At 52.9% G+C, this 247,588-nt stretch overlaps 13 protein-coding genes, 6 long non-coding RNA genes and 1 pseudogene across 43 annotated transcripts; 13 read left to right on the top strand and 7 right to left on the bottom strand.

The window, feature by feature from the left end:
* The first annotated feature begins 8,809 nt into the window (after nt 1-8,809).
* On the top strand, nt 8,810-13,438 carry Pou5f1 (POU class 5 homeobox 1). The gene is given in 6 exon segments (XM_005087617.4): nt 8,810-9,022; nt 9,024-9,245; nt 11,631-11,751; nt 12,024-12,154; nt 12,599-12,757; nt 12,982-13,438. Coding segments are annotated over 6 exon segments (1,077 nt in total). The 5' UTR covers nt 8,810-8,845; the 3' UTR covers nt 13,249-13,438.
* Nucleotides 13,439-15,030: 1,592 nt separating this feature from the next.
* Nucleotides 15,031-19,126, bottom strand: Tcf19 (transcription factor 19). 4 transcript variants are annotated; one of them, XM_013126347.3, is made up of 4 exons: nt 18,975-19,126; nt 18,124-18,699; nt 16,715-17,261; nt 15,031-15,320 (listed from the first exon to the last, which is right to left on the bottom strand). In XM_013126347.3, exons 2-4 carry the CDS (start codon nt 18,359-18,361, stop codon nt 15,311-15,313), a joined length of 795 nt encoding a protein of 264 aa, XP_012981801.1. In that variant the 5' UTR covers nt 18,362-18,699; nt 18,975-19,126; the 3' UTR covers nt 15,031-15,310. The 4 variants fall into 4 exon arrangements, with proteins under 4 accessions (XP_012981801.1, XP_040588156.1, XP_040588155.1 ...); XM_040732222.1 differs by having other exon boundaries at nt 18,124-18,570; nt 18,975-19,111; XM_040732221.1 differs by having other exon boundaries at nt 18,926-19,107.
* A 285-nt stretch (nt 19,127-19,411) lies between these two features.
* On the top strand, nt 19,412-34,423 carry Cchcr1 (coiled-coil alpha-helical rod protein 1). Of its 9 annotated transcripts, none has more exons than XM_013126342.3 (18): nt 19,412-19,552; nt 20,557-20,689; nt 20,782-20,998; nt 24,490-24,793; nt 28,079-28,242; nt 28,353-28,488; nt 28,628-28,738; nt 28,927-29,076; nt 30,266-30,376; nt 30,505-30,611; nt 31,460-31,572; nt 31,679-31,724; nt 31,883-32,037; nt 32,185-32,373; nt 32,453-32,554; nt 33,520-33,671; nt 33,783-33,948; nt 34,122-34,423. In XM_013126342.3, exons 2-18 carry the CDS (start codon nt 20,674-20,676, stop codon nt 34,238-34,240), a joined length of 2,358 nt encoding a protein of 785 aa, XP_012981796.1. In that variant the 5' UTR covers nt 19,412-19,552; nt 20,557-20,673; the 3' UTR covers nt 34,241-34,423. The 9 variants fall into 9 exon arrangements, with proteins under 9 accessions (XP_012981796.1, XP_012981798.1, XP_005087687.2 ...); XM_013126344.3 differs by having other exon boundaries at nt 19,438-19,552; nt 20,623-20,689; XM_005087630.4 differs by lacking the exon at nt 19,412-19,552 and adding an exon at nt 19,761-20,318 and having other exon boundaries at nt 20,623-20,689.
* A 1,892-nt stretch (nt 34,424-36,315) lies between these two features.
* Psors1c2 (psoriasis susceptibility 1 candidate 2) lies at nt 36,316-37,775 on the top strand. The gene is made up of 2 exons (XM_021223836.2): nt 36,316-36,506; nt 37,033-37,775. The coding sequence occupies exons 1-2, from the start codon at nt 36,317-36,319 to the stop codon at nt 37,383-37,385; spliced, it is 543 nt and encodes a 180-aa protein (XP_021079495.2). The 5' UTR covers nt 36,316; the 3' UTR covers nt 37,386-37,775.
* Nucleotides 37,776-38,086: 311 nt separating this feature from the next.
* On the bottom strand, nt 38,087-39,362 carry LOC121134336. The gene is made up of 2 exons (XR_005871421.1): nt 39,033-39,362; nt 38,087-38,813 (listed from the first exon to the last, which is right to left on the bottom strand). It is a non-coding gene; the product is annotated as an uncharacterized LOC121134336 (long non-coding RNA).
* Nucleotides 39,363-53,347: 13,985 nt separating this feature from the next.
* Nucleotides 53,348-57,832, top strand: Cdsn (corneodesmosin). 2 transcript variants are annotated; one of them, XM_040732385.1, is made up of 3 exons: nt 53,348-53,495; nt 55,858-56,085; nt 56,128-57,832. In XM_040732385.1, the coding sequence occupies exons 1-3, from the start codon at nt 53,411-53,413 to the stop codon at nt 57,360-57,362; spliced, it is 1,548 nt and encodes a 515-aa protein (XP_040588319.1). In that variant the 5' UTR covers nt 53,348-53,410; the 3' UTR covers nt 57,363-57,832. The 2 variants fall into 2 exon arrangements, with proteins under 2 accessions (XP_040588319.1, XP_021079496.1); XM_021223837.2 differs by having other exon boundaries at nt 55,858-57,832.
* Nucleotides 57,833-64,028: 6,196 nt separating this feature from the next.
* CUNH6orf15 (chromosome unknown C6orf15 homolog) lies at nt 64,029-65,466 on the top strand. The gene is made up of 2 exons (XM_040732409.1): nt 64,029-64,186; nt 64,368-65,466. Exons 1-2 carry the CDS (start codon nt 64,120-64,122, stop codon nt 65,348-65,350), a joined length of 1,050 nt encoding a protein of 349 aa, XP_040588343.1. The 5' UTR covers nt 64,029-64,119; the 3' UTR covers nt 65,351-65,466.
* Nucleotides 65,467-67,525: 2,059 nt separating this feature from the next.
* Nucleotides 67,526-76,793, top strand: LOC110339608. Of its 3 annotated transcripts, none has more exons than XR_005871424.1 (3): nt 67,526-67,564; nt 72,537-72,612; nt 74,428-75,670. It is a non-coding gene; the product is annotated as an uncharacterized LOC110339608 (long non-coding RNA). The 3 variants fall into 3 exon arrangements; XR_005871425.1 differs by lacking the exons at nt 67,526-67,564; nt 74,428-75,670 and adding exons at nt 68,260-68,843; nt 76,414-76,793; XR_005871426.1 differs by lacking the exon at nt 67,526-67,564 and adding an exon at nt 68,260-68,843.
* Nucleotides 76,794-76,964: 171 nt separating this feature from the next.
* On the bottom strand, nt 76,965-80,274 carry LOC101834523 (protein B-Myc-like). The gene is given in 5 exon segments (XM_013126351.3): nt 76,965-77,179; nt 77,182-77,572; nt 78,302-78,377; nt 79,736-79,891; nt 80,243-80,274. Coding segments are annotated over 5 exon segments (870 nt in total).
* An 11,103-nt stretch (nt 80,275-91,377) lies between these two features.
* LOC121134300 lies at nt 91,378-98,169 on the top strand. The gene is made up of 3 exons (XR_005871371.1): nt 91,378-91,817; nt 95,319-95,437; nt 96,775-98,169. It is a non-coding gene; the product is annotated as an uncharacterized LOC121134300 (long non-coding RNA).
* A 7,351-nt stretch (nt 98,170-105,520) lies between these two features.
* On the top strand, nt 105,521-111,199 carry LOC110339603. 3 transcript variants are annotated; one of them, XR_002381654.2, is made up of 7 exons: nt 105,521-105,969; nt 106,076-106,210; nt 106,543-106,613; nt 108,377-108,493; nt 109,624-109,684; nt 110,768-110,986; nt 111,074-111,199. It is a non-coding gene; the product is annotated as an uncharacterized LOC110339603 (long non-coding RNA). The 3 variants fall into 3 exon arrangements; XR_005871369.1 differs by having other exon boundaries at nt 105,521-106,210; XR_005871370.1 differs by lacking the exons at nt 108,377-108,493; nt 109,624-109,684 and having other exon boundaries at nt 105,521-106,210.
* Nucleotides 111,200-111,543: 344 nt separating this feature from the next.
* Nucleotides 111,544-117,570, bottom strand: Mucl3 (mucin like 3). Its single transcript, XM_021223835.2, has 3 exons — nt 117,321-117,570; nt 112,321-113,816; nt 111,544-111,894 (listed from the first exon to the last, which is right to left on the bottom strand). Exons 1-3 carry the CDS (start codon nt 117,568-117,570, stop codon nt 111,748-111,750), a joined length of 1,893 nt encoding a protein of 630 aa, XP_021079494.1. The 3' UTR covers nt 111,544-111,747.
* On the top strand, nt 113,761-120,467 carry LOC121134304. The gene is made up of 5 exons (XR_005871377.1): nt 113,761-115,660; nt 115,949-116,115; nt 116,717-116,833; nt 117,177-119,197; nt 119,904-120,467. It is a non-coding gene; the product is annotated as an uncharacterized LOC121134304 (long non-coding RNA).
* Nucleotides 120,468-121,356: 889 nt separating this feature from the next.
* Sfta2 (surfactant associated 2) lies at nt 121,357-122,138 on the top strand. The gene is made up of 3 exons (XM_005087624.4): nt 121,357-121,539; nt 121,704-121,792; nt 121,930-122,138. Exons 1-3 carry the CDS (start codon nt 121,473-121,475, stop codon nt 122,014-122,016), a joined length of 243 nt encoding a protein of 80 aa, XP_005087681.1. The 5' UTR covers nt 121,357-121,472; the 3' UTR covers nt 122,017-122,138.
* A 5,552-nt stretch (nt 122,139-127,690) lies between these two features.
* Nucleotides 127,691-133,315, top strand: LOC106022688 (40S ribosomal protein S2-like; the record flags this gene model as incomplete). The annotated part of the gene is made up of 2 exons (XM_040732086.1): nt 127,691-131,254; nt 132,034-133,315. A coding segment is annotated over one exon (732 nt), but the record flags the coding sequence as incomplete, so codon positions are not given.
* Vars2 (valyl-tRNA synthetase 2, mitochondrial) lies at nt 128,613-139,082 on the bottom strand. Its single transcript, XM_005087622.4, has 29 exons — nt 138,583-139,082; nt 138,376-138,457; nt 138,180-138,280; nt 137,675-137,796; nt 137,515-137,581; nt 137,306-137,403; nt 136,233-136,314; nt 135,970-136,089; nt 135,516-135,627; nt 134,924-135,012; nt 134,418-134,508; nt 134,141-134,268; nt 133,943-134,046; nt 133,610-133,691; nt 132,992-133,068; nt 132,838-132,913; nt 132,637-132,742; nt 132,430-132,500; nt 132,217-132,342; nt 132,028-132,132; nt 131,871-131,939; nt 131,704-131,782; nt 131,486-131,613; nt 131,252-131,404; nt 130,418-130,624; nt 129,452-129,563; nt 129,175-129,353; nt 128,945-129,067; nt 128,613-128,870 (listed from the first exon to the last, which is right to left on the bottom strand). The coding sequence occupies exons 1-29, from the start codon at nt 138,781-138,783 to the stop codon at nt 128,730-128,732; spliced, it is 3,231 nt and encodes a 1,076-aa protein (XP_005087679.1). The 5' UTR covers nt 138,784-139,082; the 3' UTR covers nt 128,613-128,729.
* Nucleotides 139,083-139,196: 114 nt separating this feature from the next.
* On the bottom strand, nt 139,197-145,040 carry Gtf2h4 (general transcription factor IIH subunit 4). Its single transcript, XM_005087614.3, has 14 exons — nt 144,866-145,040; nt 143,770-143,912; nt 143,385-143,489; nt 142,522-142,653; nt 142,239-142,335; nt 142,062-142,150; nt 141,775-141,886; nt 141,556-141,624; nt 141,239-141,322; nt 140,905-141,037; nt 140,593-140,723; nt 140,356-140,403; nt 140,147-140,225; nt 139,197-139,488 (listed from the first exon to the last, which is right to left on the bottom strand). The coding sequence occupies exons 2-14, from the start codon at nt 143,907-143,909 to the stop codon at nt 139,316-139,318; spliced, it is 1,392 nt and encodes a 463-aa protein (XP_005087671.1). The 5' UTR covers nt 143,910-143,912; nt 144,866-145,040; the 3' UTR covers nt 139,197-139,315.
* Nucleotides 145,041-148,092: 3,052 nt separating this feature from the next.
* LOC121134232 lies at nt 148,093-149,893 on the top strand. Its single transcript, XR_005871278.1, has 2 exons — nt 148,093-148,366; nt 149,652-149,893. It is a non-coding gene; the product is annotated as an uncharacterized LOC121134232 (long non-coding RNA).
* Ddr1 (discoidin domain receptor tyrosine kinase 1) lies at nt 149,822-173,270 on the bottom strand. 9 transcript variants are annotated; one of them, XM_013126364.3, is made up of 20 exons: nt 169,953-170,098; nt 167,520-167,677; nt 166,898-167,059; nt 162,812-162,941; nt 162,615-162,717; nt 161,921-162,149; nt 160,055-160,202; nt 159,738-159,837; nt 158,495-158,681; nt 158,132-158,378; nt 157,444-157,527; nt 157,202-157,353; nt 156,051-156,216; nt 154,341-154,451; nt 153,151-153,395; nt 152,824-152,951; nt 152,106-152,324; nt 151,470-151,704; nt 150,916-151,065; nt 149,822-150,777 (listed from the first exon to the last, which is right to left on the bottom strand). In XM_013126364.3, exons 4-20 carry the CDS (start codon nt 162,897-162,899, stop codon nt 150,637-150,639), a joined length of 2,733 nt encoding a protein of 910 aa, XP_012981818.1. In that variant the 5' UTR covers nt 162,900-162,941; nt 166,898-167,059; nt 167,520-167,677; nt 169,953-170,098; the 3' UTR covers nt 149,822-150,636. The 9 variants fall into 9 exon arrangements, with proteins under 9 accessions (XP_012981818.1, XP_012981819.1, XP_021079489.1 ...); XM_013126365.3 differs by having other exon boundaries at nt 166,928-167,059; XM_021223830.2 differs by lacking the exon at nt 166,898-167,059.
* Nucleotides 173,271-198,783: 25,513 nt separating this feature from the next.
* On the top strand, nt 198,784-199,510 carry LOC101829052 (annotated as a pseudogene).
* The last annotated feature ends 48,078 nt before the right edge of the window (nt 199,511-247,588 follow it).

Here is a 247,588-nt window from a genome sequence, read left to right as displayed (position 1 = left end):
TAAGCAAAGCTTATTTCCAGCATATATCACGTTGTTTCCAATTAGCAGATAACTCCGGGCCTACTAGGTTGTCTGCCCGCCGCCGAGCCCCCCCCCCCCCCCCGTACACTCACAATTTACTTCACTTTGGTTTGGGAGACAAATCTTACTATGTAGACCAGCTTGGCCTTAAGGTGAGATCCTGCTTCAGTCTACCCTTTACTGGGATGACGACCATGTGCCACCACACCTGACTTATATTTGGCATATATATAATATATATTTTGTTTGTTTGTTTGTTTGTTTTTTTGGGACAGGGTTTCTCTGTATTGGTTTGGAGGCTGTCTTGGAACTCTGCACGGTAGACCATGCTGGTCTCAAACTCACAGAGATCTGCCTGCCTCTGCCTCCCTAGTGCTGGGATAAAATGCATGCACCACCAGCCCAGCTTGGTTTGGTTTTTCAAGACAGGGTTTCTCTGTGGAGCTTTGGAGCTTTGGAGGCTGTCCTGGCACTTGCTCTGTAGACCAGGCTGGCCTCAAACTCATATAGATTCTCCCTGCCTCTGCCTTCCAAGTGTTGGGATTAAAGGCGTGCACCACCACCGCCCAACAATGATTTTTGATTATTATTGTTATTTTACATGTATTTATTTTATGTGATATGTATGAGTGCTTTGCTTGCATGTATGAATAAATATTTAAAAAGAAGAAGAAGAAGAGGAAGAGGAAGAAGAACTCAGGAAATCAGAGCGAGTCTGGGCATGAGAGCACACGGCTTACATCTCGGCTGGCAGAGGCAGGAAGATCTCTCTCAGAGGTAGAGTTTTAGACCAGCCTGGTCTATATAGAAAGTGAGAGCCTGTTGGGGGTTGGGGGTAGCAATCAGAGAGTGTAAGAAGGTCTCTAGAAAAGCTTTGCTTCATCTTCCCTTGGGGATAGGGGCTATTATATCCCTCTCCTGGACGAGGAAAGCAAGGGGGTGGCTTGAAGGAAGGAGGTTCTGCTGTGGGGCAGGAGGGAGCCACTGGCTGTAGGGGACACAGGCTGGAGTACAGTGTGGTCCCTTGTCTGGGCACGCGTGTGACAGAGAGGCTGTCTCTGGGAGAATGAGCATGGAGAAGGGAATTCCAGGTATTTGGGGGGAGTCTGAAGGACTCTGGCCTGGCTTTTTTTTGTAACACACCCTCCAGACCAGGGTGGTCTGCAAGCCACCAGAAAAGCCAAGCTCCGGGGTAAACCATCCTGTAAATTATAACAGCCCGACACCCTTCTCAGCACCACAGGGTCTTTTGAATCAGAAACAAGCAGAGCTACAGAGAAAGGAAGGACAGGAGGAGATGCTATTGTGACCCTGGAGTGGAAAATCCTCTCTAGAAACCCTGGGAGCTGGGTCCCTAGGGCCTCACCCCACAGACCATGTGACAGGTGGGACCAGAGAAAGGGAAGGTGGAGATGCTGAAGGCCCTTGGGGAGGGCCGAGAGAGCAGGGCCCTAGGTCAGCCACAGGACCTCCCTTTCAGCCTCCGGGCGTGGTGGGTAGGGACTCTCATTGTCAAGCCTGACAACCAGGAGTTCAATTTCCCAGTGCCCACTTGGTGGGAGCAGACAGTGCACGGCCTAAAGTTGCCCTCCTCTGGTTTACACACGCCACAAAAGCTTAATGTTAAAAAATATCTTATTAATTTATTTTAGCTTTTCAAGACAGAGTTTCTCTTTGTAGCCCTGGGAACTTCCTCTGTAAACCAGGCTGGCCTTGAACTCAGAGATCTGCCTGCCTCTGCGGTGTGTGCCACCACACCTAACTGTGATAAAAGTTTTACAGCTTTCTGTTTCCTCCTTGGCCTCGGTTGTAATCACCTCTCTAGCCAGTATAAGTCCAGGAGCTCTAGTTGGTCACAGGCTGTAGCTCATGGGTGTACCCTCTCCTAAAGCCTGAAGCTGACTGACTCTCTGAGTCCATCAGTCTGTCTGTCCATCAACCAACTGACTCTGCTTCACTCTGGATCTTCCAAAGATTCCCCGTATGTCAAGAATCTCAAAACTTGGGTTGGGCATGGCACACACCTTTAATCCAGGAGGTGGAGGCCAACCTGGTGTACAAAGTGAGTTCTAGGCCAGCCTGGAGCACACAGTGAAACCCATTTGGGGAGGAGTGGGAGAGGGAGGGGGAGAGGGACTCCCCAAGCTGTGTATAGTATCTGTAATGTCTATTCCTCACATGCACAGGGTAGGGGCTGGGGGGCTGTCTGTGTGGGGGTAGGGGTGGAGATGGGCTGATCCCTGGCATGTCAGTCAAGGTAAAAGGGCAGGAACAGTTGTTCTATTCGCAGCATTAGATTTGAGTACTACCGGCCGGGCGTTGGTGGCGCATGCCTTTAATCTCAGCACTTGGGAGGCAGAGACAGGCGGATCACTGTGAGTTCGAGACCAGCCTGGTCTACCAAGTGAGTTCCAGGACAGGCTCCAAAACAATACAGAGAAACCCTGTCTCAAAAAACCAAAAAAAAAAAAAAAAAAGAAAAAGAAAAAGAAAAAGAATTGAGTACTACCCAAGGGGTCATTTGTATCCGGACATGGCCTCTGAGCCTTCCCCCCTCCTCCCCATTTCCCCTCTCTGTTCTTTGACATGGAGTTTCACCATGTAGCTCAGGCTCAGGTAAATCTTTGGTTTCCCAGGAAGGCTGCCTGGGGGTGGAAGTGTTTTCACCCCTCCAGGCCCCCCTCCCATCTCTCCAACGCCAAATTTCACTGGAGGAGAACTCCCCTCCAAATATGGAGCGAGGAGTGTTAAAATGGACGGATGTTCCACCCAAGCCCCCATCTCTCTATGAACCCTGCCCACCAAATGATGACCCGTCCCTCAGAGATGCTCAAGACCACCCCCACAGGGTATTTAAACTGCCCCCCCCAGAGAACAGATTCCCTTTCCGGTCTCCTCTCTGAGAGTGTTGTGTCCATTACATGTAGACTTTTCCTAATTTGGTTTGATTTGGTCTGATTTTGGATTGCTGCATTGGTGGAAAGGCTTATCGGGGTGTAGGAACTTTTCACCGAGGACATGACGACGTGTGGGGATGGGCTAGCAGTTTTATTTCCAAGTTGGAAGAAAATGGTGAGTTAGGCCAGATATTGTAGTGAACACACACACACACACACACACACCACACACACACACACACACACACAGACGCTCACACACAGAGACACTCACGCACACTTGTAATCCCAGCACTGATGTTGCCAGCAAGAAGGTAGATATTCATAGTTAGTATAACAAAAAATGTATTTTATTATGCTGAGGGCCATCACACAAGGTTCACATTCGACGTTGTTGTCAACTGCAGGCCTAAGCCTCTCTGTCCCAAGGCTGCTCACCTGTGCAACGTATCTTGGCTGAAGGTCAGCTCCAGTCTCCAACCAGTGTCTCTGATTTCCAGGGTCAGGATCCTGGGGGAGACTCCCCAGCCGCAGAGCAGATGGATGGAGCTGGTTGTCTTGAGTGAGGATGTCACTGGGCTCCGGTTATCAGGTGCAGCCTTGGTTTAGTGCGTACCTTTTTCCTTTTCCTTTTTTTTTTTAACTATGGTCACTAGAACTGGGAAGGCAGGAGGATCAGGAATTCAGGGTCCTTCTTGGCTACAAAGAGTTCAGGGGCAGCCTCTACTGCCTGTAACCCTGTTTCAGAACAAGGAAAGGAAATCTAGAATTATTACAAGTAGATTTACCCTTCTCTTCCTCCCTCCCTCCCTTTTTTCTTTTCTTTTTTGTAGTTCTGCTAGGAAATGAACTCAGGAACTTGGGCACATTCATTCCCAAGTGTTCTTCCTGCTGCTGACCTACACATTTACCTTCTAGATCCTTTCATTCTTATTGCATTGTGTGTATGTATGCGAATGTGTTTGTGTGTGTGTATGCATGCATGTATGTATGTGTGTGTATGTATGTATGTATGTGTATGTGGTTTTGTGTGTGTGTGTGTGCGTACCCATGTGACATAGCATGCCTCTGGAGGTCAGAGGACAGCAGGCTTCTACCTTATGCTCCTGGGATCCAATCGAGGTTGTTAGGCTCAGAGAATACCGTTGCTCACCAAGCCGTCTCTATGATCTGCTTCAGCCTCCCCGAGGTCCTTTTGATTAGGCACAGAGAACCAAGGCAAGGAATCCAAGCCAGTGTGGACAACGCTGCCTTCTGCCTGCTTCCCACTTCCTGCTCTCACCTGCCAACCGGGTCAGAACGTCTGGATTTGGGAAGAGAAGTTGCTGGTCCTGCGGGTCGGTTGGAGGGGGGTGGCTGCTGGTCAGCAGGGGAAGCCCTGTAACATGATCAAGAGAAACTATTTTCTGGCCAGGCCAGGCCTGAGCCTAGTCTCCACAGCTCCTCATTTCTCCTCTCCTTTTGTTTCACAGAGAGACAGAACCTAGAAGCTAAAATAAGTGGTTCCCCAGCTCTAGTCTAGTTATCCTTCATATGAGTCCATTCCACTGATTTTCCAATCACAGGGCACCTTAAACCCTTGAGGACTGAAGAGCTGGCTGGGACGGCAGGAGAGCTTCCCCATGAAAGCCTTTGTTTATTTTGTTTTAGACAAGGTCTCCTGTGGTGACTCAAGCTGGCCTGGAGACTCTGGTTAAGGTTGGCCTTACCCTCTCAAAAAAAAAAAAAAAAATCAGACCAGGAGGTGATGGTGCACACCAGCCTTCATTCCCGGCAATAAGGAAACAGAGGCAGACAAATCTCTGTGGGTTCAAGGCCAGCCTGGTCTACAGAACTAGTTCCAGTACAGCCAGGACTACAGAGAATCACTGTCTATGGAAAAAAAATATCATGTGTATGTGTGTGTGCAGGTGTGGATGTGTGCACATGACTGTGTGTATGTGTGTGTCCAGGTGTGGCTGTGAGCACATGACTGTGTATATGTGTGTGTCCACATGTGGATGTGCATGTTCATGTGTGGATGTGTGCACATGACTGTGCATGTGTGTGTCCACGTGTGGATGTGTGCCCATAACTGTGCATATGTGTATATCCATGTGTGGATGTGAGCACATGACTGTGTGGATGTGTGTGTCCACGTGTGGATGTGTGTGTGTGTCCACGTGTGGATGTGTGCCCATAACTGTGTATATGTGTATATCCATGTGTGGATGTGTGCACATGACTGTGTGGATGTGTGTGTCCACGTGTGGATGTGCGTGTTCATGTGTGGATGTGTGCATATGTGTGTGTCCACGTGTGGATGTGTGTGTCCACGTGTGCATGTGGACCTATGATTGCAGATGCTCATGGAGGTGAGAGACTTGGATCCCCTAGAGCTGGAACGATACGTTATAAACCCCCAGTGTGGGTGCTGGGAACAGAATTCAAAAGGGTCTCAGGAAGAGCAGTATATACTCTTAAATGCTGAACTTTATCCAGCCCCAGGCTTGGGACTTTTGGTCTTCTTGCCTCTGATTCCCAAGGGCTGGGATTAAAGGTGTGGATCATAACTGGCTTCCCATTATACCTCCTTGCTATGTTGGTGAGCTGCTCCTGGATGCGAAAGTGTGGGCCTCTCTCTGGACAGGTCTTGACTTGATCCTAAAATATGGAATACATGGAGAGTTAATAAATTTGGCTCAGATTTGAGAGATTTTAAGATATTATGGTGGTGTAGATATATATATATATGTGTGTATATATATATATATATTTTTTTTTTTTTTGGTTTTTCGAGACAGGGTTTCTCTGTATTGTTTTGGAGGCTGTCCTGGAACTCGCTCTGTAGACCAGGCTGGCCTCGAACTCACAGAGATCCACCTGCCTCTGCCTCCCGAGTGCTGGCATTAAAGGCGTGCGCCACCAACGCCCTGCGGTGGTGTAGATATTATGATGATTCTCCAAGACCGGGGAGGCAAGAACCCAGGTCCGATCAGTCTTCTGAACTCCAGGGACAACGGGCTGCCAGCTCAGGACCGGGCCAGGGAGAGCCTCAGCTTCAGGCCAGTTCTGAGAAGACTTACTGGGTCTTCAGACAAACTTAACTTGCTGTTGAGGTCTGCATTAGACTCCAGGAATGCCTAGGACCAACCTGGCTCAGATAGCCCGCCAGTCACTAAGCAGCCAAGCACTCAGAATGTCCCTCTTGTCCTGGCCAGTGAGTGGGTCCCCACCTAGAGCAAACCACACATTAGAATCCACGAAACAAGTATGGTGTCCAGTCCAGATGGGCCGCTGGGAAAACAGGGTAGCAGGGGAAGTCCTTACTGAGCCAGTTGGGGAGAGAGCTCTGGACGCCTCAGAGGCTAGCGGGCGGAGGGGCTGGGTGTGGGGGAGTCTAGCCTGCTCCTGTGCCCCTCCCCCCTGGGAGCCTGTGTCTTCAGGGCAGACGGCAGGTAAATGCATGACAAAGATGTGTGATGGCTCTGTCCTGGGGGCAGAGAAGATGGGTGGGGAGGGGCATCACTCGTCCTACCCTGCCTTCATCTGCCTCTGGGGGTGCAGTTCAAGGCCGCCTTGTGAACACAGCACCAGCCTTACTGTCTGTAGATCTCCAAACTAACCTGTGGAAAGAGCACTGCAATTAATGCTTAAGAACGAGGTCGGAGGATGAGCTAGAAATCGAAGAAAGGACAGGATGCAGACCCAGGAGGAGGGCCAGAGAGACGGCCCCCAGGTGAAGGCCACCACCAAACTCGCCTATCTAGACTGACTGAGGTGGAAGAGGGGAACACACACACACACACACACACACACACACACACACACACACACACACACACACACACAAAATGATGTTTTTTTTTTTTTCGAGACAGGGTTTCTCTGTATTTTTTGGAACCTGTCCTGGAACTCGCAGAGACCCGCCTGCCTCTGTCTCCCAAGTGCTGCGATTAAAGGCGTGCACCGCCACCAACGCCCAGCCTAGAATGTAATTTTTAGAAGCCTCTTAGTGAACTGGGTGAGGTCATTGTTCATGCTGTAATTTCAATTTATCCCAGCTCTAGAGAGGCTGGGGCAGCCTAGAGTATAGAGCAGTGTTCCATCTCCAAACAAAATAGATAGATGATAGATAGATAATAGATAGATAGATAGATAGATAGATAGGTAGATAGGTAGATAGATAGATAGATAACGGAGACTGTGGACTACGGTGGGGAGACTCCTTAAGGAACACTCAGGCCCGCAAAGGCAGCTAGAGCCTCCGACCCTAGCCAACCGCCTCAGGCGGGGATCAACCTGGAGGTCAGGGCCCAGGCTCTGGTCTGTCTGTCTACACTGTGGGGTGCTTTGGCCGGGAGCCTTTTGGGGGCTGTGTGATCCACCCCAGGCCCTTCATTTAGGGCAAGGTGTCAGGGCAGACAGAAAAACATCCCTTGCAGACAGGCACTCCGAAGGGCTATTCTCTTGCAAAGGTAACTAAGCACCAGGCCAGCAAGGGGATCCTGGAGGATCCTCAGACCAGGCCCAGAAAATCCCTCTCGGAAAGCTAAAGGTAGGCTTCCTGCACCCCTCCTCCTAATCCCATCCCTCCGCATCTGTCCCACAGCCGAGACCCCGAAACAAAGGTATCCCTCTGCCTGGGAGACTGGGGAGCTGGGGGAGGGGAGGCTGAGCACCAGAGTCCCCCAGAGGAAGGGAAGTTGGGCACCGAGCTGAGCTCAGAGGCTCAGTCTTTGAGGGATAGGAGAGAACTCTGAAGAGCTCTGAGGGGAACCTTGTGTGAGGGAACTGGGGCTGGGGGGGGTTGGGGAGCAGGAAGTTGTCCCCAGGGGAGCCATCCAGGCCCATTCAAGGGTTGAGCACTTGTTTAGGGTTAGAGCTGCCCCCTCTGGGGACAAGGATTGTCCAGCCAAGGCCATTGTCCTGACCCTCCCCCCCCAGTCCCTCCCAGGCTTCTTTGAACCAGAAGTTGGGTTTTTTTTTTTTCTCCCCTCTGCACACCTACCTCCCTTTGGGTTTCTCCACCCAGGAACTAGGCTGGAGGCCTGGGATGGGGAGGTGGGGGAGGGAGGGCTGAGCCTCTTGAGGTAGGAGATGCCTAGGCCTTGACTGAGAGGGGACTGTGGGCCTGAGTCTTACCACGGGTGTGTGGTGTGTGTGCGTATATAGAGTCCCGGATTGGCTTGTCATTTGCCTCTAGACAATTTGGGTTGGAGAATGTACGCTGAGAACTCAGAGTTAGCCCCAGTAGCCCTCTGGAGATGTATGGGGTTGGGGCTGGGGGTCCCGTAGTGAGAAGCCTCTAAAGTCTGGAGGACCGGGCATGGAGTGTCAGCCTCCCCCGTCCTGCCTCCAGAAGATGGGGTGGACGACAGTATCCAGAGCCTAGAATTCTAGATGGGTGGGTGAGCGGCTGGCAGCGCACCCGTGCAAGCGAAAGACCCGAGGGGGGTGACCCCCAGAAAGGCTTGGGGGCGTGACGTTCAATAAACGTGAGTGTGTGCTGCAGCGAGAGGCCGAGAAGGGGACAGTACCCAGAGGCTTCGTGGTGCGATGGGGGAGCCAAGCACTTGGTCCCTGAGGAATGTGGGGGTGTGGAAGGGACCCTGGTCCGCTCTGAGGTGTCGCGGGGCGTGGGGGGGTGGGCAAGGTAGGTGTGAGTAGACCTGGAGAGCTGAAAATGAAGGCCCCCCTGGGGTCCGGCCCCAAAGGTTGCTCCCTCTGCCGGTCCCCAGCCTTCCGCTCCCAGACACAGGCAAACATCTTTCGCCTCAGTTTCTCCCACCCCCATTGCCTGCTCCTCCACCCATCCAGGGGGCGGGGCCAGAGGTCAAGGCTAGAGGGTGGGATTGGGGAGGGAGGGAGGGAGAGAGGCCTAAACAGTCCCTAGGTGAGCCCTCCTTTGGTCAGGCCCCCGGGCTTGGGGTGCCCGCCTTCCCCCCATGGCTGGACACCTGGCTTCAGACTTCGCCTTCTCACCCCCACCCGGTGGGGGTGATGGGTCAGGAGGGCTGGAGCCGGGCTGGGTGGACCCTCGGACCTGGCTAAGCTTCCAAGGGCCACCAGGTGGGCCTGGGATCGGGCCAGGGGTTGGACCAGGCTCAGAAGTGCTGGGGATTCCCCCCCTGTCCCCCACCGTACGAGTTCTGCGGAGGGATGGCATACTGCGGACCTCAGGTTGGACTGGGTCTAGTGCCGCCAGTTGGCCTGGAGACTTCGCAGCCTGAGGGCCAGGCAGGGGCAGGAGTGGAGAGCAACTCGGAGGGGTCCTCCCCTGGGCCCTGCAATGCCAGGCCCAGTGTCCCCGTGAAGCTGGAGAAGGTGGAACCGAGTCCCGAGGAGGTAAGTGAGACCTGGGACCGTGGAGAGGACTTGGCTGCTCTGGCAGAGGCAGCGGCGAAGGGGCTTGGGAGTCTGCCGCAAGGCCTTTTTTTTTTAAAGCAAAGAAGGGTTTTGTCTTGGCTGCCTGTTCCGGAGAAACAGGGCAGGGTTTGAACTCGAAGACAGGGTTGCAGGTTGCAGGAATCGGGAACTGGCCTGGGTTGTTAAGCCTGGCCCTTGTCATGTCGGTTGGTAGCTTCTGGACCTGACTGCGCACAGCAGTGTAGGCGGGAGTCAGCTGCTCCTCGCACCGCACTTAGCCCTTCCGGGCATTTGGATCCCTGTCAGACCCCGGCGGGACCTTGGCTTTAGGGTTAAGCATGGCTGGAGGGTGAAAGCGCTGCCCACCCTGGAGCTATTGTTAACTCCGAAGCTTGGGTGTGACTACTGATAGGAGCTCTGGACACCGCAGGGTTGGGTTCACCTCCAGTCAAGTTTAAGGTCTGTCCGTCCCCCGCCTTGTGCCCCGGACCCAGGCCCGAGTCACCCTCTTGCACGAAGCGTAGAGAGCTGGATGGAGCGCGGATCTGATCCATCCCGCCCTGACTTCCTTACGTTGTAAACAAGAAACCCACACACTCGCTCTGGTAGGAGAGGTTATCTCCAGGCGATTTCTAGACCATTCTGTAAAGTGCACAGGCTTTGCTGATCGGCTGATAGCTTCCAGCCAGCCCTGGAAGGAGCTGCCACAGAGGCCCAGCAGTGGGAAGCAAGTGTAACCAATTAACCATCGAGGAGAGGAGGCGTGAGCGGACGCAGATGCCAGCCAGTCGTCCCTTAGTGATTAGTGAGTTGGGAGTCCCCTCCCCAAGTGCCTTGTTTGTATATTACCTCACATCTTTTTAGCTATCTGTAGTCCCCCTAGGAAGGCATTAGTAGTTTATCTCATGTCTTAAGGGCCTTAGTGAAGCAAGTAAATTGGATTTAGAAAAGCTGAGAGGCACTTGGTCTTTTGAGGAGCAGCTGGAGTTGGAATCAGTCCGTTTGAAGCTGATAAAAATCTTTTCCCACTGAAACACCTTCCGGAAGGATTTGGAACTGCACCGGGGAGTTCCTCCATGGCTGCTGCTGCTGTGCCCTGGGTTGGCCAGCCTTACCTGGAGCGTCTAACATAGATGACTCCCGGTTAGTTTGGCTCTGCCAAACTGCTCCTGCCCCTCTCCTACCCTCAAGGCTCACTTGCCCCACCAAACGACTGCCTCCCTTTCCATCTCCTGTTAGAGATAGCCTGGAATGGCTCCCGCCATATTGGTTCCGTTCAGTCACAGGCTACTCCTTAGCACACTCGTCCATTCAGCCTTCTCCGCCTGGTCCCAGCCACCACTGTCTGCCGTAGCCTTACTTATTTATTTTGGTTTTGGTTTTGTTTTCCGAGTCAGGGTTTCTCTGTGTAGCTCTGGCTGACCTGTAACTCCCTCTGTAGACCAGGCTGGCCTGGAACTCACAGAGATCCGCCTGCCTCTGCCTCTCAAGTTCTAGGATCTGAGGCTTGCGCCACCACCTCCAGGCAAACCAAACATTTCTTGTGTGTGCATGGTTGCCACTCTGCACCTGTGGGCATCATCAAACTCGGGTTTGTCTGGCTGGCGCCATATCCATACACTTTGGGGTGTGAGTGAGTCCGGTTTTGTCTGGTAACGCCTCACTCAGCCTCCGAGGCTCATTTGACTCATCGTCGACCTCCCTCCTAATCCAAGCTGTCAACCTGCACAGCCCGCTATCCTGCCATCTTGGCTTTCTCCTCACACCCTGGAATGTCAGCTCATGCTCTCTGCAGTGTGTGGGTTTCTAAAGGAGCTGAACAGAGTGGGGATCCTGTTATCCCCAGGGCTTGAGACACCCAGGCAGTGCACAAGTCCCTGTTTCAATGTCTCCACTTAACGCTGTGTCATAGTTTAGGAACTTCAAATCGAGCTGGGGAAGGGCATGGGGTTTAGAATCTAATGGACTGGTGATCTTTTTCTCTAGTCTCCTGTTTTGAGCAATCCCCTTGAGTGCTGGGATTGCATGCTTGCTCTACAGCCCCTGGCTATTTCTGTGGTCTTAAAACTCAACTGAAAATTAGGATAATAACATTTTTGCCAATGGGGCTGTTTTGGATAATTTGTTAGCAGATGGGAATTTGCCTGGGATACTGGACAAGTGTTGTAAATGCATGGAACTCTGGGTCGCGTATGTGGCCAGTTGCTGGGGAAAGGGTGGTCCCTTTCACCTAGGGACAGAGAGTGGATGGCATTTATATAAGCAGACCATTTTTGGTGCACAGCCTGGGATTCCGAGTCCCAGTGGTGGAGACTGACAGCTGACTTGGTATGACTCTGACTCTAGTCCTGTCTCTCACTGCAGTCCCAGGACGTGAAAGCCTTGCAGAAGGAACTAGAACAGTTTGCCAAGCTTCTGAAGCAGAAGAGGATCACCTTGGGGTACACCCAGGCCGACGTGGGGCTCACCCTGGGCGTTCTCTTCGGTGGGTTTCCCCATAGTATGTTTGACCCCATACAGCTGTCACCGTTCTCTGTAGGTGCCAGTGGCGGGCGTTTTCGGGGTTACCTCTCCCTCACACGTGTAGAGGGGGAGGGCTAGACACTTGTTCTGCCTCCGGGAAGAGGTGGGAGCATTGGTGGGGGCGTGACTTCTTGGGGTCCTGATGCTGCCTGACTTTCCCGTTGATCTGGGAGGCAGGGGGGTTGTCTTGGAGTACTGATGCTGCCTAACTTTCCCGTGGATCCTTTTCCCCAGGAAAGGTGTTCAGCCAGACCACCATCTGCCGCTTCGAGGCCCTGCAGCTCAGCTTCAAGAACATGTGCAAGCTGCGCCCCCTGCTGGAGAAGTGGGTGGAGGAAGCAGACAACAATGAGAACCTTCAGGAGGTGAGGGACGCTGGGATGTGGGGCCGAGCTAGCATGCAGTGCCTTCCCGGCACAATCCCGCCTGCCGCTTCCAGTCCTCCCTTCAGTCTCCCTCTCCCACCAGAGGCAGCAATCCCGTGTCTTCTTGTTGCTTTCTTTTACCCCTTCAAGCGCCGCGGAGGATTGGAACCCAAAGCTTTTCATTTTAACATTTGCTAATCAGGCTCTCTCTTCCTGGGTCACTCTCATCCCAGGCTAGCAGGCCAAGCCTGATGGAACTTGGTGTCCGTGGTCCCTCCCCCTCCTCTTCCAGAATCCTTCCATTATAGTAGAGCCCTGGCTGGGGGAAGGGGAGCACGTCTAGTCAACAACGTTCACTCCCTTAGCAGTTTGCTCCCAAGTCACACCTCAGCGTGGGGCTGTGTTGCCCCTGCCAAATCCTCAACTTGCCGTCCCCCTCCCCAGATATGCAAAGCCGAGACCCTGGTGCAGGCTCGAAAGAGAAAACGGACGAGCATTGAGAACCGTGTGAGGGGAAACCTGGAGAACATGTTTTTGCAGTGCCCAAAGCCCAGTCTGCAACAGATCAGCGCCATTGCCGATCAGCTTGGGCTGGAGAAGGATGTGAGTACCCAGGCGCAGCCCCGTGGTACCCAGATCCTGGCCGATGGTGCCCAGATCCTGGCCGGTGGTGTCCAGCCCCAGCCCCGTGGTGCCCAGATCCTGGCCGGTGGTGTCCAGCCCCAGCCCCAGCCCCGTGGTGCCCAGATCCTGGCCTGTGGTACCTTCTCCCCTACCTCTGACTCCTGCATCCCTGGGCTAATGTCAGTCTATGCCATCCATCCTAGGTGGTCCGAGTGTGGTTCTGTAACCGGCGCCAGAAGGGCAAACGTTCAAGCACCGACTATACTCAACGAGAAGAATATGAGGCTGCCGGGTCTCCTTTCCCAGGGGCGCCCGTCTCCTTCCCTCTGCCCCCAGGGCCCCATTTTGGTGCCCCCAGCTACGGGAGCCCCCACTTCACCACATTCTACTCACCAGTCCCTTATCCTGAGGGTGAGGCTTTAACCTCGGTTCCCATCACCGCTCTGGGCTCTCCCATGCATTCAAGCTGAGGGGCCAGCCCTGCCTGGGGGATGAGGTGAGCTGAGGTAAGGGAAGAGGCAGAGAACTTGGAGCCACCCCAGCGTTGGGGTTAAGTTCCTTTACTACTGAGGAGGGATCGGAAGCACAGAGTAGGGTGGGGGAGATCCGTCATCCTTTTGTTTTTAAATAATAAAGCCCGGGGCACATTAGATCACTAAACCGTGTCTAACATTAGTTACTAGCCAGCCAGGGATAGAGAGACCCTGTAATAGGTCCTCAAACAGAGGTGCCATTCGAACTGCTGGAGGTTACAAAATGCCAAAGGGAGATTTGGGTTGGGATTCAACCTATACAGGTAGACATTACACTATTTTTTTTTTTTCAAGATAGGGTTTCTCTGTATTGTTTTGGAGGCTGTCCTGGAACTCGCTCTGTGGACCAGGCTGGCCTCGAACTCACAGAGATCCTCCTGCCTCTGCCTCCCGAGTGCTGGGACTAAAGGCGGCGTGTACCATCAACACCTGGCAGAAACAAGTCTTTAAAAATTTTTTTTTCTTCAAGACAGGGTTTCTCTGTGTGGCCCTGGCTTTTTAATTAAGTAATTTATTATGTATCCCTGCAGGCCAGAAGAGGGCACCAGACCTCATTACAGGTGGTTGTGAGCCACCTTGTGGTTGCTGGGAATTGAACTCAGGACCTCTGGAAAAAGAGCAGCCGGTACTCTTAACCACTGAGCCATCTCTCCAGCCCCAATTTGTTATTTTTTTAAAATTCCATTTTTTTTCTTTTTGGTTTTTCGAGACAGGGTTTCTCTGTGGCTTTGGAGGCTGTCCTGAAACTCACTCTGTAGGCCAGGCTGGCCTCGAACTCAGAGATCCACCTGCCTCTGCCTCCCGAGTGCTGGGATTAAAGGCGTGCACCACCAACTCCCGGCTTCCAAATTATTTTTTTGGTCTGCACGTATGTAGGTATGTATGTATGTGTGTGTGTGTGTGTGTGTATGTGCACCGTGTGTAAAGTGACAGAAGAGGGTATTGAATCCCCTGGAACTGGTTAAGTTGTGAACAGTCTGTGGATTCTGGGAACCAGACCTGGTTCCTCTTACAGGAGCAACTGTTGCTCTTTCCCCGTAGACAAGGTTTCTCTTGTGTAGCCGGGCTATCCTGGAACTAACTCTGTAAGTAGACCAGGGTGGCCTCCTTTACAGTGTTGGGATTAAAGGCTATCCAACGCTCTCTTAACTGCTAACTGCTGAGCCATTTCTCCCACCTAAAAAACCGAGTCTTCAAGCTTTATTTTTGCTGCATGTCAACCCCACCAGAACTCTACCCTTGGAAGACAGGACCTTCTGTAGACCAAGGTGGCTGGTAACGCGCAGCAGTAAGATTTATTTATTATGTATGCAGTGTTCTGCTTGTATACGTGCACACCAGTAAGAGGGCACATTCGTGTCCCTGCGGCCAGAAGAGGGCACCAGATCTCATTACAGACGGTTGAGAACCACTGTGGGGTTGCTGGGAATTGAACTCAGGACCACTGGAAGAGCAGCCAGTGCTCTTAACCTCTGAGCCATCGCTCCAGGCCCTCGCTCACCACACTGTGTGCATGTGAATACTTGAGTGAGTGCCGCAATATGAGGACAACTTGTGAACATTCTCTCCTTCCACAATGTGGGCGGTCGGGCTTGGCAGCAAGGGCCACGTGGTCCCCACAGGTGCTTCTGCTGCGGGGAATTCCATCTGCAGGCCACACCAAGTCTGGGCGGCCCGTCGTTTGGAAAGCGGGCTTAGACTCAAGAATGCCACCCCGTGTGGATGAAGCAGTTTATTTTATTTGTTACAAAGGCAAGGCTGTGAAAAGCCACTCAGAGAGACTCCTCAGAGACTCGGGAGGTGGCGGCGGCGGCGCTAGCCGTGGCATAAGGAAGTCCGGGGTGGTTTCTGCGATGGTTGCTCTAGCTGCAGGTACTCAGGTGTCCATGGGAACAAGGCTGGATTCCTTGTCACTGGGCATTCCAGCTCACTGGTTACTTGAAGGCAGGAAACCATCTTTTTTCTGTCGCCTCAGCCTTGTCAGCCTGTAGCAATGTGGTTATTCCCTCCTTTGGAGAGAGGAGGCATTTCTTAAGATCCATTCTTTTTTTTTTTTTGGTTTTTCGAGACAGGGTTTCTCTGTGGCTTTGGAGGCTGTCCTGGAACTTGCTTGGTAGTCCAGACTGGTCTCGAACTCACAGAGATCCACCTGCCTCTGCTTCCCGAGTGCTGGGATTAAAGGCGTACACCACCAACGCCCAGCCGATCCATTCTTTTCTTTAAAAAAAAAAAAAAGTGGCTGGGCGTTGGTGGCACACGCCTTTAATCCCAGCACTTGGGAGGCAGAGGCAGGCGGATCTCTGTGAGTTAAGAGGCCAGGCTGGTCTACAAAGTGAGTTCCAGGACAGCCTCCAAAGCCACAGAGAAACCCTGTCTCGAAACCCCCCCCCCCAAAAAAAGTGTTTGCTTGTACGTATATGTATATGTGTGCCTGGTGGCCACGGGCCAGGAGAGGTTGCTGGATCCCACGGGACTAGAGTGAGCTGAGCGTAAGCTGTCTGCAGAAGCCACAAGAGCTCTTGATCACTGAGCCAATCACTCCAGCCCTTAAGTTCCACACACTGTGTCCATGAACTGGGGAAACCCTATCTGTGCCCTCTGGCCTGGGAAGCCCAAGGTCTGGATACCAACGTGGCATCCTGGGTGGCCTGGATGGTAGTCCAATGCAGGTCACGTGGTACCAGACACCGTCACAGGCAAACCCAGGCTACTACTGTCTTCTTGTAGTGGGTAGCGGCAGGGGGCTTCCCACTCATCTACAGTGGGGGTCCTGGGAATGTTCCTGAGCAACTTGGAAGTCTAGACCTTGCCTCTGGGTAACTAGCCTACTTACTCTAGTATTGGTCTCATACTTGGCAATCCTGTCTTCTGCCTCAACTATCAAGTGCTGGGGAATTAGCAGTGTTTCATGTGCATTGGCTGGGACTCCAACTCTGGGCAAGTCCAGTGCAGGCTAGGTGATGCTGTCCCAGTGAGACACTCCTGTGCCGCCGCCTACCCCAGATTGTGGGTTTATATATATTTCATTTTCATGTGTATGAGTAGTTTGTTAGCATATATGTGCTTGGTACCCACAAAGGTCAGAAGAGGACACTGGATCCTCTAGAACTGTAGTGGGTTCTGGGAACTGAACCCAGGCCCTCTGGAAGTGCAGCCAGTGTTCTTAACTGCTGAGCCATCTCTAGCCTAGTATTTTGGGTTTTTTTTTTTTTTTTTTTTGGTCAAGTTCTAACCATTACTCCCCCAAGCTCACACAACTAGCTCATGAGTTTAATGGGTGAAAGCCAACCCAGAGTTCATCTGTCCCTCTCACCCCTGCCTTGAAGACGGCAGTCTGGGGCTGTAAAAAAGGAGTCTAGGGTGTACGGTGCTGACAGAGGTGAACACTGAGGACTCGGCTTACCCACTGGACACCAGAGCAGCCTTCTCCACACGGAGCTTCTTCCTGGGCTCCATGAGGGCTGACAGAGGGCTCAGGGAAGCCTCGCTCTCATCATCCAGCTCTGCCAACACTCTGTGAGCTGATTTCCTCCGGTTCCTTGTGGGTGGGGTAGGCGAGGCTCCCACTTCTGGCTGGATGGGAACAGCCAGGCTCTGCGGTCTGCCGCCGCCCCGGGAGAAGGTGAGGGGCTGAGGCTGCAGCTTGCTGAGGCTGCCGATGGAGTTGAGGATCAGCGTGGCCTTGGGAGCGGAGGACAGGGTGCTGAGTGGCCGCTGGGGTGCCCCCTGGGGGGGCACCATCGGCTGGAAGCCAGTCCCAGCTCCTCCCCTGGACCGAGGGACAGTGATTGCTGCAAAGTCCTGAGGTTTGACCCGGACTTGCTGGAACATGAAGTAGAATTCCGAGGAGCTGGTTCCTGCTTGCCCTTCGGGGCCAAAGGTCAGAAGGTCACCATCACTCAACTCCAGCCTGTGACCCCTTGGGAGTCGGACATTGTTGACCAAAGTCCCTGTTGGTGGTGAGACAAGACAAATGACAATAGGAACATGTCTGGTGAGAGGTTCCATGACCTGGCCACTTGGTTTTCATGGGAACACAGTGGGGTTGACCAAAATCCTGTGCCGCCACCGCCACGCGGCTCAGGCTCCTGCTTGAGCAGATCTACCACTCAATGGCTCCGTTCCTTCATCTTTTTTTCCCTTTTGGGACAAAGTCCCAGTCTGTCACCTAGATTGGCCCAGAACTCAGGATGATCCTTCTGCCTCAGCCTCTTAAGTGCTGAGCTCTTAGGGTACACACACACACACACACACACACACACACACCACCAAGCTTCCCTCCTGCTGTCATTCTCTTTAACTGTTAGCGGTATATCAGCTCCATCCACGGGTAACGCTACTACATATAGGACCTGTCCTGCAACAGTGCACGCAATTGCTGTTGGCTGTTAGAGACTGATGCCGAAATACATCAGGTTAGGCTTCTCCAAAGCCTGTGTCTGAGCTAGATGGAACTGGAGATGCTGTGGAAGCCAGGCTTTTTGAGGCTGCCTTGCCCCGGGATGGAATGCCTAGGTCACTAGAACACCGCCTTAACGGGAACAGGGTGGTTCACAACCCTGGACACTGGGTCAAGTCTGAGCATAGTGCTAGAATGTCCCACTGTGGCACCCCACCGGTGACACCCCAGCGCCTCCCTGTGTGAGCTAAAGCAGCCGGGCAGGTTAGTCCTGCACAGCTCTGATGGGTCCACAAGGCGGATCCTGCTTGTCTGCTCTCCCGGGGATTGACAGGGACTCGGCAGGTAGGGGGGGATGGTCCCAGAGGCTCCCCTACTCCTGGCAACATGGGGCTGCCCGCTCGCCCGCTTACCTTGGCTGCTGTGGTCCTCCAGGCTGACCCTCCAGGCGTCCCCTTGGAGCTCGGCATGCAGCAAAGCGTGGACCCCAGAGATGAGGCCCGGCTCCTGCTGGGGCCGCAGGGCCACATCACACAGGTCGGCCCTGCAGCCCAACCGATAGGTGCAGCCCGATCTGGACGGGGGGTGGAAGGTGTAGAGATCACCGCCCCTGCCGCCCCCTATGCGCAGCAGCTGGAAGCAGGGAAGCATGGGGGGCGCCCCCTCTGCACCGCTTCTCAGCAGCTCATCACCTCGCCTACTCCCGGGCCACGCACCGTGGGCTTCGGCTCAGGTCTGCCTGACGTCAGCAGCCGCGCTGTGGGTAATGCCAACTCGAGAAACTCGGAATTTTCAAGAGCGCCAGAGGAGGCCTGGGACACGCATGCAACCGCGGTAGGCTAGCGGCTGTCAAGATCAGACTTTAAAAAAAAAAAAAAAAAGCAATTCCAGGGAAGTCCTGATGCGATGCAAGGCCAGGAAGACGTCCTGCGGGACCTCAGTGGAGCCGGATCCTCAGGCCGCAGAACATCCGGGGAGGCTGTAACAATCTGTTCAAGGCAAAGCTACTTTAGGCGGCAGCCGGGGACACGCCGGCTGGGCGAGGAGGTCCTGCTATACCGACGCGCGCGCCACACGAACGTGTCCCCCTCAAGTGTAACCAGGAGCCGGGGACGGAGGGGGGGTGGGAAGCCCTACTTAGAGGTCAAACTTCCCAATCCAGGAGGAGCACCCCTTCTGTCCTCCCCCGAGGGAAGGGGATCCGCTGTCACCCACCAAGGGGGGCGCAGACAGGTTCCTAACTCTGCAGCAAAGTGGAGCTCACCCTTTCCTCTCGCGCTTGCGGGGTGCCCCGAGGAACGGACTCCACACCCTGCTCCCCTCGCTCCCACTGCGGTTTGACAGCCAGGAAGCCGCCCTCCGGAGGGCGCGGCTCGGGCGAGCGAGCGGGCGGGCGGGCGGTGCGCGCGCGCGCGCCGCGCAGACTCCTCCTTCGGAATTCCCGGGTCCAGCTTCGCGCCTGCGAGCCCGCGCCCCTCCCCAGGCTGGCTCTGATTGGCCACCCGACTCGTCCTCCTCCGTTCTACTGGACGGTGCGCGGGGAGGGCCCGCCCTCCGCCGTTTCTGATTGGCCTAGGCGTTTTCCCGGGTTCCCGGGGGGTGGGGAGGGGCCGCCAGGGCGCGCCGAAGGCCTGGAGGCGTCCGTGTTCCTGCGTGCGCCGTTCATCCTTCCTTCCTCCTTCCGGCCGGCCGGACGGGGGTGTGGGGGTGTGGGGGGGAGCGATGGGGCTTCTGAGCGGCCCGCCAACCCACCCGCCGCGCGCATGCGTGCTCACGGCGTGAACGCCTAAGCCGGGGAGCTAGGAGCTAAGGGGCGTGGCGAGAGGGCGGACCTCGCGCCGGGTAAGGGGCGTTCGGACAGAGTCGGTTGGGGGCGGAAAAGGGTCTGAGATGGGGTGCTAGGGTGGGTGGAGGGGGTGCACAGGGGAGGAGAGGCGCGCAGGAGCCCGGTAGAGGAACACATGAGGGGGTCGGGGCAGCCTTACAGCTCAGGGTCCTAGGGGGTTGGGGTTGGGGTGGGGATGAGCCAGGGGGTGTGTGCGGGGGAGGAGAGGGGAGGCCGGCGGACGGGGAGCGACCAGGATCGTAATGTCAAGAAAAATGCAGACTAGGACTAGGAAGAGAAGAGGGTAGGAGTAGGAGTCTCGTTGAGTGGGGAAACAACAACAACAAAAAAAACCAAAACCCCAAAACATTTGAGTTCGGACGGGAGTTGGACAAAGAAGATGCTGCAGGACTCCGAGCAGAGAAGGGCTTCGGGGATGGAAGCAGAGGGCATGGGGAGAAACTGAGTCCCGCTGCAGGGAGACTCAGAGGCGATAGCAGGAAGCTGGCTACCTGGCAACGGGCTCCAGGCTGCTTGCAACACTCCTCCCCCGGGAATCCTAGGGAAGCCGCTTAACCACACATGTGGCCCCCTTCTTCTGGGGCCAGGCCTTGGGCTAACGCGTTGATAGGAAATGACCCAGAAATCATGGCTCGGTGGTGCCTGGATGGCCTTCCCTCCGTCCCTACGGCACCATGGCGAGAACCGTGGAGACGGGGCTCCCTACGGTCCCGCTCACCGCCATCCCTGAGCTGCAGGGACCGTAGACACTTAAGGAGGAAGGTAAAGGCACCGCCCACCATCCTGTAAGTAGAAGCAATCTCCAAGAGCATCCCCCCTGGCCCCCATCTGGGTACATTTACCCCGCGGTTGTTGCCTGGTTCTTGGTCACGAGCCTGTGGTCAGGACAAGCAAGTGGTTTGGTTATTATCGTCTGCCTTGTTAGGGAAGAAAGGGGGAGAGGAGCTCAGAGCCAGGTGGACCTGTCAGTAACTGAAGGATTGTGACTTTGTCATTGTAGGACTTTCTCCTTTGGAAGGTGGCCTGGAAACTGAACTGGAGTGCCCTTGTTTCTCCTATTGTCCAGGGGAAAGTAAGAGCTTGGGGACAAGATCTAGAGGCTTCAGAGAGCAGGGCAATGTTGCCACCTTCAGGTCAGTGAGGCCATTAAGGAGGCTGGGGGATCCCCCTCCCTCCCTCCCCGCTCCCTCCTGAGTCTTTACTCTTGTTGACCCCCCCCCCTCAGGTTTTGCGGGACTCATTCCTCCCTCCCACTTCCAAGCTCGGCCCCATCCAACTCTGCCGAGAAAGGCCCCCACCTGGGCTTCAGACATCCCCCTGGCTCAATCCAGCCCAGGCCAAGATGTCCTACAGAGGCAGCCACTGGACTCTCAGAGGCCTACAGCGACCACGTGGGAACAGGACGTTTGTGGAGATGGGCAGAGGCCAGGGCGGAGAGACAGGTAGGGAATCACCTGTCAATCACCTTTTTCTTTATGTACACATTCCTTTATTTCAGCCCTAAGTTCCGTAACTTGTGTGGTTTTCTGTAGGCCGTGGCTGGTACCTACACTGCATATACCGTTATGCACTGGGGAAAACAGAGAGAGAGAGAGAGAGAGAGAGAGAGAGAGAGAGAGAGCGCTCTGGACTTAAATTCCCAACGAACAAGTGTTGCTAGAGTTTTTCTTTCCCTACAGGTCCCACTGCCACTTCAGCCCCAAATAAACACATGGACACTATTAAAAAAACTATTGGCCGATGGCTAGGGCTTCTTACTGGCTAGCTCTCTCTTCCTTTATTTCTCTTTGGGGAGGATTGAGACAGGGTTTCTCTGTAGCTTTGGAGGCTGTCCTGGAACTCGCTCTTGTAGACCAGGCTGGCCTCAAACTCACAGAGATCCCCCCTGCCTCTGCCTCCCGAGTGCTGGGATTAAAGGCGTGCGCCACCACCTCCCAGTTTATTAACCTACTTTTTTTTTTCTTTTTTAAAGACTTATTTATTTCGTATACAGTGTTCTGTCTGCATGTATGTCCACAGGCCAGAAGAGGGCGCCAGATCTCACTACAGATGGTTGTGAGCCACCATGTGGTTGCTGGGAGTTGAACTCAGGTCCTCTGGAAGAGGGGCCAGTGCTCTTAACCTCTGAGCCAGCCCTCCAGCCCCTATTAACCCGTTTCTATAAGTCTATGTATTTCCACGTGGTCTTAGCTTACCAGAGAATGCCCAGACCTGTTACTCCTTTGGTGGCTGCGTGGCGGCACCTCTCTGCCTCCCCCAGCATCCTCCTGGTCTCCTGGCCCCGCCTATCTTCCTGCCTCTGCTTGCCAAACAGTGTTTTATTCATCAACCAATAAGAGAAACATATATACAAAAGGACTTCCTCCATCATCTCCTCTTTTCTGTCTAAATAAAAAGAAGGGTTTTAACTTTAAGATAGTAAAATTACATATCACAAAAACAGTTTTTCAAGTAAGAGCTATAGTTAGCAATAAACAAGGAGTGGCCTGGCATTGGTGCCACCCAGCACTCGGGAGGCAGAGGCAGGCGAATCTCTGTGAGTTTGAGACAGCCTGGTCTACAGAGCAAGTTCCAGGACAGCCTCCAAAACAATGCAGAGAAACCCTGTCTCGAAAAACCAAAATAAAATAAACAAGGAGTGTAGATGTCTAAGGGAGGGGATGGATGGACCTGTCTCTTAGACATGCTGGTTCTTAGTGGAGTGGTTAAAAGGGCCTTTCCCGGCATACACCGCTGGAGCTGGCTGTGCCCGCCACGTGTGGGTCAAGATGTTATTTTTGAGCCGGGCATGACCCAAGCCATGGAATGTGGGTGCTGGGAGCTGAACTGGGCTCCTCTGCAGGAGCAGCAAGCACTGTCGACCACTGAGCCACGTCTCCAGCCCCCGTGAATACGTCTGTGCGTGAGAGCGAGGGTTCTTTGTTCCATCGTTTCGTGTGTGTCTTTGCCCCCGGTACGCCGGGAGTGTCGTTTTGCCACTCGTCAAGGAAGAACGCATGATGAAGAAGGGGGACTTTAGGAGGCAGACCGTAGGGAACTATGACAAGTCATTTCACTAGCCTCCGGTCACACGAGATCCTGTGATTCTCGGGTGGCTACCTACCTCAGGAGCCTCCACACAAACGAGTTATAAGTATGCATGACACTGAGCCATAGGTGGATGGATGGAGCGCCCTCAGGCTCCCGGGACAACAGTGTGTCGAACACTCACCAGGAGCCTGCACCCGGAGAGTGGGGTGTAGAGGTGCATCCCTAGAAACCAGTTTACACCGGGGAGAGTATTTATTTTTTATTTTTGGGGGGTTTTTCGAGGCAGGGTTTCTCTGTATTGTTTTGGAGGCTGTCCTGGAACTCGCTCTGTAGACCAGGCTGTCTCGAACTCACAGAGATTCGCCTGCCTCTGCCTCCCGAGTGCTGGGATTAAAAGTGCGCACCACCACCGACACCCAGCTGTTGTTTATTTATTTTTTATTTTTTTGGCTGGGGAGAGTCTTGAAGAAGACAAGTGTGGGTGCGCTAATGTAGTGCAGGGTTAGGGGAGGCCACCTCTGACACCTGAGAGGTCAGGAAGGGACGCTGAAGAGACCGGCAGAAAAACTGAGTGGCTTTGTTTTATTTATTTATTTATTTAATCTACTTTTTTTAAAAAAAACGATTTATCGTGTATACAGTGTTCTGCCTGCATGTGTGCATACACACCAGAAGAGGGCGCCAGATCGCATTACAGATGGCTGTGAGCCACCACGTAGGTGCTGGGAATTGAACCCAGGTCCTCTGGAAGAGCAGCCAGTGCTCTTAACCTCTGAGCCCATCTCTCCAGCCCCATACTTTTTAAAAAAAAATAATTTACAATCATTTTTTTTTTGGTTTTTCGAGACAGGGTTTCTCTGTGGCTTTGGAGGCTGTCCTGGAACTTGCTTGGTAGTCTAGGCTGGTCTCGAACTCACAGAGATCCGCCTGCCTCTGCCTCCCGAGTTCTGGGATTAAAGGTGCGCGCCACCAACGCCCGGCTAATTTACAATCATTTTACATATCAATCCCCACCCCTTTCCCTCTCCCTCCCGTCCTTCCATACGCCCTACCCACACCCCCTACCACCAAACCCTTCACTCCCCAAGCATGGTGAGGCCTTTCATGAGGGGGGGGTCAGCAAAGTTAATTATTTATTTGTATTTTACGTACAATGGTGCTTTTGCCACATGCATGCCTAGGTGAGGGTGTCAGGTCCCCTGGCACTGGAGTCACAGGTGTGAGCTGGAATTGAACCCTGGTCCTCTGTAAACAGAGCATCCAGTGCTCTTAACCACTGAGGCATCTCTCCAGCCCTGTGACTTTAAGTTTTGTTACGTTTGCGTGTGTATTTTGTGTGTGCGTGCTTGTGTGTGTGTGTGTGTGTGTGTGTGTGTGTGTGTGTGTGTGCGCATACCCATGCATGCCATGTTGCACTAGTGGAGCAGGGAAGGCAGCAGGATCCCAAGTTCCGGGCCAGCCTCTGCTATGTACTATGTTCAAGGTCAGCCTTGGTGACACGGGGACCCGGTCTCAAATGAAAACAACAAAGAAGTCTGTAGTTAACACTTGGTACCCGAAGCTCGGTCCCCGCCCCTTCACCATCCTAAACTGGGAATCCAGACACTTTCTTCTGACCCTTGCACTGGGAATGTGTGCTCCCCCGATGTGCACGTTTGATGTTTAATCCATCTGCTTATGAATGGATCTCTGGAGGGATGGCGTTCCTCACTGGGTCTCACAAGCCCTTAGGTCCCCTGAGCCCAGAAAGCGGTCCTCACACTTAGTAGGAACTTGATAGGTGATGGTGTGAATGTGGAGATCCCCCTGCCTCCCCACATAAAGTCCAGGGTTACTATCTGCTGTCTCCCCGCTCCCAGCTGTACCGGGGACACGCCTCACCTGTGCCCACCTGTCTTTGAAGGTCTCTGGAGCTGGGGGTCTCCAATGCCCTGAGCCAGCAGGCCGAGCTGATCTCCCGGCAGCTCCAAGAGTTGCGACGGCTGGAGGAGGAGGTCCGGACGCTCCGGGAGACCTCCCTGCAGCAGAAGATGAGGTTGGAGGCTCAGGCCATGGAGCTGGACGCTCTTGCCGCGGCAGAGAAGGCTGGCCAAGCTGAGGCTGAGGGCCTGCGTGCCGCCTTGGCCGGAGCCGAGATGGTCCGGAAGAATCTGGAGGAGGGGAACCAGAGGGAGCTGCAGGAGATTCAGAGTCTGCACCAAGAGCAGGTGAACATGGGGGTGAGCGGGTTTCGGGGTGTACCTTCCAGCAAATTGCAGGGAGCCTCGGAGCAGCAGAGCCCTGGGATCTTGGAGGGAGAGCTTGGGTGTTTTGGTCTTCCTCGGGCTGCGCCTGTTTCTTGGGCGCCGTGTGAGTTTGCGCCATCTGAAACTCTCTGGGTGTAGTATTCTCCCTTTTCTTTGCCAAGTGCTCTTCCGGGAATATGGCGGAGGGAGGGAGGGAGTTGGGAAGGGGGGTCTGGGCCCTGGGGAAGACTGGGAAGGGTAGAATGTCCAGTTCGGATGCCCTGAGCAATCTTCTCCTTGCCTTGCTTGAGGAAGGAGCTGGCTGGGGATCGATTGAGTGACCAAGTTTGCCTGAGTCTCTTCTCATGGACTCACAGCCCAGTGTTGGACACACTCAACGTGGCTATAGCCAGCTGCAGCTGGGAAAGTGCCGGAAGGGCGCAGGAGCAGTACTGTGGTCTGGGGACAGGGAGGGCCACCCCACTCCATGGAGAGCTCAGGAAGGGAGACTGTAAAGATGAGTCTCTTGTTTGTAATATCAGCTTGCTGCTCTGTGAGTCACCATCAGGAAGGTTCTCTGAATTTCTCGCTTCACTAAGCAAACGCCCTGCTTTGATATTTGATAAGCTGTGTAATTAATTGGTACCGTGTTCAGAAGTCAACTCTACAGTCCTTGTGAGTGAAATGAGCTGCTGATGGGTCAACAGATGACAAATAACCAGTGAAAGGGTTTTTGTTTTTCCTTTTGGTTTTTTGAGACAGGGTTTCTCTGTGGCTTTGGAGGCTGTCCTGGAACTCGCTCTGTAGACCAGGCTGGCCTCAAACTCACAGAGATCCGCCTGCGTCTGCCTCCAGTGCTGGGATTAAAGGCGTGCACCACCACCGCCAGGCCAGTGAAAGGTTTTAAGGAACTGGGAACGGTAGAGTAGCTCAGTAGTCAAGTGCTTGCCTGGTATGCGCAAGGTTCAGCCCCGGTGTCACTGGAGAAGAAGGTTTTGTTGTTGCTGTTGCTGTTGAGTCACTGTGTAGCTCTGGCTGGCCTGGAACTCACAGGCCCTCTCGATTTTGCCTCCCAAGTGCTAGGATTAAAGGTGCACACCACCACGCCGGGCCCCGGGGCAAAAAGCAGGGAAGTAACACAGATTCGTGTTTTATGTCTAAAAAGACTCTGTGCTTCATTTCACATGCTTGTAGAGACGGGGCCGGCAGCAGCGCAGACACCCTTCCCACTGGCTCCACATCCTGGGGCTGCTCTGATGCCCCTGGCACTGCCTGGGGTCTACGGTGAAGGCCCTCCCTCCCTCCCTACAGGGTCCTCATGAGGTCAGCCCAGCTGAAGCAGGGTCAGCTGGGGCCGCCAGTGCTCAGAAAGCTGCAGGCAGGGAGGGGATGAGAGGCCTTCCTGAGGGAGGGTCAGCACCTGCACAAGGGGAGCAGGGAGAGCCTCAGGATGCGGCATGGTCAGGCAGCAGGAGGCTTGGTGGCTATGGCAAGTCTGTTTTGTGGGGGCTGGGGGATGTTAAGGCAGGGTCTTGATTGTAGCCCTGGCCGGGATTTGAACTTGAGGCACTACTCCTGACCCAGCTTCTCTCTCTCTCTTTTTTTTTTTTTTTTTGGTTTTTACGAGACAGGGTTTGTCTGTATTGTTTTGGAGGCTGTCGGTCCAGCCTGGCCTCGAACTCACATAGATCCGCCTGCCTCTGCCTCCCGAGTGCTGGGATTAAAGGTGTGCGCCACCACCGCCCGGCGACCCAGCTTCTCAAGAACTGGGATGTCTTAGGGTTTCTTTTCTTATTTTCCTTTATGTAGACAGTGCTCTGCATGTGTGCCTGCAGGCCAGAAGGGGGCACCAGATCCCATCACAGATGGCTGTAAGCTGTCACGTGGATGCTGGGAATTGAACCCAGAACCTCTGGAAGAGCAGTCAGCAGTCAGTGCCCTTAACCTCTGAGCCATCTCTCCAGCCCTGTCCTAGGGTTTCTATTGCTGTCCTGAAGCACCATGACAAAAAGCAACCTGGGAAGGAGAGGGTTTGTCTGGCTAGCATGCCCCTGGTCACAGTCCACCGAGGGAACCCAGAGGCAGGAACGGGAGCAGAGGCCAAGGAGGAGCACTGCCTACTGACTTTGCTCCTGAGGCCTGGTCAGCCTGCTTTCTTATGTAACTCAGGATCGCCTACCTAGCAGTGTGTGGCCTGGGCCCTCACACATCAATCGTTAATAAGAAAATGTCCCATAGGCTTGCCTGCAGGACAGTCCGATGGATGCATTTTCCCAGTTGGAGTTCCGCTCCCCCAAAAAACTCCAGCTTGACAGCCTGGCAGGGGTGGTGCACACTTTTAATCCCAGCACTCGGAAGGCAGACGGAGCTCTGTGAGTTCGAGTGAGTTTGAGGCCCACCTGGTCTACAGAGAGAGTTCCAGGACAGCCAGGACTGTTAGACAGAGAAACCCTGTCTTGAAAACAAAACAAAACAAAAAACCTTTACCATGTCAAGTTGACCAAAAACTAACCAGCACACGGATTATAGGCATTTGGCATCACCATGCTTAGCACCACTGAAGGGTGTGTGTACTTTTGGGTGTCGGTGTATGTGGGTGAAGGTGTGAGTGTGCATAGCACATGTGTGGAGGTCAGAGGGCAACCTCAGGCGTGGGTCCTCTCTTCCCCTTTTGTCTGAGACAGGGTTTTTGTTTTGTTTTTTTTTTTGACTGGTCAGACTAACCCCGGGGGGCTTCAGGGGGCTGTCCATGTCTCCTCCCACCTCATAGAGCTGGGGTGACGACAGGCGTGCCATCCCAGCTCAGGTCCTCAACCGACAGAGCCCTCTCCCCAGCCCATAAGCACTCGGGCACTCAGCGGCGTGGTCTGTCAGCAGTGGGCACAGAGAGGCAGGAACTGGGGATTGTTTGAAACTAACCGGGAACCAGATGCAGAGAATTCTCCCTTTGCTTAAAGCAGGGTGATCTGCTGGGGGCTCTCGGGCTGGGGTGAGCTGCCCGCCTTAAAGGTTTATTTTTGCTTAGTGTGTTGAGTTGGTGAGTGTGCACCACACGTGTGTTTATGGTGTGTGTTGTGTTGGTGAGTGTGTACCGTGTGTGTGTGCATGCGCCTGTGCACACGCATGCATGTGAGCGCCCTGCAAACCGCCTGCCGTGGGTGCTGAGAACTGAACTCCAGTCCTGGAAGAGCAGGCCGCACTCCTGCCTGCCGAGCCCCTCTGCAGGGCCTCCGGCCGGCCCTCCCTGAATGTGCTCTTTCTCCCCAGCTGTCCTCCCTGACCCAGGCTCACCAGAAGGCTCTCGCCAGTCTGACCAGCAAGGCCGAGGGCTTGGAGAAGTCCCTGAACAGCCTGGAAGTGAAACGGGCAGGGGAAACCAAACAGCTGTCCTTGGCCCAGAAGGAGGCGGAGCTGCTTCGGGGTCAACTGAGGTCAGCGGGCAGGGCAGGGATGGCAGGGAGGGAGGGGCCGGGGCAGGTGATGTGGTGGGGGCGTCTGGGCCGATCCACTGAGGACTGTCCCGGTTCTGCCTCCACCCTAGCAAGACTCAAGAAGAGCTGGAAGCTCAGGTGACCTTGGTGGACAGTCTGAGGAAGTATGTGGGGGAGCAGGTCCCTCCCGAGGTTCACAGGCAGGCATGGGAGCCAGAACGGAAGGAGCTTCTAGACACCGTGCAGGTGGGGATCAGGGATGGCCAGGGAGGAGAACTCACAGCTCCCAGGAAGGGAGGCCATGCGGGGCTTAAGACTGCCCGCCACTGCGCCTGGGTGTAGCCAGGAGACCCTGACTGACCCTGCTCCGTGCTCTTCCTCCCAGTGCTTGACGCAGGAGCGGGCTGACCTTCAGGCCACCGTGGAGTTGCTGCAGGTTCGGGTACAGAGCCTCACGCACATGCTCGCCCTGCAGGAAGAGGAGCTGACCAGGAAGGTAGGACCCTCCATCATCCGCCAGCCCCTGGCCTGCTCTCTCGGGAATGTGGGGGGGGCCGGGGGCCAGTAAGTAGTTGGTGTGCTGCCCAGACCTGCTATGACCCCTGCCCTCCAAAACGTCACTCCAGCTGCCGCAGCAGGACCAGAACAACAGAGGTTCCCCCTTCCTGCCCCCTCCACATGCAGATCCAGCCTTCAGATGTCCTGGAGTCCGAGTACCCTAAGAGGTGCCGATCGCTGCTGTGCCGCTGGCGGGAGAAGGTGTTTGTCCTCATGGTGCAGCTCAAGGCCCAGGACCTGGAGCACAGGGACTCCATGAAGGGGCTGAGGGACCAGGTCAGGGGCTCCGCTTCACACCGTTCTGCACTCAGTGTCCCGCACAAGTGACGGCGGCTGTTACTCTCTGGGCAGTCGCCGTGTGCCGGGCATGGGGTCTCATGGAGCTTCAGTTGTGGAGGAGGGTGGTGACGTTACCAGTGGGTATTGTCAAACGAGACTGAAGTGGTAGGTAGGATGATGGCCCGGGATGGCCTCTGAGGAGGCGACAGCGTCCGCCAGGGCATGGCGTGGTCAAGGGTCAGGATGGTTTCTGGAAGTGTGGCCCACGGGCCACGTGTGGGAAAGAAGAGCTGGGCCTTTTACAGGCTCCAGGGGCTCCCCCACCCCCAGACTGCGCTGTGCCCTGGGCCGTGGTTTTTATTGGTTTGTTTTTTTCTGAGACAGGGTTTCCCTGTATGTCCCTGGCTGTCCTGGAACTCCGCTCTGTAGACCAGGCTGGCTTTAAATGCAGAGATCCCGGGCTGGAGAGATGGCTCGGTGGTTAAGAGCACTCACTGGCTGCTCTTCCAGAGGACCCAGGTTCAATTCCCAGCACCAGCTCCAGTTCCAGGCAACCCGACACCTTCACACAGACACACATGCAGGCAAAATGCCAATGCAAGTAATAAAGTAAGACTTTAAAAAAGAGAGAGAGAAGAAAAGAACTCAGAGATCCACCTGCTTCTGCCTACCAAGTGCTGGGAATAAAGGCAGGTGTCTGCCACCATGGCCTGGCTCCTTTTATTTATTTGTTTGTTTTTAGCATTTGTTTATCTAGCTGGGCATAGTGGCACACACCTTTAATCCCAGCATTTAGGGAAGGAGAGGCAGATCTCTGAGTTCGAGGCCAGCCTGGTCTACATAGTGAGTTCCAGGACAGCCAGAGCTACATAGTTAAGACCCTGTCTGGTGGGGAGGGGGAGATGATTTTTGTGTGTGTAGGAATGTTTTGACTGTGTATGTGTACGTACTGTGTGCCCATGGAAGTCAGAATGTGTTGGCCGCCCTGGAACTGGAGTTACAGTTATGAGGGTTAAAAGGAATTGAACCCAGGTCCTCTGCAAGAACAACCAGTGTCTCCCCCCACCCCCACACACACACTTCAGAGATTCCTGCCGGTCTCCTTGATTCTCCTTCACCCCGGCAGCAGCCCCCCCTCCCGGCTTTGGCTCTAGACTTTCCTGCCCAGCTCCCTCCGCTTCTCCAGGTAGCAGAGCTCCAGGAACAAGTGATGGCCCAGAGCCAGGAGCATGCCATCTTGCAGCGAGCCCTACAAGACAAAGCTGCAGAGCTGGAGGTGGAGCGGTTGAGCACCAAGGTGTGAGCCGCCCGGCATACCCGAGGGTGGGTGAAGGAGACCCTGGCCGCCGCGGCGGGGGGGTCTGTGGGCCAGACCCCAGGGAGGAGGCTTAAGAAAAACACGCTCTCAAAACAGCATCCTCCCAGACCCTGCAGGTGGAGCTGAATCGGGCTCGGGAGGCCAGGCGGCGGCAGGAGCAGCGGGCAGCCTCTGCTGAGGAGCACCTGAAGTCTCTGGTTGGAGCAATGAACAGGTTATCTTCCTCGGGGCGGGACGGGGCGGGGCGGTGCTGCTTCCCTTAGAGCCTCAGGTGGGAGGGAGGTTGCTGTCCATCTGGCCACGATCCGGCCCCCAGCTGTGAACTTAACCCTGGCAGTTAGTCTGGAGCTGGGGATCCTGCAGTTCAGTCCACCGTAGCCTTTGAAGCTGAGTAGTGCAGCTCACTGATGGGGACCTGGAGGATCTAAACCTCCCCCTCCCCCTTCCTCCTTCCTTCCTGTGCACTTATGTTTAGTTGGAAAAGCATCTAAATTGTACGGCCAGGCTGGCCTATAGCTCAGTGGAGCACTTGGCCTGGCATTCAGGAATCCCTGGTTTCCATCCCTAGCACTGAGGAGAGAGAGAGAAAAAAAAAAAGATGAAACCTTAAAACCAACACAGAATCAGACTAGCTTCAAAGAGTCACTGCCCCTGATTCAAAGCATTGTGTGCGCCTCCTGCCTCCAAGACCAGGCTGGCACGCCACCACCTGTCTTCGTCAGCTGGGTGTGTTTATCTGACAGGCACTAAAGCTTAAGCATTTAAGTTTTTTAAGATCTGCTAAGGAGCTTAATTGACCTGCTGCAAGATCTGCCAAGATCTTGTCCCTCCTGGTGGCTTCTGTTCTGCCCTTTTCTTGTTGCTTACAGCCCACCTCCCCACTCGTGTAACAGCACAGGACAGATGTGTCCCGTGCACACGCCCTGCAGGTCCTCTGGGACAGGTGTGCCCCGTGCACACGCCCTGCAGGTCCTCCGGGACAGGTGTGCCCCGTGCACACTCCCTGCAGGTCCTTCAGAGACGAGGGGAGGGTGGAGGGTGAGTGACCTGTGCCTTTTCCAGCACTCAGGAGAACTTCCACAGCACCATGACCAGGGTGAACCAGGCTGTAGCCCGGATTCCCAGCCTTAGCAGCCGACTCAGCTATGCTGTCCGCAAGGTCCATACCATTAAGGGTGCGTACAGCAGCTGTCCCCACTGGCCCGGCCCCTTCCTCTTAGCCCTGTCCTCCTGTCCTGTCCGTGTATACCCATCTTCCTGGCCTTGGCCTTTCCTCCTCAGGTTTGATGGCTCGAAAACTGTCCCTTGCTCAGCTGCGCCTGGAAAGGTGAAGCTCAGGCACACAGAGGTGGAGGGTGTGTGGAGGCTGAGGGCCGTCTGGTATTGGTGGCCAGGACCCAGCGAGGACCAAGGAGGGACGGAGGCACCGCTCAAGTGGCTGCTGAGTGAATTTCCTCTGACTCCTTTATCTCATCTCTGTGCCAGCTGCCCCCCGCCCCCTCCCCCACCCGCACGCCCACCGGATGCAGACCTGAGCCTTGAGTTGGAGCAGCTACGGGAAGAACGGAACCGCTTGGATGCTGAGCTGCAGCTGAGCGCCCACCTCATCCAGCAGGAGGTGGGCCGGGCACGGGAGCAAGGTAGGCCTGCCTGGGTGGGTGGGTGAGTGGATGGGTGGGTGGATGCGTGGGTGGGTGCATGGGTGGGTGCATGGGCTGGAGTAGATGGGTTCTGAGGCTCAGGTGCCAGGACAGAGACCGTGTGTGACCACAGAAACTTCCTTCCAGGGGAGGCAGAGCGCCGGCAGCTGAACGAGGTGGCCCAGCAGCTGGAGCAGGAGCTGCAGCGCGCCCAGGAGTCCCTGGCCAGCGTGGGGCAGCAGCTGGAGGCGGCCCGCCAAGGGCAGCAGGAGAGCACAGAGGAAGCTGCCAACCTCCGGCAGGAGCTGACACAGCAGCAGGAGATCTACGGGCAAGGTACAGGAGCGTGAGCAGGGCGGGGCCAGCCTGCAGCACGGGCAGCCGGCCCTGATGCCGCCTTGTACCCTCGCCGCAGCTCTGCAAGAGAAGGTGGCGGAGGTGGAAACTCGGCTGCGGGAACAGCTCTCAGACACAAAGAGGAGGCTGAACGAGGCTCGGAGGGAGCAGGCCAAGGCTGGTGAGAGATGCTGGGGAGGACTTGGCCCTTCCAGGAAGAAGCTGCTGCAGGGACACAGGGCTGTCAATCCCACCCCCACCCCACCCCGGGCGCGTGCCTGCAGTGAAGAAAAGGAGGGGTGACCTGAATGATGAATTCTGACTTAGCGAACACACTGCACCTAATACCAGATCAAGAAACAGCACATGACCTCTCTGGCTCCTGGGCCTGTGTCACTACCCCTCAGCGGGTCACCAGAAACTTAGCGCTTACATGAATGAGGGAGAGTCGGTGCAATCCACATGCCTCTCTCTCTCCTATGCACCCGTGGTTGCCCATGTAGACGTTTGAGTCGTGTGAGTTGCAGGCATGCTGGTTCAGCTGCACCCCCGCAGACACACCCCAGTGTCATAAGACCCATGAGCCTGGGAGCTGGAGCGATGGCTCAGAGGTTAAGAGCACTGGCTACTTACTCTCCCAGAGGTCCCGAGTTCAGTTCCCAGCAACCATATGATGGCTCACAACCGTCTATGGTGAGATCTAGTGCCTTCTTCTGGCCTGCAGGGATACATGCAGACAGGACACTGTATGCCTGGCAAATGAATCTTTAAAAAAGAAAAAAGATCCATGAGCCCTAGGCATGCATGGTGGCACTTGCCCACCCTCCCGCACTTGGGCGTAAGAGGCAGAATAGTTTTAAGGCCAGCCTGGGCGGGCTACACAGTGAGGCCTGGCTCAAAACAAGAGCACCAATCACATGAGGACCGGTGAGCTACGGGAGCTCTGACTCCAGCCCCTCCGCGCTACGGGAGCTCTGACTCCAGCCCCTCCGCGTCCGCGTCTTGCCTGAGGAGCTGGTATCAGAGACAGAGCCCAGGATCCCCTGGCCATCTGCCCGCTCGCGGTGTGGAAGAGACCCTGAGAGCCAGAGCTGAGAACTCGGCCTCACCTTTGGGCTCTGGGCTGACCCACTCCCATCTCCTTAGTGGCTTCCTTGCGCCAGATCCAGCACAAAGCCACTCGGGAAAAGGAGCGGAACCAGGAGCTCCGCCGCCTTCAGGATGAAGCCCGGAAGGAGGAGGGGCAGCGGCTGGCCCGGCGAGTGCAGGAGCTGGAGAGGGACAAAAACCTCATGCTGGTACGGGACGGCAGCGGGAAGGAAGCGAGGTCATGGTAGCTGGTGGGGGGGGGGGCGGCTTGCGTGGCCCGGTGCGGTGTGGTGCGGCGCGGCTGACCCTCTCCTTCCCAGGCCACCTTGAAGCAGGAGGGTCTCCTCTCCCGTTACAAGCAGCAGCGACTGTTGGCCGTGCTTCCCCTGGGAACGGATAAGAAATCCATGGGGCGCAGCCCCCCGCCCGTAGAGTGCCCCAAACACGAGTCTCCGGCAGCTGCACCCTCCCGGGAACCTATGAAAGGTAGACTTTCACCCACACGCCCCTGCCCAGCCCCAAAGGCCCCCGGCCTCTCATCCACACACCACCACCTCCCCACAGCGTGCCCAGGAACCTCCCTCAGGCCCTCCCAGCCTGGGCAGCCCTGTGCCCTGGGCAGCCTGCTCTTCCTCACCCCGCAATGCCTTCTGTGTCAGGGTCCCTGACTGCCCTCTTCGAAAACCTGCAAGGCCTGAGCGAAGCCATTTCCAGAGAGGAGGCTATCTGTCCAGAAGATAACCAGAAAACTCAGTGCCCTCCCTCAGACCGCTGCTGAGCCGGAGCTGCCAGGATCGACCCTGAAGCCAGCCTGCCAGCCTGGAGCCGGATCCCCCAGGAGGGTTGGGTTTGGGACGATGTGGGGCAGGGACCAGCCCAGCCTGTTCCCCGGCAAGCCTTGGGGCGCCAGCTCCTTCCACCAAGCTGCATTCCGCAATAAATAAAGATGGCTATAGTGGAACTGTGCTTGGGGTGTCTGGTTCTCCCCCGAAGCCAGCTCCTGAGGCTGTGGGGCGGGAGAGAAGCCAGTCCCCCCACCCTTCCCCTGAGCAGACCCCCTTCCTAACTGCTCCGGAAGTGTTTGAGAAGCTCCTAGGTTTGGTTTTTTGGTTTTTGGTTTTTGGTTTTTTTTTTTTTTTTTTTTTTGGTTGATCTCCCACATGGCGCTGGAGCTCACTGTGTATGTAGACCAGGCTGGCCTTGAACTCATAAGAGATCTTATTTGCCTCTGCCTCTCAAGTTTTCTTTGTTTACTTTTTCAAGACAGGGTCTCTGTGTAGCCCTGGCTGTCCTGAAACTTGCTGTATAGACCAGGCTGGCCTGGAACTCACAGGATTCACCTGCCTCTGTCTCCCGAGTACTGGCGTGTGTTACGGCCACCTGGACCAAGTTTTCTTTACCTCCGCTCTTTATTTTAGAATTGTTTTCTTTGGGTGATGACGAATGCCCAGTGCGTTGGTGGCATGGGGGGGCGGGGCGGTTGTCATTCAGGGTAGAGGATGCTCGCAGAGTTGGGTTTTACCCCAAAGCTGCTCCAAATTGTGTTCTAAAGGGATTTGGGGTGGGTTGGAGAGATGGCTCCCAGTTTAAGAACACTGACTTCGCTGGGCGTTGGTGGCACACGCCTTCAGCCCCCAGCACTCGGGAGGCAGAGGCAGGCGGATCTCTTGAGTTTAAGGCCAGCCTGGTCTACAGAGCGAGTTCCAGGACAACTAGAGCTACACAGATAATGTCTTGTCTCCAAACGCTCCCCCCTCCAAAAAAAAAAAAACCACTGGCTGCTCTTCCAGAGAACTTGGGTTCAATTCTCAGCACCCATTTGGAGGGTCACAACTGTAACTCCAGTTTTCAGGGAACCAACCCAACACCCATGGCAAAACATGAATGCACATGAAATAAAAATAATTTTTAGAACATTCCGCACATTCATATTTTTAAAAAAATCTTTGGGTGTGAGTAGGGAGGAAGAGAAACCGGGTTAGAATCTTGGGAGCCTGAATGAAATGATCCGGGGTCAAGATGGGGCCCGGTGAGTGCTCTGGGAGCAGGGCTTCCAAGGGAAGGGGCAGTAACCAAGCTGGACAGGTGGGGGAAAGTTGTTCTTCAGGGTTCTCTGTGGCTTTGGAGGCTGTCCTGGAACTAGCTCTTGTAGACCAGGCTGGTCTCGAACTCACAGAAAATCTCTCCCGTCTGCTGGGACTAAAGGCGTGAGCCACCACTGCGCGGCTGAGTGGAGTTGTTCTTAAGGAATCTCTCATGGCAGGCGTGGGGGGAACGCGCAGGGGCCCTGGTTCTGAGGAAGGAAGAAACCAGATTACTTGGTGGGTGGGTGGGGGTGCGTCTTCCCGAACCTTTAGGGTTGACGCAACCCTCTCTGCATGGGGTCAGGAACCAGGATATCCTGGCTTCTAGTCACCCAGGTGGCTCCGTGGAATTCCTTAGATGTCACCGCCTGGGAGGTCCCGGTGTAGCTGAAGAGACACGCCAGAGAGCAGCCTGCCTGGTCCAGAGGGAAGTGAGGGAGGGGGGCTCCAAGGCTAGGAGGCCAGTCTAGGGGGTGCTAGCTGACCCAGGCGTCCTGGCTACGCCTGTAATTAGCAAGCTTCCCCACGCAGGGTTTGCCCGCGTTTTGTGGCATCCAGTAACTATCAGGGATGAAAGGTGGCCTTCCCTGTGATTATGGAGATGAGAGGTGGGTGCCTGCCGAGGGTGGATGGAGGAGGTGGGAAAACAAGGGTGGGACCTCCTGGGGTCTGGGTCACTGATAGAGGGGGGAGACCTGGCTGATGACCTGAGCTGGGGGACTGAAGAGCTGCTCCGGGCTTTGTAAACGGGTCTGACCAGTTGGGCTCCGATGGGGAATCCTCGTCACGGGGCTGGCCCCTCCCCACAGGCTGGCCACCTCCTCTACCTCCTCCACTATAAAGCCTGTCGGGTTCTCAAGCACCTAGACTCAGAGCACCCCACCTCGGGGGCCGGTAGGACAGCCAAAATGCTCAGCTGGAAACTGCTGGGGCTCCTGGTCCTTTGCCTGTGTGCCGGAGGTTAGTCGGAAGAGGCCGGGAGCACAGCTGGGGTGATGGAGAGTCAAATGGCTCGCCCTCAGGGGAGGCGTAAATGAAATGCCAAGGGGAAGGGATTCTGGGCGGGTCATTAGCGGGGATGCTCCGGGAAGGCCAGCAGGGGCAGCTTGGTCCTGAATACGTTGCTAGGTCCGGTGCAGCGATGCGATGGGAGTTTGGGCATGTGGAGGGAGTCCCTGGAACCGGGGACGGGGGGGTCTGTGTTGAGGACTGGCTGGCTATATATAACAGAGATGGGGCTTTGGGTGCAGACCAGCCTGGGGGCAGTTCCGGTGGGGTCTCCCAACCCAGGCTGGACAGAGCCTTCTGGAGGCTCGATCATGTGGGCGGTCCCGACTAGCTCAGGAAATGTTTGGGGAGCTCTTGGGGGAGGCCCGTCCCGGGGCCAGCTCCGGCTGTGCTGGTCTAAGGGAGGTTTAGCCTTTGGGTCGGAGGCCGGGTGAGGAGTGGTCCGTGACTACATCGCTTTTCCTTCCCTCCTCTACAGGCATCTCAGGCAGTGGGGACCCCTCTCCCAGACCCACAGAAGCCCAAGAAGAAGAGGACTCCCCAGCCTCGCCTCTGGGCCCCCCAATCCCTGGTGACCCGTGGCCGGGGGTACCTCCTCTCTTTGATGAACCTCTGCCTCCAAGCCCTAACCGTCCCTGGAGAGACCTGCCTAATGCTGGGGTCTGGCCCCCAGAGCCCCCTAGCACGGATCCCCCTCACCCTCCTCTGCCGGATGACCCCTGGCCAGCAGGAACCCAGCCCCCAGAAAACCCCTGGCCACCTGCCCCTGAAACGGACCACGGATCCCAAGAGGAGCCTGACCTTGACCCACCCCAGGAAGAGTACAGATAGGGAGGGGCCCCAGGGAATTTGAGCTTCCTCGGTGCACACCCTCTTTCCTCTGCTGCCCCCCTAAAAATCTCAATTTTCCCATCTTTCGCAGCTCCCTTCCTAAGTCTCTGCTTGGATTGTGTTCAGGTGCACCTGTGTTCTGCATCCGCCCCCCTTCACCTCGATGTCCCTGTTCAGCCCCTCTGCCTTTCTTGGGCAAAATAACATAAAGCACACTCGTAACTCACCCAACCTATTCCCGCTTCCTCTACCCAGGGTGTCCAGACCTGGACCTCCAGGGAGGGCCTGAGCACTGTGCCCCCTACCGCCTCCTGGTGGCCTTAGCTGAAATGACAGTTGACCAGGATGGGGCTTCCAATGGGATAATAAAAGCCAGGTGTTTTTCCTGTACTTCTGAGTCTAGGTTGCTGCTGCCCCCGCGGAGACAGGGTTTCTCTGTGTAGCCCTGGCTGTCCTGGAACTCACTTCCTAGACCAGGCTGGCTTAGAACTCACCGAAGATCCACCTGCGTGTGCCACCACCGCCTGGTTTTAAGATGCAATTTCAATGAAAGTTTTGTTTTCAGTGTCTAGTCAGTACTTTTAGCTTTAATATTTGTTTTATGATGGTTGTAATACGAACACAGTGCTGAATAACTATTTTAATACCCACCAGCCGTTTGAACTGACCGGTGATGCACATCAGTAAGCTTGGCACCTGGGAAGGGAAGTTTCAAGTTTATCCTCAACAGTACAACAAGTTAGATGCCATCTGGGGTACATGGAAACACTGGCTCAAACAAAAGGGGGGCAGGGAGTGGCTCCATTGGTAGAAGGCTTACCCAGAGTGTGGGAGGCCCTGGGTCCTGTCCACAGCCACATACAAAGTTTGAGGGCAGTCTGAGATCCGGGAGCGCCTCAGAGACACACAGTAACAGGAAAACGCAAGAAAGAGATTCCATGAGAATAGGTTGGTGCGCGGCTAATCATCATCACCATCGGGTTTTCTCCGGCAGCCGACGGGAGCAGACGCAGAGACCCACAGCTAACCAAACTGAGGAACTCACCCAGTCCCTTCCCTTGGAGCTCGGGGAGCCCTGTGGAAGATGGGGAGGAAGCGTCGTGGGAGCCAGAGGGGTTGACGGGCACGGGCACTAAGGAAACAATGGCCCACGTCATCAGCAGGGCCCCCCGGGGGCTCACAGAGACCGAAGCAGCAACCACAGAGCCGCCAGCGTGGGTCTGAGCTAGGTCCTCTGCATCTATGTGAAGGTTGCTCGCTTGGAGTCCTGGCGGTGGGAGTGGGCGGGAGTGTCTCTTTCGCCGGCTCGTGGGACCTTTTCCTCCTACTGGGTCGCCTCATACAGCCTTGACACGGGGGTTTGTGCCCAGCCTTGTTGTATCTTGCTATGCCCTGGCCGGTTGACATCCCTGGGAGGCCTGCTCTTCTCTGAGGGCAAGCAGAGGAGGATGGATGTGGGGGGAGAGGGGAAGTGTGTGTGAGCCGATTGGGAGGGGTGGAGGGAGAGGGGAAACTGCAGATGGGGCGCATTGTGTGGGAGAATTAGGAGAAAAAAGAAATAACGATGAGAAACGTCTCACTAGGGTAAAATTCCAGGGGACGGAGAAAAAGGAAAGCTAAAGAAAAAGGAAAGAGGTGATTTCGTACCGGCTAAGAGACTTGCACACAGGGCTGGAAGGATGGCTCAGCGTTTATGAGCACTGGCTGCTCTAGCAGAAGATTAGTGTTCCTTCCCGGCACCTACGCTGCGTGACTACAGCTGTCCGTAGATTCAGATTACCTGATGCCCTCTTCTGTTCTCCATGGGCACTGAGGGCAAACGGTACACATACATGCATGCAGGCAAAACACTCATACATACAAAAAAAACAACTTAAAAGGTTTGCAGACAGAAATGAAAGTCTCAGGGTTTATATCTTCTATCTTTAAAAGGTTTATGTGACTTTTGTTTCGTCTCTATTACGTACCCTTAGCTGTCCTGGAACTCGCTCTGTAGACCAGGCTGGCCTCGAACTCACAGAGATCCGCCTGCCTCTGCCTCCCGAGTGCTGGGTTTAAAGAAGACATGTGCTGCCATGCCCGCCCGCCCTCCCCGCCCCCTTTTTAGGTCTAGTCTCGCTATGTGGCCCAGTCTAGCCTCCAGTTGCAGGTCTGCCTGTGTGCTGGGTTTTTTTTTTTGTTTTTTTTTTGTTTGTTTGTTTTTCGAGACAGGGTTTCTCTGTGGCTTTGGAGGCTGTCCTGGAACTCGCTTTGTAGACCAGGATGGCCTCCAACTCACAGAGATCCGCCTGCCTCTGCCTCCCGAGTGCTGGGATTAAGGGCGTGCGCCACCAACGCCCGGCGTGCTGGGTATTTTTTACTTCAACTTGATATACGTGTCTGAAAGGAGGGGAACTTCATCTGAGAAAGTGGTCTAGCTGTAAGGCGTTTCCTTAACTAGTGATTGACAGGGGAGGTCCTAGCCTGTTGTGAGTGATGCCACCCCCGGGCTGCTGGTCCTGGGTTTCATAAGAACGCAGGCACAGCGAGCCAGTAAGCAGCTCCCTCCGTGGCCTCTGCCTCAGCTCCCGCCTCCAGGTTCCTGCTCTGTGTGAGTTCCTGTCCCGACTCCTTCAATGATGGACCAATAAGGATCAAATAAACCCTTTCCTCCCCAGCCTGCTTGTGTTCAAGGAGTTTCATCTCAGCAATAGAAACCCTAGCTGGGACAGCCTGCTTCAGCCTCCTGAGTGTTGGCATTAAGGGAGCATTTGAGTTCAAAGGGCAAAGGGCAGGTCGGTAGATCCCTGCCATCTGGTGTCAGCCCAGTGAGTGGCTGACCAGACTTGGGGTTGAAGAGAACCTAAAGGAAGTTGAAGCTCGTGGCATGAAAATCCTTAATTTTTACACCTCTAAGCAGAGTGTAATGACTCACATCTGTAATCCCAACACTAGGGAGACCGGGGCAGGAGGATGAAGAGCCAGGTTCAAGACCATCCGAGGCTACATGAGACCGTGCCTCAAAAAAAAAATTACTCTTAGCCGGGCATTGGTGGCGCACATCTTTAATCCCGGCACTCGGGAGGCAGAGGCAGGCGGATCTCTGTGAGTTCGAGACCAGCCTGGTCTACAGAGTGAGTTCCAGGACAGCCTCCAAAGCAATACAGAGAAACCCTGTCTTGAAAAACCAAAAGAAAAAAAAATTACTCTTATTACCCATAGGGTTTCAGTTAGGTCTTTTGTTTGTTTGTTTTCGTCAACTCGAAATAAACTAGAGTCCCCTGGAAAGAGGAAAACTCTACTGATAAAAGGCCTCCATCAGATTAGCCTGTACGCCAGTCTGAGAGACATTTTCTTGATTAATGATTGATGTGGGAGGGCTGGGCCCACTGTGGGCTTTGCCTCCCTGGGCAGGTGGTTCTGGGTTGTGTAATAAAGCAGGCTGAGCCAGGCAGTGGTGGCACTGGAGGCAGAGGCAGGTGGATCTCTGAGTTCGAGGCCAGCCTGGTCTGCAGAGTTCCAGGGACGGACAGAGAAAGAAACCCTGTCTCAAAAACAAAAACAAGCAAACAAAAAATCAAAACAAAAACGTGTCTTGAAAAACAAAACAAAACAAAAAAAGGATTAAAAACCTGATTCCACCAGCAGGAACATGGAGCCAGGAGAGAGAGGAATTGTATTTCTTACATGTAAGTGCCAAAGCCACGTCCTGGCAGGAACACCAACACCTGGTGAGTTCAGGGGGGTCACAGTGAGGCAGGTTGGAATAGTCACAGCAGGAAGCCATGACAGACCCTGGAGCAAGTGTGGCAGGAGTAGGAGCATCCCCAAAGTTCAAGCCAGAGCCTCAGGCATGCGCAGTGCAGGCAATGTGCCCTCACCTCGCAGAGTTGCTGTCCTGGTGGAGCCCAGGGGACACCATCCTGGGTGAGAGAGGAGGGTAGGGCCTGGGAGAGGACAGTGAATCCTGAGGTCACACAGGGGACAGTTACTGAAGTCTGGTTGTTGCTGGGGATGCTATGCTAACAACTCTAGTTTTGAAATCTACTCTACACCCATTTGGGAGCGCCTGGTGTACAGCCCAGTCCCTGGGCTGTCCTGCACCCTTATGCATGCTTTTAAAACAGATTTGTTTATTTTTTATGTGTGTGTATGAATGTGTGGATATTTTGTTTGCATGCATGCATGGGTATCCTGGACATTCCTGGTAACCTGGGGGAGATGGGGAGGCATAAGATTCCTGGAACTGAAGTTACAGAGGATTGTGAGCCAACATATATAGGTGCTAGGAATCGAACCCAGGTCCTCTGGAAGAGCAGCCGGTGCTCTTAACTGCTGAGCCATCTCTCCAGCCCCATAATTCATATCTTACCAATAGCTGAATCCACCAACAAATGGCAAGAGAGTGGATTGAAATGGTAGCTGGGAAATCTTTGTAACCTGACTGACAGATACTGTTGGGTGGGCTGAGGATGTTAGGGAAGGTCTTGGTGTCAGGCTCAAGGTCTCTGCTCTCCTCTCCCCTCCCCTTCCCTCTCCCTTCTCCTCTCCTCACTCCTCCCCTCCCCTCTTCCCTGTCTGTCTCCTCTCCTCTCTCCTCCCTTCCCTTCTCCCCTCCTCTCCCCTCTCTTCTGTTTATTCTTTTTTTTTTTTTTTTTTTTGGCTTTTCGAGACAGGGTTTCTCTGTGACCTTGGAGCCTATCCTGGAACCTGCTCTTGTAGACCAGGCTGGTCTTGAACTCACAGAGATCCGCCTGCCTCTGCTTCCTGAGTGCTGGGATTAAAGGCGTGCGCCACCACTGCCGGGCTATTCATTCTTTTTTAATTCTTTCTTTTCTTTTTTTTTTCTGGAGACAAGTTCTTTCTACATAGTCCTGGCTGTCCTCTAACTGCTATGTAGACCATGCTGGCCTCGAACTCACAGAGATCCACCTGTCTCCCCAGGGCTGGGACTAAAGGCGTGTGTCTGTCAGTATGTCCTGCCTTTTCCTCCTGCTTGAATTTCTGAATCTCTTTCTTCCATCTCCTGAGCGCTAGGGTTACAGGTGGTCACCCCATGCCCAGTTATATCCAGGGATCTATCCAGGGCTTTGTGTATGTCAGGCCATCAGATCTACCGTCTGAGTTACACCCTGCAGGTCCTGGTGTGGCCCAGCTCAGGACCGAAGGCTCTCGGGATCCACATTGACTCTGTTGTGCTGGTTTCTGTGTCTTCCTACTAAACCTGGGTCCTAAACCGGGCGGTGGCAACGCACACGCTTTTAATCCCAGCACTCGGGAGGCAGGGGCGGGCGGATCTCTGTGAGTCCCAGGCCAGCCTGGTCTACCGAGCGAGTTCCAGGACAGCCAGGGGCTGCACAGAGAGAAACCCTTGTCTGAAAGACCAAAAAGAAAGACGCCGGCAAGCAGAAAGAATGGGTCCCTGAAGCAGAGGCTGGGGCTTGCTGGCTTCATATCTTCTTCCTGCCCCACCACACTTAGCCAAGGGTTGTTCAACAAAGCGAGTTCTTAGCCCCGGTTTCGAAGGCTTAGGACACTGTGCTGAGGCCGGGTGTGGGCGGTGCGTGCCTGCAGTTCTAGCCGCCTGGGAGCCTGAGGAAGCAGGACGGAGGGTTTGAGACCAGCTTGGGCACTGTACTGAGAAAAAGGAAGGCAGGAAGGAAGAGAGAAAGGAAGGGAGGGAGGGGGGGGAGGGAGGGATTGGGGGGAGAGAGGGGGGAGACACAAGACACTGAGCAATGAGAGGTACCTCACCTGCCTGGCCCCAGCTCATGCTCCTCCGGATGCCGCAGGGGAACCTGTGGGAAGACTGGATGAGGTAACCGGGGGTTTCAGTGCCTATTAATAGGCTGTGTTTGCGCTGACACGAGGCATGCTCTACTAGCGGGGAGGAGACTGAGTGGGGATTGGGTGGTTAGGAGTCCATTGTGCGGGTCCCTGTCACTTCCTCTCTGCGAGCCTTGTCTCACCAGAGCGTGCCTGGCAGTGGGCATGGGCACCCTCGTGTGTCAACAGGGAGTCACGGAATTAAATGACGAAACAGAACGGCAGTTTTGCATAACAATATCGAGGTGGCCGCCACAGTCAATAAAATTGCTTGGCCAGGAAAGAGCTGGGGTTGTTTCGTGGGACGATATCTAATAATAGAAGCTGAGCATAGAAGCTGAGCACCTGAGGGAGTGGGGAGGTACAGACTCCAGGCGGGAGAGCGGGAGAGCATCCTCCCTTGGGAGATCTCGGGCAGGGATCCTCTGACCACTCATTCCTGTTTCCACACACACGTTCAGCATTTACTGAGCTTTTGTCATGTGGGGTGCGGGTGCAGTGACAGACCCAGGAAGTCCTCCCTGCCCTCAGGGGGCTCCATGTGCCAGGGAAAAAATAAACACGTCAATCATAGTGGCGATATTCCAGTTAAGTCAGAGGGGAGCCCCAAGCGTCTGCCAACGCTATCCTCAAATTCTCCTGACTTTGCAGACTTGCTTTGCCGTGAGCTCAGCCTCTCTTACTGATATTGCTTTGTGTCTATTTTTTTCCTTTTCTCTTCTCAGTCCCGGGGCTGGTTCTCAGGACCTCGTACATGACACACTAGCTGAATGTCCCACCCTTGAGCTACACCTTAAGTCTCACCCATCGTGACACTCATGATATTTACCATTTGAGACCGGCTCTCATTTGGCCTCCGGCTGTCTCTGAATTCTCCATGTAGCTAAGATGTCTTCAAAAGCCTGATCCTCCTGCCTCCACCTCCTGAGTGCTGGGGGTCACAGCCGCGTGCGTGCGTGCGTGCGTGCGTGCGTGTGTGTGTGTGTGTGTGTGTGTGTGTGTGTGTGTACTACCATCCCTGGTACTAGGCACTGAACCCAGAGCTTCCTGTGTGCTAGGCGGGGTGAGCCCTCTGCCTGCTGAGACACACCCCTATCTGCGACTTCCTCCTGTCTGCAACTGTTGTTGTTAAGGGAAGGCTCTGCTCCGTTTGCTCAGGGTGGTCTCAGAACCCCAGGACCAAAGGAAGTTGAGGTGCATGCTTTTAGTCCTAACACTCGGGAAGCAGAGGCAGGCGGACGGACCTCTGTGGGTTCGAGGCCAGCCTGGTCTACAGAGTGAGTTCCGGGACAGCCAGGGCTACACAGAGAAGCCCCGTCTCGAAACTCCGGCTTTGTTCAGCCCCTGAGTAACTGGGTCTAGAGACTGCAAGCGTACACCACAGCACCCAACTATTTATTATAGACAGGACTTCACCGTGTTTTCAGACATGGTCTCACACGGCCCAGGTTGGACTTGAAGCTGCTATATGATGACCTTGAACTTATGATCTTCGTGACTCCTCCTTGTAAGGACTCAGGCATTACGCTGGCCTGCCCCTGTCACCTGGCAGAATGCACTCAGGCAGTTCTCTGGTCAGCCCAGGGTTCCATGATTGCATAGTCTGCACGCAGGTGCAAAGGACCCCTTTAAAAGAAAGACCCCCAACCACTTATGCTCTCTTTCCCTCTCTTTTCCCGCTGTTCCCCTGCGGCAGACTTTCCCTGCCTCCCTCCTCTCTTCTGTCCTCTCTGTCTCTGTCTCTTTACCTCTTTTCTATTTCCTTCCCCCTTCCCTCCCTTTCTAATAAAACTTCTCACTTAAGCTCTGTTTCGCTGGCGTGTTTGTCCCCTGCCTCGGTCACCCTAGCCTGCCATGGAATCCTCCGAGGCCCCCACGCAAAGGTCCCCCACGAGCTTTATCCTAACGCCCTTACAAGTGCTGGGATTGCAGGTCTGCACCACCCAGACAGGCATCTCTGCAAACTCATTTCTCCTACGTGAGTGTTCCTCCATCCGCCACCAGAGGGCAGGCTAGAGTCTCTCAGCCGGTGTTTTCCTAAGGAGCTCTCTTTTGTTCAGGACTATGTCAGCACAGGGTTAGGGTCCTGGTGACTTCGGGCAGCTGAAGAAACTGGAGACTTCAGGAAAGGCCTTTTATTTCCCCTTCCATTTGTGTGTGTGTGTGTGTGTGTGTGTGTGTGTGTGTGTGTGTGTGTGTGTGTGTCTGCATCTCCGTGTGTGTTTCTGTGTGTGTGTACATGTGTGTGTATTTCTGTGTGTGTATGTGTGCGTGTGCGTGTGTGTGTGTGTGTGTGTGTGTACCTGCACATGACTTTGATGCTGGAAATCATTTTCCACCTTGTTCAGTGAGGCAGGGTCTCCCAGTCACACTCAGAGCTCACCAATATGGCTGGTCTGTGTGTGTGTGTGTGTGTGTGTGTGTGTGTGTGTGTGTACCTGCACATGACTTTGATGCTGGAAATCATTTTCCACCTTGTTCAGTGAGGCAGGGTCTCCCAGTCACACTCAGAGCTCACCAATATGGCTGGTCTGTGTGTGTGTGTGTGTGTGTGTGTGTGTGTGTGTGTGTGTGTCTGTGTGTACATGTGTGACTGGTCTTGCTAGCCCTCTTGATCTGGGGATCTCCAGTCTCCACCTTCTGAGTCTGGAATTCTAGGAGAGGCACCGCACCCGTACAACAGGATCTGAGTTCAAGTCCTTATGCCTGGGCAGTGAGTGATCTAACCACTGAGCCGTCTTCCCAGGCTCCATTCTTTTCTCCCTCACCCATTATTTCATTTCCTTCAGAACCCAACTCTAGAGCTGGTGACAGTTGTTAGGGGGCTTGAGAGTGGCCTTGTCCTCCTAGTGGGGGCACGTGGTTGCTAACCAAATGCATACAGGTGTCTGTAATACTGTGTAATAAGACGGCGTGTGCACACACACAGATATCAGTGAGACAGTCCTCTCTCTCTCTCTTTCTCTCTCTCTCTTTCTCTCTCTCACACATACACACAGATATCAGAGCTGGGGATGTGGTGGCGGTGGCTAGGACATACTTTCAAAATTACTTATTCTGTGTGCCCCGGAACCCGCAGGTGTGGAGGTCAGAAGGCAAGTTTCAGGAGATGGTTCTCTCCTTTCGCCTGGTTGAGGCACGGTCTCTCTGGTCTCTACCTCAGCAGCTTACTCTCTAGCCAACAAGCTTCTGGGTGCATCTCCATCTCTACCTCCCTGTAGGAGTGCTGGGGTTGAATTCTGGGTTGAGACGTCTTCCAAGCCTTGACGTGTTTTTCAGTAGAAAAGTCGTGGGATGCCCTTCCTGAGGAGACGGCAGGTGACAAAAGCAGGTTGGACTCAGGAGGGAGGCAGGCATCGTGGGAGCACCCTGGAGAAGCAGAGGACAGAGCACAGGGTGACGTCCCAGCCGGGAGTGGGTATCGTGCTGATGCTCTGGACTTAGGCTTGTGACTCCAGAGGGAAATTCTCCCTCTGGCTGAGCCACTGAGAACCTGGAGACCCGACAGTGAGGATGTTTGGATCCTGGTGTCCCAGGACTGGCTTTGTTCCCTGGGGTGGGGGTGGGGGTGGTTGTGCAGCCCTGAGGGTGGTCCCTCCAGCAACAGTCTTTCCCCCATTACGGTTCCGCTCACCCGGTGTGCTAGCCGACTCCCCCCCCGGGGAGAGCACCCCAGCAGAGCCGGGAGGAGACAGGGATTCCACACCTGGGCTAGAAGTCTCTCTCCACACCAGTTCTTCCAGCCTCCCTGGAGGCTGTGAAACCGCGTGCAGACTGTATATGACCGTCTCTCTCTGTGTCTGTCCTGGCTGGGGAGGGAATTGGATCCCCAATTCCGGGTACCAAGCACCAATGGGCACAACGGAAAGAATGACTGTTTAATAGGCATGCTAATTGCCAGGCAGTGAGCACAGGGCTCCCTGGCACTTGTTCTACAAAGCAGACAAGACAAAAACATTTTGTTATCCCGAGAGCTAATCACACCCTCTTTTCAAGAGGAGTGGTGGCTAAATTAGATGGCACTTAAACAGGGCCATGTATTGAGCTCAGGGAATGTGACTGTCCTTCCGGTGACTCTGTGCTGCTTTTCGGGGGAGAGGGGTGCCAGGGGACAATGGTCCCGGTGCAGGTCACCTGGTGTGTGTGGGATCCCCACTCACCAATTCTTTCTCCTTAGGGGTTCAAACTTGAAGATGCGCCTGGCTCTGACCCAGTCCTCACCGGGCTCCCTGAGTCCCCTGGAGGGGTCGGTGGGCAGCTAAGCAGGGAAGGATAGGCACGGGCAGCGTGAGAAATGGGGGCTGGGCTCACAGGACAGTCTTGGAGGGGACGGACGGACGGTAGGAGCTGAGGAGCAGAAGTGGGGTAGATTTGACAACAGCTCACTGCACAGAACCTCCTGAGAGAGGGGCACAGGATAGACCTCCTGAGGGAGGAGCACAGGATAGACCTCCTGAGGGAGGAGCACAGGATAGACCTCCTGAGGAAGGAGCATAGGATAGACCTCCTGAGGAAGGAGCATAGGATAGACCCTCTCAGAGTGTGACTCCCAGCCAGGGACAACATGTTACACAGGCTGGAGCCCCTGGGGATTACTACAGTGGACACTGCCCTACCCCAGCCCAGCGTCTGACTATTGCATGGCCCAGGGGAAAGCCTGTACTTCCTCATCGCAGCCATGGGAGCATTGCTGTGTTAGCAGGGGTGGGGGGTTGGGGGTGGAGGGTGGGGGAGTCCAGCCAGTCTGGCCAATTAGTGAGCTCCAGGCGACTGAGAGACCTTGACTCAAAAAAATTTTTAAAGGTGATGAAGACACTCAGTGTAGACATCTGGCTTCTATGTGCACATGTATGAACACACCCACATGAACATGTATATAACACATGTGTGCACTCACACACCATACATGCACACACCACACATACATCACACCACACACACCACATACATACATACACCACATACATACACACACACACCACATACATATACACACACCACACACACACACCACACACACCACATACATACACACACACACCACACATACATCACACCACACACCACACATACATCACACCACACACCACACACATACATCACACACCACACACACATACATCACACTACACACACATACATCACACTATACACACCATACACACCACACACAAACACACACACACACCACATACATACACACACACCACACATACATCACACACACACCACACACACACACACCATATCACCATGTGCCTCCCAAGGCTGTGTGCTGGGAACTCAGGGACACGCGTGTGTCATGCACTGTCACCGAGTCAGAGGTCCAAGGGGAACCTTCCCTGTTAGGAAGCCTAGACAACACGTTGCAGGGTTGGTCTGTGCGCGGACAGAAAGAAGAAGGCTGGCTGTAGGCCACGGGGCAGAAACTGCGCGTGCTGGCAGAGGGGTGGGGGGGAGGACTGAGAAGAGATGAAGACCCTAGGAGTCATTTTCCTGTCGCGGTGGGGGAGGGGGAGGGGCTAGCCTGGTAGGAACTCTACATGCAGACAAATCCTGTCCCCTTTGTGCTCTTGGCCGTGAGAGCCACCGGGTAAAGACTGGTGACTCAGGGCCAGCCATCCACACTACAGGAAAAACAGCTCGGAGGACATGCCCAGTGGGAGTGGGCCAGGAGTGTCTGTCACCTTCTACTCTCGGGAGAGGAAGGTATGTGACTAGAGATGAATCCGCCTGGGCCGATGGGCGATGGAGAAAGAGTGGGCAGAGGAGGGCCGGCTCTGACAGGAACTCGGGAGAGAAGGGAGGAGCCCGTGGGCAGCCTCGGATGAGCCGTACACGGATGAGCCCCTCGGTCTCCCCTCTTTGTCCGTTTCCTTCTCCCCAGGGTAAACCCCACGCTCACTAAGACCCCCTCTGTGGGATTCTTACTCTAGGATTTCTGCCATTCGGCCCCGGGCTGGCGGCGGACGGCCAGTGAAGGGGCTACCTCACCTCAGCCTCCTCTTTGGCCACATCTCCCTGCGGCCAGGGCTGCTGGGCGTTGGTGGTGCACTCGGGAGGCAGAGGCAGGCGGATCTCTGTGAGTTCGAGGCCAGCCTGGTCTACAATAGCGAGTTCCAGGACAGACTCCAAAGCTACAGAGAAACCCTGCCTTGAAAAACCAAAAAAAAAAAAAAAAAAAAAAAAGAAAAGAAAAGAAAAGAAAAAAAGAGTTAAGAAGAATTCTCCCACTCTTCTTGTTTGCTGTTTTTCCACGCAGGGTTTGTCTGCGTAGCCTCGGCTGTCCTGGAACTCCCGCTGTGGACCAGGCTGGCCTCGAAGTTCTCCCGTTCTTGTGACGACCTGGACTTCCTGCCTGTCAAATGCCCATGCTTTGAACTTGGGTTTCCTTTGGGGGAGGGGTTGCTCCCTCTCACCCACAGTTCTGGCCCTGCCGGTGTATCACACTGGGCACCCACTCTCTGACGTAGAGCCCGGCTCTCCCACGGCCGCAGAGAGCAGCCTCCCCAGGTCACCTGGGCTATGGGGTCATCCGCCAACGCCCCTCGTCTCCACTCCTGAGCTGGTAGGTTGAAAGGTTAACGGTGACCCTGAGAGACGTGGCTCAGTGTAGCAGCCCCTGTGTGTCCGCAGGGGGTACAATCCAAGAGCCTAATGATGCCTGAGGTAGTACCAGATCCTCTCTGAGCTGTAGCGCATCCTGCATCCACAGACTGTGATGTTTAACTCGTGAGCTAGACGCAGTAAGAGATGAACAGTAAAGCAGGACAGTCGTAACGATATATAACACATCCAAAGTTACATACAAGTAACTGGAGCTTCCATGTGGGTGCTGGGAATCTAACCCCGGGGTCCTCTGGAAGAGCAGCCAGTGCTCTTAACCGCTGGGCCATCTCGCCGGGGCCCCTCCCTTGCATTAATCTTCAGGTCGTGGAGGGAAAGTAGGTTACGGGGAACAGGCAGTGTTTCCATGAGAACGGATGGATTGGAGCCCCTAGGTCCCAGATGTGGGCAGGGCAGCGGGGGAAGGGGAGAGGGTGGACGGAGAAGACAGGAGGAGAGAGGCCAGGTGAGGAACGTGACCGTGTGGGTGGCTGGAAGCTGGCAGGAGGCCCAGAGAGACTGTGTGCCTCCTCCGGCCTGGCCGTCTTGGCCAAGGTCTGACAGCAGCAGGGAGGAATGTGGAGAAGAAACAGGACGGACAGAGGATGCCTACCCGGGTTCTCCGGGGAAGTGATACTGGAAAGAGTTCTGTTTTTCTCCCCACCCATCTGGGGATGCCCACACATCAGACAGACCACAAAGGCTCCTTTCCCTTGTCCCTGCTACTCTTAGGCCCTGTCTCAGCCCCACTCCTAGCTGGGGCCTGAGAGTCTAGGGAGGGGCTGGGAAGACACCACAGGTTCCACTATTCTGTCCTCGGCATGAGGACTTGGGGGTGAATGTTTGGCTGGCCTTTCCAAAGAGAATTCGTAGGTGAGAGCGACTGGGAACCCAGGCCACTGAGCCACCTTCCGGGGACCACACCCTGGTCCCATTTAATTTACAAACCTTTGACCTTTACAAATTGACCTTTACAAACCTTTTTTTAAAAAAGATTTTATTTATTTATTATGAATACAACATCCTGCCTCTATGTATGTCTGCGCACCAGGAGAGGGCACCAGATCTCATTACGGATGGTTGTGAGCCACCATGTGGTTGCTGGGAATTGAACTCAGGACCTCTCAAAGAGCAGTCAGTGCTCTTAACCTTTGAGCCATCTCTCCAGCCCCCCTTTACAAACCTTTGAAAGCAGGCAATACTTAAAACTATCCCGGGGGGCTGGAGAGATGTCTCAGCAGTCAAGAGCACTCACTGCTCTTCTAGAGGACCTGGGTTTGAGTCCCGGCACCTGCCACAGAGGCCAACAACCCATCTGTAGCTCCAGTTCTAGGGGGATCAGATTGCTCTCTTCTGGCCTCTTCGGGAACTGCACGCATGGTAAGTTGCACTTACACACACATGTAGGCCAAACACACATACATGTAAAATTAAAACAAGAAAACAGTACAGAAGTAGGCTGGAGAGACGGCTCAGCATTTGAGAGCGCTGGCTGCTCTTCTAGAGGTCCTGAGTTCAGTTCCCAGCACCACACGGTGGCTCCCAACCATCTACAGTGGGATCTGATGTCCTCTTCGGGCATAATGTCATACATACAGGTAGAGCACTCATATACATCAAATAAATATTTTTTAAAAAAAGTACAGAAACAGCCGGGCGTTGGTGGTGCACGCCTTTAGTCCCAGCACTGGGGAGGCAGAGGCAGGAGGATCTCTGTGAGTTCGAGGCCAGCCTGGTCTACAGAACAAGTTCCAGGACAGCCTCCAAAACAATACAGAGAAACCCTGTCTTGAAAAAAACAAAAACAAACAAACAAAAAAGTACAGAAACAGTCCCAGTAGAAAGAGAAGTAACTTGGTGCCACATCACGGTTGACCAACAGCCCAACGTGTACAAGACCCAGCACACCCGTCTCCCACTTTAGAGGGTAAAGAGAGAAACGGAAGTTTAGAGAGGGTTGGTAAATTGGTCAAAGCCCCAGGATTAGGCAGGACTTAAAGCCCTGGCATCTCAGTTCCAAAGCCACGGTTGCTTGGCTGTCCCGGCCTCAAGGCTCATCTCAGGGCTTGCGCTCCGGTCACTGCTGTCCGCAGGGCTCCCTGGACCTTCTCTCTTCCCAGCTCCTCTGGGCACCAGCAGGAAGTGAAGGACTAGATGGTGGCCGGCCGCAGCAGCACATGGTTGCTGAGACTTAATTAAAACTTAGATAAAACAAACGAAACCCAAAAAAACAAAACCTCAGTGGGTTATGCCAGTGCTGTTTTGAGCGTTTGTAGCCTGGGGCAGAGCCGGGAGTCTCAGAGCTGGCACGGGCAGCATTCACTATCACAAGGGCCAGAACTCAGGGCAGGGGCAGGGAGAAAGAAGGGACCAACCCCAGGGCTCCAGGGACAGAGATGCCCTTGTGAAGAAGTTTGGGTGAGGGGAGGAGGAGGGACGGAGTGAGGACAAGCTCACTTAGCCCTTCCTCCTGATACTGATACTCCCACAACACCAGTGAGCAACTGGCTGGGGCGGAGCCCCGGGCTGTAGCAGGAGGCGGGAGCTTAGTGCAGGAGAAACCACCTCCCTCTTGGCGGGTCCCAGGTTCTGACCCTCCTTCCTGCAGGGTACCCAGGAGCTGGCTGGCCCTCCTAATCCTACTCAGGACAAACCTCGGATGCATTTCTGTTTGTCCATCCAGGCCAAGGGGCAGGCTAATGGGCCGCCTGGCCACCACCTTCCCAATTAGCCTCGTTGACCTCTTGCTCATCCTCCCGAGTCTGGGTCACTACCGTGGGACAGGGACTGTGAGTGGCCCGCCCATGAGTCACTGAGGCCCAGCTATGACAGGGGTCCCAACCCAGGCCTCTCCCTCGCCCAAGCTCTGGTAACCACTGTCCCACCCAACCCCCACCCCCACCGCCCACCGTCCCAAAAGGACCCCCAGGTTTTCAGTACGTGGATGTCGTCTCTGAGAAGGGAAAAGGGCTTGCTGGCCGATGGGCAGGCAGGCTGGCGCTCCGGCAGTGGCTCGAAGGGTGAGCCGAATGGGGGCAGATCTCCAGATCTGAAGCGGGGGGGGGGGGACGGGGATGGGGACGGGGGATGGGGGGACACGGGACTGGGTGATGGGATCCCAAGGGAAAACAAGCAGGTAGGCCTACAGTGTGAGCCCCAGAAGAGCTGCCCTGCATCGGGGAGGGCGAGCGGGGGATGAGCAGGAGCAGGGTGCTTCTTGGGGTCAGGGAGGGAAAGCTAAAGATACCCGCTCTCCTCCCCGTGGAGGGACGCTGGGAGGATGGGACTTGGGCAGACAGGGAGGGAAGAGCAGGGTGGCTGGGTCCCTGGGTACCTGGTTCTAGTTAGGCAACGAGGAGCTAGGGAAGGCCAGCCAGGGTAGGGGCTAGTGCCCGGCGGCCTCAGGTCCCCTGCAGCCACCACCGTTTGCTGAGTAGGACACATGTGACACCCGATTGCTTCAGTCTCTCCTGCCACGCCAATTTCCCTCAGGCAGCCCCACTCTCCACCCCTCCTCCTCCCCACAGTGACTCCTGCCCAGGGAATGTCCAGCCCTGGCATAAAGGTCCCGGTGTCCATGGGCTTCTGTCAGTCAGGAGGCTGCACCGTGCACAATGATCTCCTCTCGGGCACCCGAGATGGGGCGTGTGGGAGGGCACGGGCTGATGGCGTTGCTGATGGCCAGTCTCATTCTTCCAGGTAGGAGTCTGGGGCCTTGGGAGAGGGACCGTGTGGGACACAAGGCCCCAGGTTGGAGAGGCTGGGGGCATCCAGAGCCTGCAGCACAGGGTCCAGGAGAGGGGCACAGGTTGGGCCCCGGAATCTGACCTTTCTGTCTGGGACTGCTTCCCATCCTTGGCACTGCACAGCAAATTCCTCTTGCTTTGCTCTGCGGTGGGTGGCTGAGCAGGCAGGTGCTCTGCCTCCGAGCCATCCCCTAAGTCCTGTGTAAATGTTCTGAGCTTGTTAGAAGTGGTGTTAATATCATCTAGTCCCAGTCTCTGTATCAAATTAAATAACGCACGTGGCGACACAGCCCCTCTAGAAGACACAATCTGGCTATTTTACAGAAATAACAATCGCTACCATTTTCAGAGCCACGTTTTACAATCATTGCCGATGCATTAATTAACTTGCGTTTATTTATTTATTTTTACTGAGGCGCTTGGAGCTAAGCCCCAGGCCTCATGCATGTTCGCTTGCTAAGTGATCTACTGCATCCTTGGCACTCTTGAGTTTTTTGTTTTGTTTTGTTTTTGTTTTGATAAGGTCTTGCTTTGTAGCACAGCCTAGCCTCAAACTGAAGTCTCCTGACAGCTAGGATGGCAGGTGTGTGTGTGCGCGTGTGTGTGCGCGAGCGCGTGCGTGCAATTACAGGCATGCACCACTTAGAGCCTTGTTAAATGCAAGACTGCAGCTAGCACTTTAAATACGTTAGCGTTTCGATAACTATGTATGCTAGATTTGCTAGCCCCACTCTGCTCCTTGGGGCCCGGTCCAGGAGGCCTGAGCAGACCGGAAACTGGCTTCAGATGGCAGTTAGAAGAAGCAGGACGTCCAGGATTCCGAGCCCAGACTGGGCAGCTGGTGTCCTGTGTGGAGGGGTGAAGGGACGGTGGCAGGGAGGGTTTGTTGTGGGATGCACCAGGGCTTTTCTTTTTGAGATGAAGTTGGGGACGCTGGGGCAGGTGATTCCGACTGGCCGCGCGCCCCCCCCACCCCGCTCCAGCATTGACCGTAACCTGCACTGTCTAGCTCGCTGTTTTTGGACACACGGCCCACAGAGATGCTATTATATGGCCTTCCTGGTGGCTCCGTGGGCGCGGCCCACTTTGCCTCTCTGATTACGTAAACCAGAGAAGGCTGGCCGCTTGCTGATGCGCGGCTCCGGAGGAGCTGGGCTGAGCAGAAGACGCTGAGGCGAGAGGGCTGTGTGGACCGACTGAGGCGAGGGGACACGGGGTTAGGAGCCGAGGGTCCCTCGGTGGAGGAGAGCGGTGGGATCAGGACTGAAGACGGTACACGCGGTTGGAGGCGGATGTGGGGCAGACCGGGGTCAGCAGGTGCATGTAAAGGCTGGGTGGGGAGTTTGATAATGGCCGTGGGGAGGAGGGTTTCATGCCTTGTCCCTGGGCTGGGACAGCAGCCGCAGGGGTGGTTCAGGGTGCGGTGCCCTGTCACACTGGTACCGGCAGGTTCTGAAGCAACAGGTGAGTGCCCCCACGTCCTGGCCCCCACCCAGGGTGGCCGGCATGGCCAGAGCTGGGACAGGAAACGGGGACTCTTCTAATCCACCCTTGCCCAGTCCGGGCTCCTCACTAGGGAGCTGGCGATGGAGTATGGGCGATGGAGTGCGCTCCTCTTCTGTAAGCCGGCTCCGATGCACTAGCTTTCCCTTTTCGTATGTTTCCCTCCTGTCTCAGCCACCCTCCCCCCCTCCCCCCAACCCCGTTTTGATGGGGGTGGGGTCAAATCTATGTCCTTGTGCGTACTAAGCCAACATTCTGCCAGTCCCCGCTTTGCCTTTTTTTTTTTTTTTTTTTTTTTTTCGAGACAGGGTTTCTCTGTATTGTTTTGGAGGCTGTCCTGGAACTCACTCTGTAGACCAGGCTGGCCTCGAACTCACAGAGATCTGCCTGCCTCTGCCTCCCGAGTGCTGGGATTAAAGGCGTGCGCCGCCAGCGCCCGGTCCCACTTTGCCTTTTATGTTTGGTTCTGTGGTCTGCTGACCCTAACCCCAGAGTTTCTGCCTCCTCACCCCCTCATGCTTCTGACCTAATCGTTCTGACCCCGCTATCTGAAGGGTACTCCTTCAATGCCTACCCCTTCAGAGTTTTAGCATCCGTTTCTCTTGAAGACGTTTGACCTCCTCACCGCTAGAACAAGGAAACCGCCCCGATTTCTTCGCAGACAGCAACAGCCGGTTCTTCCTTTCCCTGCCTCTGGTCTACCTGGTTTCCTCTTTGGAGACACGGGGAAGATGGCCGGGAGGGGATTTAATGGGGTGGCGGAGCGAGCCCCTGTTCCAATCTAGTCCTTACAGACCACTGCTCTTTCTCAGGAATCTTGGCTAAGAGCATCGGGACCCTCTCGGACCCCTGTAAGGACCCCACCAGGATCACCTCCCCCAGTGACCCTTGTCTCATTGGAAAGACCGGCTCCAGCAGCATCAGCGGCCATGGTGGATCCAGCAGCTCCCAGGGAGGATCTTCAAAATCTCTGATATTTAAACCAGGAACAGGGTCTTCCCAGATATCCTATTCCTCTGGGTCTGGCTCCTTCCAGTCAGGAAGCAGCGGCTCTCAGTCGGGAGGCAGCGGATATCAGTCAGGAAGCAGCGGCTCTCAGTCGGGAGGCAGCGGATATCAGTCAGGAAGCAGCGGCTCTCAGTCGGGAAGCAGCAGCTCCAGATGGGTAAGCAGCAGCTCTCAGTCAGGAAGCAGCAGATATCAGTCGGGAAGCAGCAGCTCTCAGTCTGGAAGCTCGGGAAGCAGCCGGGAGGGACCAGGAAATGGCTCTGCCCTGCCAACCGATGACAACTCTTCCCGCCAGACATCAGGCACCTTCCAGTCAGGAGGCTCTTACTCTTCCCACAGCTCTGTGGTGTCCAGCAGCGTCTCCAACCACCCTCCCTGTAGCTCCAACGTGCCCGACTCTCCCTGCAGTGGGGGTCCCGTCATCACACACTCGGGGCCCTACATCTCTAACTCCCACACCGTATCGGGTGGGCAGAGGCCTGTAGTGGTGGTGGTGGAGCAACATGGCTCCGGTGGCCCTGGAGGGTTTCAAGGCATGCCCTGTAGCAACGGCGGCCCCTCGGGCAAGGTCTGTCCTCCCATCACCTCTGTCCAGAAACCCTACGGTGGGTACGAGGTGGTGGGTGGCTCTGCGGACAGTTACCTAGCCCCAGGAATGACCTACAGTGGGGGCAAAATCTACCCCGTGGGCTACTTCACCAAGGACAACCCTGTCAGGGGCTCCCCAGGGGCACCCTCCTTTGCAGCTGGGCCCCCAGTCTCTGAGGGCAAGTACTTCTCCAGCAATCCCATCATCCCCAGCTACAGCTCTTCCAGTTCCAAAGCCTACCCATCCTCTGGCAACGTGTTCCAGCCCGTGGGTAATGGCGGGGTCCAGCCCTGTGGCAGCGGCTCTAAGGGGCCTTGCTCTGGTTCGAGAATTCAGATCACTTCCAGCAGTACTTCCTTCCAGCCCTGCGGCGGGGCTAACCAGGGGCCCTGCTCGCCTCCTGGCCCCGGCTCCGTCTCCATCGGTGGAGGAAGCTCCTCCCTCTCCACTGGCAAAATTGTCCTCCAGCCCTGCGGCAGCAAGTCTGTCTCTTCCGGCTACCCCTGCCTTTCTCCTTCCTCCTCCACAATGAATGGAGGTCTGAACGGCTCTCCGCAGCGTGTCCCTACCGTGATCGCCAAGCCCTGCGGCCTCAACAGCCCTGGGAGGATGCCCTGCCGTTCCATCCGGCACATTCTGGCTCGAGTGAAGCCTCTGGGCCCCCAGTTAGCAGATCCTCAAGTCTTTCTGCCGCAGGGACAGCCGCTTGACAAGCCTTAAGTCACCCACGCCGACTGGAAGACATTCAGGGGTTTCCTGCCCTCCTCCCGGGAGGCTGTTGTCACTTTTGCTCTGCGTCTGCAATGGTGGACTTTTCTCCGGGTGCTTCCGTCCCGTTCCGCTGTGGTTACCCTCTCTGCGTGATCAACCGTCTTAAAACTCACTTATTCGGGCTCTTGATGCCCGGACGTGTCCACCGAGCCTCTGCGCATCTGCCAAATAAGGCGGAATCTGGTCCACCCCCGCGCAATTCTCACCGACCTCTCTACCACCCATCACGACTAACCCAGCCCACCAGACCCATTTCCAACACACCGGGGCCACCCCTGCTGTCCATCTCAGCCCCTGTACGGTCACCACAGGTGTCTCCCTGCGCGTGTGGACCCCAGGGCATCGGTAGAGCCTGGCACAGACTCCTGGCTCTCTGGGGATCCTGGACAGGGCTCAATAAACTTGGTGAACTTTGTGCAGACTTTTTGCATTCTTGGAGTCCTAAATCTCCTCCTTAAATACCTGGGTAGTACACCTCCTATGCCTCTAGAGGGCCCACGCCCCCCATTTCTATTCCTAATTTGGCTTAGTGTTTTGTGTCCTACACCTCCTCCCACGGAGAAGGAAAACAATAAACATTGATTGAACTGTCGGTGCAGTTGCCCGGTGTCAAGGGAGTCTTCCTCTCCACGTCTCACTTCTCAGCCCCAAGAAATCTGTTCCCACTCACACCGGAGGTCCCCCACCCCCACCTCCCTCCCTCCCATCCAAAAAGCCCTCACTATCTTCTTCTCCTCCCCCCCCCCCAGGCTTCTCCATTAGTGTGCCTCACTTCTAAACCCCGTCCTCTGTGGGAGTCCCTAAAGTCGATCTTGAGTTTCTGGGACGCTGGACCAGCCCAGGCAGATTCCTGGAGACTGAGCAGGAGTGCGGGTGTTTCTGGGAGCCGAGGGCGGGGAGAGTAAGACAACATGCCAGCGTGATGCAGGGCACCAAGCCTGGTGACTCACTGGCCTACTTAACACGGTTCTGTGACGGACAGAGCCAACAGTGTCCTCTCTGCCTCTTCACCCCCGAGTCTGCTCTGGTGAGAGAGCTGTGGCAGACGCTAGCCCAGGGAGGACAGATGGGTGTGGGTGTGTCCCTCATTCCATGCACAAGGCTCTCCAAGCTTTTGAGAGGGAACCTACTGCTGCCCTAATCTCGGACCCACTCCCCTCCTTTTAGGAAGGAGAGAGCAGGGTGCTGAGTCCACAGAGGCTGAACTTCAAGTGCAGAACCACCGGGTTCCCAATGAACCAACAACAGACGCCCCGGGGAGGAGCTAAGCCAGCCTTTCGGGGTCCTCCAGGACAAAGCAGGCTCCCAGGCAGTCCTGTTTCTGTCATTGCAGAGGAGTCATCATTGGTCCAGGGGCTGGAGAGATGGTTCAGTGGTTAAGGGCACTGACTCCTCTTCCAGAGGATCAAGGTTCAAATCCTAGTACCTGCATGGCATCTAACAACTGTGTGTAACTCCAAGATTAGACACTCTCACACAGACTCACCTGCAGGCAAAACACCAATGCACATAAAATAAAAGTGAAACAAACAAAAAAAACTGAACTTAAAAAAAATAAGTCATTGGTCTAGACAGTGGCAGGGATTAATCACAGACCTCAGAGGCGCCAAGGATGAACCACAGGAGAAACTGACATTTAAAGGGGACTCCTTGCCGGGCGTTGGTGGTGCACACATGCCTTTACTTTAGTCCTAGCACTTAGGAGGCAGAGGCAGGCAGATCTCTGTGAGTTCAGATCTCTGAGAGTTCGAGGCCAACCTGGTCTACAGAGCAAGTGCCAAGATAGGCTCCAAAGCACTATTGTCTCGAAAAAACATTAAATAAATAAAAAATAAAGGGCACTCCTCTAGTCTCTGGTGTGAACCATGTTAAAAATTTGGACAAAACAGACACTTGGAGGCAGAGGCAGGTGCATTTTTCTGAGTTCAAGGCCAGTTAGAGCTACAAAGTGAGGTTCTGTCTCGAAACAACAAAACAAAGAAACAAAAAACCCCACAAAGCAAAGTTAGTGTATGTATGTCACCCCAGAACAGGGCACCAAACTCTTAAGGTCCCCCTAGTGGCCAGGTCAGGAGAGAGCTTGTTTCTCTCCAAGGCTGGTGTGGTGGGCAGGGGTGGGGCTAGAGAGAGCAGACAAAGTGTCTCCTCAGGCAGTGGGGACACAGGGGCACCTGCCTGACAGCTTTCTAGAGCAAGCCCAGAGAACAAACAACGCTAACGGCCAGCAAGATGGCTCAGTGGGAAAATGTGCTTGCCCTGCAAGGCTGCTAGCCTGAATCTGACGTCCAGAACGTACGTAAAAATAAGAAGAGAAGCAACTCCACCAACTCCACGTGCGTACCGTGACACACGCAACCCACATATACATCATACATGTACATAATAAAGGTTTTAAAAATTAAAAAGGCAACTAAATGATTTTTATCAACTGTGTTAATTTTATCAACTAACTGTGCCTGGTGGCATAGGCCTGTAATCCCAGCTATTCGGAAACCTGAAGCAGGAAAACGACAAGTTTGAGGCCAGCTTGGTATACAGAGTGAGCTCAAGGCTTAGTCAGAATTTATCTCACAAAGTGGAAAGGGGAGTGGGGTGTAGCTTTGCCGGGCAATTGTGAGGACTTGGGTTCAATTTCTACTAGTATTTCAAAAACAATAAAACCCTTTTTATTATAAAAGTTCCTAACATATGTATATATTATTTTTATTTTTGAGACAAGATTTGATGTAGCTCAGCCTGTCCTCGAACCCGCTATGAAATCAAGTGCCCTGGCTAGTTTCATGTCAATTTGACACAAGTTAGAGGCATCAGAGAAGAGGGAGCCTTAACTGAGAAAATGCATCCATAGATCAGGTCGGATGCAGGCCTCTAAGGCATTTTCTTAATTGATGGTCGATAGAGGAGGGCCCAGGTCATCGTGGGTAGTTCCATCCCTGAGCTGGTGTCCTGGGTTCTGTAAGAAAGCAGGCTGAGCAAGGCATGGGGAGCAAGCCAGTAAGCAGCTCCCCTCATGGCCTCTGCATCAGCTCCTGACTCAGGTTCCTGTCCTGTGTGTGTTCCTGTCCTGACTTCCTCAGGTAATGAACAGTGCTTTGGAAGTGTGTGAGCCAAATAAACCCTGTCTCCCCCAAATTAACCCTGTCTCCCCCAAGTTAACCCTGTCTCCCCCAAGTTAACCCTGTCTCTCCCAAGTTAACCCTGTCTCCCCCAAGTTAACCCTGTCTCTCCCAAGTTAACCCTGTCTCTCCCAAGTTAACCCTGTCTCCCCCAAATTAGCCCTGTCTCCCCCAAGTTTCTTTGGTCACAGTGTTTCATCACAGCAGTAGAAACCAAGGATGGCCTTGAACTCCTAATCTGCTGCCTCTACCTCCTGTGTTGAGAGTACAGGTAGAGTTTTATGCGGAGTGGGAATGGGATTCAGGGCACCTGGCATGGCAACCAGGCACTCTGGCAATGGAGCCCCACCCCCAGCCCCCACCCCCAGCCCCTCAAATATATTTAGTTCACTTTCTGTTGCTATAATAAAGCACCTGAGACCTGTAAATGGGTAACAACAGAGGTCAGTTTAGCCCATAGGTCTCTGTTTCTTTTCTATGTCTTCTTTTTTTAGCTCAGTTTTCAAAGTTCGAGGGCATGACTTCGGCACTGAAGTCTGTTCTGAGCATCATGGAGCGACTGAATGAGAGGAAATGTCACATGGCAGGGTAGGAAGCCAGAGGGGGCTTGGACTTACTGTCGGATTATCATCATCATCATCGTCATCGTCATCGTTGTCATCATAATTTTATGGGTCTTTAAAAAGATTTTATCTATTGTGTACAACGTTCTGCCTGCATGTATGCCTGCAGGTCAGAAGAGGGCGCCAGATCTCATGACAGATGGTTGTGAGCCACCGTGTGGTTGCCAGGAATTGAACTCAGGACCTCTGGAAGAGCAGCCAGTGCTCTTAACCACTGAGCTATCTCTCCAGCCCCTCATTTTATAGTTTTGTTTCGGTTTTTTGTTTGTTTGTTTCTTTTCTTTTTTTCAGACAGTGTCTCTATGTAGCCCTGGCTATCCTGAAACTTACTGTATAGACCAGGCTGACCTCAAACTCACAGAGATTCACCTGCCTCTGCCTGGGGGTGGGGTGCTGGGATCAAAGGTGTGAGCTATCGTGCCTGGCTGCTTTTAATTTTTTTGCAGTGCTGGGGACTGAATTCTTGCATTCCAGGTAAGTGTTCTACTGCTGAGCTATTTAAAAAAATGAAAACACAAACCCCAACACCTCCCCCTAAAAAAACTTTAAAAAATACTTCTTTGTGGGTGCTTGGATACACCACTGACAATGAGTGTTTCTTATATTCCCCCTCCCCTTTTCCTAGATTTATAATGTGTGTGTATGAGTGGTTTTCCTCTATGCATTTATATGCACCATGTGCATGCCTGATGACCATAGACACCACAAGAGGGCATCAGACCTCATGGAACTGGAGTTAAGGGAGGTTGTTAACTGACACAGGCCTGATGGGAACCAAACCCTGGTCGTCTGCAAAAGCAACAATTACCCATAATGGCTGAGCCATCTTCCCAGTGCAGTTTCTTTTCTTTTCCCTTCCTTCCTTCCTTTCTTTTTTTAAAAAACTTTGTAGACTTTATTTTGTAGTGTTTTGTCTGCATATACGCCTGCAGGCCAGAAGAGGGCACCAGATCTCATTGCAGAGGTTTGTGAGCCACCATGTGGTTGCTGGGAATTGAGCACAGGTCCCCTGGAAGAGCAGCCGGTGCTCTTAACCTCTGAGCCATCTCTCCAGCCCCCCAGGCCCATTTCTTGTAGTCTTTGGATACGTCTGGCCACCTGCACTAGGCAGAATGGTGCCTCCACCCCAACGCCACCAAAGGTGTCACCTTCCTAATCCTTGGAATTTATATATATGTTAGGTTACTCGGCAAAGGGAAACAGGGCTCCTGATGCAGTTCAGGTTATTAGTCATCTGACCCTACCATAAAGGGATTATCCAGGATTATCCGGGTGGGTCCCATGTAAACACAGTGTTTAAAAATGTGGGCTTGGGAGGCAGAGGAGGAAGCCAGATGGTGCAGTGTGGGAAGAGGCTTGAAAGGTGGGGGAAGACAGCCGAAAGACCAGAAACACAGGTGGCCCTGGAAACTAGGGAAAGCCAGAAGTGGAGTGAGTGTCTCTAGAGAGACTAACAGGAGTCAGTCCCTCAGGTCCCTTGATTTTAACTCAGAAAGACCCGGTTTGGAATTTTGTTCTAAAAAAATGACAGCAGGGCTGGAGAGATGGGCTCAATGGTTAAGAGCACTGGCTGCTCTTGAGAGGACCGAGGTTCAGTTCCCAGCACTGATGTCAGGATCCTCACTACTGCCTGTAATTCCAGCTCTAGGAGTCTGCCACCCTCTTCTGGCCTCTCTGGGCATTACACTCACATGCACAGCTCCACACACAGGCTCGCGCGCACGCGCACACACATACACATACATAATTAAGAATAAAATATGGAGCTGGGTGGTGGTGGTCCACGCCTTTAATCCCAGCACTCAGGAGGCAGAGGCAGGGGACAGCCTGGTCTACAGAGCGAGTTCCAGAACAGCCAGGGCTACATGGAGAAAAACCTGTCTCAGGAAAAAAAAAAAAGACAAAAAACAAACAAACAAAACCAAAAGGAATAAAATAAGGGCTAGAGAGAATGAGCTGCTCTTCCAGAGGATCTAGAGGTCAACTCTCAGCACCCACATGATGGTTCACTAATGTCTGTAACTTCAGTCCCAGGGGGTCAGAAGCCCCCTTCTGACCTTGGAAGATACCAGGCACGCACACAAATGCATGCAGGAAGAACACTCAGACATGCGCAATAAATGCAACCAAAAGACAGTTTTAAAATCTTTTACAAGCTTGATTACAGGGGAAGCTTTGACAGCACAGCACTTGGGAGCCCAGCGGCAGGAGGACTAAAGTTTGAGTTCAGTCTCATAGTAAGACTCTGTCCAACTACGTCCACCCCAACCCCACTCCACAAAGAAATCAGACAAAGTAGGAAACCAACAAGCAAATGAAACAAAACGAGACGAAATGAAAACAAACGTACAATATAATATAACGTGTGTTGGGGATCGTTAGCTTGTAGGCTTTGTTACAGGGGCAGTGGAGAATTAATCTATCGAGTTATAAGGCTGGGGGGGCGGAAAATCCCGTTTCTTCAGACTAAGGGCTTCACTAGCAGCAGCACCTCAGATGGGGGAGCTTTTTGTCCCCCCACCCCAGGACACGCAGTTCGTCAGCATCCAGGAGGGGAAGATGTGCCCCCACGAGCAAGGGATGCTGGAGTGAATGATCTAGATTCCCAAAGGGGTCAGACCACGGAGTGTTGCTGATGTTGAGCGATGGCGAAGGCACCGGCATCCTAAGGCTTGGTGCAGAGACAAGCCAGGGCAGGGCTGCAACTAGGGGTGACCTGTGGACCAGAGCGCCTGGGTGAGGAAGGGGCAGGGAGGACAAGGAAGGGAGCCAGGTGAGGGAACACCCAGTTCCTCTGGGACATTCAAGTGACACCTGTTGCCACAGACCGAATCAAGAACGAGGGTGGAATGGGCAGATCTATTGTCTCTACAACCACTGGCCCAGCCTGTTTCTGCTGTCCCCCACCCCACCGACGGGATAAAGCCTGCTGTCTTGGAGCCCAGGGAGACGCTGGAGCTGAGCACGATGCAGGGCCTCGCGTGTGGGAGCCGGGCTCCCCTGGGCCTGCTCCTGGTCTGTCTGTCTCTGCCAGGTATGGAGGGCCCTGGGGTCCTTGGGAACCGGGATTACGGTTGCACTTGAGTCCCCAGGGAAGTGAGAAGCCGCAGTACAGAAAGGGGTTTTCAGGGAAGCGGGGCCAGGGAGTCAAAGGAGTAGCTGGTACCAAATCTGTCTCACGGATTCTTTATCTTCTTTTTTTCCCCCCCAATCAGGCCTCTTTGCACGGAGCATTGGGGCACCAGAAGAGAAAATCTCCCCACATGCGGGAAAACCTTCCTTCACCAGCCTCTTCAAGCTTGGGACGGCTGGCTTGGGACAGCCTCAGACCAAACCAGACCCAGCGACTAATGAACTACCAAGGGTTCTTCCAAGGCTCCCCGAATCCCCACCAGATGGCGCTCTACCTGAGGAGGGCTCAGAGGAGCCCAGCCAGCCTTTCTTCTGGGAGGGGTCCCCCCCCATGGAGTCCTGGTTCTACGAGGACCCTCAGCCAGGGATGGAGGCCGCTGCCAACGACCGCTCGGAGCAAGGACTTCCAGAAGCCCTGCCATACCTTTCCAGGGACAGTCCCGGACCTGTGGCTTTCTCTGCATCCGAGGCTTCCGGCCCCGAGGACTCAGAGCCTGATTCCAGCGCACTGAGAACGGAGGCAGAAGAAGCCTTTGCCCAGCACCCATTCTGGTTTCTCATCCGCAGATTGCTGCCTGGTTTTCCCTGGGGGATCCTAAGTCCCAATGTGCCTTGGGGAGGGGCGGGAACTGCGTGGGGAAGACGGCCCATGCCATACCCTTCTGGAATATGGGGTAGCAATAGTCAGCTACCAGGTACCAGCTTGGTGGGCAACAGTCGGTACCCTCTGGGGAGCTGGGGGGGCTATGGTCCATATCCTGCAGGAAGCTGGGGGGGTATTGGTTGGAATCCTGCAGGAAGCTGGGGGGGCAATGGTCCATATCCTGCAGGAAGCTGGGGAGGTAATAGTTGGAATCGGCTTCTTCCAGGAGTCCGACCCCCTCGTCCCAATCGCCTTCCCCCAGGAGTCCGACTCCCTCGTCCTAATCGCCTTCCCCCAGGAGTCCGACCCCCTCGTCCCAATCGCCTTCCCCCAGGAGTCCGACCCCCTCGTCCCAATCGCCTTCCCCCAGGAGTCCGACCTCCTGGTTCTTCTGGGAACATCCCAAACCTCAGTTTCCCGTGAGCTCAGCCGAAGCTCCGTCATGTTGGGTCACATGGTTTCCCTTTCTCGCCCCATTTTTTTTAATGCTTCCTCTGTTGACCTAAGCTGGTCGCCAATAAACACAAGCAGTTCTTGAATTTGATGTCTCTCTGTCTTTGTTTCTGGGAGTAATGCCGTGTGCCTGGGTCACCCTCATTCTCTAGCCATTCCTATCTCTCTAGGGTCCCCTGCAGAGCCCATCTTGTTGTCCCCATCTTTGGTGGAGAGAGATCAAATCCCAGGTATTTGAGGATGGGCCCCAGCTCGATGCTTTCACCCCCGTCCAGGGAGAGTTGGTTCCAGAATGGTCCTGGGAGGAGTTGAGAGTTCAGCTGTGACAGGGTGGGAGGCAGGAGGTCCTCCAAGTTGGCACCAGACCAGGAGGGACAAAAAAACAAAACAAACAAAAAACCTTTCACAGAACACAGGGCCAGGGAAGGTCAGACGGCCTACGCTCCTTATCTTTTATCCCCAGACGGTCTTGGAAGCGGAGGGGATGTTGATCTCCCTGACATGCATCACTTAGCCCTTTGTGCGCGGAGAGACACAGACTTTGAATGCTGAACAAACAGCAGTCCCGGATAAAGGGAGAGAGAAAAGAGAAAGCCGGGCCTCCGAGCCAGCAACCCCTGTTGCTTTGTTCCCGCGGGCTCACACGGCCCCTTCCTCTGGTTGAGCTGTTGTCTCTCCCTCCACCCTTTGGTTTTCCCAGGAGCTCAGCATCCGGTCCAGCAGGGCAGTGAAGGGGGTGGATCTCACCAGGGCGAAGACACAAGTCAGTGGGGACACACGGGACAGCGTTTCCTCCACTGTGAGGTTTACCCTCTGTGGTCCAGGTGTGCGGACCCTCGATACAGGCTGGCACCTCCCCAGATCCAGGAGGCTGGGCAGCTTGTAGAAGAGCAGCAGGTGGGGTCTGAGGGATGGGAGCCTCCTGTCCGAGTGGGACATACTCTCCTGGTGTCTGTGGTGAGAATTCCTTGTCAAAACACTTCCTCACGAACCCATCTTTCCCCTGACCGACCACGTCTCTTCCCTGTCGCCTCAGCTCAACTCTCTTCCCTCCATGGACTCTTACTTTTCTCAGTCCTAAGGTAAGACTGAGGGACTGGTTTTTTTGTCTCACCATGTGTCACAGGCTTAGTCTCCAGCCTGGCACCCTTAGGAGGCAGCCGAGGCTCTAAGAGGCAGGGCTTAGCAGGGAGGACGGCAGGTCTCTGGGGAGAGGTGCTGTGAAGTAAGACCATGGGAGTCTGCCCCCCTTTTCTCTTGGCTCCCTGGTTTTCGGGGGGCGGGGTTTGGTTCAAGGCACGCTCCCACCTGATGTGCTGCCTCGGGGTAACAAGCCCCGAGATGACAAGGGCATCCTTCAACACCGTGAGTTCAGCTAAAGCCTTTCCTCTGTAAGTCGGTTATCTCAGATGTATAGCTGCCTGCTAAGTCTCCGCAGAACCTGACCCAAGCGGCTGCCGCGCCCCTCCCGGAGCCCCATGAAACTGCCCTCGGCTCCTGCTGCTTTCCGCACACCTCATTATTTTGCCCTCGTTATTACCCGTGGCAGAAGCGTTTTACGATTCTTCCTCTCCAGCAGAGTCAGAGACATGAAGCAACTCACACAGGTCACGGATGACAGAGGCAGTGACTTCAGCCTCATCCATCCAGGGAGGGTTCCGATACAGACGCAATAAGCAGAAATGCCAATTAACTTTTAGTGTGTGTGTGTGTGTGTGTGTGTGTGCGCGCGCGCGCGCGTCTTCACAGACAAGGTATTTGTACACACGCCCTTCCAGCTAATCTTCCCAGAAATCCCCCTCAGGAAGGAGCTGCAGTGACCCTTGTACAGGGGAGATACTGATGCCCAAACAGGGTGGATTGAGGGGCTGCACACAGGACAGGCAACACCCAAGAGAAGGGGGGTGACTTTGATGGTGACTCCTAGAATCTGAGAATGCAACAGTAGAGGGTTCTGAGTAGCTGTAGTCAATCATGTCAGTGGGGTCTTTTTTTTTTTTTTTTTTGGTTTTTCGAGACAGGGTTTCTGTTGGGGAAGTCCTGTGCATTTGTCAATAAAGCACTGTCTGGCCAATAGGGAATCTAGATAGGAGGGACTAGGAGTCCAGAAGGACTCTGGGTAGGAGAAACACAAGAGAGCAAGATGTAACCGCCATGGGGTAGGAAGCCCGGAACTATTCTCCGGTAAGAGAAATACTTAGATTAACAATTATGGGGTAATTACTTAAATCAGAGCTAGCCAGTAAGAAACAAGCAAGGCCAACAGCTTCATAATTAATATAGCCTCCTGTGTGTTTATTTGGGACCGATGCGGCTCTAGAACCAGGCTGGCGGGAAGGCTCCTCTCAAAGAAAAAGCCTCCTTTACAGGTTTCTCTGTATTGTTTTGGAGGCTCTCCTGGAACTCGCTCTGTAGACCAGGCTGGCCTCGAACTCACAGAGATCTACCTGCTTCTGCCTCCCGAGTGCTGGCATTAAAGGCGTGCACCACCAACGCCCGGCTTCAGAGGGGTCTTAAAATTTCTTTACTTTTGAGTGTTTTACCTTCATGAAATGTGTGCACCACAAGTTGAGGCCGGAAGAAGGTGTTGGATGCCCTGGTGGTGGGGTTACCGTCTGTTTATTTGGCTCATACTTCCACAACACAATCCGTCACTGTACTGGCTGGTTTTGTGTGTGGACTCGACCCAAGCCAGAGTGGTCAGAGAGGAAGGAGCCTCAGCTGAGGAAATGCCTGTGTAAGCTCCAGCTGTAAGGCATCCTCTCATTTAGTGATCAATGAGGGAAAGCCCAGCCCGTGGTGGGTGGTGCCATCCCTGTTGGTCCAGCAAGCAAGGGAGGGCAAGCCAGTAAGCAGCCCTCTCCATGGCCTCTGCATCAGCTCCTGCCTCTGGGCTCCTGCTCTGCTTGAGTTCCTGTCCCGACTTCCTCCAGGGATGAACAGCAGTGCTGAAGTGTGAGCCTGATAAACCCTTTCCTCCCCAGCTCGCTCTTCAGTCAGAACAACCCAAACTAAGACAATCACGGAGGGAAGTCAGGGCAGGATCTAAAGCAGAGACCACGGAGGAGGGCTGCTCACCAGCTTGCTCTCCCTGGCTTGCTCAACCCAGGACCATCTGGTCAGGGCTGGCACCGGCCACAAGGGGCTGGGCCTTCCCACTTCAATCATTAATCAGTAAAATGCCCCCATAGACTTGCCTACCGGCTCATCTGTGACTACACCCCAACTCCCTGAGTGGTATACTTTAAACGGGACCTGAAGCTCCTGTTATCCACCGACCATCCCCAATCCTGAACCAAACAGGCCTTCGGGACCAAGACAACAGATTGCACCTGACTAATATTCCGGCGAGAAAGAATGTGGCCACACATTCCTGGTGTTTCTATAAGCTTCTTCTTGGAAGAAGAGAGAGCAGCAGAAGCAGACAGAGGGTTGCCCTCCCGGCTGAGGAACGGGAGCACATGTAGGTACTGGTCTACAGATAGGCAATACCGAAAAACGGACCGCTGGCGGCCATCCACTGACATGAGAGACGGGTGAAAACAGCCTGGCTGGAGGAAAGATGGCTAACCATCTGGGCCAGCGGGTCTCCTCACCTCTGGGCCAGTTGCCTTCTGATCTCAGCGCTGAAAGTGTCTGGTGACTGGGCTCTGTGACCTGGCACTGGCAGGAAATCACTAGACAATCCTCAGGCTGCTAGAGAATCGAGGTAGCCTTGTAAGGTAGTCGGTTCACGGTACACAGAGGGTGGGGGGAGCCACTATCCCCCGGGGCCTCTCGTTTGAGAGGACACCAGTGTGTAGACTAAGGGGGTACAAGACAGATCTGGGCCCCTGTGACACCTTTAACTCACTGATACCCTCCCAGACCCTATGAGGGCAGCCGTTTCCGAGAACTGGTCTCTCCAAAGCATTTCATGTAAGTAAGATCACACAAAACTTTATTGTCCGTTTGCATAGTGTTTTCCATGTGTCAGTACTTCATTCTTTTTTTGGTTTTTCGAGACAGGGTTTCTCTGTATTGCTTTGGAGGCTGTCCTGGAACTCGCTCTGTAGACCAGGCTGTCCTCGAATTCACAGAGACTCATCTGCCTCTGCCTCCCGAGTGCTGGCTTTATTTTTTTAAGATTCATTTATTTATTATGCATACAGTATTCTGCCTGCATGTATGTCGTCTGCAGGTCAGAAGAGGGCACCGGATCTCACTACAGATGGTTGTGAGCCACCATGTGGTTGCTGGGAATTGAACTCAGGACCTTTGGAAGAGCAGTCAGTGCTCCTAACCTCTGAGACATCTCTCCAGCCCCCGAGTGCTGGCTTTAAAGGCGTGCGCCACCAACACCGAATTTGCTGACTTAAATGTATGTATTGTGTCTTACTTAATTTTTTGTTTTTGTTTTTGAGGCGGGGTATCAAATTGCCCAGACTGGCCTCCCGCTAGCTATGCAGCTTCTAACTCTCAGCCCTCCTACCTCTACCTCCCAGTGCTCTAATATATATGTATGTATGTATGTATGTATATGTATATATCATAAAATATACATTCAATATATAGCATATATTATTTATATATACATATATATATTCTCTTAAAATGTTGCCAGGCATGATGGTCCATACCTTTAATACTAAAATTCAAGAGACAGAGGCAGATGGATTTCTATGAGTTCCAGATTACACAGTGAGACCTTGTCTCAAAATTTTTTAAAAAAATATTTTTTATGTTAGTGTGTGTGTGTGTGTGTCTGTCTGTCTGTCTGTCTGCTTACCACAGGCATGCAGGTGCCTGTGCTAGCCAGAAGAGGACATAAGATCTGCGAGAGTTGGGGTTATAAGCAGTTGTGAGTCCTCTGATGAGGGGCTACAGCTGACCTGGGACCCCTGGGACCTCCTGGGACCCCCTGGGACTCTGTGCATTCCCCGTTCTCAACTGCTGATCTTTCTTCTGACCCCACGTTTACTGTTTCAAACGATTTCTTGGGAATATTGAAGGGGCTGGGTGGGAATATGTGTGGGTGATGGAGGAGGTAGATGGGGTGCTCTTGGGAGCTCGGGCAGGGAAATGCCCCGTGTGTACTCAGAACAACTGAGGTGCCTGAAAACTTGCCAGGGGCCGACTCCGGCTGGGCAAGTCATGGGAGGAAATGACTCCTCAGATGTTTCTGTAGGGCCCGGCCTGGCGCATGCATGAGGGAGGCACCTTGTATAATTATTAAATTCGTTTCCTGTTTATATTCTTTTCACATGGGGATCATTGTGACTCCAGCCCGGAGCTTAGTCAGTCTCCTGCTTGTCTCTACCGGACAGGCTCTGTCACCTCCAGTCCTCCAAGCCATCCATCACATCACTCCCTGCTTAAAGGCCAGATGGCTGCAGATCCAGAGCTCACATAAAATGTCAGTCCTGAGCAGCCACCTGACCCTCTGGACCAGGCTGACCCTGCTCCTTATCCTCACCTTGGGCAGGCACGGCTGTCAGGAATGGCATTCAAGTGTTTGGTGAATCAGAATCGGTTTATGAACGCTGCAGGTACCTGCCCTCTGACCGGCCTGCTGATCTACCCTATGACCTGCCCTTAAAGCCGGGATCACTTCTCACCCTGCTCCTGCCATCTGCCCACCTCTTCCTCTGTCCGCCCACTAGATGCTGGCTCCAGAGGTTTCTAGTTCACAAATCCTGGGGAACCTTAGGGGAGTATGGAATAGAGGACAGAAGGAGGGAAAAGGGGACCAGAGGGGAAACTAAAGGAACTGAATTGTCCCTCGTGCCTTAAACAACATCAGCCCTGGGAAGACAGCTTATTGGGAAGCTGCCCGCTACACAAGTGAGCTCGATCTCCAGTGTAGGCGTTAGAAACTGAGGGTTGGGGCTGGAGACACGGCTCAGCAGATAAGAGCACTTGATAATTTTTTTGTTTGTTTGCTTTTCGAGACAGGGTTTTTCTGTGGCTTTGGAGGCTGTCCTGGAACTCACTCTGTAGACCAGGCTGGCCTCAAACTCACAGAGATCCCCCCCTGCCTCTGCCTCCTGAGTGCTGGGACTAAAGGCGTGCGCCACCCACACTCCGGCTGCACTTGCTGGTCTTTCAAAGGACCTGGATGTGGTTTCAGCATGCACACAGCAGCTCACTGCGATCTTTAACTCCACTTCCAGGAGATCCAACGTCCTCTTCTGGCATCCATGGGCACAAGCATGCACATGGTGCACATTCATGCATTCATTTAAAAAAAAAGATTTATTTATTATCTATACAGTGTTCTGCCTGCATGTATCCTTGCAGGTCAGAAGACGGCACCAGACTTCATTACGGATGGTTGTGAGCCACCATGTGGTTGCTGGGAATTGGACTCAGGACCCTGGGAAAAGCAGTCAGTGCTCTTAACCTTTGGGCCATCTCTCCAGTCCCCACATGGAATGCATTCACATGCATAATTAAAATAATGTTTTTTTTTTAATTTGGGCGTGATAGAGAATGGTTACAAACCCCAGTGCTGGTGACAATGGGGTCCCCCAGGGCTCACTGGCTGGCCACCCTGCTCCCGATCCCACTGAGAGAATACAAGGTGGATGGATAGTGCTGGAGAAGAAGGAACCATGTCTGAGGTTGCTTCTGGCCCTCATGCTCACACGCCTCTGCATGGGCATGCAAATATTAGCCTAGAATATCTTTGTAAAAAATTCGAGAGTAAGCCGGGCGTTAGTGGCGCACGCCTTTAATCCCAGCACTTGGGAGGCAGAGGCAGGCGGATCTCTGTGAGTTCGAGACCAGCCTGGACTACCAAGCGAGTTCCAAGACAGCCTCCAAAGCCACAGAGAAACCCTGTCTCGAAAAACCAAAAAAAAAAATTGAGAGTAACACTAATTAAGAGAGAGCAGGGGTCGTCAACTACTGGACAGGCTGGAGCTGACCATGGGAAGAGCAGGTAAATAAAGGTGTGTAGACCACAGGTTGGTCCTGGCCCCACCCCATTCCATTCAGAGGCCTGGGGGTAAGGCAGGGCCGGAGAGATCAAGAGAACCTGGCATCCTATACCGGGCAGACCCCACCTCTCTGGTCACTGACGGTCCATCTGTTCTAAGAGTCTGTTCGTGAATGGTTAGTCTGGTGGGGGAAGCGTTCCAGAGCTTTTCAACTTCTAACTTTGTTCTTTTTCAAGGACCATGCTGAGTGGCTCACAACCAGACCAGAACGACCAAACAAGACAAGCCCTTGCATCCGCCAGTGACTCACAGGTGAGTGTCCTGACCCGTGGCCACCTCCCCACGCTCATGCTGCCTTTCTCATGAGATTGAATAATTACAGCCTGGCTAATGTAACTGATGGACAGGCGTAGGCTCTCTCCACCTCAGTTTCCTTATCTGCGAAACGGGGATAGTCAGAGCTCCCCCGGAACAGGACTGCTGGGATGAAGCCACCCGACATTCACACGTTAGATGCCCTGCCCAGCACTGTGTCACACCGGCTGTAGATGTTAAAACAAGGCTCGTGTAAATGGTCCTGTGCTCTTTTGCAGGCCTGGGATTTAATAAGACCTGGTTGAGATGACTCCCCAAATACCCCCCCTCTCTGACTTTGACTTCATGGTCATCATTTGGGGGTCTGATTGGCAGTTAGCCTTTCCTAGGCAGCTGCACCCTGGACTATGGGCAAGAACATTTTACCTTGGGTAGCTAAGTGGCCAGGCACTGGAGACCCAGCAACAGTCCTGAGTTCGATTCAGTTTCTTTTCTGGGTGTGGAGGTGAGTCCACACAGCTACTGAACGGTAGAGGCTCCCACACACGGTGTAGCCCTTTGACTTTAGCAGGTCATGGCATGGATGCAAGTGTAGTCCTTGACTGGTAGCCGGTGAGACAAGCTGCCCCCCCCCAGGGTGTGGTAAACTACAATAAAAAAAAAAATCACCTGTCATCCCGGGAACCGCCACAGGAGGGCAGGCTCTGCCTGTAGACGATGGCACCATGCGCTGACAGCCTGGGTATCCAGAGCTCCGGCTTGTGAGCCCAGAGATTCAAAGTGAATAGTCGTTGGTCTCCCCCTCTTCCCATTCTCTCCCTCATGAGTTCGTGGTCTCTTCCAGGCCTCTCATGGACACAGCTTCTTTCCTATAAGTCACTCCCAAATGAAGCCTAAATCCCCCTGTTACCTTCCCTTCCCCCCAAGAAAAAAAATCCAACACTTTGGCTCTTTGTGAATCAAATAGCCATTCAGACCTCTCCTTCGGGCTAGAGAGGGATAAATAACTCAATTTTCACTCCTGCAGACTTTGTATTTCTTTCTTTGCTTCCCATCGTCAAAACCGTCACGAGAAAAGGGGTCTATAGAGCAAAATACCGAGGTTCACGACATAGAAGTGTCTGGAATCCGAGCCTCGGTATTTCAGGCAGCGTCTGTTGGTGTTCCCCACGGCTTGCGCAGCGAGGGCACGCTGTATGCTCAGACCACGGTGGGCACGCTGTGTGCTCGGACCAAGGCTGCGATGGAGTGGCAGCAGGCAGCACAGGCTGCAAACACCCGCGCTCGTTAGGTCTTCGATTTTGCATTTATCTTGGTGCATTCAGAAACCTTCTATTGCTGAAAATGTTCGTGACCCCCAGGTTCTGTTAGACGATCCCTGATTTGAGCCCAGAACCATCGCCCTTGGAGAAGGCATGGTGCCGCTCCTACCACGGGGTGGCGCTGTCGCACCTTTCAAGGGGTGAGACCGCATCACCTCCTCCCACTTTTAAAGGGTTATAGGGTTGGTTGGTTGTGTTGGCGCACACCTTTCATCCCAGCACTCAGGAGGCAGAGGCAGGAGGATCTCTCTGCGAGTTCGAGGCCAGCCTGGTCTATAGTGAGTTCTAGGACAACCAGGGCTGTATAGAGAGAACCTGTCTTAAAAAGAAAAAGGGGGCGGGGATAGAATGGACCAGTCATGCCCTGTGCTTAGTAAAACCACTGTATCTTAGGAAAGATCTAGAAACAGACCGTCGGTCAGTCGGTATTTGTTCTGTGGATCCCTCGGGCTCTAACGGGGGCTGTACCCCTGCTTCTCTCCTTGTCCAGTCTCCTGATTAACACGTGAGGGCACTGCCTGAACTCTCCAGATCATGGCCATCTCTCCACCCTGCGTCCCCATCCCTCATGCTTGGGACGGAGCCCGGAGCCTTGTGCCCACACCAGCAGATAAGAGTGTGCCCTGTGGAAGGTCAGAGTGGGGAGCTGGGAGCAGCCTGGATCCCAGGTTTTTGCAAGAGACAGCGATGGGCCCACCGTGTATTAGGTATGGACTCTGCCAGTAACAGGAAATGTGAGGACTCAGAGTCATATAAACCATTAAATGTACTACAGTCCACCTTTCCTACCGGAACGGCTACGATGCCACCACACCCTGAGCCTAGGACCTCCCCCTTTCCCTCACAGCTATCACTATTGACAGGCACAGATCTCTTTCTGGAATTTCTCTCAGCTGAAGGGTTCACTATCTCTCAAGACGCCTGCCTTCTGGAACAGCCTCAGCTGGGGTGTCCGTCACCCATGTTTCCTCAGCTCTCAGAAGGGCACGGATGGATGGCAGGGGGCTGGTAGACAGCTTCTGGATTTAGGAGCGTCTATGCTTTCTCATCCTCAAGGAATGATCTGACTCTGGGAGTGTATAGAAAACTTAACAGAGAGGTGGCTCAGGGGTTAAGAGTGCTTCCTGCTCTTCCAGTCGACCTAGCTTTGTGTTTCAGCACACATGTTGGGCAGCCTACGTACGTGTACCTATAACTCCAACTCCAAGGGATACAACACCCTCTTCTGGCCTCCCCAGGCACCTGCAGTCACGTGCACATACCCACCTCTCATGCACATAAGTAAAAAAGTAAATATATATAAAAAAAAGCAATGTTGACTTCATGAGTAATTAAAAAAATACAGAGAGGTGTCGTCTGTGTGCACAGAGCTCTGGGAACTCACGCCCAAGCCATTAGAGAGTCCCAAATCCCAAGAGCAGCTGTCTTTCTGTTGGACTCTGTCCAAGACTCAGGGGGACACACAACACACTGAGTCCCAGGGCACAGAGCACACAGCGGCTCCATCTGAAGAAGGCTCACTAAGTCTTAGGTTTCTGGAAGGGTGGTGGAAATCAGGAGATAACCAGACAAAACCGTGGAGAAGATAGGGCTCGGAAAACCACACGATGGTCCGAGTGTGTGGACTGCACCGCGCTCAGCTCTAGACAGGAGGGAAGTGTGAGTGGAGACACACTACAGTGCACTGGACACGGAGCTGAGAGGCTCATGTCTCCCAGAAGCGTCGCCTGATACATTTGTTTTCTGTAGTTTTTTTTTTTTTTTTTTTTTTTTGTTTTGTTTTTGGTTTTTTTGAGGCAGGGTTTCTCTGTAGCTTTGGAGACTGACCTGGACCAGGCTGGCCTCAAACTCACAGGGATCTGCCTGCTTCTGCCTCCCGAGTGCTGGAATTAAAGGCGTGCACCACCACTGCCTGGCTGTTTACATATTTTTAAAAGGTTTACTTTGATTTTTAAATTTTGTGGTTATCTGTGTACACAAGTGCAGGTGCTGATTATGGCCACAAGAGGGCACCAGACCCCCAGAAATCGAGTTGTTCTTGCCGGTTTTGAATTGCTGAGAATTAACTGAACTCAGATCCTCTGGAAGAGCATCAAGTGCTCTTAACCACTGAGCCATCTCTCCAGTCTTGATTTCCTTTTTTAAATTTAGTACAATTCTTTGGTGCCTTAATGCAATCAATTCCTAAGAGAATTCTACAAGTCTCGAGTGGAAGCCACACCACGCATTCGCCAGGCAGACCTAAACCCGTCACCCCCCCTTTGTCTTATTTATTTATTTATTTATTTATTTATTTATTTATTTATTTATTTATGTAATTCAGGACCCACTGAAAGCGATCCTCCTGCCTCAGTCTGTCAGGTGCTGGTTTATAGGCATGAGCAACCACACCTGGTTCTATTTCATCCCTTTAATCAATCTGTCAGTCATCTCGTGCTCCTGAAGCCATGCAAGGATTTTGTTTTTTCTTCTCCAGTTTTGGCCCAAACTCTGACTCCATCTGGCCCTGCTGGCCTCGGGACATGTCTCCAGCGTGTGCTGAGGCTTCTGTCCCTCGCATTCCACGGACTTCTGAGTGAGAGCGGCAAGAGAGGAGTTTGAGTCATGGAGAAAATAACTTTATTCTTACTGTGCTTGATTAACTATTATTATTGGATCTCATACAACTGATGTTTTATTTAAGTTGTTTACATCTCAGGGTCCAGCTGACACTGGAACATTGATAGACTTTAAGATTCATTTAGTAAACAAATACAAGTCTGTTAAGGTGGGTAAGGAAGGATGGCAAGCTTTAAAAAGGAAAGGGGGGGTGGGGAGCCGGGCGTTGGTGGCGCACGCCTTTAGTCCCAGCACTCGGGAGGCAGAGGCAGGCGGATCTCTGTGAGTTCGAGGCCAGTCTTGTCCACAGAGCGAGTTCCAGGACAGCCTCCAAAACAATACAGAGAAACCCTGTCTCGAAACACACACACAGGGGAGGGAGGGGGTTCTTTTATGCCCAGAATTTGAGGCAGTTAATGCGGATGAAGCTTACAATCCAAAGATCCAGTGCGCTGCGCTCAGGGCTTGCAAGTGCATGCAGTCTGGAGGACTCGCAGGCTCAGCGTGCGCAGCCGGGCTCGCTCTGGCGCCTTCTTTGCGCACAGTCTGGTAGGGGTCCAGCTCGGAGACCAGCTTGGCGGAGGCCGAGAAGGCATTCCAAAACATGCAGTCCTGCAGGACAGTGTTCTTCACCAACGTCTCCGGTCGCAGACGAAGCTGTGCCTCACTGAGTCTCCTCCTGGCAGCTCGGGCACCATCTCCAACAGGTCTGTGGGGAATAAGCTGTCATCGTTGTGTTCCCAGAGGGAGAAAGACGCAGTGACCGCCTCGCTGGGAGGTGAGTACAGCCCGGCATGGCCCAGGGATGGGCGCAGTGTGGACAGCAGCTCGAACTCCTTCCAGGTGTCCTCGCTGGGCGCGGGCGGCTGCTGGCTCACCTCCCCCTCCCCATCGTCGCACATGAGGTGTGGCTGCACCGAGCCGTAGTCCAGGTCCCGGTGGCCGCTGGCAAGGCTCACGTGGAGGGGCTTGGTCGCTGCTGTGCGTTTGAGGGTCACACCGAGGGGCGCAGAGCTCGACTGATTATTTTTGAGGCACTATAACAATATATTTTACATGAGTTGAGAAGATTGTGGGCAACCTATTCATTATTAGTAAGCAAACTTCAGCGGGGTGGTGGTGGCGCACACCTTTGATTCCAGCACTCGGGAGGCAGAGACAGCCAGGGCTACACAGAGAAACCCTGTGCCAAAAATCAAAAACAACAATAATTATTCATGTAGAGCAGTCCTAATTCAAATATGAAGTCTGGCTTTTTTGTTTTTCGAGTCAGGGTTTCTCTATGGCTTTGGAGGCTGCCCTGGAACTCACTCTGTAGACCAGGCTGGCCTCAAACTCACAGAGATCCGCCTGCCTCTGCCTCCCAAGTGCTGGGATTAAAGGCTTGCACATCTACAGCCTGGCCCCATAATTTTAATCCCGGCATTCAAGGAAGCATTAATAAATTACAAAATTTCCACCCCCTGTCTGTGCTTTTCAGAGAAAGACCCTGGTTTTACATATGATTAAATAAACTATGTGATTTTGTGATTCGGAGTGCTAGTTTCAGAAAACCAAGTAAAACACACCAAATTCTTCCACGGCTGGGGAAGAACAGGCCTGCTGAGCCGACTCTCCAGCCTCACACCAAGTTTTCTTAAATTTGTGTTTCCAAACCTTGCTTTTCATCGTTATCAACTCTCATCACCTGGCTCTGATTACAGTCTTTCAACTTGGAATCTTCTGACAGCTGTGTCCTCCGCAGCCATCGCAATACCGAGCGTTACCAGCAGAGGGCGCGGGAGGGCGGCGCTGCCGGTCAGCGCAGCCACACTCAAGGGTCTCGGTCCCAGGTGCTTTGCGCTAAGGGCACGCGTTCCACCGACGCGCTGGCCCAGACAGGGACTCGAGTGCCTCGGGCCTTGCGTGCAGTAAGTGGCCTCCCGCTGCCCCTCTCCCTCCAGCACTCCGCCTCACCCGCCCCGAGACTGTGGCCCCAGCTTAGAAGCCATGTAGTCCCACTTGCAGAAGTGAGTGGCATCGCCTTCCAAATTCGCCTTTCTGTGGGTCCTCTTGCTCAGCACCGGGAAGGAAGGTTTCTGGGTTCACCTTGCGTCATGGTTGGCTCCTGTCTGATTGTGTCTTGGGTCCTTGGCGTTTGTTAGGCTGATTTTTTGGATTTGGGGTTTGTTTATTTTTAGATGTTTATTTTTATTTTATGTGCTTTGTCTGCTTATATGTACGAAAATCACTTGTGTGCCTGGTGTCCGAGGAGGGCTGAAGAGGTTCACAGAGCATTGGAACTGTGGTTACCGACACTTGTGAGCCTCCTTGTGGGTCCTCCGGAAGTGCTCTGTGTGTGTGTGTGTGCGCGCGCGTGTTGTCCAAGCACACGTGTAGGAATCGGTTCTCTCTTGGTGGTTAGCAAACACTTTTTTTTTTTTGGTTTATCGAGACAGGGTTTCTCTGTATTATTTTGGAGACGTCCTGGAACTCACTCTGTAGACCAGGCTGGCCTCCAACTCACAGAGATCCACCTGCCTCTGCCTCCCAAGTGCTGGGATTAAAGGCGTGCGCCACCAACGCCCGGCTAGCAAACACCTTTACCAGCTGAGACATCTCCCCAGCCCCAGGTTTGGGGGGTTCTTGGGAAATTCTCCAGGTAGCCCAGGCAGGCCTCCGGCTCACTGTGGAGCTGAAGATGATCTCGAACTCCTGTCGGTCCTGCCTCTACCTCTTCGGTGCTGGGACTACATGCGTGTGCTACCCTGCCTGCTTGGCGGCTGGCATCTTCAGTTGAGGTCTGGATGTGGTCCCTCCGGGGGCTTCCCTGCATTGCAGTGGGTGGAACTGTTTCTGCAGAAGACACAGTTCATATTCAGTCTCCATTGAGGTGGAGGAGAAAATCCTTCATAACTAGGGATTCTATTTGTTTGTTTATTTATTTTTGAGGCAAGATCTCGCTTTGCAACACAAACTGGCCTGGAACTTGCTATGTAGACCAGGTTAGCCTCAGACTTCCAGGAATCCTCCTGCTTCGGCCTTCCAAATTCTGAGAATACGGACATACGTCCGTCACTCGACAGTCATAACTTTATGTAAGAAAAACGCTAAGCACATCTTAAGATCTAAAGAGACCCAAAAAAGGACAAAACGGGGTGCCACAGCGGAGGAAGGCTGGGGTAAACCGAGGCAGAGGACGGGCTACTCAGTAACGTTACCTTGAAGGAAGGCTATGGCCGGGCTCGAACACCGACTCAGAGAAACTGGCCTGCGGAGGCGTGGCTGAGCTGGTGTGACGAAGCCCTGCACCATCGATTAAGTCACCAGCTGCCGCCAGTGGCGTCAACGGAGGCCGCACAGCTGGAGGTCTTTGCCTGTGCCAGGGAAGGGTGAAAAAAATGAAGGAGGAAGCCTAAGCCCTGGGCCTGCTCTTCTCCTCAGAGGAGCCTTCCGTAGGAGTGTGTCTGAAGCAAGCAGTAGCCCGGTCCCCGTTGGAAGCCCTCGCTGCCGGCTTTGTCTCTGCAGAGGGTATTTATCCCTGCGTTAGACTTCCTGGGCCAGGTCTGGTTGCCCTGTTCTCAGGACAGCCTGGGGAGAGCTGAGAAGAGCCTGGGGTGGGGGTGGGGTGGGGGGGTGTTGGAAACCGGCTTTTAACTTAACCTTAAATAATTTTCAGTGTGGTTGCCAGGATCTCCTTGGCGGGCTTCAGAGAGCAAACCGATCACCGGGGTGGAATGCAGGGGTCCCCCGGGGCCATGTGGTATCAGGCAGGGGGTGGGCTTCTCACAACTCAGCCAACTAGGCCCAGGCACTCTAGACTCCTCCCCCTTTCGGAGGACTCTCCTGTCCCCATCCCCGCTGAGGAAGTCACCGCTTGTAGGATTTCCCTCGGACCGTCTTATCGGCTAAGGCCGCTGCCCACTCTGTCCTGTGTTAACTGCGTGGTTTTGTGCCCATTTCGTCAAAGGGGACAGACTCACACTACCTGAAGAGAAGCCTGGGTGTCCACTTAACACCTGTACAGGCTTCATCTTTGCCTCTTCCAACTCATTTTTTAAAAAGATTTATTTATTTATTATGAATACAACATCCTGCCTCCATGTATGTCTGCACTCCAGAAGAGGGCACCAGATCTCATCACAGATGGTTGTGATCCACCATGTGGTTGCTGGGAATTGAACTCAGGACCTCTGGAAGAGCAGTCAGTGCTCTTAACCTCTGAGCCATCTCTCCAGCCCTCTAACTCATTTTTTTTTTCTCTTTTTGAGACAGGATTATACTGTGTAGCTCAGGCTAGCCTCAAACTCAAGGCGATCCTCCTGCCTCCGCTTCCCAAGGGCTGAGGTACAGATTTTCACCAGCATACTCAGTGTCTTTCACCAGCATATTCAGTGTCTTGACGTTAAAAAAAAGACACCATCGTACTCAAAGTGTCTATTGTTTATTTTTATCTTTCCTGTGCATTGCGGTGTCTGTGCGGATCTGGGACCCACTGGGACTGGGGTTACAGACGGGTGTGAGCCGCCATATGGGTGCTGGGAATCGAGCCACCAAGCCGTCACTTTAGTCCCCGTGCTCCTGAGGATTGTTTAAAAATATATTTATTTTTAGCCGGGCGTTGGTGGCGCACGCCTTTAGTCCCAGCACTCGGGAGGCAGAGGCAGGAGGATCTCTGTGAGTTCAAGGTCAGCCTGGTCCACAGAGTGAGTTCCAGGACAGCCTCCAAAGCCATAGAGAAACCCTGTCTCGAAAAACCAATATATATATATGTATATATATTTATTTATTTATAGAAGATATTTATTTATAGAAGATATACGTGCGTTCTTGCGTGTGGGTATGTACGTGAGGGTGCAGCGCCCTTGGGGGCCAGAGGAGGGCATCAGATCGCCTGGAACTGGAGTTGCAGGTGGCTGGGATCCATCCCTGAAGGCTCTGCATGCGTGGCTACTGAGCCTTTCCCCAGCTCCCGGCCTGTGTGTATCAGATCCAAACCAAAAGCAAACACTATCAGAGGAGTGTTGGCGTGGGTTACACAGGAATCAGGAGGCTGCTCTCAGGATGTCTCTGGGAAAGAAATACTTACTGGATTTGTTTTGAGACAGGGTGCCATGTTGTTTTGAGACAGGGTGCCATGTAGACCAGGCTGGCCTTGGAGTCATAGGTATCTAAGGTTGGCATCATTCCCCGCTTCTCTGGTCTCTGTCACCCAAGAGCTGGATTGCAATCATGTGTCACCATACTAGGTTTATGCAGCGCTGGGTTTCAAACCCAGGGCCTGTGTGTGCTAGGCAAGCGCCCTACCAACTGGGCTACATCTGCGGCCCTTAAAGCTTGTTCCTGGCACACTTGTCATCCCAGCATGAGAAAGACCGAGGCAGGAGGTATACAGCGTTTTGCCTGCATGTGTGCCTGCAGGCCAGAAGAGGGCGCCAGATCTCATTACAGATGGTTGTGAGCCACCTTGTGGTTGCTGGGAGTTGAACTCACAACCTCTGGAAGAGGGGCCAGTGCTCTTAACCTCTGAGCCATCTCTCCAGCCCAGGATTGTGAGTTTTGAACCCAGCCTGGGCTACACAGAGAGACCTCATCTCAAAGCAAGAAAGCCGCAGATCTCTGCCCCCAACTTGGGTTTGCCTATGGGTTCTCCTGAGTTCCCATTCCCTACAGCTGGTGACTCAGCAGCAACTCCCTCCTGTGGAGGAGACCCTCCCTCCCTCCCTCCCTCCGTCCCTCTCTCCATCCCTTCCTCCCTCCCTCCATCCCTCCCTCCCTCCGAGCTTTCTTACCCCTCCAGGCCCAGGGATCAGCTTCTCTCTGTCCAGGCTGTTCACACCCTTGGGTGGCCATGGCAGGCAGGGTTAGCTTGCTTTCTAGCATGACTCCTCCCTGCTTAACCAGAAACACACAGCCTTGGTCCTGAAAATGTGGGGACTACAGACCCCCACCCAGCTTCTCCTGCACCTCAACCCCAGGGTGGAAAACCAGCCTGACTTCAGCTCAGGTCTGTAGGTATGCATCGATGTCATCCACCGAGGAGCTGCATTTTAAATGTTTAAATTAATATAATTAATAGAGGGCTGGAGAGATGGCCCAGAGGTTAAGAGCACTGCCTGTTCTTCCAGAGGTCCTGAGTTCAATTCCCAGCAACCACATGGTGGCTCACAGCCACCTTGAATAAGATCTGGTGCCCCCTTCTAGCATGCAGGCAGAAGGCTGTATACATAATAAATAAATAAAATATTTAAAAAATTAATATATATAATGATCTTATTCTGGATTAGATGTTTATGTATAGAAAAAGATACTGCCTAATACCTGTGGGTATCAAGAAAAAGTCTTCAGTGTTCTTGATCCAAGGACAGAGATGGGACCTTGTTTGCCATGAAAACCATAGCCACAGGTACTTTGTTTGCTTGTTTTTGGGACAAGATCTCACTATGTAGTCCTGGTTGTCTTGGAACTTGCTATGGAGACCAGGCTGACCTCAAGCTCGTGGATATTCTCCTGCCTCTGCCTCCCAAGTGCTGGGATTAAGGACTTTTTTTTAATTATTTTTTTCACTTTTTAAAATTTAAATTAGAAACAAGCTTGCTTCACATGTCAATCCCAGCTCCCTCTTCTTCCCCTTAAAATTTATTTTATGTTTATTGGTGTTTTGCCTGTATAAGGATGTTGGGTCCCTTAGAACTGTTGTTACAGACAGTTGTGAGCCAACATGAGGATGCTGGGAACTGAACCCAGGTCCTCTGGAAGAGCGGTCAGTGCTCTTAACAGCTGAGCCATCTCTCCAGCCCCGGGGTTAAGGGCATTCGTCACTATGCCTGGCTACGTTACTGTCCTGTATATTTTTTTTTTGCTTGTTTGTTTTTGTTTGTTTGTTTTATGTGCATTGGTGTTTTGACTGTATGTCTATGTGAGTGTGTCAGATCTTGGAGTTAGGGACAGTTGTGAGCTGCCATGTGGGTGCTGGGAACTGAACCTGGGGCCTCTGGAAGAGCAGCCAGTGCTCCTAACTGCAGACTGCTGAGCCATCTCTCCAGCCCCTCCTTTGCTTTTTGACTGCCGCTGTATTTTATTTGAAAGACCTCATTGGGAGAAAAAAAACATCCTTAGGCCAAGTGGTGGTGGCGCACGCCTTTAGTCCCAGCACTCGGGAAGCAGAGGCAGGCGGATCTCTGTGGGTTCGAGGCCAGCCTGGTCTACAAGAGCTACACAGAGAAACCCTGTCTGGAAAAACAAAAACACCAACAACGAAATAGCTCAGCCAGGAGCTGGGTGGAGCAAGCAAGACTGGACCATATCCATCGATAGCTAACCTGGAGCTGAGTGACTAACCCCGCAAAGGAGCCCAGCTACAGGAGGACGCTGGTGTTCCCATACCTTACCTGGTCTCTGTTTTCACTCCGCCACGGCTCGTCAGAGAACCACTGTTAGTGTGGCAAAGGTCATCAAGAAACCCCGCAGTCAAACAGGTGTCCTGCCGCACACCTGCAATCCCAGCACGCGGAAGGCAGGGGCAAGAGGATCGGGAGTTCAGAGCCATCCCCGGGGATCTACAGAGTTCCAGGCCGGGCCTGAGCTACGTTCAACCCTGTCAAAACAAACAAGCAAAAATCAGAACGCGAAGCAGTACGAGAAACCCTGCAGTAGGCTGGTGGGGTGGCTCAGTGGGCAAAGACACTTGGTTGCGGCCAAGCCTGAAGACTCAAGTTCGAGAGTTCAAGCCCCAGGATCCCCCCCCCCAGGGGGGGTTGGGGGTGGAAGGAGAGAACCGGTTCCTGCGTGACAAAAGCAGCTCTCTTGAACCCTGCCTGCTGCCGCCGGTCAGTGCAGAGGTTAGTGCCTCCTAAGGTATGCAGAAGGAGTGAGCCACCAAAGGGTGTTACTGCTGTGAGTGAGGAGGTGAGGCCCCCGGGGTCAAGTGACTCACCAAGCCACTTATCGCATTCTGTGGGCTATAAAAACACGATTATTTTCACATTTGACAGCTTCCAAGTGGAGATATGTCAGCACCGTGTCCTAGCCTGATTAATTGCTCTCCTTTCTTGGTGGTGCGTGCAAGGGTAGTCAGTCAGTGTTAAGTCCACTATAGCCCAGTGGACGCGTGCTGTGCCTGCAGGCCACCCAGCGCTGTCAAGGGGGGAGCTGGGGTGTGACAGGGAGCTTGGGGGCTTCTATTTGAGCCACTTCCCCCTGAAGTAGTCCTTGCTAACAAATCCTGTTAATAAAACCTTGGAGAGGTGCTGATCCCTGGACCACTCACTACCCAGTTATTGCCACTAGGGGGCTCCTGAGCACGCGTCGTCTGGGGTTTGCAGGCGGTCTTAATTGCCTCGTTCGGCCCGGCCTTTGTTGCAGTGGATACTGTTTCCATGGTTAACTTGACTGTCGTGGCGTGTTTTCCCTCCATTATTTATTTTTTGCATGCTGAGCATATATTCAGACGAAATCTTTATCAGTGTCAGTCTAACAACTTTATCTCCTGTTTTTATCAACCACAACGTCCCTTGAACTTGACTCAGCTGGCCACTCTCTAAACAGTCCGCAGCTCTGTGGTGCTGCCTTTCACGGAGTGGAGCAGCAGCGGCAGCAGCAGGCAGCTTAACGCCCAGAGTGAATACTGACGGCAACCGGAAAGAATGGGTCTGTCGTCCCAGTGAGAGGAAGTCTCCTGGCCCATGGGGGCGCATCTGCAGCTCCTGGTGGGCGCCCCGTGGACTTTCTATTTTTTTTTTCGAGACAGGGTTTCTTTGTGGCTTTGGAGGCTGTCCTGGAACTCGCTCTCGCAGACCAGGCTGGTTTGGAACTCAGAGATCCGCCTGCCTCTGCCTCCCGAGAGCTGGGATTAAACGCGTGTGCCACCAACGCCCGGCTCCCGTGGACTTTTTAACGGTGCGCATTTTTTTTAACTTCTCAAGATTTCTAATACAGCCCAGGGGGGCTGGAGGGATGGCTCAGTGGTTTAGAGCACTTGTTACTACTGCAGGGGGACCTGAGCTCAATTCCCAATACCCACGTGGAGGCTCACAACCGTCTGTAACTCAGGTTCCATGGGATCCAACACTCCCTTCCGCTGCCGGTGGGCGCCTGGCACACACACACACACACATACATACACACACACACACACACACACACACACATACATATACACACACACACACATACATATACACACACACACACACACATACATATACACACACACACACACACACAGTGCACACATGTACGTGCAGGCCGAACGTGCACACGTAAAACAAGCACATCCAAAATAATTTAGTGTCGTCTGTGTTGGGAGTCTGGTCTGTTTCAGTCTCTTCGCTGCCACACCGGGAGGTGGGACCGTTGTATCTTCTCTGCCTTCTCGTCCGCATGTAATGACCCAGGCATAAGTGAACGTGCTATGGAATGCTGAACTTCAAGCTGTGCTTGCTTTCATTCATTCATTTTTCCTTCCTTCCTCCCTCCCTGCCTCCCTCCCTCCCTTCCTTTGACAGGATGCCATTAAGTAGGTGCTGGCTGACTTGGAACTCCCTACGTAGACAGGCTGGCCTGAACTCATAGGCACCCACCTCTTTCTGGCTCCTGAGTACTGGGATTAAAGGTGTTGTTTTATTTTTATTTATTTATTTATTGTCCCATAGATCTTACCCTGCCCCACTGACTGGCTTCCTGTTATGACAGGCTGAACCCCTGACTCCTCTGTATGACATCCCTAGCCCTGTGCTAACCCTGGGGCTTTCCCTGTGCGATGCTATCTAGTCCCATGAGCCTTCCAACCCCTTTTTGGCCATGCCCTGACTTGCAGCCGCAGCCTGCCCAGCGCTTCTTATGCTCTTGTCTGTGCCCCATATTTCTTCGACTGTATGAGCAGTCCCGCCTCGCCTGGGCCGAGTTCCCCGTGCCCCTGTGGGGCAAGACAATTGAAGAGACTTGATCACAGCCTACAAGTCCCCTGTCTACAAACTTGTCCCCCCCCACCCCCACCTACAGTGACCTCAGGTCATCCTCGCACCCCCCTGCCCAGCCTACCCCATCTCCTCAGCTTCTAGGGACCTTCTTAGGTGCCAAGCAGGTACTTGGTACATTCAGTGCAAGAGAAATCGGGTGGAGGCCTTAAGTTAGAGGCTGAGGGGCTGGAATGACTGGAGAGAGGATAGCCAAGTGACCAATCACTGCTTCAGGGTATCGTCTTAAGAAATCCATTACAGGTCTGGAGAGATGGCTCATAGGTTAAGAGTACCGGCTGCTCTTCCAGAGGTCCTGAGTTCAATTCCCAGCAACCACATGGTGGCTCACAACCATGTGTAATGAGATCTGGTGCCCCCTTCTGGCCTGCAGGCAGAACACTGTATATATAATAAATAAAATAAATCTTTAACAAAAAAGAGAAATCCATTACATCGTTCTTATTTTAATAGAAGTAAAGTTTATTATAATATACAGATCTTAGCTGGGCGTTGGTGGTGCATGCCTTTAATCCCAGCACTCTGGAGGCAGAGGCAGGTGAATCTCTGTGAGTTCGAGGTCAGCCTGGCCTACAGAGCTAGTTCCAGGACAGCCTCCAAAGCTACACAGGGAAACCCTGTCTCGAAAAACCAAAATATATATATATACACAGATCTTAAGCATTCCGTTAGATTGAGTCTGTTTTCATTTTATGTGTGTGCATGCTTTACCTGCGTGTAAGTGGACCACGTGCATGCATTGTCTGTGGAGGCCAGGAGAGGGTATCATGGCCCCTGGAATTGAAGCAACAGATGGTTGTGAGCAGCCACTTGGGTGCTGGGAGTCAAACCTGGGTTCTCTGCAAGAGTAGCAAGTATTCTTTGGTTTTTTTTTTTTGTTTTGTTTTGTTTTTTTTGAGACAGGGTTTCTTTGTGGCTTTGGAGGCTGTCCTGGAACTAGGTCTTGTAGACCAGGGTAGTTTCGAACTCACAGAGATCCTGCCTGCCTCTACCTCCAAGTGCTGGGATTAAAGGCATGCACCACCAATGCCCGGCTGAGCAGCAAGTATTCCTCACCATTGAGCCATCTCTCTAGCCCACTTTTGGTAAATTTTCAGGTGTGTCACTAAGAGCCCAGCCGACACACAAAGTAGCCATTACCCAGAAGGCTACTTTTTCTTTTTTCTTTTTTGAGACAGGGTTTCTTTGTATTGTTTTAGAGGCTGTCCTGGAACTCGCTCTGTAGACCAGGCTGGTCTGGAACTCACAGAGATCCACCTGCCTCCGCCTCCAGAGTGCTGGGACTAGAGGTGTGGGCCACCATGTCCATCTTAATTTGTTTTTTCCTTCCTCCCTCCCTTCCTTCAGTGCTAAAGATTAAATATGCATGCTAGGCAAGCATTCTATCAGAGCTTTTAACCTCTGAGTCACCTCTCCAGCCACTCCTCCTTACTTTTATTTTGAGACAGGGCCTCTCAGTGGACTGGAAGCTCATCAGTTGTTTACATTGTCAGGACAGCAAACCCCAGAGACCCATCTCTCTCCATCTCCCCCAGCACAGACGCATGCCACGCCCAGCTTTCTTTAATATAGGAGTTTTGAATGCAGGTCCTCAGGCTTGCAACAAGTGTTTCACTCACAAGCCACCTCCCCAGTCATTAAATTTACGTTTAGTTTTGAGACAGGGTCTTGGTAAGTTGCCTAGGCTGTTCTGAAACTTTCTATCCTCCTGCCTCTCACCCTTTCAGTAGCTGGGGTTAAAGGTCCGTGTGTGTAACCCATCCTGGCTTCTGTTCCTGGTCACATTGTATCCTGACAATGCAGCTGCTATTCTGTTAAGGCTACTGTGGACTGTGTCTAGAGACTCAGCTTGGGTCCTAAGATTCTGGTCAAGGTCCAGGCCGAGAGAACCCCAGAGGCTGAAGAGATTTGGCAGTGTTAAACTGAGGAGGCAGGTGTGTGGGCAAGCCAGCCGCCCCAGGAGGCCCTCAGCAAGAGCGTAGTCCCAGCCCCTGGATAGATGTCACGGTGCCCTTGTCTGGGGCTAGCTTTCTCAGGGGTTGCTAAACACCAGGTCCTGGAGCGAAGGCCAGTCCTGAAGGAGCCGTTCTCTCTGCGGGATGCTGCTGGTTAGAGAAAGGTGTTGGTAACGACCGGCCATCTTCCCTGTGGAGCTCTCACACCTGGAACTGCCTGCTGAGCCCAGGGAGAATCTGGTCTTGACTGGGGCAATCCCATCAGCCAGCCACACGATGCAACCCTCTCCTCCCCTCTCTGGTCTGCCTTACCTAGACCTCCTGGTTAGCCCTAGCTCTCAACTTGACAACCTGAGAAGAAAACCTCACTCGAGGAATTGCCTAGCGCAGGTTAGCCTGTGGGCACAGCTGTCTTGAAAGTTGATTTACGCAGAATCCCACTGTGGGTACTTGGGGTGTGGGTGTGAGCGTGTAGTCCTGGCTGTGTAGGAAAAGCCGCCTAAGCCGGAGCGAGTGAATGGAGGGGAGCCAGCAAGGAGTATTCCTCATGGCTCCTGCATCCAGGTTCCTGTCCTGACATCCCTCAGTGATGGATTATGATCTGGAAATGTAACCCAAATGAACCCTTTCCCCCCAAAAGGTGCTTCCAGTAAGAATTTTATCACAGCAACAGAGGACAAACGGGGTATGGTGCCTAATCTCCAGTGACGGGTAAACATCCGGTTAGGCTCCTGTGTGTATTGGGTTAATTTGTTTTTTATTTAATCATACAGTCATAGCTGTAGACGTTCCTTTTTTTTTTTTCTAGTGGGAAGCCACGAAGGAGGGAGGCTCCTTGGCTGCAGGGGAGACGGGGGTGGGGGTGGGGTGGGGGGTGGGAGTGGGGGTGGGGGAGCTGCCCCTCTGGGGCTGGGTCCTCCAGGTCCGTTCCCTCCCCCCACCTGCTGAGGATGGTGAGCTTAAACTTCCCCTTCTGGGACACTCAGACACAGCGCCTCCCAATCAGCTCCTCGGCTGCTGGGGGACTCTGGTCCCTGTAACCAGTTCCAGTAACCCTTGGCCCCTGATAGCCTTGAGGGTGTAGCCCATGACTGGGACCGTGGGGGTGGTTCAGGTTTGTGGGGAGGAGGTTTCTCAGGCAACGGCAGCCTCTCAGGGGCTGCAGTCCTTGACAGGCATGTCCCTGCTTCTACCTCTCTCCATCCCCCGCCCCTCCCTGCACCCTGAGCCCCACAGGAGCTCACCTTATTTCTTCTGCTCAAACTATCGTCTAGATAGTACTGGGCTTTCCCAACCCTCTCTCTTGCTAGTTCTAGCCCATCATTTCTGTGGAACTAATTCTCACTCCTTCCTCTTGTTACCCCCACCAAGAGGCTCACTTGCCTGCACTCCTGGTTAGAAAAAGGGTTCCCATTCTGTAGGTACTCATAAGAGAGGCTGCCAGCCCGGTAGCAAGAATCATAGCCATGGCCACCGAGGCCATCGCTATTAGGGCAACCTCCCGTGGTCTCTGCGGGCCCCTTGGGCTTCCTTGCTTCCTACATATGTACGTACATACAGGGAACCCACTAACACAGATAAGATAAATCTTCCAACCCAGCCAGAGTCAACAAACCTGCTCAGCTTGCTCATGGGTTAGCTGCTTTTCTGAGTGGCAGGCTCCTCATTGCCTAGTGGCTGGCTGGTCTTGGGCATCGCAGGACGGCTCTGAGGACTCAGTGGTTGTGAATACCGATTCCCAGGTCAGAGCTTGGCACACAGAAGTCTTTCGGAATGAAGACATAACAAGGAGCTTTAAAGGCTCACTTCGTCAAGGCTCTGTATGTCTTCCTGAGCATTAATTTCTGGAGTTTCTTCTTGGTTACTGGTATCTGAATGTGTCCCCCTGAATTTGAAGGTTGGCCCCATTTTCCACCTCTGTGTTTTCAAACCTGGTTCTGATGCTGGCCCGCCTGTCTTCCATGGGTTAGAAACTGTGGTGACACCCGGATGATCCAGACACTTTAACCATTGTGGAAAGCATGTTTCAAAGTCAATTTTACAGGAGCTGGAGAGATGGCTCAGTGGTAAGAGCACTGCTGCTCTTCCAAAGGGTCCAAAGTTCTATTCCCAGCAACCACATGGTGGCTCACAACCATCTGTAGTGAGATCTGGTGCCCTCTTCTGGCCTGCAGGGATACATGCAGACAGAACACTGCTATAATTTTTTTTTTTTGAGACAGGGTTTCTCTGTATTGTTTTGGAGGCTGTCCTGGCACTCGCTCTGGTAGACCAGGCTGGTCTCCAACTGACAGAGATCTGCCTGCCTCTGCCTCCTGAGTGCTGGCATTAAAGGCATGCACCACTACTGCCCGGCAAATAAATCTTTAAAAAGAGTCGATTTTACCATATAAGGTCAATCCTTACACTTGTATGAATTAGCATGTGAGCATTTTGAGGACCATTCTTCTGTCCACTGAGACCTTATTTTTTTAAAATTTTTGCATCCCAATCAAAATTTCCCTCTCTCCCCTCTCGTCCGTACCCTATCCACTCCTCTTTCTCCACCATTTCTTCTCAGGTATAGGCAGGCCTCCCATGGATATCAGCAAGCCGTAAGACCCATTTCTTTTTTAAAAATTCCTAGACTTGTCTATTTTTTTTTTTTTTTGGTTTTTACGAGACAGGGTTTCTCTGTATTGTTTTGGAGGCTGTCGGTCCAGCCCGGCCTCAAACTCACAGAGATCCGTCTGCCTCTGCCTCCCGAGTGCTGGGATTAAAGGCGTGCGCCACCACCGCCCGGCTAGACTTGTCTATTTTATGTGTATGAGTGTTTCACCAATGTGTATGTATGTGCACCGTGTGTGTGCCTACAGATGGCTGTGAAGGTTTTCTTCTTATAAGATTTATTTTATGCATATGAGTGCTTTGTCTGCATGTGTGTATGTTCACATACCACATATGTGCCTGGTGCCCTTGGAGGTCAGAAGAGGACATTGGATCCCTGAAACTGGAGTTACACATGGCTTTGATCCACCAAGTGGGCGCTGGGAATCGAACCCCAAGCAGTCGGTGCTCTTAACCACTGAGCCATCTCTCCAGCCCCCTTATTTTTCTTTTAAGAGTCTCACTACATGGTCCTGTGGCTGTCAGAACTCTCTGTATAGACCGGGCTGGCTTTGAGCTCACAGAGCTCTGCCCAGCCTCTGCCTCTCAAGCGCTGAGGTCAACGGCATGCACCCCTGCCTGGCTGTGTTGGAGTTGATCTGTCTCGTCTGACTGACTCCAGCGTGTCCTGCTAGAAGGGCCAATCGAAGCTTCCTTCATCAAGGCTTCAGAAGGGAGAGCACGGACCACACATCTTTGACGAGGTCCGGGCAGCTCTTTGTCAGGTAAGTGGTGAGACATCTGGCTTTCTTCGTAGCAGTGGGGAGGTTTGGGGGTGTAGCTCAGGGGTAGAGTTCTTGTCTAGTATGGACAAAAATCTCCAGGTTCCATCCCCCCCAGCATTTGAATCGCTGTAAATGGAGTTCTTGGACAGGCTTTATTTTTACAAGCAAGATATCACCACAAATCACTCCTTTGCTGATTTCAGGGGCATGGTTGGGTTGTTGGGACACATGGCCTCACAGTTGGGCTCGTCCCCCAAGGGAGCCTCAGCATGGCCAGGCCTGCACTTAAGAGTCCTGGGCCAGCCGGGTGTTGGTGGCGCACACCTTTAATCCCAACACTCCGGAGGCAGAGGCAGTCGGATCTCTGTGAGTTCGAGGCCAGCCTGGTCTACAGAGCGAGTTCCAGGACAGCCTCCAAAGACACAGAGAAACCCTGTCTGGGGGGCGGGGGAAGAGTCCTTGGCCACAGTGACTGAATCACAGTGCTCTTGGGGACCAGAAACATAAATCAACTTCTAAAATCTCACCTGGGGGCCGTGAGTGGTTAAGACCCTGTGTCCTGTTTGCAGGGGGACACAGGGAGCTCACAGCTGTCTGTAACTCCAAGTTCTGGGGGATCCAATACGCTTTTTTGGCTTCTCCCGGCACCACACACACACAGAGTCCACATACACACAAGCAGGCAAAACACTTTTTTTGTTTGCTTGTTTTTCAAGACAGGATTTCTCTGTATTGTTTTGGAGGCTGTCCTGGAACTCACAGAGATCCACCTGCCTTTGCCTCCTGAGTGCTGGGATTAAAGGTGTGTGCCACCAGTGCCCAGCTGCAAAACACAATTGTAAACATACTTAAAACATGAGTTTTTCATGTGAGGGAAGCTGGGTGTTGAGAGGGTGTTGCTGTGTGACTGACATGTGCCCCTGGTGTCCTCAAGGGTGGAGGAGGTGGGTGTTTACTGAGTCCAGCTTTGGGGTCCTGTAAAGCAGGCAGATGTATTCTTCCGGAAGGGGGGAGACTCAGAATCCCCCATTCCCCTGGGTGTGTCTTTCATGACGGCTTCTCAGCATTGGCCGTGGTTCTCACCACCTGGAGCCCTGATTTTTCAGGCTTCTCCAACTGCAGTGAGCTTTGATGCCAGCCACACAAGTCACGGGTGTAGGAAAAGGCACACTTGAGTTTGCTGTCATTGATCTGGCTTAGTTCTTGGATCCATTGGTGGTGGCAGAGAGGGGCGTCGTCGTGTGTGGGAATTCATATCCAAATTTGCTAAGTACAGAAGCTTCCGTTCCTCTTTAGGAGTGGCTGTTGTGTGACTCCATTTCTGCAGAGGGCAAGTTGGGGGTGTGGGGGAGTCAACCAGTGATGATTAAGTGAAATAGTGGCTACTTCAGGGTGGTAAGAATGAGGAGGGGCAGGGAGGGGCAGGGAGGGGCAGGGAGGAGCCTCCTGGGGAGAAGGTGACAAATCACTCTGCTAAGTGCCTGAGTTAAAACCCAGTCACTTAGAGCAGGGCTAAGGAGGCCCTGGAATTGTCATGTGTTGGAAGCCAGCCAGAGTGACACAGTAAGACCTTGTCTCAAAAACAAATCAAACTAACCCAGTCACTGGAGACAGAACCTTGAAAGAAGTCTGTCCTTCTCTCCCTGGCCCTGGCAGACCCAGAGCAACAGGGTCAGTTTGGGTTTTTCGAGACAGGGTTTCTCTGTGTAGTCCTGGCTTTCCTGGAACTCTCTCTGTAGACCAGGCTGGCCTCCAACTCACAGAGATCCGTCTGCCTCTGCCTCATAAGTGCTGGGATTAAAGGTGTGCGCTGCCGCTGCCACCACCAACGCCCGGCCAAATAAGCTTCTATTTATAAGTAGATCATCTCGCATTTTGTTATTACCAAGGCAGAACATTGGCTAACAAACTCCTCCATCAGTGGATAGATGGCTTTGCTTGCTCCCACCCTGTCCTGGATTTAAAAAAAAAAAAATTCTGGAATTGTCACTGTTAGAATGTACCCAGACTATAACACCACCATTGACGCTGAGGAGACCCAGCCATGTGAGTCTGAAAAGCAGTGCCATCGGAAGAGACAGGTCAGCATCCAATGACTCTGGAGCGGTTTGACCTGGGGAAGCTCTCAAGTCAGACTCTCCTTGGAGAGTCAATGGCTGCAAAGGAAGACACTTGCAGGGGCTTAAGGGCTTGCATTTGTTTTTCAGTGAGAGGTCGGATTTGGATGAACAAAAGAGGCCACAGCTGCTCCTCAATATGGTTGAGGAGAGGGTTTATTGCAGATACGAGGGAGAGGAAGAGCCAGAGCCAGAGGCATCCCGGGACATGAGGGTGGGGGTGGGGGTGGGGGTGGGGGTGGGGTGGGGCCGCGTGTGGAGAGGAAGCCAAGACAGAGAAGAGAAAAGGGAACAAGCGGACCAAGAGGCCAGGAGCCACTTGGGAGACAAAGGAACCAGGCAGCTAAAATGGCTGGGTTGTATAGGGACCAGAAGCTGGGGGGGAAGGGAAGTCCAGCCCCTGAGAGGGAGGGGTTTAGTGTAGGGGCGGGGTGGGAAGTGCTGGGAGGAGCCGCAGGTGCTGAGTGAGACTTGTCCTCGGTTTCTCTGAGACCTGACAGGTTTTCCACAGCACAAGGAATTTAGGGGCTAAGACTTTATCAGCATGAGGAGTTTGAGGACCAAGCATGTGGACTTGTATGTTTAGAGTGATTACCCTTGGAGCCAGGTGACTACCGTCTGGGGATCCAGCTGTGTCTCTGTGCAGAATACTTATCCCATCCTGGCTTTGTTTTTTGTTTTTTGTTTTTTTTTTTTTCTCGAGACAGGGTTTCTCTGTATTGTTTTGGAGGCTGTCCTGGAACTCACTCTGTAGACCAGGCTGGTCTCAAACTCACAGAGATCCTCCTGCCTCTGCCTCCAGAGTGCTGAGATTAAAGGTGTGCGCCACCAATACCCAGCCCCATTCGGGCTTCTTGAGGCTTAAGGAGAGTCACAAGACCCACTCATGGGTGTCAGCAGCTCCCTGCTTCCTGTTGTATGAAATTCTGCCTTAATTGCTGGTGGCCTTGGGGAGGAGCTAGCGTATATAAAGGCCAGGGAACACAGTGGAGAGAGAGTTCTATGTAACTATGGGGGGGCCTTCATCCCTGTTGGGTGAAGCCTGTCCATGTATGGAGCACATGGAGACCGGAGGGCTCCCTGAGTGAACGTGCATTGTTGACTTGGGCAGTCATGTCAAGGACTCCATAACCTCAGACTCATGGGAAAATGGCGAAGCCTTCCCCGCTAGGGTGAGTTTCAGAGGGACGACAAATCCTTCTCGGGTCTGGGTATTGATAGTGTGCACAGAAAAAGTCCGCCATAGCTTTCCCTCGGCTCCTACCAAGACTAGCTAAGCAGGTCTCCTTGATAAACCCACCTCCTTGTTGAACTGTGCGCAATAACCCCGCCTCTCTGTTCAACGCCATATAATGAATAAGTTTGTCTTTCTGGGGTGCTACAGCTTCATCGGAGAGCCCGGCCCGGCCCATGCGTGTTCTGGGTGTCTCTGTCTTTTCTTCGTTCTCCTGCCGCCCTAATCACGTCCACCCCCGAAGCCCCGCTGGATGTGACCAACGAGAAGTGAGTGCCCCCAGCCCTGTAAGCAACCCCTTATCTCCGCTCTATAGGGAAGCCGAATAAACTCATTGGCTCCCCAGAGTAAAACTCTGGTAGAACTGTGCCTCAGTTTGTCACTGGGACCCCAGGAGAAGGGGTGGAGACTGTTTGCGTCTTCCTCCTGGGAAGGAATTTTAGCAACAAGACACAAAGACCCAGCAAAGCTTTGAAACCGACCTTTCCGTGGTTTAAGCTACTTATCTCATTTAGCAAATTCCTTATTTCCTGATTCTCACTGTCGCATCAGCTTTTCACGATGGCTCAGTAAGTCTGCTGTTGTTTCTGATTTTAGCCTAGTCCCGGCCCCAGCACGGCTTCTCCTCATCCAGACAGGAAGGCTGTTTCCACAGTTCAGTGGAGGCCTCCAAGGTGCCTTCCCACAGGGCACAGGGTTTGCAACTGGAGATCAGTCACTTAGCATAGGCAAGGCTCTGTCTGTCTTCAGTCGTCAGCATCGGGGATGGCTGCTCTTGCAGAGGACCCAGGCTCGACTCTTAGCACCCACAGGGTGGCGCACAACCATCTGTAAGCCCACTTCAAGGAAATCGGGCGCCCTCTGCTGGCCTCAGCCAGCACTGCACGCACATGGTGCACATACACCCATGGGCAAAACCCCTCCACACAGAATACGAATAAATAGAAATGAGATTGTTCGTTAATTCAGCCTGGTTGCTCTAAGCCTGCATCCTGTCTTCACAAGCTCCCCCCCCCCAAGCAGTGGTGGTACCCATCCCTCAGACTCAGCGAGCTCCCATGAGGCTCCTTAGGCTCCGTTGACTGTGCCCTTGAATAATAGCAGTCTCAGTAGTAGTTGTTTTTTATCTTTGGTGGATACAGTCTCAAAATTTTTTTTGAAAAACTGTATCCGATATATTTAGCATCTGCCACAAATTTAATAATCTCAAGTAATCTACTGAAATAATAGCTTTATTACCCTCTAGAGTGTTTTCGCTTCAGTTGGGTAGGCTTGGTGGGCTTGGACATTGTCGGGATAGAAAAGTAGAGCACCTGCCATGGACCCTTCCCCTGAGCCCCTCCCCCATCGCGATCATCAACTCCATTTCCCTGCAGCTCCAGGTGTGGGGGTTTGGGTGAGGATGGCCCCCTTAGGCTCACGTGTTTAATATTTGGTCTCCAGTTGGTAGAACTGTTTGGGAAGGATTGGGAGGCGTGGCCTTGCCAGAGGGAGGTGTGGCCTTGCCAGAGGGAGGCGTGGCCTTGCCAGAGGGAGGTGTGTCACTGGGAATGAGCTTTAATGTTTCAAAAGTGCATGTCATTCCCAGTGTTCTCCTGTCTCTTAGCTGTGTCTCACGATGCGGGAGCTCAGCCACTGCTCCAACAACAAGCCTGCTTGCTGTCATGCTCCCCGCCATGCCTCCAGCCACGGACTCTAGCCTTCTGAAAGTCTAAGCCCCTAACGGATGCTTCTATAAGTTGCCTTGGCCATGGTGTCTAGTCACAGCAACAGAGAAATAACTAAAACAGCAGCGTAGTGGACCCCGCTTGGGGCAGGAAGACTAAGGGATCTCGCGCGAGGCCTCCGGATTTTGCTGCGGAGACTGTGAAGGCTGCTCCCTCGTACAACTGGACAGCTCCCACCCAGAGCTCTGGACCCCCACCCACGCACACGGGTTCTCTCTTCAGACGCGTAGGGCGTGTTTATTTCTTTGCGAAATGACCAACGCACTATCCTCCTCCCCATGTCGGGTAAAGACCGGAGAAGGAAAGAACATGTCTTTCTCAAGGATGTCAGGGACCCAAACAATGCTGGGAAGGGACTCCCGGGGGTGCAGAAGATGAAGCAGCTCAGATCTCCTCTGAAGGATGCAGTCCTGGGCTTCGCGGGAGGCACTTGTTATATCTCGTTCATCTCCATGACCCCGGACACGACTGGTCTCCTCCAGGACCAGGTAGGGCTCCTCGGAGGTGTATGGGATTCTCCAGGACAAAGGTCAGAGTTGTGGGGGTTGTAGAGGGTTATGTCAGCACCGTTTCTCAGAGACAGGTATCTCCTCTAGGAAAAGAGCCCATAGTATAAGAACCACGTCTCCCTCTTCCAGGCATTAACCACGAACAACTCTGCAACCATCCCCTGCTCCCCAAAGCTCTGCCCTCATGCTCCAACCATCTCCTCCCCCCCTAGGATCCCCCTCCAGTCCTCATCCATTCCTCTTCACACTCTTTGCTCGGACTCCACCGTTTCCTCAGGATGGGGATACACCCTTCAGATTGTAACCCGGTGTTTCTGCTTGTAACTCTCCCCATCTCTGTTTCCTCCCTATCTGCTTCTGGCTTGGAGGCCTCTGCAATCCACCACCCCCTCCTTTCCCTAATAACCTCGTTATGTATCAGGCACTCACCACGAAAAAGACGACCCCAGCAAGGAGGGCCGTGGCCATGACAACAGAGGCCAGGGTGATGAGGAAGATTTCCCAAGGCTTCAGGGACCCGCGGAGCTTCCCTTCGTTGACTGGAGTTCCAGTTGTATTGGTGACGTTGGCGGTGGTGTATATTCTAGTAGGAACTGCCAGGCTAGAGCTGCTGTGGCTGGCTGTCCAGCCAGACTCGGAGGCTGTGCTGGTCCCGGCTGTGATTGAGGTTGGTGTAGACATGGAGGCTGTGCTGGTCCCGGCTGTGTCTGAGGTTGGTGTGGAGTCAGAGGCTGTGCTGGTCCCGGCTGTGTCTGAGGTTGGTGTGGAGTCAGAGGCTGTGTTTGTCCCGGCTGTGTCTGAGGTTGGTGTAGACATGGAGGCTGTGCTGGTCCCGGCTGTGTCTGAGGTTGGTGTAGACACGGAGGCTGTGTTTGTCCCGGCTGTGTCTGAGGTTGGTGTAGACACAGAGGCTGTGCTGGTCCCGGCTGTGTCTGAGGTTGGTGTAGACACAGAGGCTGTGTTTGTCCCGGCTGTGACTGAGGTTGGTGTAGACATGGAGGCTGTGCTGGTCCCGGCTGTGTCTGAGGTTGGTGTAGACACGGAGGCTGTGCTGGTCCCGGCTGTGTCTGAGGTTGGTGTAGACATGGAGGCTGTGCTGGTCCCGGCTGTGTCTGAGGTTGGTGTAGACATGGAGGCTGTGCTGGTCCCGGCTGTGTCTGAGGTTGGTGTGGAGTCAGAGGCTGTGCTGGTCCCGGCTGTGTCTGAGGTTGGTGTAGACACGGAGGCTGTGCTGGTCCCGGCTGTGACTGAGGTTGGTGTAGACACGGAGGCTGTGCTGGTCCCGACTGTGTTTGTCCCGGCTGTGTCTGAGGTTGGTGTAGACACGGAGGCTGTGCTGGTCCTGGCTGTGTCTGAGGATGGTGTAGACACAGAGGCTGTGTTTGTCCCGGCTGTGATTGAGGTTGGTGTAGACACGGAGGCTGTGCTGGTCCCGGCTGTGTCTGAGGTTGGTGTAGACACGGAGGCTGTGCTGGTCCTGGCTGTGTCTGAGGTTGGTGTAGACACGGAGGCTGTGCTGGTCCCGGCTGTGTCTGAGGTTGGTGTAGACACGGAGGCTGTGCTGGTCCCGGCTGTGTCTGAGGTTGGTGTAGACACAGAGGCTGTGCTGGTCCTGGCTGTGTCTGAGGTTGGTGTAGACACGGAGGCTATGTTTGTCCCATCTGTGTCTGAGGTTGGTGTAGACACGGAGGCTGTGCTGGTCCCGGCTGTGTCTGAGGTTGGTGTAGACACGGAGGCTGTGCTGGTCCCGGCTGTGTCTGAGGTTGGTGTAGACACGGAGGCTGTGCTGGTCCTGGCTGTGTCTGAGGTTGGTGTAGACACGGAGGCTATGTTTGTCCCATCTGTGTCTGAGGTTGGTGTAGACACGGAGGCTGTGCTGGTCCCGGCTGTGTCTGAGGTTGGTGTAGACATGGAGGCTGTGCTGGTCCCGGCTGTGTCTGAGGTTGGTGTAGACACGGAGGCTGTGCTGGTCCCGGCTATGTCTGAGGTTGGTGTAGACACGGAGGCTGTGTTTGTCCCGGCTGTGTCTGAGGTTGGTGTAGACATGGAGGCTGTGCTGGTTCCGGCTGTGTCTGAGGTTGGTGTAGACACAGAGGCTGTGCTGGTCCCGGCTGTGATTGAGGTTGGTGTAGACACGGAGGCTGTGCTGGTCCCGGCTGTGTCTGAGGTTGGTGTAGACTCGGAGGCTGTGCTGGTCCCGGCTGTGTCTGAGGTTGGTGTAGACTCGGAGGCTGTGCTGGTCCCGGCTGTGTCTGAGGTTGGTGTAGACACAGAGGCTGTGCTGGTCCTGGCTGTGTTTGAGGTAGGTGTAGACATGGAGGCTGTGGTGGTCTCAGTGGTTTTCATCGTTGTTGCAGAGTTCAAGGTTGTGCTGGAGATAATGCTGCTATTTACTGTGGTATAAGAGAAGGTTTTTTTCTATATGTAATCATTCATGAACACATTTTGCTTCTTGCTTTGTGAAGTTCATCCCAGGGTGATTTTATTCAGTGCTCATGGCTGCTCTATGGACACAGTTAATAATAATTATCTAATGAAGAATGAGAAATATTCATGTTTGCCTGGTGCCTGTGGAGGGCAGAAGAGTGTCTTGGGTCCCCTAATACTGGAATTACAGATGGTTGTTGGCTGCCGTGCACATTCTGGGAATGGAACCTGGGCTCTGTGGGAGAGCAGCCAGTGCTCCAAACTACTAAAACATCTCTCCAGCCCCATAAAAAATCCAATTTTTATAAAAAATATCATAAATGAATTATAGGAGTTGCACCTTAATGGTGTTTGCCTAACATGGGCAAAACCATGTATGTGAACCTCAACACGATTGTACACACACACACACACACAAGACAGAGTTTTACCAGGTAACTGGGTAAAAGTTATATGTGTGCAAATAAATATGTAGCATATTCTGTTGCTGTTATAAGATATCTCAAGGAGGGCAATCTGCAGAGAGGAAGGATTTTATTCACAATCCCAGGTTATGATCCCTCCTTGCAAGGCAGCCAAGGATGACCCCAGTAGACGTGGCTTGGGAAAGACGTGGATTTGACTGGGAACGTTTATTGAAGCGTAAAAATAAAATAAATGAATCAAAAATTCTAACTTGGACGTGGGCTTGGAGAGATGGCTCAGTGGTTAAGCAACATTTGCTGCTTTCAGTGGACCCAGGTTTGGTTCCCAGCACACAGGTCAGGCAGATCACAGCTTCCTCTAACTCCCGTACCCGGGAATCCAGTGCCCCGCCCTCCTCTCCTCCTCACCGTATGCATGTGCTGCATGGATATGCGTGTAGGCGAAATGCCCACACAGAAAAGGTAAATTGCAGCTGGCTTGATTTGGGTTCAAAGTGATAAGTTCCCCCAGGAATCCCACTCCCCTCTTCTACGGAGGCAGACCAGATGTCAGAACTGTGGCATGATGTAAAAGTTAAGTCAGCGTCTCACTCTGTATCAGACTGTCTTCAGACTCATGGTCCTCCTGCCTCAGCCTCCTGTGCGCTGGGACAACAGCCCCCAGGCCTAAAAGCACTGTCCTGGGGGTTTCTCAGACACTACAGTAGCCTGGCTTTCATTGTCATACCTGAAGCTTCCCGGGAGTCCAGCGGAGACCAAACACCCACTGGGGTCTCTTGCATTCTGCTCTTTTGTAGAACCCAGAAAGTTTTTCCCACCTGCTCGGAGACAGGGCTTCCTTCTCCACCTTCTCACAGAGAGAGCCTTGAATTTTATGATCACTGTTGTCTTTGTAATTAATTTGCCAATGAGTTAGTTACTATCTTCTGACCATGTCTCATTTTCAGACAGGGTCTTGCTATGTAGTCCTGACTGGCTGCTGAGACCTCAGGCGCAAGGAACCACACCCAGCTCTACTTGTTTGATTTGCTTCTTCTTCTTTGTGTGTGTGTGTGTGTGTGTGTGTGTGTGTGTGTGTGTGTGCACGCGCGTGTGTGAGCGCTGAGTTTCAAACCCAGGGCCTCCTATATGCCTATGCAAGCACTTTACCCATGAGCTACACTGTAGCGTCCTTCCTCATTCTATCCTGTGTTATTTCAAGATAGGGTCTCACCACATTGACCAGGCTACTGCTGAATGCGCTCAACAGCCCAGAAAAGCCTTTCCAGCTTCCCACCCCAGCCCCACCAGTAGCTGGAATTACAGGCCTGGCCACCGCCCCCAGCTTGGCATCTGGAGCCTGTTCTTGCTCTGAGGATGACTTAGGCTAATGTGGAATCAGACTTACAGACAGAAGGGAAATTCAATGTTGAGAATATGAAAAACTGACATTAAAAAAAAAAGCAAAAACAGTCATCTCAGGGCTAGACACATGGCTCAGCAGTTAAGAGCACTGGCTGTTCTTCCAGAGGTCCCGGTTTGGTTCCCTGTGCCCACGTGGCAGCTCACGGCTGCCTACAACTCCAGCTCCAGGGGTTCGGATACCCTCACCCAGAATATATACAGACAAAACACTAGCCCACATTACACAGATAAATACTTAAACAGTCAACTGTTCTTACTATTTTTTTGCTTGTTTGATTTTTTGAAACAGGGTTTCTCTGTATTGTTTTGGAGGCTGTCCTGGAACTGGCTCTGTAGACCAGGCTGGCCTCAAACTCACAGAGATCCGCCTACCTCTGCCTCCGGAGCGCTGGGACTAAAGGTGTGTGCCACCAAAGCCCAGCCTGTTCTTTTTTTTTTTTTTTTTTTTTGTTCTTTTTTTTGTTTGTTTGTTTTACAAGACAGGGTTTCTCTGTATTGTTTTGGAGGCTGTCAGTCCAGCCCGGCCTCGAACTCACAGAGATCCACCTGCCTCTGCCTCCCGAGTGCTGGGACTAAAGGCGTGCGCCACCAACGCCCGACAGCCCGGCCTGTTCTTACTATTTAACACTGACGCACACCACACAGGTTATACCCCCTTCACAGACACGCAAACCGAGGCACAGGGAACCCAGTCCTCCACGGTGTGGTTACAGGAGCTGTGACTCTGGCTGTGTGCAGTGTGAGACCAGAGCCCACAGTGTAGCCGCCAGCTCCTGGGTGACGGCACACAGTTCCCCTGAAGAGATGAAGTGATGGGTCTCTCCTCTGGGGGAGAACCGGAGCTTGTCACAGCCTCTCCCACCTCCTCAGAGGCTCCCAGGATCCACGTTTAGACAAAACCACTCACCGTCTCCTAAAAGCAGGAGCTGCATAAGCAGCCAGCACCAGAAACTGCTTCCCCTTGGTGTCTTCATCTGCCTCCCTGTGGCTGGCCGGAGAAGATACCTGGGTCCCAAATGTGGCCCAAGTTCTAGAAAGTTCTTGAGGAGGGAGAGATGAAGACGAGCTCCCAGGAGTCCTGTTCTTCTAAGGCCTTTGTTCCTGGGGAGGGGGTGCCTGAGCTGTTAAGTTTCCTCGGCCCTAGTTGTCTGTCTTTTTTCTCATCACTGCTGCGACCTTTATAGATTCCTGTGGGCCAGGGAGAGGCTGGGCCTCTCCTGACAGACTGCCAACCGTGAGCACCTAAGGAAACAGTACCGAGCCGGGGAAGGCAGCGGCCCAAGGGTCAAGGGGACAGGACAAAGAAAGAGTGACAGGATCACCCTGGGCTGGGTTGAAACGGGAAGAGAAAAAGGGAGTTCGAGAGCGTCAGAGAGAAGGGACCCCACCCCTGAAGCAGGGATGGGGTCAGAAACCTGTTCTAGCTCAAGGTTTTGCTTCCTGGTCAACAGATTCCGTGGTTTGGCTTGAGCCCAGAGGAAGCCCCAAGGATCTCAGCTGTAGGGTTAGGACCCTATTGTCACCAAATGAACACACGGGACTCCTGGGTCACAGGTGTGGGGTGGACGGAGGAAGAGACAGACGTCGGGTAGAGAGCCCTTCCTTGGGTCCTATCTCCGTCCGTTTTCTGCTGCCTTGGCTTGGCTTCTGTTGCTGTGACAAAAACACTCTGATCAAATCAACCTGGGGAGGAGGAGACTGATGTATTTGGCTTTCATTTCCAGGTCGCAGCCCCCATTGAGGAAAGTCAGACGTAGGGGCTCAAACAGGAGCTTGGAGCAGAAGCCTGGAGAAAGGCTGCCTTCCTGCCTCGCTCTCCGGCCCCCTTGCCAGCCCACGCTCAGCTCTCTTGTACAGGGAAAGCCCACCTGCCTAGGGACGCTGCTGCCCACAGTGGGCCGGACCCTCCTGCATCAATTACTAATCACGATGATTTCCTACAGACCTGCCCGCAGGCCAGTGTGTTCTAGGCAATTTCTCCGTCCAGACATCTCTCAGATGATGCTAGGCTGTGTCAAGTTGACAATTACAGTCAGTCAGGACAGTGGTGATGCTGGATACTTTATTTTAAAAAAAAAAAGTTGGTTTAGCTCATGCTTTGGGAGGTGCAAAGTCCAAGACTGGACAGCCCATCTGCTTGCCTGAGGTGAAGGCTCTGTTGCAACACGGTGGATCAGGTCACCGCAGAAGCCCGTGTGAGCGGAATAGATCACACGGTGAGACACGAAAGTTTTGTAGGAATACACTAGGCTCTCTCCAGAGCAAGAAAGGCCACCCCCATCATGAGAAAGGCATTGACCCCCCCAAAAAAACACCAGTTATACCTCCCCCTAGGTCCCACCTCTTGACTCTCAACCGTGGGCTCTCCCCTCCCTCCATTGAAGCTTTCCCACATAGGATCGATCCTTCCAGCATGCTGTTTCCAAACAAGGCTTCTCTCAGCAGTATAGGCCCCACCTTGGAAGACCGAGTGTAACGGAAGGAGACTTAGTCTGAAGACCTAGTCTAGTGGAAGAAGGCTTAGACAGTCTTGGGTTCTCTGGGAGTGTGGAGTTTGATCTGGACGCTTGGACGTTGCCGGCAGAGAGTATGCTCACACGGTCAGCTAGGTGGGTGTGACAGGGTTAGATCCAGATCCAAAATGAGCAGAGGGTTTGGGGAGCATGGGGGGAGGGGCACCCTGTGCCACTGGTCCGTCATCTTGACCTGCCCTTCACCCTCCTGTGAGAGCGGAGGTGCTTTCGTGCGAGGGGACACATCCCCGATAGTCTGCGTGCAGGTGAGCGGAGGATCTCCGTGGATGAGACCTGCGGTGAGGGAGCTGGCCCTGAACTGGAGGCTCAGAGACAGGGAGGGGAGTGGAAGGCAGGGGAAGGCCTTGGTGGGCTGCTCCTGAGACTAAGGCAAGAGCCAGCCTTCGGGTGACAAGTGAGGTTCCTGCAACTCTCCAGCTGAAAACCTGGTGGCTCTCCAATTGCCAGCCCAATCCAGACTATGCCGGCAGGAAGGATCTCAGACGCGAATCCAGAGTCTGTGGTTCCAGCAGCCTTCCGAAAGCTGTGCCCTGTGTGCTGATCAGAGCCTGAAAGTGACTAATCTGTGCTCACAACCGGGAACTTGGAACACCTCGATAATTCTCTCGTGACTCATCTCCCAGGTCACACCCGAATGCCGTAAGCGCGTTCGTTCTGCCTTTTGAGATCTGTGAGTGCGTTTGCTTCCTGAGACAGGGGGTGGGGATGGGGGTGATTGCTCCGTACCCCAGGTTGGCCTCCAACTACAGGACCCCCCTCCCCCAAACCCCGCCTTATCGTCCCTGTGCTAGGTGTGTACCACCCATCACACCCGGCAACTTTCTCGCCTTGTCTGTGTCTGTGTGGTGCTTGGGGGTAGAACCCTGCGCCTTCTGCATGTCACCGTAGGGCTCTACATCACCATGGCGCTCCCCCCCCGCTTAAATTCTGCTTTATTGTTTTTCCTAGCTTAGGAGCCATCAGCCAAACATTGTCACACAAATACATGAAGATGGAAGGAAAGCTGAGGGGTACAACCTGAGCACGTGGCCCCGGAAAAAGCCAGGACACAGGAGGCAGGGGCAGAAGGATACAGGGTTCAAAACCAGCCTCGACTACATAGTGAGTTCAGAGCCAACCACACACATTTGGAACCCGTTTACTTTATGGCCTACATTTAACGTTTCTAACCTCGAAAGTCTTCATAGACTTGGACCTGCTTTATTTCGTGTTTGTCTGCACTGAAGATTTCTTTCTTTCTTTTTTGTTTTTTTTCGAGACAGGGTTTCTCTGTGGCTTTGGAGGCTGTCCTGGAACTCGCTCTGTAAACCAGGCTGGCCTGGAACTCACAGAGATTCACCTGCCTCTGCCTCCCGAGTGCTGGGATTAAAGGCGTGTGCCACCAACGCCCGGCTGCACTGTAGATTTCTGACACTGTGTGGGTTTCTCTTAGAGTGTCGCCCGTGGATGCTATCTGAAGGCCGAGCTAAAGGAATGACCTGCCCCAGAGAAGGTGGATAATTTTTCCAAGCACACACAGGCATGGCTGTTTGAGGATTCTTTAAATTGGGTTATGAAACTGAGGTCTTAGCCGGGTGGTGGTGGCGCACGCCTTTAATCCCAGCACTTGGGAGGCAGAGGCAGGTGGATATCTGTGAGTTCCAGGCCAGCCTGATCTACAGAGCTACACAGAGAAACCCTGACTTGGGAAAAAAAATGACTGAGGTCTTTTCAAGTGCATGACTCCAGCTGGAAGTCACCTTAAATACTGTTGAGCTTACTGTTGGCTTCTCAAGGTATGTATGTGTTTCTTACCCTTCCCTGTACCATGCCTAGAGGCAGGTGATTTTACTTGCATTTCCTTCTAGGAAGGATGAGTGTCATTTTAGTTTGTGTTCTCAGGAAGGGTTCCTGATTTAAATGAGGGACTACCGGACAGGCCACCTGGACTGGTCCCATCAGGGCAGAAATACCTTGGGCTCAAATTCCATGGCTGCTTCTTACTTCCTGGATCTTCAGTTTCCTACGTCAACTGAGGTGGGTTTTTGCTTTTCTAGGGTCATGTCACATAGCCCGGGCTGCCGGCAAACCTTTGTCCATCTGGTTGCAGCCCCCCCAAGTGCTGGCTTTGTAGGTGTGAACCACCGTGGTTGGCTAAGGTTTATTTTGTGTATGATTGCTCTATCTGTATGATACCTTTGTGCCAGAAGAGGGCGCCAGATCTCATTACAGGTGATTGTGAGCCACCATGCGGTTGCTGGGAATTGAACTCAGGACCTCTGTAAGAGCAGCCAGTGCTCTCTTAACCACTGAGACATCTCTCCAGCCCCTGACTTCTCTCTTTCTCTCTCTCTTTTTTTTTAATTTAGCACTGTTCACTCTCCTGTCAACTCAACAACTCCCTGAAGAAGATTTGCTGGCCCATCTCTTCTCCTTCTGGGTATGTTCAGTGAGGACCCCTGGTCCGTTACTGAGTGTTGCAATTTCATTCTGTTGCTGTGATAAGACACTCCCATCAAAAGCAACTTAGACCAGGCGTTGGTGGCACACGCCTTTAATCCTAGCACTCTGGAGGCAGAGTCAGGCGGAGCTCTGTGAGTTCGAGGCCAGCCTGGTCTACAAGAGTGAGTTCCAGGACAGCCTCCAAAGCCACAGAGAAACCCTGTCTCAAAAGCAAACAAACAAACAAAAGCAACTTAGACAGGAAAGGGCTCATGCCGTTTACGGTTCCTGGTAACAGCCCATCACCAAAGGAAGTTGAGGCAGCGATCGGAAGGTAGGTCTGTGCTGTGTTGTTCAATTTTGAAGGAAACTGAGTCTCACAGTTCTAGAGCTGCCATGGACCCCTAAAGCTCAGCCCTGTTCTGTTGTAAATTTATTTAAACTTCACTGTAGAGCCTGAAAGATGGCTCAGTGGGCAAAGGTGCCTGCCGTCTAGCCTGACAACGTGAGGGAATTTACTTCTCCAAGTTTTCCTCTGACCTCCATGTGCCCATGAGGCGGGACGCCTCCTGCAGTCAATCAATAAATAAATGTAATAAAATTAAAAAATGAATTCTAGGCTGGGTATTCATGGTGCACACCTTTAATCCCAGCACTTGGGAGGCAGAGGAAGGTGGATTTCTCTGGGTTTGAGGCCAGCCTGGTCTACAGAGTGAGTTCCAGGACAGGTTCCAAAGCAATAGAGAAAACTTGTCTCAAGAAACCACTAAAGGGCTGGAGAGATGGCTCTGAGGTTAAGAGCACTGGCTGCTCTTACAGAGGACCTGAGTTCAATTCCCAGCAACCACATAGTAGCTCACAACCATCTGTAATGAGATCTGGTGCCCTCTTATGGCCTGCAGGGATATGTGCAGGCAAAACACTGTATACATAATAAATAAATCTTAAAAAAGAAAGATTTATTAAAAAAAGAAACCACTAAAATAAATAAATAAATCTATTTAAATGTCACCAAAACCCCGCTGTTTGGATACTAGAATGGTGATTTTCTTTTTCCAGTGAGAAGCCCCTTAGACCTTCTGGTATAGTTTCTACTGATGCAGGACTTGACCTTGGTAGGCCAGAGATTTGTTCCTGAGTTCTTTGGTGACTTGGGCTAGGACCAAAGTCATAATCCACCCCGCTGACATGTCTCAGTATCTGACAGTACTAGGAAGGGTTCCCCTGTTTCCACATAGGCTCACTCTCCATGCAGAAACTCGGTCCCACAACAGCCTTGGAAACTAAAACCAGAGTAATGAGGGACAGGGGTGAAAATATCCAGCTGTTTGTTTGAGGGGGATTGCTCATTGACACTGGCTCTCTTAAATGGCCTGTCTTTGGGAGAGGCAGTCGCTTGGTAGATGGACTGTCTGGTCGTTGTCGTTTGAGTATAACTGGCCCCATAAGCTCACAGGGAACGGCACTATTAGGAGGTGTGGCTTTGCTGGAGTAGGTATGGCCTTGTTGGAGGAGGCGTGTCACCGTGGAGGAGGGCTTTGAGGTCTCCTACGCTCAAGCTACGCCTAGTGGCACAGTTCACTTCCTGTTGCCTGGGGATCAAGATGTAGGACTCTCAGCTCCTTCTCCAGCACCGTGTCTGCCTGCGGGCCGCCATGTTCCACCCTGATGATGGTGGACTAAACCTCTGAAACTGTGAGTCAGCCCCAAGAAAATGTTTTCCTTGAAAAGAGTTGCTGTGGTCATGGTGTCCATTCACAGTCACAGGAACCCTAAGTGAGACACTGGTCCTCCTGATGCATGGATGAGGAGGTCAACGCTGCCGCCACATAGACAATGCTCAGGCGAGAGGCATTTGGAGCTGCTGAGATCGCGCAGGTGTGTGTGTGTGTGTGTGTGTGTGTGTGTGTGTGTGTGTGTGTGTGGTCCCTTCCAGGATCATGGAAATGGAATCGGTGGTGATCACATCAGGTGCTCTAGTTCCTGTGGAAGACGCTGCCATTGCCCAGGGTTGCTAGTGGAAGTGGGCTGGAAGCCAACATGAACACAGAACCTGCAGAAGAGGAACCGACAGTCTCAGAAGTGGTGGTGGGGGAGCCCTAAGGTGGTTTCAGGAAGCGTGCTGGGGACCTCGTTGGCACAGACTTTGTGGTGGAGGGTGTGACAGTCTGGGAGGCTGAAATGGGTGCGGTGGTGGTCTCAGAGAGCGTGGTGGAAGCGCAGCGTGTGCCGACATCGTCGTGGAGATTGTGGGAGGCAAGGGTACTGTGACGGCAAGCTAGGTGACCGTGGGTGAGCTTGGGTCATTTCAGAGCTCGAGGGAAGGAAGGATCCCTGGTGTGTTGGGAGGGTTAGGCCAGTATCCGTGGATGCACAGCACCGACAATGGGTAGCTTTGGTGTGTTTGGCTTGGCTGTGGGAGAGAAATCTGGGCTAGCCCACCTGTGATTAGGGCAGAAACTGACCTAGTAGATCTCATGCTGGGAGAAGGGAATCCAGAATCACAGCAGCTGTTTCCACAGAAGAGATCCAAGCCCACCCACAGGGAGGAGCCTCAGGGGAAGGGAGGGCTGCTGCAGACAAATTGACGTGGTGCCTAGGCTCTGCCCTCTGGGTCTTAGGCACCCCAAGCTCCAGAAGTGACCCTTAGGAGGCACAAGGACACAGGCATGCGGAAAAGGAGGTATTCCCCTCAGACCTGCTCATTACGGAGTTATGCTTCCTGTGGGTCCAGCCCGGAGCTCATTAAAGGACTTCCCTGTGGTTTCAGAGTAATAATTAGTGAGGAGAGACTGGAGCCCCAGGGGAGCTGTGCTCAGCTGGATCCAAGGCTCTAAGGGGGAAATAATTATCATTATTAGCATCCAGATGGGATGACTCCAGTTCAGAGGCTGGGGCTCAGCTGGTCAGCATACTGGCAGCCCAGGGTCACTCACTGTGTGCGGACGGCTCTGCTAAGTCGCATCTGCCCAGGCAACCAGAAACCACACACCCTTTCCTTCTTCCAGGAGACCCTGCTTGACACAGGCTTCACCAGAGAGTTACGTCTGGGTCCCTCTGGCCCCCCAGGTATCCTTTTTCTGAAGCCCAGCTGCCAACTGCTCCCAGCAGAGCCTGTCCCCTCCATGGGACATCTAGAGAGACTGTCTGTCCAGAAGCAGCTCAGATAGTTCAGGACCATCAATGTCAGGGCTGTGATTCTGACCTTGGGGGGGGGGAGGCTTCCTAATGCCTAGAGATGTGGGAAAGAAAAGTGGCCAGATAATGACCCTGTTGTGGAGTCTGGCTGGAAGGCCTGTGGCACACTGAGTGTCTAGTCAGCCACCTTTCTTCAGGATCAGTGGACATCAAGGCTATGTGGGTGATGGGCTGGTTCCGTGGTACTTAACGGTTTTGGCATCTTAACAGAGAGACATAGCAGCTTGTAAATGCTGGTTTAATTACCCAGGTTATTTAATCTGCATAGCACTTTTGCCTACATAGCACTTCTGTCTGCACAGCACTTCCTGTGGTGACTCTTGCGGAAGTCTTTTAGCATTCCTCATTTCTGTCTCAGGCAGGCACCTCGTCATATACGTCTTTATATCAACAAACTGTAGATGTTGGGTGCTTAGAAATGCTGCTTCTGGGGCTGGAGAGACGGCTCAACAGTTAAGAGCTAGCAGTGCTCTTACAGAGTCCTGAGTTTGGTTCTCAACACCCATACTGGGCGGTTCACAACCTCCTGTAATAACTCCAAGGCCAGGAGAATCTGCTGCCCTCTTCTGGCCTCTGAGGGTAACTGCATATGCACACACACACACACACACACACACACACACATACACACACACACACACACACAGAGTCTTAAAAAAAACTTTCTTATCAACACTGAATTCCCCACCCCTCTCCCTTTGTCACTGTGCGCAGATAAAGCTACGATGAATTGAACTGAGCTTCTACCTAATCCCAGAAATGACCATTTTAGAAACAATAGAAATTCTGTCTCCTCTCTCTGGCCCTTCAAAGAACTCCTGTCCTGCCCTCCAACCTCTCCTGTCCAGGGTCACCCACCAAGGTCGCGGGACCAGGGACTCAGTTCTTCCCCCCTGAGAGTCCAAGGAGTCTGGAGTCATCTGTACCTTACAAATGCATCCCGCTTTATTACAGACGTCCAGCAGAGGGCGCACCGCCCCGTCGATACCAGGTTAAAGGATGGAATAAATTGGAAAGGAGCCCCAAAGCGCACCGAGATTACCTGCTATAAGGCTGGAAAGTCAGAGCACGGTGGGAGAGTGAGGACAGGGGGCGCGCTGGGGGAGAAGACGCTGATTCTGCAAGAGGAAATCGGCGCCGACTTTTGGTGAAAGATGCGGGAATAATTGCGGAGTGAGTGCATCACCAGGGAAGGTCGGGGGCGAGGCGGGTGGGCAAGGCTGCAGGCCAACATAAACCCCGCTCTCTGTGTGTACCCAGCCCTCAAACAGAAAACCCGCCGCAGACATCCAGGACAACCAAGGGAGTCACAACGAGGCGGGGAAGAACCACGGAGAAGGAGGAGTTGTTTTGTGATCTTTGCAGGGTTGGGTGTGTGCGGGGGGGGGTCTCTCTCTCTCTGTCTCTGTCTCTGTCTCTCTCTGTCTCTCTCTCTCTCCAGGCAATGGAGAGGATGGGAAAGAAAACACTCCGGTCTTCCTTTATTCATGAGTCCTTTTTTTTTATTAAAAAAATAAGATCTAGTATTCTGGGAATTCAGAAGAGTGTGCGGCGGGGTGGTAGACAGAATTACGATAAATTAGTTTTTAAACCTGAGCCCCTGCCTCCATCCCTCGAGCCTCCCAGGGTCCTCTTCACTCTTCCAAGGCGCCTACGCCTCACATAGCCACGCCTCTCAGAACTCAGAGTCCTGTACCGGCCCCGCCCCCTGCCCCCCCCCCCCCCCCCGCTGTCCATTGAACGCCCTGTCCTCTCCTCGACACCTCGCTCCTCAACCAGTCCGTTAGGAAAACCCGGCCCTGCAGGGCTTGCAGCTGTTATCTGTCAGCTTTTGCTGCTCTTCCTGAGTCCCGGAAGTTGGAGTCTCTAAGCAGAATTCATCTTCCAGGAAAGGGGCGAAGCCTGGAGGAGTTGGGGGGATGCACGTCTCAAGGTCACGGAGGGGAAGGGATCTGGTTCGGTTTCAGGTTCTGCTGCTCCATCAGGTAGACGGGGTAGGAATTGCGGCCCCCTCTGTCCTCAGGGTCGAAATCCTCAGAGTCCTGGGCCGGCACACGGCGCGTTCTCCAGGCACAGGCGACCTGAGATGGCAGAGAAAGGGGTAAAGCTCACCACCCTCTGTCTGATCTCATCAGCCACCCTTGGGGTCTTCCTCTCTGACCCTGCACCTTCTGCTTGTCCGAGAGCCTATTCAAGCCTCGGTCCATATCCCAGACCTGGATCCAATGCAGAGTCCCGGATTCCACTCGCAACCCCCTCCTGCCCTGTCCCCCTTGTCCTTCCATCCAAACCCTCACACCCAAGACTGCAGCAGACCCCCATTTCCCCCCCCCCCACACCCCTTCCATCTCAGCTGCAACCTTCTCTTCCAACCGTTCACGTGGTCTCCTGGACCTGCTGGTTTTCGGCTGATCTCACACCCCACCCCAACTCTAACTCTCTACCTCCGACCCCTTAGCCTCTCCTCGGTCTCTGACCCCCACCCCCGCCCACCCCACCGCCCTTACCAAAACGATCAGGCCAATGCAAATCAGCAGGACAATCACCGCCAAGAGGATCACAACAACTATGGCCCACGCAGGGAATGAACTGCCGTCCCTGCTTGCCCCGGCAGCATGGAGGCCTCCAGGTGAACTGTGGCTGCTCTGCTGGGGGTGCTGGGTTTCTGAAGGGACGGGTCCCAGGTCCGTTCTGGTTGTCACAGAGCCGAGGAGTCCCCGGCGTGTGGTCTCGGTTTTATGGAAATGAGGAGAGCGAGCAGTAGACTTGCCCTCTGTGGTCCTGGCTGGAGGTCCTGTGGTCGCCAAGACTGCTACTGTTTTCTCTGGGTTTCCTGTAGTTCTTATGGCCACAGTGGCTGGTGTGGTCTTCCTCCAGAATACTGTGGGACTTTCTGAGTCTTGTGTGGCTTCCTGGGGGGTTGGTGCGGCCTCTTCTGGGTGTTCTGTAGACTTTGCTGAGACTCGTGTGGTCTTTACCTGGGCTGGTGTAGTATCAGGTCCTAGAGGCATCAATTGGGTTCCTGTGGTCCTCTCATTAGCTGATATGGTTTCTCCCTCATGCTCTGTAGATGTTGCTTGGGCTCCTGTGGTCCTGTCACTGGCTGGTTGAGGCTCTCTTTCAGACTGAGTGGCTGTTGCACGGGATCTTGTGGTCCTGTCACTGGCTGGTTGAGGCTCTCTTTCAGACTGAGTGGCTGTTGCATGGGATCCTGTGGTCCTGTCACTGGTTGATATATTCTCTCCCTCATGATCTTCCAGAGTCACTTGGGTTCTTGTGGTCTTGTCACCGGCTGATGTGATCTCTTTGGTGTGTTCTGTAGTTATTTGGACAGGTTTGTCTGAGGTAAAGGGAGTCCTGTGATCTCCAGCCTCTGTTGTTGCTGGGGTCCTTGGAGTCCTGTGTGAGGTCCTTGGAGCGCCTGAGGATTTTCCTGAGGAAGGTGTGGTTTTTCTACTGAGCTCTGAGTCATGGGAAGGAGTTGTGGGTTTGTATGAGGTGGTCCTTTGCCTAGTGCTGGTGTCCACAGGTCTCGATGCTGTATCCGAGTTCCTCGTTACTCTGATTTTGCTCGTTGTGGACTTACAAGTTGTTCTTCTCCTGGGTGCTGAGGTTGACTGGCTTCCCCCTGATGCTTTCTCTGTGTTAGTGGATTTGGGGTCGTCGGCCGAACGCCCATTCCGGGTCATTGGGTCTCTTCTTTGGCTGCTGGCATTCTTTTCCACAGCGGGAGTCATTTCATGATGAGCAGTGGTGTTTTGGTTATCTGCGGCTTTGGAGTTGTCTATGGGTTTATGGACTGGTTTGGCAAAGCGTACTGTATTGCACGGTTTTTTTGGCTTCTGGGTTACTGTAGACTTAGGAAGGGCTGAAGGTCGTTGCCCTGGGTCCAGATCAGCATGGGCAGAAGGAGACCTGTGAGGAAGGCCTGGGGTTAGGGTGAGTAAATGGTCAGGTGTTGAAGGTTCACCAGTCTTCTGAGGTCCTTGGAATGTGTTAGCACCTGTGGAGAGACAGACAGATAAGACACTTCCCTAAAATCTTTCCTGCCTCTGTGCTAGGCATCCTTGGGATGTACGGATGCCTGCTCGGGAAGGTTCGTTAGAATACCACACTGTGTAACCCCATTCCCGCCTCTACCCGCTGAACTTCTTGCTCAAACTGTACCTTGAGCAAAAATGTAGCCTCTTCCTCCCCACATCCATTCCTCAGCTTTACTCTCAGCCTCTGGAGTCTCTCTTGGCTCTAGATCTAGTTAGTTGGCTCTGGTTTGGTTGACATGGTCTCTCCCTCTCACCCCATGGGCACTGCCTGGACTCTTGTGGTCCCCCCATTGGCTGACACATTCGCGGTCAAAAAACGTCAACTCCTCCAATCGCGTTTCGCTTCCTCTCCCCGGAGACCCCTCGGCGAGGAGGAGCTGGAGGAAAGGAAACCCTTGTGTTCCCGCAACACTCCAGCTCCATTCCAAATGTGACAATGTGAGAGACTGAGGCAGACTCCTGGCAGAACTGTTCAGGTGGAGAGGAGGATAAGGCTGGAAGAGGACTGGGAGGGAAACCGTGAAACTTCCCTTCTGGTGACGGAGTCTGGTCTGAGTGGAGGGAGGCATCCGGCCCCCGTGGTCCACCCACATTGGGCCTCCCTCTTTGGACACATGTCTGGGAGCAGATGAGGGTGATTCTTTTGGCAGAAAATGGTCTCTCCTCGCAGGTCCTGACAGGGGAGAGCGAGTCTGCTGGATTCTGGGAGGGGTTCTGTTTAGGGACAGGGTGTGAAGGAAAACACACCTCTATCAGGTGCGCGCCTTAATTCAAGGAAGAAACAAGTGGACAGGGACAGCTGTGTCTCCGGTTCTGACCACAAGAGCGGGAGACAGGAGGTTACCAGGGAGTGAAGAGACGGCTGAGGTTGCCAGCACCGTTTGGCTCAGGGTGGCACCAAGGATCTGGACTGATTCCCGGTCATGGGAAACTGAGACCCGCCCACCTTCCCAGCTGAAGGCTAGGGATTCAGTCCTAGAGAGAGGCGTGGGAAGAGAGGACAAGGGCGTGAGGAGACTAGAGATGCCCACGTCCCACGAGGGAACCGAGTTTACAGGTGCAAGGGGGAGGCCTCAGGGTTGGTCCGATCCCCCTTCCCTTGACAGCACTGGCTTCTCAGTGATCGGGAGCCCCGTTTTCCACAGCATAGAGCCAGATTGCCCCCAGAGGAGTTAAATGCTCCCAGATTGTCACTACCGGGAGGCGGGGCCAACAAAAGGAGGTTAGGTTATGGCAGCATGCCCTTGGAGAGACTGCTAAGACACCGGCTTCCATCCTCTTTCCTGTTCTTGACCAATCAGTGAGTGGCTTCACTCTGTCACGCAGTCCCATCTCGAAGGGCTGCAACAGGCTCTGAGCCCCAGGGCCATTTTTTTTCCATGGGCGCAGCCATCAAAAACTATGACCCATAACAAAACTTTCGTCTTCATAGTTGGTATCTCAGGCATTCTGTTATGGTTACAGAAAGTTAGCACGGTAAAGCCCGGCACTTGATTTCCCCACGGTTTTGCTTCCAGGCCTCACCAGGCTGTGAGAAGCTGTCAGTCCCCCCAGTTTTCCACCTGGGACACTGGAATCCCATGGAGGAGGCGACGCCCCCTTAGCAGTAGCAATGGCAACTTCTCCTCCTCCTGCATTTCCTCCCTCGTGTTAGGGTTACAGTTGTGCAGCAACCACAGAGCAAACCCTTCCTCCCTCTCAGAGATCCTCGCTGTGAAAAGTCCATCTTAGCAGGAATCTTCTACATGCTGTATTATTCGAACATACTCTCTCCAGCCTGACTCAGGGCTTTCGAGCATGCGTGGTAAGAAGTCTACCCTTGTAGCTGCATCCCCAGCCCCTGTTCCCACCTTCCCCTGCCCGAACCTCCCTGCTGTGATTTAATCCGGGTGCTGCCCCTGATTCTCTGGGACTTCCTCCGGCAGGCTCTGGAGTTTCTGTGCCCTGCCTGAGTCTGGGGACCAGCAGGCCCTGTGGATAGAGGCTGGGCCAGCACAGTCCAGGGGGCTTCACCCACCCTGAGTGGTCTCCTCTCTCTCCCCCCTGACTTCTCTCTCCGTTGTACACCGTCGTGTGTCCCTCCCTGGCGCAGCCTGCGCCCCCCGCTCTCCGACTTGTCACCGTCTGGCTCAGACGTGCCTGCGCACCCTCCAGTCTCTCCCAGCATCCTGCCCTCCACCCCAGAGCTCCGAGGGCGCTCCCTGACCACACCCGTCACTACTACAGCACCCTGCCTTCTGTCCTGATGCAAATCTCCAGGTGACTAGGGCGAGCTTGCTCCCCTGCGCCCCCTGCTGGGCTTGTTCCGCTTGTGCAGCGGCTTGACACCCAGGTGGATCTCGGCTGATACAGGGGAAGAGAAGCAGGTAGGGAAGCTGAGGCGGCCTCCAGGGCTCTGCCACAGGACCCTCTGGGTGGGAGCAGAGACAGCAGCTCAGGGTGCCGACAGAGCACATGGTAGAGGTCTATCGGAGGCGCTGAAAGAGTCTGAGCTCCCAGCCCTGCCATCCCGTGGGACCCCAGCAAGACCCTGAGCTCAGGGCAGGAGCCCCGGCCTAGGTCCACCCCTAGTTGGGCCTATTGGAAGAAGAGGCTGCTCACTATGTCCCAGAAGCAGCCACCCCCAGATCTCAGGTTTGGGGTCTCACATCTGCTAGAGATGTGGGGACTCAGCACTTTTTTCTACGTGATAAAGACCCTCCTGTAGATGCCCAGACCGCCTCAAAGCGCCCCTGCATTTGGCATCTCTGCTCCCTGTCTTTTAACTAGTGAATAGACCTAGCATTGCCACCCACTCCCCTAACATCTATGCGAGGCAAACTTTTCTTATCCAAGCCTTGGGATGTTTTCCACCTATCAGATGGGGACAGAACCTCACTGAGCCGTCATGAGGGTCAAACCATGCCTGGTGCAGAGTAGGTTGGATCCCAGCCACTGGCCCAGGCTGCCAGCATCCTTCCTGCTGTACCATTGACAGGTGAGCTAAATGGATGGGTCAAGTTGAAAAGCCGGGTTGGGTCTGTATAGAACCTTCCGGACCACCCTGTGCTCTTTCTTGGCCACAAAGCTTGCCCTCCCCTGGAAGATGGGTATCATGGACCCTCTGGGAGACTAAGGAGACGGTGGGAGATGAAGTACCATGAGCATCAGTGGGTTCCTGTGCCCAGTATGTGCCCCCTCCCTCGCCTGTCCCCCTAGAACTGAAGTCCACACAGTGTCTTTATGCAAGCTTGAGGCTGTGAGCTGGTGTAGCCCCTCAGACTGTCTCAAAAGAGACAGCAGGATCTAGATCCCTCTCCTGCATGTCGTGGACTCTCTAGGCTGCTTCACGGCCATCCACGCCGCTCGCCGTCATTCGTTTCTGCGAGTGAGTGCACCCAACCCCGCCGATACCGAGAAATAAGACCCTTCGTGATTTCTACCCCCCCATATAGTGGGGACCCCTTTACCTCTCGGCATCTTACCTGCCTCCCAAGAAGCTGGAAGGAAGAGGAGGCAGCAGATGAAGCCAAAAGTGGAACAGAAGCCACTGGTCAGCTGAGCCATGTCAGAGCTGGGAGGCTGCTGAAGGACCACGGGCCGGGGGCCCTGCATCTTATAAGGGGTCAGGTTTGACGTCATGGGGGCTGAGGCTGTTCTGAGGTAAGCCTTAAGCAAATGGAGCTGCCCCACCCACAGGGGCGCCCTGATAATGGGAGACCGCAGCTGTGTCATAGCGCTAGGTATACCTGGGTTCCACCAAAGGGCCGGGATCTGGAGGACATGGAAACGATCTGGGTGGGGCAGCCAGCCTGCCTCCTTATCCAGCCCCCGCAGAAGGAATGGCTTGTATTGGGGTGGCCTGCAGGCTCTGAGCCAAAGCTCATGTTCTAGAAGGTTTGGACAGGGCGCAGGACGGGTCCCGGCTCTGGGAGGAGGCACACACTAACTAACCCTCCCGTCTCTCTGTCGTCATCCAGCCCCACACCCCTTACTCACACACGGCCACGCTTTCTGCCCTGGGTGGAGTGTCCCCAAGACCGGGTGAAAGAGCAGACGAGGGGGCAGCCCTCACAGGGTCCGCTGCACACTGACACAGCTGCTTTCAGACAGTGACGGGGACCCCTGAGACTGACTGTCATCATTTGTTCAGCCTTTGGGGACATCTGTCCTTCCCATCCATCCCTCCCCTGCCATCCAAGCCCAGCGGCTGCATCTACCCCTGCTCGGAAATGTGCACCTCTTACTTTTAGACGTTTCAACACCCCGCCCCCACTTTCTCCTCATTGAAAGGTCTCAGTTGTGGGGCTCCAGGGGGAATCACCTGCACATCTCCTTCCGTTAACCCTGCACCTGAGACCTCACTCACTCCCTACCTAAAGCAAACATCAGCTTAGAGACCAGCCCCACGGGGGCTCTTAGAGAGAGGAGCCCCCACCCCTCCCTAAAGCCGTTCTACTTGAAGGCCTCCTACGCCGTGGGCACTCCTGGCAATCAATGCCTTTGCCCCATCACACCCATAACCCCCGACAATGCCTGACATGCAGGAGACAGCCAGTCGGTGGCTCCTTTGCCAGCGTCAGGGTTGTGACTCGGTGGAGAGCGCTTGCTTGACATGCACAAGGCCGTGGGGCTCAAACCCCAACACCCTAAACATTTGCGAGTCTCCTGGTGGGTTGGAAGCAGGGCTGTTGCTCCCCGAGGGAAGTGAGCAGCAGAGGGTGATGGAGAGCCCTGAGGTCTTTCAGGTAGGAGGCCCCGCAGCTGGGGCCCCTGGGGCTCATGAGGGCTATAGTATTAGCATGACTGGCGCTGCGCCCTTAGGCAGGGCTGGATCGGGGAAAGGGGAGAAGCAGCCACCTGCCCATGAGCGCAATTAATGGGAGGTTAATGAGCCTCTGCAGCTGTGCCTGAGCCTGGTGGCTCAGAACGGGGCAGGCTGTGACACGGACAGCGCAGCCCGCAGGATGTGGAAAGGGAGTCCCTGAGGCTCCGTCGGGACTCCTCCCCCTCCACGGATCCTCTCTGCCATTCCTCCTCTAAGGTCCCCAGCACGCTGTGAGAAGGGTCAGTTCTGCCTCCCCTGGGGGGATGCGGCAATTCTGGGAGCTATCCTTGTGAGATGCAGTATCCAGTATCGGTATCTAGCAGGAGGCGGCTAGAAAGGCTGCTGGCCCTTTGTGTGGCTCGGAACACCTTCCAGATTGAAGAACCAACCGTCCAGCCTGATGTGTCAGTGGTGCCAAGGGCAAGGATTCCTGTTTAGAATAAGCTTCAGCCAGCGCTGCTGAACAAACACCCTCTTCCCACTTTTGGCCACAACTCACAGACCACCCAGGTGTCTAGAGAAGAGGAACGTGGTGTAGGTAGAGGCCTCTCGGTTTGGGTGTCGTTTTGGTTTTATTTCTTTTTTTTTCTTTTCTTTTTTTTTTTTTTGAGACAGGGTTTCTCGATGTTACAACTCTGGCTGTCCTGGAACTCGCTCTTATAGACCAGGCTGACCTCGAACTCACAGAAATCTACCTGCTTCTGCCTCCCAAGTGCTGGGATTAAAGGCGTGCGCCACCAACGTCCAGCACCTCTCTTTTTTTTTTAAATAATTCACTACATGTCATTCTTTTAAGTTTGCTTTACTATGTGTGTATGGGTGTTTTGCCTGATGTGTGTCTATGAACCACTTTTGCACAGTGACCATGGGAGCCCCTGAGCTGGAGTTACAGACAGTTGTGAGTCATCGTGTGGGTGCTGGGAATTGAACCCTGGTCCTTTGGGAGAACAGTCAGTGTTCTCAACCTCTCAATTTGTTTTTTTTTTATTTTTCCTTTTACTTGACTTAATATTCTCTCTCTCACCCCCCCCCCGTGTGTGTGTGTGTGTGTGTGTGTGTGTGTGTGTGTGTGTGTGTGTGTGTCCTGAACCCCAGACTGGATTTGCTCTTGCTATGTAGCTGAGGATGACCTTGAACTCACGATCTTTCCTCCTCTACCTCCCATGTGCTAGGATTATAGGCATACACCACTATGCCTGGCTATTAAATTGTTTTTGTCTTTTTTTTTTCTTTGAGCTAGCATCTTGGTATCGTGCCTTGGTTGACATGGAACTCACTATGAAGGCCAGGCTGACCTCAAATTCGTACATGGCTGCCCTTCTGCCTCTGCTGCTTGGGTGCTGAGGTTACAGGAAGAAACTACCATGCCTGGCCCAAGATGGCATCTCACAGTCACAGAGGTGACTTGGAGTCGGAAGCAGAGTCACTGGAGCCTGGTGACTCATGGTGGCCAACCATCTCTGTGTACATTAAACATCTCACCTGTGAGAACTGATGAGGTCAGCAATGCCACCTTGGTTTTTTTCCAGATGAGGGCAAACGGCTCTCAGCCATCTCCGCCCTACCCCTCATGAGCATTGCTGACGGTCAGCCTGATGGTGGCGATGAGAGAGGTCACCGCTGCACCCCAGACTCTCCTCCCTCAGGACTGGCATGTCAGTGCGATGAAAAATGGGTAGGATATCAGGACTGGAGAGATGACTCAGAGGCTAAGAGCACTGGCTGCTCTTCTAGAGTTCCTGAGTTCAGTTCTCAGTAACCTCATGGTGGCTCACAGCCATCTGTAGTGAGATCTGGCGCCCTCTTCTGGAATGCTACACATCTGAACGCTGTATACATAATAAATAAATCTTTTTTTTTTAAATGGATAGGATGGGCTGGGCGTTGGTGGATCACGCCTTTAATCCCAGCACTCGGGAGGCAGAGGCAGGTGGATCTCTGTGAGTTTGAGCCAGCCTGGTCTACAGAGAGAGTTCCAGGACAGCTTCCAAAACAATACAGAGAAACCCTGTCTCAAAAAACAACAACAACAAAAAAAATTATTACAGAGCTCGTCAGTAAAGCGTTTGCCATGCAGGCATGAGGGCTCGGGTTCCGTCACCCACATAAAAAGTCTGGCATAGAAGCTGGAGAGATGGCTCAGGGGCTAAGAGCTCCTGCTGCTCTTCCAAGGGGCCCAGGGTTCGATTGCCAGCACCCATATGGCAGCTCACAGCCATCTGTAACTCTGGTTCCAGTGGGGGGATCTGACACCCTCTTCTGGACTCTGAGAGCACTGCACACATGCAGGCAAAACATTCACCAGCACAAAATAAAAACAAAACCTCAAAGGTGGAGGGTCCCCACGGCCCAGATTTCCCACCTGGAAAGCCACTGTGCCTGGGATGTTAAAGACGCCTCTTGGCTGGGGCAGGTGAGGCCTCACCCACGCCTCCCTTAGCGGCCCACATTCCAGAGCCCTTCTCTGGCAGGGATGATGGCAGCTAAGAACAGTTAATCATTAATCCCTCAAGAACCTCAGAGGGGCCCAGGCTTAGGTGGGGCCCCACACCTGCAGGAAGGCCCCCTCTTGTCCCCACCTCTCTCTCTCTCTCCAGAGGTCTGAAGCAAACAATGGTGAGGGGAGCTACCCTCCACATTACCCAGTGAGTGGCCCTCTCCAGGCTCATGGGAACCACTTTGGGAGAACTGGAAAATCCAGTTGTCGAGGCTCTTGGTGCCCCCAACACCAGCACCGAGGAGGGCCCCGGTGTGAAGGGACACCATTTCCACATATCTTGCCACTGTATTAAGAAGTGAGGTAGCCACAATGGGGCCTCCGATGTCCCTCTTCCTCCTCCTCCTCCTGGCCCTCCTGGACAGCTCACACGCAGCAGGTGAGGGCTGGAGGTGAGAGAGGGGAGGGGATTCCTTGGTACCGAGTCCCTGATCTGGGATAGCACTAGGGGAAAGGCAGTCTGGAGGGGGTGTGGGACGAACCTCCCTGGTGGGTAGCCCCACCCTGACTGCAGGGTCTTGAGTCACATTTCTGGGTTCCCAGGGCCAAAGGTGACTTTGAAAGTAAAGCTAACGGAGGCTTTCCGGGCCAAGGCCTCCCAGGACGCCAGCTTTCTGGACATGCTCCAAAAGGTATTTCTGAGAAAGGGGATAGTGGCGGTGCTGTGTGCTTCCCTGAGTTCCTGGGGGGCTCTGCTGCGCTGGCTGGGCCCGAGCGGGGAGTGGGGTGCTGTCTATACCTCGTCTTCTACTCACTTTTGTTCCCCCAGATCTGCATCCTCCTCCACCTCCCGCCGGGGGCCAACATGACCCTCCATCACAAAGGGCCACCACACCATCTAACCTGCAGACCCTGAGGGCAGCCAAAGCCTGTGTGGGCCTCGGAGCACAGGCTCCGGGGAGTGGGCGTTGGGAGGAGGCATGCCTTGACCCAGCAGGCCCTTGCCCTGCCGAGTGCTAATAAACCCGTGGAGTCTAACGACTGGCGTGGTGATTCCAGTGGGGTCTGTGAGCACAGGGCAGACAGGACAAGAGGGTCTCTGGCTGATTCTCCTGTTTGCTGAGTACAGGTGCCCGTTGACTCTCCCTGTACACCACAGAGTATGAGGAGTGAGGTAACTTCATACGGACGGACGGACGGACGGATGGACACACACAGAACGCCTATCCTGCTGTGTCCCTGGCTTTTCCATGTGTTCCTGGAACACTCTGCAAAGGCATGGTCTTTTTTACAAGAAAAAAACCCAGGCTTGGAGAGGGTTGCTCTCCTGAAGTCCAGCAGCATCGAGGAAACCGGGCAGCCTGCGGATGTCTTAGCTTAAGTGGGGTCTTAGTCGCAGCCCCTTGTCCTAAGCTTTGGGGCTGGGGGCCCAGGACCCCCCGGGAATGTGGACGGAACATCAGGACATAGCCCATTGGCCCAGGGTCCTGTGTGGCCTGCAGGGTTGGTCAGGGTGGAAAGCAGGGCAGAGGGAAGTGAGGGGCGGGCGCAGTTGAGAAAGAGCCAGCAAGTGTCAGTGCTGGAGGGAGGCAGCCGCTGGAGGAGCCTGTGACGCCTGCCGTGTGGACCTGGGGTTACAGGTGTCCTGGGGGGATGGAGCTCTCCAAGCTTCTATTCACCCGCAAGATGGGGATGGCAGCAATGCCGGTATCCTAGGACTCCTCTGAGAACACTGTGGGTAAACTCTGGAGGGATGTTACACACGCACAGCCTGTCATGCTGCAGGGGGCGCATTGGGACACACGGATGCCAGAGGAGGAACCCAGCCTTAACGGTTCAAATCCTCTCGGGAGATCCAGAGTCCCCTTCCTGTTTTTACCTGACTCCCTCGCTCAAGATTATCTTGAGGTGGGCTTATCGGCTCACACTTTTCAACCTAGCAGCAGAAGCAGGTGGATCTCTGAGTTCAAGTCCATCCTAGTGGACAGAGCGAGTGCCAGGACTACATAGTGGAACTCTGTCTCAAAAACAAACAAGATAAATTATCTTGGCTTCTCAGTGACTAAATCTTGTAGCCTAGACTTGACTGACCCCTTGGGAGTGTTGAGATGACTGCCACTGTCCTTCCCTGTCCCCACCCATGCCACCATCACCCCACCTAAGAGCTGACTCCTGTGGAGGTGTGGGACACTCCAGAGAGAACATCTCTAAGATGAGGAGCCACAGAAGAGAAGGAAGCAGGAGTAGAAATTTCACCTTTGCCTCTTTCTTTCTAACTGTCCCGGGACATGTAGCATCAAGGAGAGCTAACCCTCAGGTCTCCAGTGGACCCCAGTGTTCTGAGATTTGCTCTTGGACTGCACCAGTAAGGAGGAAGCCCCCGTGGGTCAGGTGTGCAGACTCCAGACCAGCTGGGGACTCAGGCTTGAGGAGAGGACAGACGTCAATTCTTCTGCCTAGCTCCTAGAGCTCAAGACTTGAGGTCACCAGGGTGTCCCTTCCAGATTCTTTTCCTAGAACAGTAGAGTGGAGATAATGCCTTGGGGTTCACCGTAGCTTGAGGGGAAGCTGGAGGAACATAAGTGGACAAGGAAAATGAAAGCAGTCTCACTGAGATGGAGACTTTTTCCCCCTTTCTTTCTTTCTTTCTTTCTTTCTTTCTTTCTTTCTTTCTTTCTTTCTTTCTTTCTTTCTTTCTTTCTTTCTTTCTTTCTTTCTTTCTTTCGTTTTTGAGACAGCATTTTTCTGTGTAGCAGCTGGGGCTGTCCTGGAACTCACTCTGCAGATCTGGCTTCGAACTCACAGAGATCCGCCTGCCTCTGCCTCCCGAGTGCTGGGATTAAAGTCCTGGGCTACACCGTGGTTTCTTGTTCCCAGAAGATATTTCAAGGAGAAATGGCAGGAAACAAGGGGGTGGGGTTTCTAAACAGGGCCAATAGGTGAAAGGGGGCGGACCCAGGGACCCTATATAATACCCAAGCCAGCTCCGTTTAGTTCCCTGAGTCTGCTGCCTGGTTTTCTGTCTTTCTCCGATGTTCAGTTCTCCAGGGGATACGCTCAGCAGCCCCTCCATGGCCAGCAGCACCCCCTTACATTTATCGGACATCTTGTGCAGGATTTGAGAAGACTTCAAGGTAGGATATACTTGGCTGAAAATCACCAGGACTCGGAAGCAGCACGCTCATCTAACACTCCAAGGGCCCTTTCCGAGCAAGGGGACACCCTGACCTACACTAGCTGATGGGAGCCCTGGTCAGTCCTGTTTCCACCAGGAGCAAGGAGTCGGCCACTTTGAGGTCCCTGGCTAGACGGAGATCTCTCTCATGAGAGCCAGGGTGGCGAGTTAAGCAAACCACTCTTAAATGGAGACAGAACAAACCAGACTCCGAGGCCCTGGGGAGGAGGGTTGGAGAGGCCACACTCCGCCACTCAGCGCACCTGAGAAAGGGCCATGGGGCAGGTCCTCAGCTTCCTGACTCTCAGGCGCTTGAGCTAAGTGCTGGCACCTGGGGGTGGGCTGTGTGGGGGCAGGGAAGACTTGCTTAACTTTTTATCTGTGCGTGCCGGCCTGAATTAGTGCGCCCGTGCCTCGGCAAGAGGCTTCAGCTGGAGTTACAGGCAATGAGATCTGGGTTCTCCGAAGAGCTGCTCTGCCTGCCTCTGCTTCCTAAGCTGTTGTAGCTTAGGAAAAATTCAAAGCAGACTTGGGGTTTTCGGAGGTAGAGGAAAGTGATGGCAAACTGGCCTGAAATTCAAGTGGAGGCAGCCACAGGTGAGCCGTTCCGTGGGCCTAGGAAGGTTTTGTTGGATGCTGGACCCAGAGGGGCTTTTGCTGTTTGTTCAAACCCATGTAGCTACCGCTGAGCTAGCAGGACAAGTGGCCTCCCCACCCATACCCTATCCTCTAAACCAGGGTCTCCTCACCCCAGGAACCACCCCAGCCCTATGGTGTGTGCCTGTGGTGCTCTCCCCTGGCCCCCTGAAGACACTGAGCTTCCAGGGTCTGATGGTTTATGGGGGAGTGGGGTGGGGAACATGCTGTAGGGCTGTGGAAGGGGCTCAGGGGTTGAAGGGTTGCCTAGACATGCACAAGGCCCCGGGTTCCATCCCCAGCACGGAGACTGCAGCAGCCCAGGGTCAGACTCTGGCCAGGCTGCTGGCAGAAACTGCGGGAGGGAGCTCAGCCTGATGCTGGAGGCTGGGGTTGTTTCCACTTGGCATCTCCAGGCTCATTTTTCTGTTTCTCTAGATCACAGGTGCATGTGGTAAATAGCTCAGCCCAAGTGCTGAGCTTGCTTACAGATTATAAACTTGAGGGGTAAAGAAAGTTAAATGTTTATTTTTGTTTTGTTCGAGATGGATTTTATATGGGGAAGATGATTCACTAATCTGAACAAGTTCTCCCTTCCTCTTTTGGTCCTACTGAGAAAGGAGAAGGTACAGGCACCCACACCAGGTCGGTAAAATCCCAAGAGGATGCTCCGGAGTGGGAGACAAGGTCTGGAAGATGTTCCAGTGTTTGTAGTCCACAGGTGGCTGTCATCGGCAGAGCATCCCGTAGACTGCCCTTACTGGGGTCTCTCTGATCGTGGGTCTAAGAAAGGAGCACCTGGTATTTTTCTGTGCATAGACCTGACCTCAATATAAGCTGGAGGATTTTTTTTAATGGCCTCTAGTAGATCCTGGCATGGGTGAGAGTGAAATGGGCCGCTCCTTGCTGTGGAGTCTGAAAATATGTTGCAGATTTGCTAAGCGCTTCAGTTTCTGCTAGGGGTTGTCAATAAGGGAGGCGCTTTCAGGGCAGCCCCCAGGAGCAACAGGGGCACAGTTAGTGTAGCAGGGACGACTCACTCCTGCAGGGTCTGGAGAACATGGGGTTAGCATCGGAGCTCTTTGAGCACCCAGTCATTCTCTTTCTAGGCTTCCAGTTTCCAGTGGTTAGAGGGGAACACAGCTTCCTGTCTGACTACCCTGTTCAACACGCTCTCCCACCCCAGATACCATCCCTTGACCGGCCTCGATGGTCAGGGCAGCTCCGGAGGTTAGAGGATATCACTATCTAGTGGTCGGGTGTGTCCCTTCAGTGTCCGTGGTTGGGCCATGGACTCTTTTTCGAGACAGGGTTTCTCTGTGGCTTTGGAGGTTGTCCTCGAACTCTCTGTAGACCAGGCTGGTCTCGAACTCACAGAGATCTACCAGCCTCTGCCTCCCAGTTGCTAGGATTAAAGGCTCGAGCCACCACGGCCCAGTGCCATGGACTCTTCTACCCTTGGGAATGGCCCTCCAGACGTAGCTTGAGGCCCCCTTAAGGATCCACTCAGTGGGTCACTGCTTTCTATCTTAACCCCTGGTCTCGTAAGGAAGTCCGTTTCTCCTGGTCAGTGGACAGAGTGGCGGGCAAATGCTCTGGTCTGGATGCCGGCCCGGCGTGTCTGAAACCTTGCTGGCATGTTTCAATGGCACTAGTGTCTTGGGGCTTGAGTAATCAGTTCTCTCTCTAAAACGGCTCCACCCTGGGTATCTGGGGACCAAGCAGGAGGTGGGCACCAGACATAAACCTGGAGGACCAGGGACGCCTGTCAGCTGTGGCTGGTGATGGAAGAGTGCAGTCTTGTGAAGTTTCATGGGACTGGCTAGAGCCGTGTAAATTGTAGCTGGAAGCCTGGCTTCTGGCGAATGCCTCGCTGCCTTCCCCTGCAGCTAGCTCGGCTATGTGATAGTGTCTCCAAGGCGATGCATAGTGGGAAGGGTTAAAGCCCTTCAAATGGCCCCCACCGTGCTAACCTGATGACGTGCTCTGTAACTGGACCCACGCGGCAGTCACTGACCATAGCTTGAGAGGACCGTTCCGGTTGAGTCGGCTGGTCACAGCTCAGCTCCCGACCACACCCTCTGCTCTCTTGACCTCCGTGGGGTTTCCCTTTGTGTGCCCCATCTCCTGCCCAGCCACACACTGGGCCTCCCACAAGTCTTTGCTTAACTCCGTTTACTATTCCAGCACGCTTCGGTTCCCTGTTCTCCCTCGCATTTGATGACTTTTACACCCACTCTCACTGAACCCGGGGGGGGGATGGATGATGATGACGACCAGGGGACGGGGACCCGCCTGCTTCCGTCCCTTTGATAAGCGTGTGGACTCATGGCAGCCACTGAAGTAGATCTTGGATGTAGTTGTTGTCAGGATGGCAGGAAAACGACGTGGAAAGGGGCAGAGACACGGCAGCCGAGCCCCGCACTTCTCGGCAGCAGGAGCACATGTCAAAGCAGACGTCCTGTTTAAAATCTGGTTACCGCCCAGCAGAAAAGAGCTGCGCCTGAGGTGGTGGTTATGCTGACTCGGCTAGGCTAAATCCCTGTTAATTTGGGCAAGTTACTTCCATTCTATGGCAGCCGTGTGTCCAAATGAAGCAAAAGCCCACGGGTCGGTTCTTAGAGAGATTCCAAGAATGATGGGAGGCCCGGCCCTCAACAGGCTCCACACAAATGGCTACCCCTGAGCTACCTCCATGCAGGAGGCCTGAGCGGGCTCTGAACTTCACGCAGGTATTTGGGTGCAGTACCCCTGAGCTACCTCCATGCAGGAGGCCTGAGCGGGCTCTGAATTTCACTCAGGTATTCGGGTGCAGGTGGCTGTCTGCATCTGGGACCGTATAACTCAGACACTGAGTGTATATGTCTGTGGTCCCCAGAGCGCAGAAAAGAATAAGGAATCCGAGATTATTGATTTTTTTCTGGGCGCATCTCTAAAGGATGAAGTTCTAAAAATCATGCCAGTACAGAAGCAGACTCGGGCTGGCCAGCAGACCAGGTTCAAGGCTTTTGTCGCTATTGGGGACTACAACGGTCATGTTGGTCTTGGTGTGAAGTGCTCCAAGGAGGTAGCCACTGCCATCCGGGGTGCCATCATCTTGGCCAAGCTTTCCATTGTCCCTGTGCGGAGAGGCTACTGGGGGAACAAGATTGGCAAGCCCCACACTGTCCCATGCAAAGTGACGGGCCGCTGTGGCTCTGTGTTGGTGCGTCTCATCCCTGCCCCCAGAGGCACTGGCATCGTCTCGGCTCCTGTGCCCAAGAAGCTACTGATGATGGCCGGTATTGATGACTACTACACGTCAGCCAGGGGCTGCACTGCCACCCTGGGCAACTTTGCCAAGGCCACCTTTGATGCCATCTCCAAGACCTACAGCTACCTGACCCCTGACCTCTGGAAAGAGACTGTGTTCACCAAGTCTCCTTATCAGGAATTCATGGACCATCTTGTGAAAGCCCACACCAGAGTCTCTGTTCAGAGGACCCAGGCTCCAGCTGTGGCCACCACATAAGGGTTTTCATACAAGAAAATTAAAGTGAATTAAGTCTGTTAAAAAAAAAAAAAAGAATAGAGACAGGCCCAAGGAACAAAGGAACTCCCACGTAAGGTGTAGAGCACAGGGTCACTAGAGCCGTCTCTTCAGTCACGCCAGAAGTCCCTAGAGCGAGGCAGAGAGCGATGAAGGCGCTCACACAGGTGTGTGGGATTTTATCATTTTATCTCCTCATTCTTGCGTCACAGGGACACTTCCTTTTACAAAATGAAGGTGGACTGTCGCCTCTGAGGTCACACTGTGCCAAGGGCAGGCAGATCTGTCCTCAGACACCAGTCTGAGAAGCAGCGCTGGCACCGGTGTGAGTGGGGCTGAGCTCCCTGACGCTGGGAGCCTCTTCTGTCAGCTGCTGGAGGTGGGAGGCTGCCCGGTCCAGCTTTGACAGTTCCAGGCGGAGGGCAGAAAGCTGGACACGGAGGAGGGTCAGGGTGGGTGAGCTGGCCCCCTACACGCCCTGCCCCGCCAGGAACCCAGCCTTACCCTCTGCTGCCTCTCTGCAGCCCCCTCCGATGCAGTCCGGCTCAAAAGGCCATCAAGCTGTTTTTGTAACTTCTGCCTTCGGGCAGCTAGCCGAGGTAGCTGGCTCTGGGGGTCCACCAGGCCCTACATAAGAGAGAAGTCTGAGACACCCACAGCCTGCTCATAGCCTCCACCACAAGGCCTTCCCTTCCACCCCTGCCCCTCAGATCCCTTCAATGCCCTCTGGTCACCTGCAGCTCCATGTAGACCTTAATGGTGTCATCATCCAGTGGGGTGAGGGCCCAGCCTGAAGGAGCCGCTGTCCCTGGGGGCAGGAACCCTACAGCCCCACAGTGGCTCAGGGTGCCCAGGGGCTCCAGGAAGGGCTGGAGTAGGTCCTGGTCTTCTGGGTCTGAGCTCTGGAGCAGCACTAGTGGAGGCAGGGACAGCGAATCGGGGTCAGTGTGGGCATCGGCTCCCACCCCTTGATGCCTGCCCTTCCCTGAAGACACCCAGGCCCAGCCTCACCTCGGGGTCGGGCTTTCGTGATCTGGTAGGTGGCTCGGAGGGCCCGCAGTGCCTGTACAACCTCTTGCACTCTGGAGAAGCGGAGTTCCAGCTCGGGCTGGCGCCAGGACTCCTGGTGAAGAACCCCAGAGTCAGCAAGGGAGATTCAGCATTGAGGCTGCAGCTGTGCCCTCATCGGCAAGTACGACACTCCCCTCCCAGGAGCGGGGCAGCATGTGAGGGCGCCACCCGGGGATTTGCAGGACTAGTGGCCGATGCTTGTACTTGCTCCCAAGTCACCCGCCAATCCCAACCGGGCTAGAAATCTAAATGCTACCAAAGCACAAAGCCCAGTGAGTGTCAGATTTAAATGCAGAACAATTTTACTTTGTACGAATGTTTTGCAAGCATGCATTCATGTGTAAGCACATTCGTGCCTGCTGAATCCCCTGGAACTGGGGTACAATTATGAGCCACCAATGTGGGTGCTGGGAATCGAACCCAGGTCTTCTGCAAGAGCGAATGCTCTAACTGCTAAGCCAGCTCTCTAGCCCCAGACCTTTTTCCTCTTTTTTTTGAGACTCTATGTAGTCCTGGAATTTGGTATGTGTACCAGGCTGGCCTCAAACTCACAAAATCCTCCTGCGTGCATCACCACACCCAGCTTGAACTTCAATTCTTGAGGCTGTAAACAGCAATTCAGTAGGGCTGGGTGTGGTGGCACATGCCTTTAATTAATACCAGCATTTTGGAGGTAGGTGGGTCTACATAATGAGTTCCAGGACAGCCAGGGCTACACAGAGAGACCCTGTCTCAAAAGAAGAAGAAAAAAAAAAGGACTTGGAAATGGCTCAGCAGGTAAAATGCTTTCGGGCATGCATGGCAACCTGACTTGGAATCCCACGTAAAAGCCCCATGGCTAAGTGACAGTGGTCCCACAACCTTCAGCCATCACCAGACTGTCCCTGTATCCCTGCCCACACTCACCAGGCTGTGGGCACTGGGGTAGGGAGCCACACAGATGCTGGGGGCGAGGGGGCCACCTTGCCTGGGAGGCAGCCTTTGCCAAAGTTCTTCTGCCAGGAAGGGCATCAGGGGGGCGAGGAGGCGCAGGCCAACATCGGCGCAGGAGAACAGGACCTGAGGGGGCCCTGGGGGGCAGGGTTCCTTCGCCAACACTGGCTTCACCGCTTCCTAAGGGAGGAGAACAACCACTCACTGCTGTGCCGGTGGGGACCGGTTCCCAGGACCGGGTGTACGCTGAGCTACTGAACATCACCAGTGCCATGCTATCCCTGGATGTGCATGTGATCAGACCCCGTGCAGAGGTTCCCAGAGGATGGGGAGAGGAAGTGGTACAGTGTAGGAAAGGGTTTTCCCTGCAGTGCTGGGAACAGAACCCAGAGCCTTGAGCATGCTACCTAGGCAAGCCTACACTGCACTGTGTCCCCTGCCCTGGAACAAGGCTGAGAAACAGCGAGGGACATCAGCCCCATAGCCAGCCACCACTGCCTGTCCTGAAGGGCTCTGGGGAACTGGACAAGCACGCTGGGTGACTGTCACGGGACAATGCTTAAAGTCCCTGGTCTGGAACCCCCCCCCCCACTGTCCTCCTAGGATGTAGCTGGCCACATCCTAAAGCAGTAGCTAGAGTGACAAAAGCAACTTTCTTTCCCTGTTTCCTAGACTCTCCCAGCCTCCCTTCTCTCTAGGAGAGGCAGGCATCAGTGCTGGGCTACACTACAGAGCCCAGGCCAGTGAAGGACAACTTGGTGCACCCACGGAGCTCTGGAAACTGCTAGGCTGTGCCCTGCCACTCACCAGGTAGACATCGCAGAGGTTGTGGAGCCAGAAATGATACAGGGTGTGGGTGACGAGCGAGAGCTCGTGGCTGAGGAAGCCCCTCTCACATTCATGGGCTGCGAAGGCCAAGCGGCTCAGAATCCAGGCATCCATGGGGGAGGAGGGAGACACCTGCAGGCAGGCGGGCATGAGGACCTGGGGGCTGGACCCCGCTCCCTGCCACCTCTCCAGGCTGGCTGCCCGCCTCCCCACCTTGTCTGCTGGCTGGGGTACGAAGTTCTCCCCCAGGGCACGGAGGACAAAGCGCAGGGCATTCCAGAGCTTGTTGCAGAAATGGCGGTAGGTCAGGACCTCAGAGACGGACAGGTGCAGGTCGCCCCCTGGAGGGCAAGAACAAGGAGTCGTCTCATCCTCAGCCAGCAGGGCTGTCCACACAGGTGCCCTCGGCCATGCCACCCACCGAGGCTCACCCAGGACTCCGTGGGAGCACAGCGCAAATCTCAGGGCGTCTGTCCCGCACTCGGGGATCCCGTGAGGGAAGTCCTTTTCCTGCAACCACAGGGAGACGGGTGTGACCCAGGCTGCAGGGGAAGCGGGCAGGCAGGTTAGAGGCCTGGACGGGGGCCACAGGTCTCACCTGTGCTGCGGCTGCAATGGTTAGCTCGCCCAGGTCCAAGTTGCCATCTCTCAGCTTGGCCTGGAGCACCTGAGGATGAGTGACAAGGTCAGGGGCTGCTCTCCCCCACCATCTCCTCCGACCCCTTCATCCCTTGAGCTAAAGCCTTTGTTCTCACCGGCAGCTCCTGCCCACTGATGATATCCCGCGGGTCCAGCACGTTCCCCAGAGACTTGCTCATCTTCCGGCCTTGCCTGTCCCGAACCATGGGATGCAGAAGCACCTGGAGACGTGGGGGGGGTCAGCAGGAGGGCTTAGGGACCAGGAGGGGGAGAGGCCTGGCGTGTGGGGCACTGGGGGACCTTACCTTGCTGAAGGGGAGCTGCCCTGTGAGCTGGGTCCCCAGCATGACCATGCGGCCCACCCAGAACATCAGGAGGTCACTACCAGTTTCCAGAAGTGAAAGGGGGTAGAAACGAGCGAGGTCTGGTGTCTAGGACGAGATGGGCAGTAAGGTCCGAGCCAGGCTCTGTGGTCCTGCGTCGTACCCACCTTCACGCCCCCTTTTAGCCCACCTCACCTCTTGGGGCCAACCCAGGGCAGAAAAAGGGAAAAGAGCCGAAGAGAACCAAGTGTCCAGGACATCAGGGTCTGGGAGACAAAACAGGGAATGAATGGGGACAGCTAGACCCTTCGGCCACTGCTGCTGCTCCTACCCAAGAAGGGTCTCCGTCTGCTCCACACCCAGCGCCCCCACACATCTGGCCAGCCTCTGCCGCGCACTCACCCCTCTCCAGGGTCAGCTCTGCCACTGGTCTCCCGGTCAGCTTTGCAGCTACTGCTCGGGCCTCAGCCTCCGATCGCCCAACCGCCCAGCATTCCTTCCGGTCACCCTGAAAAAAGCAAGGGCCTAGTGTGGCGGGCTCCCACCCCAAGTCACCTCCCCAGGCTCCGAGCTCGCCTCCCTGCCCCGTCGCTTCTCACTGACCTCCGCCTTCTCTCCAACCACCAGGTAGGCCGGAATCTGGTGGCCCCACCACAGCTGCCGGGAGACACACCAGTCCCTGCCAAAGAGGGTGCCAGTTGACACCTCCATATGACCAGTGGCCATCCCCCTCCCCAACTTTGAGAGCCCCCCTTACCCAATGTGGGCAAACCAGTGCTGCCAGGTCTTCTGGTGGAAGGAAGGCCAGAGCCCCAGCGCCCCTGACTCCACAGCCTGGAAACAAAGGTGGCCCCCACGCCTTTAATCCCAGTATTACCAGGCAGGTAATCTCTGTGAGTTTGAGGTCAGCCTGGCCTACACAGCCAAGTTCCAGTCCAGCCAGGACTGCACAGCGAGACCTTGAAAAACTCCGAAGGGGGGTCAGCGAGATGGCTTAGCAGCCTGGTCCCACGGATGAGCCAACTCTCACCCTCACTTGGTACCGTGACACCCACGCAATTAAATAACTTTAAAGTTTCAAGCGTTTATGTCCGTGTATGATGCATACACAAACACGCACAGAGGTCCTTAGTTCTGTCCCCACACGTGTTCGGGGGACTGAGCTCGAGTGGCCGGGTTCGGCAGCCAGAGCTTTTGCCTGTTGAGCTGTCTCAACAAAAAAACTCTCAGGAAGGACCTTGACTTCGGTCCAGAAGATTCTGGGCTAGAGCACACATCAGCCCTGTCAGGCCACCTGCCTCTACCGCAGGATCTTCACCTGTGTTTCCCGAGTCTCAGACGCTCCCCTCCCGGCTCTCCCCACACTGGGCCTCACCTTGGCAGCTCGGTCCCCCATTTCCTGGCAGCGAACAAACCACTGGCTTTTCAGCAGGTACTCTACCACGTCCCCGGAGCGGCTGCAAGGGTGGCAGGGTGAGGAACAGCTGGGGACACCTTTATGATCCTAACTCTCCAGAGGCTGAGGCCAGAGGCGTTCCAGGCCAGCCTGGGTTATACCATCAAGACCCCAACTCCAACAGAACCCTCTGCCCAGAACCCACACTCTAGCCCAGGGCATCATCCTGCTGTCAGTCACTCTTAGGCGTCATCCACCCGCCCCCCCGGGGACGGCCCCCAGTGGGGGACTAAAACGGCGTTACCACGCTACCTGCAGATGGGCAGTACCATGGGGTGCTCCCGCAGGCCCCGGAACAGGCCCTGCTCCCTCAGTGCGCATAGGATCTTCTCCCGGGCCACAAATCGGTGAAGGCCCTGGGGAGAGGTGGCAGGATCAGAGGCCTCAGACAAGGTGAGGCAGGGCAGAGGGTGCCCATAGGAGACGGGGTAGCACCAACACCGGCCCCACCTGCAGCCAGTCTCCGCAGAGGGGCGTCATGGTCCCATCCTCCGCAATGACACTCAGCGGGGTCAAGCCATGCCGGGCCCCCATCTCGGCATCTGCTGGACTGTGAGCCGGAGTCACCTTCACTGCCCCTGGGGGATACAGCTCTGTGAGCCCCGCACTGGTCTTGGTCTTGCGTTTCAAGCGGCACATACCCCCCCCATCCCCTCCTGCAGGGACACATTCCCGACAGCGGCTCTCATGGCTCTCCCTTCTCCCTGGACCCTTGACTTCCACACACCTGTGCCCACATGCGGCTCAACGGCGGTGTCCGTGATGAGGGGGAGAAGCTGTCCCGTCAAAGGGTGACGAAGCTGCCGTCCGTGTAAACGCTAAAGGCAAAGGTGAACAGTCAGGGTTAGGCGCGAGTCTGGGACAGGGACAGAGAAGGCAGAGTGAGGGGTGAGCCCAAGACCGGCCAGCGAGCGATCGAGCGAGCCCAGGAGCAGACAGACGTCCCCTGCAGCGCCTCCACTGCAGGAAGCGCACCAGCGTGGCAGAGACGCAGATGGGCAGCAGCTGCGCTTGGACTGGAGGCCACACCCACGCTTAATTAATTAAATTAATTAATTTAATTTAATTAATTAAAGCAGAATAGCAAAAAAAAAGAAAGAAAAAAGAAAAAAAAAAGCAGGGAAGCGTAGAGGCAGCCACCGCAGAGCAGGGAGGAGGGGTCTCAGGAGAGGGGCTGGAGTAAAGGAAGGCTGCAGCCTCAGCAGGGGGTGCAGGCTCTCTCCAGTCACTCACGGTGTACCGCGGGTCGTCTGGATGGACGGCCACAGCCACATCTCCAGGCAGCGTCTCAGGCCTGGTGGTTCCCACCACAATCTCCGCACCTGGGGACAAACGTTCACGCACTGGGTCAGCTGATGCCCCGGCCTCCTCCCACACAGGTGGAGCAGACAGGATCCAGCTGGCCCTCCCTTCCTCGTGCCCTTTTCTGAACCAAATGCAACACTAACAAACTACACTTTAGAACTAACCTTCCCCTGCACTGTTTTACAGAGACACCGGGGCCTCCTGTAGCCCTGGGTGACTCGGAACCTGCTATGCAGACTAGGTGAGCCTTAAACTTGGAATCCTCCCACCTCTGCCTCCCAAATGCTGTGATCACAAGTGCACCGGTCACTAGCTTATCTTTCACCTCTTTCCTTAGTGAAAGACTCTCGTAGAATCACACTGAGTTTCCAAAGAGGGCCTCGTGCGTTTCACTTCCCCCCAGGACCCCCAGAGCAAGGACCCACGATGGCAAGCCTACCGGGGGTCCCAGCAAAACCCACCGTGCACTCGGGAGAATGGGAAGCGGAAGAAACAGGGCAACTTTCAGGACTACGCTCACCGGGCTCGCCATCCACAGGGAAGGCGACAGAAACAAGGAGCCCAAAAGACACGGGGGTCGGGCAGCCGGGCAGCCGGAGCACTGTGCGGCCAGGCAGGGGCCGGCTCTCCACCTGGAAGGTTGAGGCAGCAGGTGAGACAGCAGCCTCTCTGTAGAGCTCACATCCGGGGAGTCCCACCGCCCTGCATCCGGCCTCCCGGCCATCCACCCCAACCCCATCCAGAGGGCTGGCTGGGGGAGTCAAGTTCCACAGTAAAGTCACAGGGCTCAGAAACCACGGCGGCTCCCTGTGCTGAGCACTGCGCAGATTCTGTGACTTTTTACAATGTCCCTACAAGGCAGTACGCCACCATCTGATTGACAGGAGTGGACAGAGCTTGAGAAACTTCAAACACAGCAGCAGGGGCCAAGGACCCGACTCCGCCAGCCCGCAGCCTTTCTCCCTCTTCCTCACCTCAATGTCCGAGATGGCTGATCTCAACGTACACGACCAGTTGACAAGCTGACGGCTCCGGTACAGCAACCCCGAGTTGTAGAGTCGCACAAAAGCTTCCGTCACGGCTGCTGAGGAGCCCTGGAATGACCTGAGTGTCCACACCGGACGTCCTCCCTCAGCCGGACCCAGGGATTCCTGTGTTCCTCTCCAGACACATTCCACACTGGTCTCTAATGCCCTCCCCACAGAACCCACCCACGGGGGCTGTAACATGAACTCACGGCGTCCATGGTGAAGCACTCTCGATCCCAGTCCAGGGAGGCGCCCAGAGCGCACAGCTGCTCATAGATCTCCCCTCCTTTCCTGTGCCAGAGGTTTCTGTCAGTAAACATGAGCAGGGCACCTCCCACACACTAACCAAGGATGCTCGCCAACGCCAGGTACCAGAGGGAAAAAAGTGCAATGGCAGAGACCCAGCAGAGTCTGGAAGCTGACGGCACAACCCAGGGTGGGGCTTTCCCCAGCTTTAAAAGACACATAAAGGTCTCCGCAGGGTGTCTAAGCTTTCAGCTCCTCTGAGCCACGCAGGATGAATAATTAATTGTCTCGGGCAACACCTTGGGTGTCCAAGCTGTGGCTCCCTGGTTATAAGAGCGCGCGTGCGCGTGCGTGCACACATGCACATGCATGCACACACACACACACACACACACACACACCCTAAGCTGCAGCCCACAGGTTGTGAGCACACACATACATACACGCATTTTGCATAACACTGTAACATGACATCGCCATCATCACATCCGAGAATGATGCAATAAAGCAAAAGACAAAACAAAAACCCACACACACACAAAAAAGTCCCCAAAATGTTTTAGGTTAGTTAACAATTCGCAGCTATGCTGGGACGCACGAGGCCCGTGGGCCATGAGTGGGTCATGCCTGGCGGCGGCAACTACTCCATGAAAAATGTAAGAAAAGCGGGAGAGACAAAAGCCTGTGACGACAGATATGGAAGGAGAAGGCCCGGGCGCATGGGAGAGGAAGCCTAAGAGAAACAAGGGTAAAAAAAAAGAAAACCCACTCATATGTGTGTATGTCCATCCATTACACACACACACACACACACACACACACACACACACACACACACACACACACACACACACACACACACACAGAGAGAGAGCTCGGACACCCTGCCCACCCAATGCTCAGAGTTCCAGAGCTTCTGCCCTGAGGCATTCAGGAGGCACCGAATGCTACCAGGCAGGAGAGGTGGCGAGCAAAGACTCATTCAGCCAGTCACACAAGCGCCCCGCCGCCGCCGCCGCCGCCGCCGCCGCCGTACTCATGTTTCCACTGCCACACGGCCTTCAGGAAGTCTTCCCGGCTCAGCTGGTGTCTCCTCACTCCACGCTCCTTCCACAGTTGCTTCTCCACCACGGCCTGAGGTGGGGGATCAAGAGCGAACGAGAAGCTTTCGAGCTGCCTCGGATAAAGACAGCGCCATCAAGCAAGGGTTAAGAGGGGGGAATGGGGGCAAAGGACCCCACACACCTGTGTGGCAATTCCGGCGTGGTCTGAGCCAGGGATCCACAGCACGCGATCCCCACGCATCCGGTGCCTGAGGCAGAGACAGCGTAAGGGACCCGTTGAGCTCGCTTCTCATTGGCTCCAACCTGCCCTTCGGGACGGGCGGCAGCCTCCTCCCTCTCACCAGCGCACAAGCGCGTCCTGTATCGCCACCGTGAGCGCGTGGCCGATGTGCAGGGAGCCAGTGACGTTGGGAGGTGGGATGCACATGGAGAAGGTCTCCCCCGTGGCGTGGGGCAGCCGTGCCTAGGAGCAAGGAGGAAGTCAGAGGCACAGGGCAGGACTGCTTGTTACCCGAGGAGGAACAGCGCCCTCTGGTGCCCTCGGGGCAGAAAGAACTTCAAGGAGACCAGATGGTACTCAATGCCGTTAATGGGAGGCCGAGGCAGGTGGATCTCTGTGAGCTTGAGGCCAACCTGGTCTACATAGAGACTCTGTCCACCGCCCCCCCCCCAAAAAAGCAAATGATGACGACGATGGTAGAATTTCGAAGAATATCCAACGCGGGGAAAGCAGAGAGAGACCTCTGGAGAAGCCAGGGGCCAAGGGAAAGCTCAGCTGTGAAGCTGCCCTGTGCCCACCAAGCTCCGGGCTGCTCACCTGTCCGTTCCGATCCGCCCAGCACTAACCTGATACTCGGGCTTGAAGAAGCCCTCACGCACCCACCACTGGTACCAGGCAGCCTCAACGTATCGGGGGCTGTAAGCAGGAGGCAGGGGCCCAGAAACATCTGTACAAACACAGGGAGATCCACTTCTGAGCTGCATTTCAGCAGACCAAAAGGCAGTAGAATCCAAAAAAGAAAACCCATTCCCTACAGTTTACCTTTCTTTTCACCTGGCTCGGTGGGGATTTCATACAATACTACCTCCTTGTGACTCCAGGTCTTAGTGGGCGCTGCAGGTGACTGGGAGGAAATGGGGGAGTGTGAGTGTGTTTTGCAATTCCCAGAACACCAGTCACCCGGATCCCCGCCACCAGTCTCCTTCAGCCCCTTCTCAGGTCTTGGAGACCCAAGGACTGACCCCTGACCTTGCTCTTCTCTGCTAGCCCGGCCTCCAGGGCCGCCTGCTTCTCCCGCAGGCGCTTCTGCTTGGCTTCACGGTTCCTCCGAGTGAGGGACGAGCCTTGGGGCTCTGGCTGTGTACAGAGTGGCTGGGGCTTGGAGAGTCCCCGGGGGGCCCTCAGTGCCCAAAGCGGTGGCCGGAGAGGGGCCAGAGGGAAATGAGGCATCGCATCGGGAGTGTTTGGGCAGAAGTCGGGGTCTGCTTCAAGAGGACGTGGGGTGCGGGAGGTCACCCGCGGGACCCGCTCGCTCTAAGTCCTTCCGCCTCGGGGCGGAGCGCATGGTGTCACCAGCCTTCTGCAGTCGGGGGCCGCGGCGTCCGGAGGGGGCAGGGGCTCCGGCCGTCACCCCGCGCTGACGCGGACACGCACAAGACGGGGTTCGGAAACCAGGGAACCCCCAAACTTCCACACGCGCCTCTGCTCGGAGCGCCGCCGTGGATCCTGCGTGCGAGCAGGGACGCCGTCGGCTGTGCGCACGCGCGCGGGGGCGGGGCCACGCCGGCGCGTGCGTAGAAGACTCTCGCTCTCAAGGTCCCACCGCCTTGATGGGAAAAAGACGAGCAGGTGCCGGCAGCCGCTTAGTTTTTTGTTTTTTTTTCCTTAATTTTATTAAACAAGAAGTGTCCCGGTGGGTAAACAAAATACACCTGAGTTGGGGAGCTGCCCGCTCATCCGCCCTCCCGCCCGGCCGCCCGGGTCAGGAGCTGTGCTTCTGCCGCTTCCAAAAGCGCTTGACGTCGCTGTGCCCGGCCGGAGTCACCACCATCAGCCGCTTGGCCGAGTTCTCGTACACGAGCACGCCCAGCTCCCGCGCGTGGGCCAGCAGCAGTTCAAAGTCCACTTGCGACAGGAACTGGTTATACAGGACGCCTGGGGTCGGGTGGGACAGGCAGGAGGTGAGGGGATGCATCGGCCTCTGGGCAGCACGCGGCAGGGGCAGCAACGGGGCAGGGGCAGCATCTCGGCAGGGGCAGCACCCGGGCAGGGGCAGCACCCGGGCAGGGGCAGCACCCGGGCAGGAGCAGCACCCGGGCAGGGGCAGCACCGGGGCAGGGGCAGCACCCGGGCAGGAGCAGCACCCGGGCAGGGGCAGCACCCGGGTCAGGGGCAGCACCCGGGCAAGGGCAGCACCCGGGCAAGGGCAGCACCCGGACAAGGGCAGCAGGCCACAATTTAAGAGCGGGTGACTGACTGTTCACCTGAACACTCGTGGCATCCAGACATTGGAAAAGACAACAGAGTACCACAAGGAAGAAAAAAAAAAAACATGCAAAGCTACCCGGGGAGATGACTGAATTATCCTCCTACCCTCACCTAGCTAGCTTAATCCAAACCGCGCTGATCTGGGACACAGTTCCTGCTACCGATGTATCAAAAGAAAGGGCCAGCTTTTCTCTCCCCACTGGGATTGGGGGAGGAGGGTGGGAATAAGAAATGCACGAGACCCTTCTCATTCATCACGGCCACGTTGCTGGCCTCACCTCTTTAGCCGGTGACCACGGCTGGGAGGTCAACAGAGGCCACTCACCTTCAGTGAAACGAAGTCTGTCCCTCTCCAGCTCCCACAGCCGGATCTGGTCTGTGATGGTGGGAGGCAGCACGGGAGTCTGTGGGCGGACAAGGGGCGGGGCTGTAGGACCCAGGGCAAGTCTCTGTGGGCTAGCTGCCCTGTCACCCATCCTCTCCATGCAGGGAGCCCAGGCTGCCAGCCTCCAGCATCCTGGTACCCGTCCATACCTGTTTGAGCATCACCGGGTGGGCCCTCGTCCTTAGGAAATGGATGATCTAGGAAGACGAGGAGGCAGAAAGCCATCACCGAATGCCACCAAGACGGCCGGCATCTCCCGTATTTGCCTCGCCACGGCATGGGGCCCGACAGACCTGAGGCTATGCTCCCAATGGCGGGAGTACCGCGTCCCACCCCGACAGGCGCACAGCCCATCTCCCGCCGGCCCTCCACTCCGAGTGGGGTACCTGCTGGGCCGTGATGCCGCTGGCGATGGCCTGCTGCACACTCTCCCGGGTCACTTGTGCCACCACCATGTTGGGGAACCGGTAGAGCATCTCAGAGAAAAGTGCGATGAGGGCGATCTGCAGCTCCGACTCTGGCCCAGGGATGTGAGGAGCGGTGAGGAGGCTGCCCACGCCCGCCGGCCTTCCTCTAGCCCTGCCCTCAAGCGTTACAAGAGATACCGGAGGGCTCCTGAACCACACACAGGGCCGCAGCCCTGTTTCCTCCTGGGCCCGCCCTCCCCCATACCCCTCCCCCCCTCCCTCCAGCCTCACCCGTGTAGGCGTACAGTCGGTAATTGGTCTCCACGACAATGAAGCCTGGCTGGTGCACAGTGCCCCCGGCCCCGGAGACACCGGATGAGAGGTTGATGGCCAGGCGTGTGGGGTAGTAACGCCGGGATTTCCTCTGGAGGGACATGGGGAAATAGGGTCCTCTTGCAGGTCACCGCCCTAGCGGCTCCTCTTAGACATCAGATCCCACAGTGCAAAACCACCAACCTTTAACTCCCCCCCTTCAAATGACCCAAGCAATTCGGGCCTGGCCAGGGCTCTCTGCTGCACCCCAGCACCCCATTCTCCTCAAAGCCAGGTGGCTGGGTGTGCGTACCTTCCTCTGGAAAACAAGCCCGAACTCACGCAGGTGTTGCAGGAAGTTCAACAAAGAGTCACTCATACCCTCTACGGAGTAGTCCTGGGGGGAAGAGATGGCCAGCTGGGGGCTGGGACACTACCCCACTCACCGCCCAGCCCCTACAGTAGTCCTGGGGGAGAGATGGCCACCTGGGGGGCTGGGACACTCCCCCCACTCACCGCCCAGCCCCCCACACCCCCGCACCCCCCCTCTTGCCTTCTCAGGCAGTTCCGTGGCCATTCTGCTTCCCCATAACCTCTCTTTATCTCCCCGGCCTCCAGCCCCATACTTACCTTGCCCAGAGTAGAGAAACTGAGTTGGAAGAGGAAAGACAGGATCTCCACTAGGTCCATGCCCCGACTCTGCGGAGAAAGGGGCAGAGCAAAAGGAGACGTGAGAGAGGGGGAGGGAGGTGTGACAGGCCGAGGGAGTTGAGGAGCACGGTCTGGGGAGGCTGTTGCTCAGCGGGACCTGGGAAGACCGGGCACGCCGCGCTAGGCCCTGGCTCAGACCTGGGCTGTCTGCAGATACTGGAGCATGAAGTACCAGAGCTGGGCGGACGTGTCAAGTAGCAGGAACTGGAAGCCAGCAGAAGTGATACAGGGCGGCTCTCCGGGTTCAGCGCTAGAAATGGAGACGGGCGACGGTAGCAACTTGCAGAGAAGGGGCTACCCGTTCCCGTTCCCGGTGACACCTACTCTAACCCCTTTCCCCACCCAACTCCCTTCACTCCCTCCTAACCCCGGGCGCCCACTTTACTTGAGAGGCGGCCGAGGGGGGGTGGCGGTGCCCTCCTCACCTTTTCATAAGCCCGGCCTGGCTGAGCAGCTGAGCCAGGTCCTGGCTGACAGCTGCGCTGGGGGAGCCCACCATGAAGTGCAAGACCACCTGGAGACGAAAGGGACAGACTGCGGTCTCAAGGGCCACCGGGGATGGGGGCACAGCAGAGGCGCGCACACAGGGGCGCGGTCCTCACCTCCCAGCGCTCCTCAGCGTACTTGTCCAGAGACGGGACATCCCGGGCGTGCTTGTCTGGTCCCAGCTGACTTGTGTCATCAGACCAGGCCTTGCCCCTGTGGCCAGAACAGGCAGGAGTAAGGAGCCCCTGTCTGTTTCCTGCTCCCCCCATGGGCCATGGGAAGGGGGACATTTTCTACACCCCTCCCCAAGGGGGTTGGCCCCTCTCGGGAGCTTCTCCCCCACTGCTGTAGTCAGCAGCTCCCCTTGGCCCAGCTCAGGAAGAGAGGGAAGCGACATACCCACCCAGAAGGGCAATCCGGAGGTTCTGGCGGAAGATGGGGTTGAGGATGAGGCCCTGGAGTCCACCGGGGAGCAGCTGGGTATGCCAAATTCGGAGGCCGCTGAGCAGCCCGGTGCTCTCCTCCTGAGCCCTGGACAGAATCGGAGTTGAGGGGTGTGTCATGAGCAGAAAGGAGACCCGCAGTCCAGTCCTTGGAGCAGTGTCCCAGGTATCCCAGAGTGAAGCTGTGTTTTCTTGCCTCAGATGCCTGAACTGCAATGCTAAGCAGAGTCTAGCCTTTTGTTTTTTGTTGGTTTTTTTTTTTTTTTTCCGAGACAGGGTTTCTCTGTATTGTTTTGAAGGCTGTCCTGGAACTCGCACTGTAGACCAGGCTGGCCTCAAACTCAGAGATCCTCCTGCCTCTGCCTCCCAAGTGCTGGGATTAAAGGCATGCACCACCAACGCCCGGCTTGCTGTTTTTTTATTATTGTTTGTTTCTTGTTTTCTAGGTCAATTCCTTTTTTTTTTTCTTTTCTTTTCATTTCTTTTGGTTCAGAAAGGGTCCTATGAGGTCTCGGACAGCCTCAAACTTACTATGTAGCCCTTGAATTTCTGATCTTCCTATCTCTACCTCCCAACTTCTGGGACTGCTTTTCCCTTTTGTCTTTTTTTACTTTTTTTTAAGTTAGCATACAACTGGTTAGTTACATATAATTACAACTCTCCAAAACCGGAAACGCTGCAAGTGTACTCTGGAGGGTGTTCCCTGTGTAGGGCAGAGACTGTTGAGAGACCCTAGGTTTGATCCCTAGATCCTGGGTGTGTCCTGGGTGTGCTGCCTGAGAAAGCAGCCGCCGGCAGCCGGCTGTGCTCGGGACTCACTTGCTGAACTCTTTCTTCACCCACAGGGCCACCGCAGCCTGCGGCAGAGGCTGCTCCAGGAAAAGCATCCGCATCACCCAATTCTTAGCCAAAGAAGGGAGCTCCCTGTAAGGGTCAGAGGCCAAATGTTACCAGAAGCTGCCTCACGCCTGCACCTCTGCCCTTGCTGGCCTCTCAAAGGTCTCGCCCCGTCCCCCACCCCGTTACCTGTCCACTGCCCTCACACCCTCCTGTTTCGGATTGCCTCACTTTGGAGGCGGATCTCTAACAGGCCAGTAGTCACCCTAGGCTATGCCCCCACCACCACCCCGAGAATACTAATTCCAGTCTGCAGACCCCGTTACACTCCCCCAAACCACGGTCCTTGCTTTGAAGGGCTCCTCACCTGAAGACAGCCAGACAAGTGGCTGGGTGCCCATACAACCGGTCCAGCACCCCGGGGCTCAGGCCCCCTAGGAACTCCTGTAGATTCCTGCATTGTAGGTGCACTCTGTTCAGTCCACCCCTTGCAGGGGTGATGTCCATCACCTGAGAGGAACACATGTCAGAGGTACTCCCCCACAACCCAGGCCAGTGTCACTCTGACTGCAGACCTATCCCAGGCCACCCTAACCCATCATTTCTATACTTCCCTCGCAGGTGCCACTCATCATTTATTTCTCCCAAGCCCCTCATGTTCCTGCTTCTTCATCAAGCCCCTGGGATCGCCTTGAACTTAATGAGAGGCCAAGGTTGGCTTTGAACACCGGATCCCTCTGCCTGCACCTCCCAAGTGCTGGGATTACAGGAATGTAGCATGGCTGGCCTTCCATTCTGCATCTCCCCTACAGTTCAATATTCTCTCGGTCTCCAACTGGTGAGATTATTCCGTGTGTGTGTGGTCCTGAGGACCAAATCCAGATCCTCGCCAGTGTGAACAAGTGACAGAATCATTCAATGTTCCACACTTGCAAAGTTGTTTGTTTGTTTGTTTGGTTGGTTTTTCGAGACAGGGTTTCTCTGTGGCTTTGGAGGCTGTCCTGGAACTCGCTCTTGTAGACCAGGCTGGCCTCGAACTCACAGAGATCCGCCTGCCTCTGCCTCCCGAGGGCTGGGATTAAAGGCGTGCGCCACCAACGCCCGGCCGCAAAGTTGTTTTGCATATCAACGACGCCTCAAATTCATCTAAGCAGTGTCAAAGATGCTTATTTGAACCCAGCCTTCTCTCCCCTCCACCCTCCTGGTCAGGTCACGCTACCTCCTCCAGATCCGTCAAGTCCTTAGCTCTCGTCTGGAGACACCGGCTATAAACTACCTCCATGCTCACCAACCTAAATCCCTTTCTATCTCTTTTCCCTCCAACCCAGCCTCACCTTTCTCACTGAGACCCACGCCGTCCGAGCTCCTCACTTCCCCCTGGCTTTCCTTTCACGCCACCTCTCGCTCAACTCTGCCCCTCAGCCCTCTCATCGCCCCTCACCACTCGGATCTCCCTCGCGTACCCCGGGTCACGAGCCGTCGCTTAACCAGAGCCAGTGTCTCGCATTGGCCTCTGGAAATAAAAGGATGAGGAAAAACGGTGGGAGAACCACGAAGTCTTTCACAGACAGGAGCCGGCCGAAAAACAATCCAAAGGGAAGGGAGCGCAGGGTTAAGTGTGACGAGTAAAGGGGATGAGAATAGGCGATGCACTCGCTTGCCGCGTGGCATACTGGGAATTGTAGTCCTGTCCGTGCCTACGTCGGAGCACCGGGAAGAAGGTTTGACTACAATTCCCGAAAGGCACCGCAAGAAGACCAACAGAGAGAAGCTGGCTTTTCATTGGATTCCCCCAAGAACACTCTGAGACGGAGAATTTGGTTCCGCATCTCTCTTTCCCTAGCAACTGAAGTGAATCTCTGTCCCGCCCAGACAGGAGGAGGGAGGAGCTGCCAACTCCTATCAGAGGCCCGCTGAGGCAGCTCAGGGGTGGTATGTTACATTTAGAGTCCTCAAACTTGGTTTCCTCACCTCTGATGGTCCCCGTGCACAGCGCAAAGCATCAAGCCAGGCAGGGATTAACACAATGCAGTTCGCCCTTACTTGGCAACTAAATGCTCGATCTTTTTTTTTTTTTCTTTTTGGAATAATTTGTTTTTACGTTTTAAAAAAGATTTATTTATTATGTGTACAGTGTTCTATATTCCTGCGGGTCAGAAGATGGCACCAGATCTCATTACAGATGGTTGTGATCCACCATGTGGTTGCTGGAAATCAAACTCAGGACCTCTGGAAGGGCAGCCAGTGTTCTTAAGCTCTGAGTCATCTCTCCAGCCCCCTAAATGCTCAGTCTTTTTTTTTTTTTTTTTTTTTTTTTGGTTTTTCGAGACAGGGTTTCTCTGTGGCTTTGGAGGCTGTCCTGGAACTAGCTCTTGTAGACCAGGCTGGCCTCGAACTCACAGAGATTCACCTGCCTCTGCCTCCCAAGTGCTGGGATTAAAGGCGTGCGCCACCAACGCCCGGCAATGCTCAGTCTTAAACTCTTCTTCCATGACCCTTCCAACGCCTAAGTAGTTAGACGATTCCACTTCAACTATAGCTTCTCCAATTCTTATGGGACAAATTCTGGTTTTTGCTTTTTGTTTGTTTGCTTTTTTTTTTTTTTTTTTTTTTTTTTTGGTTTGGTTTTCTGTGTATCCCTGGACGTCCTGGAACTTGCTCTGTAGACCAGACTGGTGTCAAACTCACAGAGATCTACCTGCCTCTACCTCTCAAGTGCTGGGATTAAAGGCAATTGCCACCACTGCCCAGTTTATATTCTGTTATTCTTACATCACAGAATACCAAACCCAACAAGAATAAGAAATCTGAGCCAGCTTTAATCCCAGCACTTGGGAGGCAGAGGCAGGCGGATCTCTGTGAGTTCGAGGCCAGCCTGGTCTACAGAGCGAGTTCCAGGACAGCCTCCAAAACAATACAGAGAAACCCTGTCTCGAAAAAACAAAAACAAAAACAAAAAAAAAAAAAAAAAAGAAAGAAAGAAAGAAAGAAATCTGAGCCGGGCAGTGGTGGTGCATGCCTTTAATCCCAGCACTCAGGAGGCGGAAGCAAGCAGATTTCTGTAAATTCAAGGCCAGGCTGTCCTACATAGAGAGTTGCAAGACAGCCATAAAGAGAACCTTTCTGAAGAAACAAAAAAAAAAAAAAAAAAAAACTGGCAAGCTGTAAACTCCCGATCCTACTGTCTCCATTTCTGGAGGGCTGAGATTACAAGCATTCCCACCCCCCAACCCCCCACCCCCGCATCTACAAACAATTTTAATATGATTATACTTTGACCCAGCAAAGCCACAATTAGAATTATATAATCCAAGTCCGGTGTTTCGGCACACGCCTTTAAACCCAAAACACGGTGAGGCAGAGGCAGGCAGATCTCTGTGATGCCAATTTGGTCTGCAAAAAGCAAGTTCCAGGATAGCCAGGGCTGTTTTACAGAGAAATGCTGTCTCGAAAAACCTAAAAAAAGAAATAAAGAATTGCATCATCCTGAAATCCTCATCCACAGAATAGATTAGATGCAGAGAAAGATGCTTCCTGAACCCAATGGTGAAGGCTCACAAGTCTGTTCCAGAAGCTGGTTACATAAAACACGAATCACCCTGACAAAGAGGAAGACTGGGCAACCCTGAGAAAGGAGGGGCCGTGTGTATGCCAGGGCCTTGGACTACACACGACCCAACAGCAGAGGGAGAAACGAGAGTTACAAATATGTGTGAAATAGGGTATACAAGGGAACAAAGGAGAGATCCATGGGCTGAAGAGCGTCAGTGGAGATCTGACCTGACCAGACGAGATTGCTGAAGGGCTAACAATGCAAAAAACAAACAAACAAAAAAACCCAGAGAACATTCTTCCGGGACAAAAGCATGCTGCAGAGTCCACACGCCAGGAGGGTCTGTGGCCTCAGGGAAACTGCATACAGTGATGTATGCAGGAGGGTGTGCTGGACAGGACAGCCAGCCTTGAACAAGGTTTCGTTCTTTTTGTTTTGTTTTGTTTTTCGAGACAGGGTTTCTCTGTATTGTTTTGGAGGCTGTCCTGGAACTCACTCTGTAGACCAGGCTGGCCTCGAACTCACAGAGATCCTGCCTGCCTCTGCCTCCCGAGTACTGGGATTAAAGGTGTGCACCACCAACGCCCGGCCAAGGTTTTGTTCTTAAGAGATCAATCAGAAATGGACTTGGTGGAAAAAACTTCAAATACAAGCATTCGGGAGACTGAGGCAGGAAGACAGTTAGTAATGAGATCCTACTAGCAAACAACAACCTGGCATGGTTGGACTGTGGAGGCAGAGGACCACAGATCTCTGCATTCAAGGGCAACCTGGTCTACACAGGCAGCCAGGTCAGCCGTGGCTACTCAGTGAAACCCTGCCTGAACAAAACAACAGAAAGATCCAGAAAAGGGGCTAGGAGTAGAGTACTCGCTTAGTGTGTACAAGGCCCTAGGTTCAACCCCCCCCCCAGCGTTGTAACCATCATCATCATCACCATCATATAAAATACACATATATACACATAAAATAAGCAAAAAATGTGATACAAAGCATTTTAAAGGGGCTGATGAAATGGCTCAGCAATTGCCACCACACCTGAGTGTTATACCCAGGAGGGCCATGATGAAACTAGAAAACCAATTTACACACACACACACACACACACACACACACACACACACACACACACACAGCGGCACATGCATACACAGCTCCACACAACACACATGCACGCACACACTAAATAAACAAATGTAATGATTTAGGAAAAAAGACAAGCTACAGAGGAGCAGGTGTGGTTCTGTGCGCCTGCAATTCCAGCACCCGGGAGGTAAAGACCGGGCATCAGTTCCACAGGAAGTTTGAGACAAGTCCGGGCTATTCAAGACCGTAAGAGCCAGCCTCCCTACAAAGGTCACCGTGGTTGCAGAGCTGAAAACAAACCAGAGAGCGACAGGAGCAGTCCTGGGTGAGTAGTGTTGCATCACGTGCCGGGCCAGTGGAAAGAACAAAGAGCTTCGTGCTGGACGGGACTCATTCTTGAGAAGGATCAAGGATGACTGGTGCCCCAGAGTGGATGTTGCTGCCGCTGTGGGAGGGGGCAGGTTTGGACACGCCGGGGCCGAGCTCCACAGGAACCTCGAGTTACACAGTTCTAAAGCTTACTTTAGAGCAAGTCTGGGCACAGAGCTCTGGGAGCTCTGGCTCCCTGCCAGGAATTCCGTTGCTTATTATTCTAAAGACTGACCTCTGAACTCTAGCCCATCAATGTCTGTCTTAATCTTAAGGCAGTAGTCTGACCTCCATAGCTTTAACGGGACTGTTAGATGTGTGACCCGGGCCCTGAGAGCCCAGTAACTCAACCTCAGATTTAATTAGCTTCACTCTTGTCCTCTTATTATCCACTCGGCTTACTTTGTGAATATCATCAGCCAAAACCCCAGGGTCCTTATTTCTCAAGAATGGCTATGCTTTCTCCAAACCTGCAACTAGACTGTTTTTTGTTTGCTTGTTTGTTTTTGTTGTTGTTTTTGCTTATCACCCAAAGTGAACGCTAAGGCCTTCACAGTGGCTACAGCTTGTACTTGTAGACCTGACACCATCCAGGCTCATCCTTGGAGCTTCCACGAGACAGCTCCCACCCTAAGAGCCATGTGCATGCTTTCAAAACCTAACCCAGAGGTTGCCTGCATCTCCCCAGCCCCTGGGATCCTAGGATTCAGACAAGGAAAGGAAATCACACCTTTATTGTTGGTAACCTCGAACCAAAAATCTAGTACTGCTCTCTGTGAATGAGAGCAAAACTCCTAGTGGCTTCCAAGGTACCTGTTGACTGGCCACCAATATTTACTTACCTGCTTTTAATCATTTATCAGTTTTTTTTTTGTTTTTGTTTTTTTGGTTTTTCGAGACAGGGTTTCTCTGTGGCTCTGGAGGCTGTCCTGGAACTCACTCGGTAGACCAGGCTGGTCTCGAACTCACAGAGATCCGCCTGCCTCTGCTTCCCGAGTGCTGGGATTAAAGGCGTGCGCCACCAACGCCCGGCCTCATTTATCAGTTTTACGTGCATTGGTGCATTGCCTCTTTATGAGGGTGTCAAACCCCCCAGGGAACTGGAGTCACAGACAGTTGTGAACTGCCCGTGGTTGCTGGGGGATTGAACCGAGGTCCTCTGGAAGACCGGCCAGTGTTCTTAACCACTGAGCCATCTCTGTAACCCCCAACGGACACCGCTACTTATATTCTCCCTGCAGAGCATCCAAGTGGACAGGGCTTCCATGGCCCAACTGAGAGGACAACAGACCAGTGCTGGAGAACACACGCAGGATGTGGGACATGGGCTGGGGAAAAAGGGACGAGAGCGGGCTGGGAGTGAGGGGAGGGGGCGGACATTACCCAAACCCCAAGGAAATGCACCGACGGCTGTGGAAAAACTCAACTTTTATTATTACCTGCCTAGTGCAGGAGATTAAAATTGCCTCAAGCTAAGTCCATATATTAGTGTAAAAATCTGTGTCTCTCCCCCCCCAAAAAAATGTACAAACCCACGTGATTATAGAAAACCAATGTGGTAGCTACAATAGAGATCCCCACCCCCAGCCTTGGGATACTGATCCCTCTGTCCCCCATCCTAGTATTTACTCCACAGAAACATAGGCTTTGAGAAGTTCTAGCTGCAGCACAGGGGGTGGGAAGGTGGGGTGTGTGACCGAGGATCAGGGCAGGGATCACCCCCAGGTCCAGGGTGTCGGGGGCGGAACAGAAGGAAGCCAGGGTTGAGGACCACTGGAGGGGTTAGGCATCCTAGTCCGCCTCGTCCCCCCCAGTTTCTCAGCTGGCAGAGTCCAGTGTGTGACAGGAAGGAGGCCGGGGGGCACGGCCGCCTCCCCAGAAACCAGTGTTGTCCAGTGGGGCCCAGGTACTCCAGGGGGCCTTGTCCAGTGTGTGCCCTGCATTGTGGATGGCTGCGAGAAGTCAGGCAGGGTCCCAACCCCAGGGCCAGCTGGGTGGGTGGTGCTCGGGAGACGGAAGGAAGGAAGGAAGAACAGGAAGGGAGTGTGTATCCAGTGACAGAGGCTTCAGCTCCCTGGGCAGGCCCAGCCCACCTGCAGAAAGCACTGCCTCTTGGGGATTGCAAGTCAGGAGGCCGTGGGGTGGGGTGCCATAGGCTTCTCTCACTTTAGTGTCCGGCTTCCCCCGGGACGGCTCCCAACGGGAAAGGGCTGCAAGGTCCTGAGTTTACACCGTGTTGAGCGCATCATCTGCCAGGAACCGATGAAGCTGGGCAAAGGGCGGCCGCTGCTCGGGCTCCCGGCTCCAGCACCGCAGCATCAGCTCGTAGAGGGTCTGCGGGCAGGCGGGCGGCCGGGACAAGTACACCTGCGAGATACAACGCGAACGAGAGGCAGGGGACAGGCGCCCTTTAGTTTCCGTCGCCACGTGATCTGCCCCTCCGGCCCGCCTACCGCAAGCCACACCCCTCCCTCAAGCCACACCCTCTCCCTCGGGGGCTCTGACCTGCCGGCCCTGGTCCCTGAAGAACTCCCCGGCGTTCTCGATGACCTGCTCGTCTGTAAGCTGCCCAAAGGGCTGGGACCGGCAGAGCATCAGCACCTCCCACAGGGTCACTCCAAAGGCCCACACGTCACTCGCTGTCGTGAACTTCCCCTTGGCACGCAAGAACGCAAGAAAGTCAGGGAAAGACCTCAGACCCAGGTCTGCCCATCCTCACCCTGGAGCTACCCCACTACCCGACCCCCTCTCACCTGTTCCTGCCCCCACTCCCCCCTACTCTGGCCCTATCCTTCTCTGCCAGCTTTGCCACCCGCCGGTCCTGAGCCTCTCTCCTGCCCCAGCCCCTTCTATCCCGAGTTTCCAACTCTTACCCCTCCAACCCACTCTTGGCTCCCGGGTCCCTTTGCCCACACACCCCTCTTCCTTCTTTGCCCAAGTTCCTCGATACAGAGGTACCCTCGACTTCCAAATGAGAGGATGCCGCCCCAGAAAGGCAAGTGGCTGAGGAGCCACGGGACTGGCAGAGGGCACCCAGGGTCCCCTCCCAGCCTGCTCACCATAAGGATGCACTCCCAGGCCATCCACCGGATGGGCAGCACTGCCCGGCCCTGTACACGGTAATAATCCCCAGCATAGAGGTTCCGGCTCATGCCAAAGTCAGCGATTTTGATGGTGAAATTTTCCCCAACCAAGCAGTTCCTGGTGGCCAGGTCCCGATGCACAAAGTTAAGCGTGGCCAGATAGCGCATGCCCGAGGCGATCTGGGCTCCCACGTGCAACAGCATCGGGTAGCTGAGTGAAGGGGTCGAAGAGGAGGTCACGGGGCAGTCCAGACGTCTCCCCCACTCTGCACGCTTCCGTTTGGGAGAGGGAGAGGAGCCCACGCCTCAACCACTGGATAGGTGGCTCCTGACCCAGGTAGGGAGGAGGTTCGGAATGGAGCAGGCCCTACTCCACCCATCCAGTCCCAAGGAGTTCACGCTTTGTTAGGCAGGGGCAAGAGGGAACTCATGGAGGCTCAAGCTTGAACCGGCTGCTCCCAAGGTCTCAGCCTTTCCCGCCTCGTTCACGTTTGACCATGGACATGAGTTCCTCGTCCTAGTCCCCCCCCATGTTCCCCTCCTCCCTCCCCAGCTTAGTGAGGGTGAGGAGGCCCACTTGGGGTGCCCCTCTGGAAGTCCCTGAGTGGGTACCTGATTGTGGGCCCCTGGTCAGACTCCCTGTCCCCAGGAACCCCCTGAGCTGCCTTGTTTTCCAGCTGGTGGGCACTAAGGAACTGGTTGAGGTCGCCATTCTCCATGTAGTCTGTAATCATGCAGAGCGGGTCGTCCTGCACACACACGCCCAGGAGCCGAATGATGTTCGGGTCCTTCAGCCGGGACATGATCTTTACCTCCTTCAGGAAATCGTTCCTGGAGAAGCAGGGAGAAGGCTGGAGAAGCCCCACGGCTGCGCCCCTTCCTTCTGCCTCCCGAGGGGGCCTCCCTCCCAGACACCAGGCTCTGCTGCTCCCCGATCCTCACGGTGGTGCCCGCCCCCCTTTCTAGACATCATCCCTAGCCCTTACCTAGCATTTTAAAACATTACTCTTAAAATTTAATTAACGATGACATCATTTCTCCCTCTCCTCTCTCCACCCCCCCATCCACCTCATCCTCTTTCAAATCTATGGCCTCTCATTCCTTAGTTATTATTGTTAAGTGTTCGCGTTCGAATACGTCTACAAACGCACTCTGCCCCATCCATTTGGTGCTGCTTGTACGTGTGGGTTTTAAGGCTGACCGCCTGGGGTTAGATAACCATTTAGGGGGCTGATCTCCGCCGATCTCAGAAGCTGTAGTCCCTGTGTGATCTCCACCCCCCCCCATTCGGACTGGCATGTGCTATCACTACGGCCGCCATGGGTCTCACCTGGCATTTTTGGTGGCATCTGGCCGGAGGATCTTCACTGCTACCAGCAAGGGGTGTCCCTTGTGCACACTGACAGGGAAGTCACTACTGACCAGATCTTGAGGGTTTTCCACCTCACACAGGTGCACCTGGAGAATGGAGGCCATTCGCTAGGTCACGAGGTCCACCCGGGTCACAATGCCAGAAGTGTGCACGAGCACGGGCGGGGGGGGGTTATCGCAGCACAGATGACAAGCTGTCAGGCCAAGGAAGCATGCAAGCAAGCGTGGCCCACAAATCCCTAGTCAGGCTAGACGCGGCCAAAGCTGGGCAGGCAGGCATCCTTACCTCCCCAAATTGGCCCTCGCCGAGCTTCTCCTTGAAGCGGAGCCGTGACCGAGGGAAATCCACTCGGGGGGGCCCATCCCCAACCGCCCCTGGGGGCAGAGCGGGCACAGCATACGTGTTGCCCCCAGTGACGCCCTGCAGGGTGACAATGTCAGCCTCGGCATAGTGGGGGACGCTGTTCTGGGGAGGTGGGGGTAGCAGCGGGGCGCCCGGCTTCTCGGGTTCCATATAGTCCCCACTGCAGGCTGGAGAGGCGAGGGGAGAGAAGACAGGATGAGACATCAGGGGCAGCCCTGAGCAGCACAGTTCTTCACGCCCCAATCTCCCAGAGGTCCCAGCTTCTACGTCCCCTAGGTCCCAGCTGCCAGCCTCAAAACGGAGAAGGCAGGTGTGAGAATCAGAGGCTTTCGAGGCAGCACAGATGGCTTAAGCAGAAGGTACCGGAAATTTTCACCCTCTGGGGGTCTCCTGGCACAACCCTGACCACTAGGTAAGCCTGGGCTGGAGCAGGGACTCCTCCACCCAGCATCTGAAGCCGGTCCAGGCCACGAGTCTCCCCCACGTTCCAACCCCTTATCCCACTGACCACCAGCTCCCGTTACTGTCAGCCGGCCCCTCCCTGCCCATCCCAGACACACCAAGCTCAGAGACAGGCAGAGACAGGGCACACATTGAGGGGAGAGGGCGACAGGTCCTGACAGGCCCCCAAGACGAGAGATGTTTACAGATAGGAGGCAGGCAGAGCCATCCCCTCTAGGCCCCCCCGGGGGGGGGGGTAAGGGCCACAATGGGAAAGCAACACGGAGAAAAGGGGAGCAGACGGGAGGGGCGGCATGAGCCTTCACCTCTGGGGCTGCAGAGAGAGGACACAGGGGGGAGAGGGCAAGTGCCCAGGGTGAGGCCCTCCTCCTCGCAGCTCTGGAGAGAGGGGAGAATAAAGGAGGAGTGTTACAGAGGAGCAGGGGCTACAGCAGCATCCTCTCCAGCTCTGGAGAGCAGTGTGAGAGGAGGAGGGGGCAGAGCAGCCTTCCCCTCGGCTCCAGGGCCAGCGGCGGGCAGAGCTTCCAGACGGGTGGGGAGCTCAGGAGAGCAAAGAAAAGGCCACAGTGGAGAAGTGCATAGTGTGAGGGCTTCTCCCTGCCCAGGAGAGAGGTATGGGGGCTGCAGCGCCCAGGAGCAGAGGGTCTTACCCTGGGTGTTGGTGGGTTTGGCCCAGGCGGGTGTGGGGGGGCCCGGGCCTCGAGGGGGACGGGCGTAAGTGGCCAGAAGGAGGCGGTAGGCCGGATTGGAGAGCAGCAACGCTGTCGGGAGAAGGAGGGTGGGGGGGGGGAGACACGGGGAAGGGATGAGACTCAAGGCTAGACGGACGGGGAGACCTGGAATCAGGCAAGACTGGGGCTTATGGGGCCCGAAAGAGCAGGCCCTCAAGGGTAATGGAGAGCTGAATGGAAGATGGATGTATACGGATGGAAGGGTGGATGATGGATGAGCGCAGAAACTGCTGTCTGAGTGCTGGATGCTGGAGAGACAAATGCGTTTATGAATATAGATGGATGGGTGGTTGGATGGGTGAGTGGATGAGCGGACCAAGATGGATGGATGGATGGGCGGATGGGTGGGTGGATGGATGGGTGGGTGGATGGGTGGATGGATGGATGGGTGGATGGATGGGTGGATTGGTGGGTGGGTGGATGGATGGATGGGTGGATGGGTGGGTGGATGGATGGATGGGTGGATGGATGGGTGGATTGGTGGGTGGGTGGGTGGATTGGTGGGTGGGTGGATGGATGGATGGGTGGGTGGATGGATGGATGGGTGGATGGGTGGGTGGATGGGTGGGTGGATGGATGGGTGGATGGATGGGTGGATTGGTGGGTGGGTGGATGGATGGATGGGTGGGTGGATGGATGGATGGGTGGGTGGATGGATGGGTGGATGGATGGGTGGATGGATGGGTGGATTGGTGGGTGGGTGGATGGATGGGTGGATGGATGGGTGGATTGGTGGGTGGGTGGGTGGATTGGTGGGTGGGTGGATGGATGGATGGGTGGGTGGATGGGTGGATGGATGGGTGGATTGGTGGGTGGGTGGGTGGATTGGTGGGTGGGTGGATGGATGGATGGGTGGGTGGATGGATGGGTGGATGGGTGGGTGGATGGGTGGGTGGATGGATGGGTGGATGGATGGGTGGATTGGTGGGTGGGTGGATGGATGGATGGGTGGGTGGATGGATGGATGGGTGGGTGGATGGATGGATGGGTGGATGGATGGATGGGTGGGTGGATGGATGGATGGGTGGGTGGATGGGTGGATGGGTGGGTGGATGGATGGGTGGGTGGGTGGATGGATGGGTGGGTGGATGGATGGGTGGATGGATGGGTGGATGGATGGGTGGATTGGTGGGTGGGTGGATGGATGGATGGGTGGGTGGATGGATGGATGGGTGGATGGTGGGTGGATGGATGGGTGGGTGGATGGATGTGTAGATGGATGGATGGGTGGGTGGATGGATGGGTGGATGGGTGGGTGGATGGATGGATGGGTGGGTGGATGGATGGATGGGTGGATGGTGGGTGGATGGATGGGTGGGTGGATGGATGTGTAGATGGATGGATGGGTGGGTGGATGGATGGGTGGATGGGTGGGTGGATGGATGGATGGATTGGTGGGTAGATGGATGGGTGGATGGAGGCAAGGAAGGGACAAATATTGAGGGGTAAGGAGACAAGAGGGCACGACAGAAATCTGTGACACAAAGATATGGCGAGACCACGGGCATTCTGGATAATACGTAGGAAAACCTTCGGGAAGACTGTATGGAGGTACACAAAGGGGAGGGAGGGCTACAACAAGGAACACAGGCAGAAGACGAGGCAGGACCGGAACACGGCAGGCCTTACCAGAGCCATTGGGGACGCAGGGCGCAGAATGGGGTGGAGTCCCCCGAGGCCGGGGCTCCTGGTAAGGGGGTGGCTCTCGCGGCCCTGGGCGGTTGTTGATGAGGATGGTGTCCCCAGGGACAGAGAGGTGAACCGTCAGCTCCTCCTCCAACACCCGGCGCTCGGCCTTGTTATGGGATTAGACAGCATTAATGAACATGGTTTCCTGGATCAGAGTCCGTCTAGCCTCATGGCAACCCCACTTCCCTGACGTCGCCCCCCCCAGGACCCCAACCAAATCTGACCAGGCCCTAATTATCAACCGTTAATGGACATCACCCTCCCAGAAGTGTGAAGTCCAGGGAATACGTAGAGCAGAGGACCTGCCCCTCGCCCCGCCCCTCGCCCCCTCCTCCAACTTTTGCTCACAACCGGCTGGTTGGGCTTTAGTTTAGAGTCCGGACAGAGCTTGGCTGGAGGACACAAAGTGAGGCAAGGAGATTTGATCTCCTGGCTCCTCCCCAAGGGCTGGTCCTGCCTCCTGCTACACCGTACACTGATGGCCCTGCCTCTTTGAAGGCATCCTCTTTTTTTTTTTTTTTTTTTTTTTTTTTTTTGGTTTTTCGAGACAGGGTTTCTCTGTGGCTTTGGAGGCTGTCCTGGAACTCGATCTTGTAGACCAGGCTGGCCTCGAACTCACAGAGATCCGCCTGCCTCTGCCTCCCAAGTGCTGGGATTAAAGGCGTGCGCCACCAACGCCCGGCCTGAAGGCATCCTCTTAAGAACTCCCTTGCTCCTCCCTAGCTCTGGTGGTCTTCCTCTCACGCACCATGCACGCTCCTTTTTTTTTTTTTAAGATTTATTTATTTATTATGTATACAGTGCTCTGCCTGCACGTATGCCTGCCGGCCAGAAGAGGGCACCAGGTCTCACTCTAGCTGGTTGTGAGCCACCATGTGGTTGCCGGGAATTGAACTCGGGGCCTCTGGGAGAGCCTCCCACTTGCTCTTCACTGCTGAGCCATCTCTCCAACCTCCATGCTCGCTCTTGAGAGCGGGTCTCTGTTTCTGATATTAAGCCAAACCCTAGAGAGCCTACCTGGCCTGGACTGTGCTCCCGTCTCCGCCCCACCCCACAAAGCCCCGCCCCCACAAACACAGTGCCCCGCCCACCTTGCTGAGCAGCCGGCGCCAGTGCAACCTCCAGAGCATGAGCGCGATGATGAGCAGCAGCAGCAGGATAATGGCCACCAGACAGCCGATGAGGATGGCAGTTGGGCTCCCCTCCGCCTTGGCCACTGGCTGCTGACCCCGGGGCTCCAGCTCTGACAGAGGAGAATGGTCAGCGTCACAGCAGGTGTCCTGCCGCACCAGAGGGGGAGGCCCCGGAGGAACTGTGCCCAAGGACTGCTCACCAAAGCTGCTGAAGTTGGTGGGAGGTGGGCCAGGCGGCCACCAGGGGGCGGGTGGGAACGTGTCGGAGGAGTCGTTGACCACATCTGGGGAGAAGGGAGCAAGGAGAGGAGGGAGTCAGAGCAGGGGACCCGCGGGGACACAGATGCGAGGGGGACAGACAGGGTGGCTAGGAAACTAATCGGAACAGCAGTCTGGAAGTCCCTGGTTGAGGGGAAGGGGAGGACGCAGGGAGGGGCCTCGCGGATCTGCAGGTTTAGAGAAGATGCTCTTTCAGGACTTGGGCCACCCTCACTCAGGCTGGATCAGGAACTCTGAGGGGCTCACACAGGGAAGGGAGCAACGTGGGGACAACAGGGATATCTCTATGAGTTCCAGGCCCGCCAGGGCTCCAGGGTGAGACTTTGTCTCAAAAAGAATAATCAGATAAAAAAATAAGAATGACATAAAACAATAAGATAAAAGAAAAGGAATCTATAAGACACCAAAACAAAAAAGCAACGACGAAAAAGACTCTGTGAAGGATTGGGGTCTGAGTGTTCTTGCCCTAGTTTGAGAACTCTCACAGGTGACAGGAGAGATGATGCCAGCATCCATATGCTGGCTGGGGACACGGCCGCGGGGGGCCAACAGTCAGATCAACAGGTAAACCTCAGCAGGGCTGAAGCCAGGCGCACTCTGGGGGCTTACTCGAGATGAAAGAGATCTCGCTGAAGAGTAACCAGGGTCCCGCAAAGAGGAATCGGCACTGCAGGAAGCGTCCCACGCGGCCACCCAGGGGCACCGAGATGGCTCTGGCTCTGGGGTCTCCGAGGCTGCCCCCCAAGGCATGGCGCACAGGCTCTCCCTCCCAGGCCGTGGCAGGGCCCCTTTTAAATCGGCATTCCACCCCGCCTGGCAGGCGGGCTCCCAGAGTGTGCATGTTGTTGCAATGGACCTGAGGGAAAGAGAAGGGACGCTAATTCGAGGCCAGGAAACCCTGCAGCAGCAGCGGCCGCACCTCCCCTGGGCACCGCGCTGGTGTCCTCTGGAGGGAGGGCGGAGCTCGCTCACCTGCATGGTCTGGAAAGTCCTTAGCCGGTCGAACTCAAACTCCATCTCCACGTAGCCACTGGGGAAGCTGTGGTTGCTCCATCCCACATAGTCGTAGCCTGGCCAGACCCGCAGCTCCTGACTCTGCCGGAAGTCATCCAGGCCCACCACACCATCCGCCAGTTGGCCCAGACCGCCATACTGCAGCCTGATCGGAGGGAACGGGAAAGGGCTATTCAGAGGGAAGATGGCAGGGACCACGCAGGTCCCGCTCGCCACACCCCCAGTGGTGGCCTTGAGGAGCCTGGTTCTCACCCACTCTCCTTTCCCAGCCCACCCCGACGTCACGCAACACTCTCCTCTCTTGCGTGCATCACACCCTAAACTATCACAAGACACACTGCTCAGTCTATAGTGTGGGTGGTTAATGTGACTTTTCCCAACAGATATTCTTAGCTGGGGGTGGTGCCTTGTTTTGTTTTTGGATAGTGGCTTACTGAGTCTGGCTGGCCGAGAACTTGCTGTGTAGCAAGGACGAAGAGAGGGCCCTGATGCTACCGCCTCGACCTCCCCAGTGCTGGGACTGCAGGGGTTCTGGATGCCCTGCAGGTTCTCTTACAAGGCGATCCTCGTCTGGACCATGGGGAGCCGCCTTCTAGTCCATACAAAGCGCCTTTGGGCTAGTGGACACCTTACTATCCTTCATCCCGCCCTGTCCTTCCAAGTCCCACCTCACTGGCATTCTCCCCAGTCCTTCTATTTCACTGCCGGGGCTGCTCCTGGCTCCACATCACCTCACATGTGGGCATGTACGTGCGCCTGTGTGTGTGTATGTGTATGCATGCACACACATACACAGACACCACACACCACATAACACACACTCACACTACATACCATACACCCATATCACACACCACACACACAATCCACATACCACACACACAATCCACATACACACACACAATCCACATACCACACACACACACACAACCCACATACCACACACACACGCCACACACACACACTCACACCACACACACACACAATCCACATACCACACACCACACACACACACACACAATCCACATACCACACACCACACACCCACACACACCACACACACACACACACAATCCACATACCACACACCACACACACCACACACACACACACACACACACACACGTATGCACACACACACACACACACACACACAGCCCTTCTCCCATCCCAAGCTCCGGGCAGGTCACACCCCTCTTACCCGCCAGCCGTATATCCATCATACGTGGAGTCATTGAGATGTACCACCTCAGATAGGTACATGGTCTGCCCCACGGGGGCTGTGTACGACAGGAGCCCATCTGGGAGGATGGAAAGAGGGAAGTGAGAGGGAGGCATCCCGCCTGAGCGATGTCAGCCCTTCCTTACTGGTGTGGAGAAGGCGACACTGTCCATAGTCCCCTCTCTCCTCTCAGTGACAGCTTCCTGACGGAAAAGGACCTCTGGCGCGCCTCCCCACAGTCTCTGTTTCCTGCTTCCAGGACTGGAAAGGGGTTCTTAGGGGGCTGAGCCACTCACCCCGCCAGAGGCAGCCATAGAGCTCCACCCGCAGACAGACGCTCATGACTCGGTCAGCCCGGGGGTAGAAGCGGACCAGCCTGGCCACCATGGGGGGCCCGAGGTCCTTCAGCACCACTCCACCGGGATCCTCGTTACCCGAAATCACCTGTGGGTCAGAAAAAAAACAGGGTGGCTGGGTGGGTAGGGCTGCGGGTCAGACCTAACCTCCCAGCCTTCAGCTGCTCCCTGGCTCAGGCCACAGGGGCCACCAGAGGCTGGCGAAGGGTAACACTGAGCCTGCAGTACTGGGGGCTGCAGCTGGGCTTTCGTTTGTTTGTTTTGTTTGCTTGTTTTTCGAGACAGGGTTCTGTGTATTGTTTTGGAGACTGTCCTGGAACTCGATCTGTAGACCAGGCTGGCCTCGAACTCACAGAGATCCACCTGCCTCTGCCTCCCGAGTGCTGGGATTAAAGGCGTGCGCCACCAACGCCCGCAGCCGGTCACTTTTAAAAGAGGTTTTGCAGCAGCGGCCCCTGGAAGCTCTGGAGGTCTGTCCTCGGTCATGCCTCACCTACCCTCTCCCCCTGCTGCTTCGAGACCCTGACGCAGAATCCTACCTCAGCATCCTTGCCTGCCTCACCCCTCCCTCTGTTCGGTTTAACAGCTGGCCGGGCGCCCACTCCGGACCCCGGGCATGACCTCAGTGGTGAAGTCAACCCCTCCTCCCAGGACAGCTGTGAGGAACAAGAGGCAGTGTGTGGAGCAGAGCAGTGAGGTGGGTGTCCAGACCGAGATCTGCGGGGAGGTGACATCTCCGAGGAGAACTGGATGAGAGGGAGCCTCTGCTGTCTGGGGGGAGGGCTTGCCAGGCATAGACAGCAGCAAGCCTATGGCCCCCGACTGTGGGATGGGAGCCTGGTTTGTTCCACACACAGCAATAAAGGCGGTTACGACACAGTGTGCACGCACGTGCGTGGGTTCGCGCGCACAAATGCAGTGCTTGCAGGGACCAGAGGAGGGTGCAACATCCCCCGAAGCTGGACCTGGGTTAACCGAAGTGCTTTGCACTCAGTCAAAGAATTGGGTTTTTTTTTTGTTTTGTTTTGTTTTGTTTTCGTTTTCTGGGAGAGCCAAAGCCAGAGCTGGGCTGGGAGCTGGGTGTGTGCGGTTTGCAACCCTGAGGAAGAGGTTTGATAGGTGGTGGACAGAAAGGGATAGAGGCATGCTGAATGGTTTAGACTTCATTCAGCTGGATGAACATGGCTTGGAGTTGGGGGTAGGGGGGTGGAGTGACAGGATTCAGGAAATGCCACAAGGTGGGCACAGAGAGGAGCTGAGAGAGCGAGTGAGCCATCAGTACCACCTTAGTTTGTGGTCATGGGATGTGTGTGTGTGTGTGTGTGTGTGTGTGTGTGTGTGTGTGTGTGTTAAATCTCCCCAAGCTGAGAACAAGGAAAAGGAACAGGGGCCCGGTGGTGGTGGCGCACGCCTTTAATCCCAGCGCTTAGGAGGCAGAGACAGGTGGGTCTCTGTGAGTTCAAGGCCAGTCTGGTCTACAGAGTGAGTTCCATGACAGGTGCCAAGACAATACAGAGAAGCCCTGTCTGGAAAAGAAAAGAGAAGAGAAAGGAGGGAGAGAGGGAGGGAAGAAAGGAGGAAGGAAGAGACTTGGGATGAGTGAGGACTGCAGTCCACTGCAGAGGCCAATGGTGAGTTTGAGACTCGCACAGGGTGTTAAGAGGCAGCAGTGTTGGCAACACCGGTGGTGCTCCTGACCGGAGTCTGGCACTGGAGATGCTAGCGCACGGGCCGTGGCGGATGCTGTTCAGAGTGTGGCAAAAAGAAGAATGCATCCTTCCCAGGTGCCTCCACTCCTAGCCTCACCTCCTGACCCCATCGGTCCTTCCAGTCCATCCATCGGCGGCCATCTCGGGAGTAACGTAACCGGTAGCTGCGGGAGAACTCTTTGCCCAGGCCCCCGGCATGGCGGCCCTGTGTGCCCACCAGAGCCACCAAATGTAGCCTCCGGAGGTCCACCTGCAGGTACTCCTCCTCCTTGGGGAACACGGGCCCTGCAGGACACCATGCCCCATCTCCGTCACTGCTCTCCAGCCTGGGAGGATGAAGGAGGTCAGTGACGGCAACACTTGACAAACGCGCACCGGGTTTTTCTACTTTTGAGACAATGTAACTTGTATCTCAGGCTGGCCTAGCTAAGTAACCTTGTACACACGCTCACACTGGTCTTTTCTATTTTTGAGACAATGTAACTTGTATCTCAGGCTGGCCTCGCTATGTAACCTTGAATTTCTGTTCTTCCTGCTTTTACCTCCTGAGTGATGGGATCATAGCAAACCACACCACACCCATTTATGGGGTGCTGGGAATTGGAATACAGAGCTGAGAACCCTAACTGAGCCACATCGGCAGGCTGGTTGCAGGTCTACTTAAAGCCTGCTCTCACCACACTATGTACATCTCGATAGCCCAGGCTTTCTCAAAAGCCCCTTGACCTGTGCAGAGGGGCTGGAAAAGCCATTAAAGAGCTCCTTTCAAGGCAGTCCCCAGAATCAGGTACCTGCTGTGGCGGGCAGCGGTGGAGTCTGACCAGGAGCTGGACACGGAAATGTCGCTGTCGGGAATGGTCCGGTCCTGCATGCCCAGGGCGTAGCGGCACTTGGCTGAAGGACACGGGCACAGGATGGGTCAGCGTCCCCCCATCTCTTTGACTCCCAAGTTCTATTCCTCAGGGTCCCCGAGATTCAGTCTCCTCACCAGGGTCAAAATGTCCCTTCATGTCAGCATTTCCAATTGTCACCAACAGTAGCAGCAGCAGTAGAGATGAGAGGGTCCCTGTCCCCATTGCTCCTGATCCCTCCGGCCTATGGAGGAGGGGGCAGCATCTCTGTGGGGACAAAGAGGGAGGAGGAGTCTGCTCATCAAGGGATCTAGGTACAGCAAGAGACAGGCAGGAGGGCTGCCTTGGGGATAAGAAGAGTGAAACGGCCAAAAATAAAAGTAAGAAGTCATCATTTAGGGCGGCTCTACTTTTTTTTTTTTTTTTTTTTTGGTTTTTCGAGACAGGGTTTCTCTGTATCATTTTGGAGGCTGTCCTGGAACTCACTCTGTAGACCAGGCTGGCCTTGAACTCACAGAGATCCGCCTGCCTCTGCCTCCCGAGTGCTGGGACTAAAGGCGTGCGCCACCAACGCCCAGCTGCGGTTCTACTTTTAGTCTCCTATACACCAGGCACTGGCCGTAGCTTCATGGCCGGCCACTTTATAAGGTAGATGTTATGATCCCTATTTAACACACACAGAAACCAGACAGAGATCTGCTCACTAATTAGCCCAAAGCTCCACCCCCTCCCACTCCTCAACCAATAGGGAAAATAAAAGCAAAAGCAAAAATACAAGGAACAACAAAAATGGCTTCCAAAAATGTAGGCAACACACAGAAGAGACAAAGGGTTTAATAGTTATAATAAACTAAGAACTCTTATAAGTGGATAAGAGGAACAACTTTATAAACAATCCAATAAAGAGATGGTCCAAGACTCTGAGCATTCACTCCATAGAACAGAGACAACGTGTCTAAAACATAGTATCAATTTTATAAACAACTCAATATAGAAATGGTCCAAGACCCTGAGTACTCCCTCCATAGAAGAACAGAGCCAATGTGTCTAAAACATACTATTTTTTAAAAATATCGCCACCGCTGGGCGTTGGTGGCGCACGCCTTTAGTCCCAGCACTCGGGAGGCACAGGCAGGCGGATCTCTGTGAGTTCAAGGCCAGCCTGGTCTACAGAGTGAGTTCCAGGACAGCCTCCAAAACAATACAGAGAAACCCTGTCTCGAAAAACCAAAAAAAAAAAAAAAAAAAAATCGCGGTGTTGACTAGAATTAGAGCAACACAAATCAGACTGACAAAGGAATGTTTCCTTCTTTGAGATAGGATCTCACAGTGCAGCCCAAGCTGGCCTCAAACTCACTATGCTGCCCAAGGTTGGTCTTGAACTTGCAAAAAATACTCCTGCTTCAGCAACCCAATATGCTGGAATTAGAGATACCCACTTGGCACGCCTAATTTGACAAAGTTATTTTTTTTAAGATTTATTTTTTTTAAACGTTCATGCATATTAGCGCTTGCCTGCATGTATGTATGTGCGCCACATGCACGCAGTACCTGAGGGGGCCAGAAGAGGGAGGCAGAACTCCTAGAACTTTAGTTATAGATGGTTGTGAGTGGTCACCATGTGGGTTCTAGGCCCTCTGCGAGAGCAGTAATCGCTGTTAACCACTGAGCCATCTCTCCAGCCCCAACAAAATATTTTTAAAGGTTATATATATTTCCCACAGGAAGAGGGACAAAAGGGAAGCGACCATTTTTTTTGAGGGGGACATACTTGGAAAATCTAGCAGTATGATGATGGCAGATTGTTCAAACATAGGGACTAGGAGAAGCACCAGGAAGTAAGAACTCAGAACTGTCCCCAGATGTCCATATCTAAGCCATGTGAATGCCCATAGGGGATGCTCTGGGGGGGTTGGAGTGGCAGGGAGGGGGGGAAGCTTCTGTGTAGCTATGAAAAAAAAAGTAAAGGGACAGAGAGATGACTCAGGGGTAAAGGCCCTTACCTCCAAGTTCAAGGACCTGAATTCTATGCTTGGGACTCATGGGTGGAAGGGGAGAACCGGGGTAGAAGGTGAAAATTGACCCTTTTTTATTTGTTTGTTTTTGAGACCGGGTCTCTCTACACAGCACTGGCTGTCCTGGAATTGTGTAGACCACGGGAGCCTTGAACTCACAGAGATGCACCTGCTTCTGCCTCCTGGGTGCAAGGATCAAAGGTGTGCGCCACCAACACCCGCCATCCTCTGACCTTACACACACACAAATAAACGTAATACTATTTAGGGGCCACATTAGATTTCCAGCACTAACTCGGCAGTTCACCACTACCTACATAACTCAAGTCCTAGGGGATCCCATGCTCACTCCTGGCCTCCAAGGGCACCGTGCCTACCTGTGGTGCACAGACATACATGTAAGCCCAAACACCCATACATATGAAGTAAACAATAATAATAAATACGTTTGGAAGAACGGCAGGGTGTGGTGGCATACACTGGCAATTCACTTGGGAGGGGAAAGGTCAGGAGTTCAAGGCCAGCCTCAGACCCATTCTAAAGTTGAAGCCAGCCTGGGCTACATGAGACTCTAAATCAAACAAACAAACAAACAAAAAACCAGAAGCCAACAAAGGAAAAACAAAAAAAGTGAGGGCTGGCTCACAACCACTCATAACTCCAGTTCCAGGGAATCCAATGCTCCGTGGGTACCAGGCACACACACACACACTCACACACACTCACACACACACTCACACACACTCACACACACTCACACACACACACTCACACTCACACACACACACCCACTCACACACACAAACACACCACAGACACACACACTCACACACACAAACAACACACTCACACACACACTCACACACTCACACACACCCACTCACACACACCACAAACACACACACTCACACACTCACACACACACACAAACACACACACACACTCACACACACACACTCACACAAACACACCACAGACACACACACACACACTCACACACACACAAACACACCACACACACACACACACTCACACACACACACTCACACACACACTCACACACACACACCACAGACACACACACACCACAGACACACACACTCACACCACACACACACACTCACACCACAGACACACTCACACACACACAAACACACACACACTCACTCACACACACACACACTCACACACACACTCACACACACACACTCACACACACACACACTCACACACACACACACCACAGACACACACACACCACAGACACACACACACTCACACACTCACACACACACACTCACACACACACCACAAACACACACACACACTCACACACACACTCACACACACACACTCACACACACACAAACACACCACAGACACACACACACTCACACACAAACACACCACAGACACACACACAGACACACACACACTCACACACACACACACTCACACACACACAAACACACCACAGACACACACACACTCACACACACACAAACAAACACACACACACACAAACACACACACACACACACACCACAGACACACATGCAGGCAAAACACTCATAAACAGAAAATTTTTATCATATATGTATGATTCAGGCATTACGCTGGCCTGCCCCTGTCACCTGGCAGAATGCACTCAGGCAGTTCTCTGGTCAGCCCAGGCTTCCATGATTGTGTAGTCCGCACGCAGGTGCAAAGGACCCCTTTAAAAGAAAGACCCCCGCGTACTTACGCTCTCTTTACCAGGTCTCTTCCTGCTCTCTCTTCCCTGGGTTCCCCTGGGGCAGACAGGACTTTTCCTTCCTGTCTCCCTCCTCTCCTCTGTCCTCTCTCTCTGTCTCTTTACCTCTGTTCTCTTTCCTTCCTCCCTCCCTCCCCTTCTCACTTAAGCTCTGTCTGCCTGGCCATGTTTGTCCTTCCGCCTCGGCCACCCTCGCCTGCCATGGAATCCGCCATGGTCCCCCACGCAAGGTTCCCTTCAAGCTTTATCATAACAAATATGAAGTCAAAAATTATTTTAAACTGAAAAAAAACTAGTGCGAATCTGACTTGGTATGTGTTCCCCATGCCACTGCTTAACATGGAAAAGCCACACTCAGAAGTACGAGAATCATTCCACCACGTGAAAAGCAAAGGATAAACAAACCGATGGCCGTTCACACTCTCACGGACATGTCTGTATCTGTTCACACTCACGGAGGTGTCTGTATCCGTTCACACTCTCACCGATGTGTATGTCTAGTGAGGCTGCGCGCGACCAGGAACAGGGCGAGAGAGGGAAGCACGCGAAAAGGAGAAAGGTTGGCTGGGTCAGCGCTCTGAAACTTGTGAGACAGTAGCATGCCTTTACATAAATTCCTGTAACACATAAACCAGTGTAAAACTTGCCCTGGTTTTCAAAGCCTAATAAGCCCTGGAGAAGTTTACCTGGTTTATTGGGGGAAAATACAACAGAACCACCTGCTAGCCTGAACCTCCCAAACCTCTAAGGACAGGACTCCATCGAGCCCTACCTGGACCCCCTCCGGGTCAGAGTCCCCATGGAAGCCGTTCCCCCTGCTCTCTGTTCCTTCTGGATACCGGCAGTTAACCCTCTCCAAAACCATTCCAGCTGAAGTCTCCACATAAACCCAGGGATCTATTGTCCTCTGTCCTAGGGACAGAAAAGCTCTCCTGACACCTGGCAGGCCTGAGACCTATACTGAGTTCTAAAGGTCCTGGAATCGCCAGGGACGCCTACTGCCCTTCTCAGACCCCTGCCACCAGGTCCCCCCAGCTCTCTTTCCTCTGCCTCTAACATCCTGTTTCCCCAACTTACTGAAGGTAGCAGAAGAGCCTTGCTGTGGCTGAGAAGAACGAGTTGCCTTGGAGATGAGGGCGGGCTTAACTACAGGGAAGCCAGGTCACCCCAGGAGGTAGGAGGAGTTGGGGGGAGTCTCCCCCATTCCTTTGTCCTCCAGCTGCTCCCACAATGCTCTAGGACAGGAATGTAAGAGGCAGCTGAGACCCCCCCCATCACTGAAGCAGCAGCTGAGGGGGCTGACTGGGTTGCCAGAGTCCACTCGGCTATCGAAAGAGAGTCTAGAACCAAAAGGCACCACGGCCCTTTGGGGATACAAGCCCCATGGTGGAAGGGAGCAGGCGGCTGGGACTGGGAAGCCTGGCAGGGAATTCCTGGGTGCCACTCTCCACCCCCACCTCTGTAGAAACAGCAGGGCCCTTGTTCCCCTGAGTAACCTTCATGCCTATCCCAGATGAGTCATCAGAGCCAGACAGTGCTGAGAGGAGCCTGGGGCAGAGATACAAAGCCAGGCAGGGACGGGAGGCTGGGGGACACAGGGCAGAAACACAAATCTGGAGGTAAACAGAGCAGGCTCTGGGAGCAGGGCACCCGGCCAAGCGGAGGAGCCGTTGGAGCATAGCGGACAAGGTCTGGGGCCATCCTTTCTCATTGTCCCCTAGGTCTTGATTCCCACAATCAGATAGGATTAGAAGTTCCACCTCATTGGCACCCACCTGGCCCTTCTTCAACCAATTACAAGTCAAGGGTCAGGACGCTCTCTGGCCTCAGGCCCTTCATTCTCCTCTCCAGAACCCCATCTCCCAATCCAGAGAACTGCGCACACACAGCTACACACACACACACACACAGAGGCCCAGTGAGACTTAAAACCAGCCCTCCGTAATAAACACTAAACTAAATGTACCATGCCCACACCTCCGGGTGCCTTACAGCCTCTCACGTACATATTATTATCCTCTTTCTAACTCTGATTCCCCCCCCCTTCAGCGGATCCCTACTGGCCTGTGTCCCACCAAGACCAACTCACACACAATTCTTACCCACTCCATGCACATCTTGGCATCTTTTGTTGTGTGTGTTTGGTTGCTTTATGGTTTTGTTTCTGGCGTTTCCAGACAAGATTTCTCTGTGTGACAGCTTTGGATGTCCCAGAACTAGCTCTGTAGGCCAGGCTGGCCTCGAACTCACAGACACCCGCTTGCCTCTGCCTCCCGAGTGCTGGGATTAAAGGCCTGTGCCGCCATCCCCCCACCCCCGGCTGCTTTATGTTTTTGAGGTGGAGAAGAGGTTGGTTAGTTGGAGGGATTTTGTTGTTGTTGTTCTGGTTCTTTTGAGGCAGGGTGTCACTATGTAGCCTTGGTGGGCCTGGAACTAGCTATGCAGAACAGGCCGGCCTTGAACTCTTGGGGGTGCCAGCTGCCTGTCTGAGTCTGAGTGCTGGGATGAATGAAAGTCATTTACCTCTATAGCAGGATGGTTGATTTTCTTTGTTGGTTTTTTTTTTTTTTTTTGAGACAAGGTCTCAACTAGTCCAAGTCTCCAAACTCACCATGATGGCGAGGGAGGCTGACCTTTAACCCTTGATCCTGCTGCCTCCACCTCTCCGGTGATTACAGGTGTGCGCCACACACCCTGAGGTGACCTATAAAGCCAGATCTCACCGCTTAGTGAGTTGTCGCCTCTAGACACCTGTGCATGCTAAATGGCAGGCAATGTGGAAACCCACTCAGACCCTGGGGGGTACAGGATTCCCCAGAGAACTGCCCCTCCCAAACACACATGGCTGACTAAGTCAGAGGGAAGCCAAGAGCAGGTGGGGACAGGTGGGACTGGGGACGGGGGTGGGGGGGGGACGGGGGACGGGGGACGGGGAGCGGGGGACGGGGAGCGGCAAGAAGCACAATTCTCTACTTTCTCGCGCATTCTACTGTGAGCTGTCCCTACAGGGCCACTAGCGTCTGGACACACCTCCATCCTTCTCTGCCAGGCAGTGCCAGTCAGTGCCAGGCCAGCAGGGCGGTGGCTGGGAGAAGGTGATGGGCAGCAATGCCCGGCCAGAAGGGGACCCTGGGAGCGCTGCTCATTGGGCGGTGACTTGTCTCTTGGCACAACCCGGCAGCCACCGAGCGTGGCTGGTCTGGTAGGTTGGGCGTCAGGCTGGTTCCCTGTGGCGGGGCAGCTTAACAGAGCATGCTCGTAGGCATGGCTCAGGGAACACCGACAGGATGACTCTGTGGGCTGCATATGCGCACCTGTCCTCTTGGGGCTCGGTTCCCCCCCACCCTCCCACCCAGGAAAAGACAGATCCTTCCCTACGAGAAGATACTTTTTCGGAAAGTCAGGGAGGGCCCTTTCTGTTTCGGATGGGGAATCAAAACCCCGAGGCGGCGCACAGAGCTCCCCAACCCGAGCCCCCTGCCCCCTGCGCTTCCCCACCTCGCCCCCTACCTCTCATCGCTCTCCGGGGCCGACTCAAGCGTCCGGCCCCGGGCTTGGGGCCTCCTCGGTGGCCGGGCGCGGGAGGGGAGCGCAGGCGCCGGCGGGGCTCGGGTGTCGGGAGGCGGCTCCCGCGAGCAGCTGTCGGGGGCCTGTTCCGGGGAGAGGAGCCAGCGCGGGGCCGGATCGCGTCCAGGCGCCGCCTCCCCGCGCCCGTCCCCCGCCCGTCCTCCCGCCCCGGCGCCCGCGCTCCCACGCCCGGCGCCGCCCCTCGTCTCTCTCCTAGCGCGGGGCCCGCCCCGCATGTCCCCCTAGCCTCCCCTAGGTGATCCGCACGCCCATCCCCCGCCGCCCCGTGGCCACGGTACAGTAGGGCAACCCTCCCAGGACCCCCACGCGGCGGCTCCGCGAGGAGATGGCGCGTTCCCTCCTCCCCTTTTTCTGGGCTCGGTTCCTGGAGAGAGAGGGAGAGAAGCACGGGGGAGCGGCCCCAGGGCACGCAGGAAGCAGCGGGTTCCCACAGGCCCGGCACGGGTGTGAGAGCGGGAGCCCGGCTGGGGGAAGGGAGCCGGGCTCACCTGTCTAGCCAGACCCGCTTGCCTCTCACCTCACCCCACTTTGCTACATTTTTTGGCGCGCGCACACACACACACACACACACACACACACACACACACACACACACACACACACACACCATCCCTGGCTCCCAACCTAGATTATCCCCGAGCCTGAGGACGGGCCACACTCTTCTAGTCTCCACTTGTCTCTGTCCCCTTCTTCCAGAACCCCTCCCCAACTCTGCAGCTCCCTCCTGTGTTCATTGGAGTCCTGAGGTCCGGACTCCCAGGCTCTGGGTCCCCCTGAGCGCCCAGCTCCATTTAGACTCGCTCTGGAGCCCTCCTGAGGCTGAGGCAAGCCTTCTTCAGTTCCCGGCCAGCTCAGTCCCTGTTGGGAGCCGCAGAGTCTGGTTTCTGGCAAGGAGAGGCGCAAAATGGAGCCAGGACGCGGTGGAGGGTGGAGGAGAAAGATAGAGAGGCGCCCTGAAAATCACATGCCGCCCAAAAAGACGGGAATGCAAGACCCAGGGACGTAAGAAAACAATGGACGGAGAGAGCTACTGAGCCATGGAAGGGAGAGATGGGGGGGGGCGACAGCCGAGCTTGTGTGGGAGGTGTTCTGCCCCTATTGAGCACCACCTGTCAGTCCTACCTCTCTCCACACCCCCACACCTGCCAAGTCCGCGGACAATGTCAGGTCACAGTCAAGCCTCCAGCAACCTCTCCGGTCTCACCACCCTGTTGCACCTCCCAACTGATTCAAAATTCACACCCAAAAGCGCTTCCAAAGAGTGTCAAGAAAAACCAGACAAGAACCGAAAAAGCTACCAGGAAGATAAGCGGCCTCTGGGGAGAAGCCAAGGCAGGCTAGGTCTCCAGTTCACAAACCCAGGGACGCTCCAGCTGCTGAAGGACCCGCTAATAGCCCCCACGGTTACTTGGAGAATTGCCTCCAGCCTGTCCACCGAGTCCTCAGGGACCCCCCCCCCCCATTACCTACCCCTCTGCAGACGGCAATAGGAAATCTGGGCCCTGCAGAGGCTGGGCGGGGTGTGGAGTCCGGCTGGGGGTGGGGCCAAGGCTTCCCAGTAACCTCACCTGCGGCGGCGACAGCCCCTCCTCCCAGGAGAGACGCTGTGGGGGAAGCCCCGGACAGGCGGAGCTCCAGCTCTTCACACCCCGTGGGACATTGCACGCCCCAGAGTCACACTGACCGCTGAAGGGGCCATGGGAGGAAGCCAGAGTCATGAAGTCTCTGTCCCCTTTTCACTCTCCCAGGGAAAATTCCTAGTCGGTGATGCCCACCTCGCCCCAGACCAGGGCTGGAGAAGTAGGAGGGACACAGGGCTGGGGCCCAGCGGAGTCAAGTGACAACAGAAAAGGAGCTGGAGCCGGCTGGAATGCGCTGCTCGGAGCCCAGATTCCCAGGGGCCAGAGAGGGAAATCCCAGCCATCCAGGGGCCTACGGAGCTGAGCCAAGAACCAAGTGTGCGCCCGTCTGTGGCTCCCCGAGCCCACTGCCCCTCTCTCTCACCACTCACAACTCCAGAAGCCCCCGCTATACCCTAGAACCCGGGAAGGGTTCTCTCCCATGCTGGACTGATTTTTCTTTCTTTCTTTCTTTTTTCCTGCAAGCCCAGGAGGAAGAGGGGAAACAGCTGGGAGGAAAAATGTGAAGAGAGGCACGCAGGAGAAATAAGAGCTCAGCCCCAGGCCTGCAGACAACCCGCCACTGCAGGGAAGCAGGACAGGAGGAGTGAGGGAGGGTGGGCTCGCCGCCCTCAACACACACACTAGCCACAGTCCCTGCCCTGAGATGCAGCTGCCTCTGGGGAAGTAGGTTGGGTCAGCAGCTGGGGAGAGTGGGACGCCTCTGGTGGTGGTGGTGGTGGGGTTGGTTAGGGAGCTGGAAAAGACCCTGGTCATAGGTCATGTTTTAGAGCCACTGAGTTCAAATGGGAAACTGAGGCCTGGGGTATGATGACGAAGGAAGAGTAAATCTAGGACGTCAAAAGCATAAATCTAGGGACAGAAAAAACGACACAGATTAGCCGTGGATAGTCTGGGAGAGGGACCCAGAAGGGATGGAGGACCGGAGGAGAGAGGCTGGTGGTCACGGAGGGACACAAACAGACTCCAGAGAGGGGAGCAAGACAGATGGAACCGAAGTGAAAAGCGGGAGACAGAGAGAGGAGGAAGGATTGAATGGAGGGGGGGGGTAGCTTGATCCGACCACTGAAGGAAAGCAAACGTTTGGGACAGCAATTGGAAAGGAGAAAACAGAGAAAAGGCTGGAATGAAAGTAAGACATGGGGCGGGTAGAGACTGAGACACGGAGTTTGAAAGAGAGAGAAAGAAAGGAACTAAGAAAGAAAGGAGACACGGAAGGGGAGGGCAGACTTGGAAAGGAAAGGCAGCCTCAAGATAGATACAACTGAACCCATCTCCAGGTTGCTGCCCACCAAGGCCCCGCCTGCCCGCTAGCTGCTAGCTGCCAACCTGTTTTGGCGCAGGGCCTCTCCATCCTTCCCCCCTCCCACCACGCCTCCAGGCCTACCTGGTCCCTCCTCGTAAAGGCAGCCCAGCCCCAAGGTCCGCTCCTGCTCCCCCTCTCTGATCCCCTCCCTCTCTCTCACCTCCAGGTTCTCCTGCGTTTCAGTGTCCCTAGGCTCAGGCCTCTGGGGATCCAGATCTGAGGCCGATGAAGCCTCCCGGCTTTGTCCAAGCTCCAGCCTCGGGGGCCCGAGAGCAGCTGCCCTGGCCAGCTGCGGCTGGCTTCAAGGTGACCATGGCAACCCAGCCCCGCTCCCCTCGCTGAGCCTCTCAGCCCCCGCAGAGAGGGAGGGAACAGCCTAACCCCAGAGAAAGGGAGAAGGGACTGAGGACTGGGAAACGGGGCCAAAGGGGTCTCCTAGACAAAGAGGTCCCAGACAAAGAGACCCCCCCAGACAAAGGCCGCTGAGGAGGCGGCCCAGTGAAAAACAGCTTGGACTGGCTGCAGTCAAAGGCTTAGAGCTGAGCTCGCCCAGCAGACCAGAGGACAAGGTGGGGTGTATGTAGAGGCTGAGGCTGGAAGCAGAAGGGTTCAGAACTGACTGAGGGTGGTCCTTCGGAGACCTCCTTCTGAGTCCCCAACAATGCACGCCCCCCCCCACTTCCCGGGACTGAATCCCAGTTTCTTAAACGGCTATCTCTAAAGTATTAAACTGTGAGAGCTCTCCCCTAGCTGTGGCAACGATCCACAGAAGCACCCGAAGCCAAAAGACAACTTTAGTTTTAGGAGTTGACCTATTGCATGGGGGGAAAAAAAGCATCCTCAGAGGATTCCCTCCGGTCTGTGGTTTGAAAACTGTGAACCCCAAAGCCAAAGGACATTGACTGATTGGGCCGGCAAGGGGTGGGCCGCCAGGGGGTGGGGCCGGGAGGTGACAACTCCTCTCGGCCAGTGAGAGGAAGCCAGGCTCCGCCCTCTGAAAGCTCTGCAATGTTGACTCCCCCTCCCGTCCGCCTTCCCTTGGCAGAGTCTCCACGGCGCAGTTCCCTCCCACAAGGATGAAGGGGCCCTGGAGTTGGCGTGGGTGGCAACTCCGGTTAGCATCGGCTTCCCCTGTGGCTTTCTGATGTGTGCCTGGGGATCTCCGAGTCCCGCCTCCTAATCCATTTCGCAGAGTTACTAAGACTTTGCACGGGGCAGGACTCTGACTGAGCTCTGAGAGGTGTGTGAGCATCGTGCCTCTCCTCAAGTGCTTCCTTCCCCCACGGAGGGAGAGTCTGTAGTCACCGAAGGCAGCCTCCGTGCGCAGGACATAGAGCTGGGGGAGCCGGGGGAGCCAGAGGGGAGTCAGGAAGCCTCCTCCTGAATGGGGTGGGAGAAGACTGAATGAGTGCAACTTCAGGAAGGTCTAAGCCTTTAATCCCAGCACTCGGGAGGCAGAGGCAGGCCGATCTCTGTGAGTTCAAGGCCAGCCTGGTCCACAGAGCGAGTTCCAGGACAGGCTCCATAGCTACTGAGAAACCCTGTATTGAACTCCCCCTGCCCCCCAAAAGATTTGCAGATGAGGCAAGGCTCCTCCTGCCTGAGGCAGCACAGGGTGTGAAACCAGGGACAAACCAGCAACACAGCGTGAACTGTCTCACTACTAGCTTGGCCCTGCTCTGACGGTAAGGGAGTAGGGCATTGGAGCTTTGAGCTGGGAAATGACAGGATTAGGTTTGTGTCCCCCCCTTTCCCCAAAGGAGCCTGGCAGTGTCTCAGAGATGCAAGGTCCAACGGTGGAGGGAAGAAGGTAGCTAACCCCAGCTTTGCCCGTTCACACAGCCCTGGTGCCCCACCTCCCTCTCCGGTCAGGAGTTTAATGGGTAAATAAATGGTGGCAGCCGACAGAAAGCAAAACACGCGGTAGGTCCTTTCTCCAGCCATCTCTAGTGTGTGTTGTCTCCTCCAGCCCTCGGATTGGGGGGTGGGCAGGGCTCCTCATAAAACCCAACCAGGGCCAGAGACGTTGGAACTTGCCCTAGATCCAAGGCAAGTCGAAACTTCCCGCTAGCAGCTTCTTCCATGTCGCTTTTCCAAAACGGGCCTGGGGATCCAGCGTGGTTCCCTGGACGCACTCTTGAGCCTCTTGGGTTCTGGGCACCCGGCAAACCTCCGTCGTTGATACAGACTTCATCTGTCTTCCATGGGTTTCCCGGTGATGGCGACGAACAGGAAAAACCACTGGGGGGCGCTGCCGCGCAAGTGACCTAAACGGAACGCGGGCGGAGAAGAGAAAGGCCTCGGGGATGGAGATGTCGGCAGAGCAGAGCGGGGGAGGGTGGGGAGGAGCCCTAAGCCACAGATACCGAGGGAGGGGTCAGAAAGGCTGAATGTCAGCGCCGGGGGCGCCAGGCTGTTTACGTTTGTGCTCCAGAAACGAAAACAGTCACTTTCTCTCCTGCTGTCATTAGCTAAGGGGCCCTCAGGATCAGCAGCCGGCCTGGGATGGGCCAGGCTGCTCTCAGGAGCCCTTTCCAGACTTTGTCAGTTTGATCCACGCAGCAGTTCTATGGTGGGAAATTTTTGTTTCGTTTTGTTTTGAGACAGGGTCTCACTACATAGCCTGGGCTCTCCTGGAACTCCCTACGTAGACCAGGCTGGTGTAAAACTCAAAGGCTTCTGCCTCTCCAGTGTACGGCCGTACCCTGCTGGGATGGAGAATTTTAAAATATGCTCACTCTTGCCGGGCATGGTGGTGCAGGCCTGTGATCTCATCACTTAAAGAGAACAGACAGACAGGCAGAGACAGACTGGTGTTACAGGCACTGTGATCCCAACTGCTTGGGAGGCAGGATCAAAAGTTCAGAGTCTTCATACGCTAGCTACCCCAGTGAGATCCGGGGGTCAGGTTGCCCTGGGGATCCACTACCTGCCTTTGTAGGCTGGAATCACAGGCAGGCAGGCCACCACCCGGTATTTATATGGGTGCTGGGTATCTGAACACTGGTGGTCATGCCTTGGGCCATCCTGAGCACATGAGATCCTGTCTCCAAGGCTGGAGGCGGGACTGGAGAAGAGAAGGCTCAGCAGTTAGGAGCACACGTTGCTCTTCCAAAGGACCAGTTTCTTTCTCAGCACCCATGGTAGGTGACTCACAAACACCTGTAACTCCAGTTGCTGGAGACCCAACACTCTCTTCTGGCCTCCAAGGGCACTCACACGTACCCAGACACATAAACATAAATAAAAGTAAGATTTTTTTTAGAAAAAACCCTAAGCTGAGATGTGGTCGTTCACACCTTTGGTCCCAGCACTCGGGAGGCAGAGGCAGGTGGATCTCTGTGAGTTCGAGGCCAGCCTGGTCTACAGAGCGAGTTCCAGGACAGCCAGGGCTACACAGAGAAACCCTATCCAGGAAGGAAGGAAGCAAGCAAGCTGACCTTCACTCTTTCCTTCATCTCTTAGGAAGGATATTAGCAGCTCTCTCTGTCTTTCCTGTTTGTGTACAGAGAATGGCAGATTTCTGAAGATGAGGGGCTGGGGGGATGTCTCAGTGGTTAAGGGCACTGGCTGCTCTTGCAGAGGACCCGGGTTCCATTTCCAGCATCTACACGAGGCTCACGACCATCTGTAACTCCAGTTCCAGGGAATCTGATGCCCTCTTCTGGCCTCCACAGGCACTGCGCACACACACAATGCACTTACATACATACAAATGGAACACTCATAAAATAAGAGTAAATTCAGCTGGGAGTTGGTGGTACAGGGCACACACCTTTTAATCCCAGCACGCAGAGGATCTCTGTGAATTTTAAGCCAGCCTGGTCTAGCAATGAGCTCCAAGCAGCCTACAAAGGCAGCGTTTTTGAGCCCTGTCTCAAAAAACTAAATTGCTATCACTAATAATAATGATAATTGATGGTAGTAAATAAAAATTTTTAAAGAATTTTTTAAGCGGCTAGTGATATCTTAAGGCCACACTGGAATCCAAGGTCAGTGTTTCCCAACCCAAGTTGATGAGACTTTGGTGGGTCTATGAGAAAAGTATTCAGTGCATGTTTTCTATTTGCTTGTTGGCAATTTTGGAATGCATGTGTGGCTCAGGCATGGATGACACTGCCTTCGTGTGAGCACCTGACTTGGGTTGGTGTTTATCCTTCACAGCCTCAATGTCTTGGTTGGTTTCATACCAAGTGAAAGCCACGAGGCCAGTACTAACATATTTCTTGGCAATTTGAATAGATCTGTGCCGGGGAAGGACTGAGTCATCACTGGGCACACGGTAAAACACCGTGCAGAGTACAAAAGAACCTAGTGTTGGGCGGGGTTCGTGTTATTTCAGAAAAACAACACAATTCATCACCTTAAGTTGGTGTTAATTTTCAACTTGCCCTTTGTTTATGTTAGCGGCTACTCTGTTTGGGGGCTTTTTAAAAAAATCACTGTTTAGTTGTTAAAGCATTCAGAATTCATAGCTAGCTGGTTTTGCATGCATGGTAAAAATAGCTCTAGCCAAGCTCATAAAAAAAAAAAAACTAACCCTGTTCTTCCAAAATTGTCTGTGCATGCAACCATGCATGCTTCCCCGGAGTCTCCTCATTGCAGAACTAACATGGACCTGGGCCCCAGGAGACTCCAGGGGAAAACTGTGGTGCCGGGATCCCTTGTGAAGCTCAAAGTCCAGCGTAGCCTCCCCCCGCCCCCCCCCCGCGTGCCACTCACACACACACACTCCCCAAGATTAAGCTCAACAACGTTGGAGGCCAGTTGGTGGTGGCGCAAGCCTTTGATCCCAGCACTGGGGAGGCAGAGGCAGGTGGATCTCTGTGAGTTCGAGACCAGCCTGGACTACCAAGCGAGTTCCAGGACAGCCTCCAAAGCCACAGAGAAACCCTGTCTCGAAAAACAAAACAAAACATAAAAGAGAGCTGGAACCTGGGGCGGAGGGGAGATGGGGGAAACGGCCAAGGCAATCTTAAAGGACAGACTCAAGAACTAAAGTGAGAGGCCTGGGATGTACCTCAGTTGGCAGGGCGCTTGCCTGGCATGCACAGCGCCCTGGGTTCAAGTCCAGCATTGTATACAACGGGGCCGTCTATAGGCCAGGCACGGTAGTGCAACCCTTTAATCACGGAAAGGAAGAAGCAGGTGGAGTTCCAGGACAGCCAGGCAGCTGGGGTTATACAGTGAGGCACCGCCCCCCCCACACCCCCCAACTCTCACTCTGAGACAGGGTCTCTCTACACAGCCCTGGCTGTCCTGGAATTCAGACTGGCCTAGAACTCAGGGGGGATCTGCCTGTCTCTGCCTCCTGAGAGCTAGGATGTCTGTGCCACAACATCTGGCCTTTTCAAACTGTTTTGCTGTTGTCCTCTTTTCTCAAAACAACAACAAACCCAACCTGGGCTGTCTAAATTTTTTCCTAAATATACACAGTTTTTCCTCTTGGTGACACAGTGTCGCCTGTATTGCAGGCCGACCTCCGTCTTGATCTTCCTGCTTCCATCTTCTCAGTGAAGGGCACCCATGGCACCCGCTTTATGTACGGGGACAGAACCCAGGGCTTTGTGTGGGGGGGAAGCAAGCACGCTACCAACTGCGCCTTAGCCCCAGCAATAGCCGCACGCACACCTTGGCGGCCCTGACTTTGAATAAAAGGAGAGGAGAGAGATACGGAGTGTGTTTTTAAGGATGCTGTGGTTGGTTGGGCATAATGGCGCACGCCTTTTTAAGCCCAGGACTCGGGAGGCAGAGCCAGGCACATCTCTCTAGTTCCAGACTAGTCTGGTCTACAGAGCGAGTTCCAGGACAGCCGGGACTGTGCAGAGAGCCCAACAACAAAACAGTGACAGCAAGCACAAGAGGACCCTTAGCCAAAACTGCTGGGAGGGTCCTGACTTGGTTTGGATGCCATCAGGTCACAGTGGGTTTTTCTCCCTGCTCCACTTATGGAGACTTCACTTCCAGACATTGACCGAACAGCTTAGCTGCAAACATCACATCCCCACAGCCACTTCCAGAGGCAGAACATCTCTCCCAAAATTCCCCACAGACTCCTCATGTCTCTGCAGTGAGGGCTGGGGACAGTTGACTGTCCCTGCGGTGATGCCTGGAGGAGGTGACTGTCCCTGCAGTGAGGGCTGGTGTGTGTGTGTGTGTGTGTGTGTGTGTGTGTGAGTGAGAGAGAGAGAGAGAGAGAGAGAGAGAGAGAGAGAGAGAGAGAGAGAGAGAGAGAGAGAGAGACTGTCCCTGCAGTGAGGGCTGGAGGAGGTGGCTGTCTCTAAGAGCATTTTCCTGAACAGCTTTCTAAGGTTGGAGCAGCCTTCCTCAAACACTTGTCTGCCTGGCTGGGCAAAGGAGCTTGGACTCAGGGACCCGTAAAACAACAGAACTGAGCCTGTGCAAGGTCAGATAAAGATGTGGAGGGAGAGTGAGTTAGAGGCAGGGGTGCAGGAAGTTTTGAGTGTACATTTATTTCCTTGTATTTGTTTTTTTGTTTTGGTTTTGGTTTTTTGAGACAGGGTTTCTCTGTATTGTTTTGGAGGCTGTCCTGGAACTCACTCTGTAGACCAGGCTGGCCTCAAACTCACAGAGATCCACCTGCCTCTGCCTCCCGAGTGCTGGGATTAAGGCGTGCACCACCAATGCCTGGCTGACTTTGGTTTTTTGAGACCCGGTCTTACTCTGTGTCCCATGTTGGCCTGGAATTTGAGACAGTCCTCCTACCTGAGCCTCCTGAAGGCTGGGATGACAGTGATGAGCTACCCAGCCACCTGGTTTTCTTTTTTTCTTTATAAGTCTTGTGTGGCTGGGACTAACTTTGTTCTTTTTTTTTTTTTTTTTTTTTTTTTTTGGTTTTTTCGAGACAGGGTTTCTCTGTGGCTTTGGAGGCTGTCCTGGAACTCGCTTGGTAGTCCAGGCTGGTCTCGAACTCACAGAGCTCCACCTGCCTCTGCCTCTGCCTCTGCCTACCGAGTGCTGGGATTAAAGGGGTGTGCCACCAACACCCGGCTAACTTTGAACCTTCTATGTTTTGTTGTTGTTGGTGGTTTTAAAGATCTATTTATTTATTATATATATAGTGTTCTGCCTCCATGTGTGCCTGTATGCCTGCAGGCCAGAAGAGGGCATTACAGATGGTTGCGAGCCGCCATGTAGTTGTTGAGAATTGGATCCGGGTCTTCTGGAAGCAGCAGCTGGTGGGTGCTCTTAACCATTGAGCCATGTCTCCAGCCCCGGAACTTGCTACGCATTTAAAGGAGCCTTAAACTGGTTCTCCTGCTTCCTCCTCGCCGCTCCTGGGGTCGGGAAGGAACCACCCGAGACACAAAGCGGGCATCTTCTAGGAGGTCACTGTCACTTTCTGCACACTAAGAGTTAATCTCCCGAGGGACAGAGCAGCCCTGGCAGCCTGGGGGGAGGGTCTGGGAAGCTTCAGTGGTAGACGGGCTGTCAGGGGCCCATCTGCTGCTGCTTGAGAGCTCACAGGCCTTGTACAAGCTCACCCAAGCGGAAGCAGCAGAAGCAGCAGATGCTGCAGCGAAGCCTGGTGAACCTGATGAGTGCCGAAAACGCTGACCTTAAAGCTTAAACATTTTTTTCTTGCTGTTTAAACATGTGCTGTTTTGGTCCCAAACTGCACGCGTTGTGTTTATCATCTAGTGCACCGTGTGGGTCCCAGAGAGGGCTCTGGGGGGGAAACATTCGCTGACTAAAAGGGTGAGTGCACATGGCTTGTCACCACATCTAACCTAGGCCTGCCTCCTCCCTATGCAGAGGAGTGTGGGAAGCTCGAAGACCCTTTGATATGCGTGCAATGACAGAGGGGGGGGCAGAGACACTGGGCGAAGCCACTGCCTGCCTGGTTCAGGGATGAGATCTAAGGACTCAGACTCCTCAGGGTGAAGCTCCCCGGAGGCCGGAGGCCGGCCGCTGCAGCCCACAGCCTATGCGGCTGGGCGCCTGAGCACAGACAATTCAAAGAACATCCTTGAAGTCCCAGCACTCTGGGAGGTGGAAGCAGGTGGATCAGGAGTATAAGGGCGTAGTGAGTGTGAGGCAAACTTGAGCTCTTGAGACATCCCCACCCCTCAACCCAGAAGGAAGAGGAGGACAGAGGGGAAAAGAGGAGAAAAAGGGGAAGGGTTACCAGGGACAGTGGCAGCCTTCTGTCACAAACCCCTTTCTGTAAATGATGCTAAAAGGGAGAAGCCGTATGCCTAAATAAAGTTTCTTCCAGAGGTAGGGGCAGGGGCATATCTGTGAGTTTGAGGCCAGCCTGGACTACACGGTGAGCTCCAGGACAGCCAGACCCCCGTCTCAAAACAAACAACTAAACAAAAGCGTCACCCAACGCCAGGCTCAGACATTTAGCTAAAACTCCTTAACCTCTGACCTGTGGTTGTCAGCCTTGAGACCTTCTAGCTGAAAACACTTTATTCTTATGACCTGGGCTGAACTGAGAGCTGCAGGGCCACACCGCTGCGACACACCCACTGTCTTTCCAGCTCCCGGGCCACCCTTTAAATGAGTTTTTCTGTTCTTTCTGAGACAGGGTGTTGCTCTATATTCCTGCGCAGCCTGAAACTTGATGTAATCCTCCTGTATCTGCCTCCCCTGTAGTGATACATTGTTTATGATCTATCTACTAAAGCGTGCCTGGAGATCAGTACGCAAAACTAGCCACAGCCACAGAGGCCAGGCAGTGGCGGTGCACACCTTTAATCCCAGGACTCAGGAGACAGAGGCAGACTGGTGTCTGTGGTTTCAAGACCACCCAGGGCTACAGGAGAGTGAATAAGTCTAAAAGAGAAACAGAGCTCACACCTTTAATCCCAGCACTAGAGAGGTCTATAAGATAGAAGCAGGGTCTCAGAGCCGGCAATTAAGTCTCCAGCCAGACTGAGGATTCGTGGAGCCAGGATTGCTCGGTCCGCCACCCCAAGTATGAGGAAGAGGTAAGAGCTAGTGGCTGGCTGCTTTGCTTCTCCGGCCTTCAGCTTGAACCCCAATACCTGCCTCTTGGTTTGTATATCCAACACAAACTTAATTTGGAGATAATCATCATATAATACGTTGCAGAAATGCAAAGCATGTGCTTTAGCCTGGCACGGTGGTACATGTCTGTAACCAAGGCGATTCCTGAGTGCGTAGCAAGTTCGAGGCCAAGCCAGGCTACTTGAAACCTGTCTCAAGGAAAAAAAAGAAGGAAAACAAAGATAGTCGGAGCCCTGTGATAAGGGCTGTCACGTGCGGACACCTCGTCCCCAGATAGTGCACACATCTGTCATCCTTCCTTCCTTCTTTCCCTCCATTCCCAAGCAATCACTGACAGGCTTCCTGCCTCTTCGGACTAGCTTGCATTTCCTAGAGTGTTCTGCAGATGAACTTATACAGTCTCTCATCTTTCTGGGCCTGGTTTTCCTCACTTTGGCTGTCAGTTTGAGGAGACTGCTGTTCAGCTCAGGAACCAGGTCAGAAGCTCCTCACGCCTCTGGGAGTCCCAGGGTTTTGTTTTGTTAGGCTGTGTAATGTGTCTTTTTCTTTTTAATAATTTGTTTATTTTTATGTTGTGTGCATTTGGCGTTTGCCTGCATGCATGTCTGTGTGAGGGTGTCAGATCTTGGCGTTTACAGACAGCTATGAGCTGCCATGTGGGTGCTGGGAATTGAACCCAGGTCCTCTGGAAGGGCAGCTAGTGATCTTAACTGCTGAGCTGTCTCTCCAGCCCCATAGGCTGTGTAATTTTTCTACAGGGATGCCTACAGTGCTTTGTGGTTAATGGATCTCTCTTCATGAGAAACAATGTTATACTCTTATTTTTTCCAGGCTCTATGACCTTGAAACCAACCCTCTTACTTTCCCCCACTGATTCTTACCAAAACCTCAGCTGGGAGCTTTAAAGGGCACTGAGGAATCCTTGAAGAATATGCAGTCCCTTCAGCTACCTCACTTCCTGTCTGTCTGTACAGACCTCCAGACCTCTACGGTTAGCTAGTGGCAAACTCCATTCTCTGACCCCCAGACAGGCTTTATATTTATTCAAGCAAAATATCACCACATTACCTCAGACACTGGCAGCAGTGGTATACTATTGTATATTACTGTATTTTGGATTAGTGTTAAGTGATTGACTGACAGACTCCTAACTCTTTAGCCCAGACCTACCTGGAATTCAATACATAACCTAGATTGACCTCTAACATGTGGTAATCCTCCTGCCTCTGCTTCCTAAGCACTGGGAATTACAAGTATGAACTGCTAAACTGGTTAGAATATACCAATGTGTTTTCGCTTGTACTATGTCGATTCATTCTAAAAGTTATACTTATGTGTATGGGGTTGCACCTGGACGCCTGGCTTACTTGTGGAGGTCAGAGGACCACTTTCTGGAATCTGTTCTCTCTCGCTGTTGGGTCCTGTGGATAGAATCCAGGTTGCCAGGCTTGGCACAGGTGCCCTTACTTGTAATGAATATCTCATTTACCCTCTGGGCTGGCTCATCAGCTCACTGTCTCGTTTTAAACCTTTATCGAATGTCTTGCAGTGAACTGTGCCGTTGGCACCGAGCCTACCAGGAGTCAGTAAGGATCGAAGGTGAAATTCTGTGGTGTCCGGAATTCATTTGAAAAGTTCTCCAACAAGCCAGGCAGAGAATACAATGCCTGTGATCTCAGGACTTGGGACGCTGAGGCAGGAGAGTTTCGGTCGCTCTGAGGCTAGCTGACCTCAGAATCATAACAAAATCTCCAGCCAGAAAGGGAGGGGGCAGGTGGAGTGAATCTGATCACGTGACACAAAGGCTCTCCCCAGGTTATTGTACTCTTGAAGTGACCATCAGTTTTCTAAGCAGACCGGGGAGTTCCCCAATGTCCTTCCTGAGGGACCCTGTTAATTCGTCATTCCCAAACCACTGTGCTTTGTACCGTAAACTTTCCAAGGGTGCTTTAAAGGCTTGCATAAAATACTTACCTCGGTCCTCCTCCTTCTCCTCCTCCTCCTCCTCGACACAGAGCGAGCACTGAATACGCCATGGGTGTCTATCAGAAAGCAACTACGTCAGCATTGATCCACCGGTATCAGTAGCCACGTCTGCCTGGAACTTGGAGGGTTCCTTCAATAATGTGCAAAGAGCAGGGGGAAAAGAAAATGTCTTTCTTCTGAAAGGCTATTTTTAGGAAGTTTCCTGGGCACGCACACTAGACTGCAGAAGTTCCCTTCTTACCTAATTTATGCTTCGGACGGAATGATGGGGGGTGTTCTTCTGCATACATGTTTCTCTTATTGGTTGATGAATAAAACACTGATTGGCCAGTAGAGGCAGGAAGGTAGATGGGGCTAGGAAATGAGGAGAATGCTGGGGGTGAGAGGAGAGAGAGACGCCATGTAAAGACCTGGAAGACAGAATGCACCAGACGTTCTCTAGTAAGATAAGGCCATATGGAAATACATAGATTAGCAGTTATAGGTTAATGATTAAGACAGAGCTAGCCAATAAGAATCCCTAGTCATTGTCATTGGCGTAATAATTTTATACTTATTATGGTGTCCGTGAGCCGGGTGTTGGTGGCACACTCCTTTAGTCCCAGCACTCGGGAGGCAGAGGCAGGCGGATCTCTGTGAGTTCGAGGCCGGGCTGGACCAACAGCCTCCAAAACAATACAGAGAAACCCTGTCTCGTAAAACCAAAAAAAAAAAAAAAAAAAAGGGGGGGAGAACGGCATTGGGGAGAGCACAGGGTTGAGCAGCGCTGCCCGTTTCACAGTTTCTGGGAAGCAGAGAATTCATCAGTGAGTCAGTACAGCTAGACATGTCTGCAAGCCACTGGGGCGGGTGAGGCAGGCAGGAAAAACTGGCCACTTCAGTACCCGGGAAGCTGAATTCACACATCCACAAGAGAAAACTGTGACAGAGTTGAAACTAGGAAAAAAATAAAATAGCTTTATAGCCTGTCTCATGACTCATGTGTACTTTGACCTACATTCTGTCCTTTTTTGTTTTGTTTTGGTTTTTTGAGACAAGGTTTCTTTGTGTAGCCTTGGCTGTCATAGAACTAACTCTGGCTGGGCATTGGTGGCACAGCCTTTAATCCCAGCGCTCGGGAGGCAGAGGCAGGTGGATCTCTGTGAGTTCGAGGCCAGCCTGGGCCCCAGAGCGAGTTCCAGGACAGCCTCCAAAGCAATACAGAGAAACCCTGTCTCCAAACAAAAAACAAAAAAACTAACTCTGTAGACCAGGCTGGCCTCAAACTCACAGAGATCCCCCTGCCTCTGCCTCCCAGTGCTGGGACTTAAGGCGTGCGCCAGTACAGCCAAACACATTCAGTCCTTTCTTATTAGTAGGTTTTCTGCCTCCTGATAGCAGGTGTCTGCACTAACGCAGTAAGCCAAATCAGGCTGAACTGAAAAAGTGTAACAATGGGTATATTGTATAAAGCAACTTCCTGGTGGGTTCTCCAGTCCCAGAGATGGAGGCCAGAAGAAACACATGCCCAGGCCAGAGCAGGAAAGTTTTATAGAGTGTAGGCAAAGGGTGATGATGTGTCTGTCATAAGCTGGGTTTGTGCCCAAGTATGGTCAAAAGCTTCATGCTTAGGCAGGGACTTGGACCAGGACCATACAGAGGGAGCCTAACTTTACCCTGTTTAGTCTCATTTCTTTATTTTTTGGTTTTTCAAGACAGGGTTTCTCTGTATTATTTTGGACGCTGTCCTGGAGCTCGCTCTGTAGACCAGGCTGGCCTCGAACTCACACTAAAAACCCAGTTCCATGCTCTTGACCGCTACTGCGGCTTCCTCCCTACGCTACCGGGCCACCCTCGTCCCCACCTAAGCTTTTGATCCTACTTGGGCACAAAAAGCCAGCTTAAGGCAGACACGTCCTCACCCCCCCCCCAACTACGACCTATAAAACCTTCCTGCCCTGGCTTCTTTAGCCTCGTTCTCTGAGATCTGTGAGATTGTTTTGCTCAATATACCTGTGGCTAAACTTTTTCATTTCGGCTTGACCTGGCTTACTGCACAGTGGGAAAAACTTATTATGGGAGGAAGGGCAGAAAACATAATAATAATAATAATAATAATAATAGTAGTAGTAATAATAATAAAACTATACCAAATGACCCTTTCATCATGCTGTATAGTATGTAAGCTGTGTTGTCATTTCTTTGTCTGGGGTGATGAGCAGACTGGTCGGCATGACAATGGATTTCCAGTCATGTGTCACCTGCTTTGGCAGTAGCTTCGTCAGCACAGTTTGGAAAAACTGTAGCATCGTCTAGAAGTGCAGTCATGGGCTGGAGAGATGGCTCAGCCGTCAAACCTAGGCTCACAACCAAAAACAGAAGTGCAGTCGCAATACAGGGAGGCCGACTTCAAGGTCTGGCTTATAACCCTGGGCTCCTATTCTGTGGTCTCCGGGATCCTTTGAGAGTTTCCCTGTCACCTGCGTCTTTCGGCACGCTCCCGGGAGAAGCCTTCTTGCCAGACTCCATGATGTCTGGTGATGGGGCTTTCCCACCCATCGCCCAGATTTAACGCACTTCACTTCTGATCTTGACGCAAGTTCTTTGCCTGGCATAATTTTTCTGACCCCTGGTGCAGGCATCCTCCCTCTCAGGCCTTGATCACCCCTTAATATTTGTCATATCAATTAAAGGATAAAATGACCACTTTACTTAATTCTGCGGGTGATGATTCACCTAACACGGCTGATAATAAAAAGAGTTGAAGAATGACCAGCTTTTTTTAACCCTATCACAACCTTTGGGGTTACATAAATAAAGATCCACTCTTGCCAGGTGGTGGTGGTGCACGCCTTTAGGACTCGGGAGGTAGAGGTGGGCGGATCAATGTGAGTTCTAGGACAGCCAGAGCTGTTACACAGAGAAACCCTGTCTAAAAAACAAACAACAACAACAACAAAAAAAACTAAAACTAAAAATAAAATACAGGCTCACTCTTTCTCCAATGTGGTGTCCCCTTTGGGCTCAGTCTCCAGGCTTACATGACAGGTTTCAGGTATTTCTCTCTTGAATCTAATACCATTGACTGGCACAGAAATGTTTCAGAAGTGATCAATACACCTAGTTATGGACAGGACAGAGTCTGGCCTGAGGACCCTCCTGCCAGCCTTTGATGGGGTTCATCCCGTGCACCTTGAAGATCGCTGGAACTCCTGGAGCTCATCTTTCTTAACACTTACCAGCTCAGTGTGGTTCCCCTGCTGCAAAATACTTGCTTACACTGTAAAGACTATCCTTGCCAAGGCACCTTCTGATTGGTTTATTAAAGAGCTGAATGGCCAATAGCTAGGCAGGGAGAGGTTAGGCAGGACTTCCAGAGACAGAGAGGAACCAGGGGAAGAAAAACAGACAAGAGTTATCAGCCAGACACAGAAAAGAAAGGAGAGGTACAAGACGCCGAATGGCAGGACACAGATGAAAAAATACAGGTTTATTTAAGTTATAAGAGCTAGTTGAGACAAGCCTAAGCTAAAGCCCAAGCTTTCATATTAAATAATAAGTATCCAGGTCCAAAGATAGTCCAACAAGAAAGGTTGCTACAGTTACCCATCACAGGGCTCTTAAGTAACCTCTGAAAAAGCCCTGGATTAAGATCACATTGGGAAAATTGTCTCCTTTACCTGATGGGCACACAGCTCACAAGTTCAGTCCCCTGACCTCTTCAAACCTGGAAGTAGAATAAATGGGACTTTATTGCCCATAATTCCATGCTGTTCTAATGGGTCTAATGGACTCAAAATGGGTCCTGGAGATAAATTAAAAAAAAAAAACAAAAACGTGTCCCCAAAGTATCTAGTGTCCATGTTGTAAGTTCTGTCATGACCTTGGTGTCCATGTTGTAAGTTCTGTTATGACCTGTATATGCTCAGATTTGGTGGACAATTGGGCAACATCAGAGACAAGTTGATTAATCCTTCCTGTCATCGATTTGATATTTTTTGGATGAGGCGCTGCTTGTCTGGAGGGTTGTGCTTAAGTTCTGTTAACCCAACGACTAACTTACCAAGATAGAGGTGCTTGATAATATCTCTGTTGTTTGTTTTTGGAGACAGGGTTTCTCTGTGGAGCCTGGGCTGTGCTGGAACTCTACTGTTTAGGCCAGGCTGGCCTTAAACTCAGAGATCCTCCTGTCTCTGCCCCCTGAGTGCTGGGATCAAAGGCGTGAGCCACCACCGCTGGGATGCTTGCCAATACATCCTACTGCAAGAATTGCAGCACTGTTTCCAGTGTTGAGCCTGTGGGGGTTGAGGAGACATGCCCATTAGCCACATCAGACTGGGTGATCAAGTCTGTGTCCTTAGACTGAGTTTGGTGATTATAGGAGGGCCCCTCTGAGGTGTGGGTTCATTCCCTCAGGTTTCTCTGACTGCAGTGTGGTCTCTGAGGATGTTGAGCATGAGGCTAAACATGGGAACTTAAGTTTGCCTATGACAGTGTCCTCAGCCATGAGCACCCAGGCACGTTGATCCCTGGGGAGGCAGGACTCTTCTTTACTGAGAGAAGGGGATGGACACACCCTGCGTCTGAAGGACGGACGTTTAGAGACTGATCTCTGCTCCGGGAACTTTTCCTCGAGGCTCTTCCTAAATTATGGGGTTTTTTGTTTGTTTTTCTAGACAGGGTTTTTCTGTATTGTTTTGGAGGCTGTCCTGGAACTCGCTCTGTAGACCAGGCTGGCCTCGAACTCACAGAATTCTGCCTACCTCTGCCTCCCAAGTGCTGGGACTAAAGGCGTGCGCCACCAATGCCCGGCTAAAGTATGTTTTTTTTAAAAGAGGGAAAAAGTATGGGTCAGAGAGACAGCTCAGAGGGTAAAGGAGCCTGCCATCAGACCTTACGACCTGACTTCAATCTTTGGGAACCACATGGTGGAAAGAAAGAGCTAACTCCCAGAGCGCTCTGGCGTATGTGCACACACGCATGTGTACCATAAATAAAAGTGTAATAAAACAGAACAGCGAAAGGAGCTCTAGGAAATACTTGACTCACTCTGGGTATATGCCTCAGTGGTAGCGAGCCTGTCAAATCCTCGTGAGGCCCTAGGATAGGAAAAAATAAGTCAAGAGTAGGGCATAGTGGTGCTTACCTGTATCCCACCACTAAGGAGGCCGAGGCAGGGAAATCTTCCCGAGTTCCAGGTCTCCCTGGCCTGGATGGTGAATTCCAGACCAGTGTGGGTTACCTAGCAAGATGCTGTTAAAACAAAACAAACAAACAAACAAAAAAAAAAAGCAAACCGCAGTCAGACACGATGGCACACACACCTGCTAGTCTAGCCCTTGGGAGGTAGAGGTCAGCGGATTGGGAATTCAATGTCATCCTCAGACATGTACCAAATTTGAGGCCAGGTACCAAATCACGATCCAGTTACCCCCTTAAAGAGGCTCCACCTCTGCTATACTGGGGACCAAGCCCGTGAGCTTCTGGGGACCTGCCCGATTCAGATGGCAACAGTTGGACAAACGTCTTTTTCTTCTCCGTTGACAAGTGTTTCTCATGACCAGCATTCGTAGTCTCGAGTTACAAGGCGACAGTTTGAGCAACAGCTGTGGATCACAAACCGGAGGTGTTTGTGAGAGACCCTTGTCAAAATGAGTGACAGGGGCTGGATACAGAGGCTGGGCCAGGCTGGCTCCCTCCATCGGGCACCCCAGACACAGCAGCTCAGGGGACAGAGACGGGCTCCCCTCCATCAGGCACCCCAGACACTGCCTCTCAGAGACATTTCCTTGGCCTGGGTGATGCTGTCCTTGGTCACTGCTTTGAGAGACACAGAGCACGTTGGTGTCTGCTCTGCCGAGAGGTGAGGGACTTGAAATCGTCCTCCATCAGTTCCCAAGTGCACAGCATGGTGGGAGCACGCGGCTTCGGCACCACTTTCCCACTCGCCCGTCTTTTTGGGAAGTGGTTGGTCCCTGCAAACACGAGCGTGGACTAGTATCCCAGGGTCCCATCGCTAAGACTGCCGGCCATCCACCCCTCCCCCAGCACCGCTGCCCATTCTCTTTCAGACATGGATCCTGGCCAGGTCCCGCTGACAGCTCCGAGAGGCTTTGACGCCAACTCCCTCTCTCTTCTGGCCCTCTCTCTCCCCGCGCGCGCACAGCACCCCGAATTCTCTAGATTCCAGGGAGGGAGTTATCTCAATCTCCAGCTGCTTGGGAGAAGTGAGCGCAGCATTCCACACACTCCCCGCGCGCGTCAGAGAGATGGGGAAGGAGCCAGAGAGCAGCAAAGCCTCTCCCTTGGACAGAGGGAGGTGGCAAGACGGGAGGCCACGGAGGAAGCCTCCTCCTGCCCCCAGGGACTAGAAAAGTCAGCTTGCCCAGGCAGGGCTCCAGCGGCCACCATCCCTCACCCCGCGGCGGTCCCGTTCTGTCTCATCGTCACATTTCTTTCTTTCTTCACCCTCTCCCTCCCTCGGGATCCACACTGGCCTTACTAGGTGTCAATGAAAACAAGTCCTTCGTGAGGCTGGAGCAATCAATGCCTCCAGTGTCCCCAGCCTGTCCCTGCTCTGGCACAGGACCCCCCTTCCCCCCAGAGCAGCTCACAAGGTATTCACTCCACATCCGGGGGACCTGAGGCCTTCTTCCTGACTCTGAGAGCACAAACCCACACTCGGCCAGCCACACACATATGTAACTAAAAATAAAATAAAATAATAATTAAAAAAAAACAATTCGAAGCTGTCCTTTGGCCAAGTGCGTACAGGTGCATACCTGTATTCTGGCCTCTTAGGAAACTGAGACAGGAGGATTACTTGAACCCAGGGGTCAGGGGTCCAAAGTCATCCTGGAGAAACTAGGGAGACCCCGAATCAAAAAAAAAAAAAAAGAAAGAAAGAAAGAAAGAAAGAAAGAAAGAAAGAAAGAAAAGAAAGAGGGCCAAGTGATGGTGGTGGCCCATGCCTTTAATCCCAGCACTCGAGAGGCAGAGGCAGGTGGATCTCTGCAAGTTCAAGACCAGCCTGGTCTACAGAGTGAGTTCCAGGACAGCCTCCAAAACAATACAGAGAAACCCTGCCTCAAAAAGAAAAAAAGAAATGACGTTCAGGGCCTAGGAATGGACACTAAAGAATTCTTCCTTAGCATGAGACCCAAGTTCTGTCCCCAGAACTGCAACATGTTTTTGTTTGTTTATTATGTCCTAGTCCAGCATGGTGACCCCACCTGTAATCCCATCACTGGGGAAGCTGAGGCAGGATGATTGAAAGTACAGGGTCATCCTGAGCTACATAGCTAGCCTGTGCTACGTGAGACTTTGCCCAGGAAAATGAAGAAAACAAAACCAGAAGAATGTTCTAAAGACCCTGCACAGTGCACCTTCAGTTCAGGGCTGAGGTCACCCGCATAGGCCCTGTGGCCAAGGACAACGAAGGTGGCCTCGCCGGGCGAGGTCGGTTTTCTGACTAGAGAACACAGACTCCCCAGAGCCTGAGTGAGTGAAGCTAACTTTGTTTCACTTTTCTTTACCCAACCTCTCTGCAGCGCACACTTGCAGGCCTAGAGAAAGGACTTTGGACTCCCTTCGCCCAGGAGGCCGGAAGTCAGAAGCCTCACACGGGTTTTTGTTTGCTAAGAGCCTGCAGAGCCTTGTGAGGATCCCATGGTAGGAAGTGTACAGAGAGCCCAGCGCCTTTGAGGGCAGCCAGAGAGGAAGATCCCTCTACTGTCCCTAGTTCCCCAGCCCAGGGCAGCTCAAGGTCCAGCAAGACCTGGGGGGGGGGGGCAGGTACCGAGCAGGGTAGGACTGCTTTACCAGCCTCTAAGAAAGAGCGGAGGGTGGTGGGCATCACCACATCGGAGGCTGAGGCAGGAGGATCACCACGGTGATATCAAGGTCAGCCTGGGCTAGACAGTCAGACTCTGTATCAAAAAAAAAAAAAAAAAGCTGGGCGTTGATGACGCATGCCTTTAATCCCAGCACTCGGGAGGCAGAGGCAGGCGGATCTCTGTGAGTTCAAGGCCAGCCTGGTCTACAGAGCGAGTTCCAGGACAGCCTCCAAAACAATACAGAGAAACCCTGTCTCGAAAAACAAAACAAAAGTTGACTCAAGGAAAATGCCAAACACACAAGAGACCCCTAGCCTGATTCTTTTCCCGGAATGCCTCATGTCTGAAACGTGGGAGAGAAATAGGGAGAAAGTGGTGGGGAGAAAAGAAAATTAGAATATTCCGCACCAGCTTGCAACCAAAAGCATCTGATTTGGACCTAGGCACCTCCACCGTCTGTCAGGCCTTTGACACTGACGGCTTGAGACACTCTTGGCCACTCTCGTACTCTTTTTTTTTTTTTTTTGGTTTTTCGAGACAGGGTTTCTCTGTAGCTTTGGAGGCTGTCCTGGAACTCACTTTGTAGACCAGGCTGGCCTCGAATTTACAGAGATCCGCCTGCCTCTGCCTCCCGAGGGCTGGGATTAAAGGCGTGCACCACCAACGACCGGCTCACTCTCGTACTCTTAAAAAACACGGGGGCTGGAGAGAAGACCCACCAGCCCACAGCACAGGCTGCTCTTCCAAAGGATCTGATTTTAGTTCCCAACGCCCACATGACAGCTCACAACCATCTACAACTCCAGTTCCAGGAGATCTGATGCCCTTTTCTGGTCTCCAAAGGTATTAAAATAAAACACAAACACCGGGTTCTGAGTATGTTCACGGTGGAACATGCCTGTGACTACTGCTGCCGTGAAACATCAGACCCAAAGGAGCTTAGGAAGTAAAGAGTTTATCTGGCTGACAGTCTACATCTCCGTTCATTATCTAAAGAAGTCAGGACAGGAACTCAAAGGGGCCAGGACCTGGAGGCAGGAGCTGAGGCAGAGGCCATGGTGGGGACCTGCTTACTGGCTGGCTCTCCATGGCTTGCTCAGCCTGCTTTCTTATAGAACTCAGGAGGACCACCTGCTCGGGGGAGGCCCCACCCACAGTGGGCTGCACCCTCCCCCATCACTCACTAAGAAAATGCCGGTGGTGGTTTGAAAGAAAATGGCCCCCCAAAGGGAGCGGCACCATTAGGGGGTGTGGCCTTATTGGAGGAAGTGTGTCACCGCGAAGGTAGGTTTTGAGGGCACTATTTCCTGAAGCCACACCCAGTGAAACAGACCACTTCCTGTTGCCTGTATGCCTCCGCATCCTGCCAGGATGATACTAAACATCTGAAACTGTAAGGCACCCAATTAAATGGTTTCTTTTGTCAGAGTTGCCCTGGTCACGCATGTGTCTGTCTTCCCAGCATCAGAAACCCTAACTAAGACCCTACAGACTTGCCTACAGCCCCCTCTTAATGGGGGCATTTTAAAATTGTGGCTCCCTCCTCTCAGATGGCTCCAATTTGTACCAAGTTGGCATAAAAGAATCCAGCACATTGCTCCAATATTTGAGGAAGTTTTTTTTTAACCCCCCTCTTCTTTTTCATTCACTTACTTATTATTTATTGTTTGTTTTTTCTTTCGGGGGTTGTTAGTTTTTTTGTTGTTATTTTTATTTTTACTTTGCTGGGTTTTTTTTTTTTCTGAGACAGAGTTTCTCTGTGTAACAGTCCTAGCTGTCCTGGAGCTCACTCTGTAGACCTGGCTAGCTCACAGAGATCGGCCTGTCTCTGCCTCCCAATGGCTGGGATTAAAGGTGTGCACCACTATACCCAGCTTAAAAAAGATTTATTTTTGCACGTGTGTCTGCGTGAAGGAGTGCTGCAAGTGTCCATTGGAAACCAGAGAGAGTTAGATACCCTGGAACAGGCCTGGTGGCGCACGCCTTTAATCCCAGCACTCGGGAGGCAGAGGCAGCCGGAGCTCTGTGAGTTCGAGGCCAGCCTGGTCTACAGAGCGAGTTCCAGGACAGCCTCCAAAGCCACAGAGAAACCCTGACTCGAAAAACCAAAAAAAAAAAAAAAAAAAAAACCCTGGAGCTGGAGTCACACCCAGTTGAGAGCCCCCGACGTAGGCTTAGGAAGCAAGCGTAGGAACTCTGGAAAAGCAGCCAGTGCTCTTGACCACAAAGCCACCTCTCTAGCCCTCTCACCATTCAGAGGAAAAGGGGAGCAGCAGAGCTGGAGAGATGGCTCAGAGGTTAGAGCACTTGTTGCTCTTGCAGAGGACCTGGGTTCAATTCTCAGTACCCACACGATGGTTCACAACTGTCAGAACCTCCTGGTCTAGAGTGCCCAACAACCCCTTCCGACCTCCCTGGGCACCAGACACATATGTGATACACATGCAAGCACAACACTCATACACATAGAGTAGATAAATCTCAACAAAAGAAAGGGAGAGTGAGCCGGGCGTTGGTGGCGCAGGCCTTTAATCCCAGCACTTGGGAGGCAGAGGCAGGCGGATCTCTGTGAGTTTGAGGCCAGCCTGGTCTACAGAGTTGTAGAGAGCTGCGAAGTGCCGCACCCTTAAGATGGTGCTGGCTTCTGCCTTTTGCTAGCCCAACAGCAAGTGCTCTCTGTGATAAACAACTCCTTATTTGGTCAAGGCTGGATATCAGGCTTGCTTCCTCGTATGTGGACCTATCTGCTGTCGCCACATGGCTTACCGGGGTTGGCCGCCCAAGGGCCTTTTTAAGCTGTGGGCGGGCACTCCCTGGGGTCAGAAGATTTGTTCAAGGTCCTGAATAAACTGCCTGTGAGAAGGATTCCTGAGTCGCGTCTTCCTTGCTGGTCGAGGTGGTCGTGACACAGAGTGAGTTCCAGGACAGCCTCCAAAACAATACAGAGAAACCCTGTCTCGAAAAACCAAAAAAAAAAAAAGAAAAAAGAAAGGGAGAGTGGCTGGGTTGGAGACGCCAACCCCACACAGGGATGCTGGCTGTCCTTTGGTCCTCGAGTCTCCAGGTCACAGGCGTCCTATTAAACATCCACTGTGAATGTCCCCAAAACCACGAGCTGTGCCTGCTGGCTCCAGCCTGCTGAGAAGACCCATACCTTCTGTGCCCTACATCGGTCTACCTTTGGTAAATGCCACAAGGCAAGCATTATTTATCTACAGTCTGCCACCCAGCCTCTCCCCCAGGATCATCAAGGAAACCTCAACCTGTCCTCTTTACAGACCCCACAGAGGATCCAGGACCTCATCTCCTGTCTTCTCTCCCAACTTAGACCCCCCCCCCACCTCTTACAATCTGGCAGCACTGTACTGAATATGGCACCTTTCTGGAAAAGCATTAACATTCTCTCAGCCTTATCCAGAACCCTGAAATCTTTTCAGACTTGCCGGATGGCTTCCAATTCCTTCCGTGCCTGCTTTGACCCAGGCTGGGGTAAGCAATGCTTTATATAGAGGCAGAGTGTGTATAGCGTTGCACGGTGCTCTCCATGCCATTAAATAAAAGCTTCCCAGTCCCTGGGGCCCTGCTCACCTCACACGGCCTCTCTGCAGCCTTCACTTCGCTATCTGTCTGCCCCTCACGTCCTCTCCCTGTGCTAGGCATCGGACAGACCCTGAGCCACACTGCCTGAAGCTCCACCCTTGGTTGCTGTGGGATAATCTTTCCGTACGCTTCTGACTGGTTTAATAAAGAGCTGAATGGTCTATCGACAGGCAGGAGAGAAGAGGTGGGATTTCCAGGGAGAGAGAGGAAAAGGAGATGAATCTAGGCACTGGGAGATGTCAGTGAGATTCGGACCAAGTAGGACTTACAGAATGGAGAAGAGGTTAAAAAACAAAAAAACAAACAAAAAAAAAACCATATGGCAGAAACGTGGATTAATAGAACCAGGTTAACTTAAGTTATAAGAGCTAGTTGGGGACGAGCCTAAGCTGAAGGCATAATTAATAAGATGTGTCATTATAGCCGGGCGTTGGTGGTGCACGCCTTTAATCCCAGCACTTGGGAGGCAGAGGCAGGCGGATCTCTGTGAGTTCGAGGCCAGCCTGGTCTGCAAGAGCTAGTTCCAGGACAGCCTCCAAAGCCACAGAGAAACCCTGTCTCGAAAAACCAAAAAAAAAAAAAAAAAAAAAAAAGTGTCATTATGTGGGAGTTGGAGGCCCCAAAAGACACCTGTCTATGACACCTGGCAGAAGCAAGGAGAATTTTTATTTATTTATTTTTTCATTCATTCATTTTTGGGTTTTTGAGACAGGGTTTCTCTGTATTGTTTTGGAGCCTGTCCTGGAACTCGCTCTGTAGACCAGGCTGGTCTCGAACTCACAGAGATCCGCCTGTGTCTGCCTCCCCAGTGCAGGGACCTAAAGGTGTACGCCACCAACGCCCGGTGAGTAAGGAGAATTTGCCAATGGCCCTGAACCTTTTTTGGTTTGGTTTGGTTTCCAGACAGGGTTTTTCTGTGTAGCCCTGGATGTCCTGGAACTCACTCTGTAGACCAGATTGACCTCAGTCTCCTGCCTCTGCTTCCAAATGCTTGGATTAACGGTGTGTGCCACCACTTGCCTGCCGGCCCTGGAGCTCTTAATTAACACCACTGATGGAACCTTCTGGAGAAGCTGGGGCTCATGACTCAGCTTCCACGCACCTCTCCCCCCTCTGCTGGACCTCCAACCACAGTCTTGCGACCCTGACAGCAAAAGCAAAGACCCAATGGCATTTGAAGAGTGAGAGCTTAGTTACCTAACTCCTTTCCCCCAGGTCATTGTTCAGGGTGGTTACTTTACGTAACTAGAGCCGCTTGTAACTCCGAAGTACGACAGACCCACGCTGCCGTAGAAGAGCGAGATGGATACATCATTTGGAAAAGCTGAATCACGACTTTGTACTGTAATCCTAGAAAAGCCATTTGCAACATACACACGCACAAGGGAGCGTGTTCTCTGGGTGTGAGGCGTGGAAATGGCGCCCCCCGGTGGCATCCTGAAGGAACTGCAAGCCCCGCCCAATGCAGCTCCGCAATCTGCTATCTCATGCACAACTGGAAAGCTTTTCTTCCCTTCGGGGGCCAAGTTTCACTCCCAACATCCTCTGTCCTGAACCGACACCCAGTTCCAGGAAGAACCGGCCTCTGGAACAAATTGCACAGGCGGGACCAGGAGACAGCCTGACCACGCGTGTTGTCTAAAGTAACTTTGGGAAGACTGCCCACACCAAGAGGCCCCGCCCTACAAAGGGAGCCAGGACACAGCCAGGCAGAGGGCCTTGTTTGCCCTCTAGACATTAGCTGCCCCGTATCTCCGCATTTTCAAATACTCCGGGTCAGCCAGGGCCAGAAAGTACTAAGTGGAAAATTCCAGAAACAAACAATTCACAGTTCTGAAGGCTCCCTATACCACAGTGTTCTAACTGTTCTATCATCTGCTGTTGTTAATCTCATACCGTACCTAACTAATCAAGTAAGATAGGCATGATAACACATGTCTGTAACCCCAAAACTTGAGAGATGGAGACAGAAGGATGAGGAGTTCAAGGCCAGCCAGGGCAACATGAAACCCTTTCTTTAAAAAACAAACAAACAGAAAACTTAGGGGCTGGAGAGACTTTCAGCAGTTGGAGGCACATACTGCTCTTGCAGAGGACCTGAGTTTGATTCCCAGAGCCCACAATCCTGTATCTCCAGTTTTAAGTGACTGGACACCTCTGGTCTCCTCAAACACCAGTACTCACTAGACATACACATATAATAAAAATAACTATCATAGGTATACATGTATGAGATAGACAAACATGCAGCATCCATACAGACTGGCTTTCAGGCATCTCTTGGGTCGACATGCAAACTACAGTTTTTGGTTTTTGCTTATTTTTTCAAGACAGGGTTTCTCTGTATTGTTTTGGAGGCTGTCCTGGAACTCGCTCTGTAGACCAGGCTGGCCTCGAACTCACAGAGATCTGCCTGCCTCTGCCTCCTGAGTGCTAAGACTGAAAGCGTGTGCCAGCCCAGCGCAAACTACAGCTTTCACCTTAAGGAAACTAAGAGAGAGTTTATTCTGGAGCTATTATGCATGGCCATTGCCCAGGAGCACATACTTTTATGTTACCCCATTTTTATAGTTTTGCAGAACTAAGTCTCCACCCCTGGCACAAATGACTGAGGTTTATTTAAACAAATTAAATTGGACCTGGCCGCCAGGTTCTCCCAGCATCCCTCAGTCCCTACCTGTTCCGGGGTATGGTTGGCACAACCTCTACCCCGAACTCTCCGGTCCAGGGGCTGGCCTGTCCTTCCCCTAGAGGCTCTTTGCATTTTAGTTACCTGTCCTTTTTGCCCACCCTTTTCTCTCCTGACTCCTCACAAGGACCGGCTCAGGGTTGCATCCACTCAGGATTCCCCGGATATCTCTGCCTCTGGCTATGTTCTCCCTTTCATCTGCAACGCACTTTCTCCTCCACCATACCTAGGAAGGAAGAATCGTGTTGTTGTTTTTTTTAATCTCTTTCCTTCCTTCCCACCCCCCTTCACAAAGAAAGTCATAGATCAAGAGAAGGGTAAAATATGCTGGTGGGTTCACCAGAGAGGCATATGCGTGGAGACAGGGAGGGCTCTTGGATTGCTGAAGAAGGGGCTCCGCTGTGTCAATAGCTTCTAAGAAGTTTTCATTTGCTATCACGAGGTGTTAAAAGAGTGGACAAGTCATGGCTGTTCCAGGAGGCTAAATCTAGCCCGAATAAGGTAATTAGCTTCTGAAGCTACAAAGTCCTGTTCTCTCTACAGTACTGAAATTCTGACAGGTACCATCAGTCTCTGCAGACACAGAAATTCCTCCCAGGGTCTGGCTCTCGCTCTCACAGCCATTGCAGTCCATTGAGCTCCATAGAGACAGCGCCAGGGCGAGCACGAGCCAGACAGGCACTGGGCGACTCTGTGCCTCGCGGTCGAAAATCGACTAAACATGGGCAAAGGAGATTCTAAGAACCGGAGGGGCCAAATGTCCTCACATGCATTCTTTGTGCAAACTTTCCCGGAGGAACTCGAGAAGAAGCTCCCGGATGCTTCCGCCAACTTCTTGGAGTTCTCGAAGAAGTGCTCAGAAAGGTGGAAGACCACGTCTGCTAAAGACAAGGGGAAATTTGAAGACATGGCAAAGGCCGACAAGGCCGGGTATGAAAGAGAAACGAAAACCTACATCCCGCCCCCGGTAAGGGGAGACCAAAAGGACGTCCAAAGACTCCAATGCACACCCAAGAGGCCTCCTTTGGCCTTCGTCCTGTTCTGTTCTGAGTATCGCCCCAAAAAACAAGGGAGAACGCCCTGGCTTGTCCCTTGGTGATGCCGCAAAGAAACCGGGAGATGCAGACCAGCACTGCAGCAGATGACAAGCAGCCCTACGGAAAGTCGGCTGCCACGCTGAAGGAGAAACACAGAAAGAGTATTGCTGCTTGCAGAGCTAAAGGAAAACCCGATGCAGTGAGAAGGGGTGGGCGTGGTCCAGGCAGAAAAGAGCAAGAAAAAGAAGAGGAAGATGAGGAGGATGAAGAGGATGAGGAAGAGGATGAACAGGGAGATGAAGATGAAGATGATGAATAAGTTGGTTCTAACGCAGTTTTTTTTTGTCTATAAAGTATTTAACCTCCCTGTACACAACTCACTCCTTTTAAATAAAAAAAATTGAAATGTAAGGCTGTGTAAGATTCATTTTAAAGCTGGGCGTTGGTGGCACACGTCTTTAATCCCAGCACTCAGGAGGCAAAGGTAGGCGGATCTCTGTGAGTTCGAGGTCAGCCTGGTCTACAGAGAGAGTTCCAGGACAGCCTCCAAAACAGCACAGAGAAACCCTGTCTCAAAAAAAAAACCAAAGGGGGGGGGGGAAACGTACAGTGTCTTCTTTTGTAGAGTTAACACACTACTGAATGTGTCTTTAGATAGCCCTGTTCTGGTGGTATTTTTTTAATTTATTAATTTTTATTTTATGTGCATTGGTGCTTTGCCCTGGGTGTCTGGTCCCCTGGAACTGGAGTTACAGACAGTTGTCAGCCGCCATGTGGGTGCTGGGAATTGAACCCAGGTCCTCTGAAAGAGCAGTCAGTGCTCTTAACCACTGAGCCATCTTTCCAGCCTCTCCCCCCCTGCACCCCCGCAGTGGTACTTTCAATAGCCACCAACCGTGCCTGATATAGTCTGGGGGATGTAAAGTGGCATAGAAACTTAAAGCAGAGTCTCGGTAGCCATATATGGGGACAGTAGTTTTTGTTTTGGTTTGGTTTTTTTTTTTCTATCTTCAGTTGTCTCTGATGCAGCTTATACAAAGATAATTGTTCTGTTAACTGAATACCACTCTGTAATAGCCACAAAAAAAAATCAGTTGTTTTTGCTGACATTCTGAATGCTTCTAAGTGAATACATTTATTTTATTATTAAAAAAGAAATTCCTTCCAGGACCTTGTGTTTACAGCTAGACACAGCTTCTTTTCAGGAGCTTTCGTTTACCCTGGAGGATCCCAGCATGTGTTTCCCACGCCTAAGAGCCTGTGTATACCACAAAGGAGAGCCCACGCCTATGCAGCGTCCTGCACAGAGCACCTCACCTGTGCCACTGAGAGACACTCGGCACATCAGGAGAGGCATCCAGCTAGCACAAAGGAGAGTGCATGCCTATGCAGTGTCCTGCTCAGAGCACCTTGCCTGTGCCACTGAGAGACACTCGGCGCATCAGGAGAGGCACCTTGAGCTCTGCCTCTGGGATCAATCACTGACCAGGTCAAAGAGGATTTGCAGCATTGATCAATTTACTCACCCGGTTTTTAGAGCCCAGACACACGATGCCCTTGGGGGCAACCTGGTTTCCCTGCCCAGCATGTAGTTTCGAAGGGAGGAAAGGTTCCCATCACACATGACATCCAGGGATTCCCAGGGACTGTTGGCACAACCCTCGGGATCAGAGTTCCTCAGATTCCTCCTCAGTTCTCAATCCCAGTCACTGCTTCCAGGCCTCCCACGTGACCCTGGAGAAAGTGATGGGAATGTGATTCGAGGCCTTTAAGGAGCCTCCTGAATGCCCAGCCTAAAGCTGCCTTAATTAACACATGCAGAGATGGGTGCTCTGCCAGCAAGACTGGGCAGCTGGAGACACAAGATTGAAAAAAACACCTTAACATCTCTGCTGGGGCCCGGTACATCCCTTCAAGGCACACTCTCAGGAGACAGAGGTGGGCAGATCTCTGAGAATCTGAAGCCAGCTGGATTATAGGGGGTCCCAGGATAGCTGGAGAAACACAGTGAGACCCTGTCTCAAAAGAGAAAAAGAAAAAAAAAGGGGGAGGGGTGCTGGAGAGATTGGCCAGTAGTTAAGAGCATTGGCAGCTCTTCCAGAGAACCTAGGTTCCTTTCCCGGCACCCACATGGCAGCTCACAGATGTCTAAAACTCCAGTTCCAGGGGTTTCTGGCTTCCTTCCAAAGGCAATACAAGCAAGTAAGCAAGAAAACACACATGCAGCCGGGCGTTGGTGGCGCACGCCTTTAATCCCAGCACTCGGGAGGCAGAGGCAGGCGGATCTCTGTGGTTCCAGACTAGCCTGGTCTACAAGAGCTAGTTCCAGGACAGCCTCCAAAGCCACAGAGAAACCCTGTCTTGAAAAACCAAAAAAAAAAAAAGAAAACACACATGCATGCAGGAACCGTGCACTCTCTCTCTCTCTCTCTCTCTCTCTCTCTCTCTCTCTCTCTCTCTCTCTCTGTGTGTGTGTGTGTGTGTGTGTGTCTGTCTGTCTCTCTCTGTCTGTCTGTCTCTCTCTGTGTGTCTCTCTCTCTGTCTCTCTGTCTGTCTCTCTCTCTCTCTGTGTCTCTCTCTCTGCCTCTCTGTCTGTCTGTCTGTCTGTCTCTCTCTCTCTCCCTCTCTCTCTCTCTCTGTCTCTCTCTCTGTCTGTCTGTCTCTCTCTGTGTGTCTCTCTCTCTGTCTCTCTGTCTGTCTCTCTCTCTCTCTGTGTCTGTCTGTCTGTCTCTCTCTCTCTCTCACTAAAAATAAACAAATCTTTTAAAAAAGCAATCCAAAGACAGACTACTGGGACTGGTGAGATGGTTCAGTAGGAAAAGTGCTTGCAGTGAAATCCTAACAACCTGAGTTCAATCCCCAGCACCACAACAAGCAGGTACAGTGAGTGCTGCACTCCTGCCATCCCAGCCCCAGGGAAGTGGAAACAGGAGGGTCAGAAGTTCAAGGCCATCTTAGGCTACAAAGTGACCTGGAGACCAGCCTAGGATACAGGAGACCCTGCCTCAAAACAAACAAACAAACAAATCAGGAGCTGGGTTTGTCACTCCCTAGTCCTCTTTTACCTAGCTTCGGAAGAGAAAATTACAAATAACTCCTTACTAACTTTGACTGGGACAGTGGCCTGGGGAGGACCGTGAACTCCATCCGGCAACTCAGCTGCCTCCAGGCCCCTGAATCATCCCCAAGGGTCATCCTAGGTCAGGAGTCCCAGTTGCCACATAAAACCTCCAGGACACCTGCCCCTGGGGCCAGCAACTGCCCCCTCAGGAGACCGGAAACAGAGAGGAGGAACGGGGAACCTGGAAACTGGTCTTGCAATGTAGGCAGAAATTAGCAGCTGACACACACACACACACACTCACACACACACACTCACACACGCACGCACACACACTCACACACGCGTGCACACACACACACGCACTCACACACACACACACAGTGAAGGGCAGAGGCAGGTGCTGCATCAGAAACAAAGGAAAAGAATGGCTGGAAAGACTTATTCACCTGGGAAAGATTACTAGGGTATGACGGTCATTTCAAAGCAAGTGACTGTGGAATGAAAAACCAGGCATGAGAGGTGCCATAGAAAAACAATGAAGCCTGGCGTTGGTGGTGCACGCCTTCAGTCCCAGCACTCGGGAGGCAGAGGCAGGCGGATCTCTGAGTTCGAGGCCAGCCTGGTCTATAGAGTGAGTTCCAGGACAGACTCCAAAACAACACAGAGAAACCCTGTTTCAAGAAAACAAACAAACAAACAAAAAAAGCAGCAAAACCTGAAGAAAACACAACAAGACAGAAAGAGCATTCAAATAAACAATTTAGGAGAGACGATTACCTGGGGACCAAGCAGGGTTGAGCCCAATTGAGCCCTAGTAAGTACACCGCAGGTAGGATTGTTGTCAGATGGCTGAGCACTTAACCATCAGGCCTGGTGACCCCGAGGGTCCACGTGGAGAAAACAGAAAACTTACTCCCAAAAGTGATCCTCTGACCTCCAAGGCCTGCACACAGTAGTGCTCGAGCCCAGACACAAGTAAATGGGGGGGGGGGATCACTAGTTCTACTGCTGGGTGATTTTGTGTTTTGTTTTGGAACAGTACCTCAGGAAGTCCAGGTGAACCTCTAACTCCCTATGTAGTTCTGGGTTTCCACTTACCAGGTGCTGGGGTCTCAGGCATGAACTTCCACACCCGACTGTAGAGCTGTGTTGAGGTGTTAGGCAAATTGTGTGGAGTCTCTGGAGCGCTGGCAGCTGGACAAGCTTCCACACCCCTAGCTGCCTCTCACTGTCAGGCAGGCAGGCAGGCAAGTCCCTCCCTTAGTGGCAGCACCCCGAAGACACCTTGAGGGGACTTCACTGGAACCACAGCTGCTGTGGCCCTATCTCACTGGAATAAAGCTCAGAGACAGGTATCCAATGATGTCTGACCATTTAGCCCTCCCTCCGCTGTGGTTCAGGGAAATGTTTGCACATCGCCTAAGGGGGCTCCTTTGGGAAAGACTATAAAGTCTGCTTGCAAAGGGCTCTCATGTGCAAGCACACAGTTGGGGTGTCTCATCGCCAGAGGCAATCGTTGAATCAGAGAAGGTGTGATCCAGACGCAGCCCACAGAACAGTCGCCCCAAGAGATGCTTCCTAGCTGCCCGAGTGAGCCAGCAGTCCCAGCCAAGTGGCTTCTCCTGAGTATGGGACGGGCACAGGCCCTACACCAGCCCTTCAGAAGGGTCCCAAAGACTTTTCTCTCCCGAGGGTTGAGTGTCTTTCGGTGAAAGAGTGGAACAGTAGGATCCTCATTCCCCAAGATGCGGCAGGATGCATTAAGAGGAAACAAAGGCCTCTTCTGGCCTTTGGGGACACACAAGTAGCACACAGACACACCTGCCACATAGCACCCATAACCCTATGATACACCCATGTGCATGAAATGAAATAAAAAATAAAGACAGGGAAAGGTAAGGGCCGTGGGGGAAGGAATGAGGCCCACGTACCGGGATCTAGTTTGCCACTTCCAGCCGAGAGTCAAGATAAAGCCCAAATGTCTGAGAGGTAATGCGTATTTTTCTAAAGACATCTTAGACGGGGCAGTAAAGTCAATAAATGAGGGACTGGAGAGATGGCTCGGGAGTCAGAGCACTGGCTGCTCTTCAGGAGACCCTGGTTCAGTACCCATCACTCACGTGGTGGCTCACAACTGCCTGTAACTTCAGTTCCAGGGGATCCAGTGCCCTCTTCTGGCCTCCACAGGTTATATCCACGCAGGCAAAATGCTCGTACATTTACACACACACACACACACACACACACACACACACATTCTCACCATATGGTCTGTCTGGCCTGGAACTCACTATGAAGCATGAAACCTTTGGATGTGTTTATTCCCTCAGTACCCTTGTTGACATGACCCACACCTGACACGTGCTAAACTGTGTCCATGTGTGGGTCAGCTGACACTCGGGGGTCATCTCCACTCACCCTTAGACACCCGTAAGACAGTCAGCACTTTTCACAGGGTATGGTACGGACAATGCCCTCTTCACTCCACTCACGATTTAGTAGAGAGACGTTCAGAGCAAAGGAAGGCATGAGTTAGGACAGATTAGGGATTCGCCTGTGTCTGGGGCTCCAGAGGAGAAGCTAAACACCATTAAAGGGCTCTGGAGAGTCATCCAGACTGGCTCAGGGGTAAGGGCGTTTGCCACCAGGACTGATAATCCGAGTTCAGTCCCCTAGGACCCCGTGGTGAAAGGTGAGAATTCACAGGTCCTTTGGCCACCGCAAGCACAAAAAGAAACAGTTGGGAAAATGTTGCTTTAAAAAAAAAAAGCCTGGTTGGGATTAATGGCAGACCTTATTTTCCCTTTAAATATGCTAAGATGTTGGGGTGACTTGACTCCCTACATGACAGCTGTTGGGTCCTTCCCTGGTGTCCCCTTACCTTCTCTGAAGGACTGTCAACAAGCACCCAGATAAGCTGCCTTTGTGTCACCACACCCAACTTCCAACTCAGTTCTTGGGTCGGTGAGGAGATGCCCCTCCTGGTGGCAGCAGCAGGAACGGGAGCAGCAGCAGGGGTGGCAGTGACCACTTGTACAGCGGCTAGGAAATGAGTGGCGTGTGCAGCAAGGGGCTGAGAGGCCATGGAAGAAGAGAGCAAGGCTGGAGAGAGAGACTGAGGAGCCAGAGAAGAGAAACTGGGGCCCTGGTCACTGGGAGAGTCCAAAGGAGCCGAGGAGCTGGAGGGTTGAGGGTCCCGATACCCAGACCCAGAGGTTATAAAATACTAGCTGCTGTCAGGGATGAGGGAGTCCCAACAACTCCTGCTCCCATAGAGCCGACATTCCTGCACACACGCCTGCTTCAAGAGCCGCAGCACCAACTCTTGGTGGCGCACGCCTTTAATGCTAGCACTCGCGAGGCAGAGGCAGGCGGATCTCCGAGTCCCAGGCCAGCCTGGTCTACAGAGCGGGTTCCAAGGCAGCCAGGGCTACACAGAGAAACCCTGTCACAGCACCAGCACCCACAGCTGCATTGGGAAGCAGAGGCGTATGGAAGCTGCTAAATGTCAGGGGTTAAGCAAGCCTCTGGCCTGAGGGTTTGCAGCCGTCGGTTCTGGTTTCTAAAGCCTGGAGCAATAGACTCATAAGCCGTGGGCACCCAAGGGCTGGGGGGTAAGAGCTTCCCCCTGCCTACCCACAATTCCTAGCCAAGGAGGGCCAAAGGGCGACAGTACATCAAGAGCCATCAAAGACAGACAGCTCATCTTTCATCTTCCTGGGGGGGGGGGGCCTTTTATACTTGAGCAGCAAGGGTCGAGAGCCTCAGAGGAGGACTTGTTATTTAATTTTAAAAGCTTTTGAATTGCCGGGCGATGGTGGTGCACGCCTTTAATCCCAGCACTCGGGAGGCAGAGGCAGGCGGATCTCTGTGAGTTCGAGGCCGGGCTGGACCGATAGATAGCCTCCGAAACAATACAGAGAAACCCTGTCTCGTAAAAACCAAAAAAAAAAAAAAAAGCTTTTGAATTAAAGAAAAAAAAGAAATGTTTTAGGGGCTGGAGAGGTGGCACGCAGGTTAAGAGCGAGTGGTGCTCTTCCAGAGAACACGAGCTCCATTACCAGCACCCACGTGGTCGGATGGTTCACACCCACCTGTAACTCCAGGTCCAGGGAGTCTGACGCCCTCTGCTGGACATGCGCCGCAGCAGCTCAAGCGTGGGGATCAGAATGATCAGCAGTCAGGTCTCTCTTTCCATCCCGTGCCTTCTGGGATTGAATTTAGGCAGCAAGAGCCACCTCCCTGGCCCCTTAACCACGTATTGTAGCACGGCTGGAGTTTGAACCCACGGCCTAAGTCATGCTAAACGGCGTTTTACCGCTGGGCTTTAGCCCCGGTCCATGCAGCACCCACGCCCTCATGCCACCCACCTTGTTTTTGCTTTGAGAAAGTGTTTCAACTATGTATCCAGGTCTGGCAGGCCTGGAACCTGCTGTATGGACCAGACTGCCTTCCAACTCAGCCGTCTCTCTTTTTCTCCCAAGTGCTGGGATCCAAGGTGGGTGCCGCCACCCCTGGCTCTCCAGGCCCCTTAATTTCACTTTAAAAATTTTTATTCATTTTTCAAGGCAGGATTTCTCTGTGTAGCCCTGGCTGCCCTGGAACTCGCTCTTGTAGACCAGGCTGGCCTCGAACTCAGAGATCCACCTGCCTCTGCCTCCCGAGTGCTGTGATTAAAGGCGTGAGCCACCACCTTCCGGCCTTATTTTATGTGTATGTGCATGTGTCTCTGTGTATGCCTATGCGTGACAGTGCCGGTGGCTGTGGAGGCCAGAGGCATCTAATGCCCACGTCCTGGGAACCACACTCGGGCCCCCCGAAAGAGCAGTACCTGCCCTGAACCAGTTCTCTAGATCTTTTTTTTTTTTTTCCCCTTCCACTTTTTATTTTGAGACAGAGTCTGCTAAATTGCCCGAAGTGGACACAACTGTCTGGAATTCACTTCAGACTCTTACTCGAGGCCGGCCTTGCTTGACCTCCGGGCTGCCGGGATCACAGGCACGCACCATAATGCCCACCGAGGAAAGGATTTCAACCCTCACCGCTGCACCGTTGATGGACAGAAAACCACACTGAGATGCCAAGGCGCTGAGAAGAGGCGCTGGGATGCGCTTCCCTGGTGGTCAGCATCTCCATCGGGTTTCTTTAGCCCGAGTTACCATCTCCCGCCTGGATTCCCTCCCCCCCTGACCCAGTGCTGCCCTCTGGCGGCCACAATAAATTAGACCTGTACATTCGCTCTTCCCTGGCTTGAGCAGAGCCTTAAAAACCATGGAAAGTGCTAATGGGTTGTTTTGGAGCAACTCCCTTTCCCAGCAGCATCTAGCACTCCCCACACGGGGAGGCGTTCAAGACATTAGCCGTGTTCCCGTCTAGATGCTGAGTGGGAAAAGTGAAGAAACTTGGTCTCGACATGAACGAAACTGGTTATGACAAGAGCCTGGGACTGTAGCATAGATGGGAGAGCCCTTACCTCACACACAGGGAGCCCTGCGTTCTACCCCTCGCACTCTGTAAACCAGACACCCCCACACACCCCTGCAATCCCAAGAAGTAGGAGGATCCCCAGTTCAAGGTCATCTAACCCGGTGGTTCACAGAGGTCGCCTAAGACCACTGGAAAACACAAAAATATACATTATGGTTCATAACAGTAGCAAAAATACAGTTATGAGCCGGGCGTTAGTGGCTCACACCTTTAATCCCAGCACTCAGGAGGCAGAGGCAGGCAGATCTCTGTGAGTTCGAGGCCAGCCTGGTCTACAAAGCAAGTTCCAGGAAAGCCTCCAAAACAATACAAGAAACCCTGCCTCAAAAAACCAAAAAAAAAAAAATTACAGTTATGAAATAGCAATGAAAGTAACTTTGTGGTTGTGGGGGAGTCTCCAAACATGAGGAACTGTATTAAAGTGTTGCAGCACTGGTCTAAGGTATATCCTGAGCAATATGAGACCCTGATTTTAAAAAGAAAGGGGCCGGGTGTTGGTGGCACACGCCTTTGATCCCAGCACTCGGGAGGCAGAGGCAGGCGGGTCTCTGTGAGTTCGAGGCCACCCTGGTCTCCAGAGTGAGTTCCAGGACAGCCTCCAAAGCTACACAGAGAAACCCTGTCTTGAAAAACCAAAAAAAATAAAATTAAATAAATAAATAAAAAGAAAGGGGTCTGAGAGATGGCTCAGAGTTAAGAGCACCCGTTGCTCTTTCAGAGGACCCGAGGAATTTCCAGGACCCACAGCGGCAGCTCATAACTGCTTATAACTCCAGCACCAGGGTCATCTATGGACATTCCCAGCACCAGCACTCAAATGTGTATGCCCACACAGAAACAAACAAATACACATCATTACATATAAAGAAGAGAGAGAGAAACTTTGCTCACACTCCATGGTTCACTGTCTTCAGGTGTGAGGCTGAGCAGTCTTGGGCCCCTCCGTCTTCCCCGAAGGCAGCGTGTTATCTGACTAGAAAATGGTGAACGGCCACTGACAGATGGGGGATCACAACACGATTCCAGGAAAAGAATGTCTGTCCACAGTTGTTCTACACAAGTACCCAAACCAGAATGACCCAGGGTCACCAGTCACCAGCAGCAGTCACCAAGGAGCTGAGAAGAGGCAGGAAAGCAACGGGAGGCTGGGGGTGCAGAGCTGTGACTTCCCCTCTTCCCTGGTCCCAGTGACAAACACAGTTCCACCAAGATTTACTCTGGGCAACCAATGGGCTTCCCAACAGAGTACAGGTGAGGGGTTACTTACAGAAGTGTGGGTGGTCCTCCCACAACAGGCTGCACCTGGAAAGCCTTTACCCACCAGGGATGATGGGTTCTCCACAGCCAGTTGCAAAATGGATGCCCCACCTCCCAGTTTTCCTGGCCTTTATACTGTAGTCCCCTCCCCCAGGCCACAAGCAATTAAGACAGTTGGATGCTCAGGTGAGGGTCTCCTGACCCCCCAGCCCTTCCGTGGGTAATACACAAGCTCAGCTGGGATGATACTTATGCAAAGGGCAACAGCTGAACTCCCCACGAGGGTAGTCCTGTACAACAGACAGAAAATAGATGACTATCAGAACGACAGGTGGGAGGGGGGCCTTAGTGTGACTGTGGCAACCTTCAAGTGAGATCCAAAATGTATCAGGGCATGGAGGCGCGCACCTGTTGTCCCAGGGAGACCCAAGCACAGGAGAAATACAAGGTGCAGGACAGCAGTCCTGGCTACATAGTATCAAAACAAAACAACGTATGTGACCACCAGGGGGCGCTAGGATCTCATCAAGGCAAGGCACACCAGCGTTATGTCATACTCAGGATGAGGCAGTATGGGAGATTTAGGGTTCTACCCTTCACTATGGTCTGCTGTCTCAGTTCAGATTTTATTTCAGTGATAAACATCATGACCAAAGCTGCCTGAGGAGGAAAGGCTTTATTTCATCTTACAGTTGGAGTCCATCACAGAGGGCATCCAAGCGGGAAAACTAAAGCTTACTGACTCGCTCCCCATGGCTTGCCCAGCTTGCTTTCTTAGACAACTAAGGACCACCTGCCCCGGGGGAGGGGGGCACTGTCCACTAATGGGCTGGAAACCTCACTATGGGCTTGCCCACGGGCCAATCTGGTGGGGTCATTTTGGCAATTGAGGTTCCCTCTTCCAAGATGACCCCTGCTTATGTCAAGTTGACAAAAACCAAAAGCTTTCCATGCACCACACTTCCACCCCTCTGAAGCAAATGGGCAAAGGGAGCTACAACCAGGAGGACCTGGGATGAATTCAGTGGCCGAGCGGAGGAGCAGATTCCCACTATCTGCCCATTCTCGGCCCTTTCCCGGGTCTTCAAATCCATCCATTACCTCCTCCTCAGATTCTAAGTACTCCTCTGAGATGACTCTGCTCCTTCCTCTCCTTCCTACCCTTGAAATGCAAAACAGGGGCCGGGTGTTGGTGGCGCACGCCTTTTGATCCCAGCACTCGGGAGGCAGAGGCAGGCGGATCTCTGTGAGTTCCAGGCCAGCCTGGTCTACAGAGCGAGTTCCAGGACAGCCTCCAAAACAGTACAGAGAAACACTGCCTCGAAAAGAAAAGAAAGAAATAGAAAACAGGTTAGCCGGAAGGTATGGTGACCCATGCCTTTAATCCCAACACTCAGGAGGCAGAAACAAGTGGATATCTGAGTAGCCATGGCTATACAGAAAAACCCTGTGGGGAGGGAGGGAGGGGGGGAAACTAACAGACTAAAAAACCCAAGTTTGTTTGTTTTTGGTTTCGTTTTTGTTGTTTTCAAGCCAGGGTTTCCCTGTGCAGTTTTGGAGCCTGCCTGGAACTAGCTCTTGTAGAACATGCTGGTCTCGAACTCACAGACATCCACTTGCCTCTGTCTCCCGAGTACCAGCTAAAGGTCACCACCCTCCAGGCTCCAGGTTTGGTTTTCTTTGCTTGTTTTGTTTTTACTCTTTCCCTCAACCTGCATCTCAAAGGAGTGCAGACCCAGAGAGCTTCAGGCTGCAGAGAGCTTGGAGCAGGACTCTGCAGCCCTTCCGAGCAGGCACATCCTTCCTACCCTCAACCCAGAAGAGTTGTGAGCAGGGAAAGTGACCAGGAGTACAGCCTGAGGGACCTGAAGGAGCTAACTCCCCTTGGTCCTTCACAGAGATTCTGTGGCACATGCCCTTGTCTGGCATACTCTGGAGTACTTCTCTTTCCTCCCTGGCATGCCTCAAATCCACCCTCAACCCGGCTTTTATTACACCATCTCTTCCCTTCCCCTTACTGCAAAAACAACAGTGTGTTTAAAACATTGATATTGCTACACAGTATCACAAAAAAAACAGCTGCAGTCCATTGGCTAATGCTGCTCTCTCTGTGCTCTCTCTTTCTCTGCTGTTTCTATCTCCTCTGTCTCTCTCTCTCTGCTGTCTTCATTTCCATTATCATTTCCTCTCCAGCCTCTTAAACTTCCCAGAGATACCTCCCAGGGTTCCACAAGCATCTTGTTTCACACACACACACCTAAGTGCTGGGCTCCATCCTCTGTTGGTCCATTGTCTGCCCTACCACCTCAGCATCTCGGATGGCCACAGTGAATTCCCATTTACATGAACACTTTCATCTGTTCTGTAGCCCTTCCAAGGTTCCCATGGCCCTCCTCTCTTTCCCCTCCCTCCCTCCCCCCTCTTTCTCTCTTTCTGTCCCTCCTCTCCCTCTCTATCTGTTGCAAGACAAAACACCTCTTGGAGCTAGAGAGATGGCTCAATGGTGAAGAGGCATGCTTGCGTGTATTGCTTTTTTTTTTTATTCTAAAGATTTTGGTTCCCAGCATCCATGTCCGGCATTGGACAACCATCTGTAACTCCAGCTCTAGGGGTATCCAATGCTTTTGACCTCCGTGGACAACTACACACACACACACACACACACACACACACACACACACCACTTAGGAATTAAAAAAACTTTCACTTCCTTTTTATTTCATATGTGTGAGTGTTTTGCCTGCCTGTATGTTGTGTGCAGTGCTCACTGGATGCCTGTGGAGGTCAGAAGAGAAGCATGGAACCCCTGGAACTAGAGTTACAGGTGGCTGTTAGCTGCCACGTGGGTGCTGGTAACAGAGCCTGTGACCAGTCAGTGCTCTTAACCACCGAGCCATCTCTACAGCCCAACTTTTCATCTTTTCATTTCTCTCTCTCTCTCTCTCTCTCTCTCTCTCTCTCTCTCTCTCTCTCTCTCTCTCTCTCCCTCTCTCTCTCTCTCTCTCTGTTTTTTTGTCTTTCCAGACAGAGTTTCTCTGTGTAACTTTGGAGACTGTCCTGGAACTCCTTCCATAGACCAGGCTGGCCTCAAACTCACGGAGTTAAATCCCAGTGCTGGGATTAAAGATGTCTGCCACCACCGCCCCATAACTTTTAATTTCTTAAGGCTATGTATTCGCTATGACTCTCTGGCTCCTGGCAGCTGGGAAACCAACTCTGATCTTCCTCAAGAGCAGAGAGCATTGTTAACCACCCAGCCATCTCTGTGACCAACCCTCTCTCCAAGCTTCCCAATATCCAACTGGCTGTGGGTATCTCCAGGCCCAGGCCAGCAGGACAGTGAATTCTCTATTTCCCTGAGAGAGGTCAGCTAACTCCTTTACAGTGCGTGAAGGGATTCTCGGAGACTCCAACTCAGGCAACTAACCTGCCTGTCCCTGCTTGTGTAAGACAAAACCTAGAGGGTATCAGGGTCCTGGATATGGGGGACTTCCCTTACTGGTCCGTAAATAGTTGGATGTTTGGGTGTTGAGGTCACACCCACTCCTTGCCTAACTAGGTGTGAGCTCTGACTCAATGGGTCCCTAGGAAAATTATTCAGAGTTTCCTCATAGGTGATGAAAGGCGCCCGCCCGGAGTTTGTCTTATAGCTCCTCTAAAAGAGTCCCTTGAAGAGGTGGGTTTTAGGGACACCTCTCATCCCCAGGCCTAGACCTGCTGGATGCAGGAGGCACGCCTCAGGGGATATTACCTCCACACTATTTAATTCCCTGTACTTGGTATAAATCTGTCACCTCTCCCCACATTGAAACTTTTAGCTGAATTTAGTGAGTAATCCTAGACAAGGCCAAGCACAGTCCCAGCTCGAGGGTGCAAATCCCTGCCTTAGCGGCTGGTGGAGGCGGGGAACTGACTCCCCTCCTCACCTTAGAGGATGGGTGGGGGTGTGGGGTTAAGGCTAATGCAAGCACAGACCAGCAGCCTGAGCTCCAGAAAGCCTCTGCCACTGAGTGGTGTGGGTTTCCAGGGAATGCAAGGGCTCCCGAGGTGATCACCTAAGGACAGGTCAAATCTCAAGGAGAAATAATAGCAATAAGCAGGAGATAATGGTGGCATGTTGTTGACCGAGGGGGGATGGGCCAGTTGCAAAAGCTGTTGGAAGAGTGTCATCAGAAGAATGTACAAAATAAGCAAAGGAAAAACAACAGCAAGGAGCTTTTCTTAGAGCCAAGGCCAAATCCTGTAGCAATGGAAATACCGTGGGAGACTAGGGAGGGGCAAGGTCGGGGCTGGGGGACTGGTAACATAATATTTGGCTTGTTTGCTTTCAGATACAATGTGACATCTCATTTGTTGCCTCCCGGGTTCTGAGGAAGGGACATTTGTGTACAGTGTGACAACTTTGGGTATCACAGGCTGAAATCAATGAGATCAAGGTTTTTTTTTTGTTTGTTTTTGGTTTTTGGTTTTTAGTTTGGTTTTGGTTTTTTTGTTTGTTTGTTTGCTTGTTTTTTGGTTTTTCAAGACAGGGTTTCTCTGTATTGTTTTGGAGATTGTCCTGGAACTAGCTCTTGTAGACCAGGCTGGTCTTGAACTCACAGAGATCTGACTGCCTCTGCCTCCCGAGTGCTAGGATCAAAGGCGTGTGCCACCACCGCCCGACTGAAGTTGAGTTTTTTTGTTTTTTGTTTTGTTTTGTTTTTTTGGCAGGTTCTCACATAGTCCAGGCCTCACATTTACTGTGTAGCTATGGCTGGCCTGGAACTCTCAATTGTCCCCACCTCCCAAATTCTGAGATTATTCTTGTGAGTCACCCAGCCCAACTGGTGCTGAGTCTGTCCAGAGTTTGTGTTTTCCAAGTTCATTCTGGCCACAGCCAAAGTTTACTCCCCTGCGGCTTTGGACTCTAAGACCCTATTTTCTTGCTGGCTGTTCGACTCTTAGGGGCTACCCATGTGGACCTCTTACAAACCAGTGTTTACTTCTTCAAAGCCAGGGGGAAAATATTATTACAAGGAAACATCAGGAAACACCACAACACTGCCCCGGACCCTGACAGACGGTAGTTCAGACTCAGTCTCTTATTGTACTTTGTTTCACCATCACCGTGGGTAGGATGGTGTCGGTAGCCCCAAGAACCCATTGATACTATCTCCCTAAGAAGGACAATACCCACCAAAAAAAGAGGCTGCTATCAGCTTTGGGGGTACACACTTTTTAAAAAATGCACAATCAACCTCTATGTTTCAAATAGCTTTTAATTGTGTTTAAATTATGCTTTGCAAGTTGTCATTACACCAAATAGGGCAAATTGTAAATTTAAATACAAGATTTTTATTATGTTGCAATAATGAAAATTAGAGAAACAAATGTTTCACACCACTTCCTGACCACCAGGAATTGAGAGAGGTACCCTGACTCTCTTATTTTATTTATTTATCTATTTATTTATTTATTTTTGTTTTTTGAGACAGTGTTTCCATGTGTAGCTTTGGAGCTTGTCCTGGAACTAACTCCTGTAGACCAGACTGGTCTCGAACTCACAGAGATCCTCCTGTCTCTGCCTCCCAAGTGTTGGGATCAAAGGTGTGTGCCATCACTGCCCAGCAACTCTCTTATTTTAGTGGAGTTTTAAATACAAGTCTTTTAATTTTTTTTATTTTGAGGTCGGGCAGATGGTGGCATGCCACGTCTATTACCAGCACTTGGGAGGCAGAGGTAGATTCTCCGTGAGCTTGAGACCAATCTGGCCTACATAGTGAGTTCCAGGCCAGCCAGGGCTGCAAAGAGAGGCTCTGTCTAAAATCAATAACAAAAAACAAACAAACAATTTTGATGTAGGATCTTGGGTAGCCCACCACTGTGGGTGACCTCTATATGAATCTGGCATGTATGCAGACCTTTAAAACAAAACAGCAATAACAACAGCAAAAACCAAGCAGAACTTACGGGCAAACGCAAATTGTAAACAAGACAAACCATGATACGAGTTTAAAAAAATCACGGATCAGAGTTGCATTTCCTCCACAACCTCTGCCACAGCAGCTATTCAATTCTGACTTACCGAAAATAAGTTTTAAAAAAAATTAAAAATCACCCATGACGGTGTTGGCTTTTCCCCCCACCTACACATACCCTGTCATCTGGTGGCAGGTGTTAAGTTGGCCGCCCAGCCCTGGTGATGGATGGCAGGGGCTGGGATGCAGGTGGGTTGATTGACACTGTAATTGGGAGGAAGATCAATCAGAAGTTCAGGGCCATCCCTATCAGGACACCTTGCTCAACAAAGGAAAAAGAAGACAATTAGACAGGGATGGTTTATCAAATAGTCGTTTAATCGAAGCAGCAGGCATGCTGATACACAGACTGGTCCGTGGCAACAGCCAAACTACAGGCTGAGTATTTTTTAAGACAGTCTCATGTAGTCCAGCCTGACCTAGGACTTGCTATGCAGCTAAGGCTAGCTCTGAGTTCCTGTCTCCACCTACCACACCTAATTCTGATATTTTTAATTAGCAGACAAGAAAAAATAACATACAAAAACATTTGTGAGTTCCCTAAATGTCCTTGCAATGAATCTCTCTTTCTTTCCTCTTTGTTCCCCATAATCTGAAGAGAACATTGAACTAGCAGTCATGGTGAAATGTGAGTCTTGGTTATGTACAGTAACGACCCAGGTCGCACCACAGATGTCCTCCTGTCTCTCCTCTGAGCTCTCAGATGCAGACCACATCACATAATGGAAAAGCTCACCTCCTGATGAAACCCATCAAGAGCTACGTATAACATTCATCTTGAATTTGGAAGGGCAAAGTAAAGATTAAGACAATATTCCTTGAGGTACTGTCTGTTAGAAATCACTGGATACAGTCAAGGCTCTTGCTTATAAACCCAGTTCAATGGAGGTGGAGGCAGGAGGATAAGGAATCCAGCCAGTCTCAGCAGTACAGTGAGTTTGAGGCCGGCTTGCATTTCATTAGACTGTATAAAAAACAAACAAACAAACAAAAAACAAAGCCAAAAACAGGGGGCTGGAGAGATGGCTCAGAGATGGAGAGCACTGGCTGCTCTTCCAGAGGAACTGGGTTCAAGTCCCTGAACAAACAAGACAGGCCACAGCCATCTGTTACTCTACTCCCAAGAGATCTGATACCATCCTCTGACCTCTGTGCACATGACACATGGGCGGCATGATTCCTTGCAAAACACCCGTAGATGTAAAACGAAAGAAAAAAGAACCAGAAAGGTTTCTCAGTGGTCAAGGTACTCTCTGACAAAGGCATTCACCGCCAAGCCTGAGGACCTGAATTTGATACTTTGGTCCCCGCATGCTGGAAGGAGAAACGCAATTCCAGCCTCCACACATGAGTCACGGCACATGTGCACCCACACACACATGGCCATGAAAAATGAATAAACTCAATTTTAAAACACCTGCTAACTAATAGGAATATGAAATAAGCAATCATAAGCATGAAGAAGGGCTTCCCAAGCCTCTTCAAGTTGTACACACAGAAAATAACATCCGTACATACACGGATAAGAAGAGCAAGCTTGTCCTAAGCTGGACCCCCAAAGGCTAACGGGAGCAACATTCTATGCACACTCAGCAGAAAGCCTACAGATAAAGAGATAACCTATGAAAGTTGTAGAGAAATCCTGACAAGCAACTCACCACGATTTCCTAGACTTCCAGAACTAAGTTCACAAAAGTAATTTCAGTCTCGTGCTTATTGATGAGCAGAGAAGGGGAGCTGGGGGTGTGGATCAACAGGTAGAGTGTTTGCCTAGCTGCTGGACACCCTGGGTTCAATCACCAGCACTATACTAAGCATGGTGGAGGGTGGAGGACGCCTACAATCCCAGCACTTGAGATGTGGGAGCAAGATAATATGTTCAAGGTATCCCTGGGCTACATATCAGGTTTGTTTTTTTTTTAAGATTTATTTATCACAGCCGGGCAGTGGTGGCGCACGCCTTTAATCCCAGCACTCGGGAGGCAGAGGCAGATGGATCTCTGTGAGTTCGAGACCAACATGGTCTACCGAGCGAGTTCCAGGACAGCCTCCAAAACAATACAGAGAAACCCTGTCTCAAAAAACCAAAAAAAAAAAAATTTATCACATATACAGTGTTCTGCCTACATCCAGAAGAGGGCACCAGACTGAATTGTAGATGGTTGTGAGCCACCATGTGGTTGCTGGGAATTGAACTCAGGACCCTTGGAAGTACAGTCAGTGCTCTTAACCTCTGAGCCATCTCTCCAGCCCCTACATATCAGTTTTAAGGCAACTCACAGCATATGAGACCCCCGTTTCAAAAAGTAAAAATAAAAGTAATTAAAATGTTAGGGAAGAAAGCCAGATGTGGTGGTTCACACCTGTAATCCCAGCACTTGGAGGTGGAGGTAGGTGAAGGTCTGAGTTCAAGTCTACAGAGTGAGCTCCAGGACAGCCAGGGCTACACGTAGTGAAACCCTGTTGTCTCAAAAACAAAACAAAATCAGGAGTCTCTCCCTGCTTAGCATTCTTCCAGTAGGGTGTAGAGACCCTGGGCAAGGGCAACAGCATAGTGACTTCACACTTAACAAATGGCAGGACAGACTGACCAGGACAGACTGACCACATCTGACACCCAGGGAAAACACCCCACTGCGTACAGTGTACACTTAGGCCCACAGGCCGCCTCTCTCAAAGGCATTTGTTCGTAAATATAAAGAGCAAAGACCCAGGAGGTGAGGAATCCTCCCGTCTCAATGGCCTCCGGAGCCAATTGGTGGTGGCGCATGCCTTTAATCCCGGCACTCAGGAGGCAGAGGCAGGTGGATCTCTGTGAGTTCGAGGCCAGCCTGGTCTACAAGAGCGAGCGAGTTCCAGGACAGCCTCCAAAGCCATAGAGAAACCCTGTCTCGAAAAACCAAAAAAAAAAAAAAAAAAAAAAAAAAGGCCTCCGGAGATGAGGTTGGCAGCAGAGCCTCTCCTTTCGCTTTGCAGAGACCCCACTTTAGTTTGATTTCTGTAGCTGTGATAAAAAGCAACTGGGAAGAAAAATGATTTTATTTGGCTTACATATCCTCAGTCACAGTCCATTGAGGGAAGCCAAGGCAGGAACCTGGAGGCAGGATTGGAGCAGATACCATGGAGGAATGCTGCTTACTGACTTGCTCCCTGTATCCTGCCTAGCTGACTTTATTATACAACTCAGGACCACATTCCCCGGGGATGGCACCACACACAGCGGGCTGGGCCTTCCTATATCAGTCATTCATCAAGAAAATGCCCCCATAGAAGTGCCTACAAGCAAGTTGCAGGTCCTCAACTGAGGGTCCCTTTTCCACATGACCCTAGCTTGTGTCAAAGTTGACAAAAAAAAAAAACTAACTAGGACAGACGCTAAAAATTCTGAAAAGAACCCTGAACAGTAATAAGAGCTACTGGTAAGAGAGTATGTGGTTGGTTTTTGTTGTTGTTGTTGTTTTGTTTGTTTGTTTGTTTGTTTGGTGGGCTTGTAGGCTTTTGTTTTGAGACAGAACCTCGAAGTGTCGTTTAGTCTGAATTCAGGCTTGGAGCATCCCTCCTGAGCGCTGGGATTGCAGATACACGCCACCACATGTGCACAGAGCTAGGATTCTAATACGTTATGCTATGGAGGCACTAAATCATTCAATTTAACAAAGACAAAAGAACACCCCAATGCCGTGTGGTTTCCCTGTGAGGAGGTACAGAGCTTGAAAGAGAAGGTAGCAGTGTGGGCAGGGGGCCAGTGGACCCCCTGGAACTCGAGTTACAGGTTACAGGGTTCCGTCGGTATTGGGAATGGAACCTGGTCCTCTTCAAGAGCATCAAGCGTTCCCAACTGCTACACCATCTCTCCTGTCGTGTGATATCTTGATCACATTCTAACAATAGGGTTTGCTTTGGATCAGAGGGCGGAGCTAACTGCTATCCCACCAAAGCTAACCATGCGGGGGTTTTAGAGAACGGAGGATACAGAGATAGGAAGTAGTAGGGCCCCGGAGAGGGTCTTGGTCCTTTTGGATGGAGGAATGACAGAGGTAAGAGGTCACTCACTCACTGGTCACCTCTCCACCGCTTCTCTGATCATTCAGGTTCTTGCCCCGGGATCGGACTCCCGAGTTTTTACAGATAAAGTGTAATTAGATAAACGCACCATCTCCAGCGCTCTCCTACTTGGCTTCTTTTGAGTAACAAAACCTCAACGAGAAGCCAGACGTGACAGCACAGGGTTGTAACCCCAGCACTCAGAGGCGGACGTAGGGGAGGATTGGGAGTTGGGTGCATAGTGAGATCAAAGACGTTTTGGGTGCACGAAAGAAAGGTGGGAAAAGTAAACTGGAGCGGGAGCCGGTAGAGCCCCTGGGAAGAGTCACCAAGGGTCCCGTTTCCCTGCCTGATGGCGTCACACCTCTTTGTGCACCATTGGGCGCAAGATGGCCACTCCACTCTCAGGAGGCACTCTTCAGGATGACGTCCACCTCAGGGCCAGCTCAGGTACAAGAGGCCTGAGGAGGCAGAGGAGGCGACGAAACCCAGCAAGCGTCCCTTCGAGGAGCAGCCACGCGCGCGCACTGGCTTGTCCTGTTCCTGTGGGTGTCAGCTGATGATGATAGGGAAAGAGTGGGTTGTTTCACCGCCTCGGGTCATGAGACAATGCAAGCAGGGATTCCACCGTTCCACAGCGCCGAGCCTGAGTTCTCACTGCGTCCCCACGTTTGCAAACCACACAATAACAATGACCCAGGGCTCTAATAACTGTCCCCGAGGCAACACAATGGTTGGGGTTTAATCTGATGCACCAGGCTGTGAGCTCTGCTGTGGCACATGTTAGATAACACGGGTGCCTTGTAGATGGGGTTCCAGGGTGGAAAGTTTTAACCTGGAATGGGATCAGGGCATGGGAGAAAGGGTTAGGTTGGGTGAAAGGTGTCTATAGCAACCTACTCCTTTACAAGCTAACTGGAAAGAACAAGTAAATAAATAAAAGAGCTTAGACAGAGATGCCCAACATATGTGCCTGATGCTCCCACAGATACAGGTTTTTTGTTTTTGGTTTTTCGAGACAGGGTTTCTCTGTATTGTTTTGGAGGCTCTCCTGGAACTCTTGTAGACCAGGATGGCCTCGAACTCACTGAGATCCACCTGCCTCTGCCTCCCGAGTGCTGGGATTAAAGGCGTGCGCCACCACCGCCCGGCTCAGATACAGGTTTTTAAGTTTAAAAAAATCCCACTTCCGGGGCTGGGGAGATGGCCCAGAGGTTAAGCGCACTGTCTGCTCTCCCAGAGGTTCTGAGTTCAATTGCCAGCAACTACATGGTGGCTCACAGCCATCTGTAATGAGATCTGGTTTCATCTTCTGGTGTGCAGACATACATGCAGACAGAACACTGTATACTTAATGAATAAATAAAGTCTTTTAAAAAATCCCACTTCCAGGTGTGACATACTTTTCTATGGGTTGCTGACCAGGGAACCCTCAAAGGCCCCCAAGATAGTTCAGGCTGTGGGCATTGCTCTTGCTTGCCCATCAGTGTTAAGAGAAGCTTTTTCTTTTGCTAGCCGCTTTGGTTATCCCCCGCCAGTCGCCTGGGCTCTGCCGCGCCAGCCTGGTTCTAGATCCACATGAGTCCCAAATAAACACACAGGAGGCTATATTCATTATGAAGCTGTTGGCCTTGTTTGTCTCTTACTGGCTAGCTCTGCCTTAAGTAATTACCCCATAATTGTTAATCTAAGTATGTTTCTTACCGGAGAATAGTTCCCGGTGTCCTACTCCCATGGCGTCACATGTTGACTCTCCTGTGTTTCTCCTACCCAGAATCCTCCTGGATTCCTAGCCCCACCTATCTAGATTCCTATTGGCCAGACAGTGCTTTATTAGCATAAGACTTCCCCAACACATCAGAACTAGACAGTAAGACTCCATTGCTGAAGACACCTCACCCTTTACAAGACACAGAGAAATGATGCTGGAGCTGGGCTGGAAGCTTCCTTCTGCATTCACAGCCCCCCATTCACAGCATGTTGTTAGAGAGAAAAACCTCATCAGTGTCCTTCCCTAGCTTGGGCTCCCGGTGCCACAGTACAGACCTACTGGGGGTAACCAACCACTCTGTTCTTGGTTCCACAAGGGAAAATAAACACCCGGTATTGTAAACCTAGGTAAAACCCTGTGGTTGGGGAGGTCACAGCTATCATAGATGTTTTTGCTAAATGGCTATGCGGTAAAAACTGCCTTCTAAATATTTACGTTTATTCTAACAGACTAGTTCAGCCCTCAGCTGTTCGGGGATAGTTGTACTCTGTGTGAAGATACATGGCTGTGACTGTTCAGGTAAGAGCTGAACGGCGGAGAGCTAGTAGTCGGGAGGTATAGGTGGGACTTCTGGGCAGAGAGAGAGAAAGTAGAGGATGAACCTAGGCATGCATGAGACACCAACGAGGCATGGAGGGAGCCAGGCATACAGAAAAGTTAAAAAGCCATTGAGATAAAATGCAGACCAATGTAAACTAGTTAATTTAAGTTATAAGAGCTAGTGGGACAAGCCCAAGCTAAAACCAAGCGTTCATAATTAATAATAAGTTTGTAGGGGTCGTTATATATGAACTGGCAGCCAACAAAAAAGCGTGCTACACTCAGCCTTAACTAGAGGAATCTTTTTCATCAGGGGACAGCAGTTAAAGCAGAGACCCATAACCAGGCCAAGTGCTGACAGAAAGGGATTGTTAGATGGTCTGCTGCGGAGGTACAGATAATGGTTTACGGGACCAGGCTCAAATACCGGTTAAATATAACTTATTTCGAGGAGAAGTCACTTACAGAGGAAGCAGATGGCCACTCTAAGGATCCGCTCAAGCTGCAAGAGAGAGTTACCTGCCCAGACCCCAGACCCAAACTCCTTCCTGGTCACCTCCTCACCTGTGACCACGCCCAAACGGGCGTGGCCAGCGCTACAGGTGCGGGCAGGGTGGATATCTCACTGCAGTCAGCCCTACGTGAGACACGGTGAGAGGGGGATGTGAGGACGGTAAGAACTGGAGGACCAGGAAGGATGCCGTGAGACTCGGTATTCTGGAAATGGTATGGCCGTTGTAACCAGCAGCTCTGACTGCCCGCACACACACACACACACACACACACACACACACACGTGCGGGCGCGCACACCCAAGACACAAAAGGAGGAGGAGGACTAGGAAGAAGGGGGGCGTGGGAGGAGGGAGGAGATAACAGAAGGTAACGGGTGAATATGATCCCAACACATTATATATACTTCTGTGAAGCTAATAAAAATAAGAATCAATATTAAGTAACTAGTAACTTTTCTTCTTTTTCACCGCTGTACTTACTACCTGTTAAGTACTTTCCCTATATGGCTTTATTTGTTTTATAGTAGGGCTCTTTGTTTTCTTTTGTAACTTTTTTAGTGACGACAAGGTGGGTGTTTACGGTGGACACGATGCTTCTGTAGAGGCCGGAGACGACTTTGTGGGCTGGCTCTCTTCTTTCAGCGGAGAGGCCCACATCTGTACCGGCAGGAAGCAGGAAGAGAGACAGAGCCACTGGGCCTGGCTTGGGGCTCTGAACCCTCTCCGCTCCTCTCCAGCATCATATCTGCCTGCAAGCCCCCGTACTTCCCGCCATGCCGATAATGGATAAAACTCTGAAACTGTAAGCCTGGAGCCATCTCAATGTCTTCCTTTGGTCATGGTCTCTTTCACAGTTACAGAACACTCAGACGTGGGGTTCTGGTGTTCGAACTGAGGTCATCCGGCTTCTGCAGGTAGCACTCTGATTAGCCATCTCGCTAGCCCTAAATTTTGTTTTTTGTTTTTTTTTACACGTATGATCATTTTGCCTGCATATGTATGTGTATGTGCACCACGTATGTGCCTGGTGACCCTGGAGGCCAGAAGAGGGAGGTAGATCCCTTGGAACTGGAGTTATAGATGGTTGTGAAATAGGACCTCAGTGCTGGGAACCAAACCCAGGTCCTCTCTGCAAGAGCAGTAAGTGCTCTTAACCAGTTGTTTGTGTTGGGGGTTTTGTCGTTTTGTAAGTCTGTTCTCTGAACTGGCCCTCAAATGCATGCTCTTCCTGTAAGGATTCAGGCACTGTGCCGGCCTGCCCCTGCCACCTGGCAGAATGCACTCAGGCAGTACCCTGGTCAGCCCAGGTGCAAAGGACCCCTTTAAAAGACAGGCTTCTGCCCACTTGCGCTCTCTCCGGCTTCTAATTCTTTTCCACTCTCTCTCTCTCCCGCTGGCTTCCCCTGGGGCAGACAGGACTTTTCCTTCCTGTCACCCTCTTCTCTTCTGTCCTCCCTCTGTCCCTGTGTCTCTTTACCTCTGTTCTCTCTCCTTCCCCCCCTCCGGTTTCTTTTTTTTTTTAAGGTTAATTTATTTATCACATATACACCAGATTAAATTGTACATGGTTGTGAGTCATCATGTGGTTGCTGGGAATTGAACCCAAGACCTCTGGAAGAGCACTCAGTGCTCTTAACCTCTGAGCCATCTCTCCAGCCCCCCTCCCCTCCCGTTTCTAATAATGTCTGCCTGGTATGTTTGTCCCTCCGCCCTGGTCACCCTCTCCTGCCGTGGAATCCGCCGTGGTCCCCCTCATGTTTTATCCTAACACCCCCTGCCTCCTCCATGGTGCCGTGATGACAGCCGTGCACCACTATACCTGGTTTTATTTGGTACCAGAAACTGATTAGGGCTTTCCATGTGGCTCCTACACATTCTTCCAACTGACCTGCGTATTATTTTTGGTTTGTCGTTGTTGTTGGGTTGTTTTTCACTCGTTTTTGGAATCAGGGTTTTTCGTAGCCCAGCCTGGGTGATCTTGAACTTTGAGCCTCCCCGCTCCATTCTCAAATACTGAAATTACAAACATGAGCCACCATAGTCTACACTAGGTTGTTTTGTTTTAAGGGTTTATTTTTATTATTTTTAATTTTGTGTGTGTAGAGGTCAGAGGTGCCAGATCCCTCCCCCCGGAGCTGGAATTACAGGTGGTTTTAAGTTACTCCTCGTGGGTGCTAAGGATTGAACTTGGGCCCCCTGCAGTATTTACCATGCTCTTTTTGTTTTTTTGTTTGTTTGTTTGTTTGTTTTTTATTTTTCGAGAAAGGGTTTCTCTGTATTGTTTTGGAGGCTGTCCTGGAACTCACTCTGTAGACCAGGTTGGCCTCGAACTTACAGAGATCCACCTGTCTCTGCCTCTCGAGTGCTGGCATTAAAGGCGTGCGCCACCAACGCCCGGCTACCACGATCTTAACCACTCAACCACTTCCTCAGAATAACACCCTGTGTCTTTGGTTTTTCTGCACAAAAGATTGAACCTAGGGCCTCACGCTTGGTAGACCAGTGCTCTACCACCAAGTGAGGTTCCCAGGCCCTGTTTGGATCATAATTTAAGACACAGAATTTGTTTCATGTAGTCAAGACCTCAGGTACAGAGCCAAGCACACAGGGCTCCACAACCAACATCAGAAAAATGTCACGTCCCGCATCAAGTTAAAATAAGGGGGGCCAAGGGCAGGCACTGCAGAAGCGCAGGAGCTATGAGCCGGGCTGGACTGCGCCCAGGGCCCCTCACTGTAGTTCAGGCAGTGTCAATGGGAGCTGGCCGTCTCACCGAGGAGACAGAGCCTCAACCCAGTACTTATGTCTCAGAGGAAGACAGAGCATGTGTCCTCTGCTCATTTCACCCTCGGGGGACTGGCCCCACCCACATCAATCACTCACCAAGGCAATAACCAACAGGCTTGCCTACAACTTGTGGAGGTGTCTCATCAAGGCCCTCTTCCCAAAATGACTATTAGCTTGTGTCAAGTTGACAAAACCAGCCGGCACAGCTGGGCCATCTGAGACACTGGAAAAAAGAAGAAAACGGGGTATTCGGTAACGCCCTGAGAGACAACAGCTTTCAAGAAAAGTCGGGCTATACCATACTGAGAGCAGGAGAGTATTGGGGTGCTGGCCTTCTTTGTGGGAATTCATCCACCGGTAGCTTTGGGGTACCAGTCTTAGGGCATGGCTTCTTGTGTGTATATATGATCTTTCTCCCTTTTTATTTTTCGAGACAGGGTTTCTCTGTATTGTTTTGGAGTCTGTCCTGGAACTCGCTCTGTAGACCAGGCTGGCCTCGAACTCACAGAGATCTGCCTGCCTCTGCCTCCCGAGTGCTGGGATCAAAGGTGTGCGCCACCAACGCCCGGTGGATATGATCTCTTAAAAGGGGACAGAGGACATGTGTTCTCTTGTGTTGTAAAGACCCCCGGTGAGAAGCAGCGTGTGGTCGGTTCCTAGCTCCCTTGGGCAGAGAGAGCAGAAGGACTCTACAACTGATTATATCTTGCCCTGTATCCGTGAGTCTGTTTTCCCCATAGCATCCTTTAATAAATGGATATACATATACATATATCTTTGTGGTTCTCATAACAGGCTGTGCTGCCTTATTTTTTTTCTCCCCAGTCTCACTTTGTGGTCCTACCTAGGTCACAGCTTCCTTTGCATTGGTGGCTTTGTAATTACAGCGATTGAGAGGTGAAGCCAGGAGGACCAGGCATCCAAGGCCAGTCCTAGCTAAATAGTAGTTTAAGGTCAGTCTGGGCTACACAAGACTGTGCCTCAAAAATCCACAACCACAACCAAAAAGATAACGCAATGACAATTCTCCTGTTTCTACTTCCAGAGTGTGAGGATTACAGGAGGGGACCACCACACCCTTCCTGGGCTGCAAGGATGTAGCTAACAGGTTGAACACTTGGCTTACCATGCGTGAGGCTCCAGACAGACAGAGACAGCGGCACAGCGAGTGTTCCTGCTGGCACAGGCAGTTGGCAGACACACATAAGAGCTTAACAACAACGAGTCCCTTTCATGCTTTTATGTGAATTGGAAATGGGGCTCCTTCCTTCTCCTGGGCAGACAGCCCATGACCTGACCAAGAAGCTGAATCCAGGGGGGCATTCAGCCCTGTTTGCCTGACTCTGTTGGAGTTCATGGGCAGGATGGTACTGATCCCGTGACCTGGGTTATTTGTCGGGACACCTTTGAAACATGAAAGCATTTTCAGTTAGGGACATGGAAAAGAAGAGGAAGGGAGAGTCTTGCCCTCTCTCTGTGATGTGTGGGCCCAGGTCCATGCGCACGCGCTGTGGGCTCACACACAGCAGGGAGCCCATCAGTTCAAAGCCTTCAAATGTTTCAGCAACAGTTGTCATTCCTAAAATCAGGCCAGCTGGCAAGTGCAAGGGGGGTCCTTACCATTCACAGTTCCTGAATTATATGCAAATTACATCTTGGAAACCCAACAAATAAACAGGAAACGTGGAGTTAAGTAACCACAGTTTGATGGAGTTCAAGGAAGTTTATGTGACCAGCCTCCCGAAATTTAGTAAACAGACAGCAATGGCTAGGCTCTGTGAGAGTTAGCTCCCTGTGACCCTGGAGCGGGGAAGGGAGCCCTGGGGGTGGGGGACAGCAGATCCAGTATCCATTCCCCCCTTTCCTTTGCGTGTTTTTATGTGTGGGGTGGGTGTGTGTGTGTTCCCGATTGCAGGCACATGTGTGTGTATGGAGGCCAGAGGTCACTGTCCGGTGTCCTCCTCTGTATTTTGACACAGGGTCTCTCACCACACCTAGAGCTTCCAGACATCCAGGGCTGCATCTCTGCATACAAGGTCCTTGCCAGCCCTGTTTGCCCCCCTTTGGATAAAGAAAGGGGAAATGGGTAGAAAATGAACTTTATCTTCTGGAGGAAAAAAACAAATCTGTTCAAGCTAAGACATAATTCAAACTTTTCTCATGTAGTAGGGAGGTGTAGGCGGACCCTGACCCAAGGCACCGCCAGCCCAGCATAGGTGGACCCTGACCCGAAGGAACCATCAGCCCAGCCTCACTCATGACCAGCAGTGAGCTGGGCTCCCGAGGACAAGCAACCAGAAATCTGGATTACTTCTTTTAGATTTGTTGCTGTTTTGTTTATGTGTATGGGTACGTCTCTTGCTTACAGTGCCTGTGGAGGCCAGAAAGAGAAAGTGTTAGATGCCCTGGTGCTGGAGTTGAGGACAATGGTGGGCCACCACGGTGTGTGCTGGGGATTGAACCTGGGTCCTCCGGAAGAGCAGCCAGTGCTCCTCACCGCTGAGCCCTCTCCCCAGTTCTGCTGGAGAGATGGCTCAGGGGTTAAAAGTGTGTCCTCCCCTTGCAGAAGACCCAAGTTCAGTTCCCTGCACCCAACTGTCCGTAGCTTCAGCTCCCGGCATCCAACACTGTCTTCTGGCCTCCTCAAGCACCTACAAGCATGTGCACATAAATGCATACGAATAAAAAGAAAGCACATTAACCGGGCGTTAGTGGCGCATGCCTGCAATCCCAGCACTCGGGAGGCAGAGGCAGGCAGGATCCCTGTGAGTTTGAGGCCAGCCTGGTTTATAGAGTTAGTTCTAGGACCAAAGAAATCCTGTCTCGGAAGAAAATAAATAAATAAATAAATAAAGAGGGGTGCACATACGTTGTTACCAGGAGATGGCACAGCCCCCACTTGGTGGGAGGAAACAGCAGAATTTCATGTCAGAGATCATTGTCCATACAGTGATCTCCGCCCCGATACACCCCCACGGGCAATTCTCAGCCATTCTGACATGGTTTGTCTTCCCTGTGCTCAGCAACCGACGCCTCTCGAACCTGCTCTGCCATCATTCCCGTAGTCACTGTGATCCGCTAGTTTCCCCTAGGCAGTGAAGGATGTAATGGATCATGAGTGTTTGGCAGCTTCCGTGAACTCGCCTCTGACTGGAACAATGACATAATTACTCTTCCAGTTGGGCCTAGGAAGCACCTGTAAACTGGCTCGGCCTGTAATGTGCTCAGAAACGGCCATAAAAACTACGCCAGCCTCTATCCAGTTCCTGATGTAAGACTCCCTACAAGCCTATCAGGCAGGGCAGCACACTAGCGCTCTCCCGCTACAGCCCCTCCCGCTCTTGAGAGTCTCCTCACCATTTCCTCTGTAACCTACAGCTCTCTGCTGCCTGTTTTCTTATTCTTCTTCGGAATTTGGAAGACACTGGCTTACCCGGTGGTTTTGGTGACTCACCTGGGGTGCCTCTCTGGTCGCCTGCAGTGTAAGTGTCCCCTGAGAACGAAACATTGTATACTTCAGGGAGACTCTTTAAACAGAAAGGTAAACAACTCAAGACAGCTTCAGGAAGTCCCTGAAACTGACCAGATTAATTAGGCCCACTTCCCCCGCCCCCTTCACCCCTGCCTGCCTTGCCAAAGGAAGCAATAAAAGCGGAGAGTCCCCCTTACATAAGCCCAGCTGGAAAGATGACTCTTGAGATCTGACCAGGCTGCCTGGAAGAAACAGAAACCAGCAGAGCTAAGAGGTTTAGACCAACTGAATCACTTGGAGAGGACATTCTCCAACCTGCTGAGCTGCCTTGCAGGCTGCGCAAATAAACAAATAAACCCTGTTTTGAAAGACCAACAAAGAAAAGAAAGAAAAATAAATCTTGTTGTTTTGTGTTTTTTAGTCAAGATTTCTCTGTGTAGCCCTGGCTGTCCTGGAACTCACTCTGCAGATCAGGCTGGCCTCAAACTCACAGAGGTCCGCTTGCCTTTGCCTCCCAAGTGCTGAGTGCTGGGATTAAAGGCGTGGCCACCACCACCCGGCTCCCTAAGTCTCTTTTTGTAAGGATGTATTACCACAGCAACGATACCGGAAGAGTATCCTGTCTCCTGAGGAGCTTAGTCTGGGTCATTTATCAAGGTTGAGATGCTAAGTTGGTGAACCATTTCTTCAGATGCAACCCCGTTTCTGTACAATCAATGGCCAAGGTGCTTCCTGGCCACCTGCTGAGTGTGGGCGTGCATGAGTAAGGAAACCCACTAAAGCCCAAATAAAAGGGTAACAGATATTTATTTGGGGGAACAGTCACACAACGATGTTAGAAAGCCTCCGATGTCTTCTGCCCTGGGACCCTAGAGGCGACAATTGGATCTGTGACCACCACCCAAGAGAGAGAACGCACGATTCTGCTCCCCTTATCCATTCCCATGTAGCACCTGAGACAAGGCCTTAATGGGCCCATCCCCCCAAAGACTATTGGCTGGATGGGCTCCTACAACAATTCCCCTTTTTGTCTAAATAAAAGGGTTCTAAACCTAATACAAAACTATGTATAATAAGAACAAATATCAAGTGTCACCCAGGAGAAAGAAAAGATTAAAAAAATATGTGCAAAAAAATTAGAACTACAAAGCCGGGCGTTGGTGGCACACGCCTTTAATCCCAGCACTTGGGAGGCAGAGGCAGGAGGATCTCTGTGAGTTCGAGACCAGCCTGGTCTACAAGAGCTAGTTCCAGGACAGCCTCCAAAGCCACAGAGAAACCCTGTCTCGAAAAACAAACAAAAACAAAAAACAAAAAGAAATTAGAACTACAGCCAACAAGACCATCATCAAGCAAGAAACTAGACCCCCAGGCCACAGGTAATTGGCTAATAACAGAGATCATTCCAACAGTGTCCTATCCCGAGGAGTCTAAGTCTTGTAGCTAAAGTGTCTTAGCTAAGCCATGGGAGGATAGTAGCCGAGGCTACCTAGCCTCCAAGCCCGTGAAATTCGGCAAATGCCGAGCACCTTCAGGGCCCATGGCTTTATCTCTAACCCACAATCCAACCCCCCACTCTTTTTGTCCAGTCACCCAACAGATGTGTGCAGAGTGCCACCGTGTTCCAGGCACTGCGCCGGCCAGCAGTACTATCAGCTGCTCCCTGACTGTGGGTCTCTACAACCCAAGGGGGTGGTCACCGCTGAGTCAGTGAGGGTTAGTCAGTAGCTGGAAGACTGGATAAGAACGCAGGCTACTTTGTGGGAGTTTCAACATGGCCCTGCCTACCAATTGCCCGGCTTTATCTCTACACATCTGTTCCTTACCCAGCCAACAGACGAGAATAGATGCCTTACTAATGCTGGTTAGTTGTTCGGTAGTTTTTTGGTTTTGTTTTGTTTTGTTTTTTTTTTGGAGACAGGGCCTCACCCATTGCAGGCTGTCTTCAAACTTACCACGTAGCTGAGAAGGATCTTGGTCCTCCTGCCTCTGCCTCCCCTGATGCTGAGGTTGAGGCAAGCATCACTGTGCCTGGTTTTGATGAACATGACTTATTTGGTAGAATGCTCATCTAGCACACAGAAGACCCTGGGTTCAATCCCTGGAACCACATCAAAAAAGGGTGTGGTGGGGTGGGTCAGTGGTGATGGCGCACGCCTTTAATCCCAGCACTCGGGAGGCAGAGGCAGGCGGATCTCTGTGAGTTCCAGGTCAGCCTGGTCTACAGAGGGAGTTCCAGGACAGCCTCCAAAACAATACAGGGAAACCCTGTCTCGAAAAACAAAAAATAAATAAATGAATGAATGAATAAATAAATTTCCATTTATTTATCGGAGGAGGGGCTTGCATACCGTGATGGGTGTGGTTGTCAAAGGATAGCCTGGGGGAGTCGGTTCTCTCCTTCCACTGTGTGAAACCCAGACATGGAACCCAGGCTTTCACGCCTGGTGGCAGCTGCCTTCGTCTACTAAGCCGTCTCGCTGGCCTGTACATAGAAAATTTTCACCAGATGTGGTGGCTGGCGCCCGCCTTTAAGCCCAGCACTGGGAAGGTGGAGGCAGAGGCAGGCGGATCTCTGTGAGTCTGAGGTCAGCCTGATCCAGGGCAGTGAGAACCTATCTCAAAAACATCACCAAAAATTTTTCATTGTGCATGTGTGTATATGTATGTATGTGTGCATGTATGTGTGTATGTGTGTATATGTGTGTGTATGTGTATACATGTGTATATGTGTACATGTGTATGTGTATGTGTGTATGTGTGTAGGTATGTTGTGCATGTGTATGTATATGTGTGTATGTGTGCATGTGTGCGGGTGTGTAGTGTATGTGTACATGTGTATGTATATGTGTGTGTTATATGTGTATATGTGTGTGCATGTGTGTATGTGTGTAGTGTATGTGTACATGTGTATATATATATGTGTGTATGTGTTATGTGTGTATATGTGTGTGCATGTGTGTATGTGTTGGTGCCTGAGGAGGCTAGAGGTAGAGTCCCTGGAGCTGGGGAACAGATAGTTATAAGGCACAGACTGGGGAGGGCTCAAAAACCTGTTGACAGAGTAGCCAGCAAAGCTGTGGGGATCGGACCTCTAGGGCACCGTTGGTGGGGTGCAAAAGAGGTAACCCATGTGGAGGGGGGAGGGATTGGCGATAATTAGAAGAACTATATACACTCATCCTTTTAAAGCAATGTTACTCCTGGGAATGTACTTAAAAAAGAAAAAGAAAAAGAAACAAGCCCTGGCAAAGGCTAGATGTGGCAGGGCACATCTTTAATCCTAGCCCTCTGAGTTGGAGGCAAGCAGATCTCTGGCAACTTCAACGTCAGCCTGACCTACATAGCGAGTCGCAAGCTGCTCACAGCTACAAAATGACAACCCTGTCTTCAAAGCAAAACTGATAAAGGACCCATTAACCGTGGGGTCTGCCTATGCTTCCAGTCGCTAGGGAGCTGATCCCATGAGTCTAGGAGTTCAAGGACAGCCTGAGAGTGGGGTTAAATTGTGTGTAGTTACCGAGAATACCAAATATTGCTGCCGTGTTTTGGGAGCTGGGACACTTTCAGGGACAACAGCAAATGGAAGTCACGCGACTTGTCTTTGAAAACCGGTAAGCCTGCAGGGAGGGACCATGCAGGGGGTGAAGTGATTTCACTTACGTGTGCGGCACACCTTACATGTGAAAAGAGAAGTGATAAAAATGCCTATGTCACCATCCCGAAGGCCCTGGTGACATAACAGATTTGTTGGTGATTGTGAACCCGCACGTAGGAAAGAAAGCAAACAGGGAGCACCCTCCGTCTGCTCCTGCCGCTAGACAAAGTCTGCAGCTGAGGGAGAGATGCTCGGGCAGGGGAATTGTGTTGCCCGGTGCCTTAGAGTCAGAGTTGGCAGAACTCGGACAGGTGTAGGACGCGGCAGCCTACACCTGTAACCCAGCGTTACAGGAGTCTGAGACAGGAGAATCACCGAGAGTTCAAGGCCAGCATGGACGACGGAGAGAGACCCTGCCTCAAAGTACAAAGAGGGCCGGGGTTGCTGCTCAGTTGGTAGAGCATTTCCTTAGCTTGCTCAAAGGCCTGGTTTGATTTCCCAACACAGAATAACCTGGGCTCGGTGCCACACATCCCTGGCCCCGGCACTCAGGAAGTGGAGGCAGGAAAATCACGAGTTCAAGGTCATCTTCAGCTACACAGTGAATTTGAGGCCAACCTGGATTGCATGAGACTATCTCAAAAATCAAACAAAAAACCTACCCCAAACCAAACCAAAGGTGCTAAGTTCTATCAAATATTACCACCTGTCTGCGCCCTCTGGAGTAACTGTAAACTAAGGCATAGATGCCTCCCTTGCCTCCTCCTCCTCCCTCCCTCCCTCCCTCCCCCTCCCTCCCTCCCTCCCCCCCTCCCTCCCTCCCTCCCTCCCTCCCTTTCTCTCTCTCTCTCTCTCTCTCTCTCTCTCTCTCTCTCTCTCTCTCTCTCTCTCTCTCAGGGGCAGGGGCAGGTTAAGGTCTCACTAAGTAGACCACGCTGGCTTGGAGCCCATATCCATCTGCCTGCTGGGATTAAAAGTGTGCAGCACCACTGCCAAATTCTGTCTTGTTTCCCAGACCAGCCTCAACTAATCCTCCTGCCTCAGCTTCCTGAGTAGCCAGGATTGCAGCCATATGTAGCTGGGGACTCCATTTTGAACAGATGAACCTTGTCCAGGACACAAATGTCCCTCTGAGTTCTCACCTTCCCCCTGTGCTACCGTAGATTCCTCGGTGGCTTTTCTCTCCGAGGCTCACTGGCTGTTTCTGTGATAATCAGACCTTATCTGCCCAAGACCACGAGGTCTTTCCAAGCTTGCGCCCTGCTCTGGGCAGTTTCCCCTCGGTTGTCACAGGAAGAGGAAGTCGATCAAGCTGATCTAGACGAAGGAAGAGGAAGCTCCTTAGTTCAGGGATCAGAAGAGGGTAAGATAAGCAGAATGACAACTATGATGACAAATGAGGGCTGGAGAGGTGGCTCAGTGCTTAAGGACACTGGCCAGAGCTAGCAGAGAGCCCAAATTCAGTTCCCAGCACTCACGTGGCAGCTTACAACTGTCTGTAAGCCTGGGGGGGGGAGATCTGATGCTCTCTTCTAGATTCTGGGGGCCCCAGAGTGTGCATATACATATAGGCCAGGAAAACAGTCACACACACATAAAAAATAAATAAATAAATCTCTTTTTTACAGGCAAGGCTCTTTTTTTTTTTTTTTTTTTTTTGGTTTTTATGAGACAGGGTTTCTCTGTATTGTTTTGGAGGCTGTCAGTCCAGCCCGGCCTCGAACTCACAGAGATCCGCCTGCCTCTGCCTCCCGAGTGCTGGGATTAAAGGCGTGCGCCACCACCGCCTGGCCATAAATCTCTTTTTAAAAAGAAGAGAAACAGGGCTGGAGAGACGGCTCAGAGGTTAAGAAAACTGGTTGCTCTTCCAGAGGACCTGGGTTCAATTCCCAGCACCCACATGGCGGCTCACAACTGTCTGTAATTCCAGCTCTAGAGGACCTGACATCTTCATGGAGACATTCATGCAGGCAAAACACCAATGCACATAAAAATAAATAAACTTTAAAAAAAAGAAAAACAATGCCACATAGAGGTCAACTTGGGCTACAGGCTACTTCCCCACTCCCACCCCTGACCCCTGCCACAACCCTCTCTCTCTCTCTCTCTCTGTCTCTCTCTCTCCCTCCCTCTCTCTCTCTCTGTCTCTCTCTCTCTTTCTCTCCCTCCCTCTCCCTCCCTCTCTCTCTCTCTGTGTCTCCCTTTCTCTCTCTCTCTCTCTCTCTCTCTCTCTCTCTCTCTCTCTCTCTCTCTGTCTCTGACTCTCTCTCAATGTAATTCATTTCTAGTTCTCACTACCTGACACGGGCAAGGCAAGGTCCTTCATCCACATCATCTGTTTGGAACCTTCAAGAACAAGAGGTCTGCCAGCCCAGGTGCTTCAGAGGGTTTGATCTGAGGCACTCACGGTGGGGAAGGAGAGAAGTGACTCCTCTGATCACACACACACACACACACACACACACACACACACACACACACACACACACACACACGAACGCACGCACACGCACACACATGGCCTGCTTCTGCAGTTGGCAACAGTCCTTACCTCAGTAGCCACAAGCAACCACAGTCATATCTAGAATTACTTCCCAGAGTCAGTGAAGCGACAGGGCCATGTACAGTGTTGTGCACCTGTGACCCCCGATACTGAGGAGGCTGGGAGATCGGCTATGAGGAACTGAACGGCCTAATCTCTCAACCGTACCCAGCCAGGATGCTCTGTTCCTACCTGGATTCTGATAGCTTCACGGAGGTCTTCACAGGCCACTGAAGCAAAAAGAGACGTCAAACGCCTTTAATCCCAGCACTCGGGAGGCAGAGGCAGGCGGATCTCTGTGAGTTCGAGGCCAGCCTGGTCTACAGAGCGAGTTCCAGGACAGCCTCCAAAGCCACAGAGAAACCCTGTCTCGGGAAAAACAAACAAACAAACAAAAAAGAAACGTCAAGTATTCAAAGTCGCATATTACACATCCTTCTCAGGGAGGCACACACAGGTAAGAACTCGTGCGCCCTTTTGGCTTGCTTGTTTTTCTTTTGCTTTTGAGACAAAGAGTCTCACAGGGCAGCTCTGGCTGGCCTTGACCTCACTCTGTAAACCAGGCTGGCCTGGAACTCGCTCACAGAAATCTATCTGCCTGCCTTTGCCTACCAAGTGTGACAAGATTCGTGTGACACCAAACCTGGCTTTTTCCTTTTCTTTTTCTTTTTCTTTGACTGAACTTCAACTCAATCTTTCTGCCTCACTTTCTCGTGTGCTAACACACACAAGCCTGTGACACCATGCCCAGCTGAGAAACCACCTTTCAAAGCCTTTACTTCGAAGACTTAGAGAGACGGCTCCATTCCTGTGGATCCCGGCACCCATATAGTGGCTCACAACCAACTGTAATTTCATTCTGGGCGATCTGATGCCCTCTTTTGGCTTCTGTGGGCACCAGGTATACATATAATACACAGATACACATGGAGGCAAAGCACCCATAAAGTAAAAAATAAAATGATCTTAAAAAATACTTTACTTCTTTGGGGAACCTGCACACCCTAAAAGCTGTGGCCTGAGTTCTCTGAAGAAGAAGACCCTGTGTCCCGACTGACTGACCAGAACACAGGCTGTCCTAGAAGCTGGAATGTTGCAGACCCTGCCTTTAGTGTCCTTAAAAGCCATCAGCTACCAACTTCTATACCTGGCCTAACATCTTGTGGCTAGCAGGTAAATCTTCCAGAATGCTTAAAACTTAGCACACCACCAGCTCCAGCTAAGCATGCCATCAGATAGCCGTTGGTATCCAAGATAACCCATAGCAGAGATTCCCCAACTCGGCTGTAACCCACCTACCAGGCATTCCCACCAATGTGTTCCTTAAATGCCTTTCTTTTTTTTTCTGACTATTGAAGTTGGACAGCCTGTTCCACATAGGATATGTCATTTCTCATCACCCTGAACCCATGTCCTGGGCCATGATCACTTATATTTGGGCTATAATAATCTCCAAGAACAAGAGCAGTGTTTTGGGTCAACACAGCCATTGCTAACACCGCATTAGAGCATTGGGAGAGACCAGACAGAGAAGGGGATAAGTTCTTAGGACCCATGAATCGGGGTGAACCGAAGACGGACATTTTGATCTTGATGGAAGCCCCATCATTCCACGATAAATGTGGACATCTGAAAAGAGATTTGAGAAACTGCTTCAGGAAATGTTTCCACTCAGCTCAAACATTCATCAGAGTCAGATGTAAGACTCAAGTGAAAGGGACGACTCATGGTTAACATGCGGTCGGAAAACACAAACAGGAAACGGCATAAACACCACGAGGGGAAAAAACCCAGAAAACCTGGAGAGCTGCAGCGCTCTCCGGGATCTCACGAAGGTCGGGCCCGGGTCAGCTTTTCTTCCCATGGCTGAGTAGGTCCCAACCTCTCTAGCATCCAAAAGGGTAGAAACGGGTGGGCTCCAGGGTTGGCAGAATCTGGACTCCCTCAACAAAGGTATCTTGTTGGTTAAGTTTGGGGCAAGAATGTGGGCATGATAGAATATATCTGTCATCCCAGCGCTCAGAGGTGCAAGCTTCAGGACCAGGAGGTCAAGACCAGCTTTGCCTACACAGTGGGTTTCAGGCTAGCCTGTGTCATATCACACACACACACACACACACACACACACAGAGAGAGAGAGAGAGAGAGAGAGAGAGAGAGAGAGAGTGGGGTTGAGGGGCTGGAGGCAGTCAACCCCCTGAGCACAGAGTCTGTCTCAGTAGCAGATCCCAGAGCCACTTCCCCAGAGAGTGACTCTCCTTAGCTAAGCACAGGATTTACTAGTGTACTGCTCAGTGCCATCCCGATTTGTCCTGCGAATGTCTTTCCTCGTGCCTACCGAAGCCATCTGGGATACAGATTTGAGGGAGAGGAATAATAGTGGCTGCAATTACTGACTGTAAAATGCTGGACGCTGTGTCCCGGAGGCTTGCTCACAATCGACTCAGTCACTGAGCCATGACCCTAGTTCTGTATGTCATGTCTTCTTTCCACAGTAACGGGAAAGGACAACAGAGGCCTGCAGAAGGGGAGGCATTCCACGGTAAGTGGCCACTCCCGGGCAGATCCTTCGAGGAGTCTGTGTCAGAGTGAGTTATTCCAGTGAGGTGTGTCTCCTGACCCACCCTCATTACGCAGGGGCCTTAAGGAGACAAAGGGTTGAGAGGCTGCGCTTGAGCGGGGAAGGGGAACGTTTAACATTTAATAGCACACCCAGGGAGAAGAGGGATATTCAACTCCAGGACACCTGGGGTCCAGGCTTAGCTGTCAAGTGCATTCCTTGCACTGGGCATGGTGGCTCACGCTTTTAGTCCCAGCACTCAAGAGGCAGAGGCTGGTGGATCTCTGTGAGTTCGAGGCCAGCCTGGTCTACAGAGGGAGTTCCAAAACAATACAGAGAAACCCTGTCTCGAAAAAAAAAAAAAAAAAAAAAAAAAAAAGAAGAAGAAGAAGAAGAAGGAAAGAAAGAAAGAAAAGAAGAAAAAACCTCTGGGGCCCTGTCACAGCTCAGGCCTGGCTTGTTGTCCACAGAGAGACACTCCCTGAGGCTGCTCTTTCTTCACATCTACACTGACCCGGGATTCCCCCGCCTGCAGTCCCCAAATGCTGACAACCCGAAGCAAGTTCGGAGCTCTGGGGGCTCTGCTCTCCACAGCCCTGTAGCCTCTGGTGTTCTAGGGGTCCCCGCCACTGCAGGGGCACACCACCTGGTGGGCAGAAAAGACCCAGAGTGCGGTCCTGAGTGGAGCCTGATGACAAACTGCTCCCACATCCAGACGGCAGGCTGGATGTCCACGCACACTCACCCCTGGGGGGGTGGTCAGCCCTCCCCTCCCCCTGTGCTGTGCAGCCCCTCTTACCCCAAAGCAGGCCACCTTTCTAGTTGCTCCCAGAATAGCTCTTCTCTTTTAAAAGACAGACCATAAACACCATAATGACAAGGTTCAGTGCCTCTCCAGGGAGTCCCCATGACTAAAACCTTGGTTCCTGTGTAAGAAAACCCAGTGCGGTTTTTTGAGACGGGGTTTCTATGTATAGCTTTGGAGGCTGCCCTGGAACTCACTGTGTAGACCAGGCTGGTGTCAAAGTCACAGAGATCCGCCTGCCTCTGCCTCCCCAGGGCTGGGACTAAAGGCGTGCGCCACCAACACCCGGCCGGCTTCACAGCCAGAGCTTTAAGCTAGTGTGGTCTGCAACCAGCTATGTTCGACCACTAGGCGTGGACCCTGTCTTCTCAAGGGCTCATCTGGGCCAAAGGGTCAAGGCTCTGTTGCGGGTTTTTACAGCCCCAGAGAAAGCATCGTGATGCGCTGTTAAATCATCCTCAGCGGGGATGGGATGGAGACCCCTGATTCACAGAGGTTACCAACCCTGTCCTGTAAACACATCCTCTGGCCAGCTGGTCCGAGCTGGTTCCCTCTTGAGAAAGAAAGTAACAACCCCCCTCCCTCGCTGCGCCCTGCTCCTTGAACGCTGGGCCTTAGAGAGAGTGTGAACTGCCGGCTGGAGAGCTGATGTGTTTGGTCAGCTGCTGGCCACACAAGCATGAGGACCACGGTTCAATCCCCAGCACCTGCAGAAGCAGCCCAGCTGGGCGTGCGAGAAACATTTGCCTTTAATCCCAGCTCTGAGAAGGTGGAGACAAAGACAGCAGAATCCCTGAGGCTCACTGGCCAGACAGCCTCACCTAATCTGTGAGCCCCTGGGTCCTAGTGACAGACCCTGTCTCACTCCTGAGGAACAGCACCTGAGTTGACCTCTGACCTCCACCAGTACACACACACACACACATTCTTTGAGGACACAGAAAAGCTCTGGCTTGAATATCTGTGACTCTGTTACTTTAGGCAAGTTCTAGCTGCCTCCTCTGCCAAATTGAGTTGATGGGACTACCTGTAGGATTGCTCTGAGGGTGCCAGCAACGACCGTAATCAGATAGCTCAGGTGCTGGAAGTGCCCAGACTTGCCTAAAATACCTGGAGTGTAAGTAACTACATTCCAAAAAGTCCAATAGAAAGAGTCTGACCTTGGTCCTGGCAAGGTGGCAGAGGGACCTCTTTGAGGAGCGACAGGATCTCTCTCTCTCTCTCTCTCTCTCTCTCTCTCTCTCTCTCTCTCTTTTTTTTTTTTAGAAGAGGAATTGGAACAATACTGATTTTAATTTATTTATTTTTACTTTATGTTTTGCCTGTACATATGTCTGTGTGAGGATGCCAGATCTGCTGGAACTGGAGTTAGAGACAGCTGTGAGCTGCCATGTGGGTGTTGGGAATTGAACTCAGGTCCTCTGGAAGAGCAGCCAGTACTCTTAACCACTGAGCCATCTCTCCAGCCCCGACAGGATCTCTTAGTACCCCTGGCTGGCCTGAAACTTGCAGAGATCTTCCTGCCTCTGCCACCTGAGTGCTGGGTTTAGTGACACGAGCCACCATGCCTGCTTTCCAGTTTTCCGAGTACAACTTTTTTTCTTCCAAAGTCATCCCCTCATCCTCCTTTATAAGAGGTAGAATTCATGAAATACTTCTTTCCCCATGGCTAGATGACTCAACAGGCAGAGGCACCTGGCACTAAGTTTGATGACTTCAGTTCAGTGCATAGCATACACCATGGTGGGAGTCGAGAATTACCTCCCACAGGATGTCCTCTGTGTTCCACTTGATCCTGGACACACACAGACACAGACAGCGCCAGGCCCCGCTGCATAGATTTTTTTACAGCTGTGGCTGATGTGACCTGGCTTCACTCTCCTCAGAGATGATAGGCAGAATGAGACACTATGTCCAAAAAGGGAAACCGTACCACAGACAGGGTGTTGGCTTACCCATGGCATCGACTCCCGCCAGGCAGAGCCCTCAAATCTGTCTGCATACCCCGAATGCCACAGCATCAGACCAAGGCCTGTCACGGGTAACAACAAGCACAGGGATTTATGGCATTCTGTGTAGCCCATTGCAGCTCTGGTCACACACCCGGAAGAACCTTCCAGCGACAGAACACCATACAAGGAAGCCAAACGCTTTGTCTCTCACAGGCTGGGGAGGGGGAGGAGGAGGCAGAAAGGACGGGAGTTTGTGGCTCACCAAGAGACAGAAGACGGAGATGGGGGTGGATCTGGAGCCTTGTGGCAAAGTGTTTGGGGTCAGAAACTCAGGTGTGAAAGAGCTTTTAACCAAATGAATGAGGGCTGAGGCCACGGCTCAGTAGGTAGAGTGGGCAATTGGAATGCAGGAAAGCCCTGGTACCCACGTAAAGTGGGCATGGTAGTCTGTAATGCCAGCACCTGGGAGGTGGAGGCAGGAGGATCAGGAGTTGAAAGTCACCTTCAGCTACAAAAGGAGTTGGAGGCCAGCCTGTGCTATGTGAGACCTTGTCTCCAGAGAAAGAATCATTTGGATCATATGTGACTCTTTTTGTTTTGTTTTGTTTGTTTGTTTCTTCGAGACAGGACAGGGTTTCTCTGAATTGTTTCGGAGCCTGTCCCGGAACTCGCTCTGTAGACCAAGCTGGCCTTGAACTCACAGGCCTCTGTTGGGATTAAAGGCAGCGCCGCCAATGCCTGGCCCATATGTGACTCTTTCCAGGGGCCTGGCCCACACAGCTGTTCCACTTCACCGAACCTCCAACACACCTGTGTTTGTTCAGTCACTGTATTCCCTGAGCATGATTCATATGTGCAACACTGAGCAACTGGGGGGGCGGGGAGGGGCTCAATGGAAAGAAAGGGCCCTTTTTTACATTATGATCCTTAAAAGTTAACTCGAATGTGCAATCCCAGCATTAATAGTCAGAGGCAGGAGGACCACTGCAAGTGAGTTCTAGGCCACATACAGTAACAGAGCAATAGTCTGCCTCAAAGGAAAATTCTAGAAACAAACAAACAAAAAAACAAGCACATTAATGCCAAGACAATGGGGCATACACACGTGAAGGAAAGGCACGGACCCTACATCACACCACAGACAAAACCCTATGGTAGTCAAAAGAACTTGCTGCTTTTGCAGAAGACCTAGATTTGGGTCCCAGCATCCACACAACTGCTCACACCCAAATGTAACTCCAGCCCTCTTCCGGGCATGGCATACATGTGATGCTGGCACATACTTACAGGCAAAAAAACCATTCAGACATTAAATAATAAAGAGAGAAAGAAGGAAGGAGAGAATTCTTGCAACTCAACAAAAAATACAAATACCTCTATTTATCTATTTACTGCTTGTTTGTTTTTGAGACTGGGTCTCAAGTAGCCCAGGCTAGCCTCCAACTTGCTATGTAGCTAAGTCTTTCTTGGAACTTGCCATCCTCCTGCTTCTATCCACCCCCCAAGTGCTGAGATCACAGGTGTGTGTCACCTGGCTCAAATGCATCAAGTTACAAATGGACAAGCTGACATTATGTTGGTACCTGCTATCCGGCTACTCGGGAGACTGCGGTAGGGGGGGGATCACAAGTTACAGGCCAGCATGGGTTACGTTCTGAGATGAGGAAGTGGGGGGGCATCTATTTTGCCGGTGGGAATATTAAGTAGTGAATTCTAAAAGCCGGGCATTTCCTCAAAAAGCTAGACTTGGCATTACCACGTGGCCTAAGATGACCTAGAAATGTCACTCCCCCTCCCAAGAGAAACAAAAACATTTCACTCAAAGTCTGTAAGAATGCCCAGAGCAGTGTTCTTGACACAGTAGCTAAAATGTGGATGTCATACAGTCCAGGGGTGGGAGGGGCATGAGGCGGTTGGTCACAGTGTATCTGCCTGTAGTCAGGAAGATCTGCCCAATTTACTCTTCTTCTTTCTGTCCAGAGCTAGCATATTGGATGGTTCGCTTTCACGGTGTTTCCTTCCTCATGGAGCCCTTCCTGGAAAACACCGTCATAGTCACACTCAGAGGTGATCACTGTAACCCAGCCAAGCCGACCGTGAAGTAAGTAAGTGGCTACCCTAAGTGGCCAGAAGGGACCGATGGATGAAGATGTGGCCAGGAGAGAGGGTGGGGTGCACACTCTTTTTTTTTTTTTTTTTTTTTTTTTTTTGGTTTTTTTCGAGACAGGGTTTCTCCGTGGCTTTGGAGGCTGTCCTGGAACTCACTTTGTAGACCAGGCTGGCCTCGAACTCACAGAGATCCGCCTGCCTCTGCCTCCTGAGTGCTGGGATTAAAGGGGTGCGCCACCAACGCCCGGCTGGGGTGCACACTCTTAACACACTCTTAACACAGATGAACCCTGAAACACCCTGAATACACAGATCTGTAGAGGCGAAGGGGGTTTGCCTGGAACTGGAAAGTTCAGACTGGCCTCCGACTCAGAACAATCCCCCTGCCTCAGCTTCCCACATGCTGGGATTGCAGGCATGAGCCACCATACTCAGCTCTGTATACGGTCTTTTGCGGTAAATAAAAAAATGTTCTAAAACCAACCGTGGCAATGGCTTACACTACTCTGTGAATATTTTTAAATTTTTATTTGCCCTTTAAAAGGGCAAACCAAGGGCTGGAACGACGGCCCAATAGTTAATAGTTCCTGCTGCTCTTTCGGGGACCTGAGTTCAGTTCCCAGCATCCATACTGGACATTTTGCAATAACCTGCAGCTCCAGGGGATCCGATGCCCTCTTCTGACACCTGCATGCAGGTGGACATACACACAGAGAGACACAGACATACACATAAATAAAATGAAATCTTCAAAAACTGCAAGCAAACAAAAGAGCACATTGTTTGTCACAATGACATCATGGCAATTGTCCCAGCACCCAGGAGACTGAGACAGGAGGTTTGCAAGTCCAAGGCTGGAGAGATGATTTAACGATTATGAACACTGGCTGCCCTTCTAGAGGATCAGAGTTCAATTCCCAGCAACCTCAAGGCAGCTCACAACCATCTGTAACACCAGGGGATCTGAGACCCTCTCTGACCTCCCTGAGCACCAGGTACACGTATGGCGAATACACATATATATGCAGGCAATACACCCATACACGTAAAATAAAATAACTTTTCAGTTAAAAAAAAAAGTGTGGATATAGTTCAGTGGTAGAGCTCTGGGCTAGCATGTTGAGGGTCCTGGAGGGGGAGCTATAATAGCTCAGAAGGGTGGGGGGTCTGCTGAGGGTTGCACTCGCTGAGGACAGCGTCACTTATGCTTACCTGTGCTTCCTGCATTAAGAAAACATAGGCTGCAGTGGTGGCTGATACCTGTAGTCTACCACGTGGGAAGCAGAGGCAGGATGGAGCGTTGTGAGCCTGAGGCTAGCTTGGGCTACAGAGTAACTCTTTGTCTCAAGAAAGGAAGGAAAAAAGTAACTAGATAAGAGCGTCTTTCTTCCCTTCCACCATCACTGTGAGGATCAAAGGAGATGAAATTAGAGCAAGGGCCAGGGTGAGTAAGCCCAGAAACCCTGTCTCGAAAAAAAACCAAAAAAAAAAAAAAAAAAGAACCAGGCCTAGGGACCAGCTTGAAGACCAAAGAGGGGAGTGAGCATAGCTTAGCTTTCTGCTTAATTAATGGATTCGTTGTTTAGTGTTTTAAGAGGTACACTTTTGAAATTCCAAAGGTGAAGTTATTCAGGAGCCCAGCTCAGTCTGTTAGGATTTTGTGTTCCTGCAAAGCTTCCCAGGATCGGGATCAGCCTTCTATTCTTGGCCTGTGTTTACCTTCAGTGTGTGTGTCTTTTTCCAGGCGATCCTGGCTTTGCTAACCTTTCCTCCCATCCACTCCCAATTTACTTAAGTCTATTAGTCACAAAAGTCTTCTGCGATGAAGAAATGCTCCTCCCTTGCTGAAGATTCCTGCCCCCTCATGCAGAACACCTCCCCCAACCCCCTGAGCTTTGAACCTGCAGTGAAACCTTCCCTCAAGTGTGACTCCTGTCTTTGCAAATTGAGAAAGGCTTTTCCTCCAGGTCAGAGCCCTGCTAGCCGGAAGTCTGTTTCCTGGGCTCCTGAACCACAGAACCCTGGCTGAAATCCAGACAGCTGACGTCACCCGTCCAGATGGCGGAAACCATTGCTCAACAGAAGGAAATCGATGTTAACGCCTTACTTCTCCGTGACCTCTCTCTCTCTCTCTCTCTCTCTCTCTCTCTCTCTCTCTCTCTCTCTCTCTCTCTCTCTCTCTCTCTCTCTCTCTCTCTCTGCCCAGAAGAGCATTTTCCTAGGCAGCAGCCAAGAGCGAGAGCGAGCTCTGGCCCATGAAGTGTTTGGAAGTCTAAGCTGGCTGCACCAGCTGCCTAATGTAAGGCTGAGCAATGGACGCAGAGTCATTAGATGTATGTCTGAAGAATCCCGCCACCAGCTTCTGACCTTTGACAAGCCACTACACTTCTTTTGATAATATTTTTTTCAGCTATGAGTAATCACGCCCTCCTCGTGGGAGCTATAGTTGCCAGGCTGGAGCGATGTCATCAGTGTGAGTGGTTTTTTAGCCTGAAGTAGATGGCAGTGTGAGTCCTGACTAGGAGTACCTTCCTCAGAGAAGCTGGGCCTAAGGAGGCAGGAGAGAGGACCGAGGCTACCCCTGAGCCAGGCAGTCTGCTCTGTGAGAAGAGAGAGCCTGCCCCTGGCCAGTTCTACAGATGAGAGTCGCTATTTGACACTCCTGTGCCCAGTTATCAAGTGGTCAGAATGAGCCAGCTGTAGCAGCATGTATAGACAGGTGCATGGGAAAATCATGACTTGTGAGCCAGATTGGGCTGGGGAGACGGTTCAGCCAGTAAAGTGCCTGCTACTCAAGCATAGTGACTCCAGTTCAGATCCCCAGCAGTCACATAAAAAGTTGGGCATACATATCTGTGATGCCAGCGCTGGGGAGGTTAAGACAGGGGAATCCCTGAAACTCACTTCCCAGCCACTCCAGCTAAAGGAGTGAGCTCCAGATTCAGTGAGAGACCTTGTTTAAAAACATAAGGTGAAAAGAGATGGGAAAAGACACTTAATATCAACCTCTGGCCTCTACACACACACACACACATACACACACACAGGTGGCACATGCCTTTGATCCTACTACTCTGGAGGCAGAACCCAGCAGAGCTCCTAGGCCAGCCCCCCCCAAAAAAAGGAAGGAAGGAAAAAAGAAGGAAGGAGGGAAGGAAGGAAGGAAGGAAGAGGGAAAAGGTAAAGAGGGAAAAGAAACAGAACTGATACAGTTGGTTCATTTTCATCTTTGTATTTATCTTGAGATGGGGCTGCCCACACTGGTCTCCAGCTTAAGGGCTCAAGTGGTTTTCTCCTTCCTCAGACTTCCAGGCAGAAAGGAAGGTTAATGCCATCATGTCTGACTAACACAGTTATATGGGAAACAGAATGAAGGATAGATAACCCAAGGAGTTACCCAAGCATGATGGCACACACCTATAATCCCAGTACCTGGGAGGCTGAAGAATTGCTTCTCCAACACCAGCCTGGGCTAAAAAGTGAGAGCCTGTCTCAAAAGAAACAAACAAACAAACAAACCCACAAATGCTGCCTGATCTCTCCACGTGAAAGGTGGAGGGAGACTGGAAGGTTGGGAGCTCAAGTTCATCCTCGAGCTACATAATGAGTTCAAGCCCAGCCCTGGATACATGAGACCCTGGAGAGATAAAGTGAGCTCGGAGAAGAAGGGGAGAGGAAGGACAGAGCAGCCCGCATGAATCTGACGCCCAGCCTGCAGCAGATTCAGTAGACTCAGACTAGGGCATCCTCCAGAGGCCATCGCATCCACTTGCATGCCATGTGTGGGACATTCAGCCCAATTCAGAGACCCCTGCACTACTGTCCACACAGAAGACAGGGTAATTTAGCTTACAAGTGAATATGCTATTTTCTTGGTTATGGCATCCCAGATCTCTGCTAACCCATCTACAGGAAGACCAACATCTAAGCATACTGACGTCTGCATCAGGTCCTGAATCCTCCAGTTTGGAGCAGGTTCTGAACCTGGAGTCTGCAGCAGGGTCCAAGCCCTCTGCGGCCCCTCCTGATGCCTGTCACCTCTTCCACAGGACTTCTGTTGCCCCTCAGCCCAGTGCCCCTCCTCCCCCCCTTCCTGAAGCCTGCTCTGGCTGACTCCCAAGTATCCAGAAAGCCCTCCTAACTCTCCAGGTGGGCCTGATTCCTTTCTTCCTTTATTTTGGAAGACTCCCTTCCTTCCCTTCATGCCCCAAGTCTGATGGGTAGGAGACTGGAGAGTGGGTAACCATATACTGATAGCCAGGCTTGGTTTTTACTGCACCAGCGTGGCAAATAATGCTTGCCTGTGGTTTGGATAAACAACTGAACGGGATTGTTCCTTCTGCCTTGGCTGGTGGTTGCTTTGATCTTATTGTCCTCCCTACTTCTCCCTCTTAAATTTTGTGGAGTCTTCTTTTCCTCCTCCTCTTTCGCTTTCTCTGTTTCTTTGTGATTTGCTTGCATGTTTGAGGCCTGGTTTCACTGTGTCACTCTGGTTGTCCTGGAACTTGCTGTGTAGACCAGGCTGGCCTCCAACTCACTATGTAGCCAAGGCTGACACTGAACCCCTGAGCCTCCTGAGCGTAAGATTCTGCGTGTGAGTGTGCCCTGCTTATGTGGGTATGATTGTTCTCAACTTACAGATTTGGTGGTGGCCAAGGTTCACAGCTATGTGGTTTCTTTAACACTCAATAAATGTCAGAAACAAAGGCTGAATCCCTGTCTTTCTGTTCCTGAGAACTGCCCCACCCATTTCACTCAAGTTTGGAGCCTGCTGTGAGGTTGGTTGGCACGCAGGAACCCACGCTTTTCTCACCAGCCTCGGAATGAGAGGTCAGTGCCACCTCCGAGAGGCGGAAGGCTAGTGGTTCCCAAGAGAGACACAATTATTACAGGCCATTCAAGCTTGGAAGGCTGGGGCAGGAGGATTATGAGTTCAAGGCCAGCCTGAGCTATCTAGGAAACCTTGTCTCAACCCTCCCTCCCAGCCCCTCGAAAAAGTAAAGATTAATCCCAATACTTAGGATGCAGAGACAGGCAGTCTGTGATGTTAAGGTCAGCTGGGTCTACGCAGTGAGACATTGTCAAAAAGAAAAGGGAAAGGGCCGGGCGTCGGCGGTGCACGCCTTTAACCCCAGCACTCGGGAGGCGGAGGCAGGTGGACCTCTGTGAGTTCGAGGCCAGCATGGTCTACAGAGCGAGTTCCAGGACAGCTTCCAAAGCAATACAGAGAAACCCTGTCTTGAAAAACAAAAAAGAAGAACAGAACCGGAGAGCACATGAAAGAACCTGGATTTAGATGAGCACGGAATCCCTCTCTCGTTTGTTGAATTGTGGGACTGTGAAAGCACAAAGGAACTGCCAAGGGTGTGAAAGGGAAGGGAGAGAGATAAGAGAGGGCAACAGAAGAGGCGAATCTTGTGGTCTGCAATGATGTCACCGTGGAACCCAATTCGTTGTACATCGACCATATGCTTAAGAAACTAAGCGTGCACATCCGTACACACTAATCACCTACGTAGGTTCCTGGTGGACATTAAGATGGCTTTGTAGGTAATCCGCAGCTCTCAAAGTCCAGAGCAGCTTTGCCTGCAATTACCAAAGAGCTTGTTAAGGGGAAGTTGAGATGGTTTGGGGGATAAGGGTGTATGATGCCAAGCCTGATGGAAGACAGAATGGATTCTTGCAAGTTGTCCTCTGATCTCTGTATGTGTGACAAGGCATACATACATACATTCTTACATGCACACATACAAACATACCCCTACACATAAATACCTGCTTTAAACTCATGGTCCTCACTATAGAGTCAGGGAACGCGGTCTGCTCTGCTCATTGTCAAAGCCCAGTGTGTGCTACATAGGTATTGGACAGGTGTTCCTTGACAGAGTAAAGGAACTTTCTAGCTGTCTTGGAATAGGAAGAATTGAGCATGCTGATGAGTTTATTACTGCTGTTATTTTATTTTATTTA

Source organism: Mesocricetus auratus, unplaced genomic scaffold (assembly GCF_017639785.1).
Source record: "Mesocricetus auratus isolate SY011 unplaced genomic scaffold, BCM_Maur_2.0 Super-Scaffold_100027, whole genome shotgun sequence".
In the NCBI taxonomy this organism is placed as follows: domain Eukaryota; kingdom Metazoa; phylum Chordata; class Mammalia; order Rodentia; family Cricetidae; genus Mesocricetus; species Mesocricetus auratus.
This window is presented reverse-complemented; position numbering and strand designations above follow the sequence as displayed.

Coding starts and splice junctions, on each gene's coding strand:
- Sfta2 (XM_005087624.4), top strand. CDS start 121,473: ATGGGGCCTCCGATGTCCCTCTTCCTCCTCCTCCTCCTGGCCCTCCTG. Junction 121,540..121,703: donor GGACAGCTCACACGCAGCAG/GTGAGGGCTGGA, acceptor CTGGGTTCCCAG/GGCCAAAGGTGACTTTGAAA. Junction 121,793..121,929: donor TTCTGGACATGCTCCAAAAG/GTATTTCTGAGA, acceptor TTGTTCCCCCAG/ATCTGCATCCTCCTCCACCT.
- Vars2 (XM_005087622.4), bottom strand. CDS start 138,783: ATGCCTCATTTCCCTCTGGCCCCTCTCCGGCCACCGCTTTGGGCACTG. Junction 138,281..138,375: donor CGAGCCAGGTGAAAAGAAAG/GTAAACTGTAGG, acceptor GTGTTTGTACAG/ATGTTTCTGGGCCCCTGCCT. Junction 134,509..134,923: donor CAGACGACCCGCGGTACACC/GTGAGTGACTGG, acceptor CTTTGCCTTTAG/CGTTTACACGGACGGCAGCT.
- Cchcr1 (XM_013126339.3), top strand. CDS start 20,118: ATGTGGCCCCCTTCTTCTGGGGCCAGGCCTTGGGCTAACGCGTTGATA. Junction 32,374..32,452: donor GCAGGAGATCTACGGGCAAG/GTACAGGAGCGT, acceptor CCCTCGCCGCAG/CTCTGCAAGAGAAGGTGGCG. Junction 33,949..34,121: donor CTCCCGGGAACCTATGAAAG/GTAGACTTTCAC, acceptor CTTCTGTGTCAG/GGTCCCTGACTGCCCTCTTC.
- Cdsn (XM_021223837.2), top strand. CDS start 53,411: ATGATCTCCTCTCGGGCACCCGAGATGGGGCGTGTGGGAGGGCACGGG. Junction 53,496..55,857: donor GGCCAGTCTCATTCTTCCAG/GTAGGAGTCTGG, acceptor GCTCTTTCTCAG/GAATCTTGGCTAAGAGCATC.
- Ddr1 (XM_013126362.3), bottom strand. CDS start 171,748: ATGACTCTGGCTTCCTCCCATGGCCCCTTCAGCGGTCAGTGTGACTCT. Junction 158,682..159,737: donor GATGGATATACGGCTGGCGG/GTAAGAGGGGTG, acceptor CCCTCCGATCAG/GCTGCAGTATGGCGGTCTGG. Junction 153,396..154,340: donor CAAACCCACCAACACCCAGG/GTAAGACCCTCT, acceptor TCGCCTCTCCAG/CCTGCAGTGGGGACTATATG.
- Tcf19 (XM_013126347.3), bottom strand. CDS start 18,361: ATGCTTCCCTGCTTCCAGCTGCTGCGCATAGGGGGCGGCAGGGGCGGT. Junction 17,262..18,123: donor GGAGGACCACAGCAGCCAAG/GTAAGCGGGCGA, acceptor CACCACCAACAG/GGACTTTGGTCAACAATGTC.
- Gtf2h4 (XM_005087614.3), bottom strand. CDS start 143,909: ATGGACATCACCCCTGCAAGGGGTGGACTGAACAGAGTGCACCTACAA. Junction 141,323..141,555: donor GTTTCTCTACTCTGGGCAAG/GTAAGTATGGGG, acceptor TCTTCCCCCCAG/GACTACTCCGTAGAGGGTAT. Junction 139,489..140,146: donor CAGACTTCGTTTCACTGAAG/GTGAGTGGCCTC, acceptor ACCCGACCCCAG/GCGTCCTGTATAACCAGTTC.
- Mucl3 (XM_021223835.2), bottom strand. CDS start 117,570: ATGACACAGCTGCGGTCTCCCATTATCAGGGCGCCCCTGTGGGTGGGG. Junction 113,817..117,320: donor TCCAGCTTCTTGGGAGGCAG/GTAAGATGCCGA, acceptor GTCTCTCCACAG/GTGCTAACACATTCCAAGGA. Junction 111,895..112,320: donor GCATTGGCCTGATCGTTTTG/GTAAGGGCGGTG, acceptor CTGCCATCTCAG/GTCGCCTGTGCCTGGAGAAC.
- Psors1c2 (XM_021223836.2), top strand. CDS start 36,317: ATGGGGAATCCTCGTCACGGGGCTGGCCCCTCCCCACAGGCTGGCCAC. Junction 36,507..37,032: donor CCTTTGCCTGTGTGCCGGAG/GTTAGTCGGAAG, acceptor CCTCCTCTACAG/GCATCTCAGGCAGTGGGGAC.
- CUNH6orf15 (XM_040732409.1), top strand. CDS start 64,120: ATGCAGGGCCTCGCGTGTGGGAGCCGGGCTCCCCTGGGCCTGCTCCTG. Junction 64,187..64,367: donor GGTCTGTCTGTCTCTGCCAG/GTATGGAGGGCC, acceptor CCCCCCAATCAG/GCCTCTTTGCACGGAGCATT.